The sequence below is a fragment of the Narcine bancroftii genome, chromosome 5 (assembly GCF_036971445.1).
Source record: "Narcine bancroftii isolate sNarBan1 chromosome 5, sNarBan1.hap1, whole genome shotgun sequence".
NCBI classification, from domain to species: domain Eukaryota; kingdom Metazoa; phylum Chordata; class Chondrichthyes; order Torpediniformes; family Narcinidae; genus Narcine; species Narcine bancroftii.
Window position 1 is genome coordinate 143,423,809 of NC_091473.1, and position 288,358 is coordinate 143,712,166.

Consider the following 288,358-nt stretch of genomic DNA (forward strand, 5'->3'; position numbering starts at 1 on the left):
GGTCTTCTTCAAAGGAGGTTGCTGCTTTATATATAGGCTGTGCATTTATCATATCATTCCTGCTTTTAATATACGTTAGTGTTATTTTTAGTTTTATGTGTTACTTGGTATGATTTAATAGGTTATTTTTAGGGTCTGGGAACACATAAACTTTTCCCATATAAATTAAATAAAATAGCTTCTTCACTCTATGCTATTTCGCTTGCAAAAGGTTTCAGAGAAAGGCTCTACTTTTGGATAGTGGGGGAAACCTCTATATCTTATTGCAGAACTGCACTCAGAACTCCTCTAAATAATCACCGCAGCGCTTGCATTTGATTTTACGGCCATATCACAGGTCAAAGGTATCGCGACTCGAATTGTTCAATCCGCTGCTGGTTCTCAAAAGCTGCCTGACCCCAGATTCGTGCATTGCCTGCACGTCCTTGATAAGATTTTCCCATTTACCTTTGTGTTCACCAGATGAATGAAGAGCCTGCAGGACCAGAGGACAACAACTTAGAAGGTTAGTAGTAAAATTTGCCCTCAGAGTACATACATGACATCACATGAGATTCCTTTTCCTGCTGGCGCAGCAGAATGACCACTAATTGGTAGTGCAAAAAAAGCTGTACACAGCTTAGACATGTATACAAATAAAGAACTGTAAACAGATAATAAATGTAAACAAACTGTGTAATACACCGAGAATTTTAAAAATCAATAAAGTGCTCAAGTAAGAGTCCTTAAATGAGTCCCTGATTGAGTTTGTGATTGAAGAGTCTGATAGTGGAGGGGGAGCAGCTGTTCCTGAACCAGGTGGTGCGAGTCTTGTGGCACCGATACCTCTTTCCTGATGGCAGCAGCAAGAACAGAGCGTGTGCTGGGTGGTGAGGGTCTTTGACGATTGCTGCTGCCCTCCAACAGCAACGTTCTTTGTAGATGTGATCAGTAGTGGGGAGGGTTTTGCCTGTGATGTCCTGGGCTGTGTTCACTACCTTCTTGGAGGGCTTTACACTCAGGGATATTGATGTTTCCATGCCAGGCGGTGACCTTGTTGTGAAATTTGCATTGATATCCCCTCCATATTCTGTGGAATTTGTTGCCATAGATGGTCGTGAAGGTCAAATCATTTAAGGCGGAGATTGATAGGATTAGCTAGAGCAGACAAGGTGATGAGGAGAAGGCCGGGCAGTGGGGTCAAGTGAGAAAATGGACCAGCTCATGATTGAATGGTGGGGCAGGCTCGATGGGCTAAAGAGCCTATTTCTGATCCTATGTCTCATGGAGCACAAAAAGAAACCCCACTGTTACTTACTTACATAAACAAGTGGGGGAGGGGTGGTTGCAGAGGTAGGAAGAAGGTGATAGGTGGAGAAGGGAGGGAGGGGACATCAGCGATCAAGGGGATGAAGGATGGCTAGGAGAAGGGAGGGGGAAAGGAGGAAGGAGAACTAGAAAGGAGCAAGGTGGAAGAGGAGAGTGGGCTAGCAGAAACTGGAGAAGTCGATGTTAATCCCTTCTGGCTGGAGGGTGCCTCCAATTTGCCCTGGAGCAGGATATATTTACAATGCGGGGTCTTTGGAACGCACATCCAACCTCCAATCAGAATTATTCGTCATGAAATTCGTTGTTTTGTGGCAGCATCACAGGTGCAAACATTGCTATCATGTTACATTTGAAAAGAAATAAGTAAGTGCAAAGGGAAGAGAAGGTGAGGTCGTATGTGGTTCATTGATCATCCAGGAATCTGATGGCAGCAGGGAAGAAGCTCTCCTTGTTCCGCTGAGTGCTCATCTTCAGGCTCCTGTGCCTCCTTCCCGATGTGAAGAGGGCACGGCCTGGGTGGTGGGGGTCTTTGAGGATAGAGGTTACTTTCGTAAGATACATCCTCTTGTAGTTGCCCTCGTTGGAGTGATGCCTTTGATGGTGCAGGCCGAGTTCACAACTCCCTGTAGTCCTTCTCTTATCCCGTGCATTGGCTCCTCTGTACCAGACAGTGATGCATCGATTCCGAATCCTCTCCAGGATACACCTGTAGAAATTTGCAAATGCTTTTGCTGACATTCCAAATGTCCTCCAACTCCTTACCAATTTTAGCCATTGGCGAGCTGTTTCATTCTGGCCTTTGAAGCTTCCAGCCTCTCTCCATGGTGAGTGGGGGGGTCTTGATTTTATTTCATTCTCCCCTTGTAAAGGATGTGCTCCTCTGAACAGCATTCCGTTCATCTCAAAGGCAGCTGTCAGTATGTTTTAAGATCAAGATTTCAAGATTCAATTTATTGTCATATAATAAAGACAGTGCCATATTACAAGGGATTTGTTTCCAACTGCTGTCAGGCAGCCAGATACCCCATTGGCAGTAATTGCCTTAAGTGCCTCTTACAGTCAAAGTGAAGCAAAAGAGGGTCCCCTCTGAGTCACTGAGTGTCTGTGGATTCACCTCCAGCGCTCTTGCAGCCCCCACAGCCACACAGAGTCCAGTTCAAGCTCTCGGCAACCCGAGCTCCAGATCCAAACCTCCAATTCGATCAGGAAGCCTTCAGAGACAGAGGCCCTTTGGGGGCCTTTCTTGGCCTCAGCACCCTCTTGAATCCCATCTCTGATGCCTGGTTCCCGCGAGCCCGTCTCCAGCAGCCTGTGTGGGTCCCTGACTGCAATTCGCCCGCAGCCTGTGTGCTGCCAGGATCATCTTCCTCTAGGGTCGTCTCCTCTGCTTCTTCTTCTCAATGGGGTGGTGGTGGTGGTTGGGGGGAGGGGTGTTCCCCCATTACTGGTGCCCAGCACTGGTATGCCGCTCCCTCGGAGTCTGTCACTGCTGAGCGCAAGGGCTGACATCCTGGGCATGAACCTCCACGGTTGAAGGATTTTACTTACAAACACCATCAGCTCCTCTAACAGGCCGCTTGAACCCAGTATGGAGCCTGATGGTGTTAAGTGCAGGCGGTTGAACCCTTCGGAGCAGCGCTGTCTCCACTGTCCCGAGCCTGCACCAGCGGCCGTGTGCCCGTCACAGCAGTTCCTGCAGTGTTGCCATTTATATTCTCGTTTCTCTCCGTACAGCCACAAGGTGCACGAGATACCATTCTAAACTGGTTGACTGTGGGATGGTATTTTGCAACAAATCAACTGCTAACCTTCTTTGCCTTGTGGTAGTAACAACAAATGCCTCAGGAAACAGCGTCTCTTAACATTTTTACTAGTCAACCTTTAAACGAGGCATTTTTCTCTTGCAGAAGATTTGAAGAAGAATACAATGATTGTCTTCGTTATCGGTAAGCAGTATGTGGAACAAGGTGGTTTTGTTCCCCACCCACCCCACCCCAACCCAGCCACACCTCGCATGACAGCCCACGTGCCAGGGTGTCCACCAACATCTCCTTGAAAGTGGGCACCCACATAAGATGCTGGAATTAAACATAGACATACAGTTCCTTCTAGCCACCGCCCCGCCCCCCCCCCCCCATATACTAATCAACCTACAACCCCCATACGTGAGAGCACCCAGAGGAAGCCCATGAAGAAACGGGGAGAACATACAAACTCCTCACAGGCAACGGCAGATTTGAATCCCGGTCGCTGGTGCTGTAATAGCGTTGGACTAACCGCCGCAATATTACAGTGCCTGGAGCAGCAAGCGAGCGGCATCAGTAGGAGGGAGATGGCCCTTCATCAAGACTGGGAGATGATAATCAGTACAGTGAGGACAGGATGAGAGTGGTGGACAGGGGTCAGGGATGGGAGTAAAGGATGATGGAGATAGGAAGGTGGAGGCATAGAGGGAATTCAGAAGAATTTCACTTCCCCAGAATATAGTGAGGGTGCAGGGATTGATTACGATGCAGGGTCTACATCAGTCATACTCAACCTCTGTTTGGCTATGGCCCCTGTAGGTCTCTGCTCAAAATTTCTGTCTCTTCCATATTTCTCTTGACTACATAAAGACCATATATGTGAGGTGAAAAGAAAACAAGGCTTTTACTTAAATATGCTGTGGCCGGTGATGAGAATGGCTGGTCTGAATCATTTCACCAAGTATGCACATTCAGGGAGAAAGGAAAGGAGGTTTATGCACCTTGATTTGATGACTGTGGTCCTTGATGTGTTTATGTTTTTGCTCATATTTCGAGATATGCATCCCTCACCAAGATTCCTGCCCATTGCACATGAGTACCAGCCAGATGAACGCTACCTGTCCTAGCGAAGATGCTGTTTGAGATCCATGTCCTCCTCCACGTGGGGGAGACTGGACAGAGACTTGGAGATCATTTTGTTGAGCACCTTCGCTCTATCTCTGCAGTGGACAACTTTGCCACATTAACATGTCTGGCCATGGCCTCATGCACTGCACACACACAAATGGGAGAAACACCTTATGTCCTGTCTCGTCAGTCTCCAACCAGTCAGCACCAAGATCGACCATTATTTTATTTTATTTTTACATATTTTCTTTTCTTCTTTGGCTTGGCTTCGCGGACGAAGATTTATGGAGGGGTAATGTCCACGTCTGCAGCAGGCTCGTTTGTGGCTGACAAGTCCGATGCGGGACAGGCAGACACGGTTGCAGCGGTTGCAAGGGAAAATTGGTTGGTTGGGGTTGGGTGTTGTGTTTTTCCTCCTTTGTCTTTTGTCAGTGAGGTGGGCTCTGCGGTCTTCTTCCAAGGAGGTTGCTGCCCGCTGAACTGTGAGGTGCCAAGATGCACGGTTTGAGGCAATATCAGCCCACTGGTGGTGGTCAATGTGGCCCATTTAGTCCTCTCCAATTTAAGTGATCTCCTCTAGTCCTAACTACCTGCTCCCTGCCCATAACCTTCCAACCCCCTCACATCCATGTACTCATCCAACCTTCTCTTAAATGGCAAAATTGACCCTGCTTGCAACCACCTCTTCCGGAAGGTCATTCCACTCAGCCACCATTCTCGGAGTGAAGAAGTTTCCCCTCATGTTACTTCTAAACTTTTGCTCCCTAACCCTTAACTTATGACCACTCATTCCAATCTCCCCTACCCTCAAGGGGAAGAGCCTATTCACATCTACTCTATCTATCCCCCTCATAATTTTAAATACCTCTATCAAATCCCCCCTCAACCTTCTACGCTCCAATGAATAAAGACCCAGTCTACTCAATCTTTCTTTGTAGTCTAGATACTGCAATCCAGGCAACATTTTAGTAAATCTTCCCTGCACCCTCTCTACCTTATTAATATCCTTCCTATAATTTGGAGACCAGAACTGCACACAATATTCCAAATGGCCTCACCAATGCCTTAAACAGTCTCAATATCACCTCCCGGCTCCTATATTCTATGCTATGATTTATAAAGGCCAGCATACCAAAAGCCACCTTCATCACCCTATCTACATGAGAATCCACTTTCAAAGAACGATGAACCATTATTCCAAGATCCCTCTGTTCCTCTGCCCTCCCCTTCACTGCATACGTCCTGTTTTGGTTCTTCGCAAAATGAAGCTCTTCACACACACATTTAGACATTCAGCATGGTAACAGGACATTTTGGCCCATGGGTCCATGCCGCCCAGTTTAGACATTCTGACCTCTCCAATTTCTGTTAAAGCTTTCCCCTAGTCTTTCACTCTCTCTCTGACCCTCAGCCCACTGTCTCCCTACCTCTAGCTCTCTGTCCCTTCCCTCTCCCCATCACCTCTCAGCTACTTTCTCTTCAAACCTCCCATTATCCATCTATAACCGTTAGCCTGTGCTCCTCTCTTCCCCCCCCCCACCTGTTTTTCCACATTCCTGAGAAAGGGCTCAGGACTGAAACATTAGGCCCTTTCACGCCAAGCCTCCACGCAGAGGTCGGCTCTAATACGGAGGGGAAACATGGAACTTGCCTTTCCTGGAGCAGCCCTAAAAGGCCGCTCCTGTGCCGCTTTCGTGTCGATCGGCGCCAACGGAGGCATCATCAACCCACCCCTAACCAGCCTCAACAGCAGCCGTACATTCCAGCCAGGCGGTGCTCCGCCGATGATCCTTCTCTGAAATGGATTGCAGTTGGAGCCGGCCACAGCATATTCAAGAAGGTAAGTCCCCCAACGTAAGAACGGAGAATCTCCAATTTTGCAGTTGAGCTTTATCGTTGAGTGAAAGGGCCCATTGATCGGCTTTCACTTTCTATACATGCTGCTAAGAACTGCTGAGTTTCTCCATCATATATTAAATCAGGCAGTCTCCAATTTTCAGACTTATCTATTCCTTTCATTATTTAAGATCTCATCATTCCTCCAAATTCCAGTAAGTACAGTCCCAGATGACTCAATCTCTCCTCATAAGCCAACCCCCTCATCTCTGGAATCAACCTGGTGAACCTCCTCTGCACTGCCTCCAAAGCCACGACATCCTTCCTCAAGTAAGGAGACCAGAACTGCACACAGTCCTCTAGATGCACCCTTGCCAGTACCCTGTCCAGTTGCAACATAGCCTCCCTGCTCCGAAATTCAATTCCTCTAGCAATGAAGGCCAAGATTGTATTTGCCTCCTGATTACCTGCTGAACCTTTTGGGATTCATGCACAAGCATTCCCAGTTCCCTCTGCACAACAGAAGAGAGAAATAGTCAATGTTTCGGGTTGGGGCTTTATTGAGTCTAAAGTGGAGAGGGGGGGAGATAAAAAGTATACGAATGCTGATAGGATAACATAGAAGTTGGGAAAGAGGGAGGGACAGGTAGGGGAGGAGATCATTGCAGTGGTAGAAGGTTAGAGAGAAGAACCATAGAACATTACAGCACAGAAAAGAGTCCCTTTGGCCCTTCTAGTCTGTGCCAAACTATTCTGCCTAATCCCACTGATCTGCACTCAGTCCATATCTCTCTGCACCTCTCCCATCTATGGACCTGTCCAAATTTTTCTTAAATGTTAAAATTGAGCCTGCATTCACCACTTCAGCTGGCAGCCTGTTCCACACTCCCCCCACTCTTTATGTGAAGAAAATCCTTTGAATATCCCCCCCAAAAAACTTTTCCCCTTTCACCCTTACCCCTTGTCCTCTGGTTTGTATCTCACCTGCCCTCAGTGAAAGAAGCTTACTTGCATATACCCCTCACAATTCTGCATACCTCTATCAAATCGCCCCTCATTCTTCGATGCTCCAGGGTATAAAGAGTGGGAACAGTAGCAGGTAAAGGAGACGCTCTTGGTCCTATGTCCAGAAGCATGAAGTTTGTGAAAGGGAAGAAGAAAAAACAGCTTCAGGGTTCATGAGATTTTCTGCCGTTTTAAATAAGATTCCACAGGAGCCTGACCATGAACTCTACCAGACCCTCTTCCTACCATAAAAGAGCTTCTGTGAAAGGGATGAATGTACAGCAAACACATCGTCACTTGGCTCCTGAGGTGCTGACGTTTGTAACAGTTCTATCAGTAGCATATGGGTTAATTGGTGCATTTGGACCGGCATAGGCACGTGAGCCGCAAGGCCCAGTTACCGCGCCGTATGTCTAAACTTTAAATTTAACACAGCAGGTTCTGTTCCAGATTCATCAGTGGGAGCTAAGAAGGCAGAGAACATCCATCCCTTTGTCATCACATCTCCATGCTTGGTTTTTCTCACAAACAAGAGGGGCCATGCAGTCCTCTGGTTAACAGTCTTGATGAGTGAGATTAAAGGGCATGCACAAGCTGATCGCATTTGATTTTGTTGACCTATATTCCCTTCCTCAATTTTAAAAGCCAATTTCCTTTTCTTCAGGAAATGCTCCACTTGTAACATCTGAACCAGCTATGTCGATATACAGCACAGTTAACCCCTGACTGCTGTTGGGTGGCCAGTGAGAGTTTATTGGTTGTCTCGTCATCAAGAAGATAAGATTGTGGTCCATTTAAATCAGCTCCCAGTCAGCCCACAGTTTTATTCAGGTGCCTGCCGACATCTTGCTCAACCTTGATGAAGGGCTCAAGCCCGAAACATTGGTTATGTATCTTTGCGATATAACGTACACTGTTTGACCTGCTGAGTTTCTGCAGCATTGTGCTACCCCGCTCCCTTGCAGACACGTCTATCCGTGGCTTCATGCACTGCTAAACCTGTAAATTGGAGGAGAAATACCTAATATTCTGTCTGGGAACTCTCCCAACCAGGAAAGCTTTAACATCGACTTCTCTGTTTCCTGCTGGACCACTCTTTCCCATCCCTCTGTCACCTTTCATCCAGCTCTCTACTCCCCTGTTTGCTGGTGTGCCGTCCCTCCCTTATCCACCACTTACCTCCTTCCTGCCCATCCCCCTCACCATTTTGTTTATACCTTGATGAAGGGCTGAAGCCCGAAACATTAGTTATATATTTTTATCTTTGCGATATAACGTACACTGTTTCACCTGCAGAGTTTCTCCAGCGTTGTGCTTTTACAGTTAATATACGACAGAATCAAGGAGATACGACACAGAAACAGGCCCTTTGGCCCGCTGAGTCAACGCTGGCAATCAAGAACCCATTTTAACCCCAAACCTTTTAATCTCCCCATTTTCCCTTCAAATATCTGCACACTAAGGCATTTGGCACTGACCAATCAATCTTTGGGATGTGGGAGGGCACTGGAGCACCCAGGAGTAACTCACATGGTCACAGGGTAAACTTGATGTAGACAGCGCCCGAGGTCAGATTTGAACGAAGGACGCCGGAACGGTGAGGCCGCAGCTCTATTAGTTGTAATCCGAACTGTTGACTATCCAGACAAACTCAACAGCCAGAGAGAAGTTTCTTGTTCTTTTACAATTACAGATATGGCCAATGGAAGTTTAACCCAGACATCTGTGAGATGTTGCCCAGTGGGAGGTCAAATATGAGCTCCTCAAACATTAGCTCCTTGAAAGTGACCGTGTTAACAGATAGGGTGATAACGAAGGCAGACAGCATGCTTGTCAGGACACTGAGAGTGAAATTAATGAAGCCACATAAGACTTTGGTGAAGTCGTCACTTGGAGTATTGTGTGAAATTCTGGCTGCCTCATTTCAGGGAAGGCTTTAGCAAGGATACAGAATAGATTTACCAGGATGCTGCCTGGATTAGAGAGTATGAGCTATGGGGAAGGTTGGACAAACTTGGGCTATTTTCAGAGGGAGACCAACCAGAAGTTTATAAAATTGAGATAGGGTAGAGAGTTAAAATCTTTGTCCTGGGGTAAAAATGTCACGTACCAGAACAGGTTGTCAGGAGTGGAGGTAGAAACAGATCAGATAGTCATGTTTAAGAGGTTTCTAAATAGATTCATGATTGTGGATGACATGCAAGCAGCAGTTTTAGATCAGAATCAGAATTTATTGTCACGAACAAGTCACAGTGCAAACGTTCGTATAAAAACCACCTCTCAAAACAAATGGAAATTAGTGGACAAAAAGTCAAAGTGAGGCAGTGTCTGTGGTTCATTGTTCATTCAGGAATCTGATGGCAGCGGGGGAAGAAGCTGTCCTTGTGCCGCTGGGTGCTCATCTTTAGGCTCCTGTACCATTTTCCCGAGGGTAGCAGAGTGAAGGTGGCATGGGCTGGGTGGTGGGGGTCCTTCAGGATAGAGGTTGCTTTCTTAAGACACCGTTTCTTGTAGGTGTCCTTGATGGAGGGAAGTCCGGTGCCCGTGATGCCGCAGGCCGAGTTAACAACCCTCTGGAATTTTTTTCTTGTCCTAAGTGTTGGCACCTTTGTACCAGAGAGTGATGAAAGCAGCCAGAGTGTTCTCCATGGTCCACCTGTAGAAGTTTTTGATAGTCTTCAGTGACAAACTGAATCACCTCAAACACCTCACGAAGTATAGCCACTGGCGAGCCGGCTTCTTGACTCAGACATCCTGTTCAGTGCAGACACTTGCGCTGAAGGGAATGATCCTCTCCTACGTCCCCGTCATGGCTATCACTGGCTGCATCAGAGTTCTGTCCCCATTTCTACTGCCCTTACGATTTGCCCCTAAACCACTGCATTCCTTCCCACAAGGATTCAGACCTTCGTTGATAACAGAACGGCAGTTCTCGACTCAGGATGTCGGGCAACTTGTGGGGAATCTGCCCCTGGTAGATTGACCCAAAGGCTTTGTCCTTCTTGGTGTTGCAGCTCACAGCTCTCTGGGTGTTGTTGGGAGTAGGTCAGGTGTACAACGGCAGTGTGTGAAACACATAAGTCTGCAGACACTGTGAATGTAGAAAAAAACACACTGAAATGCTGGAGGAACTCAGCCGGTCTTTCAGCGTCCATAGGAGACAAAGATATGTTGCCGATGTTTCGGGCCTGACCCCTTCTTCAAGTAAAGAATGAGCAACAGACAGGAAATCTCAGAACACAGAGTGCTGGCTGGGGGAGGGGTCCAGACCAATTGAAAATGATCGGACAGACTGGGCGTAGACTGGGAGATCCTCGGCTCTGTCTGCCACAATAGCGTGGATCTCCCAGCGGCCACCCATTTCAATTCCCAGTCCCATTTCCTTGCTGACATGATCTCGTGCTCTGACAGTCTGAGATCACCTGTAAACTGGAGGAACCACACCTCATTTTCCGCCTGGGCACCCTCCAACCAGATGGCATTAATGTCGACTTATTAATGTCGCCTTCTCTGACTTTTGTTTAACCCCCCCCCCATCACTTCTTCCCTCCGCCCCCCCCAACCACCCCGGTCGCCTTTACCCAGCTCTGTCTCTCTCCCTTTTCCGTCTCCTTTCCCACAGACATAATCAATTCTCTCTTCTCCCCTTATCACATCCAATGGTCTGGGCTCCTGCCCCCAGCCGGCACTGTCTCTGTTCTGAGATTTCTTGTTTTGTGCTTATTCCTTGAAGAAGGGCACAGGCCTGAGACATCAGTGGTATACCTTTGTCTCCTATGGATGTTGAAATTCCGGCTGAGCTCCTCCAGCATTTCGGTGAACAGCTGCAGTGTATTTGGTTCACCACTGACAACGGGGATGAACGATGGCCATGGTGGTGGGGCCACAATGAAATGAATTGCTTTCTCCAAGCTGACGTTCATCAGAAAGTCCAAGCAGTGAATATCTTTGATAACTGAAGGGGAAATGCCATCTATTCCCCTCCAAACCTGCTGCATGAATCGTTAACCTTTTCGTCAGTTTGTCAAATCAGTGTTGTTTGTTAGAGTCTCAGTTCAAACGCAGACATTTGAATTGACCCAGAATATTACCTTTTGTTTTTCTCTCTGGCTGATCTTTGCAGAATTGTCTTATTTCAGATTAGCAGGCATCGGCAATATTTCGATTTATCGTTTGTTGGGTGATATATCAATGCAGAGCTGAGAACGGCCACGCCTGAGGAGACAAGAGACCAGGTTCCTGTCTAGTCTTCGAGATGGACTGAAGGATCCTTTTGTCACCAGTCCCTGCAAATATTGTCCACCATCTAAGATCAGTGAAACATTTATCTCACAATTTCCTCCCCAATGCCTTCCCTTCCGTCTCCTATCAGAGAGCTCCCCCCACCTTCTTAGCCCTTTTCCCTGTTCCCCCATCACCTCTGCCTTTTTTTTCTCTTTACCTTGTCAGCCTGTGTGCGTTCCTCCCTCATCTCCCCCTCCCCCCCACCTATTTATTCAGGCCTCTGCCTGCTTTTTCCTTATGCCTTGGCAAAGGACTCAGGCCCGAAATGTTGGGTACCCTTTACTTCCTATGGATGCCACTTTCTGCTGTCCAAAGTTTGTCCTCATTACAAAGTTGGTAATACTTCAGAAATTGTTACTCTACTGTACAATGCCTTGGCAATCCTAAGCAGGTGAAAGATTATATACCATAAATGCAAGCTTGTGGTTAATATTATCTCATGCCTTCTTGTTCTTGGAACCCAAAATGTTCTTCAAAGGTGGTCCAGGATCGGGAGAAGGTTCCCAGTGCAAGAGAGCTGCTGAAGAATACGGTTTCACCCATCTATCTGTGGAAGACCTTGCCAAGAGTCCAGTGGGTTTGGGGGAAGAGAGGAGAGTGAAGACTGAGGAAGGGGGGGAGTGTGAGCAGCTGGTACCCCAGGTGAGGAATACCCGAGACCCTGCGAATCGTCTGTCCGCCCAGTATGTCCGATCATTTTCATTTGTGTTTACCTTCATTATTTGTTCACCTGTAAATGCTGTGTACTTAATTCGGCCTCACCCACATAAAAGGAATTTGAGCTGTAGGTGATGTCTGTATATACGCTGACAATAAATCTGAAGTCTAAAAAAAGGCATGATATTTAGAACACAACTACAGCACAGTACAGGCCCTTCAGCCCACGATATTGTGCAAACCTATACAAATCTACTCAACAAACTAAACCTTGCCTACCTCACACCCATGACTCTCCATTTTTCTTTCATCCATGAGCCTTTTCAATGTCCTTATTGTGCCAGCTTCCATCACCACCCCCAGCAATGCCTTCCAGGCACCCACTACTCTGTGTAAAAAACCTTTCCCCCTGATGTCCCAATTTAAACTTGTTCAGATGACCTCTGGTGTTTGCTGCTTTCCCCAATGGGAGAAAGGTACTGGCTGTCCACCTTATCGATGCCTCTCATAATCTTGAAAACAGCATCAGAAGGTGAGTAGAATACATAGCTGGACTTCCCAGGGCTTGGGCTCAGAAATATCAGACTCGGGGTCGAAGGAGACAGTGAGTCAGTGCCTGGTGTTGGGTGAGAGGAGGAGGAGCCGGGAGTTAATTGGGGTTAATTGGTAAGGGCTAATAAAAGGAGTAGAAAGGGAGGGAGCGGCCAGCGAGGAGCGGCACAGTGAGTGAGTGGGGTCTTAGGACTTTGATACTTGGGGTCACGATATTGTGGCAATTAGTGAGACCTGGCTACAAGAGGGGCAGGACTGGCAACTTAACGTTCCAGCATACATTTGTTTTAGATGTGATAGATCAGGGGGTAAAAAAGGGGGAGGAGTTGCTCTGCTTGTTAAGGAGGATATTACTTCCATGAGGTGGCAAGATGGTCTGGAGGGATCATCCAGTGAGGCTGTTTGGGTGGAATTGAGGGGTGAAGGAGACATGAGGGTGCTAATAGGGTTGTATTACAGACCACCAAATGGGTCAAGAAAACTAGAGGAACAAATGTGTAGAGAGATAACGTATATGTGTGAGAATCATAAGGTAGTGATCATGGGAGATTTTAACTTCCCTCACATTGATTGGGATACCCATACAGTTAGAGGGCTGGATGGGCTGGAGTTCGTTAAATGTGTTCAGGATTGTTTTCTGAATCAATTAATAGAAGAACTGACTCGGGACAGTGTAATACTGGATCTCCTGTTAGGGAATGAGCTAGGTCAGGTATCAGACATTAATGTTGGAGATCCAATTGGGTCTAGTGATCATAATTCTGTTAGTTTTAAGGTAGTTTTAGGGAGGAGCCTAAAGTTGAGGTTTTGGATTGGAGAAGAGCAAATTTTGAAGGAATAAGAAGGGATTTGGGGAGTATTGAGTGGGAGGTGTACAAGAGGTATAAAGAACAGAGAACTGACAATTTGAAGGAGGACTACAAGGAGTGTAGAAGGAATCTTAAGAAAGAAATTAGAAAGGTCAAAAAAAGGCACGAAGAGGCTTTGGCAGACAGTAAAAATAAATCCAAAGGGTTTCTATAAGTACATTAAAAGTAAAAGATTAGTGAGGGATAAAATTGGACCCCTTGTAGATAGTGAGGGTAGGCTGAGTGAGAGGTCTGAGGAAATGGGGGAAATTTTGAATGATTTCTTTGCCTCGGTATTCACTAGGGAAAAAAATATTGAACCAGTTGAGGTAAAGAAAAATAGTGGGGAGGTAATGAAGCATATAAGGATAACCGAGGAGGTAGTGATGGCTGTGTTGAAAAAGATAAAGGTGGATAAATCTCCAGGACGGGACAAAATATTCCCAAGGACACTCAGGGAGGCTTGTGGACAGATAATGGGGCCATTAACAGAGATATTTAGGATGTCACTGGCCACAGGGGTAGTGCCAAAGGATTGGAGGGTGGCGCATGTGGTTCCTCTGTTTAAGAAAGGGTCTAAATGCAAACCTGGGAATTATAGGCCTGTAAGTCTGACGTCTGTGGTGGGCAAGTTGATGGAAAGTGTTCTGAGGGATGGATTTTACAATTATTTGGAGGTACAGGGATTGCTAGGGAGTAATCAGCATGGTTTTGTCAGGGGTAGATCATGCTTGACAAACCTGATTGAGTTTTTCTTTTTTTTTAAATTTTTTATTTTTCACACTATAGATCACATTATTCAAGATATACACATTTCTCCTTTCAAATATATACAGTGTTGTTTTCTCCCCCCCTCCCTCCTCCCCTCCCCCCCCACCTCCCCCTCCATCCATTCAAAACTCTGAGTCCAAGATACATCAAACCCATCAAACAATGTTGTCACTCAACATTAACGAACAAAAACTTCCACTGAGTCAATTCTTTCCATTCTCTTTTCCTTTTGTCATTTTAGGTGATAGATGTCCCGGTAGGTTTTCTCTATTATATTCCATGTACGGCTCCCATATTTGTTCAAATAATGTTATATTATTTCTTAAATTATATGTTATTTTTTCTAATGGAATACATTTATTCATTTCTATATACCATTGCTGTATTTTCAAATTATCTTCTAATTTCCAGTTTGACATAATACATTTTTTTGCTACAGCTAGGGCTATCTTAACAAATCTTTTTTGTACACCCTCCAAATCAAGTCCAAATTCTTTATTTTTTATGTTACTTAGGAGGAAGATCTCTGGGTTTTTTGGTATATTGCTTTCTGTAATTTTATTTAATATCTGGTTTAGATCTTCCCAAAATGTTTTCACCTTTTCACAAGTCCAGATTGCATGAATTGTTGTTCCCATTTCTTTTTTACAACGAAAACATCTGTCAGATACTGTTGGATCCCATTTATTTAACTTTTGAGGAGTGATATATAACCTATGTTTCCAATTATATTGTATCATACGTAATCTCATATTTATTATATTTCTCATAGTTCCTAAACATTACCTCTCCCATGTTTCCTTTTTTATCTTTATGTTTAGATCTTGTTCCCACTTTTGTTTAGTTTTATCACTTGTTTCCTCGTTCTCCTTTTCTTGCAGTTTGATGTACATGTTTGTTATAAATTTTTTAATTATCATTGAGTCTGTAATCAGATATTCAAAATTGCTTCCTTCTGGTAACTTCAGACTACTTCCCAATTTATCCTTTAAATAGGATTTCAATTGGTAATATGCCAGCACTGTATCTTGAGTTATACTATATTTATCCTTCATTTGTTCAAAGGATAATAATTTATTCCCTGAAAAACAATTTTCTATTCTTTTAATCCCTTTTTTCTCCCATTCTCTAAAAGACAGGTTATCTACAGTAAAAGTGATTAGCTGATTTTGCCTCAGTATTCGTTTTGATAATTGGTAGTTTGTTTTATTTCTTTCTACATGAATCTTCTTCCAAATATTAAGCAAATGGTGCAATACTGGAGAATTCCTATGTTTTACCAATTTTTCATCCCATTTATATAATATATTTTCAGGTATCTTTTCCCCTATTTTATCTAGTTCTAATCTAGTCCAATCTGGCTTTTCTTTTGTTTGGTAAAAATCTGATAGATATCTTAATTGTGCGGCTCTATAATAATTTTTAAAATTTGGCAGTTGTAAGCCTCCTTGTCTATACCATTCTGTTAATTTATCTAGTGCTATCCTCGGTTTCCCCCCTTTCCATAAAAATTTCCTTATTATTTTCTTTAACTCCTTAAAGAATTTTTCTGTCAAGTGTATTGGCAGTGCCTGAAATAGGTATTGTATCCTTGGAAAAATGTTCAATTTAATACAGTTTATCCTTCCTATTAATGTTAATGGTAAGTCTTTCCAATGCTCTAAATCTTCCTGTATTTTTTTCATTAGTGGATAATAATTAAGTTTATATAGATGGCTGAGGTTTTTATTTATTTGTATACCTAGGTATCGTATTGTTTGCATTTGCCATCTAAACGGTGATTCTTTCTTGAATTTTGAGAAATCTGGCATTGGCATTGCTTCACTTTTATTTGCATTAATCTTGTATCCCGTCACTTCTCCATACTCCTTCAATTTCTTATGTAATTCTTTTATTGATGTTTCTGGTTCCGTTAGGTATACTATAACATCATCGGCAAATAAACTGATTTTGTATTCCTTGCCTTTTATTTTTATCCCTTTTATTTTATTTTCTGTTCTTATCAGTTCTGCTAGTGGTTCTATAGCTAAAGCGAACAGTGAGGGAGATAGTGGACATCCCTGCCTTGTTAATTTAAATTGGTTTGATATATATCCATTTACTGTCACTTTTGCCAATGGCCCCTTATATAATGCTTTAATCCAATTAATATATTTCTCTGGTAAACTGAATTTTTGTAATACTTTGAATAAATAATTCCATTCTACTCTGTCGAAGGCCTTCTCTGCGTCTAAAGCAACCGCTACTGTTGGAGTTTTATTTCCTTCTACTGCATGAATTAAGTTAATAAACTTACAAATATTATCTGTTGTTCGTCTTTTTTTTATGAATCCAGTTTGGTCTAGACTTACTATTTTTGGTACATAATCATCTAATCTGTTTGCTAATAATTTAGCTATTATCTTGTAATCTGTGTTAAGTAAAGATATTGGTCTATATGACGCTGGTGCGAGTGGATCTTGCCCTGTCTTTAGTATTACTGTAATTATTGCTGTTTTGCACGAATCTGGTAAGCTTTGTGTTTTATCAATCTGGTTGATTACTTCCAGGAGGGGCGGAATTAATAAATCTTTAAATGTTTTATAGAATTCTATTGGGAGACCATCCTCTCCTGGTGTTTTATTATTCGGCAGATTTTTTATTGTCTCTTGTATTTCTACTATTTCAAATGGTTCTGTTAATTTATTTTGTTCCTCTGTTTGTAATTTCGGTAGTTCAATTTTAGTTAAGAATTCATCTATTTTGCCTTCTTTCCCTTCGTTTTCAGTTGGTATAATTGTTTGTAGAATTCTCTGAAATTTTCATTAATTTCCGTTGGATTATATGTGAGCTGTTTGTCTTTTTTCCTTGATGCCAATACCATTCTTTTAGTTTGTTCTGTCTTAAGCTGCCACGCTAGAATTTTGTGCGTTTTTTTCTCCTAATTCGTAATATTTCTGCTTTGTCTTCATTATATTTTTCTCCACCTTATATGTTTGAAATGTTTCATATTTTATTTTTTTATCTACCAATTCCCTTCTTTTAGTAGTGTCTTCCTTCCTTGCTAATTCTTTCTCTATATCTGCTATTTCCTTTTCCAACTGTTCTGTTTCCTGATTGTAATCCTTCTTCATCTTAGTTACGTAACTTATTATTTGCCCTCTGATGAACGCTTTCATTGCGTCCCATAGCATAAACTTATCCTTCACTGATTCCGTATTTATTTCAAAATACATTTTAATTTGTCTTTCTATGAATTCTCTAAAATCCTGTCTTTTAAGTAGCATGGAGTTTAATCTCCATCTATACATTTTTGGAGGGATGTCCTCTAACTCTATTGTCAATATCAAGGGTGAATGGTCCGATAATATTCTAGCTTTATATTCTGTTTTCCTAACTCTATCTTGCATACGAGCTGATAACAGGAATAAATCTATTCCTGAATATGTTTTATGTCTATCCGATTAATATGAATATTCCTTTTCCTTTGGGTGTTGTTTCCTCCATATATCCAAAAGTTGCATTTCTTCCATCGATTTAATTATAAATTTGGTTACTTTTTTCCCGGTTTTATCTATGTTTGAATCCAAATTGAGATTGAAATCCCCTCCTATTAATATATTCCCTTGCGTATCTGCTATCTTCAGAAAAATATCCTGCATAAATTTTTGATCTTCTTCATTAGGCGAATATATATTAAGTAAATTCCAAAACTCCGAATATATCTGACATTTTATCATTACATATCTTCCTGCTGGATCTATTATTTCCTCTTCTATTTTAATTGGTACATTTTTACTGATTAATATAGCCACTCCTCTAGCTTTTGAGTTATATGACGCTGCCGTTACATGTCCTATCCAATCTCTCTTTAATTTCTTGTGCTCCACTTCAGTTAAGTGTGTTTCTTGCACAAATGCAATATCAATTTTTTCTTTTTTCAGTAAATTTAGCAGTTTCTTCCTTTTGATTTGGTTATGTATTCCATTAATATTTAAAGTCATATAGTTTAATGTAGCCATTTTATACTTTGTTTATCTTTCCCTCCCGTTTCCTCATCATCACCTTTCCTTCTCATCCATTTCTGCTTTCTTTCTTTGAACAGTTTATAAGGCAACATTTTTAACACATCAAACATTCCCCTTATTCTCCTACCTAATATTTCTTTAACCCCATTGTCCCCTCCCCTTCCTGAGTTGCCCATTATCCCTTGTCGGGCAACCACATCTCCCCTCTCCATTTGGATTTGCGAATTCACTCGCAAGCATCAACTGATTTTGCAGTGACCGTAATTTCTCCCTACCCAGCCCCCCCCCAGAAAAGATTTCAATTTTTATATACAACAAAGGTCACTCTCTAAATTCCCTCTTTACTCCTCTCTTCCCCTTTTTTTCCCTCATTAATTCTTCTCTATACTCTATATATTTTCTTTTAAATGCACATACACTTATGTAATATATGTATTATATATGTATATAGTCCTATACACATGTCTTTTTAGTTCGCAGTCTTTTGTACTCTCGTTACAAGTCTTCATCTCTCAGTCTATTTTGTAATTGTTCTGCAAATTTTCGTGCTTCCTCTGGATCCGAGAATAGTCTGTTTTGCTGTACTGGAATAAATATTTTCAATACCGCTGGATGCTTTAGTATAAATTTATACCCTTTCTTCCATAAAATCGCCTTTGCTGTATTGAACTCCTTTCTCTTCTTCAGGAGTTCAAAACTTATATCTGGATAAATAAAAATTTTTTGCCCTTTGTACTCCAGTGGCTTGTTGTCCACTCTTACTTTCTCCATTGTTTTCTCCAGTACCTTTTCTCTTGTAGTATATCTTAGGAATTTTACTAAAATGGATCTTGGCTCTTGTTGTGGTTGTGGTTTAAAGGCTAATGCTCTATGTGCCCTTTCTATTTCCATTTCTTGCTGTAGTTCTGGACATCCTAAGATACTGGGGATCCAATCTTTTATAAACTCTCTCATATTCTTGCTTTCTTCATCTTCCTTAAGGCCCACTATCTTTATATTATTTCTTCTGTTATAATTTTCCATTATATCTATTTTCTGAGCTAACAGCTCTTGTGTCTCTTTAACTTTTTAATTAGATTCTTCTAATTTCCTTTTTAAGTCCTCTACCTCCATTTCTACTGCTGCTTCTCGTTCCTGCACCTTGTCCATTCTTTTTCCCATTTCTGATATGGTCATATCTATTTTATTCACTTTCTCTTCTGTATTGTTTATTCTTCTTCTTAAATCACTAAATTCTTGTGTTTGCCATTCTTTAAATGACTCCATGTATTCTTTAATAAGAGAAAGTATATCCTTTATCTTGCCTTTCTCTTCTTCTTCTATTTCACTGTACTCTTCCTCTTCTTCCTCTGGGTTGGCCATCTGTTGTTTCTTTGTTTTCTTTTTCTCTTCTTTCTTGTTTTCGTTGTCTTCTATGTTCTCCTCTTGCTGCAGGTGTTCTTCAGCTGTCATTGCTGGCTGTGGAGATCGACTCCCCAGCTGGTCGCCCCTCCCGTCGATGTGTTTTTTTGCATGCGCGGTTGCGCACTTTTACTCGGCTCAGCGAGCCATTTTTGTAGTCCACTTTCTACCGACCTGAGGGAGCGGGCTTCTCTCTCCACCGCGGGCCTCTTCGAACAGGTAAGGCCTTCTCCTTCTTCTTCCGTTGTCTTCTCTTCCTCTCTTCTTACCATTGGTTTCGATTTTTCTTTTTTCGTCGCCATCTTCTTTCCACCTTTATATTCACTTTACTTTAATTTTTATTTTTGTGCCTTTGTGCTTTCCTTTATTTTTTTCAACTTTTCTGGAGAGGGCTGGAGTTCACCGTCCGGCCACTACTCCATCACGTGACTTCCTCCACCTGATTGAGTTTTTCGAGGGGGTTACAAAAAAGGTTGATGACGGGAAAGCTGTGGATGTTGTCTATTTAGACTTTAGTAAAGCTTTTGACAAAGTTCCCCACAGGAGGTTAGGAAAAAAGGTGGAGGCATTAGGTATAAATGAGGAGGTAGTGAAATGGATTCAGCAATGGTTGGATGGGAGGTGTCAGAGAGTAGTGGTAGAAAATTGTTTGTCCAATTAGAGGCCAGTGACTAGTGGAGTTCCTCAGGGATCGGTCCTGGGTCCACTATTGTTTGTTATATATATTAACAATCTGGAAGTAGGGGTGGAGAAATGGAGAAGCAAGTTTGCGAATGATACAAAGATTGGTGGAGTTGTGGACAGTGAGGAAGATTACCGTAGATTTAAAGGTGATTTAGGAAGGCTGGAGGTGTGGGCTGAGAAATGGCTGATGGAATTTAATACAGATAAGTGTGAGGTGTTACATTTTGGAAAGGCAAATCTAAATAGGTCATATGCATTAAATGGTAGACAATTGAGATGTGCAGAGCAACAAAGGGATTTAGGAGTTATGTTAAATAGTACCCTCAAGGATGATACTCAGGTAGATGGTGTGGTGAAGAAGGCATTTGGAATGTTGGCCTTCATAAATCGGAGTATTGAATTCAAGAGTAGGGAGGTAATGATGAAATTGTACAAGGCATTGGTGAGGCCAAATTTGGAGTACTGTGTACAGTTTTGGTCACCAAATTATAGGAAAGATAGAAACAAAATAGAGAGAGTGCAGAGAAGGTTCATGAGAATGTTGACAGGATTTCAGGGTCTGAGTTACAAGGAAAGGTTGTGCACACTGGGGCTTTTTTCTCTGGAGCGTAGAAGATTGAGAGGGGACTTGATAGAGGTGTTTAAGATTTTAAAAGGGACAGACAGAGTAAACGTGGATAGGCTTTTTCAATTAAGAGTGGGGAAGATTCAAACTAGAGGGCATGGTTTAAGATTGAAGGGAGAAAATTATAAGGGGAACATGAGGGGATATTTCTTTACGCAGAGGGTGGTGGGGATGTGGAATGAGCTTCCGACAGACGTGGTCGAGGCGGGATCATTGGTTACATTTAAGGAAAGACTAGATAGTTACATGGATAGGAGAGGACTGGAGGGGTATGGACCGGGCGCTGGTCAGTGGGACGAGGAGGGTGGGGATTTGTTACGGCATGGACTAGTAGGGCCGAACTGGCCTGTTCTGTGCTGTAAGTGGTTATATGGTTATAATGGCCCATCCAGTGCTGCCTTGAAGCTGAGCAAGCTAAATGGAGTATAAATTGGCTGTGAAGCTCGAGTCGACTGAGAAGCAAATTAAAGCAAGGTCCTTCTTCAGACTGATCCATTCCAAATGGTTTTAGTATAACACTGCAGTGCTGCTCTGAATTCAAACTGTGAGATGACTGAGCATGGGGAAGTTGGGGGTGAGGGAGTGTGGAAAGAAAAGGGTGCATGAGAGGACGTAAATCGAAAAATTTTAAATTTAGACATACAGCAAAGTAACAGGCCCTTGTGGCCCATGAGCTAGTGGCACCCAATTATGCCCAATTAACCTTCAAACCCAAGGATGTTTTGAGCAGTGGAAGGAAACAAGAGCCCCCCCCCCCCCCGGGAAACCTCACGCAGACACAAGAAGAATGTACCATCTCTTTACAGACAGCACAAGTTTCAAACCCGAGTCCCAATCACTGGCACTGTAAGGGTGTTGCAATAACCACTACGTTAACTATGCCACCCTACTTGGAGAGTGAAAAGAACATGTTACCCAAGACTGGGGAACTGCTGGTCACACAACATTATCCCAGCGGCAGCATCCTGGGTCAGTCCTTTCTCCTACGTTCACTTCCTGTCCATCCTAACACCAGGGTTTCAGAGGTCCTTGGTATTTTTTAAAGATTGTGGAATGACATCAAATCAGCAAGACTGAAAAAAGGTTGTGGGGGTAACTGATAGAAGTTTATAAAATTATGAGGGACCTACATTGGGAAGAAATGTGGGGTAGGGGAGTTTAAAATGAAAGGGCATGGGTTTAAGGTGAGAGGGAAAGATTTAATGGTGGTAGGTATACAAAATGAGCTGATTGAGGTGGGAACAATTCCACTGTTTAAAACCCATTTGGGACAAGCAAATGGGGCCAGCTTAGATAGGCACCCTGACCAACAAAAATGAGGTGGCTGAAGGGCCTAATTGGGTGCTGTATAAATCCATGAATTTCTGAATGTCCCATTGCACTTTTGGACAGGCCTGTGAAATGTTTTAATTCTCTTGGGCCAAGGTGAATGTATATTCTAGTAAAACATGAAAGTCTGCAGAAATGGTGGTTGAAGTAAAAAGTAGGATGAACAGATAAATGATTCTCCAGCATCGTGCTTTTACTTCAACCATTTACTTCAGAAAAATGAAGGGCTCAAGCCTGAGAGAATGTATATAATCTTGTGATCAAGCGTCAAGTGTGATCTGTTTAATGCAGTGGTTCTCAACCCTTTTTCTTTCCACTCACATCTCACTTTAAGCAATCCCTATGCCATTGGTGCTCTGTGATTAGTAAGGGATTGGGTGGGAAGGGAAGGTTGAGAATCACTGATCTAGACCCAATTGTTACTGAAATATTTGGCTTGAGAAAAGTTGTCATTGGCCCATTTTATTTGGAGTTCTGAAACCGTGCACATAACGAATCAATGAGGGATGATTAAAACAGTGGTTTTCAAACTTTTTCTTCCCACCCACATCCCATCTTAAGCAATCCCTTACTAATCACAGAGCATCGATGACAGAGTGATTACTTAAAGTGGTGTGCGAGTGGAAAGAAAAAGGTTGAGCACCACTGGTTTAATGTATATTCTTGGGAGTATAAGCATGGTCTATGTCACATAATGTTAAACTTTAAAAAGCCAACCTTCTAATCAAGTTAAACTTTTCAAACAATGCAGTAATGTGGTGGATGAAGAAGTATTTTTCACACTTCTGGGAGCTATCCACTGATCTTATCATCAGGGCAGCAAAGAATATAAAATGTTGTCTTGGCATTTCTAAACTTGGGAGGGAATAAATGGGATCGTTTGCCTTGAATCAAACTCCCTTGTGACTTGACCACTGTTCCTTTTGAGATGTATCCATTGGGCGGCATGGTTGGCAAAGCTGTTAGTGTAATGTTGTTATAGCTCCAGCAACCTGGGTTCGAATCCGGAGCGGTCTGTAAGGATCTTGTACATTCTCCTCGTGTCTGTGTGGGTTTCCTCCCACCTTTCAAAATGTACAGTGGTTCCAAGTCAATTGGGGTATTTGGGCGGCACAGGCTCGTGGGCCAGAAGGGCCTGTTACCATGATGTGTCTACGTCTGTCTAAATGTCAAAGATGGCAGCACCCATATGCAGTGATAAAGAGCTAGTGATAGTCCTGACCACTAGAGGGAGTTGGAGATCAATGCTGCAGCTTGGATTAGATACAAAAATGGCTGCACCACAAGGTCGTAAGTTGTTAATAAAATATTGTTAATATAAAAGAACCCAAGTTCTTTTATTACTTCAAAGAATCATCACATCACATAGAGCCAAACTCAAGAAGAGTCAGGAACCAGAGAAACAGCTGGGGACCTGAGCAAAGCTGGAAGGACTCAGCAGGTCAAGCAGCATCCATGGAGAGACATGGACAGCCAACTTTTCGAGCCTCCCAAATGGTGACGGCTCATTTCTCTCCACGGATACTGCCCGACCTGCTGAGTCCTGTGACAGATTATAGATATGTTTTGGGGAGATAAATTGGGGCAGGTTTTTTAGTGTAGGTCACATACAAATACTTTAAAACAGATCTTATTTGAAATACTGGAGCTTTGCTCATGCTTGACAGGCCGGATCCAAGAGCCTTTGCAAAAGCATTGGAGAGTGCCCAAGAGACTTCACTACTGGATTGTTGTTTACAAAATGGCAACAAATGAAAGAACTTGTTGGAGCTGCAGACTGTCTGAAGTGGAACTTGCTGTTCTTGGAGGGTTATATGGTTATGCAAGCAGAGAGAGTCAAACAGGCTTTCTCTCAGAAAGACAGACAGACAGACAGACAGACACACACACACAGAGATTACTTCTACAGTTTTACAGTCAGCAGCAGCATCTGGGACTAGAACAGGACAAGCTGGCAAGCTTGTGGAAAACCCCATTTGGAAGACGGGTTGTGAGTGCTTAGTTCAGCCTGGTCAAAGCTCTTATGGCTTCTGACTTTTCTGCAAAGTGCTCACAGAAAGGTCACTCCTGGGTTTTGTTTGCCTAAGACAACAGCTTGACCAAGAGGGAGAACTCCTGTGGTTTGCTGAAGAAGGTGGGGGTTTTGCAAGTGAGAGAGTCACATGGTCTTTCTAGCAGTTGAAGAGAGAGAGAGAGAGAGAGAGAGAGAGACAAGTTCATCAAGCTCTCTCAGCCAGCGTGTGTGTGAGACTGAAAGAGACTGAACAGACATGGCTGAAACAAGCCAAGAAAAGCTGGTGGGAAACAGAAGCTCCAGAGAGGCGGATGGCTGGAAGTGCTATCTGTCTGATGTTTCTCTTGGAATAAGGGAACAGAAAGGAACTCTGTGATAGCCTGAAAGAAAGAGGTTACCATTTGGAGAACCCTGATGAAGCAAGTTTCATTAGCGAGACATTGAGGTGACTCAGTTGTGGAAATGCTGGAACAACAAATTTCTCTCTGCAGACCCTACAACACACATGTCAAACTCTGGCCCGCGGGCCAAATTTGGCCCGCGATATAATTATATTTGGTCCGCAAGATAATTTCAAAAATGTATTAGAGGTGGCCCGCCCTGCAGCGAGAGCCGATGCTGTTTTTTGGTAATGTCACCCCCACCATCCTCCCCCTTCATTGCATATCCTTCCCCATTGTAACACGAGAAACTGTAACACGAGAAGTCTGTCAATGTCATCAGCCGGCAAGCCGGTTGGAAGACTCCCCGCACAACCAGTCACTTCTCCCACCTGTCGAGCGGTGCGGCGGATGGGCGAGCGCCTGTGATTTCCTGTCGGCGCGACGGGCATGGCAGGCTGCGCACGGCCCCTGGGTAGCGCGAGCCCCGCGCGACTGGCACCGGATGGCCCTTCCACAGCGCGAGCACACTTCTCCTGATCGCCACGGCCTCAGCGCTTGCACCCACACGGACCCCAGGGACGGCTGGTTCGGCCCTGCACGTGAAGAGAGAGATGGTGGCTGTCCACAAAGGCTGATTGGCAGCGCGCTGGGCCTGAGTGGGTGGGTAAGCAGGGGTGGGCAGAGGGTGTAGGTGAGGAGTAATGGGCAGGGGAAGTTATGGTGGTGCGAGGGGCAGTTAGAGGGAGGGATGAGTAGAAGGAGGGGTGGATAGGGAAGAGGTAAAAGGGGAGGGGAAAGGCGAGTAGGGGAGGGGTGATTAGAGGGTGAGAGATGGGTAGAGGGAGGAACAGGTTGAGGGGAGAGGCAGTAGAGGGGCGTGTATAGGATGGGGTGGGTAGAGGCAGAGCGAGTGGAGTGAAGGGTGAGTAGAGGTTGGGTAAAGGACTGGTCAGGTAGAGGGATGGTGGCTCGAGGGTGAATAGAGGCCTAGAGCCTGAGGAGTGAGCAGGAAATGCTGAGTCCTGATGCAGGCCAAAATGGACACAGCCTGTGAATGCTGACTACATCTCCACAGGGACCAAATAGGTTTCCCTCAGGTCAAGCAAAGGGTGAACTTGAGCTACCTACTCCTGACCTGTAACATTATCCTCCTAAAGTTATATCCTAAAGTTTAACATTACATATGTTGAAAGAAGAGAAAACACGGAGACGTTGTTGAAAATTTTCAATAAATATTTAGTTCGGCCCTCGACTTAGTCCAAGTTTTTAATTTTGGCCCTCCGTGAATTTGAGTTTGACACCCCTGCCCTACAAGAACCTTCCTGAGCAGTAAACATTTACCTTTCGAGCACCAAAGCCTGGTGAACTTTATACATGTTAAATTCTGTGCACAGTATAAGAATTGCCTGCAACCAGTGAACTTGGAGGAGTGAGAAGTGAGATTGGACTGTGAATCAAAGAATTTTTCTTAAATTTACACGCACATCAATCACATGCGCTTAGAATTAGAAGGGGGTTCATTTGGGTGAGTTAAGTATAGAGATAAGTTAAAGTTTGATTCTATTTTCATGTTTAAAGTTGTATAAAATCCACTTTTGTTAAAGTAACAATTTGTCTTGGTGAATATCTATTGCTGCAGGGTTTTGGGGTCCTTTGGGCCCGGAACAGTCCCTCCAACTTCTGTTTGTTCTGTAAGTTAGAAACCATTGAGAGGAGAACTGGAGAAATCTTTCCACTAACGAATATTGTATTGCTGTGAAGTGTTGTTATTAGTACGATAACTGACTCTTTGCCTTTATGTTCCCTTGGTCTGAAGATACTCCAAGACACCATCATTAATTGCATGAACCCTAAAGGTTTCATAATTGATGGCTATCCTTGGAAAGTGGAGCAGGCAGATGAATTTGAGAGGAAGGTGAGTTGCTCCTTCTCATCTGAAGGGGTTGGTGGTGTGGGTTTCCACAGAGCGAGGCATCTTAAGGTGCTCAACTAGAGTACAGTCAATCAGAATTTGGCAGTGTCAGGTGTGGAGATACCAGATGACCAAGAGCTTAGATAATGAGATGGGGAACATCTTAAAGAAGCAGAGAGGGAGGTTACGTTTTGGACGGATGGTATAAATTTGGGGCTGCAGCTGTTCAAAAGGTTCTTCTGCGAGCAGGCTAACAGATTATCTCCAACATTCATACAGGAGTAAAAAGGGCACAATGTATAGAATGGAGGATTGCAATGAAAAGGAAGATCAATTAGCACCAAGCAAGGGTAGCAGGAGACCCACAGCTGTGGAGTTCATTCAGGAGCCTGATGGCTGTGGGGGAAAAAAAACATCTTTAAGCCTGTTGGTGCATGTTTTCACACCCTTGAGCCTTCTCTCCAATGAGAAGAGAGTATATCCAGGATATGATGGCTGCCTTCCCTAGGCAATGGAGTCCATGACGTATGTGAGATATTCTGAGCTGCATTCATGGAGATCTCCTGTGGTTAATGTACAGAACAAAATCTCATGGGATCTCACTGTTCTTCAAGCAGTGGAAAACCTGCCACTCTGCACCGTGATCACGAGTTCAATCATCATCAATTGTAGCAAGTGGCACTGAAGGAAAAATAGGTCTCCATTGATAAAAAAGCAGTGAAGACATTTTGACGGTCACTTCACCTGAGTTATTAAGTTATTAAAGTCCACTCAAGACACTTTATTGCACATTAAAAACAGAAAATGCTCAGCAGGTCAGGCTGCATCTGTGGAAAGCAAAGCAGTTAACATTTCAGGTACAAGACTATGTCATGAAGGGTCCAGTGCGTGAATCATTAACCATTTCTCTTCACACAGATGCTGCCCAACCTGGTGAGTATTTCTGGCATTTGGTTTTTATTTCAGAAAACCAGCTTTTGCAGGTTTTTTTGCAGCTTTTGACACTTGATTGGGTGATGCAGCAAGTTTTTTGGTAATGTTTCATTAGCGAGACATTGAGGTGACTCAGTTGTGGAAATGCTGGAACAACTGCGCAGGAGGGACGTGTGGTCTCCTGATTGAGATATTGAGGTCGATGTTCCTCAGAGGTGGCAAGGCATTGTTTGAAGAATGGCAGCGCAAGCCAGGCTCCAGCCAAACTTTACCCCTCAACTCCTCATGAGAACATAAGAAATAGGAGCAGGAGTCGGCCATCTGGCCCATCGAGCCTGCTCCGCCATTCAATGAGATCATGGCTGATCTGATCATTGAGATTCATCTCCACCCACCTGCCTTTTCCCCATATACCTCAATTCCTTTTTTATGTAAAAATCTATTTAACTAATAAGTTTAATGAAGTATCCTTCCCTGGGTAGAGAATTCCACAGATTCACGACTCTCTGGGAGAAACAGTTTTTACTCATCTCCGTCTTAAATCTACTCCCCTGAATCTTATAACCATATAACAGTTTACAGTGTGGAAACAGGCCCTTCGAGTTCACACTGGTTCACTTGAACAACTCCACTAGTTCCCCCCCCTCCCACTCTCCACCCATGACCCTCCAACCTCCTCACATCCATGAACCCATCTAACCTCCTCTTAAATGACAGAAAGGACCCTGCTACAACTATCTGGAAGATCATTTCATTCTGCCACCACTCTGTGAGTGAAGAAGCATCCTTTAACATTTCTTCTAAAGTTTTGCCCCCTTACTCTTATGCCCTCTTGTTCCAATCTCCCCTGCCCTCAGGGGAAAGAGTCTACTCAGGTGTAGTCTATCTCTTTCCTTCATAATTTGAAATACCTCTATAAAATCTCCTTTCAGCCGACTGCGTTTCAATGAATAAAGTCCCAGTCTCCTTAATCTTTCTCTGTACTCTAGATGTTGTAAGACAGGCAACATCCTTGTAAATCTTCTCTCCACCCTCTCCACCTTATCTATATCCTTCCTATAATTTGGAGACTAGAACTGAACACAATATTCCAAACCTGGCCTCACCAACGCCTTAAACAGACACAGCATCACTTCCCAGCTCCTATACTCTATACTATGATTTATGAAAGCCAGGATACCATACGCCTTCTTAACCACCCTGTCTACATGGGGATCTACCTTCAAGAAACTCTGTACCATAACTCCAAGATCCGTCTGTTCCTCTGCATCCCTCAATGCCCTCCCCTTAACTGCATTTTGGTTATTTTTTCAAAAATCCAGCTCCTCACACTTGTCTACATTAAATTCCATCTGCCATCTTTCAGCCCACTTTTCCAAACAAACCAAATCCTTCTGTAATCTAAGAGAACCATCCTCACTATCCACCACTCCCCCAATTTTTGTATCGTCTGCTTATTTGCTTACCCAGTTAACCACTCCCTCATCCAAATCGTTGATATAAATGATAAACAACAGGGGTCCCAGCACCAATCCCTGAGGCACACCGCTTATCACAGGCTTCAATCCTGACAGATAGTTTTCCACCATGACTCTCTGCTGTCTATCTTCCAGCCACCTCTGAACCCATCTCACTATCTCTCTATTAATCCCTAGTGACTGAACCTTCCTTACTAACCTTACATGCGGAACCTTATCAAAAGCCTTACTAAAGTCCAAATAGATCATGTCAACCTCCCCACCTTCATCCACTTTTCTTGCCACCTCTTCAAAAAACTCAACAAGATTCGTCAAACACGACTTTTCCTTCACAAACCCATGCTGGGTGCCCCTGATCGATCCCTGCCTATCCAGATATTTGTACATACTATCTCTAAGAATACCCTCCATAACTTACCCCACCACTGAAGTCAAACTTACTAGCCGACAATTACTTGGCCTGCACCTTGTGCCTTTTTTAAACAACGGAACTACATTTGCAACCCTCCAATCCCGCGGCACCACACCCTCATTGAAAAATCACTGTCAGAGCCCCTGCTATTTGCTCCCTGACCTCCCTTAACATCCTGGGAAAAATCCCATCAGGACCAGGAAACTTATCCACCTTTATTGATCCTAGAAGCTCCAAACCCTCGCTTTACTAATCCCTATCCTTTCCATAACTAAGCCATTTGCCTCACTTATCTCACATAGTCAATGTCCCTTTCCCTCATGAATACAGATGAGAAAAAAATCATTCAATTTCTCCCCCATCTCATATGGTTCCTGGCATAATTCACCGGTCCCATCATCCAGTGGACCTATTCTATCCTTAACCCTCCTTTTACTATTCACTTATCTGTAAAAACCCTTAGGATTCACCTTCGCCTTATTAGCTATGGACACCTCATACCTTCTAATTTCCCTCTTAAGGTTCTTCTGCAATCTAAGTAATGATCACACATCTCATCAATCTTTTGTTTCTTACATTTACCTCCCTCTTATCCTGAACGAACTTCCTAATTTTTCTAGAAAACCATGACTCTCTTGAACCTTTGGTCTTGCCTTTTGGCCGAACTGGAACATAAAGATCCTGTACTCTCAAAATCTCACCCCTAAATACCCTCCAAATTTCCTCTACATCCTTTCTGGCAAAAAGCTCAGCCCACACAACTCTCTACAAATCCCTTCTCATTTCTTCAAATCTGGCCTTCCCCCACTCGAAGACCTTCGACTTCGGACCCAACCTTTCCCTTTCCATAATTAAGCTAAAGCTAATGGAACCATGATCACTGGATCCAAAGTTCTCCCCAACACTCACCTCCGTCACCTGCCCTATTTAATTCCCTAACAACAGATCTAACACTGCTCACCCTCTAGTGAGCAGCTCCACATACTGCTGCAAAAAGCAGTCCTGAACACATTGAGGCTGTGTCCCCTAGTTCTGGTCTCACCCACCAGTGAAAATAATTTTCCTCTCTCTATCTTATCCATCCCCTTTCATAATTTTGTATGTTTCCATAAATTCGAATGCGTTTAATCCCAGGCGATTTAGTCTCTCCTCGTAGGTCAACCAACTCATCACCAGGATCAACCTGGTAAACCTCCTCAGGACTGCCTCCAAGGTTAGTATATCCTTCTTCAAGTATGGAGACCAGAACTGTACACAGTTCTCCAGGTCTGGCCTCACTAGGACCTTGTACAGTTGCAGCATAGCCTTCCTGCTCTTGAATTCAATTCCTCCAGCGATGAAAGCCAACATTACATTTGCCTTCTTAATAACCTGTTGTACCTGCAACCTAACTTTTTGCAATTCATGCACAAGCCCTTCCAAGTCTTTCTACACAACACCATGCTGCAGTTTTTCACCATTTAAATAATCTGCTCTTCTATTTTTCCGACTAAAGTAGATGACCTCACATTTACTAACGTTGTTCTCCATCTGCCAGACCTTTGCCCACTCACCTAAATTAATTATATCCTTCTGCAGCCTCCCCACATCCTCTGTACAATTTGTTTTTCCACTCAGTTTAGTATCATCCGCAAACTTGGCTACACTACACTCTGTCTCCTCTTCCAATCATCAATCTAAATGCTGAACAGCTGCGGGCCCAGCACTGACCCCTGCGGCACCCCACTGTCTGCCAATCAGAAAAACACCCATTTATCCCGACTCTCTGCCTCCTGCCAGTTAACCAATCCTTAATCCATACCAATGAGTAGCTAGGGCTACTCAGGATCCTTTAAACTAGAATGGTTGGGGGGAGGGAACAAACTAGTACAGAGCAGTAAGGAGAAGGTTAGAATGCAAACAAAGAAAGTTTGTAGTAAGTATTTGAATATGGATGGGCAGGTGATAGAGAAGGGAAATGCTCTGGAAGAAGATGAAGGGCAATTGGCAGGAAAAGTAAATAATGTTGTTATTAAAGATGAGGGAAAACAGGGATTAAAAATTGAGAAATCTCTGAAATTCATATATTTTAATGCCAGGAGTATTGTAAAAAAGGTGGATGAGCTGAAGGTGTGGATTGATACTTGGAAGTATGATGTGGTAGCGATTAGTGAGACATGGTTGCAGGAGGGATGTGATTGGCAACTGAATATCCCTGGGTTTCGTTGTTTTAGGTGTGATGGAGTCGGAGGGGCAAGAGGAGGTGGGGTTGCATTGCTTGTCAGGGAAAATATTACAGCGGTGCCTAGGAAGGATAGATTAGAGGGCACATCCACGGAGGCTATTTGGGTGGAACTGAGGAGTAGGAAAGGAGAGGTTACACTTGTAGGGGTGTATTATAGACCACCCGGAGGGGACCGAGACCTAGAGGAGCAAATCTGTAGGGAGATAGTAGATATTTGTGATAAGCACAGGGTTGTAATTATGGGAGATTTTAATTTTCCACATATAGATTGGGAAACACATTCTGTGAAAGGACTGGATGGGTCAGAGTTTGTGAAATGTGTGCAAGATAGTTTTTTACAACAATATGGGCACACAAAACTCAAAACGGTCAACCAGTTTACCTATCTCGGCTGCACCATTTCATCAGATGCAAGGATCGACAATGAGATAGACAACAGACTCGCCAAGGCAAATAGCGCCTTTGGAAGACTACACAAAAGAGTCTGGAAAAACAACCAACTGAAAAACCTCACAAAGATAAGCGTATACAGAGCCGTTGTCATACCCACACTCCTGTTCGGCTCCGAATCATGGGTCCTCTACCGGCACCACCTACGGCTCCTAGAACGCTTCCACCAGCGTTGTCTCCGCTCCATCCTCAACATCCATTGGAGCGCTTACATCCCTAACATCGAAGTACTCGAGATGGTAGAGGTCGACAGCATCGAGTCCACGCTGCTGAAGATCCAGCTGCGCTGGGTGGGTCACGTCTCCAGAATGGAGGACCATCGCCTTCCCAAGATTGTGTTATATGGCGAGCTCTCCACTGGCCACCGTGACAGAGGTGCACCAAAGAAAAGGTACAAGGACTGCCTAAAGAAATCTCTTGGTGCCTGCCACATTGACCACCGCCAGTGGGCTGATAACGCCTCAAACCGTGCATCTTGGCGCCTCACAGTTTGGCGGGCAGCAACCTCCTTTGAAGAAGACCGCAGAGCCCACCTCACTGACAAAAGGCAAAGGAGGAAAAACCCAACACCCAACCCCAACCCACCAATTTTCCCTTGCAACCGCTGCAATCGTGTCTGCCTGTCCCGCATCGGACTTGTCAGCCACAAACGAGCCTGCAGCTGACGTGGACTTTTTACCCCCTCCATAAATCTTCGTCCGCGAAGCCAAGCCAAAGAAGAAGAAGAAGTAGAGGTGCCGACCAGAGAAGGAGCAGTGTTAGATCTACTGTTGGCAAATGGGATGGGTCAAGTGACGGAGGTTAGTGTTGGCGAGCACTTCGGGTCCAGTGCTCATAATGCCATCAGCTTCAATGTCATTATGGAAAGAGAGAAGTCAGGGACAAGGGTTGAGGTTTTTGAATGGGGAAAAGCTAGATTTGAGGAGATGCGAAAGGACTTCAGGGTGTGCATTGGGACAATTTGTTTTATGGGCAGGATGTAGTAGAGAGATGGAAGTCTTTTAAAGATCAGATTTTGAGAGTGCAAAATCTTTATGTTCCTGTTAGGTTAAAAGGAGGGGCAAAAGGTTTGAGAGAGCCGTGGTTTTCAAGGAATATTGGAAACTTGGTTCGAAGAAAAAGGGAGGCGTACATTAGATATAAGAAGCATGGAGTTAAGGAGATGTTTGAAAGATACATTGAATGTAAGAGGAATCTTAAGAGAGGAATTAGGAAAGCTAAAAGAAGGTACGAGGAAACTATGCCAAGCAGGGTGAAAACTAATCCAAAAGAGTTCTACAAATATGTTAATGGTAAGAGGAAAGCTAGAGACAAAATTGGTCCCTTAGAAAATCAGAGCGGAAAACTGTGTGTGGAGCCTAGAGAAATGGGGGAGATATTGAACAGTTTCTTTTCTTCGGTATTCACTAAGGAGAAGGATATTGGGAGATGTGAGATTAAAAAAAAGCAAATTGGGTAAATATGGGGAATATAGAGATTACAAAAGGTGTAGTTTTAAGGCTTTTGAAGAATATAAAGGTGGATAAGTCTCCGGGACCAGACGGGATCTTCCCCAGGACATTGAGAGAAGTGAAGGAGGAAATAGCAGAGGCTCTGGCGGTAATTTTCCAAATGTCATTAGATATGGGGATAGTGCCGGAGGATTGGCGCATTGCGCATGTGGTTCCGTTATTTAAAAAGGGTTCAAGGAGGAAGCCTGGCAACTATCGGCCTGTAAGTTTGACGTCTGTGGTAGGTAAATTAATGGAGAAAATTCTTAGAGATAGTACTTATAAACATCTGGATAGACAGGGTCTGATCAGGAGCACTCAACATGGATTTGTGGGAGGAAGGTCATGTTTGACCAATCTGATTGAATTTTTTGAAGAGTTGACTAGGAATGTGGATGAGGGTAGCGCAGTGGATGTTGTCTATATGGACTTCAGTAAGGCCTTCGATAAGGTACCACATGGAAGGTTAGTTAGGAAGGTGCAGTCTTTAGGTATAAATTTTAAGATAGTCAAATGGATTGAACATTGGCTGAAAGGGAGAGGCCAGAGAGTGGTAGTGGATAATTGTCTGTCAGGTTGGAGGCCGGTGACCAGTGGTGTGCCTCAAGGATCTGTATTGGGCCCATTGTTGTTCGTTATATACATTAATGATCTAGATGATGGGGTGGTGAATTGGATTAGTAAATATGCAGACGATACTAAGATAGGTGGAATAGTGGATAATGAAGAAGGTTTTCAAGGATTGCAGAGGGATTTGGGCTGCTTAGAAAAGTGGGCTGAAAAATGGCAGATGGAATTTAATGCTGAGAAGTGTGAGGTGCTTCATTTTGGTAAGAAGAATCAGAATAGGACATACGTGGTAAATGGGAGAGCATTGAGGAATACAGAAGAGCAGAAAGATTTAGGAGTAACGGTACATCGTTCCCTGAAGGTAGAAACTCACGTGAATAGGGTGGTGAAGAAGGCTTTTAGTATGCTGGCCTTTATCAATCATTGCATGGAATATAGGAGTTGGGAGGTGATGTTGAGATTGTATAAGACGTTGGTGCGGCCTAATTTGGAGTTCTGTGTGCAGTTCTGGTCGCCTAATTATAGGAAGGATATAAACAGAGTGGTGAGAGTTCAGAGGTTTACCAGAATGTTACCTGGGTTTAAGCATCTAGAGTATAGGGAGAGATTGGACAGATTAGGTCTTTATTCTTTGGAGCGTAGAAGGTTGAGAGGGGATTTGATAGAAGTATTTAAGATTATAAAAGGGATAGACAGAGTGGATGTGGATAGACTATTTCCGTTAAGAGGAGGAAAGATTAAAACAAGAGGACATGAGTTAAGAATTAAGGGGCAGAGGTTTAGAGGTAACATGAGGGGGAACTTCTTTACTCAGAGAATGGTAGCCATGTGGAATGATCTTCCGGGAGAAATAGTGGCGGCGGAGTCAATTGTATTATTTAAGAAAAGGTTGGACAGGTATATGGATGAGAAGAAGATGGAGGGTTATGGGCATTGTGCAGGGAGGTGGGACTAGAAAGGGGTGTTTGGTTCGGTGCGGACTAGAAGGGCCTAATGGCCTGTTTCCGTGCTGTAATTGTTATGTTATGTTAACATAACATGTCATGTTATTATAGGAAGGATATGGTTCTGAAGAGGGAAATTAACCAGCATGTTCTTTGGATTAAAGTAGTGGTTCTCAACCTTTTCCTTTCCACTCACATCCCACTTGAAGTATTTTCCCTATGCCATCAGTGCTCTGTGATTAGTAAGGGATTGCTTAAGGTGGGATGGGAGTGGAAAGTAAGTTTGGAAACCACTGTTTTAATCGTACCTCATTGACTCGTTATGTGCACGGTTTCACAACTCCAAAGGAAATGACCAATGACAATTTTTCTCAAGCAAAATATTTCAGTAACATTTGGATCTAGTGATTCTCAACCTTCCCTTCCCACCTTGAGCAATCCCTTACTAATCACAGAGCACCGATGGTATAGGGGTTACTTAAAGTGGGATGTGAGTGGAAAGAAAAAGGTTGAGAACCACTGAAGTAGATAATCAACTTTCCCCGTGGTCTGGATACAATGATTATTTATTTGTAGGTTTAAATGCATGTCCTGCATATGTATTGTTTGTCAGTGTGTCCCATCTGGTGGTGTGTCTGTGAGTTTTGCACCGAGGACAGGAGAACGCTGTTTCGTCGGCTTGTACTTGTGCAATCTTCTCTTCAAATAAAATAGACATTCCTGTTAAGCTAATGCCACACAAGAAAGTGGTGGTATTAGACGCTCAACCAATGCAAACCTGTAGACCTACAAAGGGATAACTGGCTGCGTGTTAAATCGTGAATGGATGACAGGAATGGTAATACAAGGAGACTAGTTTCACGTGGATTTTTGTTTTATTTCTCACAGCTCTCCTGATAGTTGTACAGATCTGTATAAGAACATGTTGCATACACACAGATGAGGCCAGAAACAGAAACCGTACAAAAATGTTCTATTCAATGCACAACTACGAGTAAAAACATTTGAAGCCAAAGCCCGTGCTCACTGCTGACTAGGTTCCAATCGATCATTTAAATACATAGTAAAAATACAATCTTTCAGCAAACAGAGCTTTTGTGCAGACTACAAAAAGGGGAATTTATTATGATGCTTGATTATCTTTGATAGGCAGTTTTGTTAATGAATTGTGGGGTCAACTCTCATTTTAAGGGATCAGGGAGGTGGTCTGCTAAATTTGAAGTAAGTGGATGTGTGTGAGAGTGTGTTCACACACGCACGTGTATACATGTTGTATAAAGTGATGTTACTACCACTGTACTTTATTCACCATATTTTTGTACACATTACATAGTTGATTTATATCACATGACATCTAAAAAACACTTTCACTGACGACTGACTCGTATTCAAACTTCATCTTTGCAGCTTTGTTTGTGGGGAGGGAGGACGTTGGGGGCAAAGAAAAATAGGGCCAGGTTTTATAGCTCGTTGTCCCCAAGGTTCTTTGCCTCATGTAGTGCTCTGCACACCTGCTTACAGGGGATGACAGAGAGGTGAAAGGTGAGAGATATACTTGGGCGAAAGAAGCTGGTTATGTTAGGCAGATATAGTGCACTGGATCACAACCAGATTCATCCCCCCACCCCTCCCCCCCACTTTCCAATGACTTTACTAGTTTATTAAACTCAGCACACTCTTTCTCCTGTGTAAAACACAAAATAATCTTTCTTTCCAACACCAAAAGGGAGCCCTGCAGATAGGACTATACACTACACAACAGAATAGCAAATCTAATTATCATATGGTTCCATAAATACTCCTCTACATAGACATTTATCTACATCATATTATGGTTAAGAGAACAGTCATTGTCACGGAAACCAATCTCGCCTTTGGAATTAAATAACTGGGCTGTGCAATTGCACTCATCCCATCTTCCCTTCCTCCTCCATCGGCAGATTGGAACTGAACTTCGTGAGTTTGGAGGAGGGAGAAAGAGAGATGTGAGAGGGAGAGATGGATGTATGAGAGAGATGGTGTGAGAGAGAGAGGCGGATGTGGGAGAGATGGATGTGAGAGAGAGAGATGGTGTGAGAGAGGTGGATGTGGGAGAGATGGATGTGAGAGAGAGAGAGAGAATGGATGTGAGAGAGATGTGTGAGAGAGAGATGGATGTGAGAGAGAGATGGATGTGTGAGAGAGAGATGGATGTGAGAGAGATGGATGAAAGAGATGGATGTGTGAAAGAGAATGGATGTGTGAGAGAGATGGATGTGTGAAAGAGAATGGATGTATGAGAGATGGATGTGTGAGAGAGATGGATGTGTGAGAGAGATGGATGTGTGAGAGAGATGGATGTGAGAGAGATGGATGAAACAGAAAGACGGATGTGAGAGATGATGTGAGAGAGAGATATGGGAAAGATGGATGTGAGAGAGAGATAATGTGAAAGAGAGATATGGGAGAGATGGATGTGAGAGAGAGATGATGTGAAAGAGAGATATGGGAGAGATGGATGTGAGAGACAGATGTGGGAGAGATGGATGTGAGAGAGATGTGAGAGAGAGAGATGGATGTGAGAGAGAGAGATGGATGTGAGAGAGAGAGATGGATGTGAGAGAGATGTAGGAGAGTTGGATGTGAGAGAGAGATGTGGGAGAGATGGATGTGAGAGAGATGGATGTGAGAAAGATGGATGTGAGAGAGAGAGATGGATGTGGGAGAGATGGATGTGAGAGAGAGATGGATGTGATAGAGATGATGTGAAAGAGAGATGTGGGAGAGATGGATGTGAGAGAGAGATATGGGAAAGATGGATGTGAGAGAGAGATGATGTGAAAGAGAGATATGGGAGAGATGGATGTGAGAGATGATGTGAAAGAGAGATATGGGAGAGATGGATGTGAGAGAGATGTGGGAGAGATGGATGTGAGAGAGATGTGGGAGAGAAGGATGTGAGAGAGATGGATGTGAGAGAGAAAGATGGATGTGAGAGAGAGATGGATGTGAGAGAGAGATGGATGTGAGAGAGATGTGGGAGAGTTGAATGTGAGAGAGAGATGTAGGAGAGATGGATGTGAGAGAGAAAGATGGATGTGAGAGAGAGAGATGGATGTGAGAGAGAGATGGATGTGAGAGAGAGATGGATGTGAGAGATGGATGTGAGTGAGATGATGTGAAAGAGAGATGTGGGAGAGATGGATGTGAGAGAGAGAAAGATGGATGTCAGACAGAGTGAGAGATGGATGTGAGAGAGAGAGATGGATGTGAGAGAGAGAGAGAGAGAGAGAGAGAGAGATGATGTGAGAGAGAGATATACATCTTAAGAAAACCTGTTGTGTATTAGGAATGTTCCGCTGCCATTGAATGATTTATAAAGGACCACAGGGAGCATAGGGCCATGGTTGAGAGTACCCAGTGAAGCCATCAGTTTTGACCACATTTGGAACAGCAGGACCCTCTGATCTGTGCATGAAATCAACAAGTGGAGCCTTTTATTTTGTAATGCACTGAACAGCATCAATCAACCCCCACTGGGAGTTTGTTTTTTTCCTTCCCAACCATGCCCTTTTTGTCATCTGTTTGCTGGGAAGTAATTTGGGTCAAGGTAATTGTAACTAGTGTCCTGAGACATGCAGTAATCTCTGTCCAGAAATGTCTCAACTCTGTAGATAGGATCCAAATGATGGTCGCCCTTGTGAATTTCTGTTTCGTACAGGCTGCAGAAAATGAGAAGACAATAACAAATTTGGTACGATTTGAAATTGTAATTTAAACACAAGAGAGCTCCAATAACATTGAACAATGAAGATTTTACTTTCTGAACACTCTTGGGTGTATTTTATGGATTTTGGGCTGCTGATCACGAAAATCACCTTAAAACTTTTGTATCACATGCCTTTTGAAAATATATAACCTATTTTTGTGATTTCCTGTCATATTTTAAGTCGACTTCAAGCTACCAAACCACGAAGTGCAAACATGTCATTGAAAATTAATTTTGTGCAAGATCTTTCCCGGCTGATCTTAGTGCAGTCATTGACGAACATGGTGAAAGGTTTCATCAGGACATTGCAACTGTGGAGAATCAGGGCAACTGGAATCCATCAGTGCTGGCCAACTATTGCTGGACACTGACACAAGAGGCATCAGATGCTGAGAACAAACAAAAATTAGCGGCAAAATATTTTTAGGTCAGTTGAACAAATGCAATGTGTCAGTGTCATTATGCGATCAAACATACTAAATTCAATAAATTTAACGTTTCTCCAACTTCCTACATGATACAGAAAATCTGAAATTATTTTTGTTTATCTTGAAGTTGTCTATCATAATCTCCAATTTTTTTTTCAGGAAGCAAACTTTTTGAAAAAAAATTGTCCAGTGTAACTTATAGCATCCATCAGAAACAAGCCCCCCCCCCACCCCCCCAGGTAAAAGATGAACTCGTACATCCTTCCTGAGGAGCAGTGCTCAGAATTGAACATGGGAACAAAAGCACAAGTTCTAACCCTTAGAACTAAAGACCAACATTGCTTTGCCAGAGCACAAACCACAAGGAAACATATGCTGGAGTAGGCCAATGGTTTCTCAGGCCTGTCCAACAACATGATCGCAGCTGATATGGCCCAGGCCTCAACTCCTCTTCTGTGTCACTTCCACTGGGGCTGCTCTTCCCCCAATCTCCCCCTTAAATAACTCCAGTGATGTAAAGTCAGCATCAAAACACACCATTCAGCCCAACGTCTATGTTGACAATGCTAATTCCATTTGCCTGCATTCAGCCCGTATCCTTTTAAATCCAACCTATCCAGGTATCTGTCTATTTTTCGTTTAAATATCTTAATTTTACCTGCCTCTACAGCTTCCTCAGGTAGCTGATTTTAATAACGTGTGCAAAAAGTTGCCCCTCCGATCTTTTTTAAATCTTACCCTGACGCTTTAAATTTAATCTTCTCTGCGCCTTTTCCAGCTTATACACATCAAAAGCACCTTGGCCCATAACCATTGGGAGAACGACTGTTCAATTCACAAGGTCATGAGTATCACTGCACAGCCAAGTCTGTCCTTCCTCTTCAATCTCAGTCCTAATGCAAGGACTTGACCAGAAACATCACCAATCCCTCTCCCTACACTGATGCCTGCTTGACCCGCTGAGTTCTTCCAGCAGTATTTTCTCCCCTCATGAGTTTGCTTCCTTGGGCATTCAATGCCTTTGGTCACGCAAGATCTGCACAACTTCTCCAGAAGATTATCAACAACCTATTTTCTAAGGGCTACACAATTACTGACTGCTTGTGGCAAAGAAGGGACAGGGTGTGAAAACAATACAGTGCCCCCGCAAACAGAAACACGGGAAAAATAAAATTCAAATTTATCTGAATGCAAGCTGCATTTGCATCAAGATGGATGAACGGAGGGCACAAATACAAACAAGCTGATTACAGAGGCGTGGTTACAAGGTGCAGGAAACTGAAGTATTCAGGATTCTTGACATGGTGGAACAATAGTGAGAGGGTTATTGTGTTTGGAAAGGATGAAAGAAGCACCCTTAGACAAAGAAAAGATGGGAAAGAAGTCACTAGTTGATGTAGTCTCATTGTTTATTAGCGTATTTTATGGACCCGTGGAGCTGCAAGTATAAATTTTAGTGCATCCGTATATTTTATATATATATATATATATATATATATATAGTGTGTGTATATATATATATTTCTATCTATATAGATATAGATCTATATGACAAAAAGACTCTAGTCATCATCGTCAACCATTAACAGAGTTAAATTGCAGTATAAATCAAGAGGTAACAGTGAATAGTTTGAACTACAGATACCTTGCTCAAGCCTGAAATGTTGGGTTTGTATCTTTATCTTTGCTATATCAAGGACACCGTTTGACCTGCTGAGTTTCTCCAGCATTGTATTTTTACTTCAACCTCTGCAGACTTTCGTTTTACTTATAACACTCCAATAGTTGTGAGAGACTTTAATCTTTGTATAGATTAGACATCAAATTGTCAAAGGAAGCCTTAAGGACTGAGTTCATAAGGGCTTGGGGTGGGGGGAGGGGGGCAGCTTCTTTGAATATATTGTGGTAAATAATTACTTTTTAGACATACAGCATGGTAACTGGCCCTTTCGGCCCATGATCCCGTGCCCTCCTAAAACACACCTAATCAACTTTATATCCCTGGTACGTTTTGAACGATGGGAGGAAACCAGATCCCCCGGGAAAAACCCACATAGACACGGGAAGAACATGCAAACTCCTTGCAGACTGCACGGGATTTGAACCCTGGTCCCGATCGCTGGTGCAGTAAGTGCATTGAACTCCAGATGTCAACCGTGTCTTTAGGGCACAGTGATCTCAATATGATTTCATTTTACTTTTAGTTTGAAAGTGATGTATTTCAGGGTCAAAAGTAAGAAGAATCAGAATAGGACATATGTGGTAAATGGGAGAGCATTGAGGAATACAGAAAAGCAGAAAGATTTAGGAGTAACGGTACATCGTTCCCTGAAGGTAGAAACTCACGTGAATAGGGTGGTGAAGAAGGCTTTTAGTATGCTGGCCTTTATCAATCATTGCATGGAATATAGAAGTTGGGAGGTGATGTTGAGATTGTATAAGACGTTGGTGCGGCCTAATTTGGAGTTCTGTGTGCAGTTCTGGTCGCCTAATTATAGGAAGGATATAAACAGAGTGGAGAGAGTGCAGAGAAGGTTTACCCGAATGTTACCTGGGTTTAAGCATCTAGAGTATAGGGAGAGATTGGACAGATTAGGTCTTTATTCTTTGGAGCGTAGAAGGTTGAGAGGGGATTTGATAGAAGTATTTAAGATTATAAAAGGGATAGACAGAGTGGATGTGGATAGACTATTTCCGTTAAGAGGAGGAAAGATTAAAACAAGAGGACATGAGTTAAGAATTAAGGGGCAGAGGTTTAGAGGTTACATGAGGGGGAACTTCTTTACTCAGAGAGTGGTAGCCGTGTGGAATGAGCTTCCGGGAGAAATAGTGGCGGCGGAGTCAATTGTATTATTTAAGAAAAGGTTGGACAGGTATATGGATGAGAAGAAGATGGAGGGTTATGGGCATTGTGCAGGGAGGTGGGACTAGAAAGGGGTGTTTGGTTCGGTGCGGACTAGAAGGGCCTAATGGCCTGTTTCCGTGCTGTAATTGTTATGCTTATGTTAAAAAGACAAGGTGAGAGTTGGTTGGAGTTGAACGGAAAACACAATCAGAGGTTGTATGCAACCGAAATAATGCAGAATCATCCAAAAAAATTCTCACTTTTCAGGCTCAAAACTCCAGCAGAAAATGTGGTCCACAGGCAGCTTAGAGAAGAAATTCAAGATGGTTTCAAATCCAGGAAAGACGCTTATAAAATTGCCAGTAGGCCTGAAGATTGGGAGCATCTTAAAACTCAGTACAGGACCAAAAAATTGATAAAGACAAGATAGAATACAAAGATAAATTAACCAGATACATAAAAATGGCCTGCTTGTGTTTCTAGAGATGTATAAAAAGGAAGAGAATGCAAATATGGGCCCCTTTTATAGACATCTATAATGGGAAATACGTAAGCAATTATTTATTGCAAAAAAAAACTTGTTAAAATACCAGGGAACCAAGGTCTGGGGAAAATGAGAAACAGAAGGAAAAAAAGTCAAATTCTCTTAGCGGAGGAGACAAGAAGCCAGCTAAATCTAGGGATTTGCGATGTACACTCCCGAATTTCGAAAGACACTCGTACAGCCGATGAGTTGTAAAATCTTCCAAAATCGAATGATTCGAGAATATATCTGTGCATTGGATGGTAGCAAACCGATTCCATTTAATAAAGGACAGAAAACAAAGGGAACAACCACCTGTTTCATCCTAATGTCAGTAGCAGGTTAAATGCTGGAATCTTCAAGGAAGGACATGGCAGGTCCAGTTGATTTTCTGGTCAATGGTGACCTCCCCCCCTCCCCCCACCCCCACCAAAAGCCTGCCACTTCCCTCTGGAAATTATTAGCAGGGGACTTAATGCCTTCCATTTTTTCAGATCATGATAAAGAACTGGATCTGGTTCAGAAGAAGTGACATGTACAGCAGGCATAAGCAACATGGTGTTAATGTTGGTCATCTATATCAATGATAATGTGGTAAATTGGATCAGCAAAGTTTGCGGATGGCCCAGGAGTCTGTGGTGCCCAATTTGCACCCATTTAACCTGCACCCCTAGTACATTTTGAATGGCAGGAGGAAACTGAATCCCTTGGGAAAAACCCACACATATAATGTATATATTCCTTACAGATTGGAGGTGTTGTGGACAACGAGGAATGATGGTCTTGGGAAGCTAACATGATCCCGGGGATTAACGAGTTCAGTTACGTGGTATTTGTAGCAGATTTTTTTGACAAGTTAATTCCTTTGCCGTTTACTTACTCTTTTTAATTTTTAATTATCCAGCCTTCCCTCACATAGGGACATTGACCCTTTTCCATTTTAGATGGCTATGGAAGTTCATTCACTGGGTGAGGACATGACAGACACAATAAATATAAAGGAGGGTTATCAACAAGGGAGAGAGGGCAGAAAAGATTTACAAAAATGTTACCTGGGTTTCAGAATCTACATTACAAAGAAAGATTGAGCAGATTAGGTCAAGATTCCTTGGAGTGTAGTAGGTTGAGAGGGGATTTGATAGAGCTATTTAAGATTATGAGGGGGATAGATAGAGTTGATGTGAATAGGTTCTTTCCCTTGAGGGAAGGAGAGATCGAAACAAGAGGTCATGAGTTAAGAGTGAAGGGGCAAAAGTTTAGAAGGGGGAACTTCTTCACTCAGAGAGTGGTGACTGTGTAGAATGAGCTTCCAGTAGAAGTAGTGGCGGCAGGGTCCATTTTGTCATTTAAGGAAAAACTGGGTAGGTATATGGATGGGAGGGGAATGGAGGGTTATGGGCAAGGTGCAGGTAGGTAGGACTAGAGGAGAGGACTTGGCTCAGTCCGGATTAGAAGGGCCGAGATGGCCAGTTTCTGTGCTGTAATTATTATATGGAAAAAATAACTGAGAGGCCATTCATTTTGGTGCAAATTACAGGCAAGTTGAGGATTTGTTGAATGGTGCACTTGGCAGGCTGGAGGCAGAGAAGATATTTCTTCTGTTTGAGGAGTCAGGAACCAGAAAGTATAGTTACAGAAGAAGGGGGTACTTTGGGACTAAGAAAAGGAAAGCATTCTTCACCTCGAGGATGGTGAATTCCTCACCCAAATGGCTGTTTGCTGCTTTCAATCAAAACTGTGAGTGTGGGACATTAAGGAGGTCATGGTGGAAAAGGCACAGAGGTACAAAGGCACAGCCATGATGAACGGAGGAGCAGGATTGAATGGCTCAATTGTCAACACCTATTACTTTATCTTCTGTCCTTTTGTAATAACCAGCCTTGCTTCTTGCAAAGATTAATAAATATGCCCCCCACTACCAATACTCTCAATTCACTCTGTGTTTGGAATCCCCTCAAAATACAGGGCAAAGTATCTCCTTTGTTCACAATGGATCAGGTTTCCGGCTTTCTTTATGGTCCAGGATTAGATTAGGCTACAAGCAGCAAATATTAACAGACATGTGAAGCTGGAGAAGGCATAAATGCAGAAATCAGACAAGCATGTTACTTTAATGGAGGATTTTAATCTTCATGTGGACTGGGACACATCAAATCTTGCTCATGTCTGAAAACTAGTGTGCTCTGGATAGTTTACTGCAACAATATGTGCATGGAGACAGTCCATGATAGACTTAGAGATGAATAAGTGGCCAGATTTATGTTAAAACCCTGACACTTTTTGCAAACATTGTGAAAACCAATAAACCACAGAAACATGAAATAAAATAGAAAATGAGAGAAATATTTAGTTGAGGATCTGTAGAAAGTGAAATAGTGTTAACATTTCAGCCTAGTGACGTTTCATTAGAACTGGGAGAAGTTATAAATCAAACATATTTAAATTGCAAAGGGGCAAGGAGGAAACATCTGTGTTGGGGTGGGGCCCAGATGGAGGGAACAGGGAATGTCTGTATTGGGGTGGGGCACAGATGGAGGGAACAGAGGAAATATCTGTGTTAGGGTGGGGTCCAGATGGAGGGAACAGGGAATGTCTGTATTGGGGTGGGGCAGAGATAGAGGGAACAGGGAATATCTGTGTTGGGGTGGGGCCCAGATGGAGGGAACAGGGAATGTCTGTATTGGGGTGGGGCAGAGATGGAGGGAACAGGGAATATCTGTGTTGGGGTGGGGTCTAGAATGAGGGAACAGGAAATGTCTGTATTGGGGTGGGGCAGAGATGGAGGGAACAGGGAATGTCTGTATTGGGGTGGGGCAGAGATGGAGGGAACAGGGAATGTCTGTATTGGGGTGGGGCAGAGATGGAGGGAACAGGGAATATCTGTGTTGGGGTGGGGTCCAGAAGGAGGGAACAGGGAATGTCTGTGTGGGTGGATACATGAATGACTAAAGAAGCCATGATGCTGGCTGAGAGAGTGTGGTTTAGGCTTATTAAAATCACTTTCATTAAATTATCTTGCATAAACATTACCTAAAAATGGTCGTAACAAAGAGAAACAAAAAAAGAGAAAAACAGAAAATGTTTTTTTTCTAAACATACAAACTTAAGTAGCAGGAGCAAGAGTGGGCCACCTTGCTCATCGAACCTGCTCCGCCATTCCACAAGATCATGGCTGATCCAACCATGGACTCAGTTTCATCCAGCAGCCTTTTCCCAATAATCCTAATTCCCCAACTGGGAAAAATAACCTGAGTGTTAGATATATTTAATGAGGCTGCCTCCACTGCTTCCTTGCGTAGAGAATTCCAGAGATTCACTACTTTCCGGGGAAAAGCAATTCATCTTCATCTATCTTAAATCTCCTTCCTTGAATCTTGAGGCTGTCACTTAGTTCGACTAGTGCCTCATTTTAATCGATCCCTTGTATAATTTTACATATTTCTATAAGACCTCCTCCCATTCTGAATTTCAGCAAGTGTAAACCTTTCCTCATAGGCTAACCCCCTCATCTCCGAGAATCAACCTGGCGAACCTCTTCTGCAATGCCTCCAACATCCTTTCCCAAGAAATACCAGATCTACAGGTGCGGTGTCACCAATACCCTATACGGTCGCAGCAGAACTTCAATGCGCTTAAATTCAATCCCTCCAGCAGTGAAATGCCTTTTTATAGGATTCCAAACACAAAACGCTGACTGACCTTTTCTATCCACGGAAGCTGCCTGGCCAGCCGAGTCCCTCCAGCTTCTCTTTGTCCACACACAAAAAAAAAACTAGATTCTAAGTCTGGATAGGGCCATGCCTACATCGACAATGTCCACAATAAATCAGGAAAATCTACAAGCTAACATAAGTAGCTGAGATGATGCTAAAATAACTTTTAACATAATACGGAACCTATCTATGCCCAATAGAACAATCGCAATGGTAAATAGTAATGGAAAATGCAGAAACACAGCTACAGCAGGTCCTGGCCATCAGAAGAGATGCAAAGATGAGACATAGCACAGCGGAAGGTGCAATGCTAGTTCAGTGTCCGTAAACCCAGATTCAAATCCAGCGCTGTCTGTAAGGAGTTTGCACATTCTCCCCAAGTCTGCGTGACTTTTCTCCAGGTGTTCTGGTTTCTTCCCACATTCCAAAGGCGTACGGGGTTGTAGGTGAATTGAGATCATTGGGCGACATGGGCTCGTGGGCCGGAAGGGCCTGTTGCCACGCTGTATGTCTATGGCCAAAAGGATCCAATACATCCTCTCATTTTCAGTTCCTGGGCCTCCTGTGTATTTCTAACAATTTTCCACACTGATTGCAATGCAACTCTGTAACAAGGGAAGTGCACACCCCAACTGAAAAGAAAGACAGTTGAGTTAATGCAACTGCAATCACTTACCAGTCAGAACAGCTGTCACAGAAATCGACCGAGCTGTCTTGCGGGCAGTCTTGACAATGCCACCGTAATCCAAGGATCGGCTCCATGCCACAGTTATCACACTGACAATTAAAATCAGATTTAAAATTAGATGGGAAATGAGAGCCAGTTATTGCAGTACATTCTATGCAAGAACACAAAAAGACAATGAGAAGCCAAAACTGGAACCAAAAAAAAAAGCACGGTCGTAAGGTGGTTCTTCCATCCATTGAGTCTGCACTGACTCGTGTACAATGTTATATGAAACCTTTTTTTATTTATCCCCTCCTTCCACATCTGCACCAGCTTCCCTAAGACTCTAACATGCATCGAAACTCAGCAAGTCACGCGGCGTTCTTTACGCAGCAAAGCTAAAGATTCTTTACCAACCCTTCAGGCCTGACTCTGTCCTCAATATATTAGCAAAATACAGGCAGGCACCTGACTAAAATGGTGGGGGAAGGGGCAGAGGTCGTAGCTGGATATGGGTGAGAAAAAAATCCGGAGAAGCGATACCAATCTGCACAACTCTGGGATTTGAGAAATAACTTCACCACTCCTCGAGGGAGTGGTCATTGTCAGAATGGGCTGAATCAGAGTGGCTCAACTGGCTTCAGCGAGAACAGATAAGAGGCGAGGGATAGTAGAAGTAAAAAGGGCCCCCCTATTCAAGGAACAAAAAGGATTCAGCATGTGGCCACAGGTAAAGGCAGGTTTTAGATATCATATAATGTTCCTCTAGTCATAAACAGTGGGAATGGAAGCAAAGGCAGGGAATGCTCCTCGCAGAATGTGGGTTGTCAGGGAAGCCAGCAGTATCCCTGACGACTTCATCTGCGAGAAGTGCATCCAGCTGCAGCTCCAGGCAAGCCGAATTAAGGAAATGGAGCTGGAGTTGGATGAACTCTGGATCATTTGGGAGGCAGGGGGAGGGTAAATGGATAACAGTCAGGAGAGGGAAAGGGAACAAGCAGGAAGTGCAGGGCACCCTTGTGTCCGTCCCCCTCAATAACAAGTATACCATTTGGAAGATGGGGGCATGACCTACCAGGGACAACCCATGGCGATCAGGACTCTGGCTAAGAAGGGAAGGGAGGAAAATAGGTGAGCTGAAGTGATAGGGGATTCCATAGTTAGGGGAACAGATAAGAGGATCTGTGGAAGGATCAAGAATCTCGGATAGTATGTTGCCTCCATGGTGCCAGGGACCAAGATATCTCAGATTGAGTTCACGGCATTCTCAAGAGGGAGGGTGAGCAGGCAGATGTTGTGGTCCATATAGGGACCAATAACATGGGTAGGAAGGGTGAGGAGGTCCTGCAAGGAGAGTTCAGGGTGTTAGGTGCTGGGTTGAAGGGCAGGATATCCAGGATTGTGATTTCAGGATTGCTACCCATGCCATTTGCTAGCGAGGTTAGAAATGGGAGGATAATGCAGCTTAACCACATCGCTAAAGGCATAGTGCAGGAAGGAAAGCTTCAGGTTTCTGTATCATTGGGCTCTCTTCCAAGGAAGGTGGGACCTGTTCTACCAGTACGGTTTACATCAGAACTGAAGGGGTCTTTCAAATGCTTGTTCGCATGTACAGGGTGTCCATAAGTCAATTGATGATAACCTGAGGAGAGGACCTCTATTATAAATGCAGCACATCTTCTACTTGCGTGCCATGAGAAGTACTTCTGATTATCCATTGTGTTTCTTTTTTATTCATTCATGGGGTGCAAGCATTGGTGGCAAGATTTATTATTCTAAATCTAAATGCTTTCAAGTTGAGTAGATTGCTGGACATTTCACAGCGGAGTCATCAATATTTCTACAAGTCCTAAGTGACAAATGTGCTGGACCATGTCAGGACAGCAGGTTTTCTTCCCCACAGGAGATAAGAGGACCAGATGGGTTTTTATTCTCATCATTTCACTGATTTTATTCCGTCATTTATATAATCTCTGAATAAACTGAGGCAGTGTTCTCTTATGAGCTCCGTGTTGACTGAACATAACTGGGCATTGCAGCCCCAATGAGACACGTCTCCACTACATCAGTTCCCAAATATAATGTACATCTCGCTTAAAATGAATGCTTCCAAGAGAGTTGGCCTTTAATATATTAAATGCACCTTCAAGACTCGTAGGCAATTGCAGATACAAAATAAAGAGATAAAAAGGCATTACCTTAAAATAGCTAATTTCTGACCTGAAACTTACTATCACCTTAAGCTATAGCTACTATTAAATTCTGTTGATCCCATTGTTAATTTATTTAATGGCTTTAAATATAACCTATATTTTTGTGGCTCTTTCTAGGATCTATCTGGGAAATTCGCCTTATCACAGGGTGTCATTAATCTCATCTGTAATGGACTGTGCTGTTTTAAATTTAAACAAACAGCACTTTAACAGGCCCTTTCGGCCCATGAGCCCGTGCCACCCAATTAACCTACAAACCCTGTTTTTGAACGGTGGGAGGAAACCAGAGCATCTGGAAGAAACCCATGCAGACGTAAGGAGAATGTACAAACTCCTTACAGAGAGCGTGGGATTCGAACTCCTATCCTGATTGCAGGGGCTGTAACAGCATTGCGCTAACCGCTACACCAATTGTGCCACCGTTGTGCAACACCTCCTCTAAGCACTGCAGCATTCACCCAGGAACACTTCCTCGAGCTTGTGGAGAACAGCCCTGGCATTCAGAGGCTTCCTCATCTCGCCTTTGTCCTAGTGGAGGTCAACTTATACAATAGTTCAACCCACCTTGTAACCGATATGCTGTACAAAGCCACTCTCTGCCTGTATCATGTCAAGCTTCTGCTTCTTCAGTTTCTTCAAGCACAGCAGTTCTTTGTATTCTGCCATGTGGCGACAGGAAGATGGAATGCTTTCATCGTCCTGCAACAGAGAGAGTATGAAAGAATAAAAACAGCAAATTATGAAAAACGCTCCGTGGATCAGCAACATCGGTGGAGAGAGAACAGAGGGAACTTTTCATTGGAAGTAGACAGAAAGTACCTTTCGTTCACTCCACAGGGAGGGGGAGGATAGCTGTCAAGGGTTCTGTTCAGGGAGTTGTGGTCAGCATTCCATTATGTCATACACGAGCACTAGTGTTTGCATGAACTTGGAAAATATTGTCCACCATTGATTATATTCATCTTAAGCACACGCTTCCACCAGCGTTGTCTCCGCTCCATCCTCAACATCCATTGGAGCGCTTTCATCCCTAACGTCGAAGTACTCGAGATGGCAGAGGTCGACAGCATCGAGTCCACGCTGCTGAAGATCCAGCTGCGCTGGGTGGGTCACGTCTCCAGAATGGAGGACCATCGCCTTCCCAAGATCGTGTTATATGGCGAGCTCTCCACTGGCCACCGTGACAGAGGTGCACCCAAGAAAAGGTACAAGGACTGCCTAAAGAAATCTCTTGGTGCCTGCCACATTGACCACCGCCATTGGGCCGATATCGCCTCAAACCGTGCATCTTGGCGCCTCACAGTTTGGCGGGCAGCAACCTCCTTTGAAGAAGACCGCAGAGCCCACCTCACTGTCAAAAGACAAAGGAGGAAAAACCCAACACCCAACCCCAACCAACCAATTTTCCCCTGCAGCCGCTGCAACCGTGTCTGCCTGTCCCGCATCGGACTTGTCAGCCACAAACGAGCCTACAGCTGACGTGGACATTTACCCCCTCCATAAATCTTCGTCCGCGAAGCCAAGCCAAAGACATGTTTTTAATTAAAATGTCTTAAGAAATTCTAGCCTATCCACAAGTCTCATCTCAGTTTGTGAACAACATCCAGACAGGTGTAACAACAACATGCAAGGAGTACCATACTATTCATAACACATGACCTGATCTCTTGCAACCAGTCAATAGCCATCCACTCCATCACTGGCACAGTATGACATTGTGCACATACAGTACGGTAACAAGCCCTTTCAGCCCACAAGTCTGAGACACCCAATTACATTTTTGAACGGTGGGAGAAAACCCGAGCCCCAGGGGAAAACCCATGCAGACACGGGGAGAACGTACAAACTCCTTACAGACAGTGCGGGGTTCAAACCCCAGTCCCGATTGCTGCACTGTCGAAGCATTGCGCCAACCATGCTGTTTTTAAAAAATGTTTAAATTTAGACACACAGCACAGTAATGGGTCATTTCAGCCCACGAGTCAGCGCTATCCAATTACACCCCATTAACCTATACTCCTGGTACATTTTGAACAGTGGGAGGGAACCAGAGCCAGAGAAACAGCACAAGATTCAACCCTGGTCCGGTCCCGATTGCTGGTGGTGTAACGGCGTTACACTAACCAGGCAAGTTTTTTCAATAGAGAAAAGTGGGTGCCTAGTACAGGATCATGGGTTGGTGGTGGAAGCAAATGCAATACTAGTATTTAAAAAGCTTCAAGATAGAAAGATAGACACTTGAATATATAGGATGTAATGGGATATGTATCATGTGCAGGCAGCAGAGCTTTGGTTAAATATGGCATGTTTTAATGCAGACATGGTGGGTTAAAGGGTCTGTTCCTGTGCTGTACTGTTTTATATTCAATCTGTCTGAGAGGGCAAACAGGGTCATGATTTAATATCTCATCCAAAAATGGCAAACTTCTGATGAAGAAGCAGCTCCTCACCATTACTCTCATGTCAGTGAAGAATTTGACCTCTGAATTTGGACCAAAATCTTCATTTTCTGTCTGCTGCTGCCAAGTGAAGCCACGGCTACATGACGTGTATCATGACTGCAATAAGGAATCACGGAGAATTTGTCAATATTTGCAGAACATAAGAGCCTTTAATGTAAGGAACTTTCCAAGATGCTTTGCAGATGGGCATAAGGATAGCAGATGGGATAAAGGTTTGGGGGTTGACGGTAGGGAGGGGGGGGGTCGAGTGAGATGGAGCCTGTGATTGAAGCCATCCTTTAATGAGCTGAATTAAGATGAGGTTCGTACTTAATGCACAGGGTGGAAACTTGGGAAAGGAGGATCAAGATGAAATGAAGGTGGGAATGCAGAAGAGGATGAAACCAGATAAAGTGCGTTCAAAAGGAGGAGATAGTGCACTGAACTCAGAGGAGAATTGGGCAACACGGGCCGAAATGGTCTGATAATGCTATACAATTAAATTTTTTTAAAGTTATGGTATGGAGGGTGCCCAGTGCTAATATTTAGTATTTTTTCTTGGCAATAGGTAAAAGCTCCGTGTGTCTTCGCGCTGGAGATTGGACCTCCAAATTGGGAAAGGCTACGTGTGTCTTGGAGCTGGATACTGGACCTTCAGGGGTTAAAGGTAAAGTCCAATTGTGACCGAACCGGTGCGGACTCGAAAGGCCGACGTGGCCTGTTTCCGCTCCGTAAATGGTTATATGGTTAATATCTAGGAATGTGTCAAAATTTGCAGAGAACTACATCAGGATTTCTCACAGAAACCAAGCACATCACTAAAATCAATGTCGGCATGCGGTCTTTACTGCATGTGCAGTCTTTTGCTGCAAAATGTTCAAATTTACCTCTGAAAATATTCCTGAAATTATTTAATGTACTTCTCATTTGATTGCCAAAATAGAGAAATGGCAAAACAAAATCATCCATTAACAGACCAACATACAAAGTACCAAACCACTTGTCGTGTTTAGAGCATGGTCGGTCCACAGCTGGGCCATGAGAAGCAGAAGAAAGAAAAGGCACACAGATGTTCAATAATCTCAAGTTGAGAGGGCACGGGAGTGGAACAGACATGAAGTTTAACAGCGATATTTGAGCAGTTCGATAGCTGTCCTGCAATGTGCATAATCAGTGGTCAGAGACACTAATGGATCTTTATCCAGGCGGGAGAGACACCATTCTTGGGGAGAAGGCAGAAAGAGGAGAAGAAAATGTTTTAAATTCTTAGTGACAAAATGCTGAGATAAAGGAGTTGATTCCTGCCAAAATTCAAAGCTTTCATCCTTCAAAGGAGAAAATCAAAGTGCAGCAAAGTACAGAAACACCTAACAATTTATCGTTTTTTAACACAAAGGACTTGAGTAAAGAATTATGGTTGTGTCCATTTATAATCACCGTAAATCAAAAGATATGTTAAAGACAGCCAATGAGATTGGACCAAAGAGAATGAAACAGCTTACTCTTTGGCACTGATAACAGCCTCAGGAAGTTCAGTAAACAGACGAAGCTTTGACATCAATGTGTCACTTAATCGCTGAGGAACAGAAATACAAAAAAAATTACACTAAACAGAGTTTGTATCTTTCGTTAAAGAATTGAAGACTCTGAATAAAGTGACAAGCAAATTATTTCTTCATTGATTTTGGGCTGAATTGGCTTGAAAAGACGATTTAATGAAACAAACTAGCAACGATAAACTCACAAAACACACAAGAGGGAGCATTGTGTCTGATTACAGACTGGGTAAATGTGATGCAGATTCACTGGTGCCAATATTGAAGAATAGTGACAAGGCTGGCTTCTGTTAAAGGGAATATTTCAACAGAGAGTGTAAAATATAAACTGAAAAATGATGATAAACTCACTAATCGGACAAAGAAACGTTATTTACAATTTTCAGTAAAATCATTAATATAAAATATTAGCATTTAGAGTTAGAAAAAAACCCTTTGCCATAAGAAATATGGGAGTAGAAAGTGCATTATATGCATGAATGCACATACACACACTCATGCAGAGCCTTGAATACATACTCATTCAAAAACATGCACCCGCAAGATTATACTGAAGTATTCATTGTGCTTGTGTTAAGTTTTAAAAATCAGTTTCATATCCACATGCTACACATTTTGATGTTTCAGAGATTGTATAGCACCACTCAATCTGGAATTCGTAGCATTGCTAAACCTTCCCCCCCCCCCCCCCATCTCCCCTTTGGCTTTACTCTTTTTCACAATATTGACTTCACAAAACTCACCCTTTCAAGGGATTTCAAGATTAACTGACAAATGGTCAAGCCCATATATTTAAGACAGGTAGAAGAAAGGAGTAACGGCCACATTCCTCAGAGAGTTTTGCTCAACTTATCGTACTCTCAAAAACCTTGAAAAGGTCAAATATTTGTCTTTGAAGTGCATGATTACATAGATTTGAAAGGCAGAGCATCAAAGGAATATTAAATATCTTCTTTTCTCAATAGTAATTCAGTCTCAGATAAATGTGCCAGTCAAGGAGTCTAAATATGAGACAAGAAACAACAATCCATATTTAATACAATCTTTGGGGATTTAAATTAGTGGGATTTTGAGAATCACTTCCCAAAAATGAATATGCCTGCTGGGTATGTCTGAATGATTTACTGTCATGAACACAAGGTCAATGTCCAGAGGGGATGAAAGCCTGACTTGCTGCAACTCCCCAACTACATAAAATATATTAACAACAATTTAAATACATGTAAAAACATATAAGGAAGAGAAAAATAAATAATAACCTTATATCCATGTTCTGGTTACCCTATTTACAATTGGGCTCATCATTCAATACTTTGTAATATGGCAGAGTGTACCTAAAGTGCACTTCATTGCATGTTGCTGGGTGATTTGTACCTCTTCATCTTTATCCTGTGAAGGCAGCTGCTCGCCCTCAACCTTTCCATTTTATTCAACAAAATCACTGAATTAACTAGGCAAGCTCCCTGTATGAAGAACAAATCTCTCCCTATTGAGGAAATACATATCCTTGTAAAATCAACCAACTCCTCTGGCCCAAAGGTTTGAAACTCAACCTATGAAATCATATTCTTCCAAGTTATACTGGGAGAGATTGCAGCAAAATTAAAATTGGTCAAGGAAAGGTATGGTTAATCTCACCATTCACTCAGGTCTTCAGTTATAGTTACAGGTTGAAGGGAAAGGTCTAAAGAAGGGGATAAACTGAGATGCTTTGCTCCAGGCGTTTCTGGCCATTTCAGAGGGACTTACTGAGATCTCATCAGCGGCTGCATCAAGCTGACTGCTATAAAAGCTGCTCCTGTCATCTTCATCATCCATGTAGACTGGAGGCTCGTGTGACGTCATGAAGGTGGATGGCCGTAAGAGGTGCTTGTTGAGAGGGTGCTGGCGCTTGCTTGACGTCTAAAATTTTGGAGAAAGAAAAGCTAACAAATTTAGTCTCACTTATTTGCCATGTTGTATCTACAGAATAACCCAAGAGATAAGATACCACAAACGGTAATGCTGGAACAAGAACAGAAAATGCTGGAGGTGCTCAACAGGTGGACCTGCTATTTCTCAAGCACAAGCCCTTCTGCTTCAGACCCTCATTAAACTGCATTCCACAGAACTCCAGCTAACCTGCCCAGCAATTCCTGGATGTTCTGCTCGTTACTTTACATTGTTGATCTCTAAATATCAAACTAATTAACCTCAAAGTCTGGGATTCATGATTGTGCTGTACCTCAAAGTGTCACTATGCAGTGAAGAGCATTTGAAGTTCAATCTCCCTTGTTGCGCAAGCCAATGTGACAAGAAGTCTGCACTCAGTGAATGAATTGGAACCCGAGTAATCTTTTATTGGCAGCCACACGCAGAGGGAATTAACAGGGAGAATGCTCTGCTGTTCGTTGAATTGTGCCTTGGTATTTCTTTAAGATCCACCAAGGTACAAAGCAGAAAATATTAACTTGAGACACAATCTCTCCAACATTCCATCGCTCCTACAGTACAACTCTAGAGCATTAGATTAACAGGTTCAAATCCTATGGTCCTTGCGTTCTTGACAGAGCAAGAGTGAATCACTTGAACTAAGGGAAAAACGTGACTGTAAATGGATTGGTAATGAGAAAATATCCCTGAGTGGAAACACTACTATTAGAATACACTCTTGGTCAGCCAAAACCAGACTAAACCGATCACTATGACTGCATAGATTGCAACAACCTTCAAGAAAACATTAATCTTCATTTTAATTATCCTTCACATTTTTTCTCTTTAACTGCTGGAGCTATTTTGTGAGAACAGAGACTATATTAATGAACAGGAAAATATGATTGACATATTGTATAAGGAGAGCAACGGATGGGAGAGAAATGATTTTAAAAAAACCCAGATGTTGTATTGGGTAAAGATGACCAAGTGTTTTGCAAATGCATAAAGAAATCAAAATATAGTTTTATATACTATGCAGATATTCTCAGAGGCTATTTCTTTTATGAAGGAGAAAAATGGGTGGGTGGGGGTGGAATCCTCTACAACATCTACTTTGCGGCAGCGCAACACTGGATAAATCGTCATGCAGAAGATGCTTGGTTGACATGAGGCTTCTTTGACATAAGTTGCTTGGAGTTCATTTAATAGTGACCCATTCTGGGCACACAACATCTCCTCACTTGTCAGGAAGTTACAAAAGTGACTGCACTTCCTGAGAAGACTGAAGCGGGTGAGGCTGCCGGCCACCATCCTGTCAACTTTCTACAGGAGTTCCATTGAGGGTGTCCTGGCCGGCTGCATCCAGTGTGGCACAGTTGGTGCAGAGAAATGGATTGGTGGTCAATCCACAGGACCATGAGAGCGGCAGCGAGGATCACTGGAGTCTCCATAAGAGTAAAAGGTACTCTTATGGAATTCATGCTCTATCAGAAGATAACCGGGCTTGCACCATTTTTTGACATCGCTTCCTTAAGCACCCTTTAAATTTCTCAGAAACTCATTAATTGAGCCAGTGCAGCTTCACTAAATGTAACTAATTTAGCGCAATTTAAGTTAATTCTACTCAAATTTTTTAATTGAATTTGTCTGAAGTACAGAAAACAAATAACCAATATTAAGCAAATCACAGAGTGAAGTACATATTCTACCCATTCAATACAGGCGTCAAACTTCCTGCAACAGTGGAATTCGGCAGGCACTGATGTATACTGACTTTATATTAGAACATCAGGATGTCTGATTTTCCTTAAATATTCATGCTACTGTCACTGTGAAAGAATCTCAGGGTTGTACAGAATCTCATGTATGTATTGACAATAAAATTTGAATTTGTCCACTGTATTTAGCTTATGAACAAATCTCTGATGCCATGTAAAAGTCCAGAAAAATCTTAGTTACCTGCAGTTACATCCATTCTGAATTGTGTCCATAATTTTAGATACAGCAGGATTCAAGTTACTACTACTGATATCCCCTGGCAATTTCTAAACTATTCTTAGTGAGACTTGCTTTTCTATTTTACCGATCATTAGACCTGTTGCATCAAAATTTACAACACTCCACCACTCTTGGTGTCATTAATAAAGGTTTAAGGAAATAAAATTAAATGTACAATTTCTTCTTGAGACACTGCTGATTAGCCGGTTTTATACCAGTTTTTATAACCTTATAACCACTTACAGCACAGAACAGGCCAGTTCGGCCCTACTAGTCCATGCCGTAGCAAATCCCCACCCTCCTAGTCCCACTGACCAGCACCCGGTCCATACCCCTCCAGTCCTCTCCTCTCCATGTAACGATCCAGTCTTTCCTTAAATGTAACCAATGATCCCACCTCGACCACGTCTGCCGGAAGCTCATTCCACATCCCCACCACCCTCTGCGTAAAGAAATTTCCCCTCATGTTCCCCTTATAATTTCCCCCCTTCAATCTTAAACCATGCCCTCTAGTTTGAATCTCCCCCTTTCTTAATTGAAAAAGCCTATCCACGTTTACTCTGTCTGTCCCTTTTAAAATCTTAAACACCTCTATCAAGTCCCCTCTCAATCTTCTACGCTCCAGAGAAAAAATCTCCAGTCTGCACAACCTTTCCCTGTAACTCAGACCCTGAAATCCTGTCAACATTCTCGTGAACCTTCTCTGCACTCTCTCTTTACTGGGCTTGTGCTGGAAATACTCAGGAATTTGACAATATGCCATCATCATTATGGCTGCATTGTGTATAGTTTTGGGTGATTTCAGGTCAGAATTATTTAATCAGACTTGCAGCCAACCACAACCAACTGCACATTTTTGGTGGGTGTTATCCATTGTTTCCACTTTGCAGATCTTTCCTTATAGACTGTGAATTTAATTTAATTTCGACATACATCATGGTAACAAGCCCTTCCAGCCCACAAGCCCATGCCGCCCAAATACCCCAATCAGCCTACTACACCCGAAGGAAACCCATGCAGACATAGGGAGAGCGTACTGTGACAGATAATGTTATATTTTATCTTGTATATAGATATGTTTTAAAGATAAATAGTGGCAGGTTTATTAGTGTAGGTCACAAACAAACACTTCAAAACAGATTTATTTTGAAATGCCAGAGCTCTGCTCAAGTCAGACAATTCAGGCTCCGAGTGCCTTTGCAAAAACTTTGAAGAGTGCCAATAGAGACTTGACAAGTAGGCGTTAATTGGATATGCTGTGGAATAATGGATTATTGTTTTGGAAAGCACAGACTCAGAAGACAGGGTCCAGTGCCGCAGTCTGAGTCCAGTTTGCTGTTCTAAGAGGGTCATGTGGTTTTCTCACAGAGAGAGAGAGAATTCAGTTCTACCGTCAGCAGCAGCAGCTGGGACTAGAACAGGACAAGCTGACAAGCTTGTGGAAAAACCCTATTTTGAAGACGGGTTGTGAGTTCTTAGTTCAGCCTGGTCAAAGGCCTTGTGGTCCATACGAGAGGAGATGGCTGGCTGTATAATGTTTCACTTGAAGTAAGGGAAACAGAAGAGGAATTCTGTGGTGATCTGGAAAACCCCGGTGGGGAAATTTCTTCAGCAAGACCCTGAAGTGGCTGATCAGAAGGAATCAGTTGTGGGTGTCCAATGAGCAACAAATCTCTCTCTGAAAACTGACAAGAACCTTCCTGAGTGGTAAACATTTACCTTTCAAGCACCAAAGCCTGGTGAATTTCACAAATGTTAAATTCTGTGCACAGTATAAGAATTGCCTGCAAACAGTGAACTTGGAGGAGTGAGATTGGACTGTGAATCAAAGAACTTCTCTGAACATCATATACATGTGTGCTTAGAATTAGAAGGGCGTTAAGTTAATAGCAATAAGTTAAAGTTTGATCCTGTGTTTATGTTTAAAGATAATTAAAAGCAATTTTTGTTGAAGTAACTATTTGTCTTGGTGAATTTCTATTGCTGCTGGGCTTTGGGGTCCTCTGGGCTCATAACAGTATTTGAACCTGTAATAGCGTTGTGTTTACCGGTGCCACCCTGTGTATTTCTACTTTGCAAGTAACAATCCTTTTGAAAATCTCTAACAGTTAAGCCTCCAACTTCCCAGAACCAAATAGCTGAATTATTTTTTTTAAAACTGATTTCTGGTACTTTTTGCTAATTAGAGTACATTTATGTAACTTCACTGTTACAGTGAGTGTATGAGTCGATCCTTTTGAACAGGCAACATTTACAATGAGAGGACGGCTTGAGGGTAATGAGTTTGCCACCACCATTCCTGGTGACTGCAGCATTTTGTTTGGTTCCCTGAATCCACAATGACCACAGTGCCTCTTCAATTATATTATAACGAACATAACCAATGCTGTAGCACGAAGACCCATAAAAGTTCAAACAATGTTTAAATAAAGAATTACTGATTATTATCTCAACCAGAAACCATCTTAAATATTTTATAATCAAAAAGTAAGGCTTTCATAAATAAAATGTCAAATTTTGAATACATCTTTGAGATTGAGCACCTGCCATGTATCAGGTTAATGACTGTACCATTTGTCAGCGGCTGGCTCCTCCATTCAGTTTTTGTACTCACATACTTTGGAAGGAACACAAAGTTCATGCACAAGAGAGAGGGGAGCTTTGGTTGATAGTTATTCTGCTGAGTTTTCCATTCCAGTGTCACTTCACCTCGTGAATAGAATATTGACAGACAATGCTTCAAACCTGAATTGTGTAAGTGTCCCGCCAATCAAGAAATGACAGCAACATCTCTGGAGGCTCCTATTGCCCAGCCAACCTTGGGTCTGCAGAACTAAGTTTAGAAGCTAGGAAAGGGGAAGGAAGTTGGGAGGGGATCTTATTGCAAGTTATGGGGGAAGGGGGGGCATAGAGAAGGCGAATAGTATCATTCTCCTAGGGTAGGAGAATTTTAGATGCATAACTATGAGGTGGGGGGAGGGGGAGTGGGATTTAGAAGGGACACGAGGGTAGTGGACATAAGGACCGAGCAAAGTGCTAGCTTCCTTTAATTTTAACTATATGGATGGGAGGGGATAAGAGGGGTATCAGACTAATGTGGGCAAGTGAGACGAAAGCAGAGGAGGGCATGTGATTTGGCCTGGACAAGCTGGGCCAGTTTATGTGCTGTAAGACTTGAAGTTGCGGTGTCAAATTAACCTTTTAAGAAAAGAAAAACACACAAATAAATGGGAAGAGAGAACTATCCTCATGTTTTTTATGTTTTGTATTAACACACAACCACAATACCTTTTTTGAATGCAGGTCCACGTTTGGAGTTCTGCCTGGAATAGGGATCCCAGCTTTAGCCAATTTAATAAAATATTTCTGCACCCTGCTAGCAACCTGGATGATAAGAAAGAGGAGTTCGTTTAGTATCAATGCAGAGTTAGGATCACAAAAAGAAAAAAAATGAGAGCAATGGGTCAGGCCTGGCTACTCATTAAGCTCTGCATTCACACTTTTCCATACAACGCAAGATGCTCCCCCCTCACTCCACCACATGCAAAAACACCAGAATGCAACATTCATAAGGGACAAGTTACATTTACATAACACCTTTCACATCCTTCACAGCCAGAAAATTTATCAACAAATAATCTATTGCAATACAGAAAAATGTAATTTAAATGCAATAAAGTTGCACGATATAGATAATGAACAGATTAATGAAGGGTTCCGGCCCAAAATGTTGGTTATATATCTTTGTTTCCTACGAATGCTGCATGACCTGCTGAGTTTGTCCAGCTCTTTTGTGTATTAATTCAATTAATTGTTGTTGGTGTGTCTTATGTACCTGTATGGCTGAAGCAAATAAGAATTTCGCTCCATCTGCATATTGTATATGACAACAAACTCTCATATCTACTTCATAAATCTGACGGTTAAGTTGACATTGGCCAGGGAGAAGTGGGGGGGGGGGGGGGGGGGAAGAAATTTCCCCAGCTCTTCCTCGATATATAACCATCCATCCAAAATACCTCATCTATGGATCTAGTTATAAACTAAATAATTCTTTTGTTTCAGTAACAAAGGTGGGCATAAACGCAACAGAGGTGGAGTGATGGGTGGTGGGGTGGGGGGGGGGGGGAGATTGTAGAAGCGGAGAATGTAAAAGCAGAGAACACTGAATGTGAAGGTAAGATCCATGGAGGCAGCCTCCATAGTCTTTGAAAGAGAATTCGTTGGAAACAGCGAGCCCATTAGGGTTCTTCAAACATTCACCAATTTTCCCAGTTCCATAATCGCAGATTCATCTTTAACTAATTTCAATTTCTTGATGGCATTTGAATTCACAATCTCTCGGACAATCAACCCTGGTATCGAGCACTTATGGGGATTTGGAAAAAAATGGCAGTGCCATCGGAGCTGCTGCAATGGCAGCACTGGTGTGGACTTGCAATGATCAGAGTCACACCGCTCCTGTGGGGTCCAACTGCCGTGTCTGACTGCTATCAGCTCTGTACAGGATTTAAACAGCCTGTTAAAGGAGCCAACAGTGGTTTTATTTAAAATTCTGCAACCGCAGGGTCTGCGTCCAAGATGGCGGCACCTATGACCTACAGCAGCCATGAGGGGTTTCAAACTCCGGGGAACCGGAGGTCTAGCATAGGGCACCACAAAATGGGGAGAGCAACACCCCTCCACCCCAACCCACTCCCATCTGAGAAGCAAAGGAAACGACTCACAGGACGGTGACCATGGTGGCAGACCCGTGAGGGGTTCTGTGGCTGAGGAACACACAAGTGGAGGAAAGAAACCCATGCAGGCTGTGGGCTGCTGGATACTGAGGTCAAAGGACTCACACCAAGTGGCAGAATGCTGGAGACTGGATGAAGGGGTACCAAGTATTGGAACCAGGACGCGAGAAGATGCAAGGCCGTTGAAGGGCTCCTGATCATATCAGAGGTTCATATCTGGAGCTCAGGTTTGGACTGGATTCCGTGTGGCTGCGTGAGCACTAGAGGCGAATCCACGGACACTTGGAGACTCGGGGGGCGGTGGGGGGGAAGACTCTCTTTTGCTTCTCTTTCTCTGACTGTAAGAGGTTCTTCAGGCAATTTCTGCCGATTGCAAATCCGTCTGCTTTACAGCAGGACAAAGGCAAATTCATGTAATATGACACTTTTATTACATGATAATAAATTGAATCTTGATCTTGGTAGATGCAGGATAAGTGAATTTTCCAGTTGCTTAAGATTGTGTGTGTTGTATGACTGGCGAACAAATGACAAGGCACACTAATTTTAAACTTCTGTATTTTTTAGCTATTTATTTTCTGCAATTTTTTTTTGCCAGTTGCTTGAATTCCAGATAATCGGGGTTTTACTGCACTTTAACTATTATGTTACTACATCTGAGATGAATCACTACACCTAGTGTAGTTACCAACTTGAAAGACCATACTATGTGCAACTTTGCAAACAATGAAGGTAAAACGCTGGACACTCTGTGATAAACTATTTGATGTGTGCGATAAGTAACATTTATTAACACATAATAAATCGTTATGTACCATGACACATGTTCAATTAAGCTTGTAATAAAGCTACATAGCAATTGAATTACCTGCTTGGCTGTTCGGTTGCCCAGTTTGTCTGCTATCTTCTGCCAGCGTCGTGTTTCTACTTCTTCCGGGGGATACTTAAGCAGCAATTCTTCTAATCTTTTCTTTAAAAGTAAAAAGTTACTGCATGAATATTCCTTTTGACTTGCACTGTCAAAAAGGACAATCAAAAAATTGGAAGTGTGCTATAGATCCCGTAATGTTCTGAATGAGACATGAGCAAATTTATGTGCCATAGGCCATAGGGAAACATGGGTTGAGGTGATGTTGCTAACATTTGGAGCAGAGCAGAGGGAGGACTTAATTCAGGTGTATAATGTAAAAGTAGGACAAGTTGGAAGGACCTGCTCCCCTGAGCAGGTAGAAAGATTGGTAGAAGTCATTGGTAGAAAGATTAGTGGACAGAAGAGAAACGTTTTATCCAGAGGGTGGGAGGGATTTGGAAAGTACAGTGTACAAAGAATGATAATGGTAGAAATTATGATTGAACTTCAATTGCGTTTGGATGTGTACTTGAAGACCTATAGGCTTTAGTGCTGGGTAAATACAATGAGGTTTTGCTCTTCCTCAATCAGCTGAATTGCCAGTTTTCAGGATCTGGTTTCACAGTCAAGGCCAGCATGTATTGCCCATCCCTTAGTGCCCTTGGGATGGATTACTGCTGTAATCCTTTGAGGCAGATCCTCCAACAAAGAATTCCAGGATTTAGATTCAGTATTTCAAACAAGGGACGAGATGTGACTTGGAGCAACAGCGGCATTCCCATGCACCTGGTGTCCTTGATCTTCATGGTACAGAGCCTGCGGTAAAGATTGATGGACAAATCTAGGTTGAGTAACATGGTGAATTTTGTAGATGGTGGTAGAGGGAATGAAAGTCTAGGGTGTTGAGCCTGTGGAATTTGTGGAGGCCAGGTCATTGAGTGTATAGAGCACAGAGATTGATAAGTACTTGAAAAGCTAGGGCATCAAAGCCTATGGGGAGAAGTCCAGGCAGTGGGGACGAGTGGGAAAATGGATCAGCTCACGTGTAAATGTCGGGCAGACTGCAGTGGGGACGAGTGGGAAAATGGATCAGCTCACGTGTAAATGTCGGGCAGACTCGATGGAATGAAGAGCCTATTTCTTATGCTCTTATCAACTGGGCTGCTTTGCGAGTTGCTAGAACTGTGCTTGCTCTGGCAATGGGTGATTATTTCATCATACTCCTGACACACTTTATAGTTGGTGAAAATACAAGATATCCAGCCTCTGACATGCTTTTGCAACCACAGGATTTAGGTGGCCACTCTGGTTAAGATTCTGGTTAATGGTAAGCCTTTTTTAAAAAAAATGAGACACAGCGCAGTAACAGGCCATTTCAGCCCACAAGCCCGTACAGCTCAATTACTCCCAATTAACCTACAACTGTGGGAGAAAACTGGAGCCCCCAAGGAAAACCCATGCGGAGATGGGGGAGAATATACAAACTCCTTACAGACAGCGTGGGATTTGAACCCAAGTCCTGATCGCCGGTGCTACACTATCTGTGCCGCCCTTTCCACGCTGTCCATCCCACCAAAATGTTGCCTTTTTCATTGTGGAGGATTTGCTCCATAGAATGTCCAGGAATGTGAGTGGACTCTTTTGGAGATCATTATTTGTTGGCACTAATTATGGCTCAGATGCTTGCACGTCTCAGTCTTGCCATGAACTGTCTCATTTGCTAAGAGGTTGCAAATGAAACTGAACATTGTGCAATCACCAATAAATATTCCCAGATTACTTCCGGACCGTACAATCTCACAAAAGATGTTTCTGGCCCTGAAACGTTGACTGCCTTTTGCTTTCCATGCATGGTGCATGACCCGCTGAGTTTCTCCAGCACTTCTATGTACTGCAAAAGAAACTGAATGAAGTCCATTTTTACACAAAATAAAGGGAGATATTGCAATAAAATTGACCTTTTTGGTGAAAGAATAAATTTAACAAATAAGCTTAACAAAGGGATGTAATTGCCTTCTAACGCCGACCTTCTTTTAATGTAGTAAGATAGTAACTAATACCACAAATAATGTAAATACGCCAAGAGTAAGGACACCCTGACATTTCCCAACCATCTGCAGTTACCAAAAGGGAACATGTCGTGTAAATACAAATATCCTTTAAGTGCTGGAGAAACTCAACAGGTCCCGCAGCATCCATACGAGACAAAGATATGTAACCAACGTTTCAGGTCTGTGCCCCTCGTCAAGGTAAAGAGATCAGACACAGAGTGTTGGTTATATATCTTGCTTTCTATGGACAATGTAGGACCTGCCGAGTTTCTCTAGCACTTTTGTGTGAAACTCATGTGAAACTCGTAGGGTCTCATGCTTTGAGTGGGGCTCAGTGTAGAGAACGAGTTACTAAACTCTTTGTACCCCTCATTCCTGCTAGCATTATCAAAGTTGAATAAAGAAACTGTTGTATGCTTAATTGGTTCTGCTGACTTTCACTCTAATGTCAGAAAATCTATGGAATAGGCTCACCAGACAGAACAATGAATAAAGAGTTATGAACTTCCTGGTGAGCCCACATTGAGAATATTGTGTTCAATTCTGGTCACTTCATTACAGGAAGGATGTGGAAGCTATGGAGAGGGTGTAGAGGAGATTCACCAGGATGTTGCATGGATTGGAAAATGTGTCTTATGAGACAAGGTTAGCAGAGCTAGGGCTTTTCTCTTTGAAGTGAAGAAGGATGAGAGGTGACCGAATGGAGGCCTACAGGACTATGAAAGGCACAGATAAGGTAGACAGCCAGCACCTTTTTCCCAGGGTGGGAATAAATACCAGATGATATCTGCATAAAGAGAAGGGAGGAAGGTTTAGGGGAGACATCAAAAGTTTTTTTTTTATATCAACGCAGAGAGTAGTGGGTGCCTGGAATGCATTGCCATGAGTGGTGGTGGAGGCTGGAACAATAGGTACATTGAAGAGACTTTTAAGACAGACAACATGGATAAAATAAAAATAGAGGGTTATGAAGTAGGGAGAGTTTAGGTTGTTTTAAAATGTATATATAGGTAGGCACAACATCATGGGCCGAAGAGCCTGCTCTATGTTGTAATGTTCTATCAGATGAGACTTGGGCTTTGAAACAAGGTTGGAATGATTCATGCAGTTAAGATGAGATGATGTGAAACAAGGAAGTCTGCACATGCTGTGGTTGTAGTTAATACACAAAAGTGCTGGAGAAACTCAGCAGGTCCTACAGTGTCCATAGAAAGCAAGATATATAACCCACACTTTGTGCCTGATCCCTTTACCTTGACGAGGGTCACAGACCTGAAACATGGGCTACATATCTTATGGATGCTGCAGGACCTGCTGAGTTTCTCCAGCACTTGAAGGATGAGATGATGACGGATCTTTTTTGTTTTAGCCCTTGTAGCTTTAGATGGATTCTGTGCTGTGTAAACAGAAAACTTACCTGCTCCTCCACGCTCCATAGCTGGTTAAATGTTTCTGACTTGGAGTCCGCAGATATCCTTCCTCGTATTACCTACAAATGTTTACACCAGAAAAAAAATGAAAATCTCTACAAAATAAAGATTTGAGAATAATCAGTTTCATTTTCAAAATCTGCTTGGTAAAGTCACAGTAATTAATCCGACACACACCTCCGTACAAATTATTGTGAAGCACATGGGACCATCCCCCAATGCTCCTCTGCCCCCACTGAGCCCACAGATTTAATTGCTGCAAGAATCAGCCTTCCACAAATTACATGAAGCTAATTTAAACAATATTTCCCATATTTAAAAACAATACCATGTGGCTATTTTGTCCAAAATGGATGACCAGACCTAGAAGTCAACATGGCAAAATTCTGCCAATTGCACACCAATGTTCACAGAAAGTATATTCTCTCATTCCCACTTCAGTTATGCGCTTGCTTGTAAAGATCACCTTAGCTCACAGTCCACATCAGCTTGAAAAGGTTTTATTTTCGTTACACATTGCAATTTTGGTTTTGTAAATGAATCATGTTAGCAGGGGTTAAAAAAAAAAAAACCAGAGAAGCCAACAAATGTGGAGCTTTGGTTTAATAAGGGAAAAATGGTCAACATGAACCCAACATCCAATTTACACACAGCATAGGTTTCACGCAGTTCAAGTCCATAAACCACTTGTACCTGTGCTATACTTGCATTGAATTAAAACTATGAAAGAACATTAATTAATTTCACAACATTTTTTGAAGCATTTTCATCACCTGGGCACGAGTGTTTGAAGTCATTGCCTCAGGCGCATCACTCGAAGGCAACACTGAAGTGTAAAAGGACGAAGATGATGACACTGCATCCTTCTTGAAATCCATGGGACTTTTTGGTCTCAGAGGCAATCCTAATACAGACGAGAACACGTTGAGATATTCAACAAAAGTTGAGGAAAGACTAAACCAAACACAGTTTTCAAAAGACAATGGGATACTTACATTTGAAAAGGACACTTTAGATCTTTTTGAGCTGCAGGGAAAAAAAGCAGGGGAATGGCACTGTGGACATCTCTTTGAAAGACCCTCCCCAGCCATCTTCAACCCTCTCCAATTTGCCTACCACCACAACACTTCCTTGGCAGATGCCATTTCCCTGAACCCACTCTCAGCCCTGGAATATCTGGACAACAAGATCACCCATGTCAGATTGTTACCTTTTGATTACAGCTCCTCCTACCACACAATACTGCCAAATAAATTCATCCCCAGCTCCATGCCCTACACCTCAGCACCCCCTTCTGCAAATGGATCGCATGACTTCCTATCCTCCAGGCGGCAGTCATTCAGGTCTGGTGACAGCCCATCTTCCACCATCATCCTCCATACCGGGGCCCCGCAACCTGCTCCAGACCAGTCACGTCTACAAGATAGCCAAGAAAGCATACCAATGCCACTACTTCCTCAGAAGCCTGACTTTGGTGCATCACCTCCACTCCTCAATTACATCTACAGGTGCACCATTCCACCCAAAAATACAAAGAGAGTTCTGAACACAGCTCAGACCAGCACACAAACCCCCTTCCACCGACCCCATCTACACTTTCCGCTGACTTAGAAAACCAGCCAACGTATTAAAAGAATCATCCCACCCAAGCCTCATTCTCTTTACCCACTTCTCGTCAGGAAGATGATTTAGGAGTTCACAATTACGCACCACCAGATTCAAGAACAGTTTCTTTCCTGCCGTTATCAGACTCCTGAATGAACCTCTCATGAGTAAAATGATGTTGCCTTTGCCCTGCTTTAACTGGCCTCCCTCTGTAACCCTGTTCTGTGTTTTTACTGTTGTTCTATGTAAGGGCTGACTTGCTGGACTATTCATAAACAAACCTTTCACTAGTTCAGTACATGTGATGATAAACCTGAACATGCTTTATGAGCAAAATTGCCTCTCTTACTGTTGCAAGATTTAGAGATCATAACATAATTCTACAAAAGAAAATAACCTTCAGAGGAAAAATTTAGAAATTTAATAGAATTTTAATCTACATTTTAATAAGGGCTCACAGCAAAGTGGATTGTATGGATAAAAGAATGGGAATACACTGTACCTTTGTCAAAGATAAGTTTTAACCTCCGTGTATTATGTTTCTTATTTCTGTACTCCTTTTCAAAATTTCCAATTCCAGATGTATAATGATCCCATGGAATCTGAGGCAGCTGAACCACTCTTTGTGGGCATGGAAGCCCCATGTCAACCTACATTAATAGGAAATTTTCATCAGTTAAAAAAAATCTATCCTCATCAGATGCACATGCTCAGAAACACCCAAGATTACATTTTAAAAATTTGAGGGACCATCAAAATAATAGGAGGAAATTAAGATTTTTTTTTGGAGCTGACAAATATGATCCAAAATGCCTGAAAAGTTGATAGAAGCAAATTCAGCAGTAGTTATCACAGGAACTTTATTTAAATAGAAAATCCAGGGTTAGAAAAAGAAAGCGTGACTCACTGGAGGCCAACACTAACTGGCCTGGTATTGTGCCAATAGGTTATCTGAAATTAAGTGTCTTAGAAGAGTTTTACAGAATGGAAACAGGCCCTTCAGCGCAACTTGTCCAAGCCAATTCAGCGGTGTCCCCAAGTGTCCAATTTGTCTGCATTCTGCCCATGTTCCTCACAACCTTTCCTATTCACGAACTTGGATACATGTCTCTTAAGTTTTGTAATCCAACCTGTCTCTCCAACTCTCCTCTGTGCCAATAGGATGCCTCTCAGGCCCCCTTTAAATCTTTCCCCTCACACCTTAAATCTATGTCCGACCCTGGACAAAAAGACAATGACTATTTATCTTATCTATCCCCCCTCGTGATTTTATAAAACCTCCATCAGGTTTCTCCCCCACTCAATCTAATGCATTCCGGGGAGAAAAGTCCCAGCTTCTTATAGTCCCTCTCCTTATAATTTAAGTTCACCAGTCCATGTAACATTCTTGTCTAATTGGCCCTGTCAGGTGCTATAGGACTCTTCAGCATTTCCTAACGTGCTGCAAATTTTCTGGCTCGCAGCCCTTGATTGGACATCGGGGTGTAGATTATGCAGTGGCTCCAGAATTCAATACATCTGTACCAGAAACTGCCATGTTGTTGTAAAAACTGAGGTTGCTCACTCGAACCTTCCAAGGAACAAGCTCCACAATTTCTACTTGGTTCGCCTCTGGACCCAAGTAACGCAGCTGATTTGAAGTGAAATACTGCCGGTGGTGTGCATGTCACAAAGTCCCCAGTGGACCTCCTCTTGCCAATCAACCACTTGCTCATTACAATGCTCATTACAATTCAGCCGCGCTTCAAAAATGCTGTAATACTCTAAGAAAGATTTCCACCAATTTCCAGTAACAGATTACAACTTCCTCTGTATCCCAAACTCCTTGTGTGCAATTAAGCACTGACAAAGAACTTTCCACTTTCTTCCACGCTACGTGTTCTCAAATAGCTTGGAGATAATGAGAATGAAACAAAAGTAAGTGAGGATTTTACTTAATGAATAACACCGATATCCAAAATATATCTGCAAAGAAAAAATTGGAAATTTAATTAAAAAAATTAAGAGAAAAGTTGCTAGACAAGTAACAATAAGATGAAATTATTCTTGCTACCTTTGAAATGAACATTAAAGCCTCTCCACTTTTTTTTATTTTGAGCATGGTTACGATCTACCTTCTTTTGGAGATTTTCTACAAATGTTATGGGTTCCTTCAGTCCTTCCTTCTGACATTTGCTTAAACATTCCAGATCTTGAATTGCCTGAGCCCGCTGGGCTTCTAAAACAGCAATGGTCTGTAGCAGCCTCTGGTAACTAGATAAAATAGAATATAAAACAGAGCATTATGATATTATGCTGAATACGACAAATGTTATACATAGGGAAGCATTAGAAATATGACCAGCGGTTTAAATATGTGCTTTCATAAACAAAAAGACAAAATTTTAACATCTTGTTACCACGTAAAATCTCATTACACAGCTTGGATCTCTCTAGTTTGGCATTTACTCCAACATTGCAGGTAACATTCAGTTTGCATATGAAGAAGGAACACACAGGGCCAAGATCACTAGAATGAACATCAGTGGTTCAAGAGGAGAGTTCCCCATCAACCTATCTTGGAAAATTAGTCCTGGCCTTGCCAGTGATGGCACAACCCTATAAAAGGATTTAAATGACAACACCTGATCCACATTGTACTTCCTCCATGGTTAATAAACCCTTCTTAAATTGAGGAGAGAAATCACCTGTGGGGTGGACGAAATAAAGGCTTGATTTTCTTGGTGCTATTCATCGTGGTATTCAACCAAAATTTTGATACTTCAACATCGATGATAAATTGTACCCCCACTTCAAGTCAAGCTCATTGTCATCCGACTGTACAAGTATGCAAATCATCTCCAAAATATTACAGCTGCTGAATAGGTTTTGATTAGACACATGTATAAATCTTGCCCAAATACCAGGCCAATCAACTCTTCTTTTATTTCCCATGCAAACTTTAGCACTTGAATGGGAGGTTTTTCTCCTGATTGCATCAATAACCTAGACCAGTCATTCTCAACCCTGTAGTACTTTGCTCAAAGTTTATGGGCCCCCTTCCTTGTGAAGCAATCAGGTTTTAGTAGGTTTCTTCTCTCCCCTACCAACTACATAATTTTTAAAAATGTTTTCAGTCTTTAAATGTGTTGTCCCCCCCGCCCACCCCCGTAGAGAATGGTTGACCTTGACGATGTAAAACCTCATTCCTCCATTAAATGATGTCCTCTAAATATTTTAAAGGCAGCCAAGACAATTTCAGCTCACTTTGTCTTTCGCTTTCTTTGGACTCAAAGACATTCACAAATATCTTCACATAGAGAGTGGTGGAGGTGTGACACGAGCTTCCAGCTGAAGTGGTGAATGCAGGGTCAATTTTAAATTTAAGAGGAATTTGGACAGGTACATGAATGGGAGAGGTATGGAGGGCTATGGAATGGGTGCAGGTCAGTGGGACTGGGCAAAAAAAAACGGTTCAGCACAGACGAGAAGGGCCGAGGTCTGTTTCTGTGCTGTAATGTTCTACGGTTCTATATCTCACAAACCCCCCCCGCCAGAACCCAGCAACTGTGGGGGATTAGTAGATGCCAGATAAGTGAATGCCGGTTACTTGAGATTATGTATTGCATGGATTGGCAAGCTAACCGCTGGGTGGGAGGGGGGGGATGCCAATTTTAAACTTTTGTATTTTTTACCTATTTATTTTCTGCAATTTTTTAGCTGGTTGCATGAATTCCGGATAATGGAGGTTTTATTATATAATGCTTCTGAGAAGAATGAAGAAAAGGGGCAGCATGGTCGGGCACAGCAGTTAGTGCAGCACCTTGACAGCACAGCAATTAGTGCAGCATAGCGGTTAGTGCAGCACCTTGACAGCATAGCGATTGTGACTGAGGCTCGAATCCCACGCTGTCTGTAAGAAGTTTGTACCTTCCCCCCGTGTCTGTATGAGCTTTCTCCAGGAGTTCCGGTTTCCACCCTCCATTTAAAACATACCGGACATTTTACGTCAATTGGGTGGGATGGGATCGTGGGCCAAAACAGCCTGTAACTGTGCTGCATGTCTAAATTAAATAATCTAAAAAAAATTGTAAAGGGTGACATTACAGGGTGGCACCAGGGTTTTAAATGATGACGAAAGGCTTGCCTGGTTACAGTGAAGTGCTTGGGGTGAGACTAATTGGATGGTGCTTTCAAACAAACATGAGCATATTGAGCTGAATTATCTCTGTCCATGCTGTGCAATGTGCAATTCAAAAGATAAACAAACCAGACGATTCTGATTAGGGATTGAATATTTTGTGCTTGAGATGCATTGTGGAATATAGATTAAAGACTGACGGATGAGAGAAAATCTCTAGCAACAGTTAATGACTTTCCCAACAAGACCTTTTGTTACCTTCAGTTAAGTAGAGAAACTGCTTCATGAAGGAAATGTATATAAATTTATTTCTAGAATGTATTTTTTTACTGACGAATGAAGGCCCAAAGCCACGCTTGCATAAATCTAGAGTGAGATGGAAGTCAGATTCAGCCATAAAAGTTGATGAATAACTCAAGGAAGTTTGTTGGCTACTATCAATGCCAGGTATAGATTGGTTCACTACAATTTTCTCCATCAGCTGTACCTCACCCCACAGAAATTACATCAATATAAACCCCAGTTGTCAGAGATGTGCTTTAGATTTAGGTGTGGTATAGGGGTTGGTTCTTTCTTACACTTTACCTGGCTCTACATGAAGGTGAGACCCTTCTGGTATGACCTTTGAGACATCCTAAGATCACAGAAGTCACCTTCTCAGTAGACCCAGAGCTTTGTCTACTGGGGAACTTGACGAGTAGTGGTAGATTGATAACTAATTTCCATATTGAATTCACAGAAATTGCCTTATGTGAGTCAGGAAATTTACAGCCGTAACATGGAAATCTGATTCCCCGCTCCTCATTGATAGGTGGTCTTCGGGCCTCCAGGGTAGTGATCTCAGGATTGCTTCCCATGCCACGTGCTGGAGAGGTTAAAAGTAGGAAGATAAGAAGACTGTAGACATGGTGTAGTAGGGAGGGCTTCAGATTTCTAGATCATTGGACTCTGTTTCAGGGAAGGTGAGATCTGTATAACCATATAACAATTACATAACATAAACAGGCCAGTCTGACCCTCCTATCCATGCCGAAAGCCTACTCCCACCTAGTCCCATTGACCCACATGCTGCCCATAACCCACCATATCTCTCTCATCCATATACCTATTCAACTTTTCCTTAAATATTAAAATCGAACCCGCATCTACCACTTCAGCCGGAAGCTCATACCACACTTGCATCACCCTCTGAGTGAAGAAATTCCCCCTCATGTTTCCCCTAAACTTTTTCTCCTTCAATCTCAATCCATGTCCTCTTGTTTGAATCTCCCCTACTCTCAATGGAAAAAGCCTGACCACATTGACTCTATCTGTCCCTCTCATAATTTAAATACCTCTATCAAATCACCCCTCAATCTTCTACGCTCCAGGGAATAAAGTCCCAGCCTATTCAACCTTTCCCTGTAATTCGAATCCTGAAACCCAGGCAACATTCTTGTAAATCTCCTCTGCATGCTTTCTATTTGGTGACCAAAACAGCACACAATATTGCAAATTTGGCCTCACCAATGCCTTATACAACTTCAACATGACACCCCAACTCCTGTATTCAATCCTCTGATTAATGAAGGCCAACATACTCAACCGAGAATTGTGTACCAGAATTCCTAAATCCCTTTGTTCGACTGCACTCCTCATTGTCTATTATTTATCGTGTATGACATTTACTGATCAGTCCTACCAAAATGCAGCACCTCACATTTATCAGTATTAAATTCCATCTGCCATCTTTCAGCCACTCTTCCAACTGTCCTGTAACCCACTGCAAGCTTTAATAATCTTCACTGTCCACAACACCACCAATCTTCGTTTCATCTGCATATTTACCACCTAGATCATTAATATATATGACAAACAACAACGGACCCAGTACGAATCCCTGAGGCACTCCACTGGTTACCAGCCTCCAATTTGACAAACAATTTTCCATCACTACTCTCTGGCATCTCCCATCCAACCATTGTTGAATCCATTTCACTACTTCAACATTTAATGTATAATGCGGAACCTTATCAAAGACATTACTAAGTCCATAAGGACAACATTCACAGCCTTCCCCTGATCAACCTTCTTAGTAACCTCCTCAAAAAACTATAAGATTTGTTAAATGTGATTGAACATGTACAAAACCACGTTGACTACTCCTAATCAATCCCTGTCTTTCCAAATAATTGTATATACCATCTTGAAGAACACTCTCCATTAATTTACCCACCACCCATGTCAGACTCACAGGCCTATAATTACCAGGTTTACTTTTGGAGCCTTTTTTTCAATGGCAGAACAACAGGAGCCACCCTCCAATCCTCTGGCACATTCCCTGTGGCCAGTGATATTTTAAATATTTCTGTCAGCACCCCCACTATTGGTACACTAACCTCCTTCAGGGTCCTAGGGAAGACCTTGTCAGGATCCAGAGATTTATCCACCTTTATTCTCTTTAAAACAGCCAGTACTACCTCCTCATTAATCTGTATATCATCCATGAGCTCACTACCAGATTTCCTTACTTCACCTGGCTCAATATTTCTTTCCTTAGTGAATACTGAAGAAAAGCAATCATTTAAAATTTCCCCCATCTCCACCGACTCCTCACAGAGCCGACTCTCTGATGCTCAATGGGCCCAATTTTGTACCTCACTATTCTTTTACTTTTAATGTACCGGTAGAAACACTTTGGATTTACCTTTTCCTTGCCTGTCAAACCAGCCTCACATTTCCTTTTAGCCTTTCTAATTTCTTTCTTTAGTTTTTTTTTTAAACACTCCTTGTATTCTTCACCTCAACCCTTCCCTGCTGCCTATACCTGTGGTACACATCCCTCTTCCTCCGATCCAAATTCCCAATGTCCTATGAAAACCAAGGTTCCCTATATTTTCCAATTTTTCCTTTAACTCTCACAGGGACAGACCAACTCTCTACTCTCAAAGTTTCCCCTTGGAATATCCAGCATTTATCTGCTACATCCTTCCCTGAAAACAAACTATCCCAATCCACACCCGCTAAATCCTTTTGCATATCCTCAAAGTTTGCTTTATTCCAATCAAGAATCTCAACCTTATGCCCACCCTTATCCTTCTCCATTGTTAACCTAAAACCAAGAGCATTTTGTGTCCCCAACACAAATCTCTGTCATCTGGATCTATTTTGTTCCTAATAGGAGATCCAATACTGCCCCCTCTCTAGTCAATTCTTCTATGTATTGATTTAGAAAACTTTCCTGAACACATTTGACAAACTCCAACCCATCCAGCCCTTCACTATGGATGTCTCAGTCAATGTATGGAAAGTTAAAATCTCCTATAATCATCACCTTATGTTTATTACACATACATGCTATCTCCATACAAATTAGTTCCTCCAATTCCTTCAATCCATTAGATGGTCTATAATACACTCCCATTAGTGTTTTCATCCCCTTTCTCATTCCTCAATACCACCCAAAAGCTTCACTGGATGAGCCCTCCAATCTATCCTGCCATAGCACCACTGTAATGTTTTCTCTAACAAGCAATACGACTCCTCCATCTTTTATCCCTTCTGTTCTATCCCGCCTAAAACAATAGAATCCTGGAATATTTAGCTGCAAATCATGCCCCACCTGCAACCAAGTTTCACTGATGGCTACAATATCATATTTCCATCTGTTAATCCGTGCTCTAGGCTCATCCCCCTTTTTCAGTGCTCCTTGCATTGAAATATATACACGAGAAAATGTCCCCCACATTCACTCCTTTGATTACCACCCCCTTTTACCCTCTCCTCTCCCTCCCTCATTAACTTTAACATTCTGGTTCCTCTCTCCCTTCAAATCTAGCCGTACTTTTACCCTAATCTCTGCACTTTCACTCCCCTGCCAAACTAGTTTAAACAGCTCTATCAATCCTGCCCACCAGGATATTGGGCCCCCTCCTGTTCAAGTGCAGCCTGTCCCTTTTGTACAGGTCAGACCTTCCCTAGAAGAGATCCCAATGATCAACAAATTGAACCCCTGCCCCCTGTACCAACTCTTTAGCCACTCATTCATTCACCACATCTTCCTATTCCTACCCTCTCTAGCGCGTGGCATAAGGCAGCAATCCCGAGATTATCAGCCTTGAGGTCCTGCTTTTTAACTTCTTTCCTAACTCCATATTCTTTCTTCAGGATCTCATCCCCACTTCTATCTATGTCATTGGTCCCCATTTGGACCACGACATCTGGCTGCTCCCCCTCCCTCTCCAGAATGCTGTATACTCAATCAGAGACGTCCCTGACCCTGGCACCTGGGAGGCAACATACCAGGAGCCCCAATCTCATCCAGCAAACTTCCTATCTGCTTTCCCAACCAGCGAGTCCCCAATTACAAAATCTCTCCTCTTTTCCCCCTTCCCTTCTGAGCTGAGGGGCCATCCCCCGTGCCAGAGACCTGACCCTCGCGACTTGTCCCTGGTAGGTCATTCTCTCCCCCACCACCCCCCAACAGATCTAAGACAGTTTACTTATTATTGAAAGGAACAGCAGCAGGGGTACTCTGTACTGTCTGTATCTCCCCTTCCATTTCCTCACAGTTACCCAGTTAGCTGACTCGTGTCTGTTTGAGGTGATTGTCTCCCTGTAACTCCTATCTATGATTGCCTCTGCCTCCCTTATGATCCGAAGCTAAACCAGCTGCAACTCCAGTTCCCTAACACGGTCTCCCAGGAGTTGCATCTGGATGCACCCTTTGCAGGTGTAGTCATCAGGAACATTTGTGCTGTACATGACCTCCCACATACTGCAATCTGAACTGGAAGGGGATTAATATCCTAGCGGGTAGGTTGGGGGGAACCAGCATGTTAGGACAGTTAGTGAGGAGGATAAAGGTCATGCGAGGACTGCATGTATAGACAGAAATCAAAGGTTTGTACTTGAAAGAAATGTTCTCAGGTGTATTTATTTTAACGCAAGGAGTATTGTTAGAAAGGCTGACTAGTTTATAGCATAGGTTGACATGTGGGATTACAACACTATTGCTATTAGAGAGACAGTTACAGGAGGGGCAGGACTGGCATCTTAATGTTCCGGGGTTCTATTGCTTCAGACATGATAGAGAGAGAGGGATGAAAGGGGGAGGAGTGGCATTGCTACTCAGGGAAAAGAACTCGGCAGTGCAAAGTCAGGACAGCCGGGAGGATTTGTCTGCAGAGGCCATATGGTTCGAGTTGAGGAACGGGAAAGATGTGACCATACTGATATGGTTGTACTATAGACCACCCAACAGTCAGAGAGAATTGGAGGAGCAAATCTGTAGAGAGATAGCAGGCCGATGTAAGAAGCAGAATGTTGTGATAGGACATTTTAACTTTCCAAATATTGACTGGGACTCCCATTCTGTGAAAGGGCTGAATGGCTTGGAGTTTATTAAATGTTTAGAGGTACCAACAAGAGAGGATGCAGTTCCTAATCTCCTATAAGGGATCAAAATAGGTGGTCCAGTGACCTTAATGACATTAGCTTCAAGTTAATTATGAAAAAGGATAAATCTAGTCATCAAGTTGGGATTCTAAATTAGAGGAAGGCAATTTTTGAGGAAATGAGAATGGACCTAGGATTGGGTTATGTTGTTTTCTGGCCTTCCAAGGTGCAATTTTGAGAGCACAGAGTTTGCATGTTCCTGTCAGGATTAAAAGCAAAGTTACCAGGCATAAGAAACCCTGGTTTTCAAGGGATATTGGTGATCTAGTTAAGAAGAAGAGGGAGATGCATAGCAAGTATGGGCAACAAGGAGCTTAAGAGTGCAGAAAAAGCAAGAAAATACTCAAGGATATCAGGAAGGCAAAAAGACACAAGGTTGCTTTGGCAGATAATGTGAAGGTAAACCCGAAGAGTTTCTATAAGTATATTAAAAGGACATTAAGGGACAAAATTGGTCCCCTAGAGGATCAGAGTGGACAACTATGTGTGAAGCCTCACATAATGGGGGAGATCTTAAACAGGTTTTTTGCATCAGTATTTACTCAGGAAACTGGTAGTGCAGAAGGAAGGAAGGGAAATAAAAAGAAGCATCATGGAAGATATGGACATTGAGGAGGAGGAAGTGCTTGCTGAATTAAAGTGAATAAAGGTAGATATGATATTCCTTTGGACCTAGAGGGAGACAAGTGTCGAAATGTCAGGGGCCCTGGCTGATCTATTCAAAATGTCTTCAGCCAGGGGTGATGTGCCAGAGGATTGGAGGGTAGCTCATGTTGCCCTGTTGATTAAAAAAGGATAAAAGAAAAACATTAATTAAACGCCAGTGAGCCTGTTGTCAGTAGTAGGTAAATTACTGGAAAGAGTTTTGAGAGGTAGGATATATTGGTATTTGGACAGCCATGGGCTGATTAAGGACAGTCAGCATGGCTTTGTGTGTGGTAGGTTGTGTTTAACAAATCTTGTAAGAGTTTTTTTGAGGTTACCAAGAAGGTAGATGAAGGAAAGGCTGTGGATGTTGTCTATGTAGACCCACATTGAAGGTTTGTAAGAAGGTTAAGGCACTAGGTATCCATGGAGAGATTGTAAACTAGATTCAAAATTGCCTGTGTGGGTGAAAACAGAGAGTGGTAGTGGATGGATGCTTCTCAGATTGGAGGCCAATGACTAGTGGTGTGCCTTAGGAATCTGTGTCTAGACCGTTGTTGTTTGTTGTATATATCAATGATCTGGATGATAATGTGGTAAATTAGATCATTAGGTTTGATGATGACACAAAGATAGGAGGCATTGTGGACAACGAGGAAGATTTTCAAAGCTTGCAGAGGGATTATACTAACTGGGAGAAAGAATGGGCTAAAAAAATGGCAAGATGGAGTTTAATGCAGGCAAGTGTGAGGTGATGCATTTTGGAAGGACAAACCAAGGTAGGACAAGCACAGTAAATGGTGGGGGACTGAGGAGTGCAAAGGAGCAAAGCGATCTGGGAATAGAGATGCATTTTTCCATGAAGGTGGCGTTGCAGGTGGACAGGGTTGTAAAGCTTTTGGCATCTTAGCCTTTATAAGTCAAAGTATTGAGTATAGGAGTAGAGATGTTCTATTGAAGTTGTTGAAGATACTGGTGAGGCTAAATTTGGAATATTGTGTGCAGTTCTGGTCACCTAACTTCAGGAACAATATCAATAAGGTTGAATGAGTGCAGAGTAGATTTACTACGATGTTGCCTGGTCTTCAGGAGTTGAGTTACAGGCAAAGATTAAACAGGTTAGGACTTTATTACTTGGAGCGAAGACGAATGAGGGAAGATTTGATAAAGGTTTACAAGATTATGAGAGGTATAGACAGTGTGGATGTGGGTAGGCTTTTTCCACTTAGATTGGGAAGATAAATATGAGAGGTGATAGGTTTAAGATGAAAAAGGAAAGGTTTAGGGCAGTGGTTCTCAACCTTCTTCTTTCCACTCACATCCCACTTTAAGTATTCCCTATATTCTATCAGTGCTCTGTGATTAGTAAGGGATTGCTTAAGGTGGGATGTGGGTGGAGAGAAAAAGGTTGAAAACCATTGTTTTAATTGTTCCTAATTGACTTATTATGTGCAGGGTTTCAGATCTCCAAAGGAAATGGGCCAATGACAATTTTTCTCAAGCAAAACATTTCAGTAACAATTGGGTCTAAAGCAGTGATTCTTAACCTTCCCTTCCCACCCACATCCCATCTTAAGCAATCCCTTACTAATCCCAGAGCACCAATGGCATAGGGATTACTTAAAGTGGGTTGTGAGTGGAAAGAAAAAGATTGAGAACCATTGGTTTAGGGTGAACATTAGGGCAAAGTTCTTCTTCAGTGGTGGGAGTGTAGAGTGAGCTGCCATCTGATGTGAATGTGAGCTGATCTCAAGTTTTAAGAATAGATTGGGTAGGAACATGGATGGGAGAGGTCTGGAGGGTTATAGAATGGGTGCAGGCCAATGGGACTTGCAGAATGATGGTTGGCACAGACGAGAAGGGCCAAATAGCCTGTTTCCTGTCCTGTAGCGTTCTATGGTTCTAACCCTTCATCAATTCAACCTAAGTCAGTCTTGTTTTATATCCGAGCACATCTTTATTTCACTTTATTCTATCTGAAAGAGTGAGTGTTGAATTGGTAACTACATTTCAAAAGGGATATCGATACATCTTGGATACAGAAAAGGTTGTAGTGCTATAAAGAAAGAGCAGATGTTGCAGTTAATTGAATACCTTTTAACCAACTTCACTCAAGGCCCTCAAGCACCAGTATCCTGCAACTTGAGAATAAAAGAGGTGTTTAAAGAAAAAGACATTTGTGTCACTCTCCAATTGTTCTGTTTCATTGTTTACCAGGAACAGCAAAAAAAATGTATTAACTTATAATCCCTCTCTTTGGAATCTTCTCAAAGACAAGTTCAGCCCAGTTCCCAAAAGCTATTTATCTGCACCATGCGCAAAAATAAAAATCTTGTGGTTCATGTATACTTGGCACCAGTTCAGCAAACTAATTTGGACAGTGTAAAAGAATAGTGTGGGATATTGAAATCTCCATCTTGCCAAGAGACAACTGTTCAAGGGGATCCTACTTTTGCTTTCTGCCATAGAATGAGGTGTGGGAAAATATTTCAGTCCTCTGCATTTCCACACTACTAGAAACAGAGAAAAAAAGAGCGCAAAGATAGTGCAGGCTACATTTCCACAACACTGACTGGAATATGTTCTGGTGATGAGGTGAGACAAATGAAACAAGTGTCAGTAGATTACCTGAAGCAATGTTTAGACTGGTGTAAAGACAAATTCCTCATACAGAGTACAAGAGCAGGGATGTTGTACTTACTGTGTATAATGCAAATGGACCGCAGCTCAATGATAGAATATAATTCTGGTCGCCATCTTACAAGGAAGATGTGACTTTACCTGAAGCAATTTCTGAGGGTATTGCCAGTACCGGAAAATTGAAGTAACAAGAGAAGATAAATAGATCGGACTTGTTTTATATGGAAAAGAGCGGAAGAGGATATTTAACCGAGGTATAGAATGATATGAACACAATAAGTAGCAAGAACTTTGACAAAAGGATTGAAGATTTAAAATAATTGATTGAAAAATTGAAATGAAATGATAAAGTAATTATTTACCTGGAGGATGCAATGAACTGGAACCTATTTCCCCAAATGAATGGAAGTGGCAAAAATTCTCATCACATTGAAAATGTACTTGGACATGCATTCAAAAAAAGATGAACTCACTGGATATCACTTCAGTCCAAAAGGCCTGCACTCACAGAAAACACAGACATGATAGGCCAAATCTCTTTCTTCTAAAGCAGCTATTTTATTGAGAGCAAACTGATGGAAAACCATCAAGTTGTGGAGAGGAAAAGAGACTCATAGATTCACTGAGAACATCCCTGAAGAGTCTCAACACTGACATGGACCACTGGGAACAACAAGCATTGGATGGCTGTGTTTGGTATAAAAGTGCTCCTTCTTCATACGAGGAAGCTAGAACAGAGAAAGCAAAGAGTAAAAGAGAATCTCAAGAACCAAGAACCACTGACTGTAGAGCAGCCCTGCATTTCCATCACCTGCGTGAAAGGGATGTCTGAGCCCAGGCTGGTCTAATCAGCCGCCTTTGTACACAATGCAACAGTGAAGACCAGATGTCACAGTCTTACTCAAGAATGAATGACAAACAACAGCACACCTTCCCGTGAATCTAATTTTGTTACTTTAATTATGAGCAGGGCATCCAAATTTGAGAAGGGCCAATTTTGGTGGAATGGGGGTGGGGGTTGGGAGGAGATATGGCCTGGATAAAGTGGAATTCATATCAGCAGACAAAAGGTTCAATCAAGATACATTCCCACATGGGGAATAAGGCAACTAAGCCAAAAGGGTCTTGAAATGGAACAAATGGATTGAGAAAAGGGAATACATTCCTATATTGAGTTGATAGAAATAAAAGCATCAGACTCAATATGGAAAGTTCAGAAGAGGTGACAAAGGAAATAAAAGGCTTATAGAATATGATCACATCTGTCAACTAATACACAAAAGAATCCACAACTTTCATTGGTAACTGGGTTGTAAATGCAAAATTAAAATACTAAAAGATTATTGAAGAGTGTACCGAGGAGGAGGAGGAGGAATGGTGCCAAGTTTCTATCTCTAACTTAGATTAAACTTTAGGATCATGGCTGACAGCTTCCACTCCATCTCTGTGGAGTTCCTAGTACATAATCAGTTGGTCAGTCAACAGTGTTCCCAAGACCACAGTGATTTTCCAAAAGCTGCCTAACAAAAAAGAGTAGTACATACAATTAATTAATCAAAGATTAGACAATGGCACAAGTAAAGGACTGGTTGCAAACTAGAGGTTAATAATGTCTGCCAGTTCAGTGGAGAAGAACGTTCCCCGATCCTGAGGGACCACTGCGGGCTGCTAGTCACACAGCCATCACAGGTCAGGATACAACCTCTCCAGGACAGTTGTTAAAAGTCCACCAGGGTTAGGGAAACAGACAACCTCATAATCATAGTTTACGGAAGTCCCAATAGCTCCAGCGCTATCTGCCACAAGGCCCAGGACAATGCATCTTCTAGACCTCTGAACCTAACGCAGCTCCGGTTGTAATTGGAAACCGCCTCCTACTCTTCCGCTCCATCCTCGCCTCTCGGCCTCTGGCAGCAAATACCCCTGACGTTAACCCAGAGTCTGAAAAACCGCTGGGCAAAATCAGCACAAAGAGGCTCAACCTCCTCCTCTAGACCGCGTTTGAAACAGACGAGTCCTCCGCAACTTCGCAGCATTAGCTTGGAATGGTTCCCGCTCAGCACTCCTCACTTGCAACGCACGACTCGCTGTGATACAAAGTCCAACCTCATCAAATTAAACGTTGTGCACGAGGCCAGTGTGGGAGAGCAGAATCTCCTGCACATGGGAGTGGTGACCAATCTGAAGTGGTCGGCTCCTACCATGCTCGTCTTCTACCTGCAACAACTTGAGGTTCTTAGAGAGTGAGCCCACTTTGAGCACTTACAGGGCAAACATTTCCAGGAGTCAGTGGAGTACTCTATTTTTACTAAGGAGGTCTTAAGAATATATCTGAATATTTTCTTCCCATTACAGAGCTAAGAACAACGTATCTGCTTCAAGAGCTGCTGCCAGGCAAGCTAAAAGCATGGGCTGCTGAATGGGTGCAATTTGGTGGATTACAGCACAAAAGCAGGCCTCTTCAGCCCTTCTAGCCTGAGCTGAACCTTTTTTTTTGGCCTAGTCTAACTCACCTGCCTTCCAGGAGTCCATAGCCCTCCATACCTCTCTCACCTCTGTACCTTTCCAAATTCCTTTTGCATGTTAAATTGAGCTCACATTCACCACTTCAGCTGGAATCTCGTTCCATACTCCCACCACTCTCTGTGTGAAGAAGTTCCCTCTCACGTTCCCTTAAACATTTCCCCTTGCACTCTTAACCCATATCCTCTGGTTTGTATCTCACCTACCCTGAGTGGAAAAAGCCCTACATTTACCTGGTCTACCCCCCCCCTCATAATTTTAAATACCTCTATCAAATCTCCCCTCATTTTTCTATGCTCCAGGGAAAAAAGACCTAACTTGATTAACCTTTTCCTGCTCAGTTCCTGAAGTCCAGGCAAAATCCTAGTAAATATTCTCTGCGCTCTTTCTATCTTATTAATATCTTTCCTGTAGTTAGATGACCAAAACTGCACACAATACTCCAAATTTGGCCTTACAACTTTATCATAACATCCAAACTCCTATACTAAATACTTTGACTTATGAAGACCAATATGCCAAAATCTCTCTTCACAACCCTGTCCACCTGTGATGCCACTTTCAGGGAATTATGTATCTGTATTACTAGATCCCTCTGTTCTGCCACATTCCTCAGTGCCTGACCATTTACTATGTATGTCCTTTCTTGGTTTGTCCTTCCAAAATGCAACACCTCACATTTGTCTGCATTGAATTCCATCTGCATTTTTCAGCCCATATTTCCAGCTGGTCCAGATCCCTCTTCAAAAAACGTCTTCACACCCCCAATCTTAAGGCCCTTATATAGTAAAAAAAAAATTATAAAAGCAGGTTTCCTTTGCCTCTAAGATACTCCACTTACATGCATAAAAGGTTCAAAGGTGGATTAGCTGGTCCAACTAGCTCCTGGTTCCCTCCACCAAGAGTGGATGGGTTTTTATGCACAAAAGCCGCATTATCGCCTGCTCAACTTTAAAAAAGGTGAATTTACCTTTTATCCAGAAGACAGAAAAGGCAGATCACACGGTCCTTTTACACAGGGAGTTTCCGAAGGTGAAGGAGGCAGGTTGTGAGGTGCCACCTGCCACCATGATGTGTAACATATGCGACAGGGAATGAAAGCATCGAGTTCGCAGATGGATCCAGCATCGTGTGCTTTTACTCTATTTGACCTGCTGAGTTTCTCCAGCATTGTGTTTTTACTTTAAAATTCACCCTTGGCGCGCGGGCTGAAGACATCATTGCGATGTCGTCAGCCTCCCCCCCCCCCCCCCCTTGCAGATGCTTTCAGCGACAATCCTTTTATGCAGGAGGTGGAGCTTGGTGGAGGGAACATGGAGCTTGTTAGACCAGCCAATCCACCTTTGGACTTTTTAAGACGGTAAGTGGAGCGTCTTAAAGGCAGAGGAAGCCTGTCTTTACAAATCGCTAATTTTCACAATAAAAGTGTGATTGTACAGTTTCTATCACCAATGTGTATATGTACAGATGGTCGTGTAGGATGACTGTGATTGGCTGAGAGTGTAGCCACACCTACTGGCAGGTCTTAAAGGATTGCTCCTAGCCAGACCAGGTCATTCTGGACTGGTCGACCTACTTGTGATATGCTCCAGTCTTCTAGTTAATAAAAGCCTTGGTTTGGAGCAACAAGCCTTTGATTCTTTCGATGCACTCTACAAAAAGATCCTTGAAAGTGTCTACATGATATGCCTTTTCCATTCTCTACATAAAAGATAAATTCACCTTTTCTTAAAAAAACGTGAGCTGGCGAAAACCCGACTTTTATGCATAAAAAAACCCGTTAGTGTCAGCTGCAAACTTGCTGATCTAATTTACCACATTATCATCCAGATCATTAATATAGATGACAAACAACGATGGTCCCAGCACTAATCCCTGAGGCGCACCATTAGACATAGGCTTCCAGTCTGAGAAGCCATCATGTACCACCACACTCTGGCTTTTCTCATCCAGCCACTGTCGAATCGAGTTCACTACTTCACCATGAAAACCTAGTGTCTGGACCTTCCTGACGAACCCCCCATGCGGGACCTTGTCAAAGGCCTTACTGAAGTCAATGTAGACAACATCCACAGCCTTTCCTTCGTCATGTTTCCTCGTAACCTCCAAAAGATTGGTTAAACACAACCTACCACACACAAAGCCATGTTGACTATCCCTATTCAGTTCATGGCTATCCAAATAATTGTACATCTTAGAACACCCCCTCCAATCCTCTGGTACCACATCCATGGCTAAGGACATTTTAAATATTTATGCCAGACCCCCTCCAATTTCTATAGTAGTCTCCCTCAAGGTCCGAGGGAATATCTTGCAGGCCCTGGAAATTTATCCACCTTTAACCTGTATAGGTTCCATGCCGCTTACTTTCCGTAACTCTGCGCTTTTTCCTGAGTGAATATTGATCAAAAAAAACATTCAAGACCTCCCCCATCTCTTTTGGCTCCTTACAAAGCCGACCACTCTGATCTTCAAGGTGACCAATTTTGTCTCTTACTATTCTTTCGCTCTTAATATACCTGTAGAAACCCTTAAGATTTTCCTTCACATTGCCTCTAGTTCCTCAGGAGTTTGCGGAGGAGCTAGTGGAGTTGTTCAAATGAACCGGTACGGACTTGAAGGGCCGACATGGCCTGTTTCCGTGCTGTGAACGGTTATATGTTTATATGGTCTGCCAAAGCAACCTCATGTCTTCTTGATTTCTTTCTTGAGGTTTTTCTTCTATTTTATTTTTAAAATACTCCTCAAGTATCTCATTTGCTCCATGTTGCCTATATCTATTATCCACCTCTCTCTCTTCCAAACCAGATCCCCAATATCCCTCGAAAACCAAGGCTCCCTCTGCCTTCTAACCTTGCCTTTGAGCCTGCACGCAACGTACAAACTTTGTACTCTAAAAATTTCACCTTTGATGTCAGGGATGTTGGCCTGGGGAAGATCCATTTATACTTCCAGCAGAGGAGCAGGATTTTGCTGACTGCTACAGATAATCCATGAGTTTTGTGCTGGGTTTGATCCTCAAGCACTCATATCTCAGTCAGTAAGAGAAGATGATGTCAATGTGAGGAGTGGGGTGCGTTTTCCAGATCTTGCCTTGAATTTGGCTGATGGCAGGGTTATACAGCAAAGACAAGTAGAGCACTTCTGTCTTATGAATGTCGAGTGCAAGACCATTTGACTTGAATGATTCATTGTCAACCTCCCAGCCAAAAAGAGCCATATAGTCCATAATATACGGACTCCTCTAAAATCCAGCATTAACAACCACAACCACCAAGGCTGTTTTGATGAAAATGATCCAGGAACTAATTTGCCATAATTGCAAGGCTTTCCTGGATTGGAGGCTCCAGGTTTTGGAAAGACATGTGAAAGGCCAAGCAAACCTGTGACCCAAAAAAAGAACATATGAGAAAGAGGCCCAGCAGCTCACTGACAGCCATGATATGCATGAACATTTGAGCATAGTCATTAATGCCCCCCAACCCCATCTCACTGAGAGCCAAGAATGGAGGCGACTCATCAATTACAGGCATACAATGCCCACCAGCAGAAACCCTTGGAAATTGTCCTATATGTGAGCATCCTTAAACCCATCTCACTATAACCTATACAGTTCAAAACCTCACTATGGCTGACCGATAAGTAAAAAAGGACACATACCAATCCAAAAAAAAAGCAGACAGTAACTTAAGTTCTGAAACTCAGTGGCGAGGAACTTCAATCACAAATTTACAATTGCACTGTCTGTAACCGGAACGAAATGGATGTGCAAATTTCAGCAGATGATGGGGTGTAACTAGAAAAGGAAAAGTAGGTGATGGCCACGTGTTGGCTGGATGAATTGCATCGCTCGACTGTTGTGGGAAATTGAGGTGAAAATTACAGAAAAGATTCCATTTCTCTCTTGTTACAGGAGTTGTGTCAGGAGACTGGAACAAGGCAAATAATGACGTACTCCAAAATAAAGGGTTGCAAGGACAATCTCATCAACTGCAAGCCAATCAGTTTAACCTCAGCGATGGGAACGCTTTGTAAAAGAAAGGCACCGGGAAAAATTTGTTATTTGGCAACCTCATCATCTGTGCACAGATGCATTTAAAGAAAGGGACTTTCAAATTAAATTTCACGTGCCATACATTACGGCTACTCTTTGAAGCAGTCCATTTAATGTAAAGCACCTCTGAGTTCAAGTCCAGGCCAGATGTCAGTTTGGGTCACCTAACTACAGGAAAAATATCAGTAAGATAGAAAGAGGATGTTGCCTGATTTTCAGAAACTGAATTACAAGGAAAGGTTAAACAGGTTAGTACTTTATTCCCTGGAGTGTAGAAGAATAAGAGGTGATTTGATTGAGGTATTTTAAATTATGAGGGGGAGAGACAGAGTAAATGTTGGTCGGCTTTTTCCATTGAGGGTAAGTAAGATCCAAACCGGAGAACATAGAAAAGGGGAAAGGTTTAGGAGGAAATAGGGGTGAACTTCTTCACAGCAGGGAGTGGTGGGAGTGTGGAATGAGCTACCAGCTGAAGTGGTAAATGCAGGCTCAATTTTAACATTTAAAAAGAATTAGGAAGTATCAAGGACAGGTACATGGATGGGAGGGGCACAGAGGGCTATGGACTGGGTGCAGGTCAGTGGATCTGGGCAGAAAAATGGTTTGGCACAGACTAGAAGGGCCAAAGGGGCCTGTTTCTGAGCTGTAATATTCTATGTGGGTGGCCCTCTCACATCGGAGTCTGGAACTATGCTTCAAGCTTCATTCCAGACTTCAGGATTGCTCTGGATTTGGTGCTGAGACAGAGAAGCAATGATTTTTCAATAGGATGTCAAGCAGAAAATGCTCTCAAGTTAATGTGAATGATTCCATGCTTCTATTTGCCAATCAAGGGACCTCTTTGCTATAAGACAAGCAATATTCATTCATACAGTATCATTAAGAAATGGAAATAATCAGTCATACAGCACAGAAAAGGGCCCTTCAGCCTTACCTTTTACCTTTTGCCTATCCACACAAATACCATCTCCCACATTAGGAGCCTATCTTTTTATGCCTTGCCTATTTATACGTTTATCTAAATGGATCTTCAACAAAGGAATTGTTTTGTGTGACCTACCTTTGAGTACAACAAGAAGTGCAAAATTGCACACATTTTAATTTTAGACCATGTAGACATACATACAGCATGGTAACGGGCCCTTTCGGCCCACGAGCCTATGCCGCGCAATTAAAATCTGATTAACCTGCAACTCTCGGTATGTTTTGAACGGTGGGAGGAAACCGGAGCAAAACCATGCAGACGTGGGGAGAACATACAAACTCCTCGCAGAAGGTGGAATTTTCACCCCTGTCCTGATTGCTGGCGCTGTAACAGCGCTGCACTAATCGCTAGGCTAACCGTGCCACCCCAAATGTACAGACTATAGTGTAAGAGAAAAGGATCTGTTAAACCAGTGCAAGGGAAGGACCACTAAATGAGAGGCCTGTTCACTAGTCTGAAAATATTTTTTTTGTGTGTTGGGGGGGGGGGGGGGCGCGGGGGAACTGTCCTTGAAAATGTTTGCTGCACCTCATAGGTTATTTTACAAAAAAGCACTTTACAGCATTCACTGTCATGGTCTATTTTTTAACGCTCTCGTGGCATGCCTTGAGACATTTTATGTGTTAGTTTGACTGAAGTTGCTGCATCAACAATAATTTCAGTGGCCCAAATGTTCAGAAGAAAGTCACCATTTGACACCATGCAGGAAATCACTTGGCCAAGGGAGTGTAGCAAAGGCAGTGCTGGAGACGACAAGGGCAGGGTGAGTAAATGCAAGAAAATGGAGGAGCTTTCACAATTAAACAGCATTCTGAACAGAGAGAGCGAACTGAACTTTTCAGCATGTTACAACAACTCCATTGACTGGGTGCCTTTTTCACGGTGAGATATGCAATAAGGCGAATTTGATAAAAGTATGAATAGTTTCTACTGATGCAGAGTGCGCAAAATGTAGTTTTACTGCCACCTTGTGGCAAGGTAGAATAACTTCAAACCAAAAGAGAGATCTGAAAGTTATTCCGTAAAGTATTTTTAAAATCCTGAATAATCTACAGCTAGAAACACCATCATGTTAGGGATCCGTTTACTTCCTTCTCAGTTTTTCTCTCTTCGTTTCACAGACACACTAACACATAATTTTGTGCATGATCTTGACATGAAGCTCATCACATGGGTCATCGTAGCCAACTCTAGGAACATAGGGAGTAGGAACAGGCGTAGGCCAAAAATGGCCCATCGAGCCTGCTCCGCCATTCAATACGATCATGGCTGATCTAATTTATGACCTAACTCCACCTACCTGCCTTCTCCCCATATCCCCTAATTCCTCTATTATGTAATCCTATTATTTTCCGGGATTCGCTATTTCAGTTATATAACAGGCGGGAAGTGAGAGGAAATAAGATGGTTTTATGTGGCCCAAAAATTGTTTATTTTCATTGTGTGATGACATCGTTTAATGGGTTTAATGTATCATATAGGTTGAACGTTGAGTGGGTGGGGAGGGGGGGGGTGAAGGAGGGAGGGAAGGGAGGGGGGGAAAAGGGGAGAAAATGACACTGTGTATATTCAAGAGGGAAATGTTTGTGTGTATTTTGGTCAGTATGGTTCATACTGTGAAAAATTTTAAAAAATTAAAAAAATAATAAAAAATTGCAAAACATTTATTAATTTGCCCTGATGGGCCTCGGGGGCTGTAGGCTTCCTGATTGTGTTGGAGGGTTTGGATCTGGACCTCGGGTTGCCAGTGAGTTGAACTCTGCAGTGACTGCAGGAGCACTGGAGGCAAATCCACGGTCACTCAGTGTCTCTGAAGGGACTCGCTTTGCTTCTCTTTCTCCTATTGTTAGGGGCACCTGGCTCATGGCGACTGTTTTTTTTTTGCCTTGCAGCAGACTAAAAGTTAAAGTATATCACGTAGGTTACATTTTTAATGTATTATTCATGATAATAAAAGGGAACCTTGAATATTGTAACACACATTTTCACAATTTCCTGGCAACAGTTCCCAAAGTTCTCCTCAACTCTTGTAAACCAACTTTGAGAGAAGACTCTTAGGACTCTCACTGTATTTAGGTGATTCAAGGATAGCAGATGATTAAATCCTCACAAATTCAGTTTAAAGGAGAGCAACAAGGACTAGAAATTCTGGATAATTTCTTCTACTATGCCAACAATCCAATGCCACTACCTTCACACCCCCAAATGTACAGTGGATCAGAGCTAAAGAAACTGAAGGCCTGTCAGCTTGAAGGATTAAAATTGAAGGAACAGGCCCTTCAGCCCCACAATGTCAACAGTGACAGTGGAGTTAAACTAAACTTTGCACATGATACATAACCTCTGTTCCCTGTACATTCAATAAACCTCTTAAATGCTTACTCCTGGCACCCCTTTCCAGCCACCCAATGCTGTGTGTAAAAAAAAAGCAATCCTGCACATCTCAGAACAGAGATGCAGAGGGATCTGTGGACCTTGTTGCTGCAAGCGGTTGGGGAGGCCAGATCGTTAGGTTTATTTAAGGCAGAGACTGATAGGTTCTTCATTAGCCAGGGCATCAAAAGTTAAGGGGAGAAGGCCTGGCAGTGGGGCTGAGTGGGAAAATGGAACAGCTGATGATTAAATGGTGGGGCAGACTCGAGGGGCTGAACAGCCTATTTCTGCTCCTATGTCTTGTGGTCTTATCTCTTTTCCCCCTTCACCTTAAATGCATGACCTCTAATATTTTTTAAAATGTGGTAGCAGAATGATAAATTCAAAGTTCCCCGAGAGCTCATGTCTCTTCCATGGTCATTGTAAGAATGAGAAATGAGAACTCCCGGCTTGCTCGGATATTACAACATATGATGTCATAGTAACTATTGGTAACTCTACAAAAACAATTAATCCTTAAGGGAAAGTACAAAAAACAACCATAAACACAAGGTTTCAACTTCTACATCGCAGCCCCTAATTATTATAATAGACATTAATGACTAATACATAATAATTACTATTATGGTAAGTATCAAATTAAAAATCAAAACTTTCTGCATTGTGTAAAAGACAGATTTTAGTAATAGGTTGATTTAAGTAACCAGACTTGGTTTTAATTCGCATTTGCCAAACAAAACAGTTTTTGTGTGGAACTGTTTCTCCCCAGTAACCAAGAATTTCTTGGTGCAGAATTGTCCATGATAATTATTATGTCGCCGCATACCAAAAAACACTGGAAAACACTAATAGGATCTGGAAAAAAAAACTCAGCATAGATTCCCAAAATGGAGATCATACTTGATAAAATTTACTGGAGTTTTTTTTTGAAGATGCCACCAATTGAATGGCCAGGGTGAGAAAACAGTCGGCTCTCATTTGGATTTACACTTTTTTCTTTGGCTTGGCTTCGCGGACGAAGATTTATGGAAGGGGTAAAAAGTCCACGTCAGCTGCAGGCTCGTTTGTGGCTGACAAGTCCGATGCGGGACAGGCAGACACAGTTGCAGCGGTTGCAGGGGAAAATTGGTTGGTTGGGGTTGGGTGTTGGGTTTTTCCTCCTTTGCCTTTTGTCAGTGAGGTGGGCTCTGCGGTCTTCTTCAAAGGAGGTTGCTGCCCGCCAAACTGTGAGGCGCCAAGATGCACGGTTTGAGGCGTTATCAGCCCACTGGCGGTGATTTGCACTAAGCTTTAAACAAAATCCAATGTCAAAAATCAGCATGTAAAATCAAAGCACCTGGGATTGGGGGTGATGTACTGTCAAGGCAGTTAGAAAACAAAAATGAGGAATAAATGGGTTCTTAACCAAGTGCAGGCAGTAGGCAGTGAATAGCAGCGTACCGCAGGATTTAGTGTGTGGACCACAGTTATTCACTCTAGACATGCGAGGAACAGCAGCTGATGGAACTTGGAGCAAAGGATCATTTTGATGGATGAATTCAGGGGGTCAAGTAGCATCAGTGAGAGAAAAAGAATGGCCAACGTTTTGAGGCAAACTGTGAAATGTTGACTTTTTTTCTCTCCCACTGATCCTGATTGATCCGTTCAATTCTTCCAGCATAGTTATTTTTTAAGGCCCTTCCCTAAGCCCCAGGATTTATCTGCTTTCAATTTGGACAGGTTGACCAAATCGGCAAATGTACAGAGGATGTGGTACAATATGAATAAATGCGCGGGTATTCACTCGCACGGCAATAAAGTGCAGAGTATTAGCAGAAAGATTAGGAAAGAAAGATTAGGAAGTAGACCTGGGCGTTACTGTGGACCAGTTTTTAAAAGCAAGCATGCTGGGGCAGCAAGTGGTTAAAATGATGAATGGTAGGTTTACCTTGATTGGAGAGCAATTGTGCACAGGAGCAGGGATGTATTACTATAATTGCCCAGGGCCTTGGTGAGACACTTCCACAAGTACAGTATGCAGTTTTGCTCTCCTTATCCATGGAGGGATCATACTGAAGTTTAGCAAAACAATGTATGAAGAGAGAATGGGTCAACTGACAGGGGCTACACGGTTAGTGCAACACGGTCACTGTATCAGTGACCAGGTTTGAATTTGGCATGTCTGTAAGGACTTTGTATGTTCTCCCTGTGTCTGTGTGGGTTTCCTCTGGGTGCTCCGGTTTCCTCCCACCTTTCAAAGCGTACCATGTTGTAGGCCATTTCGGTGTAATTGGGCAGCATGGGCTTGAGGGCCGATAGGGCCCGTTACCGTGCTGTATGCACGTCTAGAAAAATTAAACTGGGTTTGTATTCGCTAGCATTTTTAAAAGAATGAGGGAATTCAGTGAAACACAAAATCCTGATGGAAATATGGAGACTGCTTACAGGAAAAATGTTCCAGAACCAAGGATCATGGGTTGGATACAAGAAGTTGAGATGAGGAGAAATTTCTTCACCAAAAAAGTGTTTGAAGCCAAATTTATTACGAATTTAGACACAGCACTGAAGGCCACAGGATACAAGAAAGCAGGAGGAACAGGGAACTGAATCTGAATGATTATTATGATCATGTTGAATGGGGGAGGGGAGAGCTCATCGGGCTGTTTGAAGCAATGCAGGGTACAGGACTTTGGAAAGCAATCAAAGATTGTTAGAAATGCATCAAAGTTGAAATAACAAAATTGGATATTTGTAATGTTCCCACTTCAGTTTTGATGTGGCTCTTTTTAACACTTGAATTTATTATTCTGATATCTAGTTTAGAAAGCATTAGCCATACATGTTTGCCAAATTAAACATCTGTTTGAAATATTAAATTGTGCAAATTTAAAAAAAAATAAATCCAAGTATGACAAGGCAGCCTTGAAAATTGGGCTGGAGATCCAAATCAATTCAGGAATCTGGCCATATCTTTAGCTCCAATTCTGATCCCTGTATACCAGGCAGAACCAGGTTAGCCTGTCTTCTGTCACCCATCTTGACATACCCATAACTTTCAGCCTTTTGTGGAAGCCTCAAACCAAATTCTGCCCTGCCTATATTTACAAAAAAATTGTATTGGCATATATGCAGTGCTTAAAAAGCGTAGCTCCTTTTCTCATCGAATGCAGCTGAAATGGGGAACATCTGTGTGAGGATACAATTCAACAACCAGAAGATTACAGGAGGAAAGCAGTTAAGCTGGAAATGTTTGAGGTAACTAACCCACTAAAATTACATCCAAATTAAATAAGCGGTAATTGTGATCCGATGGAAAATTACAGGCCTTTTAGACATAAAAACATGCATTCAACACGGTAACAAGCCTTTTGGCCCACGAGTCTGTGCCACCCAATTAACCTACAACCCCCAATACGTTTTGAACGGTGAGAGGAAACCGGAGCCCCCGGGAAAACCCCACGCAGATACAGGGAGAACGTAACAAACATCTTACAGACAGCATGGGACTCGAACTCTGGTCCCAATCCCTGGCGCCGTAACAGGGTTGCGCTAACCGCTACACTAACCTTGCCGTCCAACTCCATCAAAGCTAACCAGTGGGCATCCATCCTAAGTCATCCCAAATCCCAACATGCCCTGACAAGTTGAACATGTTCCATGCGCGATCCACTTCAATTTACCTACAAGCCATATAGATCCATGGAACACACCTTCTCCCAAGCTCTCCACTCAGTCCTAGAACACCTAGATGCCAAGAGCTACTGTTCATATACTTCTCTTCCTTCAATAATACAGTCCCCAAGCAAATTCATTCTCAAGCTTCAGGATTTAGACGTCAGCGCCTCCCCTTTGCAACTGGATTCTTGTCTTCTTGCCTAACTGTCTGTAATCAGTGAGAACCAACCTCCTCCATAATCACATTCAACATTGGCACTCCTCACTGATGTGTATTCAATCCCCTAATATACTCCCGCTACACCCAAGACTGCACAGCAAAATCTGGTTCAGCATCTTCAAATTTGCCGAGGACACTACAGTAGCAGGCCAGATATCAAATAAGGAGGAGTTAGATTACAAAAGAGAGATTGAAAGGGGAGTGCCACAGAGCCGCGATAGCAACCTCACTCAACATCAATAAGGTGATAATCACTGACTTCAGGAGAGGGGAGAGTCCACACCCTGAAAAACATTACACTCTGCAGAATTCGAAAGAGTTTTGGGGAATAAACCTCTCCAATGACTTGACCTGGGACAAGTCCATTGAGGCAACTGTCAAGAAACCTTCTATTTTCTCAGAACACTAAGTAATAAATTCAGCGAGTTCCCCTCGTCCCTCAACAATGATTACAGGTCGCTATTAGCTTCATGCAATATATGCTGGGAGCTGCTCTGCTCAATATTGTTAAAAAACTACAAATGTAGTGAATGTAGTAGCTCAGAACATAACACAAACTTCTCTCCCCCCCCCCCCCCCCCCCCCCCCCCCCCCCACCAAGGGACTCCATCTAAATCTCCCATTGCCTCAGGAAAGACAGCCAACATACTGAAAGACCCTTGACACCTCAAACACACTTTTCTTTATCCCCCAATTAGGGAGAAGGCACACACCAACAGGCTTAAAGACACAGTTTCTTCCCTGTAGCCATCAGGCCCCCGAATGAACTCCACAGCAGCGCAATCATATTGTTTCTGCTTAGACCTAATGGATCATCCTTTTAATTATAATCCTATACTCTGCAAAATATGCTCTATATACAGTTGTACAAAAGCTGGTGATAATCTGCAAGTCTATCTGCAGAACAACCTTACCCATTGTACAAGGTATCTTGTGACAAACAAATTTAAACTTAAAACACCTGGCCCGTTGTCTTCCATGTCTGAACAGTTCAAGTGCTCATCTAGACAGATCTTAAAGGCTGTTATCCACTCAGTTTCCATCACTCTGTTCACAGTACATTCTTGGTACTGATTACTCTGGGTGTACAAGCTTTTCTTTCGATTCACCCCCAAACCTCTTACCCCTCACTCTAAATCCACGTCCTCTAGTTCTATTCAGCTCCAATAAAGACCCCCGAGTTTCACTTGTCTCCACACCTCATAATCTTATGTACCTCAAAAGTGCTCCCTCTCAACCTCCTCTGTTCCAGGGAAATGGACCCAACTCTCCAGTATCTCCTCATAACTAAATCACTCTATCCTAGACAACATCCTGGTGATAAATTCCTCCTTTAATTTTCCTTTCCCCACCCTGCCTACCTCCCTGTCACCTCCATCTTCCTCTCTCTAGATCCCATCCCCTTCCCTTCCTTCCATCAGTGTGCATCTTTCTCAGCCCTCTGTCCTTGCCCTGATCACCTCTCAGCTTTTTTCTTTTCTTTCCCCCATCACCTGCATTCACCTATCGCCTGCCAGCCTGCTCTGTTCCCCCTCACCCATCTTTTTCTTTGGGCTTCCACCCAGTTCCTGCTATACCTGATTAACAGTTTTCTGCCTGAAACATCGACTGTCAATTGCTTTCCATGGATGCTGGCTGACTGCTTTGTTCAGTGGTTCTCAACCTTTTTCTTTCCACTCACATACCACTTGAAGTAATCCCTAGGGCATCGGTGCTCTGTGATTAGTAAGGGTTTGCTTAAGGTGGGATGTGATTGGGAAGTCTTTGAATCACTGCTCTAGACCCAATTGTTACTGAAATATTTTGCTTGAGAAAAATGGTCATTGGCCTTCCTTTGGAGTTCTGAAACCATGAACATAACGAGTCAATTAGGTACAATTAAAACAGTGGTCTTAAAACTTTTTCTTTCCACCCACATAGCACCTTAAGCAATCCCTACTAATCAGAGAGCACCAATGGCATAGGGATTACTTAAAGTGGGATGTGAGTGAAAAGAAAAAGGTTGAGAACCACTGGCTTAGTTCCCCTAGCATTCTGTGTGTTGAACATCCTAATGATTCTCTTCTACACCCTCTCCAGTGCCATCACATCCTTGTGATGAGCAGAACTGCACGTTGCACTCCAGTTGAGGTTTTATAAAATTGGAACACATCTCCTTGTATTCAACTTCTTGCAAAGACTTTCCCCCAATCTACCCTCATCTAAAGAGACATTAATGCAATTTCGCTGACATTTTCTTTTTGCATTGGCAAACTCTAAAACTTCTCCAACACATCGTACATATTATGCAAAACAATGGAAAGCACATGAAATAAATATTCTTCAACTCTAATCATGAATGAGCTATAAATGCAAAAGAATACTTTAACATTGTTTAGTGCTACTATAGTCCAACCTGCCTAAATGTGCTGATCTAACAGTATTGAAGGAAACTCAGCAATGTGCTATGACCAGTTAACTAGAAAATCTGCTTCTTTTTTAAAAATTGGATTTTCAATCTGAATTTGGCAAGTTATACATCAATTAATACAACGGTAGTGCAGAGATTCTTTGAAATAGCCAACCATAGAACATTACAGCAGCCATTCTCAATGGGGGCCCTACAGTCCATTGGGAGGTTGGGGGGTTACAGCATATTTATGTAAAAGCATCATTTTACTTTCACCTCACATAACATACATATTTTAATGTTTTTTTATGCATACGGTAGGAGAGAAGTACGGAAGAAACCAAAACCTGACTGCTTCACAGGGAAGGAGGCCAATAAACAAGCTAATAAGGAGAACTTGGGGGAGCCATATCTGCAAAAGGGTGGAGAATGGCTGCACTAGAGCCACGAAACAGGCTATTCGACCCTTCTAGTCTGTGCCCTAATCCCATTGACCTGCATTCAGTCCATATCCCTCCATACCTCTCCCATCCACAGAGCAATCCAAATTTTTCTTATATGTTAAAATTGAGCTTGCATTCATCATTCGGAGCTCCGAATCATGGGTCCTCTACCGGCATCACCTACGGCTCCTAGAACGCTTCCATCAACGTTGTCTCCGCTCTATCCTCAACATCCATTGGAGCGTTTTCATCCCTAACGTCGAAGTACTCGAGATGGCAGAGGTCGACAGCATCGAGTCCACGCTGCTGAAGATCCAGCTGCACTGGGTGGGTCACGTGTCCAGAATGGAGGACCACCGCCTTCCCAAGATCGTGTTATATGGCGAGCTCTCCACTGGCCACCGTGACAGAGGTGCACCAAAGAAAAGGTACAAGGACTTCCTAAAGAAATCTCTTGGTGCCTGCCACATCGACCACCGCCAGTGGGCTGATATCGCCTCAAACCGTGCATCTTGGCGCCTCACAGTTTGGCGAGCAGCAACCTCCTTTGAAGAAGACCGCAGAGCCCACCTCACTGACAAAAGGCAAAGGAGGAAAAACCCAACACCCAACCCCAACCAACCAATTTTCCCCTGCAGCCGCTGCAACCGTGTCTGCCTGTCCCGCATCGGACTTGTCAGCCACAAACGAGCCTGCAGCTGACGTGGACTTTTACCCCCTCCATAAATCTTCGTCCGCGAAGCCAAGCCAAAGAAAGAGTATTCATCATTTCAGCTGGCAGTTCATTCCACATTCCCACAATTCTCTGCGTGAAGAAATTCCCCCAATGTTCCTATTAAATATTTGCCCTTTCACCCTTACCACATGTCCTCCAGCTTGAATCTCTCTCAATCTCAATGGAAAAAGCTTCTTGCATTTACCCTTCATAAATTTGTATTCATCACCCTCATTCTCTCTGCTCCGGGGATAAAGTCCTATCCTGAACCCACTTGAACTCTTGCTATTATCTTTACCTGTGGGTCTTGCAGATGCTGCCCTTTAAGTATCATTCAAGCTTTTTTAAAACGACAAATTAATTTGGTTCTCCCACTGACACACTTCAGATCCTGGATTGCAAAACTCAGTGCCTAAAATAAATTCTCATCTCCTCATCTTTCTCTGGCACAACAACCCCAATGTAGAAAGAGCTGGCAACTCTAATAATGGCAAATGCAATTTAACCCAAAGACTGCATGAACATGCCTCATCTCTGCAAGAGGTTTCCAATTTATTTTTCTTCATATCCGGCTGTCAAAGCTGCAATCAAAACACAGCCTGATCAACACTTTGGCTGATTGGTTTCAATAACCACCTTTTTCTGGTTTCCTCTTTGCGGAGGTTGCCTTTTCTGTTCTGTTCTCAAATTACATCCTATAAACACATTCCAGCATCCCTTTTGTGACCATGCACCCCTGCATTACTTCCTGTTATTTTCTTTTGAGCACTGCAAATCTTTGGAGAAGCTATGAACAATAGGTTTAAATGCAAGATTACCCAAAGCTGATTTTGTACGTGTCTCGTTTCACTTACTTTTTATCTAAAAATATACTATTTTATTAGTAGGTTTGATACTAATAAACTACGACAGATCATGTCAAACCTGTGCAATTCTCAATTGGAGCTGGCACCAATAACAATACAGTAACCAGTAATAATTTGTTATAGTATTATGCAGTTCAAGATTCATGCCAGATACATAAGGGTTAGATTTATACCTGCACTTTTGCAATGTCAAATTAAAAGAACAATTAAAATTTCACTCTCCAATATTACAAAGTTACTCAGAAGCATGAAATCTGGTCAATGAATGCAACTATTTGAAGCTTATTTGCATCAGCTTTCAATAGCTGAGGCCCATCCTCATGTGCAACATTACATTTGCAGAAAACTATCATGAGTATGTCATGGTCTAAGACCAAATTTTGTGCACGTCCCAGAATTTGTGGCTGATATTTCAGATCCTCAGGCACATGATTAATACTTGCAGCCGCATACACAAACTCGATCAGAACTACTGGCGGTCTACTTCATGTAACGAATCCCTGCTTGTGTCGAGTGACAAAATCTGAGAAAATAACTGTTTCATTGGCACAAAAAGACCCAGACTCCACAATCCATATAAACCATTTACGGAGCGGAAACAGGCCATGTCGGCCCTTTGAGTCCGCACCAGTTCACTACAACAACTCCACTAGCTCAACCCTCCCGCTCTCCGCCCATAACCCTCCAACCCCCTCATCTCCACGTACACATCCAACCTTCTCTTAAATGACAGAAGGGACCCTGCCGCAACTACCTCTTTTGGAAGATCATTCCACTCTGCCACCACTCGCTGAGTGAAAAAGCATCCTCTAATATTTCTCCTAAAGTTTTGCCCCCTTACCCTTAACTCATGCCCTCTTGTTCCAACCTCCCCTGCCCTCAGGGGAAAGAGTCTCTTTATACCTAGTCTATCTATTTCTTTCATAATTTTAAATACCTCTATCAAGTCTCCTCTCAGTCATCTATGTTCCAATGAATAAAGTCCCAGTCTCCTTAATCTCTCCCTGTAATCCAGATGCTGTAAACCAGGCAACATCCTTGTAAATCTTCTCTCCACCTTATCTATAACCTTTCTATAATTAGGGAGACCAGACCTGAGCACAGTACTCCAAACCAGGCCTCACCAATGCCTTAAACAGCTGCAGCATCACCTCCCAGCTCCTATACCATGATTTATGAAGGCCAGCATACCATATGCCTTCTTAACCGCCCTGTCGACATGGGAATCCAACTTCAAGGAACTCTGTACCATAACCCCCAGGTCTCTCTGCTCCTCTGCATGCCTCAATGCCCTCCCCTTAACAGCATATGTCCTATTTTGGTTAGTTTTACCGAAATGCAGCACCTCGCACTTGTCTACATTGAATTTCATCTGCCGTCTTTCAGCCCACTCTTCCAAACAAACCAAATCCTTCTGTAATCCAAGAAAACCTACCTCACTATCCACCATTCCCCCTATTTTCGTATCATCCGCATATTTACTTACCCAGTCTAAATCATTAATATAAATGATAAACAACAAGGGACCTGAGGCACCCCGCTTGTCATAGGCTTCCATCCTAACAGGACAGTTGACCTCCATGACTCTCTGCTGTCTATCTTCCAGCCACCTCTGAACCAGTGTCACAATCTCTCTACTAATTCCTAGTGACTGAATCTTCCTTATTAACCTTCCACGCGGAACCTTATCAAAAGCCTTACTAAAATCCAAATAGATCACATCCACCGCTCTACCTTCGTCCACTTTCTTGTCACTTCCTCAAAAAAAAACTCCACAAGGTTTGTCAAACATGACTTTCCTTTTACAAACCCATGCTGGGTGCCCCTAATCAATCCCTGCCTATCCAGATATATGTATATACTATTTCGAAGAATACCCTCCATGACCTTCCCCACCACCGAAGTCAAACTCACTGGCCGATAATTACTTGGCCTACACCTAATGCCTTTTCTAAATCCACCTCATCAGACATTCACTTTAGCCACAGAAGCTTTAGTTCTGTGAAACTGAAAAGGTTTTTAACTTCCAGTCCTTCCCAACTGCAGATTCTTGTATTTTGAGTTCCATTTTGACATGACCCAGGCCAATAGTTAGTACAGAAGGAGTGCTACAATTTGGTAAAGGCAATCTCTCAGATGAGATGCTGAAGTGCCTGCCCTGATTCGTCAGGTTAATTACAAAGAAGAAAAGCAATGTCTTTCAGAGCAAGTGAAACATTCCTTCCTCAATCAAAATCAGCCAAAATAAACAGTTATTGAACTCACTGAAACTTGAAGGATATATTTTTTTTAAACCATGCATGTCATTGTTGCACGATGACCAGTGAACTGCAAATTCATGGTACACGATCAACTAACTGATTGTTATACAGTGTCTATCATGGCAAGTTTTCCTCATCAGTTAATGTCTTGATTTATTTTAAACCAATGGAGAGAACAAAACAGCAAAACCAATATTCCCTTATGTACAGATCCAATGAACTCTAATTCTGTTACAATTTTAACTAAACGTTACTGGTGGCTTATTTATTGTCAACTTCTACAGGTGGACCTTGGAGAGCATTCTGACCCGTTGCATCACTGTCTGGTATGGAGACACAAACTCTCAGGACGAGAATACACTCCAGAGGGTTGTTAACTCGGCCTGTGACATCGCAGGCACCAGCCTTCACTCCAAGGAGGTATCTTAAAAAAAGCAGCCTCTATCCTCAAGGACCCCCACCACCCAGGCCATGCCCTCTTCACTCTACTACCATTGGGAAAAAGGTACAGGAGCCTAAAGGTGAGCACTCAACGGCGTAAGGACAGCTTCTTCCCCTGCTGCCATCAGATCCCTGAATGATCAATAGTTTTATGAACCCAAAGACATTGTTTTACTTCTCGTACACTTATTATTTTATGATTATAGTACACTAGTAAGATTGTATAAAATGAATGTCCAATTGTGATACTGCCACAAATTCTGATTCTGTATCTTTCGTTTGAAGTGCTAATTTTTATTTGAAGGGCAGTTTTAGCCTGTAAAACAAATGCTGGATATTTACGTTTTATACACATCATCATTTCCAAGACTATTTACACTTTTGAAGGCTTGCACCACTTATATGACTCCCCTTTGCCATTGCGATATTATTTTCTTAAACATCACAGTAAACTTAGAGCTCTGACTTTTGCTTGATCTCTCCCTCTCCAATTTCTGCATCACCCATACCTCGGCAGCAAGGAAGTTCAAGACTCTTCCAGAGAACAGAGCACATAACACTAGATTGCCATCTTAGTGTAGTTTAGTGGGTTAGTTGCACTCCTGGAAGATGGCTCTTCCAGGTGGGGTGATAAACAAAGTTTAATCTGCCATTTCCATTAAGCTAAAAGATCACAAGGCATGATTTTGAAAAGATAGGTAGTCTTCTAATTAAATCTATACCTGAAACAAATTTATCAAAACATTTATTGGAATGCAGCTTCTGGGAGGTTGAAAGGTGAAAATTGATTGCTGTGCTTTCTGCATTACCTCACTGGCATTATTTCAAAAGTACTTAATTGGGCATTTTTTTTCCTGCCTATTCATTTATGAAAGGTGTTTCAGTATTTATTGTCCATCCTTAACTACCTTTGAGAAGGTGGAATCAATCATCTGAAACTGTGAAAGGTAACCAGCTGGCCTGCCAGGCTACTTAAGAGTCAATCACTTAAAATCTGGAGTCACCTACTGTACAGTCCAGACCAGTCAAGACAACAGATTTTCTCCCCTGAAAGACACTGGTGAGCCAGATAATAGTTTTAGAATCTAGTAGCTTTTGTGGCTATTATTTCTATAACTCCCACCGCCCCCCCCTGAAATTCCAGTTTATTTACTGAATACATCTTCTATGGTTACAAAATAGGATTTCAATTCAGGACCCGATATTGTAGTCCAAACCTCTGAATCATTAATCCAGAAATTTAACCTCCAAGCCACCAAGGTTATGAAAAGTACTATATACCACATGTTTCACCACTTGCTTAAATGAAATCTTTAGACATTTTCTTACAATCTATCAATGCAAAGAGACCCATCTCCCAATTCTCTGCAGGAATTTTTTTAAAATCACAGATCATTTTCTTCATTATCTCCACATGTGCTGGACAAACATTGACATGGACTCATGCCCTACCAAACTAATGCTACATACAAATTGGAGGAACACCACCTTGTATTCTGTCTGGACAGCATTAACCCCCCCCCCCCCCCTTGAATCTCCCTTTCTTTATCCCCCTGACTCATTTCCTCTGATCCCCATCTCCCATCAGTATCCATTTCCTGTTATCCTGTGCTCTTCCTCCTTTTTTCCACTCCCCCTCTCCCATTTCCTTTTTAATCAAAGTGCCTGTCTATTCTTGCTTATCCCTGATGAAGGGCCCAGGCCTGAAATGCTGGTTTCCCTTAACTTCCTATGTCTCCAGCAGACCTTCTCCAGCACGCTTACTGCAAATATTCGTGTATAATGCATTTCGTGTATAATGTGACCCTCCCTCATTTTTGAGGGGAAAGATTTTACCCCCATGTATAATACGACCCCCACCCTCCCTTCGTCAGAGTCGCGCTGCCGTCTCTCCCCCCTCACCCGCTCTCTCCCCCCTCGCCCACCCGATTCGCGCTGGCGTCTCTCCCCCCTCGCCCGCCCGATTCGCGCTGCCACCCCCCCGTTCCCCCCCCAAGTCGCGCTGGCATCAATGTAGGCAATTGCTGATCATTTTACGCATCATTAAACCTGGCAGAAAATTTTTTTTTAATTATAACCTCGTGTATAATGTGACCCCTCCTACTTTGAGCTCAAATATCAGTACAAAATTTTTCCCATTATACTCGAATATTTATGGTATGTTTTGCACTGGAGCCCAACTTTCATGTTTAACTCTTGTAAAATGCTAATGCATTTAAGATCATACCAAAAATGAAGTTTTCTTTATGGTGCTGTTATTTCAGACAAACTCATACAAATTACTTCCAATATGTCTGTAATGTTTAATAATAATTAGTTAAAATATTACAAAAATTTTGAGCTGCAGAGAGAGGCTCCAAAGGCCGAAGGGGCCCAGTGTGGCTGTCCCAGCCTCCCCCTGACGGTTCCCGCTGCTCTGTCGGCCCCTGCTGCCCCACCAGTCCTCGCTGTCCCGACTGCCCTGATGGTCCTTGCTGCCAGCCCTTGCTGCCCGACGGTCCCTACTGCCCCGACGGTTCCTGCTGACAGATCCCGCAGCTCCGATGGTCCATGCTGCCCCGAATGCTTCCGCTGACAGCCCTGCTGCCCCACCGGCCACCGCTGGCCCTGACTTGGAAGGAAAAGGGTGAAGGGGGAGATGGGTCGCAGGCTGACAGCATCATCAGCCCATCCCCAAACAGCCACTTAGCACGGCTGTACATTCAGATTGATCGGCGGAGAGCTGAATGTGGAGATTATCCCTCTCGGAGAGGGGTTGGAATTTGCGGCTTGGAGACCACCTCCACACATTCAGAAAGGTCGGTGATTATACGCTTTGGCAGAGTTTCCCTGCCTTTACATCTCAACTTTTGGGATATCTGAAATGGCCTAGTATTAAGGGCTAGAATAAATGATTCAAAAATAATTGTAGTTTTCTAATCCAATAAAATATTGCAACACTTTTTATGTGATATTCTAAATTTGCCAACTTAAGCCATTCTTGATTTAATTTATTTTAAATTTAGACAACAACACCGTAACAGGCCCACAAACTTGTGCCACCCAATAGACCTACAACCCCGGGTACATTTCAAATGTTGGGAGGAAACTGGACCACCTGGAGGAAACCCATGCAAACACCAGAAGAACGTACAATCTCCTTACAGGCAGTGCCAGATTCGAACCCACGTTGGTCCCTTGCGCTAACTGCTACGCTAAATGTGCCACATGTTTATGATCCATAAACGTAAGTAATTCACATTACATTAAATCTGAGCTTACCCAAAGAGTGCAACCAAGATAGAAACAAAGAAATAGAATTTTACAGTTGCAAGGGAAATCAAGTAGTTCAATAGTTCCTAATTCTAGTGTACAATTCAACTTTTTAAAAGTGTGTTAAGACTAACTCCAAATTTATAGCAGCAACAATGAACACTCGGATCAAACACATTTAAGATAAACACCAGTCTCTGTAACTAGTTTCCATGTAATTAGGTCTAAAACTTAGCTTGAAGGCCAGAATTCAACCATCGCTAACAATGGACAAAATTATTTTCTTTTAACACAGGAGTTTCATTTAAATTGTTGTACAAATCCTACCCTACCATTTTTAAACATAATGGAACCATTCGTATATTCAAGCCTAGAGAAAATTTTAATATATTTTAACAAGTTTTAACAAGTCAATACTTCTCGAGAATGACTTCTTGAGTCATACCAAAAACTTGTTTGGTTCGGTTACTAATCATTGATTCAAATTTGAACTCCAATCTTCAATTTGAGGCAGAGAGAACAAGGGGATGAGTAAACTTTTCTCACACAATTTAAAAATTTTTGTTTCTTCAAGTACTTTAAATACTTGGAAAGAATATTTTCGACACAGCTGTGGCTGTCTGGGTTGAGTGATTAAAGTGGGTGAAAGCAAGCAAGGCAAAAGTGGAACTCTGTTATTTTCTTGAACCGAACCAGCTTTAATTTGTCTCCAAAGGGCAATCGGAAGAGAATGCGGGTCATGTGATACTTCCTTACTATTCAAAAGCTTCCAAGATTGACTGGTAAAAAGAAAGGGTGTCTAGAACAATAATGACCGATGCCGATGGGGTGGACAGATTTCAATAGTTCATGCTCTGGCTACGGTCAATACTCTTAAGTCTACAATTTGAGTCGTACAAAGAAATTGGTCAATCAGTCCTCGATTCTACCAGGATGACCATCCTGGTATGGAAAGAACCTGCAGTGTGCAAACACCTGCCAAGATATGGGCAACTACTTGTAACGGAAACTCATCCTTACAGAATAATGAAATCACCATTCAAAATTTTAAGATATTGAATAAAATTCGGTCTCACAAATGACAGTGGGAGGTGGGTGGAGGAAATAAAGACATTATATTTTTTTAACTCTCATTTCCTGGCATTTTCATTAGAGATTTTTTTTTGTAAACACAACCACTCCTATATAGTGGGGACAATTTATATTTACATTACATCGTTCCTTGTGGTGAAACGCACTAAGGCACAACATATCATGGCATGAAACAACACGAGGAGGTATGGCCAAAGATCTAACGCATTAACTTTGCTTCCTTAAATGATACCTGAAATGTGGAGTGTTTTCAACATTTTTTAAAAAATTCTTAGTGCTATCAAAGAAGAGAATATGAAAAGAGACCAGTGGCTTGGTAAAGTAGTTTGGTTTTAAGGAATGTCTTGAATGAAGAGAGAGTTTGAGCAGTTGAGCAGCAGAGGGAATTCCATAGTTTGAAGGAAGACAAAGAAGATGACAGGTTAACACAAAAGCACCAAAGGGCAAGAGTCAGAAATTAGAAAAATCTAAGATTCAGCAGGTCTCAAGGAGATTTCTAAGTATGTTTCCAGAACTAGCTGTGAGAGAAGATTAGAGAGGTTGGGGTTTTCTTCTTTGCAATAGAGGAGGTTGAGGGAAAACATAAATGTGGTGTATAAATTTATGAGAGACCTAGATAAATTAATTATTGAGAAAGGTCATACACTTAAAGTAATTGGTAGATTGATTGTAGAGAAGTCGGCAAAAACATTTTCACCCAACATGGATCTGGATCTTAATGCTTGTAGGAGAAGCAGAAAGCCTCACATTTCAAATGATTTGGAAGCCTGCTTGAACAGCTGTGGCGCACAGAGCTATGGATTACAGTGGAAAGTGCGATGACGTTGGTTAGTTCTTTTTCAACAGGCCACCTTCGATAGCAGAGATTTACTAGGATTCTTGGATGCTTGTAGGGCTAAAGGAGGATGTGGTGATCCCTTGGAAAAACTTAAAAAGGATGCGATAATAAAATCAAAAGCAGACTGGTAGCCAACATAGTTCAGTAATGCACAAACAGAACTTGGTATAATTTTATACATCAGTTATATTTAACACCGGAGAAACTAAAAAAGTTTGGCCTTAGTAAGTCGGATTGCTGTTTTCGTTGTGACCAGACGGCTAATACTTTTTTGCACACTGTCTGGCTTTGTGATCGATTGCAACAGTTTTGGAAAGGTATTCAATCTATACTTAATAGTTTATATAATATCTGTCTTGTATTAGATCCTGATATATTTTTATTAGGAAATATGCAATCACTAATTGATTTAGGTTTAAAGGATTATCAGATTTCCTTTATCTATTTAGCTTTAGCTGTGGCCAAGAAATGTATAGCACTTACTTGGAAAGACAGAAATATATTAACTTTAGATAGGTGGCATTTGGAGATGAAATCCTTTTTGACCATGGAAAGGATATCTTTTTCAATTCAGGATATGATGTCTTTTTATAGGTTAAAGTGGACTCCGTTTGTTAAACATATGCATTTAAGTTTGCTTTAAATATGTTTTTAAGTGTGATATTTTAGTATTGATAACTTTTTTTTGTTTGTATCTTTACTTGTTATGCTTTATCTTTTTTTTGTAAGTGGGCTTTTTTTTCTTATATATATTGTTCACTTTATTAACTCTTCACTCTTTATTTTGGGGGAGGGGTTAGACTAATTTTAAGTTAGGTTATTAATGTTGTATAATAATTATTGGGGGGGGGGTTAGTTTATTTAGTTTACCGATATGGTACTGTAATTTTATTATCTTACTTTTATTCTTTTTAAATGTAATCTTCTATTTTATTCATGTTATAAAATCTTAAATAAAGTTTAAAAAAAACAGAACTTGGTAAGTTAGGAAAATGGCAGCAAGGATTTGTATGAAATCATACATAGGGAGAATGGAAAATGGAAGGCTAGCCAAAAGAAGATTTAAAAAGTGGAGAGTAGAGGCAAGAATGGCAAAGTCAAAGGGATTGAACACATGAGCGGTGACAGGTTGCAATGGGAAATGTCACAATTGTGGAATTTAGCAGCAGTGGTAAAAGAGAATATGAGGCAAGTAACTCACTTGATGACTGCAAATGGTTTAGTTTGGAGAGTGATGGTATCTGCATTTAGAGAATGGAATTTGTTCGGGATTCCAAGAAAAAATGTTTAGGCCTTGCCAGGAAAATTCTTCTTATCTAAAGCACTGGACAAAAATGTAGCAGTTCATGATTAACAAGCAAAGTTTGGAAGATGAAATCACACCATGAGAGAAAGTAAAAATTAGTTGAATAAATTATAATTTGTTCTCTGACATGAGGAAAATAACAGTGAAATTTGTTAAAATTGTAGGGAATGGCAGCAGAGCCAGTAATGTGCTTCAGAGAGGAAATGGCGGCGAGGAAGAAAACTCCATCTTAAGCTTTATCTGAGTGCAAAGCTTTGTTAAAGTTTAATTTTTTTTGGGTGGGCGTGGGTGCCACTCAGTTTTTACCGCCCAGCCCAAAATGCCCTCAAGAAGTGAGCAATGAACTACTGCAGTCCTACGATGAAATGACTCCCACAGGAGGTAGGTTCAAGACAATGAAGAAACACAATGTATTTCCAAGTAAGGATGTTCTGTAACTTGGAGCGAATGATGCAGGGGATAACGTTTCCTCAAGCCTGCTGTTTTTACACTTGGGAGCTGCTGTCGGCACAGCTCAAGTCTGCAGCTCCAGTACATTTTGCAGACAGTACACACTGCACCGACTGCAGAAAAAGCAAATGCTCAGGGTGCTTGACGGGCTGCCATTTGAACGAGTTACAACTTTTAAACTTCCTGAGCATTATTGGTGCTGTTCTCAACTAGGCAAACTAACATTATTCCATCAAGGTCCTGATTTATGATATACATAGTGGAAAGATTCTCACATATCAGAACAACAGGATTTCCAGCCTCTGACCTAGTCCTTATGATCATAGTATTTATGGGGCTGGTGAGTCGTGATCCTCATAATGTGGGCTCAGTGGGCAGCACAGCAATGAGCGCAACGCTGTTACAGTGGCAGCAACTGGGTTTCGAATCTGGCACTGTCTGTAAGGAGTTTGTATGCTCTCCCCATGTCTGTGTGGGTTTCTTAGGAATGCTCCACCCACCAAAGCGTACCGGAGCTGTTTGGTCAATTGGGTGTAATTGGTGGAAAGGACTTGTGGGCCAAAAGGAACCATTACTGTGCTGTATGCCTAAATTTAAAAATATCAAGGATGAGTAGCTGGATTCATCAGAGATGACTAATGCCCGATAGGTGGAACAAGTGATACTTAACACATGCCTGAATGTTGTCCAGGTATAGTTGTTTCATGCAGAGTACGTCATTTGGTGAAGGAATGCAAATAGAACATTGGGCTTATTCTGACCTTATGACAGAGGGAAGGTCATTAATGAACCAGTTGAAGATGCTTGGGCCCAGATCACCAGTCTTTCTAGAGTGATCTTATGGAACTGGGAAGACTGACTCGATGAGCATTTCCAACTCTCTCTTACTTTTATTTCAGATTGCAAGCACTTTTGGTTTTGATTTCCAAACATTTAGGACGTCATTCAGGACTTGTTCAGTTCAGTCAGTGACGCGGTTACCAGGTCATTCTTGATCTTGGGCAGTGGCCAGAATACATTGCATGCCCTTTCTACTATCAGTGTTTTTCCCTGTATCAAGCAAATGGATTTGCGAATCCTCATGCAAGATACCCTGAGATTGACCTACAGGTTGAGTCAATGTTGAAGAAGGCGAATGGAATGTTGGCATTTATTTCTAGAGGGATAGCATACAAGAGCAAGCATGTAATAAGAAGTAAATCGCAAAAACATGTAGACACTATGGTTTAAGTAAAATCACAAAATGCTGGAGAATCTCAGCAGGTCAAACAGTGTCCTTTTTGATAAAAATACATAACTAACTCTTCGGGCTTGAACCCTTCATCGAGGTATGAGAAAATGCCGGTAGGCATCTGAACAAAAGAGTAAAGGGGGGGGGGGTGGCAAAGGCAGGAGATGACAGGTAAAGGAGGGAGGGAACAGCAGCAATAAGGGGAAGAGGGATGGCTAGGTGGGTAAGGGGGAAGGGGAGCAGAGAACTGGAAAGACCAGAAAGGTGGAGGGGAAAGAAAAGGCAGGCAGGTTTAGTAGAAAGCAGAAAAGTCAATGTTAATGCCATCTGGCTGGAGAGTTCCCACAGACAGAAAATGTTGTTCCTCCAATCTACATGTGGTCAGGGTGGGATAGTGCACAAGGCCATGGACAGACATGTGAGTCTGGGAGTGTGACTCGGAATTGAAATGATTGGCTACTGGTCAGAATAGGCTCAATGTTCTATTTGCATTCCTTCACCAAATGACGTACTCTGCATGAAACAACTATACCTGGACAACATTCAGGCACGTGTCGCTGTTGTTGCAGAGAGGAGGTGCTCAGCGAAGCGATCTCCCAGTCTGTGACCAGTCTCTCTGATGTACAGAATGCCACAAAGGGATCAGTGGATGCAGTAAATCAGTCCTACTGATGTAAAAGAGAAGTGTTGCTTCAATTAAAAGGCCTGTTTGGGGCCCCGGACCATGGTGAGTGAGGAGGTGTGGGTGCAAGTGTTGCACCTCCTGCAGGCAAAGGGGAAGGTGCCGGAGGAGGCGATGGGTGGGGAGGTATAATTGAATGAGGGAATCATGGAGGGAGTGATCCCTGTGGTAGGCCGAGAGGGGAGGAGAAAGAAAAATGTGTCTGGTGGTGGGATCCTTTAGTAAGTGCCAGAATGTAATGTTGAGACTCCCTAAAGCACTGGAGTAAAGGGGGGAGTTTAGGTGCTGTATTTAATAAATGATGTGTTGGTTCAGAGATTTACTAGATTGATACCAGGAATGAAAGGGTTAGTATACAAGGAATATTTGTCAGCCCTTGGACTGTTCTCAGAGTACAGAAGGATGAGGGGGGGAACCTCACAGAGGAATCTTGAATGCTGAAAGGCCTGGACAGAGTAGATGTGGCAAGAATGTTTCCCGTGGGAGAAGATTCTAGGACTAGAGAGCATAATTTCAGGATAAAAGGGTGTCAATTTAAAACAGAAATGTGGAAAAAATTTCTTTAGTCAGAAGTCGCGAGTCTGTAGAGCTGAGGTTGTTGGGTATACTTAAGGCAGATTAACAAGTATTTGATTAATGAGGGCATCAAAGGGTTACGAGTAGAAAGCCAGGAAGTGAGATTGAGTAGATGGATAGGTCAGCTCATGATTAGAATGGCGGAGCAGACTCAATGGGCCAAAGGGGCCTACTTTTGCTCCTATATCTTGTGATAATGTAAAACTGAGTTGGATTTATGACTGAGAGGAAAAAAGTAGCTGATGCTCAAAAGGTAGTTGAGAATTCCTGGGGTTGCCCCTCTTAGTTGCATATTTGTATTACCACCTTTGGCAGGACAAGGAATAACCAAGAATTTAAAGATTGAGTCTGACACGATATCTATAAGACAAGATTCACTGAGTAAAATAATATTGACTTATTCTATGGCAAGATGTCTGTAAGGTATGATTCCCTGTTCACTAGCTCTGTGGGACAACTCTCCCAACTTAAACAGTGCACAGATATTTCTGAGAAGGGGTTGGCAAGATTGATTGAGCTGAAGATAACTTTGCCATGTTTGAAAGTCAATGCTGGATGGGCCATCTGGTTTTATACTTGGTCTACTTTGACATTAGACATAAACCACGGTAACATGCCATTTCAGCCCATGAATGCATGCTGACCAATTACATCCAATTAACCTAAACCTATGTTTCACACAGTGTGAGGAAATCACAGTCCCTGGAGAAAACTCATGCAGATACGGGGAGAATGTACAAACTCCTTACAGATCAGGATTCAAACCCCTTATGATAAAAAGGAGGGTGATATACAAGTAATTTCAGTAAATAACTAAGAGATAACTTTCTTTCTTTGGCTTGGCTTCGCGGACGAAGATTTATGGAGGGAGTAAATGTCCACGTCAGCTGCAGGCTCGTTTGTGGCTGACAAGTCCGATGCGGGACAGGCAGACACGGTTGCAGCGGCTGCAGGGGAAAATTGGTTGGTTGGGGTTGGGTGTTGGGTTTTTCCTCCTTTGCCTTTTGTCCGTGAGGTGGGCTCTGCGGTCTTCTTCAAAGGAGGTTGCTGCCCACCAAACTACATTACTGCAGATAAGACATCCCACATATTTTCCCCCACAAAGGATACCAGCGAACCAGGTGCTTACAACAATCAGGAAGATTCATGATCTTTATTATTAAAGCTATTTTCTCTATGTTCAGACTCAGAATCGGATTGTCAGAATTTTGTGGCAGGATCTGAATTTGCATCTTTGGATTATTAAAATGATGAAAGAAATGGATATGATATGAGCAAGAGAGGTTGTTTACACTGACATGAAGCGCTAGAACCACGGGATTCAGGGGAGTAGATTTAAGGAGGAACTGCTTCAAAGGAATCTGTGAAATTCTCTTTCCAATTAAGCAATGTCTTTAAGGCACAGTCAGATTTTGAATAGGGGAATTAAGGGTTAAGAGGAACAGATAGGTATGGAGCTGAGTCCACGGCCAGATTTGCCATGATCGTATTACAGTACGAGTTCGATTATCCAAAATCGGATTCTCCAAAATCCTAATTTATCCAAAAATAAATTAAATTTCAGTTAAATGAGGTTGTCCAAAACAAATCAGAAATCCTCATTTATCCAAATTTTTTTTTGGAGCTGAACTGACTGGGGACCTCAGGCTGCCAGTGGTGCTTGGGACCTCAGGCTGGCGGCAGGAGCAGGACCTCGGTGAGGAGGTGTCGGTGATCAGCAGTGGCCAGCGTTTTTTGGTGAGATTTTAAACATTAATGCTTAAAAAGCCTTCCCTTGTTGTTTGTCGTATTTTAAACATTGCCACAAGTGATTTGCTGTTGCTACTGGGCTGTTTTTAAAAAAATGACCAGTTCTCTGAAAAAAATCATTTATCTGACATAGGCTCAGCCCCAACCATTTTGGATAATCGGAGTTGTACTGTGCACGGCTAATCCTGCTAAATGGGCTAGGGAGGCTAAATGGGCTGACTCCTGCTCCTATTTCTTATGTTCTAATAAAAGAAAAAAAAAAGATCTTGTCAATATTTTAATGGGGTTTGTCAGAATTTGCTCTGCTCTCAAGACTTCTGCACTTCCTAAACAACAATACTGCATAAATTGAAAAATGTTGGGATCATGAATAAAGTGCTTCCCACATGCAAGATTTTCCTTTAAGTTCAATGTTCAATGTTGTCAGTAAATGATGCAAGTGAACCCACGAATGTACAAGGCTATCAAGGCAAGAGAGCTTTTTTTTAAGATACAAAAGTGATTCTAAATCACCCACCAGAAATGTGTTGGAACTTCAAAATCTTGCCTATTAAATTATCAAGATGCTTCCTCAAAGAAACACTTCTTTTGCCCCAAAACCCCTTAAATTCTCCAAGCAAATATCTGATTTTGTAGCACAGCTTATTGAAATGATTTTTAAAAAATTTTAAATTATTATTTTTAAAAATTTAGACATACAGCACGGTAACAGGCTGTTTCAGCTCACAAATCCGTGCCACCCAATTAAACTGCAACCCCCAGTACATTTTTTTTTTAAAAACGCTGGGAGGAAACCGGAGCCCCTGGGGAAAACCCACACAGACATGGGGAGAGTGTACAAACTCATAACAGACCGTGCGGGATTCGAACCCCGGTTCCGATCGCTGGTGCTGTAGCGGCGTTGCACCAACTTCTGCACAAACTATGCCGCCCTCATTTCGGTTCATGCTAAACGCTAATGTGTGAGGATCGCAAATATCTAAACTAAGAAATCACCAGTGAAAAAGAGCATTTGGAGTCAAATTGAAATTAGGAAGGGTGTTACACTTTTCTTTTTGTAAGCTCCAGAACCATAAGTAAATACCAACATCTGCAGACCTAGGTTATAGTTGCACCCAAGGTACATCCCATAAGGTAGTTGGCTATATTAGATCACTGTAAGAACGTATTCTCCAGTATACCCTTGCAATAAACACATCACTGCATTTACGACTCCAGTCATCACAGCTTCCCTGTTCCATGTCACATTGCCCACAGCCTCCAAGAACTTTATCAGGTAATGCAGCAAGGAAATTACCCTCAAAACAACAGCAACTTTTTAAGTGTCGCCAATAACTTATTTTCTTTTGTAAAGGGGCACCTCAAAGACTGAGAGGTATTAGGGAGAGAAATAATTTTGCTTTCATTCAACACATACCACAATCAAAATAGGGAAAAACTAACATTGTTTTAAAAAAAAAGTACAAAGAAAAATTGCTGTCATGGTTACCATGGTTACACATACTCTTTGTTGTGTTTCAGCGTCACATGGTCTGATTCAAAGTAGTATACATCAGGTTCCTCCTGCTCCTGCTCCTGCTCCTGCTCCTGCTCTCTAGACTGCTGGCTGCTATTCTCCCTGCTTGTGGATAAATGCCCTTTCTCCAGCCCCTGCAATGCAGGCGAGTCCGATACATTACCACTGCAACTATCTCCAGCCCCGTGTAGAGGCAGTGCCTTTTTGGCTTGGGAGACATCCTCTTCCAATTTTGCCCAACGTTCCCTGTCTCCAGCCACTACTGCTCCGATGGTCATTTCACATTCATTAAGGTTGGGAAATTTGTCTTCCACCTGCCCTCCGTCCCTGGGGGGTGAACACATCTTTTGAGGGCTGCTCTTGCTAACTGCAGCCCTTCTGGGCGAAGTTCTCAGTGCATATCTGTGTTCTTGGGATTCAAACGGGGAACCTAATCCAGAGTCTGGCAGTGAAGAGGAATCTGCCACCTCGGAGATCTCTCCAACTTCCTGAGCAGCATCCAGACCACAACTGGCATTTTCACAACACCGTTCTTTCAACAGGGATGAGCTATACCCCACCACATCGACTTCTTCCTCAGATTCCCTGATTTGCGATGGGTTCTCAGTTGCTAGAAATGCGGTAGATGGCCGTGACTGACTGGTTTGTGACACCGAGGGGCAGTCACTTACTGTCTTGTAGTCTTCCCACTCCAAATCTCTAGAAGGCACATCAGGCACTGAAGTGGTGGCCGCCTCACTGCCATTCAGCAGCAATGGATGGCCACCGGAATTAACATAATCAGTTTCTGTTGATAAAATGGGTGCATGAATATCAACAAGTTTTGGTTTATTGTTCAAATGAAGACGGTCACACTCACTACGCACTGGGGCAGCAGCATCTTTCTCATTGATCCCATTGGCAGCTTGGTGAGCAGATACCTCTTTCAGCAACAATGAGTCCTCACATCCTCCATGCAAGTCCTTCACCTTTTTGATCTCCCTTTTGTCACAACCATCCAGTAAAAGAAAGCGCCGGGCGCGCTTGAGCGGTGAGGAGTCCCCATCGTTATGTGCGGCTGAGCCCTTTCGCTCGAGTGAAATCTTTTCAGTCTTAACAAGCGGCGATGCATCTTCCAGGCCATCTGCAGGCTCTGAACGGGAGCATCGCTTCACCCGCTTAAAGATGGGCAGCACAGGGTCGCAAATGTCAAGAGGCTTTTTCTCATGGTGGTCTTTCTCGGAACACAGCAGACCCCTCTTTCTGGGGCTTGCCCAGGATTCCCTGGCGCTGTGCGGTTTATATTCGTGGATCTTGCCACTGCTCGTGCCCTTCTGCTGCAGTGTGGCTTCTTGCTTCTTTTTTGGCGATCGCGACCTTAACTGAGGAAGAGGGGATGAATCCTCAGGGTGAACGATACTCCGGTTCCTCAGTGTTCGACCGCAGAAGTTTTCATCCAAACCGTTCGACCCAACTGACGACCTTGTAACACGCTGGGATCGAAAAGCAGCCATACTATGGCAAATTCCTAATATATCACCATCATGGTTCCCTCATGAACACCAGATGAAGAAAACCTTTAGAATACAAAAGAAAAGAGCCAGTTAAGCGAGAGACAGTAAACAAAATGTCTTGCACAGAAACACCAATTAAATGCATTTTGGCTTTGCCATGTACGCTACAACATTCAACCATTTTTTTTCCAGGTCTACTTATTATTTCATTCTTGAAATAAAAGATTGCAACTCGAAGGATGCTCCTGGAGCAAGAGGCTGCTTTGCCACAGGAAGGAGATGAAGCTGCAAGTGTTTACCTCCTCTGAGTTTTAAGTACCTTGAGCCGAGGAAAAGCACAAAGTAACATGGAAACGCAAAGGCAACGGATTAGTTCCAACCTCAGAAAGAGTTGTCAGTAACATATCATCACAGGCTGAACGGACCGCTTCTTTTCTATAAACGTACATTGTGACACAAAGGGTTTTTTAAAAATGTGCAACGGCATTGTACAAATAGAAAAGCTAGATCTGAAGTACTGAAGAAAGAACAAGGGAATCATAACTGTTTCCACAGACGTATCCAACTAACATTCAACAAGAATGATTGACCATATTTCACATGAACAATGTAAGCAAAAGTACTATTAAAATTTATGGATTTTTCCAGACATGCTATCTATTCTAGAGAAAGTCTTCCAGAAATTATCAAGTAAAAGATCAATTTGAAGTAGTGGGAATAACTGAAGGAAAAAAAGCAGAAGCAAGAGCCAATGAACCTGATCCCCCAGTTAATATATATGGGCTGATCCAATCTTGGCCACAAGCACTACTGTGCCACCTGCTCATCGTGCTCGGAACCGGGTGTCAATCGCCACCCGGAATATATTCGATAATCTGTCTTCATAACCCTCTGGTGTGGAGAATTCAAAAGATCACAACCCTCTGGAAACAGAAATTCTTCTGCACCTATTCCAAAATTCTGCCTCTGGTACAACATTGTCACTTAGGAAAACATCCTTTCAGCATCCATTTTCTCAACCCCGCTCATCAACATGCAATTCAATCAGATTTCCTGACATTCTTCTATCCTCCAATGAGTGTGGGTCAACTCAATCCAATGGATCCTCGCTATACTGCAAATGCAATAAAACTCCAATAAGCTGGCACCACAGGCTTTGGTGGTGCCTAACTGCAGATTTTTCAAACTATTTAATGTTACTCCAATTAAGATAACACATTGTTACATCCTTTTGTTTTATAGAAACAAAGAAAAGTACAACACAGGATCTGGCCCTTCAGCCCATTGCATCTGTGCCCATCTGGTTGCATGTGGTCCAAATCCCTCCCATGACTTGGCTACATTTTCTAGACACACTCTGTAAAAAAAATTGTCTCACACACCTCTTTGAAATTTCCCACATCACAATGTAAACCTACACCCTCTAATATAGAACATAGAACCTTACAACACAGTTCAGGCCCTATGGCCTGTGATGTGCCAACCCATACATACCTAGCAAAGAATTTTTTTTTTTTTTTAAAATAACTAAACCCTCCCTTGCTCATAACCCTGTATTTTTCTTTTATTCATGTGCCTGTCTAATATAACCATATAACCAGTTACAGCACAGAACAGGCCAGTTTGGCCCTACTAGTCCATGCCGTAACAAATCCCCACCCTCCTAGTCCCACTGACCAGCACCCGCTCCATACCCCTCCAGTCCTCTCCTATCCATGTAACTATCTAGTCTTTCCTTAAATGTAACCAATGATCCCGCCTCGACCACATCTGTTGGAAGCTCATTCCACATCCCTACCACCCTCTGCGTAAAGAAATTTCCCCTCATGTTCCCCTTATAATTTTCCCCCTTCAATCTAAAACCATGCCCTCTCGTTTGAATCTCCCCCACTCTTAATTGAAAAAGCCTATCCACGTTTACTCTGTCTGTCCCTTTTAAAATCTTAAACACCTCTATCAAGTCCCCCCTCAATCTTCTACGCTCCAGAGAAAAAAGCCCTAGTCTGCACAACCTTTCCCTGTAACTCAAACCTTGAAATCCTGTCAACATTCTCGTGAACCTTCTCTGCACTCTCTCTATTTTGTTTATATCTTTCCTATAATTTGGTGACACAGTACTTCAAATTTGGCCTCACCAATATCTTGTACAATTTCATCATAACCTCCCTACTCTTGAATTCAATACTCCGATTTATGAAGGCCAACATTCCAAATGCCTTCTTCACCACACCATCGACCTGAGTATCAGCCTTGAGGGTACTATTTACCATAACTCCTAAATCCCTTTGTTGCTCTGCACATCTCAATAGCCTACCATTTAAAGCATATGACCTATTTAGATTTGCCTTTCCAAAATGTAACACCTCACATTTATCTGTATTAAATTCCATCAGTCATTTCTCAGCCCACACCTCCAGCCTTCCTAAATCACCTTTTAATCAACGGTAATCTTCCTCACTGTCCACAATACCACCAATCTTTGTATCATCCGCAAACTTGCTTATCCAATTCTCCACCCCTACTATCAGATCGTTAATATATATAACAATCAACAGTGGACCGAGGACCGATCCCTGAGGAACTCCACTAGTCACCGGCCTCCAATTGGACAAACAATTTTCTACCACTACTCTCTGACACCTCCCATCCAACTATTGCTGAATCCATTTACCTACCTCCTTATTTATACCTAATGCCTCCACCTTTTTTCCTAACCTCCTGTGGGGAACTTTGTCAAAAGCTTTACTAAAGTCTAAATAGACAACATCCACAGCTTTCCCTTCATCAACCTTTTTTGTAAACCCCTCGAAAAACTCAATCAGGTTTGTCAAGCATGATCTACCCCTGACAAAACCATGCTAATTACTCCCTAGCAATCCCTGTACCTCCAAATATTTGTAAATACCATCCCTCAGAACACTTTCCATCAACTTGCCCACCACAGATGTCAGACTCAAGGACCTATAATTCCCAGGTTTACATTTAGACCCCTTCTTAAACAGCGGAACCACATGCGCCACCCTCCAATCCTTTGGCACTACCCCCGTGGCCAGTGACATCCTAAATATCTCTGTTAATGGCCCCACTATCTGTCCACAAGCCTCCCCGAGTATCTTGGGAATATTTTGTCCGGTCCTGGAGATTTATCCACCTTTATCTTTTTCAACCTCCTCGGTTATCCTTATATGCTGTCCGTGTGGGCGGCATGGTTGGCGTAGCAGTTAGCGCATGGCCAGCAATCAAGACCAGACAGGGTATGAGTCCTGCACTGTCTGTAAGGAGTTTGTGCATTCTCCCCGTGTCTGCGTGGGCTTTCTCCCACTGTACAAAACGTACTGGGAGTGTAGGTTAATGGAGTATAAATTGGGTGGCATGGACACATGGGCCGAAATGAACCTGTTACCATTCTGCATGTCTAATTTTATTTAAATTAAGAGTCTCTTAATGTTCCAGCCTCCACAGCCACCCTTGGCAATGCATTCCAGGCACCCACCACTCAATGTGTAAAAAACCTACACCTGATGTCTCTGCTAAACTTTCCTCCCATCACTCTGGTGTTTGCCATTCCCACCCTGGGAAAAAGGTTGCTGACTGTCTACCTTATTATCTACATCTCGCATAATTTTGTAGACCTCTATAAAGTCGCCTCTCATCCTTTGTTCCAAAGAGAAAAGCCCCGGCTCTGCTAACCTTGCCTCATAAGACACATTTTCTAATCCAGACAACATCCTGGTAAATCTCCTCTGAAGCCTCTCCATAGCTTCCACATCTTTCCTGTAATGAGGTGACCAGAACTGAACACGATTCTCCAATTGTGGTCTCACCAGAGATTTATAAAGGTGCAACATTACCTCATGACTCCTGAACTCAACCCCCTTTTTCACCCTGGGATTTTTAACCCTGTGATTCTGACTGTCAGGTTGTCACTCAGCCTCTAATTCACCAGACAACAATCCAAGTCTGTTCAACCTCTCCTTTTAGCTGATATACACACTCCAATCCAGGTAACATTGTGAACCCCTTGAGTAAAGTAGATTTAAAACTCCACACAATAGCCTAAATGTGGCCTAACCAAATTTTCATATAACTGCAACATGACTTACTAACCTTTAGACTCAATGCCCTGACTGATGAAGGCAAGCAAATGCCTTATTTGCTACCTTTTTCACTTCTGTGGCCACCTTCAGGGAGCTGATTACTTTTGCTCCACATTGAACTATTTTTTTCAGTACGGATGATGACTTTAAAAGTAAATTGAGCTAAGGGAGTTATAGCTTGCAAGTTTCAGCTTGTCTCACTAGTTTCCTTCCTAGAACCCCAGTGCATACTCTAGAGTCATTGAGATGTCTTGAACAACTTATTGAACTTTTATGAAGTCTTAAATGCAAAGACTAAAACAGTACATGTGGTCCAGAAGCAGTCTAAATTTCAATTATTTTTAAATTTATTTACAAGTTAGAAGCCGATTCCAGCCATTGGAAAAATTCACATCCAATTACACCCATTAACCTAACAATACTATGTTTTTGGAGAATGGGAGGAAACCAAAACGCCCAGGAAAAACCACATCATGGGGAACATGTACAAATTCTTATAGAAAGACATCGCCAGATCTGAATCTGGGTCATTGGTTGTGTAATAGCAATGAACTAACCGCTACACTCACTGTGGCGCCCATCAAAAAAACCTCTCTACTTCTATTCTCCATAACTCTTGCAATGGAAACCAACATTCTATTAGTTTTCCTAATTACTTACCTGCTAACCTTTTGGGTTTCATGTCCTGGATTCACAGATTAATTTTGCTACAGCATTTTGTGGCCTTTTTAAATATTTGCACATTTTCTCTTGTGTGGCACTATACCCTGCATATTTGTTTTATTGTAACATAATCCCTTGCATTTGTATTTTTAATTCTTTCGCTACTTGTTGTCCTATTAATAAATTGACTTGGCTGGAATACCATGCAACAGAGATTTTCACTGCATTCTCAGTATCTTTGACAACAACATTCAAATTAATAATAATCTGCTTTTTCATTTTTCCTTCCAAAGAGAATAGCTTCACATTTTCTCAAAATATATTCCATCTTCAGCTTCTTGTCCACTTACACAACTTATTTGCACCTCCTTATAAACTCTTTATGTTCTTCTGACAACTTGCGAATCCATCTCTCTAGGTCAGCAGCAATTCTCGCTACGGGAAATTTGCTCCATTTATCCAAGTCATTAATACAGCTGAAAAAATGTTTGAGGTCCCAAAACTCCACTCTTACTGACTGCTGATCTAAAATTACTAATTTATTCCAATAGATGTCTGTTAATTAGCTGTGCCCTCATCCATGCCAATAATATTGTTCTCCTCATCATCAAAAACAATGAATCACACTCCAGAGAGGTGGAAAATCTCATGAAATGGTGCAAGAATAACAACCAGAGTCTCAACGTGGACAAGACTAAGGAGATGATCGTGGACTTCAGAAGGACCAGAAATGACCACTCTCAACTACACATCAACAGCTCTGTAGAAGAGAGAGTGGAGAGCACCAAGTTGCTTGGAGTTCACTTGACTAGTGACCTATCATGGACATTCAGCATCTCCTCACTAGCCAGGAAGGCGCAACAGCAACTGCACTTCCTAAGAAGACTGAAGCGGGCAAGGCTACCGGCCATCATAATGTCAACCTTCTACAGGAGCTCTATCGAGATAATCCTGGCTGGCTGCAGCACAGTGTGGGATGCTGCAAAGAAATGGATCGGAGGTCAATCCAAAGGACCATAAGAGTGGCAGAGAGGATCACTGGAGTCTCCCTCCCCTCCATCGACGTGATCTACTAGGGTCATTGTCTGTAGAAGGTGCACAAAATCACCAAGGACCCTTTCCACCCTGCACACATCTTTCAGCTGCTCCTGTCGGGGAAGAGATATAGGAGGATCAGAGCCAGCACCACCAGGCTGAGGAACAGCTTCTTCCAACCAAAGGAACTGTTCACACTAACCACTGAGTCTCTCATTTGTATGAAACAATATTTATTTATTTATTATAGATAAAATATTTGTCCTGCATGCCTATTATTTGTCTGTTATGTGTGTTATGTCTGCATGTTTTGCACCAAAGACTGGAGAACACGGTTTCATGTGGTTGTACTTGTACAATAAACTTGACCTGGCTTGAATATTGCCCATTATTTCCCATATTGTGCAGCAATCTTTTATGTGGCAATTTGTAGAACACCTTCTAGAAATTCAAAGACACTGTATCCAATACTTCCCCTTTATCCACTCTATTTTCTACATCCTTAAAGTGCTCGACTGAATTTGTCAAACATGATTTCCCTTTCACTGTGTTACTTTGGTTGACTGCCTAATGATTTTTCCAAATGTACTGCTATTAGATCCCTGAATAATGGATTCCAGCATTTTCACAATTGCAAATGTAGGTTCATTGGCTCTAGCCTCCTGTTTTCTATCTCCCTCATGTCTTGTTTGTTTGTATGCGTGTTATGTCTGGCTATGAGTCTGCGAGTTTTGCACAGAGGACCAGAGAACACTGTTTTGTCGGGTTGTACTTGTGCAATCAGATGACAATAAACTTGACTTGAAAGCTTCAACATGTCTCAGAGGGACAGAAAAACAATAGATAACCAAGAATAGTACTCCCTTGTTACTTCTCCATGGATTGTCACCTTGTCGTGGTGGAGAAGCTTGTGTGGTCCTGTGATCCCAAGAATGATGCTGTCTGGTAAGGTTACTCATAGCAGCAAGGTCGACGGTAACGTCCCTGACAAGGAATAATCCAACCAAGTCCTCAACGGTGGAACAAGCGGACGAAGCTGCTCTGAACTCAACGGCTATGAAGGTTATCAAAGGGTGCGTCAAATCCATCAGGTCCAATTGTTGTGGTTTTCATGCCATTGGAACAATAGTACAGCCCCAATTATCCAAAATCAGATTATCCAAAATCTTCACATCTGAATTTAAATTTTTAAAAATATAAATTAGGATATCCGAAACAAATCAGAAATCCTCATGTATCTGAAAATTTTTCGGAGCCGAACTGACCTCACAGATTGGAAAAAAATTCACTCAAAATGAAATTAGAACACCGATTGTCCTCGTTTCAGATTAACTCTCCCCCCCCCCTTCTCTCCTTCCATTTCTTCTTTACCTTCCCCTATTGACTTTTCTCTCCATCTCTCCCTCTCAAACTGAATGCCCCTGTTTCCCAGCCTCAAGCGGTTAGAAGAATCCCTTGTCCCCTTCAAGGAGAGCAGCCTACCGGCAGGAGCTGCTGCATTACCCTCCTAGCAGCAGTGAGGACGTTGTGCTGCCGGACAGCAGTGAGACCTCGGTGGGGAGATGCCGGTGATCGGTGGCAGGAAACATTATTTTGGTGAGATTTAAACATTATTTTAATCCTTAAAAAGCCTTCTCTTGCTGTTTGCTGTTGCTTAAAACCTGTTACAAGTGATTTGCTGTTGCTACTGGGCTATTTTTTTTTAATGACCAGTTCTCTGAAGAAAAACATTTATCTGACATAGGCCGAGTCCTGACCATTTTGGATAATCAGAATTGTACTGTAGTTGGTTGATACACACACAGGCGTCTTCGTTCTGTGGATCAGCGGAATGAAGGCCATCATCCTTGACCTTGAGAGATAGCCACAACAACAACTCCCTTCTTAGAAATTAGTCCCCACCTCTACAAAGTAGACATTTCAAAAGTGTAGTGATGTCATTTACATTTTGAAGGATCTTCCTGTGTACCAAGTGACTGGTACTTTGTCATATGCTACAGCATATCAAGAGTACTTGATGGGCTATAAAAACATGTTGGAACATTCAGAACTAAAATAACAGGAGCATTTTTAAAAATCAAGGACAAATTGTTAGATTGCAAATTGCTGAAATACTGATCAGCCAAACTTAGAAAGCTCCAAGTGACCTCACGAAATAATAACCCTTAACATGAAAGATATATTTATATTGCTTTGCTTCTTTAAGATAACATGGCTGCTGGTGGGTGGGAGTACTGGTTGGGAAGTGTTAATTCAAAACATGATTGTTCAGCAGAGACTCGTTTGACCAAAGGATTTTTTCTTGCTCACAATTCTTATAAGTTCCAATGTTTGTGGAAGTTTCAGACGCTCTTCCTCATCCTTTATGATGTTTATAAGTATCACAGACAAGTTTCATTTATTCTATTTTGGACTTTTCTATTCATCCTTACAAAAAGGTTTATATGGTACAGTATTCACAAAGGAACTAGGTTGCTTTTCAACTGATGAATGATCAGATAAAGTTACCGAGGGCGACGAAGGCATGCAGGGCCCCAAGGTGACTGCTTTAGGTTTTTGACAAGAGTTCTTCAATTAAACTGACTCCTGCTTTTACTTCCCCATTGCAATTAAACCCCTTCATGTATTTAAGCAGACTTTTTTGAAAATGACTGAATCAGCACCCATCAAATTTTCAGAAAGTATATAAATTAAAAATAACTGCTTGAAAACTCCCAAAGTTCTTTTAACCATTAAATTTGCTCCATGTAGTTACCAAACGCTGTAGCATTACAAGCAGTTTTCACTTTATCAATTTTATTTTCTTATCCTCCTCACCAATCCTTTAAACCATTTAGTTTATATTATCTCTGTCCATTCTGTCTTCCCATCCCTATACATTAAATTGCATCAATGTGAACCTGATAATTTCAAAGTATTACTGGAGTCCGTTACTTTCCGGCTACTCACAAATTGTCAACTTTTATTTCGCCGACAAACTCTGAAATAATAAAGTAATCCAACCCAGCCAAGACTTGTATTGACTGAAGTTTAGAAAGGCAAGTGAGAACATGAATAAAAGATACATGATCATGAGAGGTATTGACAGGATGGACGTGGCGAGCAGGTTTACTTTTGTGGAACAATCTGCAATCATGAGTCATTTGAAAAATAAGGGATCACCCACCTAAGGAAGAAATGAATTGAAAGATTTTTCTCTCTGGCTACTGAGAATCTGGGCAAATCTCTTCCTCTAAGTGCAGTATAACAGAATCATCAATATACTTTTAAGGCACTGGAGATGGATTCTTGGACAAAAGCGTGAACTTTCTACAGGGGTCAGCTTCTACCTTTCAGGGAATGGGGAGTAGAATTTACTTTCACAGAGACCATGATCTTAATGAGGGACCAAGTGGCCTACTCTTGCATGTGCATACGTTCAGGTCTAAATAGAGGACTTCAACTTTGCTAACATCTGATAAGAAAATTCACATTAAAAGCTTATTTACACTAAATCAACAAGGGTTAAATTAGTCAAGTACAATTTCCCTTCACTATATAGATTCAGGCCACCATTCCTTAAACCAATTTTTTTTCCAAAAACAATTCATAATTTTTCATGTCACTAAATAATTGCCCTTTGACAGTGTTAGGCTGGCGAGGTGAGTGTTATTGGATTTATCCCCAATATTCTTTATGAACAGTATTGTGATAATTGTAATCTCCAAGTACTTTGACATTGTTCCCATCTTTAATGGTGATATCAGCTACCACCATTATTGTTTCTCTCAGAAACCAAGGATAACTAAGTATCTTCTTGCCCATACAGTTTTACTTTGAACACTGCTTACCTACATCTTTATCCTATTCAATCTTCCTGATATCTCCACTTTTAATATGGCATTACCAACACTATAGATGAAAGGGTGAGCCTATAAGGAGAGATTGAGTCCTCTGGGACTGTATGCACTGGAATTTAGAAGAATGAGAGGGGATCTTATAGAAACATAACATTATGAAAAGATATGATCGAGGTAGGTAAGCTGTTTCCATTGGTAGGGGAGGACAGAACTAAGGGACATAGGCTCAACATTCAGGGTGTTAGATTTAGGACAGAGATGAGTAGTGAATCTGTGGTATTCACTGCTCATTGAAGCAGTGGAGGCAACCTCCGTGAATATATTTAAGACAAGGTTGGATAGATTTTCATAAAGTAAGGGATATGGGGAAAAGGCAGCTAGGTAATGAGCCTATCATCAGATCAGCCACAAACTCTAAGGTGCTAGTGAGGGAATGCTGCCGACTGACGCATTCAAGGCTACAGGAATGACAGGCCAGGTGGCCTGCCCCTATTGCTATTTCTTATGTTCTTATCACTACAGCCCTGTCACCAGGCTCTATATCAAGCATACAGTACTTCTGGATGGACTGCTATACTCTCAAACAGACATACTTGGCATTGTAATCAATAGTTGGTGAACATGAATGACAATAGAGCATGGAACTTCATGCAAACAAAATCTTCCAATATCCTGAAAGATTACCAACGACTCCTACAGAGTCCTTAGTAGGCTCTACATTTAACTCACTTCCTGGGCCATTATGTCAAAGGAACAGGGACCAGTGTGAATGTCAAAGGCACGTTTGGAATCTGGACTAGCAAGAGGCAAGTGAAGATGTAGCTGAGAGAGGACAGCAAAGGGACCATCTTCCAGCTACTCCTCCCCCCCCCTCCCATGTTCATCATTGGAGAAAACTTGGGTACTTGGCCTACACTGGACAGCCCAGAGCGTGCTGGACATGTTGTGGCCCAATGCAACACAGTCAACAGCAAGAGCTGCAAGCAGCAAGGCCACCATACAAAGGACTGTAGAGAAAGCAAGTGATGAAGCTTGAATGGAGAAACAGGCCATCTCTACAGAGCCTGACCAAAAAGTAACACACACACACAGGCAATAAGAGGGAAAACGACCAATATCAGGTCAATGCCACCTCAACCTTAACCGCTACGGAAACTTTGGAAGAGACTGAGACTAGGGGAGTGATGCGACCACAAGCACGTCCTCCACTAACCTCCAAATCCCAGCCATGAGGCCGGAGGCCCCTCCTGAGAAGGCAGTCAATGGAGAAGTGAGCTGTAGAGGAAAGGTGGCAGATGGTCATGAAACAAAAAGAAAACATGAAAGAAACCGGCAACCGACACCACAAAGAGTGGGAAGAAGTGAATCAAAGCATCAACACCTCTCTCTGTAACTGTAACTGGATCCTAATAGAAAGACCACAGTCTGTGCAGGTTGGTAGCAGAACATCGAGCACCATCACATTGAGCACTGACACACCTCAGGGCTGTGTGCTCACTCTCCAGAGCATCTTGGACTTGTCGGGAAGGTGCAACTGCACTTCCTGAGAAGCGTGAGGGAGGCAAGGCTAATTAATAGCCACCATCCTGATAACCTTCTACAGGAACTCTATTGAGAGCATCCTGGCCAGCTGCATCAGTGTGGTACGGATGCTGCAGAGCACTGGATTGGAGACCATAAGAGAGGTAGAGAGGATCACTTGGGTCTCTCCCTCCCTCCTCCCCCACGCTATTGACATGACCTACCGTGATTGTTGCCTGAAGAGGGCTCACAAAATCATTAAGGACCCCTACCACCCCACGCACAGCATCTTCCAGCTACACCCATTGGGAAAGAGATACAGAAGTATCAGAGCCAGAACCAACCAGCTGAGAAACAGTTTCTCATACAATCCCTCCAAGATTACTATCTATTTCACTATATTTATTTATTTTTATGTAGTGCGTATAAATCACATGTAACTGTGATATGTAACATATTTGTCTAAATATGCTTTTTTTTTTGTCTAAATATGCTTTTCCATGTTTTTACACTGAGAACGTGTTATATGGTGAGCTCTCCACTGGCCACCGTGACAGAGGTGCACCAAAGAAGAGGTACAAGGACTGCCTAAAGTAATCTCTTGGTGCCTGCCACATTGACCACCGCCAGTGGGCTGATATTGCCTCAAACTGTGCATCTTGGCGCCTCACAGTTCGGCGGGCAGCAACCTCCTTTGAAGAAGACCGCAGAGCCCACCTCACTGACAAAAGACAAAGGAGGAAAAACCCAACACCCAACCCAACCAACCAATTTTCCCTTGCAACCGCTGCAACCGTGCCTGCCTGTCCCGCATCGGACTTGTCAGCCACAAGCGAGCCTGCAGCTGACGTGGACATTACCCCTCCATAAATCTTCGTCCGCGAAGCCAAGCCAAAGAAGAGACACTGAGAACCAGAGAAATGCTGTTTCTTCCAGTTGTACTTTATGAATTAAATTTAAAAAAAAACTTGAACATGAACAAACAGAAGCCAACAACCTCTTGAGGTCTGAGGATGAAGCCAGATTGAGCGATGATAAATGCAGAGGAAAGAAAGGACGATAAACCATCCACCAATCCCCTCGCGCCAGGAGATCAAGATCTAGACCAAGACCATTGTCCCCCCCCCAACCCGAGAGACGAGAAGTATTGAGGCCATCGCCCCCCCCCCACCCCTCCCCTCCCAAAACGGGGAGACCAGGAGCCGTACAGAAGCTGTCAACCCCCTCAGCTCCGGAAATAGAATGCAAGCTAGCCAGGAGATGGATCATCCCCCAGCGACTCCACCAGCTTCACCTGAGATCTCCACTCCCAGAAGATCACGTCCTGTACCTGAGCCCGAAAACAGTGCAGCAGTTCACCAAAGTGATGGGCGTGGGGGCTCAGACTCTACACACTGGAGATCTTAGTAAACCACAATGGAAATTAAAATAGTAACTCTCAATGTGTGCAGTGTCAAACACACTACGTGATATGTAAACGCCTTGCAATACTTTGCCAAAGTGAAGACAGATGTGACATTCATTCAAGAATATGGGTTGCCGCACTTCAGGAACTATCAGATGTGGATGCAATGGAAGTCTCTTGGGTGGGCACAGGGAGAATCAATTGTCACGCCTCCAGTCTGGGTATCTTGCTACAGGGAGGCAAACCACTGAGGTTAAGAAGGTGGCAGGGGCATCCACCAGAGGTGGATCTAAAGTACCACAACACCCTGTTCCGGCTGAATCAGAGGGCAGGCAGAGTAATGTGGAAAGTGAACATGAAGTTGCTGACCCCAGAGAATGTAGAGGAACTAAAGAGTTGGAGAACTGTGAAACCCTTCTTTGATTCTCCAGTGATCTGGTGAGAAGCAGCCAAGGAGAACATCAAGAGGTTCTTTATCCTCAAGAATGTTTAGAAAGCATGACTGAGGCTGAGGGAATATGCCAACTCCAGTCTGATCTGCAGCACTTCCTTCTGTAGTCGAGAGTAACTGCGAGAGATGAGGAGCCAACAAGCCATGCTTTTCAACTGAGTTGTCCAAGATCATCTTCTGATCAAGTCCATACAGTGGACCTGGATGCTCATGCTTCTTCTAAAAGACTCACAGAGGGAGCTCTGTGAACCACAGCCTTAAGGAAGAGGTCAGCTCAGGCAGATCCTCACAGACAGACGAACAGTAGATCCTTTAATACCAGTCTGTATCACACTAAGGCCACAGGTCCCAGAACTTCCTTTCATCTATCACGCAAGTCTTAGACGACAGCGAGCAGGAGAGTCTGGACCAGGCAATTACCTTGGGATGTGATGCTAAAGATATGAAAAGATTGAACTGTTTTGTTTTTTTTGTAAATTATTTATTGTGAACAAAGTATTTTTGGGAGGAAAAAAATTATCTAAAAACATGAAGAGAATTAGCTGTTCCATGAAGCAATATCTTGATTAGGCAGCATGGTTAACATGGGGGTTAGTGCATCGATGTCACAGCACCAAGCGATTGGGACCGGGGTTCAAATCCTGCACTCTAAGGAGTTTGTACCCACATCGGCGTGGGTTTTCCCCGGGTGCTCCAGTTTCCTCCCACCCTTCAAAATGTACGGGGGGGGGGGGGGGGTTGTAGGCCAATTGGGTGCAATATGGTGGCCCATTATCAGGCTGAATGTCTACATTTAAAATTTTGTATGTCTAAATTTAAAATGTAAAAGCAGCAGCTGCTCACAGTTTTTAATGCTATTTAATTGTCCAATATTAAAACATGAAGAGGAAGAGCATCTTTTCATCTTACAAGTGGCAGAACGTTTTTGCACCATATCAATGATTTTATTGCTGTAGTCAATCAGCCTTCATATGTCGAGTGATTCAATTTGTTTCATTTTATGGAATGCAGACTGGAGTCACGATTACCTCACAATGAGATGACACTTATCTAAAACATCTCGTCTCCTCCTGGGTTTGGCGCAAAGGAAAATGTACTTGTACCTTAAAGAAATGAACATGACTGGAGTTAATACTTCTGATGGACTCACTCTGTCATTATAATATGAGTTTCCAAGAGAACAATTTGGCAGCATGTAGCAGAAGAGCCAGTTAGTTTAAGATTGCTTCCAAAGCTAAACTGAGCCAAGGGGGAAAGAAAGCCTCGTCAACAATCTGACACACCAAGTGCAATATAATGTCTTTGGTGATGCAATTTTTTAAATGTTTACTGACAAATGAGTGCCATTTGCAAAATGCGAAAAAGAAAACTAAATACTGGATATGTACTTATTTGTAAAATGTGGGTGTCTAACTTTTTTTTTTCTTTCCAGATGGTCCCATGGGATTCAGTATGACTTGCTTCCACTCCTATTCTATGGGTTCCAAGATGGCTGGCAAGCCCAATGTGGGACCCATAGATGCTTTTTACACAGTTGCGTGAGGCAGTGGGTTGTTTGGTTGGTGGTGTACTCTTTCTGACATTTATGCTGGGCTTCTAGGTGATCCTGATGCATTGACTCAAGGTTGTCAATGCCATCCTGAACCATCTTCCCCACTCAGAGATAAGTGTGCTTTTAATAAGGTTTTGAGAACATATTTGAACTTTTTCCTCTGTTCACCTGGTAATCTCTTCCTTTGACAAGACTTGGAATAGATTCAAGTCAGCAAATGACTTTCTCCCCACAGTAACACAAGTAAAATTTATTTTTTAAATTTTAGACATACAGCATGGTAACAGGCCCATTCAGCCCAAGAGCCTGTGCCGCCCAGTCGCATCCAATCAACCTACAATCCCCGGTATGTTTTGAATGGTGGGAGGAAACCCGGAGCTCCCAGGAGAAACCATGCAGACACAAACTCCTTACAAATAGTGTGGGATTTGAACCCCAATCCCAATTGCTGGCACTGAAACAACGTTGTGCTGACTGTACCACCTTTTAGTGAAGGTTGTAGCTAATCCGAACAGCTCTGAAGTAGAGATGGTTGTAGTATTGAACTGCTTTCTTGAATCTCTACAAACCTTTTGCTGGAGTTACTCCTGTAGTACAAGGACCTCCAGGAATTAAACCCAGCAACAATGAAGGGATGGAAATGCATTTCTAATGGCACAGATGTGTGAATCACCAGCGGAATTCCAGAATGAGGCATTCCCATGTGTACTGACCTGGACCAATTTGATGGTAGTTTATGCATTTTGGGAAGTGCTGTCACAAAGCCTTGACAAGCAGGTGCAGCATATTTTATACATGGTACATAATGCAGCCATGAAGTGCTGGTGGTGGAGTGTGCAAATGACTGAGTGCTAAACAGGCTTCTTTTTCCAAAAGGGAATTGCTTTTTTTTTCATGCTGCCAGATGCAGCCATCCAGAGAACACTCTAACACACTTTTGAGTCATGGCTTAGACCAGAAAACATAAGAATACAATTAGGCCATTTGACCCACTGAGTCCACCTTTACACATACCCAATGCTTTGGCCTTGACAAACATCCACAACAATGAATTGCACAGATTCACCACCCGCTGGGTAAAGAAATGTGTCCTCTCTGTTCTAAAGGAATGTTTTTTGTATTCTGAGGCTGTGCCCTCTGGTCCCAGACTCCCCCACCGTAAGAAACATCCTCTCCACATCTGATCTATCCAGGAGTTTCATTCTTCTAAACTCCAGCGAATGGAGTTCTAGAGCCATCAAAAACCTCGTATGATAATCCTTTCATTCCAGGGATCATTCTAGTGAACCTCCTCAAGACCCTCTCCAATGCCAACTCATTCTTCCTACCAATAATGAGCTCAAAACTGCTCACCTAGTGCAGAACGGCCAATGTCTTATAGGGCCTCAACGCTATATCCCCGATTTTATATTCCACTCCTCTCAAAGTGAATTTGCCTTCTTTACCAGACTCTACGTGCAAGTTAACCTTTATAACCATATAACAATTACAGTTCGGAGACAGGACATATCGGCCCTTCTAGTCCACACCGATTTAAGTGAACTCCACTAGTTCCACCTTCCTGCTCTCTGCCCATAACCCTCCAAACCCCTCACATCCATGTACTCATCCAACTTCCTCTTAAAGGAATCTCTACACTTCCTATTTCTCAACTTGTTGCCTTTTAGAAAATAGTCTACAGCTTGGTTTCTTCCACCAAAGTGTCTGATCTTACATTTCCCTACACTATTGCATCTGTCAGTCCCTTGACCAATCTCCTAATCTGAAAACTCAATGCTTGAAGACGATTGAAAAATTCTTGGATACCCATCTGATCTGCTCTTGCAAGCACAGTATTTATGCAGTTAATATCACCTTTCAATCATTGGGGATCCTGGAGTATTGATGGTGCAGAATCAGTACCATTAAAAATTAAAATGAAAGTAGGAAGACCTTCCCTCTTGGTAGAATCATTGCCAGGCTCTTGTGTGGCCCTTAGCAACGTAAAAGCATGATCTCCAAGTCCAATACATCAGAGCTGGGCTGCTTCATTTTGAGTTGAGAATGGAAATAAATAGTAAATATTTCCATTTACTTTCATGAAAGATGACCTGACTAATTGTAGGCTTGAAATTATTAACTCCTCAACCACTATCATCTTTCAAGATTTGACTCTAACAAGTGCAGAGTTTTGCATTGGATTCCCATAATTTTAGTTTTGCCCAAGTATGTTAATCCCCAACTTGGTCAAGCAGTGCTTTCATGTCAAAAACAGGAAACTTTCACATTGCTTCTGGAATTCAGCTCTTGGTCCTGTTACACAAAGTTTGAAAGCTTCTGGCAAAGCCCATCTTAAACATCAGTGAGTAGTTTATTAAATAGGAACAGTCTAATCTGCACAATCTTTCTTTCCAAGGCAAACTTAACCACAGTTAAATCTAGCTACATTCCATCATTGCCTTCCAGGCAACCCTCTTCCTAACTTTCTAATTTTGTGTCATCAGTAAATTTAGCAGGTCACGCTCTTCTTTGGAGTCCTTCATAAGTTGTACAAAGTTGAGGCCACGTCAGCATTCCCTGTGACACATCACGTACTATATTTGCAAGCAGCACCTGTACACACATGACAAGAGCTGCTGTTTCAAGATTTTCGCCTCTTGGCTGAGATGATTGAGATTAAATTGATGGGACAATAATTGGTTGTATTGGATTTACAGAAATTGGCAATACCTGAGCAATTATCCACTTTCATGAACGGATGCCAGTCTGTGAAAGGATGAGAACAATTTGGCTGCAGACGTGTCTAGCTCCTAGCTCCAGAATGCAAATGAGGGCGAATCAAATTGGCTTAACATTACTTTCCATTATAGACCAGAGGAGGAGACAAAGATACCCCTCCATTTTGAACGCTTCAAATATTTCAGCCTTGTCCATGACACCCACTTGGCTAATACTTTGTATTTTATGAACATATTTACTGTTGGACTCTGCAATCATTATGAATGGGTTCTTCTTGATGCCTATTCCTTCCCCAGCCTTTCAACTGTCCATTGTTATTACATGATTGATACAGCAAGACTGCTGAGCTTTGATCTGACAAACTGGTTGACAAATTGGCTAATACTTTGTATTTTAGGAACATATTTACTTTTGTTAGAATTTCACCAGATTGGCAAAGAAAAGTAAAAGCAGGAGCATGCTGTCTTACACCACCAGTTGAACCCCCAACTTGATATTTTGAGCAAGAATGAATGCTTGATAGCAATGGAAGATGTAGTCCAGTGGTTCTCAACAGTTTTCCCCCCACTCATACCACCTTAAGTAATTCCTTACTAGCCACATCGGTAGTTAGTAAGAGATCACTTAAGGTAATTCGTGAGTGGAAATAAAATGATTGAGAACCACTGATGTAGTCACATGGAATCCACGGTGACTGGGCCAAAGAACCTGTTTCTATATTACACTGTTCCCATGATCTACATTCTAGGATGCAATTCTGCCACTTATAGCTCAGTCTTGAGCTACAAGCTTTATTCTGAACCTCTTCACTTTGCTCAAGACATCAATGTGAAAGGAAACAATCGGCCTGTCGTAAGAAAAATTAACTACTCTTATAATTTGGAGCACATGCTAACTTATTTATACATCACCTATAACTAGGTAAAATATTAAACGCTGCTGTCGGAAGGATCCACACCACGCAGCATATGCTCGGTTCTCGCTGCTGCCATCAGGAGAGAGGTACGGATGCCACAAGACTCGCCCCACCAGGTGCAGTAACAGCTGCTCCCCCTCCACCATCAGACCCCTCAACGATAAACTCAATCAGGGACTCAGTTAAGGACTCGTACTTGTGGACTTTATTGAGTATTTTTATTCTCTCTGTATTGCACAGTTTGTTGATATTTGTTATCTGTTTACAGATCTTTGCTTGCATGTCTATGTTGTGTAGTTTTTGTTCGCACATCAATAACTGGTGATTCTGCCTCTCCTGCAGGAAAACGGACTTCAGCATCGTACGTGATCTCATGTATGTGCTTGGAGAATAAATCTGAAATTTGAAATATTCCACGATCAACTACAGCACATGAACATGCAGGAAATGGAGGAATTTAGACAACGTGCAGGGAGAAGGAATTAGCATCATGGAGCCCATTCCTGTGTTGCACTGATCTATGTTCTACGGCATTTATCAACTTTAGGAGACAGCATGAATGTAGTCAACATAGTCAAATCTAAGCTTAAGGAGCATTTTAAAGGAACATTGAGCTTCAGACAGGAAAATTCAGAAACCTAGGGGCCATTCAGCTGTTGGTGTAAAAGTAAATGACGGGCCAATGGAAATCATCTATGGGAGACGAGACGAAGACAAGCACAGAAATAGTGGACGCCTGCAGCGTCAATAAAAGATTACTTCTCTGTACAGTGATATCACAGAGATTGAGCATGAAAGGGATGGGTGGCCTTGAAAAGGATTCGAAGCATTGGTCAATCAGTTTTTAAATTCATTCATGTGATGTGGGCATCATTGACATGGCCTACATTTCTTCTAATTGCCTTGTTAGCCATTTCATACAGATTAAGATGAATCTCATAGCAGTCTGATAAAGGGCAAATGCAAAGAAGGAACATTTCTCTCCCTGTTCTTATTTAAATACTCAAATTTAAATGCACAGCTGCCTCAGTCAGATTCAATTTCACATCAATACATTAACAGTTTGTTGCTTCAGATACTGAAGCTGGTGCAGTATATTACCACCATATATACCCTATGGTAGAAGATCAGAAACAGGTCTTTGATTGTTTTCTTGCTCTCAAGCCACCATTCTCAAAGGGGCCCTATGCTATTCCCCTCACCTACCCCATTTGGGGGCCACAGCACATTCAAGTAAAAGCCTTGTTTTCTTTCCACCTCACGTAATCAAGTACTTTTTATAACGTCAGTAGAAGGGGGTCGTGGCAAGATGGCGTAGAGTCTAGACCTCTCTGGCCAGACTTTTAAAAACCCGTTTTTAACTCTTGGTTTTCAGGTTTAATTTTTTTTTAAACTTAAAGTATCAAGGAATTGTTATGGCTATTAATGGTAAAAAGATTAAACCTCAAGTTCAGAAGAAACTACATTTTCGGAGTGTTGAAGATTTAGAGCCTAAACAGTCTGCTACAACTTCAGGTTTGCTTTCTTTCAAGTCTAAACCACAGAGATTGCCTGTGGGAGCTGAAAAAATGACGACTACTCACCAGGAGAAGGACATCGCTGGAATTACCCATTCTCAGGAGGAAGGTGCGTGTGCCCCCGATGTGGATCCTGATCCTGGCAGCTTGCCGACTTTAATGGAGGGTGCACGCAAGAAGACGACTCCATTGCTTGAAATACCCCAGGATGTACTCCAATCTGAATATTTTGGTCTTTTTTGTGAGTTTTTGCAACAACAACGGGTTGCGGAGTGAGACCAGCGTCGACACCCTGAGGAAGTCGGGGTGCCATCGCTGGGAGTCCAGACCCGCAGTAGAACTGTTAAACTGCGTGTTGTTGAGATGCAGCAGGAGCTGCAGTTACCTGGTTCTGCCACTACGCAAGAGAAAGCAGGGCTGAGCTTTTCTGAATTACTATGTAAACAGCTAAGTCTTATCATTCACCATATGCTGAATGAAATGTCTCAGAGGCTCATTTTGGAACTGGATACAGTTAAAATACGCGTGGAAGCATCTTGTGAGGATTTTAAACAATTTTAGGCTGCTTTTTTGAATGTCAATAACAAATGGCTTCTAATACAGAAAAAGTGTTGGAGGTGGAAGAATCCGTTAAAGAATTACGAGAACGTGAGAAGGAGTTAGAGAGGAAAGTAGATTATTTGGAGAATCAAAGTAGAAGGAACAATGTGAAGATTGTTGGTTTGCCAGAAGGTATGGAAGATCAAGATCCTCTTCGTTTTTTTACCGAATGGATTCCACAAATACTGGGGCAGGAATTTTTCTCTGGAGGTCTGGTATTGGAAAGAGCTCATAGAGCCTTAAGAAGAAGACCTCTGCCTGGTCAACCACCGAGACCAGTGATAATTCGATGTTTGAATTATTTGGACAGAGAAACGATACTTCGTTTAGCAGTGCAAAACGCGAGACAACGACAAGCTCCGTTAATGATTCAGAATAGTAGAGTTTTTTTTTTATCCTGATTTGAGTCAAGAGGTTATTCAGCGTCAGCGTCGATTTAATCCAGTTAAAGAAGTTTTGTGGCTTAAAGGTTATAAGTCTACTTTTCGCTATCCAGCAGTGTTGAAGGTGTTTTGTGGAGACTTTCAATCTCGGTTTTTTGAGAATGAATGTGAAGCAATGAGTTTTTCTGACTCGTTGCCAGATGTAAGAGGACAAAGTCATAGCCCACCATTGTCTCCTAAAGAAAAATCTGGTTGCTCTGGAAATGGAAGAAACGGCAGAAATGGGAATGGAAATTGAAATGGGGTCACCGAGTCTGGAATTTCTTGGATGAATAGAAGAAGTTTTTTATTTTTATTTTCTTTTTATGTCATTATGATATCTTGTTGTTATTCTTTGTTTGGCTGGGGAGGGAGAAATTTGCTCTATGTTCTACTAGTCATCAGCCACTGGTGGGTGATCCACACCCAACTTTTGTTTAGGGATTACTACCTTTTGGTAGTTTTTTGGGGTTTTTTTTTCTTTTTATCTTTTTTTATTTTCATTTTATTTAAACTTCAATTTGTGGTTTCTTTTTCTCCTATTGGAGGGACTATTTACGTTGATCTGAGTCTTTATATATTGATATTATTAGTTTTTAGTAATATTAGTGGATATGTTGAAGTTTGCTACTTTTAATGTTCAGGGTTTAAACAGTCCGATTAAGCATAAGCGTATTTTTATCAAGTTCGATCTTTGGTAAAACATGTGTTCAGTAGAGATATGATTTTACCTGAAATGATTAAATTTGAGACTTTTGGGATAATGAGATGAAATATTGTTTAATAATGGAAAAAAATTACAATGTTTTGTGGATAACTATATTAATAGGTGGTTGTTATATTCAGAATATTTACATTTTGATTTATATTGACTAGATTTTAATATGTATGCTTTACTTTTCTTTATTTTTTTCTTCTTTCTTTATGGCTCTCCTTAGGAGAGTTGGCTGAAATGGGGGGGGGGGGGTTCTTTCCTTTTTTTTGCTTTCTTTTTAAAAAAAAATATATAAAATATAACGTTCATGCTTTGTTTATTGTTATATATGTTACTTATTATCTGTATTTTGAACGAATAAATAAAGTTTTTAAAAAAACCATCAGTAGAAGTATGGAAAAAAAAAGCTTGACTGCTTCATAGGGAACAGGGCCCATAAACTTTGAGGAAAGTCCTGGGGAGGGACGGGGGGGGGGGGGCACAGCCAAAAAAAAGGTTAAGAACAGCTGCTCTAGATACTAGCATTTGGATCTCCAACTTAATTTTTAATTATTCCTCATGTATCACCACATCGTCACCCAACTTTCAATTAATTCCACATCCCCTTGCTCAGCTTTCTTTCAGTCAACTCCATGAACTCATCCAAAGCCATGAATGAACCCCAAAATAGTAAAATGACATTGCCTGTGCTCCATACAACTCATCACTGGCTGTAACTCTGCACTTTTATACTGTGACAAAAAATATAGGTATGTTTTTGGGAGATAAATTGGGGCAGGTTTGTTAGTGTAGGTCACATACAAACACTTTAAAACAGATCTGATTTAAAATATTGGAGCTCTGCTAATGCTAGACATGTCGGGGCCTCAGAGCCTTTGCAAAAGCTTTGGAGAGTGCCCAAAAGACTTCACTAATAATGGATTGTTGTTGACAAAAAGGCAACAGATGAAAGAGCTTGTCGGAGCTGCATTCTGTCTGCAGAGGAACTTGCTGTTCTAAGAGGGTCATGTGGTTTTGCAAACAGAGAGAGTAAAATAGGCTTTCTCTCAGAGAGAGAGAGAGAGAGAGAGAGAGAGAGACACACACACACACACACACACACACACACACACACACACACACACACACACACACACACACACACACACACACACACACACACACCTAGAGATCACTTCTACAATTTTACAGTCAGTAACAGCAGCTGGGACTGGAACAGGACAAGCTGACAAGCTTGTGGAAAAAACCATTTGGAAGACGGGTTGTGAGTTCTTAGTTCAGCCTGGTCAAAGCCCTTGTGATTCATGCAAGAGGAGAGGAATAAGAGAAACAAAAAGGAACTCCGTAGTGACCTGAAAGTAAGAGGTTATCATCTGGAGAACCCTGACTGGGCAAGTTTTGTCAGCAAGACACTGGAGTGGCTGATGGAAGTACATCAGTTGTGGGTATCCTGGAACAAATTTCTCTCTGAAAACTGACAAGAACCTTCCTAAGTGGTAACCATTTACCCTTCAAGCATCAAAGCCTGATGAACTTTATACATGTTAAATTCTGTGCACAGTAGAAGAATTGCCTGCAACCAGTGAACTTGGAGGAGTGATAAGTGAAATTGGACTGTGAACCAAAGAACTTTTCTGAATTTACACACACATTACATACATGAGCGCTTAGAATTAGAAGGGGGTTAAGTTAGGTTAGTTAAGTTAATAGTGATAAGTTAAAGTGTGATTCTGCTATCTTGCTTAAAGATAATAAAAAGCAACTTTTGTTTAAGTGACCATATGCCTTGGTGAACATCTATTGCTGCTGGGTTTTGGGGTCCTCTGGGCTCGTAACAGTACTATGTCTTTCTTGTACAGATGCTTAATTTTTTATCTGAAATCTTTGGGACCAGACCCTTTACGGATTTCAGAATGTAACAGATCTGTTAATATGAATCCTTAATGTTCAAACTATATTTTATCTAGATATGGTTTAATAAGTAGGTTCGGGCAGTTATAAGGGCCTAAAGTCACACATCACACATTTAAATACACATGGTTCTTTGAGATAGAAGATAAAAGCCAGTTTGAGACAAAGAATGGATGCTGATCAAAGTTAAAAGTCCAGGAAATGAAAAGTATTTATGATGGAACTTGAGATATTGGAAACAATAGGTGTTAGTTCAGAAGCACTTGTATAAATGCAGGGCCATTTTATTTCTGAGGAAAGCAGACTGAGCGGAGACCTACAAAGACTTAAACACTTTTATCACATTCGTGTCAAAAGACCTCATAAGCTTCAAAGACAGAAATGATGTTGGGCTGGAAATATATTATCGAAATGAGAGACAAAGAATTCAGTTTGGAGAGTACAGAAGTCAAAACCATGTGACACACAGGGGTTGGAACCTTTGTGAAAGACAGGATTGAATTACAGTAACTTCTGAGAAAAGGGGAAGACAGAATAAGTAGCTTTTGAAATAAGGAAGACCATTTCACTATCTCTTTGGAAAAGAGGACAGAATTCTACTGGATCCATTTTTGTATAGTCACTTTGTTTAACCCTTGTCTGGGTTTGTGAATTCATTGTGGAAGAAAATAGCCACATTCACCATCTCTTTGAAAAGAGGGCAGATTCTTTGTGTGGAAAAGATTCCAAAATCTTCAGTAAAAATATTTGATCCTGGGAAGACAGGACTTGTATTCTCCTTTTCACAGGAGGTACATTGGTGGCTCAAAAGATGGTCACTTCTATTTAAAGAATATCTCTCCAGATAGCTCTTTAAAAACCTCAGGAGGATTGGGAGGTTGTGTGTCAAGACGGTGTGACTAAATTACTTAATGTAAGATATAGTTTAGTCAATCATAATTTTTTACATCAGTTGTATTTGACTCCCGAGAAATTAAAAAGATATGGTTTTAGTAATTCAGATTTATGTTTTAGATGTGGACTACATATTGGAAATTTGTACATGCAGTTTGGTTTTGTATTAAGGTCCAACCATTTTGGGGAAAAATTAGAATATTTTTTTGAAAAATTGTTTAAGATTAAATTACCATTGGACCCATTGATTTTTTTTGCTGGGTTATACTGTATCTTTGACTGGCTTGAGGTTTAGCATTAGAGGTAGCACAGAAATGAATCGCGATTACATGGAAAGATAATGTGGAGTTAAGTATAGCCCGCTGGCATAATGAATTGAGATCTTGTATTTAAATGGAGAAAATAACATACAGTTTGCATGATAATTATTCTTTTTTTTGTTCAGATGTGGTCATCTTATTTGGAATGTATGGGTTTAGAAATATCTTAAGTTTTTCATTATAATTTTGAGATATCACACAGCCTATGTATGTAATTAATTGGTACTTTTTTGCTCCCCTTGCGAGGTTTGCTAAGGGTGGGGGTGAGTGGCTTTGTTTATTTTAGTTTATTTTGTTATTTTCTTTATGTATTTTTAAATTCTACATAAAGTTTTAAAATAAAAGATCTCATCAAAAGAATTGTGAGTAAAGAGACCTGAAGATATTATGTTTACAAGCTCATAATAATTATTTCTGAACTGAGAATGTAAGACCTTCAAGCAAGACTAAAATGATGCTGAAGTTTTAAAAATTGACTTTTCAGAGTGGGACTTTAATTACACACCAATACACATTTTACATTTGCGTATTGTGGGGTTAAGTTTAGAGATAAGAAATATTATGTTATTGATAGTTTAATAAAAACTATTATTTTGAATTTATCATTGGTGAATTTTAAATTGATGTTCCTTTGTTAGTACTAACAAAGTCCTTTTTTCCCCAAACAAAAATTAAAATGGTTGTGAGTTCATAACAGGATTTTTTTGGATATTGGAGTAATACTAAAACAGTGGTATTTTTAAGTAATTGCAGAGGGGGGAGGCCATGGCAGCATTGGATGGGGGGGGGGGGGGGGGGGTGAGGGGCGAAGGTAGGCAGGTAAATGAAGTGAGATAAAGATAGACAATTTTCTCACCACTCACCTGAGCCATGCTGCAGCTCTCTCCCCACTCGCCTTTCCAAGCCACACTGGCGCTCTCTCCCCAATCTCCCACGCTGTGCCGCCATTCTCTCCCCGCTCGCCCATACCACGCTGCCGCTCTCTCCCCACTTGCCCGCCGAGTTGCGCTGCCGCTCTCTCTCCCCCTCATCCACCTAAGCCATGCTGCTGCTCTCTCCCCACTTGCCCGCCGAGTTGCGCTGGCACTCTCTCTCTCCCCTCTCACCCACCTAAGCCAAGCTGCTGCTCTCTCCCCACTTGCCCGCTGAGTTGCACTACCGCTCTCTCTCCCCTCTCACCCACCTAAGCCACGCTGCTCTCTCTCCCCTCTCACCCACCTAAGCCACGCTGTTCTCTCTCCCCTCTCACCCACCTAAGCCACGCTGCTCTCTCTCCCCTCTCACCCACCTAAGCCACGCTGCTCTCTCTCCCCTCTCACCCACCTAAGCCACGCTGTTCTCTCTCCCCAAGCTGCTCCCTCCCTTTCAGCGGAGTTGCTGAAATTCTGCTGGAGGACAATCCCTGTATTTTTAAAACATACAGTGAAACTTCAAACTTAAACTGGCTCAAACCAAACACCCAAAAATATACTGTACATGCAATTAAAAAACTGCTTGGTTTTCAAAATTTTGGATGAAAGAATACGTACCTGTACTGTGCCTATTGGTAGCCTGCAAAACAAACTCTATCACTGCATTTTATATATCTATATATAGATATCGTGTTATATGGCGAGCTCTCCACTGGCCACCGTGACAGAGGTGCACCAAAGAAAAGGTACAAGGACTGCCTAAAGAAATCTCTTGGTGCCTGCCACATTGACCACCGCCAGTGGGCTGATATCGCCTCAAACCGTGCATCTTGGCGCCTCACAGTTTGGCGGGCAGCAACCTCCTTTGAAGAAGACCGCAGAGCCCACCTCACTGACAAAAGGCAAAGGAGGAAAAACCCAACACCCAACCCCAACCAACCAATTTTCCCCTGCAGCCGCTGCAACCGTGTCTGCCTGTCCCGCATCGGACTTGTCAGCCACAAACGAGCCTGCAGCTGACGTGGACTTTTACCCCCTCCATAAATCTTCGTCCGCGAAGCCAAGCCAAAGAAAGATATAGATATATATGTATACATGGGACAAACAAACTGGAGTATCTGCAAAATATTTTGGTTCCTTACAGCAATGTAACTTAATGATGTTGATGCATTTTAGAGGGAAGAATTGATTTTTAAACCATAGCTCCAAATTTGCTGCATGTCAGGCCAGTACTCATGAAGAAAAATGGGCAATGTTTCAGATCGGGATGCTTTTTCAACACTAAGGCGAGAAGACAAGATTGCAAGCGGAAGATGGTGGAAAAAAGCCAGGGAGGGGCCAAGAGGTAAGATGATAACTCTGACCCAATTCAATTCCACAACCTGCATCTGTCCTTACGTGTTCCTATTTCTTCCTCATCCATTTCAGTGCTCACTTTTCTCTCAATCCACCCCACCACCAATGGCCCTCTTCCTATCTCCCCTTAGTCACATAAAGGGTCCCAACCTGAATGCTAACTGCCCATTTCTCTCCATGATCCTGCCTGACCGAACAAGTCCTTAGCTCTGCTAACAACTTGTTGGAACTGCCACCCACCAAATGTTAAAAATTCTTGTCAGTCATAATCAAATTTCGATGAACAAATCCTATAATTGAGTAGCTGAAAGATTCTCATTTCAATTGATACGTGCTTAAAAAGTCACACATTTCCTTTATACTTTACCAAAATACTGATATATGTAGCATATCACCCTCCTTTTGTAGTCTTGTGCCTATGTTTATAGTCATCAGACTTTCCCAAGGTTTATGTGCTTAGATCTCTTTGCAAGCACACACAATCAAGGAACTCTAGTGGCTGCTATAATCTGGAAGCAACCCAGATGCAGCAAAGCTAAAATTCCCCAGCCATTTATTAAAATCTTCTCTAACCAAAGTAAATGATTCCTTTAAATTTATATTTGGTGTACTAACAGAAATAATAAAACCAAGCAGAGGAAAAAAAGTTAATGAAATTTGTGAAAGAAATCTGAAGACCCTTCCAATCTTCTTCATAGCAGTATCTCTTGTTTGAAAATTTAAGCTTTACTGAAGGGAATCAGTCCTGTTTAAGACCATTAACCTTGTCAGTTTTCTCTCCACCATTTTGTTTCTAGTGCATGATCTCCAATCATAAAATGGCTGATTGTTTAGGAATCTATAGTCACAAAGTACTGCCACATTAAATTTAAACGTGACCTGCAAAGACTCCACATATTTCTGGCCAAACGAGTAATCTAGCTCAAGTTATGATCTTCCATTTGGCAATCTCATGAATACAATAAAATGCAAATGGTTTTTTCAAACCAGCCAATTTTGGTAGAACCAAAGGTATAATTGTGAGTTGGTGGTTTTACTTGAAATAGGGACTAATGGTTCCCCACAGCCATGATGCTATTTTGAGTACGTGTGTGTGTGTGTGTGTGTGTGTGTGTGTGTGTGTGTGTGTGTGTGTGTGTGTGTGTGTGTGTGTGTGTGTGTGTGTGTGTACCTGCCTGTAGCCTCTTCTCTCTTTCTCTCTAACACAACTTCTAATTAAAGATTAATTCTGAAGCGATTTTATTTCGGAAACACTTCACCTAATTCCCCAGTGCTAACAAGTTTCAAAGATTTTTTAAATTCAGACTGGTATGAAAGACTTTGACACACAGGACACATGACCTTCTAAAGCCGATTTACAATGCTGACCTTCTGAACTGAGAAGGTTCATTAAGTTCTACCTCTGTTCTCAGTCAGAATCAAGATTTATGTGTGAATCATGGGTGCAAACCATGTGCTCTAAGAGACTATGAGTAACTTTAAAGAGTTAATGGAGGTAATCATCACAGCCCACTCTACTTGACTGAAGAAAATCACTCAAAATTGTGGTTAAGTATGTTGCACTTCATTCAGTTTCTTCTTCAATAGACTCTACAAATTGACTTGTTTACAAAGGTTGGAAGTCCTGCGACATTCTATACTCCCTTGAATTTATAGGCTGGCTCAGTCGTACGATAAAAGTCTAAAAATCTGGGTGTCAGAAATCCAAACCTCCTGAAAATCCAGACTTCTCCAAAACTCTGAGCTTCTGTGTGTGTCCACAATGGTAACAAACAACCATGCAGAAGTTGTGAAAATGCAAAAAAAAACATTTTTTTGGTACTTTATATTTATGTGAAGATTTTAAAATTAATAAACTATCAAAATTTCAATTTTAAAAGTACTATCCAAGAATCCGGACCTACCCAATCCCCGAGCAGTCTGGATTTTAGGACTTTTAATTTTCTGTCCACTCACAGAAGGGACACCAGATTGCCAGAGGGTCACCAAGATTTTGACAAGATCACAATTTTGTCCAAGAGTGCAGTTTGACTTACATTTTCATACACTTTACAACTTTTTTTTTTACTATTTGCAAGGCACAAACATCTGAATGCAATTCCGGAATTAGATCATAACCTATTATCGTGCATGTCTTCAAAATTTCAGTGCTTGAGTTAGGAAACTGAGACCAGAGCACTGTGTATGCACAGGTAAGCACATACGAAAAATACTCTTGGAGACACCAGAGAATACTGATGAAGAATTCTGGGACACAGAATGAACTGCTAGAAGAATTATGGATCAAGCAGCATCTGTGCAGACAGAGAGAAGAGAGAGACAGAAAGAGAGCGCGCGCGGGATTCCAATCCTGCACTGTTTGTACATTGTCCCGGTGTCTGCGTGGGTTCTCCCCGGAGTCTCCAGTTTCCTCCCACTGTTCAAAATGTACCAGATGTGTAGGTTAATTGGGTGTAAATTGGGCGGCAAGGACTAAATTTAAATTAAAGTCCAGCAGCTGAGCGTACTGTTGGTACCGTTAGTGGATCAGGAAGAGCAGGTGTGATTCTCCATAGCACTCCCGAAAACCTGACACTACAGAGGTTGGCGTGGTGTTAGGCAAGAACTGTGTATACCCTATCCTTGCTCCAGAAGAGCTAACAGTAGAAATATGAGAAATAATTGAGATGCAATTAAAAGCTCTGCGAATTAAGGGATATGGAAGCCATGGTCCAGGGAAACAAAAGGCTAATTGTCAAAGGAAGAACAAAAGAGTCAGAGGAACTGGAAGAATGGAGTCCTGACAAAGGAAGCATGGTAATGCAGGGCCATCAGGAGCCTGCGAACTAGTAATGAAAATATCAATTTTTCCCAAACTTATCTCATTAAACTGAGGTCATGAAAAAACATAAAGGGGAGCCAGGGAAGTGAATGGGGACATTTACGAGATGGCAAGCTGCATGATTGGAAATGTGGAGGTGGGTTGGTGGATTGTAGAACAGATTTGTTTAAAGTACTGGGGGCGGGGGGGAAATCACTCCTACTCTTGTTGATCCACAAACACCAAGCTTCTGAAATTCATTACTTTTTCCACTGAAGAAATTTGGGCATTGTCTAAAGATTGTTAACACATGCTTGGCGGGCAGCAACCTCCTTTGAAGAAGACCGCAGAGCCCACCTCACTGACAAAAGGCAAAGGAGGAAAAACCCAACACCCAACCCCAACCAACCAATTTTCCCCTGCAACCGCTGCAACCGTGTCTGCCTGTCCCGCATCGGACTTGTCAGCCACAAACGAGCCTGCAGCTGACGTGGACTTTTTACCCCCTCCATAAATCTTCGTCCGCGAAGCCAAGCCAAAGAAAGAAGAATATTTTAGATTTGAAATTTGATGATGAGTTTATTGTCATAAACATTGTGCAACTGACGCATTCACTGAAATTCTTGTAAAACCGATGATAAATATTCTCAGTATCTTAGTGCAAAAAACTGACATGCAATGGGGCATATTCCTTATGTGCTGCAAAGCAGTCTGTAGACACTTTCAGGTGGCCAAAATACACTGATGTAAAGCTGCATATTTAACCTCTATGCGGCTGTCGGGAGGTCACCTGAAAGCGCAGGAGGCGCATGCAAGATGAACTTTGTAACCCTCCTCCAGGAGGGATAATCGCCGGAGCATTGAGAGAGCAGGGCAGTGGGATCAGTGTAGAGATCGACACGGGGCTGTGGGATCAGTGTGGGGACCAACACAGGGCTATGGGGAGAGAGCAGAGCAGTGGGATCAATGTGGGGACTATGGGGAGAGTGCAGGTCAGTGGGAACAGTGTAGGGACTGATACAGGGGTGTGGGGAGAGCATGAAGCAGTGGGATCAGTATGGGGATCGACCCAGGGCAATAGGATTAGTGTGGGGACAGCCCACGCTGGCCGCCCCAGCGCTAACAGCTCAAAGGGACAGGAGCCAGAGTGCGTTCCGAGACGCCTCCCGTGCAGCTGTCCCTTTCAGGTGGCCAGCGCTGCGCTTTCAGCACTTTCTGCAGGCACATTCTTGGCGGAGAATGCACCTGAAAACGGCTTATGACTGGTGTACAAGGGAAGGTTCAAGAAAGCTGTTGGAAAGAAACTTGGACCTAGAGGTGCGGGTTTTCAGGGTCACTACCCAAAGGTAGCAGTGAGAAGAGGTGGTGACAAGAATGGTGGGGGTCTTTTATGACGTTGGCTGCCTTCTTGAGGTATCACCCCCACATAGGACCACAGACTATCTCATTCGGGATGCCTATGTGGCCACGGTTCAATCAAATGAGGTGAGGCAGCCCCTGCTAGAGCACGAAGGAGAAAACCTAGAGGACGTGATCCGGATCGCAGAGACAATGGAGGCTGCGGTCTCAAGTATGGATGTGTACTCTCAGGGCTGGACTCCATACTCACATCAGTGAGTAGGATGCCCTCCCTCTACCCTACTACCCCCTGGCAGACCGATGGCCTATTGGCTGCTGCTACGCTGCCCGATGCGACCCCAAAGTGTTATTTCTGCGGGAGGATCAAGCACAGCAGGTCCCAGTGCCCAGCGAGAAAAGCCAGGTGCCAGAAGTGCCTTAAAAACGGCCACTTTGCTTTAGTCTGTCACTCAAAAATGGCCACCATCAAACACAGTGAAGCCCAATCGCCACCCTCCCATTCAAACACTTCTTCCTCAGAGCTCTCGTCCAATAAGAGCGAGGGCTCCACCCCACGGCAGCGCCTGACGTCATGGAGTAGATGCCGAGCACGGAAAGTACAACCCACCCTCACCGCAATGTTGTCCACCCTCCCTCACAAAGCAACGTCTGACCAGGCCCCAGCCCCGACCTCAACGGCTCTTGCCGACCAATGACCCGCTGCCGCCATCACCGCTGAGCCCACCGCCGCCATCACCCCCGCCACTGCCGACCAGGGACCCACCACACCTGCCGCCACTACCGACTGGGGACCCGCCCCCACCGAGACAGCTGACCAGGTTCCCGCAACAGCGACCGACGCTGCCGACCGGGGACATGCTGCTGCGATACCCAACGACGCTACCGACCGGAAACCACTGCCGACAACTGCCTGACTGACTGACCACCCCACCGCCGACAACAAGCAGCGACCCCCAACACTTACCATTGGCTGGCCAACACCCCCAGCAGGCTGCAGGCAGCAACACCAACTCCTCGACGCTGTCTCTTTAGGCCCAACTGTTTGCGTGACATCATCACACAGAACTCCACTGTCCCCTTTACAAGTCTCTGCATCAATAACCCTCGACCAGGACTTCCCCCATCCCCTCACAAAAGCAATGGAACCGATTAAAGTGCATGGACACTATATCAATTGCTCATTTGTCTCGGGGTCAACTGACAGTTTTATCTGCCCTGACCTGGCCCACCGTTGCAGACTGGTCATTCTCCCCACTACCCAGAGGATTTCATTGGTGACCAGATCGCACTCAACTGGGGTAAAGGGGTATTGCGTGGCAACCCTGAAAGTCCAGGGCATCACGTTCACAGACTTCAAACTATTAGTCCTTTCCCAATTGTGCGCCCCTGCACTGCTGGGACACGATTTTCAGTGCCAGTTTCAAACCATTTCCCTGCACTTTGGGGGCCCTCACGCTCCACTCTCTATCTGTAACTACTCTTGCCAGTGGCAGCCCGAGCCACCCGCCCCCTCACCTGTAGCCTCTCCACCCTCAGAGTTTCTCTGCCAGCGCTCTTCACAAACCTCACCCCTGGCTGGAAGCCTGTGGCCACCAAAAGCTGGCAATATAGTTATGACCACAGGAAATTTATCACAAGCGAGGGGCGCAGACTGCTGGACGAGGGCATTATCGAACCTAGCTCGAGTCCCTGGAGGGCCCAGCTGGTGGTTGTTAAAAACAGGGAGAAGCCGCAGATGATGGTTGACTACAGCCAATCAACCGCTTCACGCTTCTGGATGCGTACCCCCTTCCACGGATCACCGATGTGGTGAATCAGATCGCCCAATACCATGTATTTTTCACCATTGACTTACGTTCGGCCTATCATCAGCTCCTGATCCACCGAGAAGACCGACCTTTCACGGCCTTCGAAGCGAATGGGCAGCTGCATCAATTGCTCAGGGTACCCTTTGGGGTCACAAATGGTGTCGCAGTCTTCCAGCTGGAAATGGACCGGATGGTGGATCAGAACGGGCTGACAGCTACTTTCCCGTCACCATCTGCGGCCATGACACGGAAGACCATGATGCCAACCTTGAGAAATTTTTTCAGACTGCAACTTGGCTGGATTTAACCTACAATTTCAACAAGTATGTCTTCTGAACCACTCGGCTCGCAATTCTTGGTTTGTGTGGTGGAGAACAGGGTGGTCATACCGGACCCTGACCGCATGTGTTCCCTCATGGACTTGCCCCCCCACCCCCACACCCAGAAGGCACTCACTGCCTGGGTTTTTTCTCTTACTATGCCCAATGGGTTCCACACTATGCTGACAAGGCACGGCCACTCATCAAGACCACCTCCTTCCCCCTGTCAACCGAAGCCAGAGTGACCTTCAACCGCATCAAATTGGACATCTCCATTGCAACGCTGCACGCCATCGACGAGTCCATCCCATTCCAAGTCGAGAGCGATGCGTCCGACTTTGCACTGGCAGCCACTTTGAACCAGGCCGGCCGGCCGGTAGCCTTCTTCTCCAGAACCCTCCAGGGTCCTGAGAGCCAACACTCCTCTGTCGAGAAGGAGGCCCAGGCCATAGTCGAAGCAGTACGTCATTGGAGACACTACCTCACTGGCATTTTACACTGCTGATCGACCAACGCGCGGTCTCCTTCATGTTTAGTAGTACCCAGCGAGATAATATCAAGAATGACAAAATCGCCAGATGGAGAATAGAGTTCCACCTTTAATTATGACATACTATATCAGCCAGGTAAACTCAACGACCCGCCAGATGCGCTCTCCGGGGGACTTGCGCCAACATACAACTGGACAGGCTGCAGAGACTCCACAAGGAGCTCTGTCATCCAGAGGTCACTAGCTTCATGCACTTTGTCAAGGCTCGCAACCTGGCCTACACGGTTGAGGAGAATCACTCTATAACCCGAGCCTGCCCAGTGTGCGCAGAGTGCAAGCCCCATTTCTTCCATCCGGAGAACAGCCACATCATCAAAGCCACCCGCCCCTTTGAGCGTCTCAGCGGGGACTTCAAGGGGCCCCTACCGTCGACCAACCATAATACCTACATCCTTACGGCCATCGACGATTACTCCTGCTTCCCGTTCGCTGTGCCCTGCTCGGACATGACTGCCTCCTCAGTCATAGAGGCCCCACACAGCATCTTCGGGTACCCCAGTAACATCCACAGTGACAGGGGGTCCTCGTTTATAAGCGCAGAGCTGCGGCAGTACCTTCTGGAGCATGGCATTGCTTCAAGCAGGACCACCAGCTATAACCCACGCGGTAATGGGCAAATCAAAAGAGAGAATGCCACCATCTGGAAAGCAGTTACGCTTGCCCTCTGGTCCAAAGGTCTCCTCACCTCTCGCTGGCAGGATGTGCTCATTAGTGCCCTACACTCCATCCACTCCCTCCTATGCACCGCGACCAACGCCACCCCCCCATGAAAGGATGTTCTCTTTCCCGAGGAAATCCGAATCGGGAACAACCATAAGGGTGTGGCTCATGGTTCCCAGGCCAGTCCTCCTACGACGCCACATCCGGTACTCAAAGAACAACCCCTTGGTTGACCGAGTGACTCTGCTCCATGCGAACCCGCATTATGCCTACGTTGAGTAGCCGGACAGGCGGGAGGACACAGTCTCGGTAAGGGACCTAGCCCAAGCCGGATCAGGCCCAGCAGGGCCTTTAACCCAACCTCCCCCAATTCCTCCTCCAGGTCATGTGCTTGAACAGAGGGACCGGCACCACCCCACCAGCTCAGGCCAGACTGTCGACAACGCCGTTGGGGAATTGAGCGAAGCAGTGGCCGCATCCTACGAGCCCGCCAGCGACCCCAAACTGGCACCACGGCGGTCACGCCAGATGGTCAGGCCCCCTGACTGGTCGGTACAGCCCCTAATCTCCACCGGGCCCCTTTTTTTTTTAATTACAGCCCTCCATCCACCCCGGGGTTAGTCCTCAAAGAAGGGGTGAATGTGATAGTACAGATTCTATCACCAATGAATACAAGTACAGAATGTAGTGTAGGATGACTGTGATTGGCTGAGAGCGTAGCCACACCTACTTAAAGGATTGCTCCTAGCCAGACCAGGTCATTCTGGACTGGTCGACCTTCTTGTGCTCCAGTCTTTTAGTTAATAACAGCCTTGGTTTGGATCAACAAGTCTTTGGTTCTTTCGACGCGATCAATGCCTTCTGGTCTTTGATATTTCCACCCTAAGCAAAAGTTTCTCAGTTTATTACAATTCTCCTAACAATATAATACTTCTATCAGGTTGTCCCTCAACCTCTGAAACCTCAGAGAAAACAATCCAATTCATGTCTACCTCTCCTAATGACCAATACTCTCTAATCCTCTGCGACATCCTGGTGAATGCCTCTTGCACGTTCTCTGAAGGCTCCACATCCTCTTTGTAATGCAGTGACGACCCAAAGTTTCATACAGCTGAAACATGACTTCCCAACTTCTATACTCATTACACCAAAGAGTAAAGGCAAGTGCGCTGGACGCTTTTTTTTTTAAAACCACCCTATCTACTTGTGCCGACACTCTCAGGGAAGTTTGGACTTTTACTCCCAGAACCCTCTGAACCTCGATGCTTCTCAGGCTTCTGCCATTTACAATACACCCTTGTCGAGATTAAACTCTATCTGCTATTTTGATAAGCTTTCGGGCCTGTTTCAGTGCAGTTTGATTCTCTCTCTCTCTCTCTCTCTCTCTCTCTCTCTCTCTCTCTCTCTCTCTCTCTCTCTCGGATCATAAACAAAAAACAGGAGGCAATGGATCAAAGTTGCAAAGATATGCCAAATGAAAGGGGAGAGACAAGGCTGGACAGAAAGGCATTAAAATTTGTGATGAAAAACAAACCATAACAAGGAGGCATATACAGAGCACAAATCCAAGAATAAATAAGTAAAAATTGCACGTTACAAAAACAAACCCAAAGGCAGAGTTTCTGTAAGCAAATAGCAGTCAAACCCCAACAGATAAACTGTAAATATGATCTCACTGGACAATGGGGCTTAACGTTAAAGGGTACATAAAATTAAGGAAAGAAAAGACTAGATAAAAGTGATGGGGTGACAATGAGTTAATAATACAGTAAAAACCCTGTTATCCAAATCCAAGCAGCTGGCAACCTCAAGCAACCAGCAAAAGAAAATATGCAGAAAATAAAAACAGGTTTAAAATTGGACTGCCTTGCCATTAGTTCACCAATCACACAACACGCAACCGGAAAATTCATTTAGTCAACATCTACCAATCCCCATAGGTGCCGGATACCAGGGATTTTATTGTACTTAGTCCAATAGGGAGGGATGGCCCAGGTTCAGGAAACCAGGGTGTAGAAGCAGGTTAGGTGGAGATGAGATACAATGAAAGAAAAAAAAGTGTGTTATGAACAGGCCCCCAAACAATAAACTACATGGATATAAAGGAAGAAATAGTGAGAGCTAGTTTTAACTAGCTTGAAGACACATTGAGAATTATGAAGGACTTTTATCTCCAATTAAATGGAAAAGAATCAGATGGGCAAGATGGGCAACTTGATGAGTTTGGAGAAATCATCTTGTTAATATTCTTCAAACAGCATGATCTCGTCCCAACTAGAGGATGTATAATTATGCTATTACTGAATGACCTCTGCATGACTTTTCCCAAAATATGATTGAATTGTACACTTGGTCTGAAAGAGAGAACAATGGGTCTAAGTGTAGCGTTTCAAACCTTGATAAGGATAATTATGAAGGTTTTGAAGCAGTGAGGATGAAAATTAGATCAGGGAATTGGGGAAGCGATATTAGGTAGACATTTAATGGAATCTTTCAGAAAACAGTCCAAGAAGAAATAAAAATTCCAAGAGCGTGTACCCATCTGTCATGATTAACTAAAAAGGTAGTATCAAATCTAAAGCACAAAAACATCAAGAAGAAAAAAAAGTTTACATCAAAATCTTATTTTTAAAAAATTGAAATGAGTGCTAGCTAGTCTCATAGAAAGTAAATCTATGTAAATAATGGAAAACCAACCTACTTCTCTTCCTCAGCTGTTTCCTTGTCTCTTTTCTTAGCTTGTCCCTTATCATATCCTTTTGATGGTCTGGATTCCTCCCCCAGCCACCATCACTCCCTGAAATCTGAGATTTTCTGGTCCTTGCTCATTCTGTTTACAGGCCCAAAACCTCGGTTGTATATTTTTGCTGTTTATGGATGCTGAAAAGAAAGTTTCTCCAGCATTTCAGTGTTTTTGCATAAACCAATAAATTAAACAGATAACTAACTTTAATCTTCACTGTTGAGAATACAAGTAATTAGAAGGGAAACAGAAGTTCATAAAATTTAAAGTCAGGGATATATCATTGTATAAAAAGTTGAACTGTGGCCTGTCAAGTCTCCAGGTTGTGAATGGCCAAATGCAGAAAAGAGAAGCACAGTGTTCTGGTAGAACATTGCAATGCACAGCCACAGAATGGAGGATTATTCACATATGATAAAGAGAGTATGTATGACGTAAAAGGGGGTGGGGGAGGAGAGGGGGAGGGGGAGAGAAAGGGGGGAGAGAGAAAGAAGGGGCAAGTAGACGAGTGTATACTAGAAATATGCAGGAGTTGCCTTAGATCTCCTTGCCATTGGACCAGACTATTCTTTGTCTTGTATCAGGCAATTTTTTTGCTCCTCAGAATCGAAATGCGAGTTGTCCTCAATCTCAAGGGAGTGCCTGAGGAGGAGGAGAAATTTACAACTGCACCCCTATTACAGCTACTCCTTAAAATTGCTCAGGATCATCAGGTGAGGAAAGACACACCTGAAATCCTTTGCTTTGATGACATGTAAATCCATTTCCAGATTCAATAGCTGAACCTTAATGTCATCTGGTCATTTTGGAAAGGGGAATATATAAATACCGTCTTGTCATGGTGAAGATGTACAGCAGGATCTGTCCCAATTAAGACAGTATTAGCTATGAGTGGCTGGAGCATTGCAGGCCAATGGTATATCATATACAAGTTTATAAAATTATTTAACGTCAGTGTGTAAATGTTAAAGACTGGATGACGTGGCTGTGAATTGAAAGTTTAAAGGAGAAGTGCAAGCCAAATTTTTCCCTCCCCTCAGAGTGTGGAATTAGCTGCCAAAGACAGTGGTGGAAGCAGTGACTTGAGGCATTTAGACAGGCACATAACCACGTAGGGAATAGATGAATATGAATCACAGGCAGGCAAATGGGATCAGTTTAATTTGGCATTTGACTGTGCTGCATTGGTGACTTAGAATGGTTCAGCACAGTCTTTATGGGCTGAGGAGCCCATACTTGTGGTGTACCGTTCCAAGTATCCGAGCATGAAGAGGCCAATATCTTTGGAAGGGGAGAGGACATTTAAGGAACAAAATGACAATTTAAAAGGAAAACATCACTACCTTCAAACATGTGCAGCAACCTGGAAATGGAAGGTACCGGATTCTCACCCAAGATGGTCAGGAATAAAATGAAATGTGAACATTTTACTTTTAAGTTAAGAGATTTCGGGTGTGTGTTTGGGTTGGGGGGGGAAGAGGAGAAATTGGGGGGGGTTGTCAAAAAGGAAAAAAAAGCAGTTTTCTACTTTAACGATAGTCCTCCAACTCCGGAATAGAAAGGAGAGGGAAATTCAGGACACAAATTTTTATAAAAGCCACTTGGTGCAGTCAATCAGCAATTAGGGAAGCATTACAACCTGCTTTAGAAAAGAGTTCTCAGTAGCTCCCCAAAACCATCTACACCACATCTACACTACATCGAGTCCACGCTGCTGAAGATCCAGCTGCGCTGGGTGGGTCACGTCTCCAGAATGGAGGACCATCGCCTTCCCAAGATCGTGTTATATGGCGAGCTCTCCACTGGCCACCATGACAGAGGTGCACCAAAGAAAAGGTACAAGGACTGCCTAAAGAAATCTCTTGGTGCCTGCCACATTGACCACCGCCAGTGGGCTGATATCACCTCAAACCGTGCATCTTGGCGCCTCACAGTTCGGCGGGCAGCAACCTCTTTGAAGAAGACCGCAGAGCCCACCTCACTGACAAAAGGCAAAGGAGGAAAAACCCAACACCCAACCCCAACCAACCAATTTTCCCCTGCAACCGCTGCAACCGTGTCTGCCTGTCCCGCATCGGACTTGTCAGCCACAAACGAGCCTGCAGCTGACGTGGACTTTTTACCCCCTCCATAAATCTTCGTCCGCGAAGCCAAGCCAAAGAAAAAGAAGTAGCTCCCCAAAACCATCTACACCAACACTCAAAAATACTTAGTGAAAGTTCCAACAGAGACGTGGGCTGAATGCCAAGAAAATCAAAGTGTAACACAACAGGGTGATCTGGGATAGACTGCCTGGTTTATTCTCGCCCACCTTTTAATGAGGCCCCAGAAAGCAGCCTGAATTTACGATTGGAGATTGAAAGATTCCTTAGTTAGCAACTTAGTAATAGAATAAGTAAAACTTGTTTTTGAAGTGCAATTCGATTCCAGCAGCAATTTAAATTGAAATAATGTGAAACATTTGTTTCATGTTCCATGCAGCAAGGAAATGTTTCTCTATGCACTGCTCTAAACAAAAATGGCCATTGGAATTTTAGCCTTTCCAAAAAGAGCAGTGAAAGCAGAGAGGTCATAGCCAAAGCACAACCAAGTGAAACAGTAAACGAAATGCAATTTAAACATAATGTTCTTTAAATCTATTCATAATATCTTTAGGCAAAGACATGGCAGGGTTTCTTATGTTGAAAGATACAGCTCACCAACTGACATAAACAGCCAGTTGCTGACCAGCATGTTCCACTGTTTCCCGACTTGTATCACAAAGTATGAGCAAGCTGTAGTCTCTCAAGTAGGTGTCTTTATACACAGCGTACTGCAATTTTAAAAAAATCTCAGATGTGTCATCTTTGAGCTGTCATATATCTTGACAACAAAATCTTTATCGTGATCTATGTCTTCAGCTTAAAAAAGTCTGTCAAACTCTCAACAAACTTATCTGATCATATTTTTACATACAAACTGGTTGTACAGCCAATGGCATTAAAGCATTGTAAACTATTTGCTCATTTCTTTTAGTTCTTCATTTTTCTTACTCATCAGCCTCAATAGAGTTTTGATTTCTTTTACAACCCGTCTATTATTCCCATAAGTTTCTCTATTTTTTTTTCTGTTTGGCCCTTTCTTTCTCCAAAATTGTAAAAACCCATAATTTCTCCTGAATTTATCTCAAAGCAAGAGCAGTCACAAAGTTGATAGCTCTCTTGCCTCTAGAACAGCCATTTTCAATGGGGGCCATACTGGGCACAGCACATTTCAGGGAGGCCAAGGAATGAAATCATAAAATATTTTTTACATAAAGGTACATGATCCTTATTTTTTTTTACATACAGGTAGATCTCCGAATCCTTTATCCAGATATCTAAAATCCAAAAAGCTCCAAAATCCTGCAAGTGGGGAGAGAGGTGGCAGCGCGAGTCAGGCGGCCGAGGGACCGGCAGCGCGAGTTAGGCGGCCGAGGGACCGGCAGCGCGAGTCAGGCGGCCGAGGGACTGGCAGCGCGAGTCAGGCGGCCGAGGGACCGGCAGCGCGAGTCAGGCGGCCGAGGGACCGGCAGCGCGAGTCAGGCGGCCGAGGGACCGGCAGCGCGAGTCAGGCGGCCGAGGGACCGGCAGCGCGAGTCAGGCGGCCGAGGGACCGGCAGCGCGAGTCAGGCGGCCGAGGGACCGGCAGCGCGAGTCAGGCGGCCGAGGGACCGGCAGCGCGAGTCAGGCGGCCGAGGGACCGGCAGCGCGAGTCAGGCGGCCGAGGGACCGGCAGCGCGAGTCAGGCGGCCGAGGGACCGGCAGCGCGAGTCAGGCGGCCGAGGGACCGGCAGCGCGAGTCAGGCGGCCGAGGGACCGGCAGCGCGAGTCAGGCGGCCGAGGGACCGGCAGCGCGAGTCAGGCGGCCGAGGGACCGGCAGCGCGAGTCAGGCGGCCGAGGGACCGGCAGCGCGAGTCAGGCGGCCGAGGGACCGGCAGCGCGAGTCAGGCGGCCGAGGGACCGGCAGCGCGAGTCAGGCGGCCGAGGGACCGGCAGCGCGAGTCAGGCGGCCGAGGGACCGGCAGCGCGAGTCAGGCGGCCGAGGGACCGGCAGCGCGAGTCAGGCGGCCGAGGGACCGGCAGCGCGAGTCAGGCGGCCGAGGGACCGGCAGCGCGAGTCAGGCGGCCGAGGGACCGGCAGCGCGAGTCAGGCGGCCGAGGGACCGGCAGCGCGAGTCAGGCGGCCGAGGGACCGGCAGCGCGAGTCAGGCGGCCGAGGGACCGGCAGCGCGAGTCAGGCGGCCGAGGGACCGGCAGCGCGAGTCAGGCGGCCGAGGGACCGGCAGCGCGAGTCAGGCGGCCGAGGGACCGGCAGCGCGAGTCAGGCGGCCGAGGGACCGGCAGCGCGAGTCAGGCGGCCGAGGGACCGGCAGCGCGAGTCAGGCGGCCGAGGGACCGGCAGCGCGAGTCAGGCGGCCGAGGGACCGGCAGCGCGAGTCAGGCGGCCGAGGGACCGGCAGCGCGAGTCAGGCGGCCGAGGGACCGGCAGCGCGAGTCAGGCGGCCGAGGGACCGGCAGCGCGAGTCAGGCGGCCGAGGGACCGGCAGCGCTAGTCAGGCGGCCGAGGGACCGGCAGTTGGGGGAGGCGGCCGAGGGACCGGCAGTTGGGGGAGGCGGCCGAGGGACCGGCAGTTGGGGGAGGCGGCCGAGGGACCGGCAGTTGGGGGAGGCGGCCGAGGGACCGGCAGTTGGGGAGACAGTCGGGTGACTGGAAGGGGGTGGGGATGGATACAGCAGCTCAATTCGGGTGGGCTTTCCAAAATCCGTAAAATTCCGAAATTCGGAACACACTGTCGCCCAAGGGTTCCAGATAAAGGAACATGTACCTGTATTTTACGTAGTAAATACAGAAGAAACCAACGAAACTTAAATGCTTCACAGAGAAGGAAGGGACCCATAAACTTTGAGCAGAGTCCATGAGGGCCATAGCCAAAAAAATGGTTGAGAATGGCAGCTCTAAACAGGATTGTCCTCTTAGCCCTTTACTATTTAAATTTAGCTTTAGAACCCCCTAGCAATAGCACTTTGAAATTCAAGTGACATTCGGGAAATTAATAGAGGAGATGGAATTCACAATATCTTTATATGCAGATGATCCTTTAGTATACATTTCAGATCCTGAGAAATGTTGTCTTTGCTTTCTGGATATAAAAGCAAATGATTCCCAATAAACATGTATGTACCTGTATATAATCATACACCTTTTCGAGTGGTTAAAGACTATTTTACCTATCTTGGGGTTAAAATTGTCAAAATATTTAAAGATATATATAAATTTAACTTTCTTCCTTTGATAGATTATGTGAAACAATCTCTTTCCAAATGGACTCCATTGGTTTTATCTTTAATTGGTCTAATCTAACCTAAATTTTTGTATTTATTGCAAGCATTCTCAGTTTTTATTCCAAAATCCTTTTTTGACTCTAAAAATATCTTCTCATATTTGGAATAAAAAGAATCCTAGATTGAGTAAATTCCATCTGCAGAAATTAAAGAAAGATAATGGTACGGCTTTACCTAATCTTAGACTCTATTATAGGGCAGTTAACAACCGCTATATTATTTTCTGGATCTACTATTCCGATAAATTTGAATGCCCTTATTGGGTAGATTTGGAATTGAGGAATTCAGTAACCTCTTCATTGGGAGTAGTTCTTCCTTTTACACTTCCTAAGATTAGTCAACATTCTTTCAATCCAATAAACATATATTACGGATTTGATTTCAATTTTGGAAATTCTTTGATTTGAAAATTATTTTATCTAGCAACATTTCTCTTGATTGTGTTTTTCAACCATCTATAATTAATCAAACCTACTCTTTTCAGAAAGTTAAAGGAATCATTTATTTTTCAGATTTGTTTATAGATGGTAGCTAAATGTTTTTTGAACAATTATCTAATAAATATAATTACCCAAGTCACATTTTTTAGCTACTTTCAAAATTAGAAATTTTCTGAATACTTTACTCCCTAACTTTCCAACATCATACCAACCAGATATCCAAGAACCAAAAGTGAGATGAGTTCAGAGGTAGTGAGTGAACCAGAGTTTGATGAATTTTGGTGGAGTGCTGTTGAAGGGGTAAGAGGTTTCTGAGAGTTGCTGTCCAGCTTTGACCAGATAGAGGTCAGTGCACCTGACAATAACAGTGCTAACCTTGTCTGCAGGTTTGATGGTGAGGTTCTAATTGGTGCAGAGTGGAGGGCAAAGTGTTCCAAGTGAAGCAACACTTCACTTGTGAATCAGCAAGGGTCATCAACTGCATCCATTTTCCCACTGTGGTCACCTCTACTGGATGCAGACTGGAAGATTGCTTTGCTGAGCACCTTGGCTCTGTCTGCCACAAGTCTGGAGACTTACCCATTTCAATTTCCCACCATCTATGTCCATGATCTCATGCACTGACAGACTGAGACCACATGCAAATTGGAGGAACGAAACCATATTCTGTCTAGGTACCATCCAACCAGATGGCATTAACATCGACTTCTCAGTTTCCTTAAGCGCCCCACGTCCCGTCCATCTCTTGCCCTCTCTTTTCCTCAGCTGTGTCTTTTTCTCGCCCTTCTCTTCTGCCTCCTTTTCTCCAGTACTGTATTCACAGAGGAGCTACACCCCATCCATTCCAATCAATTGTCACTCTTCCGCTCTTCTCCATGCATCTATTGCTGTGCTCTTCCTCCCCCAGCCTTTATAATTCAGGTGCCTGCCTGCTTTTTGTCCATACCTTGGCAAATGACTCAGACTCAAAATGCTGGTTGTATAAGTTTACCTCCTAAAGACGCTCGCTGCGAGACCTGCTGAGGTCCTCCAGCATTTCTGCATTTTTACCACAGACTTTCATGCTTTGAATATCGTTATCTACCTCTAGTTGCATGTAAATTGTTCAGACATTTTTTTTTAAAAACCATCTCATGTTCAACCATATTTTATCTAGTCCCCTATAATGTGAATGATTCATACATCATTTTGATCTAATTAAGTTTATTTAATGCTACCCGTGGTAGTTTACCTTTCCATAAAAATTCTCTCTTAACTTTATTTAAATCCTGAAATAAATTCTTTGAAAGAGAACACTGTATTGATTGAAATAAATATTGAATACGAGGAAAAATATTCATCTTAATACAATTAACTCGACCAATTAAAATTAACGGAAGATCTTTCCACTTAATTAAATCTGCTTTAATATTTTTTTAATAATGGAACATAATTTAACTTGTAATATTTACAATTATCCCTAAATATTTGATTTTATCAGACCATTTCAGTTTTATAATATTTTTATACTCTGAATAATCTCCTTCTCCGACTGGCAAATTTTCACTCTTATTCCAGTTAAATTTATATCCAGATAATGTTCCATATTGTAATAAACATTCCCGTAAATGTGGCAACGATTGTTCTGGGTTTGTTAAATACATCAAAACATCATCCACAAATAAATTAATCTTTATACTCTTCACCCCTAACTCTCATCCCTCTTATCTGTTCATTCTGCCTTATTGTTTGAGCTAACGGTTCAATAGCCAATGCAAACAGAGCTGGTGACAATGGACAACCTAAGACACTTTCAACGGGTCTCTATCTTTTTTTGGGATTACAGTAATTAAAGCACTAGAGCAATATTCTGGTAATTCATACTGTTCAGTCACTTGTTGTAATACCTCCTCAAACACCGAAGACAAATCTTCATAAAAAGTTTTATAAAATTCCACAGAAAACCCATCATCGCCTGGTGACTTCCCATTGGGCATTTCCAACATAGCCGCCTTAATCTCTAATTCTGTAAATGGAGCTTCCAGATCCATAACATCCTCCTCTTCTAATGCTGATAACATTAACTTAGACAAATAAGAATCAATACCACTATCCTGTTTCCCCTCAGAAGTATATAATTTTTTATAAAATGAATAAAACTGGTCATTAATTTCCTGAGGTTTATAGGTAACTTCCAACGCCATTCTGCGGCAGCCTGGCCTCAAGGGCACTTCTCTCAGCCGGGTTGCCCGCACATCGTGAACGCGCGAATCAACTCCGGCCAAGCTCGTCATCATGCCAGTGCTATCTAGTGGAGACAAGGTCTCCTGGCAGGAGTTCTCTGTGCCTTGGAGGTTCCAAACGACAATTCCGTGGCTTCAGCTGGACAGGTAGGCCTCAATTCTTCAGCATTTTTAAAAGGTAATTTCTTCTGTAATTGAGCTTTCGTTTTTTTAACATTAGTCGCCATTGTGACCCACTAACGTTCCCAAAAATAAGGATACAACTTTTATTCACTTAGATAAACTTTAAAGACGGGTGCTTAAAAAACTGGCTGAGGAAGGGTGGGATCGCACGTCTGCTCTCTACGCCATTTTGCCACGCCCCCCCACATTATTTTGATCTAACCTCATCATGGTGTTGAGCCTTACCCAAATATTCAAAGCCTGCACAATCAGAAGGAATCATGACTTTGCAATCAGTAGTTAGAATCTGGGAGAATTTTCTTCGCATCCCTCATCTAAAGATAATGGTGCAATTTTGCTACCATGCCAGTCCACTCTTGGAGTTGGATTCAGCAAACGGAGAGTCTTTGCTTCATATTACCTCATGCAGACAGATACTAGCTTACACAGGAAAAGCAACGTTTGATGTGTTAAAATTGCCATATGCACTCACGTATGTGTCATGTTTTTTGGACCAAATGTTCGGGTCAAATTTGCAGGGGGTCAACTTTTACAAGGGTTATATTTTGACTGCGGTAAGTACAGATAGACCCATATTTACAATGTCCCCACATAAGATATTTCAAAGTTACGATGGTTCTGTTATAGTTTTCCAGCAAAATCTCACTTTTTTCAGCAAATCTCATGGTTATTTTGGCTAATTGCAACTTGTGATGCAAGTCCCAGAACCGAACACCATTGTAAGTCGGGGTCTACCTGTATCTCCATTGTTCAAGGAATCGGGAGCTGAGATGGATGGGACCGGGTGGTAAGTCCACGTTCAGGGCATCAGGAGTTCAGATGGGTGGATGGCCAGGGCAAGGATCTGCAGGCGTGGCATCAGGAGTTCCAATGGGTGGGCGTCCTGGACATGGGTATGCGGTCAGTACATGGGGAGCTCGGATAGGTGGTCAGTCGGGGCCAAAAATAGGGGAGTAGACTTTTACACAGGTCATATGGAAAACACTCAATTTTGGGACATGAAGGGGGGGGGGGGGGGTCAACTATTACATGGGACCAACTATTGCACAAGCACTTACAGTAGCTGAACTGCAAGTAGGGTTGGTACTGTGTTGAAAATGTTCCTTGGATTAGCTTCTACCCCGTGGTGTCACACTGGCAGTTCCAGTTGCTCTAAAAGAGAGCTTGAATGTGATAAAAGGGGGATCCAATTTTACCTACAATTGCGTTCTGAATATTTGTTTCAGTATTTTATATTTATTTTAGTATTGAAGTAACAATTCTATCACATTTAAGTACCAAATTCTGTACAAATCTGACTTCAGAATATTCCAAAGCAATGTGGAAAAAAATGAAATTCTTCTGATGTAGAAAGGAATCAATTTGAGGACAGCAAGGTTCCAAATTCAAACCAGATAATCTGCCTTAGTTGTTCAAAGAGTTCTCTATTCTTCAAAACTAAGCCATAGAACTTAATTTTTGCACAAGGAAACAAACTGGACTCTATCTACTACATCACATGAGAGAGATGGCAGCATGTCAGGAGGTAAACATTTCCCCACAGCATACTGGACTGGAACAGAAGCATCGAGCTTAAACCTAGAAGTTTTTGATTCAGAGGTGGGAATGCAACCTCTGCATCCAACAGAGAAACAATGTCACTTCCTTCCACATTCCAAATGTTTTCTGGATAAATACAGCTTTTGCATTCAGCTAATATAGGCATCGACAACTGATGGTTGGGCTGATAAATAATGAAGAAGTATGGCTTGATCAGAGATGAAGGATTAATTACTCTTCAGAGTGGATATAAATTACAGGACAGTAAAATGCTCATTATCGGAATTCAAGCAACTGGCAGCCTTAAGCAACTTGCAAAAAAAACGCAGAAAATAAATAGGTGAAAATACAAAATTTTTAAATTGATGCTTTCTGCTGGTTAGTTTGCCAATCACGTCACACGTAATCTCAAGCAACCGGCAAACTCACTTATCCAGCCTCTACCAATTCCCTTAGGTGTTGGATACAAGGGGTTTTACTGTATATGGAATTATACGTTGACGACATCAATACAAAACATTAAGGCACTGCAGGATGCCAGTGGATCTGCATCCCAGCAAAGAGCCAATGCATTCTGGAGGACAGGGAAGTCAGAGAAAAGTTTTTTTTAATGTACTGGGATAATGAAGGTATGACATTTTTTTCATTATGCAGACAGACTTCCTGGGAGTTCCACAATTGTCAGTTTAATTTTAAAAGAAGTGCCTCTGGGACCCACCTGAACAATTTCCAGGCATCACAGGAGAAATGTTGGGGTCCCTGGACCTAGGTTAACAAAAGCTCTCGCAAAATCCAGCTTTCCTGTCACATGTTGCAAAAAAAAAGAGAAACTTACATTTATATAGCACCCACCACAATTTCAGGATCCCTAAAGTGCCTGCAGAGTAAATGAACGTATAGTCTCAACTGAATAGCTCACTGAGCCGCTGTTGGAGGTGTACAAGATTATGAGAGGCATTGATGCGGTAAACTTTTCCCCATGGAAGAGCTATCGTAAACTGAAGTGCATGGCTGGAATTGGAAGTTCAGAGTAGATTTGAGGAAGAAATCTTTCATCTAGAGGATGATTACAATCTGGAATGGCAGAGACTACCAACATTAAAGAAACATTTGGTTGAGTATTTGAATTGTCATAGCATATAGTAGTTTATGGTCCATGGTCTGGTAAATTTTATTAGTATAGGTATTTGATGGTGGACTGAAAGGCCTGTTTCTGAGACTGAAAGGCCTGTCCTAGCACTGTCATTTGCCTCAGATGACAAGATAAATGCAGTAAATAACAGGAAGTGTTCTTTATGGCTCCTTCTTTTGTACATAGTCACTCCTCTGAGAAGCAGGTGCAGAAAAAATCTGTTTTTTTTCTAATTAGAACTCAGGATCGCAAAAAATTTTGCATTGTGCAAGCTTCAATCGTGTTTGTCAATCAGTAAGTCACACTTTGAGACTACCCAAACCAAGATGCACTGTTGCTAGGCAACAATGTGAAAATAGAGATGGTTATTTGAAGTCGCCCCCAGGCAGGGTGTCGGAGCTTGAGAATTCCTATGAGCAGATATGTGGCTATCAACAGCACCACTGGGGTACTTTGTAGGCCTCAAAGTTGCTGGGCAACTCTCAATGACGATCCCACCAAGGAATGTGGGTAGCCTTGAAGTAGATGGGATCCAGACTATTGTAAACTCATGTGAGCACTAGAATGCACCTTTCCAACCTAACCTGCCCAATCATTCCTCACGGGGGGGGGGGGGGGGACTTCCTCCAATTCAAGTACAAAAATTGACCTTACGGGCTGTGAGAAAGAGGAGGATTGCATTGATGGTGGAATAGGTTTATAAAAGTTAGCATAACATAGTGATCGTGGGCTATGCTGTTCTACGTACTTTCTTCTTTTCTTTGGCTTGGCTTCGCGGACGAAGATTTATGGAGGGGTAAAGTACTACGTACTAAGACAAGTGAAAAGACAATTAGCTTTTTTTAAAACTTTTACCTCACCACATTTATCTCAATCTCACCATTTTCTTTCTGGTTTTCAGATATATTGCCAGAGTACATACATGACATCAATTAACCCTGAGATTCCTTTTTCCTGCAGGCTCAGCAGAATTACTATTAATTGGTAGAGCAAAAAAATAAACTGCACACAGCATAAAACATGTAAACAAAGAACTGTAAACAAACTGTGCAATACAGAGAGGACAAAAAGAAAAATCAATAAAGTGCACAAGTACGAGTCCTTAAATGAGTCTCTGATTTGAGTTTGCCGTTGAGGAGTCTGATGGTGGAGGGGGAGCAGCTGTTCCTGAACCTAGTGGGTGCGAGTCTCATGGCACCTGTACCTCTTTCCTAATGGCAGCAGCGAGGACAGAGCACATGCTGGGTGGTGACGGTCTCTGATGATCACTGCTGCTCTCCAACGGCAGCGATCGTTGTAGATGCACTCAATAGTGGGGAGGGTTTTGCCTGTGATGCCCAGGGCTGTGTCCACTACCTTTTTGAGGGCTTTACGCTCGGGAATACTGGTGTTTCCATACCAGGTCGTGATGCAGCCAGTCAGCACACTTTCTACCTCACCTCTGCAGAAATTTGCCAGGGTTTCCGATGTCATACCAAACCTCCGCAAACTCCTGAGGTACTAGAGGTGCTGACATGCTTTCTTCACGATGTTATTGGTTTGTTGGGTCCAGGAAAGATCCTCCAAGATAGTAGCTCCCAAGAACTTCAAATTTGCTCACTCTCTCCACCTCTGACCCCCACCCCCCCCAATGATCACTGGATTGTATACCTCTGGCTTTCCTTTCCTGAGGTCAACAATTTTCTATTTGTTAGCTTGCTTTTCCCCCCCCCCCCCAACTTAAATACATACTTTTCTGACTCATTATTTTACTCCACTTATTCTTTCTTTCTCTCCCTCATTACATCCTCTTCCTTTCTGGCCTCTATAACCCTGCTTGCTTCTTCAATTCCCTTAGATACAGGGAAATGGAAGGGAATGACTATTACCATGCTCAGGCAACCATCTAGAATGCAGAACTTTATAAGAAAGCAATCTTCACAACAGCACAAATCACAATTAACCACCTCAATCTCAGCCCTTGATCTCACTATCCAATGCAAGATTCCTCTGTGTTCTATATGTTGGTGGTTTTAATAAGTATCTCACTCTGCTATTAGCAAAGGATCCTTTCTGGAGTGCACAGGGAATGAATGGACAGTAGTTCACTGAACTGATTTCTTCCAGGTACCATTTGGCTAGAGACAAGGCCTTAACTCTTCCTACCATTTCTTGACGTTTGAAGATCCATTCTACTGATGGCAAATCCACAAGAAAGCTTTGATGTAGGTGGGTTCCATTCAAAACCGCGCACTGAGCCCAGCACATAAAAGAAAATAAAAATAACCAATTCGGGCACTCCACTATTCAATAAGATTATGACTGAAAGAAAACACGATTCCCTTAATATCAAGAGGTAGGCTGGAATATGCTCAGCCACAACCACTTGGGTAGAGAATTCCAAAGATTCACTACACATGGAAGAAGCATCTTCACAGTTTTTTTTAAATTTTGAATGGTGAATCCTTTTTTTTTAAAAAAATATTTTATTTTGATCTTTATAGACTTACAGAATTCAACAAATAGTTCCATCTTTCCAACATCCATATATGTATTTATCGCCACCTCCCCACCCATCGCTACAAATACATTTGAAAAGTTTATTTCAGTACCAGTCATCAGGGGGACTAAAACATCTACCAAAACCCCAAAAAAAAAAGAAATAACAATGAATACACCTCCAAAAAAATGAACCAAAAACCTGAAAGGAAAAGAAAAGCATGTCATCTACGCTCGGGGGTTCCTTTTCTATATTCAAACTCCAAACCCTATCGTGATGGGGTGTTACCTTGTTCCCTTTAAAAAAAAATTTAAGGGGGGAATTAATCTATTCCATAACCTCAGAGTTTTCCCAATATCCTTACCCCTCGCTTTCTTCTTTTCCTTTGATACTTATCATTTGTCTCTTATGTTTTCCACCGATTCCTGGCGCAGACATCCATGCTCGAAACAAAATTTCAATACTTAAAAAAAACTAAAGCCAACAATTCAAAAAATGTATAATAAGTACCTCCAAAACTTCCCCCCCCCCCCCCCCACTTTCTATCTCCTGGTTTACCTTTACCCACCCCGATGTCAATAGCCAAATTCCCTGGCATTTTGAAAAGTGCCCAATGCACCCATCTACTGCTTAGTCTTCCCAGCCTTAACTTGAGCTCCCTGTATTCATTCTTTAGTTGAAATAAAGATCAATCTTTAAACAATAACAGTATGAATAAAAACTTATCACCACCCCCCCCCCACCGTAGTTATCACAATTACAATATTTACAGTCCATCATTCCCCCAGTTCCCTCTTTCCCCCTTATATACATTTAATCCCAAAGTGGCAGCAGGGTTCTTACGAAATCCATTGCCCCCCTTGGATCCCTAAAAAATTTTCTTTCCCCTCCTATCCGTACTATCTTCAGTATTGCCAGGTGAAGGATGGTAAACTCTATTCCTTTTTGTTTAAGGCTCCTTTTGACTGGGTCAAATTTCTTCCTCTCCATCAATAGCGCCACACTATGTCCTTCGCTCCCACCACCGCCACCCGTAAAATCTTCTCTCTATGCTGGTAACGAAGGAGTCTTACCAGGATAGGACTTGGTCTTTGATTTGGACCCAGTCAGGGGGCGAGAGACCAGAGGGCCCATTCTATTTATAGATCATTTCCAATTTGTTCCCTCCCCAATATATCTGGGACCCATTTTTTCAGGAACTCCACCATGTCTCTCCCTTTTGTACCCTCCTTCATTCCTACAATCTTAACAGTTTTCTAAGGTATTTATCTTCACCCACATCCTCACCCTGTCCCTCCCCCATGTATCCATTTTGTTTTCCCTCTTATCCATCCTTTCTTCCACCCTCCCAAGTCTCTCCTCTGTTTCCCATATGCTATATGTCAAATTTATCCAATCTTTCTTTAATTATTCCCTGCCCAGCCACCAATGTCTTCAAAGTTTTTTCGATTTGGCTAATGGCCTCCTGTATTTCTTTCGCAAAAGGCATCAAGCCCTCTGCCTCCTTTCTCTGCCTTTCACCTCCCTGTATTTTTTTTTACTCCCTTGATCTTCCTCCTCTTCATCCTCCTCCACCTCGCTTTCCGACTCCAGGTCACCCAGCCACACAACTTTCCTGCTGTTTCTTCTCTGTTCCTGGAGTCCACCATGTCGGGGTGGCGGTAGCAGCTTCTCCACCTCCCTTGACCGGGACGTTAGCTTTAGCTGGACTCTTGAAGTTCTTCTTGCTGAGAGATGTTGACACCTCTTGGAGAGTCTCAAACTTGAGTGGGACCATGGCTTATATTACCCAAAAGTTGTTTACTTCAGGGCTTGTGTCATGCCCAACAGCAGATCAAACGCCTCAATTGTGGCCCTCTCCCGATGCTGTCCTCCGCCCAACAGCGCTCCCACTGCTTCAGTCGTGGCCTTCTCCCACACTGTTCTGCGCCCGACAGCGCTCCTGCCGCGGTCTTCTCCCAGCTCTTTCCCGTGCCTGACAGTACTCCTGCCGCATCAGTCGCAGCCTTCTCCCAACACTGTCCTGCGCCCAACAGCGCTCCTGGCGCTTCGGTTGCGGCCTTCTCCCAACACTGTCCCGCACCCCCCAACAGCACTCCTGCCACTTCGGTCATGGGCTTCTCTCAACACTGTCCCAAACCTGACAGAGTTCCTTCCTTCTCCCATTGCTTTCCCGCGCCCGACAGCACTCCTGCCTCCTCAGTCGCGGCCTTCTCCCAACACCGCCCTGCACCCGACAGCACTCCACTGCTACGGTCATTGCCTTCTCCCAACACTGTCTTGTGCCTAACAACACTCTTGCCACCTTGGTTGCGGCCTTCTCCCAATGCTGCCCTCCGTGGGTGCAAGGAGAAAAGACCAAGATCACTCAACCTATCCTCATGAGGCATGCTCTCCAATCCAGGCAGCATCCTTGTAAATTTCCTCTGTACCCCTGTAATGGAAGATTTAAACTGTTTTTTTTACTTCTGCAGCTGCAAGGCTGAGAACCTACTTGTTTTTTTAGAATCAGCACACATAATCCAATTTACACCATGAGGCCCAGGATGCATATTTAGTAGACACACCTAAATTCCACCATTGAGCCCAGAATGCAGTTGATCAGAAGACATTATCTAATTTACACTATGGGGCCCAGGGATGCATATGAATCAATAGATAATATCAAATTCCACCATGAGGCCCAGAGATGCAGACTGTCAGGAGACCTTGAAGATAATTAAATCATTTGTTCAAAGAGATAAGATCTGAAGTAAACAACTTTTGGGTAATATAAGCCATGGTCCCATTCAAGTTTGAGACTCTCCAAGAGGTGTCAACATCTCTCAGCAAGAAGAACTTCAAGAGTCCAGCTAAAGCTAACATCCCGGTCAAGGGAGGTGGAGAAGCTGCTACCGCCGCCCCGACAACCTACTACAAGTGTGCAGTCATTGCCTCGCTTCGGCAGTTGGGACCAGTCCAAGTGTTGATAAGTATAATTGGGAAGGGCTAGCATATTGTAGTGTGAATTCAGCTTTAAATTTAGTAATAAAGCCTTGTATAAACTGAACTGCTCTCGGTGTGTGTGTCTATTTTCTTTCGGTAGTTCAAACACTGTGACCAATCTAAAACGATCAAAATGAGAGGTATAAGTTTACCCAAGACAACCCCCTCTGTAGTATCCACATCTTTCCTCTAATGAGTTGACCAGAACTGAACACAATATTCAAGTGGGAACTAACCAGGGTCTTGCATAGCTGTAACATTACCTTGCTGTTCATGAACTTGATCCCATGGTTAATGAAGGCCAACACACCATACATTTTCTTAAGAACTGTGACTCAGGGAAGCATCAACTCTGCATAAACTGTTATGCTCTACAGATTTTATATTGGGGCACAAGAGATTGCAGATGCTTGAATATGGAACTAAAAAAAACACCTGAAGATAACTCAGTGGATCCGGCAGCATCTAAGGAGGCGAGATAGTCAACGTTTTAGGTCAGGACCTTGTTAACCAGTTGGCAACTTGCTCAAACCAAACAATGTGCTGATCAGAATAAAAGTCGCCGATTTAAAACTTGATAAATCATAGAAATTGATGGTACAGGAGGGGTGCACTCATGTCCATGCTGCCTGAACTGCTGTGTTTCTTGAAGATAGAAAATTACAGGACATAAAACAGGCCCTTTGGCCCTTCTAGTCTGTGCCAAACTATTATTCTGTCTAGTCCCACTGACCCGCACCCTGTCCATAGCCCATCACACCCCACCCAGTCCAGTTTTTTTCTTAAATGTGAAAATTGAGCCTGCATTCACCATTTCAGCTGCCAGCTCATTCTACACTCCCTCTACTCTCCACATGAAGAAGTTCCTCCTAATATTCCACACTCCCTCTACTCTCCATGTGAAGAAGTTCCTCCTAATATTCCACACTCCCTCTACTCTCCACGTGAAGAAGTTCCTCCTAATATTCCACACTCCCTCTAACCTCCACATGAAGAAGTTCCTCCTAATATTCCACACTCCCTCTACTCTCCACATGAAGAAGTTCCTCCTAATATTCCACACTCCCTCTACTCTCCATGTGAAGAAGTTCCTCCTAATATTCCACACTCCCTCTACTCTCCACGTGAAGAAGTTCCTCCTAATATTCCACACTCCCTCTACTCTCCATGTGAAGAAGTTCCTCCTAATATTCCACACTCCCTCTACTCTCCATGTGAAGAAGTTCCTCCTAATATTCCACACTCCCTCTACTCTCCATGTGAAGAAGTTCCTCCTAATATTCCACACTCCCTCTACTCTCCATGTGAAGAAGTTCCTCCTAATATTCCACACTCCCTCTACTCTCCACATGAAGAAATTCCTCCTAATATTCCACACTCCCTCTACTCTCCATGTGAAGAAGTTCCTCCTAATATTCCACACTCCCTCTACTCTCCATGTGAAGAAGTTCCTCCTAATATTCCACACTCCCTCTACTCTCCACATGAAGAAGTTCCTCCTAATATTCCACACTCCCTCTACTCTCCACGTGAAGAAGTTCCTCCTAATATTCCACACTCCCTCTACTCTCCACGTGAAGAAGTTCCTCCTAATATTCCACACTCCCTCTACTCTCCATGTGAAGAAGTTCCTCCTAATATTCCACACTCCCTCTACTCTCCACATGAAGAAGTTCCTCCTAATATTCCACACTCCCTCTACTCTCCATGTGAAGAAGTTCCTCCTAATATTCCACACTCCCTCTACTCTCCACATGAAGAAGTTCCTCCTAATATTCCACACTCCCTCTACTCTCCACGTGAAGAAGTTCCTCCTAATATTCCACACTCCCTCTACTCTCCACATGAAGAAGTTCCTCCTAATATTCCACACTCCCTCTACTCTCCATGTGAAGAAGTTCCTCCTAATATTCCCCTTTCACTCTTAATCCATGTCCTCTGGTTTGGACTTCACCTTCTTTTCTTTCTTTCTTTGGCTTGGCTTCGCGGACGAAGATTTATGGAGGGGTATATCCACGTCTGCTGCAGGCTCGTTGGTGACTGACAAGTCCGATGCAGGACAGGCAGGCATGGTTGCAGTGGTTGCAAGGGAAAATTGGTTGGGTGTTGGGTTTTTCCTCCTTTGTCTTTTGTCAGTGAGGCGGGTTCTGCGGTCTTCTTCACCTAACCTCAGTGGAAGACACCTACTTGCATCTACTCTTATCTATACCCATCATAGTTTCTACACTTGAACTAACAAGATCATTAACAACACACCAGGCCATACAGCTGATCCACGAGTCAAAATATTGCTTCATAATGATATTTCTTAAGCAATAAGTCAGTACTTGAAAATTTAACAGGTGCTGAAAATTAATTTTCGATAAGGTGAGACCAATGTTTGCAGTATTTGTCCAAGTTGACTGCATTATTCATGCATTTTAAATTAATAGTTTTTTCCTCATTCTGGGAACAGATGTAAAAAGAATGTTATATTGGCATTACATTTAGAAATAACACTGTTCAAAATCAAAGAGTAAATCCCCTGGTAACCAGCACCAATGGCTATTGGTAGGTGCCGATAAAGTGTATTTTCCGGTCGACTGAGATTGCGTGAACCATATATCTGCCAAATTCCTGAGCATTCCCCCAAGATGGGCTGGCTTCTGTAATAGTTTGAAAGTTAAATTTTAATTTTTTTTAAATTTAAATTTAGACATACTGCATGGTAACAAGCCATTTTGGTCCACGAGTCCAGGCTGCCCAATTTACACCCAATCAACCTACAGCCCTGGTACATTTCAAATGGTGGAAGGAAACCAGAGCCCCCAATGAAAGCCCATGCAGACTCGGGGAGAAGGTACAAACTCCTTACAGAGCGGGATTCGAACCCTGGTCCCAATCGCTGGTGTGGTAAACGCGCTGCGCTAACTGTTACGCCATCCATTGCTGTAATATACTAGTGATTCATTATGTACTTCCAGAAAAAAATTAAAACATGCCAGAGAAGAAAGAGTTAATTTTCCCCCATATGTTTATCAATAAGGTAGAGAGGGTGCAGAGAAGATTTACTAAAATGTTACCTGGATTGCAGTATCTAGAATACGGAGAAAGATTGAGTAGACTGGGTCTTTATTCATTGGAGCTTAGAATGTTGAGGGGGGATTTGATAGAGGTATATAAAATTATGAGGGGGATTGATAGAGTAGATGTGAATAGGCTCTTCCCTTTGAGGGTAGGTGAAATTGGAACGAGGGGTCACAAGTTAAGTGTTGGGGGAAAAAGTTTAGAATTAACCTGAGAGGAAGCTTTTTCACTCAGAGAGTGGTGGCTGAGTGGAATGACCTTCCGGAAGAGGTCGTGGCAGCAGGGTCAATCCTGTCAGTGAAGAGGAGATTGGATGAGTACATGGATGTGAGGGGATTGGTGGGTTATCGGAGAGGGAGCAGGTAGGTGGAACTAATGGAGTTCTCTTAAATCGGTGCGGACTAGAAGGGCCGATATGGCCTGTTTTCGTACTGTAATGGTTATATATATGTTAATTCTCCTTTAGTCACTGTACCAGTAGTTTCCATGCTAATGCCCATGCTTGGTTTCAAACATTTTTCATTGAGGAAAAGATTTCCTATGTGGTTGATCCATAAATTTTTACTCCTGTAGCTACACTTTCCTGGCCTACTTGGAAACTTCCACTTCATTCATAAATCTTTCCACTATTATGGTACAAGACAAATCCTCACCTCAGATATAAATAGACTCAATTAATGTAGAAAATTCAACCAGGAACCACAGTGGTGAGGCAGCAGTGGAAAAGGTTCGTACCTTCAAGTTCCTGGGCATCCATGGTTCCTGGAGCCAGCACATCGAGGCAACAATGAAGGCATGCCAACACCTCTACTTTCTAAAGAGCTTGGAGACATTTGTACATTAGAGACATCTACGTGCCTCAAGAAGGCAGTCAACGTCATAAAAGACGCCATTTCACTGGCCACGCTCACTTCCCACTGCTATCTTGAGGCAGAAGGCTTGAAGTCTAGCACCTCTAACAGGTCCCTCCCAAACAGCTATCAGACTCTGGTATGGCCAAGTATCTCCCAAACCATAACACTATTTACAAGGCCACCAAAGATCTGTATGTGTGGCACAACATTTTTTGCACTACTGGCTAAAAGTAAATATGTATTACTTATTTTCTCTTCCTTTTTTAATCTTTTCTTTCTCTCTTTGGGGTGTCATAATTAAATTATTAGTGTGTGTTACACAACTAGGAATCTATACCAGGCAAGATTTTCAATCGCACCTATGTAAATGACAATAAACTCTCAAACTCATTCAGTTTGAAGGGCAGCTTAGTCCTATTTAATATCTAACATTGAGTGGAATAGTGTTGACACTAGTCTAAATTCCTTTCCTTTGGCTTGGCTTCACGGAAGAAGATTTATGGAGGGGTATGTCCACGTCTGCTGCAGGCTCGTTGGTGACTGACAAGTCCGATGCGGGACAGGCAGGCACGTTTGCAGCGGTTGCAAGGGAAAATTGGTTGGCTGGGGTTGGGTTTTTCCTCCTTTGTCTTTTCTCAGTGAGGTGGGCTCTGCGGTCTTCTTCAAAGGAGGTTGTTGCCCGCCGAACTGTGAGGCACCAAGATGCACGGTTGGAGGCGAGATCAGCCCACTGGCGGTGGTCAATGGGGCAGGCACCAAGAGATTTCTTTAAGCAGTCCTTGTACCTCTTCTTTGGTGCACCTCAGTCTCGGTGGCCAGTGGAGAGCTCGCCATAGAACATGATCTTGGGAAGGCGATGGTCCTCCATTCTGGAGACGTGACCCACCCAGCATAGCTGGGTCTTCAGCAGCATGGATTCGATGCTTGTGGACTCTGCCAGTTCGAGTACTTCGATGTTGGTGATGAAGTCATTCCAATGAATGTTGAGGATGGAGCAGAGACAACGCTGGTGGAAGCGTTCTAGGAGCCGTAGGTGATGTCGGAGTCGAACAGGAGTGTGGGTAGGACAACGGGTCTGTACACGCTGGTCTTTGTGTGATTCTTCAGGTGACTGTTTTTCCAGACTCTTTTGTGTAGTCTTCCAAAGGCGCTATTTGCCTTGGCGAGTCTGTTGTCTATCTCTTTGTCGATCCTTGCATCAGATGAAATGGTGCAGCCGACGTAAGTAAACTGGTTGACCGTTTTGAGTTCTGTGTGTCCGATGGAGATGTGGGGGGGCTGGTAGTCATGGTGGGGAGCTGGCTGATGGAGGACCTCAGTTTTCTTCAGGCTGACTTCCAGGCCAAACATTTTGGCAGTTTCCACAAAACAGGACGCCATGCGCTGAATGGGCAACTAAAGCGGAATCGTCTGCAAAGAGTAGTTCACAGACAAGTTGCTTGTGTCTTGGTGTGAGCTTGCAGGTGCCTCAGATTGAAGAGACTGCCATCCGTGCGGTACCAGATGTAAACAGCGTCTTCATTGTTGAGGTCTTTCATGGCTTGTTTCAGCATCATGCTGAAGAAGATTGTAAAGAGGGTTGGTGCAAAGACGCAGCCTGGCTTCACGCCGTTGTCAATGGAGAAGGGTTCGGAGAGCTCATTGCTGTATCTGACCCGACCTTGTTGGTTTTCGTGCAGTTGGATAATGTAAGGTAAAACATCATGAGATGGGACCGGAGAAGGAGTCACCCAGTACTAAGGAGTAACAGAATGCATCCTTGTACTTACAAGATAAGAGAGACATTGATGGATTGAGAGGCAGGAAGCTAGCAGGGAAAGGATAGCAACAGTTTTAGTCATTGGACAAGTAATGATATGATGATGTTCTAAGCATGTATCCAAGGGTATAAAAAATCACCATTTTGCTGATAACGGCAGAATGCATTCTCCGACTAACTTGTTAGTCGCAAGTGTTACAATCCGGTAATAAAGAACAAAGAACCCTGATTTCGACTCAGCCTGGTGTTTGTCTCACTCATTCATGAACAAAGCAGACCTAACAATAACCATGTTGAGGAACTTGGGGGGGGGGCATCCGAGGCGCTCTAGTATTTGCCAAAGCCCTTTCCTGCTCACGGTGTCAAAGGCTTTGGTGAGGTCAACAAAGGTGATGTAGAGTCCTTTGTTTTGTTCTCTGCACTTTTCTTGGAGCTGTCTGAGGGCAAAGACCATGTCAGTAGTTCCTCTGTTTGCGCGAAAGCCACACTGTGATTCTGGGAGGACATTTTAATTATAATTAAATTATAATATTGCAAAAATGACAATCTACCCCTTGAAATTAAATACACAGTTATTCGGGAACTTTCACAGGAAGGTAGTTTTTGAGAAGGTGAATGATTTGGTTATCATGTTCCAAACACCAAATATGCTGGAATCTATAAAACAGGATTTAGTTGAAAAAAAAAGGAAAAATCATGTTTTATTTATCTGCTGAAATTGCCACCAAAACCAAGGAGCTCATTGTTGACCAGGAAAAGTCAACACGAGGTGTACGATACAGTTGCAGAGAAAGTATATTACAATTTCTGATGGTGCCCATTTTGAATTGGTTGATAATTAAGCAAATATCTGTCAATGGTGCTTTGATGGTAATTTCCATTTAGCAAATGACAAGTTGAAAAGTGTTTTGAATGGGAGTTTTAGGAGTTTTTGTATGACATCAAAAAATTTGGCTGCTTTCTACAGATGTAGAGTGGAAAGTCTGCTGACTGGCTGCATCACCAGCTGCTATGGGGCACCAACACCCAAGTGTAAAACATTGCAAAATTTACACACACAAAACACTGTAACAGTATATTTCAGCCTACAAGTCCGTGCCACCCAATTAACCTACAACCTTGGTACATTTCGAATGGTGGGAGGAAACTGGAGCCCCCGGTGAAAACCGACACAGACATGGGGAGAACATATAAACTCGTAACAGACAGTGCGAGATTGGAACCCAAGCCCTGATTGCTAGTGACATAAAGGCGTTGTGCTAACCACTACGTCAACTGTGCCGCCCAGAACATCACAGGCAAAACCCTCCCCACCATTGAGAGCATCTACAGGGAACGCTGCCATCGGAGAGCAGCAGCAATCATCAAGGATCCACACCACCCAGCACACACTGTTCTCGCTGCTACCATCAGGAAAGAGGTATAGGTGGCAATAAGACTCACCACCGACCACCAGGTTCAGGAACAGCTGCTACCCCTCTGCCATCAGACTCCTCAACAACAAACTCAATCAGGGACTCGTTCTTGTTCACTTTATTGATTTTTTTCTCTTTGTATTACACAGCTTGATTACATTTATTTGTTTTTGTACTGCAGGTACACAATCCTTTATCCGGAACCCTTGGAGGACAGTGTGTTCTGAATTTCAGATTTTTCCGGATTTCAGAAAGCCCATCCGAATTGTGCTGCAGTATCCACCCCCACCCCCTTTCAGTCGCCCGGCCCACCTCCCCAACCGCGGTCCCTCGGCTGTCTCTCCCGATCGCCAGTCCTTCGGCCACCTCCCCAACCGCAGTCCCTCGGCCTCCTCCCCTGGCCACCGGTTCCTCAGCCGCTCGGCCGCCAGTCCCTCGGCCACCCGGCAGTCTCCCCCTTCCCCCAACCGCTGGTCCCCACTTGCCAGATTTTGGAGCTTTCCATATTTTAGATGTCTGGATAAACGATCGTCTACCTGTACCAATAAATTTGGGGATTTGGCAGATGTGTTGCATTTGGACCTTCATATGGATTTTGATCTATACTAGACATTGGTCAGCTAGGTAAAAGTACATGAAGTTGGACGCAACATTCTAACATTGCTTGAGAACTGGTTATCAGACAGAAAGAGAATAATAGAAAAAAAAAAGGATACATATCTCAACTTTTGGCAAAGTGGTCCAAGTTTACTGATGATATTAACTCAGTGGAATTAAGATTACAGATGATGTGAAGAGACTGAATTGGGACATGGACAAGCAGATTCAATATAACACAGAGAATGAGTACTCATCCATTTTGGTGCACCAAACAGGAGAGCAGAGTCCTTCTTAAATGGTAAGAAATTGAATAGTACTAATGTTCAAAGGAAGCTAGGTGTGCAATGAGGGCCAACACACAATAAAGGCACAGCAAACACTTTGCAAGGCAAATTGTACATTGGCTTTCATTATGACCCAAGTACAGCAGGAAGAAACTTATTACAATTGTATAGGACCGCTGATATCGCCTCAAACCGTGCATCTTGGCGCCTCACAGTTTGGCGGGCAGCAACCTCCTTTGAAGAAGACCGCAGAGCCCTCCTCACTGACAAAAGGCAAAGGAGGAAAAACCCAACACCCAACCCCAACCAACCAATTTTCCCCTGCAGCCACTGCAACCGTGTCTGCCTGTCCCGCATCGGACTTGTCAGCCACAAACGAGCCTGCAGCTGACGTGGACTTTTACCCCCTCCATAAATCTTCGTCCGCGAAGCTAAGCCAAAGAAAAAAAAATAGAGTAGAGAGAATTTTGGCAGAGGGTTTTGGTCTCTTACCTAGGGAGTGCAGCAAAGATTCATATTATTGGTTCTGGGGATAGTGGCTTGCCATATGAGGAATGATTAAGTAAACTGGACAGACTTTCCTAAAGTTCAGAAGAATGAGAGGAATACCTTGAAAACAGACATATGGAACTTGATACATTTGATCCAAGGAAAATGTTTTTTTCTGACTCAGAAATGAAGAATCAGGCAGCAGAGTTTAAGGAGTTACAAGTGCCCAACTTTTTATCCGGAATTCCAAAAACCAACAACCTCCAAAAACTGACACTTTTTTTGGTAGATGACATCTGCTCATCAAAGATGGAGTTCGGCACCAAACATGGCCCGACGCAACCCTCACTCAACTCCCGTGTTTCCCGTCAAGTTCCGCATCGATAATTTGTGGTATCATCATCTAATAAGTGGCCCTTCAGAACACATGCCATAACTAATTAGTGCGATTATAAGAGCAACTCCCTGTCGGGCACTTTCGCTGATTAACACGATCGTCAATTTATGAGAGCCCCTCCCTGTCGAGCGTCGTCACCACCCACCCTCCCAGTCAACACTACCAGTCGGAAGCATCTGTGAAGCCTATAAACATGGCAAAGAGAGCTGCAGAATCCATTATGGGTAGCAGTGAGATGCAGAAAAGGAAGCATCTTTCATTGTCGAATGCACAGAAAGTGGAGTTATTGCGGAAATTTGATTGTGGCGTATCTGCACGTCATCTAATGGAAGATTATAACATAGGATCGTCCACTATATAGGATTTCAGGAAACAGAAAGAACAGTTGTTGAAGTTAGACAGTGAGTGATGACCGCAGACTGATGAATAAAAGGAAAACTTTGCATTGGACAAAAATTATAGAAATTGACTGAGTGCTTATTGAGTGGGTGCGACACTGAAGAAGTGAACACTTGTCACTGACTGACTAATGAAACAAGCGCAAAAATTCCACGAAGAACTGAACCTTGAGGTTCACATGGTTGGCTGCAAAAATTTAAGAAGCATCACGGGATAAAATATCTTAAAATCTGTGGTGAAAATGCTTCTGCAGATTATGCCCTTGTTAATGCATGGAGAAATGTAACTGAAGCAACATTAAAACATAGACTTTGGCCGTCAACAATGTTCGATGAAAATGAGCCTACAGGCTCATTTTCAAGTTTTTGAAGGTTTTCAAGTCAGAAACAAGAGGAGGGTGATCACCAAAAGTCTTGCAGCAGAAAATGTAAACACATTAGAGGCAGCTGAGATCAAAGAAGCGCTGAACATTGACAATGCTACATCCGTTGTGCATTCCTTGAGTGATGGGGAAATTGCTGAAATGGTGTTACATATCGATAAGCATGAGGAGAGTCGTGATGAGGGCGAAGACACTGTGTACACAGGTGATATGGTTAAAATGTGCGATCAGTTAATTGGTGGGATGGAACAACATTCTTTTGTCAGTGAGCATGAGATTATGGCTGTTTATTCAATGAAAGAGAAATTGTTTAGACAGAACGACACTGGAAGAAGTCTTTAATAAGAGTTCATTCTGTTTGAGCTGTAATGTGCATTTTCTGCATTTGCGCTGTTTGTGATGTCTGCGATGTCTGAGCCAGTTTTATTTTGAAATCAAATCATTTAACACCCTGTTTTGTGCGATTTTGAAACATTTTCTGAACAGGAGGTGTCCGGTCCCAATGATTCTGGATAAAAGATTAGGCACCTGTAGTAGGCCATCTAGGATGAAGAAGATGAGAAATGTCTTATGTTGGAAGATGGCAGACTGTGGATACCAAAAATGTACTTTAAGAATTATGTCAACAAGATCAACCACGACCTTGATGAATGGCAGAGTAGGTTCGAAGGGTTGGGTAATCCACATACAGTTCCCATTTCTTATGTTCAGTACATAGTAAAAGCACGTAACAGCTGATGGAGTAATAATCTTGTGCGACTGCAAAACAGATTATACAGAACCATATATTGATTATAAAGAACTCAATGATCTCCCACAAACATCAACTAAATCAACATTTTTTTTTTAAAATAATGACTGAGTGATAACTACTGACTAGATTACTGGAAACAACTCAACCAGTCCTTTAAAATAGTACAAAATGTACAAGAGCAAACCATGCAGAAATTTAATATCTCATCAAGAAGGCATCATTCCCAGAATAGACCTATGCCAGAATTTGATCACATTTTTTCTCCCATCTTGATCCCATAATTCACAAGTTACTATATTAAAATATATTTTTATAGATATCCTTAATTCACTACCTACAACTGTACTTGTTATTACTTTAACAACACATATCGTGAAGAGAGACACAGATGACTACAGATGTTAGAATCCGGAGCAAAAAACTGCCAAATGAACTCAGAGTCAAGCACCATTTGGGGGGCTAGGGCGGGAGAGATCAATTGTTGATGTTTCAGGCTGAGCCCCTCCACTAGAACTGAGTGTGGGGGCTGGAGGAGGCCCCCACTCCATTCTGATCCATCTGCAATGCACACTGCTATAGAGAGGCCAAAAGTAAACTAGAACATCTTATCCTCCAGCTAGGCCTTTGCAACCCTTTCTCAAGGGTCAATTGTAAAGGGAACTTACATAGTTAATGTCAGGATTTTTAAATATGTGCAGTTGATCCGGGGGTCCAGGTCCATAGCACATTGAAAGTGGCCATGTACAGTATTTCTGTTCATGAAGTTTTCTACAGAGAACAGTCATTGTCACATTCACACCTGTCTTCTGTAGAGAGTTTCCGATCTGACAAGACAGGCGTTTGGAGATTTTTCTTCATTATGATGAGAATTCTCCTGTCATCAGTAGTGGAGACCTTCCTTGGGATACCAGTCCCTTTGCGATTAATGATGTTCCAAACTATTGCTTTTGGTAATCCTAAGGTTTGGGTGATGTCTCTTACTGTTTTATTCATTTTTCAGTCTCATAAAATGGCTCAACTTTCATTGCCTCAACTCTAGTCCTCATGTTGAAAAATGGCAATTACAGACTCCAAAGGTGATCAAAAGCTTAGAAGCAAACCTGCCTCTCTCATACCTGCACCACTGAAGCAATTAAACATATCTGAGCATTCACAAACACATGTGAAGCCAAATGTTCCAAACATTGTGGTACACTGAAATGAGGGGATTATGTATAAAAAATGCTGTGATTTCCACATGGTCAAACAAATCTTGAATAAAATCTGGAATGTGCACTTTAATTACATGTGAATTGTTTGATTACAAATTGAAAACTGGTACACAGGGGCAAATAAAGGAAAATAGTGTCTTTGTCCCAAACATTATGGAGGACACTGTACGTCTTAAATTATGTTCATAGGACTTTAATCAATGCTCTTTTATTTTACACCACTCCTCACCACAACCTCCTCCCAACTGAGGTTACAAAAATTGTAAACCCTCCATGCTTGCCCATAGTTCGGAGGAAGGATGGCTATTCTACAAGTGTTGCCTAGTTTCTCCAGACAGAGAGAGACTGACAAAAAAAAAAGTTCTTCACTATCAGAAATTGTTCAAATCTGACAAACTGGGCTGCCATCTGCTCCTTTGGATGTATTCAAAAGATTACTTAACACTATTCTAAGAGCAGAGAACATAGGAAACAGAAGCAATATCAATCTGGCCCATCAAGCCTGCTTCACCTTTCAACAAGTTCATGGCTGATCTGGCCATGGACAATACCTCTAACCTGCCTATTCCCCATAAGCTTTAATTCCTCTATAATTCAAAAATCAGACTTAAATACATGAAACCTCTTCTACCTCATTGGGCAGAGAATTCCACTGGTTCACTACTCTCTAGAAGTAGTTCCTCATCTTCCTTATATCTACTCCCCTGAACCCAGGGACGTAACCTCAAGGCTTTAATTCTCACCTGCCGGTGAAATTAACCTCCCTCCTTCTATCTTATTTGTTCCTTTAATAATTTTTAGATGCTTCCACGTTATTCCCGACCCTCCCCTCCAATAAAAAAATCCTTCCAAAAGTCCTATGAAGAATACAGTCCAAATCTCTTGCATCCCTTACTTCTGGAATCAACCTGGTGAACCTCCTCTGCAATCCCCTCCAAAGCCAGTATATGTTTTCTCAAGTAAGGACACCAGCATTGCACACAGTACTCCAAGGGCTGTCTCGCCAGTACCCAGTACAGTTGCAGTAGTACTTCCCTGCTCTTAAATTCAATTCCTTTAGCAATGAAGTAAAAATACAATGCTGCCTACCCTGATCTGCAAATCTCTAGCAATGGAAGCCAACATTCCATTTACACTCCACCAATATTTCTAACAACAGAACAACTGGCCATTACTACTGTTGTTTGTAGAACATTGCTTTGCAAAAGATTACTATGCATTTCATATTAAAATATCAATATACTTCAAAATTACTCTATTGCCCGTCAAGTCCTATTTAACATCCTGAGATCATAAAAAATATTGCAATTTCAACACTTTTGGGGAAAAAAAACAGGAGACAAACCTGAGACTTTTCAAGTCAGACCCTTTTCCAGTCCTGATTAAATGTCAACCATTCTTTTTCTCCCATGAATGCCGCTCAACCGCTGAGTTCCTCCAGCAGATTGTTGCAAATTTTTTATAAACCAATGTTCAAACAGCACTTTTTCATTTTGAAGTAAATGTAAATTGTTTTTGGCATCCAATATCAGATGGAACAATTTCCAAATTATTTGCATCCCTTTATTTTGGGGATCGTTCAAGTGAACAGCCGAGCAATACATTTCATTAATTCAATACTGCATACTGCACCCATTGTCATTCTCCCCAGGTCTGAAAAAGAGATGATATTACCTCAAATTATAAACCTTTGATCCTTTCTGACATATTGGCAGAACTATTTTAAAAGTGTACAAGACAATGCAGCTGAATAAACCAATTTAAAAGCAATAACAGAGAGGTCAATCTTGCTGAATTGTTAATATTAAAGATTTCATTGAGACTTACACTACTCTTTTTGTAAGGAGCCAGTTGGCTTACACCAATGAACACGATTCACTCACTATACTGAGAGGAAGAAACCTTCAATGAACCAGTGTCCTTTTCATAACCCATTGATTTGGGGGAAAAAAAAAGGTTATTTTAAAATTGTAGCTACCACATCACATACTGATTTTTCTATCAACTTTTCCCAAATGATTTCCTGTTACTGAAAAATGTACCCAGCCTAATTTTTTTTAAAAAGAGTACAATTCTAATTCACTCATGGAATTTAAATACTTCCTCTTTCAAAGTTTAAATAGATTTAGTCGTGTACTTACAAAATTATCATTATAAATCAAATTGATCTTTAATTGTTCACAAAACTAAAATGACAGATATTCCTTCATAATGTAAGATTTAAAATACAGGATTAAAAAAAAGTTTAAATCCAACTACAAAGGGCAGCATTAGTTTGCATAGCGGTTAACGCAATGTTGTTACAACGCTAGCGGTCGGAATCTGGGTTCAAATCTGTCTGTAAGGAGTTTGTACATTCTCCCCATGTCTGTATGGGTTTCCTCCCACCATTCAAAACATACCGGAGGTTTTAAGTCAATTGGGTGTAACTGGGCGGCACAGACTCATGCATGGGCTGTTACCTGCTGTATGTCTAAATTTAAATTTAAGATTTTAAAAAAAAATTAAAGTATACAACAGGATAGCAAAGTACACCACCAAGATTAGGATTGGATTATTCAATGTCTTCAGTATTAACCATCTTTTTTAAAAAAATTCACAAGAAGTCCTTTAACCAAATGAGCAATTCAGGTGTCAAACCAATTCAGCAAGACTGAAAAGAAAAATTTAGGTGCATGTCCAATAACACTTTAGAATCAGAATTTATTGTCACAAAGTTCAGTGTTTTGCAGCAGTACATTGACATTATAACCATCTTACACCATTAATATAATAACACAAAAAGTAAGGCCGTGTCTTTGGTTCATTGATTATTTAAGAATCTGATGGGAGCGGGGAAGAAGCTGTCCTGGTACTGCCGCTACACCTGCACCTTTTCCCTGATGGTAGCAGAATGAAGAGGGCCTGGGTGGTGGTGGGGGTCTTTGAGGATAGAGGCTGCTTTTTTAAAACACCACCTCATATAGACGTCTTTGATGGAGTGAAGTCTGGTGCACTCTGGAGTTTTTTCTTGTCGTGAGATTTGGCACCTCCATGCAGGCAGTGATGCAACCAGCCAGAATGCTCTCCACGGTACACCCATAGAAGCTTACGAGAGTCTTTGGTGACATACTGAACTGCCTCAGACACCTCAAGGTATACACGCTGGTGAGCCTTCTTTGTGATTGCATTAACATGGAGGCTCCAGGACAGACCCTCGGAGATTTCCACTACTGAGCCCTCGGTAACAACTGGGTCGCGTTCCCCTGACTTCCTCCTGAAGTCCACAATCATCTCCTTGGCTTTGCTGACGTTAAGCGTAAAGTGGTTGTCATTACACCATTCAACGAGCTAATCCGTCTCCTTCCTGGACCCTTCCTCAGTGCTGTTTGTGATTCTGGTGTCATTGGGAAACTTGGAGATAGCATTGGAATTGTGCCCGGCCACACCGTCGCGGGTGTATGGGTAGAGCAGTGGGCTAAGCACACGTCCTTGGGGTGCACCTGAGTTGATGATCAGTGAAGAGGAGATTTTGTTTCCAATTTGTACTGACTGCGATCTTCTGAGAAAGTCAAAAATCCAGTTGCAGAGGGGAGTACAGAGGCCAACAGTTTGTAGCTTCTTGACCAGCACTGAGGGAATAATGGTATTGAAGGCCGAGCTGTAGTCGAGAAGAGCAGCTGGATGTATGAATTGCTGTTTTCTAAGTGATCCAGAGCTGATCGAAGAGCCAGCGTCGTTGCATCTGCTGTGGAGCGATTGTGACGATAGGCAAATTGCAGTGGGTCCAAATCTTTACTTAGGTACATGTTAATTCTGGCCATGACCAGCATCTTGAAGCATTTCATTACAGTAGAAGTTAGTGCTACTTGGCAGTAGTCATTAAGGCAGCCCACGCTACTCTTCTTGGGTACCAGAATGATTGACGCCCTTTTGAAGCTGGTGGGAACTTCTGACTGCAGCAATGAGAAGTGAAAATGTCCGTGAACACTCCAGCTAGTTGGTTGGTGCAGATTTTCAGTACTCTGTCAGGAATGCCATCGAGGCCTGACTCCTTGAATGATGTTGTGATGTCGCCCTCAGAGATAGATATCATGGGGTCCTCAGCCTTTTCAGGGATTCTAGCTACCATTGTTGGGTTCTTCTTCTCAAAGCAGATAGGTGTTCAGCTCATTGGGTAGTAAAGCATCACAGCCATCTATAGTGTTTGCCTTTGCTTTGTAGGCTATAATGGCCTGCACTCCCTGCCATAGCTGGGATGTATCAGACTCTGTCCAGAATTGCCACTTTGCTTTGGAGGTGGTCTTCCACTAGTTGGTGACACCTGTTGCATATTCATTCAAGTCTATGGATGAGTTCTTGAACACATTCCCATCCACTGATTCAAAGCAGTCCTGCAGATGCTCCTCCACCTCCCTCGACTATACCTTTGCTGTCTTCACCACTGGTGTTGTGGTCTGCAGTCTCTGCTTGGGGGCCGGGAGTAGAAATGCAGCCAGGTGATCAAACTTGCTGAAGTGAGGTCATGGCATGGCTCGGTATGTGTTTTTCACAGTGGTCTTGTGTGTTGGTTCCCCTGGTCTCGTGTGTGACGTGTTGGTGGTAGTTTTTCAGATTGACCTGATTGAAGTCTCCCATAATGATCGGGAAGGCTCAAGGCTGTTTATCACAGTATTCAGTCCCTCCAGTGTCAGCCTGATGTTACACTGTGATCAGGATGATGGCGGTGAACTCCCTCGGCAGGTAGAATGGGCAACACTTGATCACCAGCCAGGTCGGAGGAGCGGGACTGGGACATGACCATCACATCTGTGCACCATGATGAATTGATGACATGAATGCCACATCCCTCGGTTTTTCCAGATGCTGGTGTTCGATCAGCACGAAGGAGAGTGTAGCCCTTGGACTGCAGCACTGTGTCCGCAAAGTCCATGTTTAGCCATGTTTCTATAAAGTGCATCACGCAGAACACCCTGATGCCTCTCCGACGTTGTCATCTGGCATGGAGTTCATCAAGTTTGTTCTCCAAGGACTGTACGTTAGCCAGGAGGATGGTAAAGTGCAGAAGCCTCAGATCCCGGCATCTCAGCTTGACTTGTAGCCCCCACCCCCCCCCCCCCCCCACATCTACATCCATATAGTCATGTCTTCTTTACCTGGCTAGTGGGTCCGCTGCAGGAGTTGTTGTTGTACCTGCTGGGGCTGTTTAAAACTCCGGGTTTGTTGCTGTAAACCGTGGAGTTGTGGCTGTACCTGCCGGACCTGTGGCTGTACCTGCCGGAGCTGTTTAAAACTCCGGATTGTTGTTGTAAACCAAGGAATTGTTGTTGTACCTGCTTAAAGGTCCCTTGGCCCAATGGAGATTGTCAATTCTGCCGATTCCAAGTGATCTTAGGACCTCCATGCTGTCGGGTAAGTTAGATTTTATATTTCTCTTTTTTTTTTTAATTTTTAGAAGTTCTGAACAGGAATGTTTGATTATTCCTGTCAGAGCTGCTCGCAAAGAGTTGCCATTTTGAATCCACTTCCTGGGAAGTTCATATTTTCAGCCTGGTGAACAGTGGCTGTTATTCTTCAACACAATCTTTTTACAGGGAAATAGTTTTTCTACATAAAGCACAAATAACAAATGTGCAACTGCCACCTCAGTGAGATGATTTGAAAATGTAATCCTAACGTAAAAGCATTGAAGAGAGGAAAATGTCATTTTAAAAAGTTCACCCTTCCAACAGGATTAAGGACTCAATTTGTATTTTCACAGCGAATAAAATCTCTCAAGGCACTTCACAAGAACATTGCCCAACAAAATCCGATGCCAATTTATTCAAGAAGTGTTTGATCTAGAGCAAAGAAAAAAAAGTTTTGAGGAATAAGAATTGGAGATTCGAAGAGGTATAGAACAGGCAGGAATTTAAGAATCAGAAAAGGTGAAGGCAAAGCGATAAACTAGCCACCAGCAGACAAATATTAAGACTTTCATTTGTTTTCTTCCCAACATATTTCCTGTTTCTGAACCTGATGTGTTTTTCCACAAACAATAAAGCTCTGGGTACATTTAATATAAAATCACAATTTACTGCACTCAGAGAAACATGTTTACCACAATTAATTAAATTTCTCTTATTGCCTTTCAATACCTTACTGAAATGGGTTCAACAAGCTCTATGGCCGATTCCTACTCCCATTTCTTATGTCCTACTCTACTCCACCTCTCACAAATAACATTTTACGAGATAACAGTACAACTCTGATTAACCGAAATTGGATTCTCTGAAATCCTCAGTTATCCAAAAAAAATGTTTTTTTAACATTTTGAATAAACAAGGATATATGAAAAAAATCAGAAATCTATCGCAAATTTTTTTGGAGCCGAACTGACCGGGGACCTCGGACTCCCGGCAGTAGCAGCGGGGACATTGGACTCCCAGCAGCAGCGGACCTTGGGCTCCCGGGCAGAAGCCTCAGGCTCCTAGCACAAGCAGAGCCTCAGTGGGGAGCATGGCCAGCATTTTTTTGGTGAGAATTAAACATTATTTTAATGTAAAGAGCCTTACCTTGTTGTCTGTGGTTGTTTAAACAGTGTTACAAGTCATTTGCTGTCGCAACTGGGTTGCTTTTTAAAAAAAAGACCAGTTCTCCGGAAAAAAAAAGTTTATCTGAAATAGGCCCAGCCCTGACCATTTCAGGTAATCGGAGTTGTACTGTATCGTCATCCTGTGTGTGTTTCTCAATATATTGCAGCAGGTTATTGGCATCATTCATATAGCCATGTAAAAAATACCATTACTGTGTGGACTGCAATGAAAACATCAACCATCACCAAAGGTAGCACTGTTGTGGGGTTCATTCAGGAGCCTGGCAGCTGTAGGGAAGAAACTATCTTTAGGACTGTTGGTGTATTAATGCATGCTTTCACCTTCTTAAGCCTTCTCCTGATGCTGGTGGGGGGAGGGGAGTGGTGTAGAAACCTTGATCAGTTCCCATCAAACATGGCATAGTCACTGCAGGTGCTGCTCGTAATAGGTCAAACAAAAAGCAATGGTTACAGGCAGCTCCCCAGCTGAAGTGGACCTATATCCCATCTATCCAAAGTAGCTACTGGAATAAAGCCACGATTAGAATAGCAACCAAGGAAAGGAAAGAACATTGGCAGGAAAAGTCACATAGTTTGACAATCTGCAGAAACAATGGAACTTTTGAGGTTTCATTTTCAACTGGCGTTCCAAGAATCATTAATATAAAAATGCAAATATTTTGCTGCAGTCAGTGGAGTAATATCAGTCCCCATTCCTCCAGTTCATCTTGTGCTTTTTAACTAGACGTGGGCACAAGGAATTATACACAAGAACCTCAGAATCAAACTGAACTGCCGTTCTCTTCAGTGCTTTCATAGGTCTGATCCAGTCCAGCTGAAACTCAGTACAGAAAAATTACTAAATTCAAGGCTGCAAATTAAGGCTCTTATTCATAAACAAAGTTTCTGGTTAATAAGAAAGACAAAATGTGCGCAGCATGTACACTAACTTGATTTGTTCACACATGTCCTCTTCCATAGAAAATGCATGAAGCCTTTTATTCTGCACTTCACAGAAATATTTGTGATAATAAAGAGAGAGGGTGTACAATCTTAATACTATATTCAGTTGAATTGTAAATAAAAAGAAGTAACAAATCAGGCAATTTTAGATTTTCTCTATTGAAATGCTGGCTGTGTTTTAGTGATCATTCTGACTCACTCCTGCAATACCAAGATGTTAAAATGGTCATAATATAAACAACACCAATGGGAACATATGAACTCAACCTTAAAATCCAATTGCTTGGTGGAGAGTTCCCCCAGGGATAGATCATTGCATTTCCCCCCCTGGTTCCCCCAATAATTTCTCCTTTATGTGTGTGTCTTGAAAATATAACACAAAAACAAATCAGATTCCACACACTTGACCTGCCCCATCACACACTCTGGCAGCTTTGGTACGGTCTCGGATTTGTCACACTAGATGGCCAACACCTATTGCTGGATACATGAAATTTTCCTCTAGGTGAATAGTGAAAAGGCAGCAGATTTTAAGTTTATTTTTCACCAATTACTTACAAGTGAGAAGGGTTTTTCTGCGAGCAGACTGACAGATCAACTGTAACCCTCATTCAGCTGCGTAAAAACTACAATTCTACAACTATAGAATTGCAATGAAAAGACCAATTAGCATTAAGTAAGGGCAGCATATTAGCACTTTTATGGGGGTTAATTCTAGAGACTAATGACTGCAGGGAAGAAACTATCTTTAGGGGCTATTGGTACATGCTTTCACACTCAGAACCATAGAACATTACAGCAGAGAAACAGGCCCTTTCTGCCCATCCAGTCTGTGCCGAACCATTTTTTTTTGCCTAGTCCCACTAACTTATACCATACCTCTCCCCTCCACGTACCTATCCAAATTCCTCTTAAATGTTAAAATCGAGCCCACATTCACCACTTTAGCTGGCAGCTCGTTCCACGCTCCCATCACTCTCTGCCTGAAGAAGTTTCCCCTCATGTTCCCCCTAAACTCATGTCCTCTGGTTTGTAGGTCACCCACCCTCAGTGGGAAAAGCCCATCTGCATTTGGTATGTCTATCCCCCTCGTAATTTTAAATACCTCTATCAAATTATCCAAAGGGTCTTTCAGTAAGTTAACTACCTTTCCTTGGCAGTGGGAGATGTACATGGAGTCCATGGATGGAAACTTCCATTATGTTCTGAGCTGCAAACACTACCTTTGGTAACCTATTCTGACCTTCAGCAAAGCGACTCCCATAGCACGCTATGATACATCCAGCAAGTATCATGTTCTTTGGTCTCCTCTCATACACTTTTCCCCCAAACACTGACAACATTCACGAACCTGGCATCGATCCCTTTTTATACTGAATCACATTTATAACTGCACATCCTGACCTCTACCAATGTACTTCCTACCAGGACATTACCATGTTCCTTGTGTCAATTTATCTGCTGCTATAACTCACATTTTAGCTTTTTAATCTCAAAGATAATACTCAAAACTCGTCATTATCTTGGCCAATTTCTCATCCATATGATCTTTTCTACATTGGAGACTGGGAGATCACTTCATTGAGCAATAGCGTGGATCTCCCAGTGGCCACCCATTTCACTTCCCCTCCCCATTCCCTTGCTGACTGGTCTGCCCACGGTCTCATGCAGTGCCAGCCTGAGACCACCTGAAAATTGGAGCAACAACACCTCATCTTCTGTCTGGGCTCCTTCCAACCAGATGGCATCAACATCAACTTCTCCAGTTTCTGTTGATACCCTCCCTCCCCATCCTCTTCCCCCCCCTCCCCTTTTCTCCAACTCTGTTACTCTCTCTTCCCTTTTCCCTGACTCCGTTCAGAGCCAAAATCAATTCTCATTCTTATTATATATAATTAACACCTTTCATCTGTTGGTCTGTACGCCTCCCCTTCCCTTTCTATCCCCCTTTCTTTCCCCAACCTTTAATTCAGGCACTTATCTACTTTCACCTACATACACCTTAAAGAAGGGATCAGGCCCGAAATGTCAATAGTATATCTTTATCTCCTATAGATGCTGCAAGACCAACTGAGTTCTTCTAGCGTTTCTGCATTTTGACTACACTCACATCTTCTGCAGTCTTTCATTCTTCACTCAATTTCTCATCTTACACCCCTTATAAATTCTTGGACTTTTACTACCTGTTTTCTAACTCATTCAACAGCCTGTTTGCTTCTCCGCTCACTTACCTACGTTAACTCCAGATACGAAGAACCATTATGTTTAAAATATTTATCTTCTTTAAAATACCCACGAAGTACCAATACCACGTATGTCCAGCCTCACTTAAGAATCACGGAACTCCAATTCCAGACAATTGAACATTCCCAACTTTGTTCAATCTGTAGATGGTGCCATGCTTGACTGAGAATCCACTGAATGTTCTCCTTAGTGCGATTCAAGAGGCAATAGTTTTATATTCAAGTTTGAAGGTTCATCATTCAAAAGCCTAACCTACCATTTGAGTGCAATACCATCCTCTCAGAGGAGAGTGCAAAGCAGAAAACAAAGGCAGGGAAGTTATCCCAAGGTTATGATCAGTTCGCTATTATAGAAGCTTTTCTGCACAAATTGTGTACCACATTCCCTATACTTCAATGAGAACTTTATAGGTTTCCTGAGAAATACAAGCCTTTCTTAAGATGCTTAAAACCTAAAGGGTGACATGGTTAGCGTTGCGTTTACCACAAAGTTGTTACAGCGCCAACGACTCAGGTTCTGATCTGGCGCTGTCTCAAAGGAGTTTGTTCTCCCAGCATCCTCATGGGTCTCCTCCAGGTGCTCCGGATTCCTCCCATCCTTCAAAGACGTACGGGAATCGTAGATTAATTGGGTGACACAGGCTCGTGGGCCAAAAGCACCTGTTACCATGATGTACATTTTAAAAAATTTTAATTAAAAATTTTAAATTGAGTATAGATAGGCAACCTTTTACCCATGGTTGGGATATTTTTTAAAAAAAGGGAATAGGTGGGTGTGAAGAAGCAGTTTTAAAATGAAATTGAGGGGAAAGTTTTTTTTTAAAAAAACAGAGATCGACTATATCTGGAACTGGATGCGGTGATGGAATCGGGTACAAACTCCAGGCTTTGGAGGGATTATGTCCAAATCTAACTTTATGACCAGCCTTTTGGCATCACATTTTATATTTCCTTGTTGGCTTCAAGTCAATATTATTAAGCACCTTGGGATGTTTTAGGCCTTTCCAGTCACTCCATATATGAAGTTGCCCTTAAATGCAGATTTGATGTTTGCGGAGCAGTGAAGTAGAATGAAAAATTAAATGCTGCAAAGCAAAATAAAAACAAGTTGCCATTTAAAAGTCAGCAAATTTGCTTACATCTATTAACTTTGACTGGCTGGACAAAAGCCAACAACAGGTTCAAGTCCAGTTTTCTAAGTAGTGTCTCAGGATATCTGCACTTCAGCTTCCAGTGCCGAATGAAGTTCAACCTCCAATTTCCCAGCTCTTGCGCGGAAACATCTAGCTGCTGAACCTGTGCCAGATTAAATTGGCATGTCCATTTTGGACACTGATTTTAATGGGTAAAAATGGCGCCAAGAGTATGTTCATTTCTCTTTTTGTTTTGAACTATTTTTATAAAAAACAAAAATTGGAATAATTCAATTTTTAAAGCACTTTGTAAATCATATTTTGATGAATAGTTGGAATGTTTTTGAATGTCAAAAGTATTTTCCAAAATTTAACTGAAACAGTATTTAGAGCCAGGGCAAGTCTATCCAGGGATGAGACACTTGGTTAGATTGAAAGGGGTGGGGGTGGGGGAATGGGGTTCCCCGTTCACACAATCAGAAAGCTTGCCAGTAGACAAAAGGCACTCCAAATGCTGCAGATACATAACATAGTCAATTGTTGAGCTGAAAGAAACTTTTGTATTGTATCGTCCATGAGTTTCTGAGCATTCCTGGATGTTAAAGAACAGAAAACGAAGAGAAGGAATCGTGATTTTCAGATTAGCAGGGTCTCTCTTCTGGAATGTCATATGAGAAACCCATTTCTGTGCTGATAAAAAGATGCAGTTGAATACATGCAAACAATCTGACAATCAGAGCGAGCTTAAAAAGCAGTAACATTACACGACTAGTAACCCAAGGACCCGAATTCAAATCTCTCCAAGAAATGGCCAAATTTAAATAAGTTAAGAACTGTTTTTTTTTCCAAAAAGAACACATCAAAACAACCAGTGGACAAAATCTGCTATCTTGACATGCTCTAGACCACACATGTCAAACTCAGGCCCGCGGGCCAAATTTGGCCCATATAATTATATTTGGCCCGCAAGATCATATCAAATATGTATTAGAGCTGGCCTGCTGGCCGCCGCGCCAGTATAGCGCATGCACAACTAATACTACATATCCCAGAATGTTTTGCAAATACGTTGGCGCCGGCCCGTCAGCCCGCTAATCTCCCACACCTCCTCTCTTTACTTTCATTAGCTTCTGCGACCTGTCGCCTAATTCACATGTAATAAACCCCTTATGAAAAATGGCCAAACGAAAGCCAGAAAACAGGACCTTTCAAGACAGGTGGGAGGCAGACTATATGTTTATCATTTTAAAAGACAAACTTGTTTGTCATTGAAGCAGGTTGTTATTTTTTAGACTTGTTGACTTGTGCAAAAAAATACATTTAAAAGGAGCTTAAAGGCTAATAGAGAAATATTATTTATTGAATATTTTATTTCTCATTTGTTAATGCTTTTTCTGGAAAGAGTTTAACCAAAACTATTATTAAACATTTATTTTAATAAGAAAAAGTTTAACGTTACATATGTTGAAAGAAGAGAAAACATGCAGATGTTGTTGAAAATTTTCAATAAATATTTAGTTTGGCCCACGACTTAGTCCAAGTTTTTAATTTTGGCCCTTTGTGAATTTGAGTTTGACACCCCTGCTCTAGACTTTAAGCAACTCCAAACTTTCTAATGTGGCTAATTCTGCAATACTCCTGATAATACCAAGGAAATGATTGTGGACTTCTGGAGGAAGTGAGGAGTGGAAAGGGTCAAGAACTTCAAACTCCTGGGTGTGAACATCTCCGAGGATCTGTCCTAGACCCTCCATGTCAATACAATCATGAAGAAGGCCCACCAGCGGCTATACTTTGTGAGGTGTTTGAGGAGAATCGGTATGTCACCGAAGACTCTCAAAAACCTCTGCAGATGTACCGTGGTTGCATTACAGTCTGGTATGGAGGTGTCAACGCTCAAGACAGGAAAAAACTCCAGAAGGTTTTTTGATTAAACTTGGCCTCCAACATCACATGCACCAGACTTCACTCCATAAGGACATTTTTACAAGAAACGGTGTCTTAAGAAAGCAACCTCTATCCTGAAGGACCCCCACCAACCAAGCCATGCCACCTTCTCTCTGCTACCCTCCGGAAAATGGTACAGGAGCCTAAAGATGAGCACCCAGCGGCACAAGGACAGCTTCTTCCCCCGCTGCCATCAGATTCCTGAATGAACAATGAACCACAGACACTGCCTCACTTTGACTTTTTCTTGCACTTTCTAAAAATTTATTTTGTAAATGTGGGCACTGTGATTCTGCCACAAAACAACAAATTTTGTAACATGTTCATGACAATAAATTCTGATTCTATATCAAACACAGTTGGGCATGGAGAAGAAATCTGAACATGGCCAGTACTGACCATTCACGAAAAATAATTTTAAAAAATGAGTGAACAAAAATAAACTTGATGTGGGGATATAAAAAATGTATCCACCTTGACAGAACAAATACTGAATGTACATCTCCAAGGATTACTTAGAATAGGGCCTCACAATTCAAGTTGTTTCAGTATTTAATAGATCTTAGACAACAAAGGGATAAGTGGCAGTGGATGAGACACAGAATCACCCACCATCTTAGTGAATGGCAGGACAGTTTTGCTTCTGCATTTACTTCATTTAGTATCTTATCCCAAAAATAGTTTACAGCAACTCGTGCAAATTAGCTGCAAATTCAGGTGTTATTACAACTGTAAGCACTTTTTGTTGTATTTACAGCATTCGACTTTGAATGCCAGAAGTATTTACTAAATAGCAACTGAAACAATGTTTGGTTAGGTCCAAGGACTAGACTCCTTGAGTCTTTGCTCAAAGAATCCCTGCACTATGGAGCATCAGAAGAATGAGGGGAATTTCTTTTCTCCCCCCCCCCTTCACTCAAACCAGTAAAAAAAAACTTGCTCATTTTTCTCTTTCACAAATCCTGCATCCAGGAATGCCCCAAGTTCATGGAATGCACTGAACCAGTTTCTTTCAGTTCAGGAATTGACAATGCTCCGTATGCTAAAAGTCCTAAAATCCAGACTGATCGGGGATTGGGTTGATCCGGATTTCTGGATTTTCAGGCAGTACATCTGTGGCACTTATGTGATGCATGCACACGAAAGCAAGAGTTGTTGAGAAGTTTGGATTCAGGTGGTCCAGATCATAGATGAGAGTTTGAGAAGTCCAGATTCTCAGATGGTCTGGATTTTTGTACTTTTACATTACATACTGTCGCATTTAGGGCACCTTTTGTTCACTGGCAAGCTGCCGGATTTGTCCGATTGTGTGAATGGGGAGAACTCCACCAACCCGCCCCCCCCAAATCTTGCCCGTATTCCAAACATTACTCAAGTTAACTTTCAGTAAATAATGATGGAATTCAAAAACATCAGAGCTCTTAAGTCAAATATGATTTCCAAGGTGTTGTAAATATAATGAATTACTTGAAAAATGTATTGGTTACAACTGGACCACCTTTCCAAAACATACAAGGTTTGGTACCTTTGGGTGGCGTGGGCTGGAAGGGGCTGTTACTGTGCTGTATCTCTAAATTTAACACTGGAAATCCAGGAGCCTCATAAACGCAATTCCAAAGTGAGGAAATAATCTGTTTTTAGTAATGGTGATTAATGACTATTCTGCAAGACAATCAAGGATAACACCCCTGTCCTCCAAAGTAACGCCCACATGAAAGAGAAGACAGGAGAGGCCAGCTCTCACAACCCACGTTTCTGAACTCGTCACTGGTTTGGGACTTTCTATCAAAGTGAAAGCTACATTTCCGGATTGTTGTCGCGACGTGCTTTATCTTCATTCAAAACATCCCAACACCAGTTTTAAAACAGAGCAGCACACAGATGAAAAAGTCAATCAGTGCAGCTCTGCAAACAATTCCGAACGCGTGCTTTTAAACTCTCAAAAGTTGTGTCAACTTTCAGGCGAGAATGAAATTGATCGTCCTCAATGAACTTTAGGCCAAAGATAAAACGCGGCTCCCCTCTTGCAGGCAGCCAGCTCGCTGGGCACATACATTACTGCCCCAAGACCTTGCTCAACAATTAAAAGGCACAGTCCAGTTCTTACCCAGCCAGCATGAGGGAGCTCAATCGCGATTTTACAAGGTAGCCCCTCGGATGGAGACATTGATTCAAAGACGGGGACAGAGGGGTGATGAATGAATCAAAGCAGCAGGTTTCCCCGGCTGGTTGCCGACATTATTAAACGGATACATAGCGAATGATGGGGAAGGGATACAATTGGAAACAACTTTTGCAACAATCAGTGGAGAGGAAACCCGAGGGGATCGTATGGCTCGGTCATTCACTGGGCATGGGTGCCCCGTTGTTCCCACACGTGGAAACTTCCACCTGCCTCAGGCAGCACACAAACAGGACGACTGCAAACTGACCTGAAAACGACCCAACCTGTGCTGGAGGGGCCCCAGACTTTGAAAGCCCCGGAAAAAGAACGGCAACACCCACAGAACCTCCGCTGGGAAGCATCTGCCCAAACTGCACCAGGCACACACACGTGTTCCGCATATTGATCACCAGATAAAAACGGCCGGCTCTCATGCACACAAAGCCAGGTCGGCTTGCAAGCGAAATGAATGCACCGGTTGGAGGCTGTGAGCCGAAACAGGCACCTTCTCGAGACGTCTGTGGAGGCATTGAAAATCACTGCAACGCTCAGATGGAGAGCTGCAGCTCAACACTATTCTCTGCATCAAGTATATTAAGCAATTACATCATCTCTTTCCTGATGCACGGCTTTTATAATATCCAGTGAAACAAAACAAGGCAAGTCAGTCTGCGAAATAGAGCAAAGCAGCAGGAATTTTTGCTCTATAATGGACCCTGTTTGACCTGCTGAGTTTCGCCAGCTTTGTGTTTGTTAACTTCAACCACGGTGTCTGCAGCCTTTCGTGTTTGACTATCCAGGGTATTTTAGAGAGTGACACTTCAGGCTCCAGTCAAAGAGGAAATTTAAAAGTGCAGAAAGAGCTCCAGGAAAAGCAGACTAGGGGGTGCCAGAGGGAACTTTGTTTCCTCTCAAGTTCTCATGAACAGCTCAAGCTTTATCCCTGCGACATACACACGGTTTGACCTGCTGTGTTTCTCCAGCATTGTGTTTTCACTTTTTTTTCCCCCCTTCTTCTTGGGATGCCAAAAGAGGAAAGGGAAGGGATAAAAAGGGAGTGTGTGGATGGGGGCAAGTGGGGAAGGTTTGGGGAAAAATGGAGAGAGGTGGGACAAAGGGCAAAGATGGACCCTCTGGGGAGGACAAAATGTGGAGAAGGATCTGGGGGATGGAGGGGGAAAAAAAGTAAGGGCAGTTATTTTGCTGGATCACTGTGTGTGAGGGAGTGAGTGTGATAGAGTGTGAGTGTGTGAGGGAAAGTGAGAGTGAGTGAGTGTGAGGGACAGTGAGTGTGTGATTGTGTGTGAGTGAGTGAGTGTGAGGGAGAATGTGATAGAGTGTGAGTGTGTGTGAGGGAGAGTGAGTGAGTGTGAGGGAGAGTGTGATAGAGTGAGTGTGAGGGAGAGTGAGAATGAGTGAGTGTGAGGGAGAGTGAGTGTGTGATTGTGTGTGAGTGAGTGTGAGGGAGAATATGATAGAGTGAGTGTGTGAGGGAGAGTGAGTGTGTGAGTGAGTGTGAGGGAGCGTGAGTGAGTGTGAGGGACAATGTGTGAGGGAGAGTGTGATAGAGTGAGTGTGTGAGGGAGAGTGAGTGTGTGATTGTGTGTGTGAGGGAGAATGTGTGAGTGTGTGTGAGGGAGAGTGAGTGAGTGTGAGGGAGAATGTGTGAGGGAAAGTGTGAGTGAGTGTGAGGGAGAATGAGTGTGATAAAGTGTGAGTGTGTGTGAGGGAGTGTGAGTGTGTGTGTGTGAGTGTATGAGCCCCCCAGGAGAGGAGGGTAGAATCCCCGGCCCCTGACCCTGGGAAAGGGGGGACAAAGCCCCTCGGGGGGGTGGGCACGGAGGCCAGGGCTGGGCCGGGGGGGGGGGGTCGGGACCGGGGGGTTCATCCCCCTGCAGCGTGAACCACGAGCTCGTGGTTTCTGCTCGCGCCCGCCCGCGCGGCGCCACGGGGAGGAGGAGGGCCCGCCCGCACCCGCCACGCCGCTTCCTCTCCCGCCGCCCCGGGCTCTCGCCGCCCGATCCTATCCCCGACTTCTCTCACTCCCCCCCCCCCCCCCCCCGCCCTCGCTGGTGCTTTTTCTTGACGGGCGCCCTCGGCTCGCACACACTCTCCGTCCCGGTCCGCCGCCGAACGGGAGAGACGCGGCCATGGGGGCCCCCGGTGCACTTACCTCACTTCCGCAATGGCTTGCAGCGCGCCCGCCCGCCCGCCATCTTGGCCCTGGCCATGCCGCCTCCCAGAATCCATTGGGGCGGCCTGGCCAGGCTCATCAGCTCAGCTCCTCCACAGGGTTGGGGTTTAGCCACAGTCAGTCCTACATCAGTAATCCCTTTCACTTCTTTAGGGGTTTTTTTTTAAATCTTGCCTTCATTACAAAGTGCTGCATTCTCCAAATTAATTATTTTGTCAAAACTTCAGAATTTATTGTCATGAACAAGTCATGTGTTTTGCAGCCGCACGGTAGAGCAAACATTCGTATTCTCGCCGTCTCACAACATTACTCTGTAAAAATAAAGTGCATGAAAAGTGAGGCAGGGTCTTTTATTCATTCATCGTCCAGGAAGCTGATGGCAGCGGGGCAGAGGCTGTCCTTGTGCGGCTGAGTGCTCGTCTTCAGGCTCGTGTACCCCCCCACCCCCCGCCCGAGGGTAACGGAGTGAAGAGGGCGAGGACCGGTTGGTGGGGGTTCTTTGCGGGCAAAGGCTGATTTTTTAAGAGGCCGCCTCATGTAGACGTCCTCGATGGAGTGCCTGTGATGTCGAGTTAACGACCCTCTGGACTTTTGTCCTGAGAGTTGGCGCCCCCGTACCAAGCAGTGATGCAACCTGACAGAATGCTCTCCACGGTGCATCTGTGGAGGTTCACGAGAGGCATACTGAATCTCCTGAGACACCTCACAACGTTTAGCCGCTCGCAACACTTCTTTGTGATTGCATCAACATGAAGGCTCCAGGACAGATCTTTGGAGATGTTGACACCCAGGAATTTGAAGACCTCAATGGGTCGTGAACCCCTGCCTCCCTCCTGAAGTCCACAATCATCTCCCTGGTTTTGCTGACATTGAGCACAGGTCAAGTGTGTGATGAAGGCATGCTCTTAACAAATATTGATTGTAAATGTTAACATTGCATTATTGTTCATACCATCAATGATTATTTAATTATGTTTTGCTTCAAAGACAAAAACAAATAGAGATTCAGATTCATCACATACAACCTTGAGATCCCTCTTCCTGCAGGCCAGGCAGAATTTCCACTTATTGAAAGGGCAAAAAAAAACTGAACACAACATGTAAACAAATAAAGAACTGTAAACTGATGGAGAAATTAAAGGAGTTTGTATGCTTTACACGTGTCTGCTTTGGTTTCCTCCCACCATTCAAAACGTACAGGGGTTGTAGGACAATTGGGTGTAAATGGGCAGCAAGAGTTTGTGGGCCAAGATGGCCTGTTACCATGCTGCATTTCTAATTTTTTTTAAATTATTTAAAATGTTAATTTTGATAGATGTTAACAAACTGCTTTTGCAATAGAGAGGGAATTTTTAAAAATCAATAAAGTACGAGTCCTTAAATGAATCTCTGATGAGTTTGTTGTTGAGGAGTCTGATGGTGGAGGGGTAGCAACTGTTCCTGAGTCTGGTGGTACGAGTCTTGTGGCACCTAGACCTCTTTCCTGATGGATGGCAGCAACAAAAACAGAACCTGTGCTGGGTGGAAACCTTGATGATTGCTGCTGCTCTCCAACGGTAGATGTTCTCGATGGTGGGGAAGGTTTTTCCTGTGATGTCCTGGGCTATGTTCACTACCTTTTGGAGGACTTTATGCTCAGGGGTATTGGTGTCAGCACACTTTCCATCACACATCTGTAGAAGTTTGCCAGGGTTTCTGATGCTTTGAAATTTCCAACAGATTAATCATTTTGAAAGGGGCCACAATGAACACCAATTGCCAGAGATTCTTTATAGTTATGATTACTACCATAACATCATGGAACCAAATGTGATTTTTCTCTGAATTGCCCTCAGATAATATGGGAACATCAAGCTAGCAATGCCCATATACCATGAATTAACAAAAGGAAATCATGTATTTTTATGGCACAATAATGCATTAACTCAGTCTGCTAACAATGAAACTACTTCCCTTACTCCTAGTTCCCATCTCTTGGTCTGTAGCCTTGTACGTTAAGCTCCACAAATAATCATCCTTCTTCTTCTTCTTTGGCTTGGCTTCGCAGACGAAGATTTATGGAGGGGTAATGTCCACGTCAGCTGCAGGCTGGTTTGTGACTGACAAGTCCAATGCGGGAACAGGCAGACACGGTTGCAGCGGTTGCAAGGGAAAATTGGTTGGTTGGGGTTGGGTGTTGCATTTTTCCTCCTTTGTCTTTTGTCAGTGAGGTGGGCTCTGCGATCTTCTTCAAAGGAGGTTGCTGCCCGCCGAACTGTGAGGCGCCAAGATGCACGGTTTGAGGCGATATTAGCCCACTGGCGGTGGTCAATGTGGCAGGCACCAAGAGATTTCTTTAAGCAGTCCTTGTACCTCTTCTGTGATGCACCTCTGTCTTGGTGGCCAGTGGAGAGCTCGCCATAGAACACGATCTTGGGAAGGCGATGGTCCTCCATTCTGGAGACGTGACCTACCCAGCGCAGTTGGATCTTCAGCAGCGTGGATTCGATGCTGTCGGCCTCTGCAATCTCGAGTACTTCGATGTTGGAGATTAAGTCACTCCAATGAATGTTGAGGATGGAGCGGAGACAACGCTGGTGGAAGCATTCTAGGAGCCGTAGGTGATGCCGGTAGAGGACCCATGATTCAGAGCCGAACAGGAGTGTGGGTATGACAACGGCTCTGTATACACTAATCTTTGTGAGGTTTTTCAGTTGGTTGTTTTTCCAGACACTTTTGTGTAGTCTTCCAAAGGCACTATTTGACTTCGCAAGTCTGTTATCTATCTCGTTGTCGATCCTTGCATCCGATGAAATGGTGCAGCCAAGATAGGTAAACTGGTTGACCGTTTTCAGTTTTGTGTGCCCGATGGAGATGTGGGGGGCTGGTAGTCATGGTGGGGAGCTGGCTGATGGAGGACCTCAGTTTTCTTCAGGCTGACTTCCAGGCCAAACATTTTGGCAGTTTCCGCAAAAGAGGACATCAAGTGCTGAAGAGCTGGCTCTGAATGGGCAACTAAAGCGGCATCGTCTGCAAAGAGTAGTTCACGGACAAGTTGCTCTTGTGTCTTGGTGTGAGCTTGCAGGTGCCTCAGATTGAAGAGACTGCCATCTGTGCGGTACCGGATGTAAACAGCGTCTTCATTCTTGAGGTCTTTCATGGCTTGTTTCAGCATCATGCTGAAGATTGAAAAGAGGGTTGGTGCGAGAACGCAGCCTTGCTTCACGCCATTGTTAATGGAGAAGGGTTCAGAGAGCTCATTGCTTTATCTGACCTGACCTTGTTGGTTTTCGTGCAGTTGGATAACCATGTTGAGGAACTTTGGGGGGCATGCGAGGTGCTCTAGTATTTGCCAAAGCCCTTTCCTACTCACGGTGTCGAAGGCTTTGGTGAGGTCAACAAAGGTTTTGTTCTCTGCACTTTTCCTGGAGCTGTCTGAGGGCAAAGACCATGTCAGTAGTTCCTCTGTTTGCGCGAAAGCCGCACTGTGATTCTGGGAGAACATTTTCGGCAACACTAGGTATTATTCTATTTAGGAGAATCCTAGCGAAGATTTTGCCTGCAATGGAGAGCAGCGTAATTCCCCTGTAACTTGAGCAGTCTGATTTCTCGCCTTTGTTTTTGTACAGGGTGATGATGATGGCATCACGAAGGTCCTGAGGCAGTTTTCCTTGGTCCCAGCAGAGCTTGAAAAACTCATGCAGTTTGGCATGCAGAGTTTTGCCGCCAGCCTTCCAGACCTCTGAGGGGATTCCATCCATACCTGCTGCTTTGCCATTTTTCAGTTGTTCAATTGCCTTATATGTCTCTTCCCAGGTGAGGATCTCATCCAGCTCTAGCCTTAAGGGCTGTTGAGGGAGCTGGAGCAGGGCGGATTCTTGGACTGAGTGGTTGGCACTGAAAAGAGATTGGAAGTGTTCTGACCATCGGTTGAGGATGGAGATCTTGTCGCTGAGGAGGACTTTGCCGTCTGAGCTGCGCAGCGGGCTTTGGACTTGGGGTGAGGGGCCGTACACAGCCTTTAGAGCCTTGTAAAAACCCCTGAAGTCGCCAATGTCCGTGCTGAGCTGGGTTCATTTGGCGAGGCTAATCCACCACTCATTTTGGATCTCCTGGAGTTTGCGCTGAAGATGGCTGCATGCGCGACAGAAGGCTCGTTTCTTCTCTGGCCAGGACGGCTTTGCAAGGTGAGCCTGGTGGGCAGCTCGCTTCTTTGCCAGCTGCTCCTGGATTTCCTGGTTGTTTTCGTCGAACCAGTCCTTGTTTTTCCTGGAGGAGAAGCCCAGTACCTCTTCAGTGGATTGCAGTATGGCAGTCTTCAGCTGATCCCAGAGGGTTTCAGGGGACAAGTCCATGAGGCGGATTGCATCCTCGAACTTTGCTTTGAGGTCTGCCTGGAAGTTTCCTCTCACTTCGTCTGACTGCAGGTTTCCAACATTGAACCTCTTTCTGGGGGCTTTACTGTTCCTGGACTTTGGCTTGAAGTGAAGGTTGACTGAACCAGCCGGTGGTCAGTGTGGCATTCCACGCTGGGCATGACCCTGGTGTGGAGCACATCTCGTTTGTCTCTTTCTCGCACCAGGACGTAGTCCAGGAGGTGCCAGTGTTTGGATCGGGGATGCATCTAGGTCGTCTTCAGGCTATCCCTCTGCTGAAAAAGGGTGCTTGTAATGACAAGCCGCTGTTCTGCGCAGAGCTCCAACAGGAGGCGCCCATTGTCGTTGCACTTGCCGACACCATGCTTGCTCAGGATTCCTGGCCAGGTTTCTGAGTCTTAGCCGACGCGAGCGTTGAAGTCGCCAAGGATGACAACCTTGTCGGCTGTAGGGGTGCCTTGAATGAGGTTGCGCAGATCAGTGTAGAACTTGTCCTTTTCTGCTGGTTCCGCCTGGAGGGTTGGAGCATAGACACTGATGAGGGTGATGCAATGCTTGTTTTGAAGGGGCAGTCGCATGGACATGATCCAGTCCGAGTGGCCTGTCGGGAGGTTTTCGAGTTTGGAGGCAATGGAGTTCTTGACCATGAAGCCTACACCAGATAGGCGTCAATCATCCATAGGCTTGCCAGACCAGTAGAGTGTGTAGCCCGCGCCGCGTTCTTGGAGGCTGTCTACATCTGCAAGGCGGACTTCACTGAAAGCGGTTATGTCAATGTCAAGTCTGAGGAGTTCATGTGCGATGAGGGCAGACCGACGTTCAGGTCAGTGGCTGTCAGCCTTGTCTAGCATGGTTCTGATGTTCCAGCATGCTAGCTTGAGTTTGTGAGCATCTTTTGAGGGGGAGGATGTGGAGGGGGAGGACATAGACATGTCCTCGGGCCTGCGCAAAGGAGCTTTTAGGTGGAGTGCAGTGTGAGCAGTACTGGCCCCACCCTTTAAACCCATGGTTCTTGTGCCGTGGCCGAGCGAACTGGGACGTGGCAGTGAGTTCCTTGGATCGTAGGTTTTATATCAGAGTGGCCTTCTCCTATGCAGGTTTCTTACCCGGGCTGGAGGGGCCTGCCTCCCCTCCTAGGTCAGACCATACCTGGTCGCAATCCAACCTGTTGGCCTCCGCCTGCTTCTTGGGGCCTCCGCCTCCTTCACTCTGCCGAGGCAGGGGCCACCGCCTCCCCCTCGCTTCTGCCCGGACCAGGGCCGCCGCCGCCTACCTTCTGCTCGGACTGGGGCCGGGGCCGCCGCCGCCTACCCTCTGCCCAGACCGGGGCCGGTGCCGCCACTGCCTTCCCTGTGCCCGGACCGGGGCCGCCGCCTCCTATTTCCACGCCTTTATTAAAGGACCATTTGGAATTAAAGCACATTAAATAATTTACATTAATAGGATGTGTTATTTTAAATGCTGATTTAAAAAGTAACAATTTAAAGCCCACAATTTTCACCTTACCTTACTCACAGACTCACACATACTTTAAAATATAAGGAATCCCTCCTCTAAAACTCATGATTAGTTTCAGAAATATTTAGGAAATGTCAATTGTTAATAAAATTAATATGATCATAGTTTGAAAATGGCAATGAAACAAGATTTAACAAAACAATGTGTTGAAAATTAGAGCTTCTACATGCATGGAATCTATATTACTAATTTATGATATGACATTATTGTTAATTTTTTATACACACGAGTAATTTATATATGTCAGCAAGATCAAGGAGAAGTTCATCGACTTCTGGAAGAGGGGTGGAGCTCACTCCCTGGTCTGCATCAATGGTGTAGATGTGGAGATAATAATCAGTTCCTTGGTGTCCAATTAGATGTCCTGGTCCACCTATACAATGGCCAAGAAAATACACCTGTGCATCTACTTCCTCAGAGGACTGAGGAAATATGGCATGTCACCTGCGTCTCCCAACAACATCTACGGGTCACCATTGGAAGTGTCCTGACAAGGGGCATCACTGCGTGGAATAGGAATTGCTATATCCAAACACCACACCATGCCCAACTGCCCCCCTACCCCTTCAACAACTCTACCGACACATCCTTCAGCCAATATACTAGAAGACTTCCTCCCATCCCAGCCACACTCTCTTCACTCCTTCCTACTGAGAGAAATTTTCATCAGTTGTTAGATGGAAGGTCAGTTTCTCGGATATTGTCAGACTCCTGAATGATCTTCACAACAGTAAAATTATGTTGTCTTTGTTCTGTCCCAACTGACCTATCTATTTCTACACTCTGTACTGTCTCTTATTTGATGTACTATGTGTGGGATGTCTGGCCAGACTAATTGCAAAACAAACTTTACCACATGTTACAATTTGAACTATTACAAACAATGAAGGCTTCTGCAAAAACATAGCATTCTCATCTTGAATAAAATTGCATTTGTTGCTTAGAAATATTAGTACCATATATGCCAGCGTATAAGACAGTCCTTGAACTGTAAAAACGGCATCCCAAAACCAGGGGTCAACTTATGAATAAAATATGAAACTGAACAGTAAAGTCTCAGCACTCCCCCGTAGTGTCCATCTGACTGCCGCCAGCTCTGTACAGGTTTTAAACAGGCTGTTAAAGGAGTCAATGGTGGTTTATTTTAAAATAGGCTAATAAAAATTAAACCTTTACTGGGTAATTTGCTTTTAAAATATTGTGAATTAGTATATTAAATGCGCCTATCAGTACTCCACTTGTCAGCGGTCAGTGCCAGACTTGGGGTAGTCTTACATAGCGAGTATAACTCAAAACCTACATCTGAGGTGAAAATTCAGGGGTTGTCTTATACACCAGCAAATATGTCAAATCAAAATGTATTGAAATCCAGTCTGAGTGACTATGCAGTGCCGCAGACAAGTCAGATGAAATACATTAATAATCTCATATTTTTCTTAAAGATACTGATTTTTTACATGCTTCATCCAAAAAGCTTAGTAATTATGTTTAGAAATAAGAATGTCACAATTATTGCACTTTGACTCTCTAGTTATTCAAAAATTATCTTTGCTGGTTTTGGTTTAAGTTATATTGATGATAAAATCCTTTGCTCAGTTTGGTTTAAACCAGTGGTTCTCGGGGAGGAGTCACGTGATGGAGTAGTGGCCAGTAGGGTAAAACCAACCCTCTCCAGAAAATAAGAAAAAAAGTTAAGAAAAGACAAAGTTCAATAAATACAAAATATAAGAAATAAAAGATAAAGTTGCAGAGAAGAGAAAGAAAATGGCACCTAAGAAGGAAAAAGTAAAAACCACTGGGAAAAAAGAAAAGACACCAGAAAAGAAAGGAGAAGACCTTACCTGCACGAAGGAACAGGGAACCATGGTGGAGAAGAGCGCCCGATCTCCAAAGTTGGTGTCGGCCCTGCGGAGTCGCAACCACCCAACCGGTGCACTGCAAAAATGGCACTCTGAGCCAAACAAAAGTGCGCAATCTAAAGTAAAGAAAAACACGAATGGGAGGGGGGCTCAGCCGAAGAGCAGGCAACCACGGCGCGACCAGCTGAGAGACGCCCGACACTAGGGCTCTCAGCTGGAAGATGAGGAAAGCGGCAGGAGAGGGAGTGAAGTACCAGGTGAGAAGGAAAGTCGACGGGGTGAACGGAAAGAGGAGCAGCAGCAAGAGGCCTAACAGATGAGCAGCTCAGAAGGAGAGGACCAACAGCAAGAGGCCCAGCAAGAAGAGATCCGACAAAGTGAGACAAGCTACTCATCAGGAAAATCAGAAGAGACACAGTTACAAATAAGAAAAGAAGACACAAACACAGATACAGACACAGAAGAAGACCAAGATCTTCACAGAGAAATAGAAGGTAAAGCAAATGGACAGAATATAGATAAAAGCCTTTTTTGAAGAACAAATGAGATCATTAAAAGAATGGTTTTCATTAGATTTTAGTGCAATTAAAAGAAAAATGAAAAGAACAGAAGATAAAATGCAAAGATTAGAACGGGTCATGACAGAAATAGGGAAAAGAGTAGAGAGTGTGGAAGAATGAGAAACGGCTGTAGAAATGGAAGTGAACGACTTATGAGGAAAATTGGAAGAAAGTGATAAAAAATTAAAGAGACACAAGAGTTGTTATCTCAGAAAATTGATATGTTGGAAAATTATAGTAGGTGAAACAACATAAAAATAGTGGGGCTGAAGGAAGATGAAGAAGGCACAGACATGAAGGAATTTATAAAAGAATGGATCCCGAAGGACCTGGGAACAACAGAAATGCAGGAAGGAATGGAAATAGAAAGGGCACTCAGAACACTAGCTCCAAAACCGCAGATACATCAAAAACCAAGATCCATTTTAGTAAAATTTTTGAGATATATGACAAGAGAAAATATACTGGAACGGGCAAGGAAAAAAATTAGAGAAGATATTAGACCATTGGAATACAAGGGTTAAAAGATATTTTTTTTACTCAGACATAAGTTTTGAACTCTTAAAGAAGAGGAAGGAGTTTAATACAGCAAAATCGATCCTATGGAAAAAAGATTATAAATTCATGTTAAGACATCCAGCTGTGCTTAAAATATTTATCCCCGGGGAGCAAAACAGATTGTTCTTGGATCCAGAGGAAGCACAAGAAATTGCAGAATTCTTGCATGACAGAAGGAGAGATGAAGAGATGTAATAAGAATTAAGAACGGCAATAAAATATATATAAAGATGTAAAAACAATGTATATGTAAAGAACTAAAGAAGGGAAAGAGAAGGGAAGGAAGGAAGGGGAAAAAGGGGGAGAACTTTGTTATATGTGTAAAAAAAAAAGTTTTCTGGGGGGTTTGGGGGGGGGAGAGAATAACCGTCACTGCGAAATTAGTTGACGCTTGTGAGCAGGATCGCAATCCAAATGGAAAGGGGAGTTGCAGTTGCCTGGCAAGGGTTAAGGGGCAACTCGGGGGGGGGGGGGGGTGGGTTAAGGGAATATTGGATGTTGGAGTTGTTGGAGTATTTTATGTTTTAAATGTGTTGTCATACATTGAGGATAAAAAGGGGAAAATAAGAGATGGAAAAGGTGGTGGTGAGGAAGCAGAAATGAGGTGTAAACAGGATATGAGATGGCCACATTGAACTATATGACGATAAACATTAATGGAATAGATAACCAAATTAAAAGGAAGAGGCTATTAAATTTACTGAAAAAATAAAAAAATAGATATAGCATTTGAGCAGGAAACACATCTAACTGAAGTGGAACATAATAAATTAAGGAGAGACTGGATAGGACACGTAACGGCAGCATCATATAATTCAAAAGCTAGAGGTGTAGCTATATTAATTAATAAAAATGTACCAATCAAAATAGAGGAGGAAATAATAGATCCAGCAGGGAGGTATGTAATGATAAAGTGTCAGATATATTCAGAATTTTGTAATTTGCTCAATATATATGCACCTAATGAGGAGGATCAAAAGTTCCTCTATTTGTAGTTTTGGTAGTTCAATTTTAGTTAGAAATTCGTCTATTTTCCCTTCTTTCCCTTCGTTTTCAGTTTGGTATAATTGTTCATAGAATTCTCTAAAGTTTTCCTTAATTTCTTTTGGATTATATGTAATTTGTTTGTCTTTTTTCCTTGATGCCAATACCATTTTCTTAGCTTGTTCTGTCTTAAGCTGCCATGCTAGGATTTTGTGCGTTTTTTCACCTAGTTCATAATATTTCTGTTTTGTCTTCATTATATTCTTCTCCACCTTATATGTTTGTAGTGTTTCATATTTTATTTTTTTATCCGCCGATTCTCTTCTTTTAGTTGTATCTTCCTTCATTGCTAATTCTTTTTCTATATTTACTATTTCCCTTTCCAACTGGTCTGTTTCCTGATTATAGTCCTTTTTCATCTTGGTTACATAACTTATTATTTGCCCTCTAATGAATGCTTTCATTGCGTCCCATAGTATAAACTTATCTTTCACTGATTTCGTATTTATTTCAAAATACATTTTAATTTGTCTTTCAATAAATTCTCTAAAATCCTGCCTTTTAAGTAACATGGGGTTTAATCTCCATCTATACATTCTTGGAGGGATGTCCTCTAACTTTATTGTCAATATTAAGGGTGAATGGTTCGATAATATTCTAGCTTTATATTCTGTTTTTCTTACTCTATCTTGCATACGAGCTGATAACAAAAATAGGTCTATTCTTGAGTATGTTTTATGTCTACCCGAATAATATGAATATTCCTTTTCCTTTGGGTGTTGTTTCCTCCATATATCCAAAAGTTGCATTTGTTCCATCGATTTAATTATAAATTTGGTTACTTTGTTCTTTCTGTTAATTTTTTTCCCAGTTTTGTCCATATTTGAATCCAAATTAAGGTTGAAATCCCCTCCTATTAATATGTTCCCTTGCGTATCTGCTATTTTCAAAAAGATATCTTGCATAAACTTTTGATCTTCTTCGTTAGGTGAATATACATTGAGTAGATTCCAAAACTCCGAATATATCTGACATTTTATCATTACATATCTCCCTGCTCGATCTATTATTTCCTCTTCTATTTAAATGGCACATTTTTACTAATTAATATAGCTACTCCTCTTGCTTTTGAATTATATGATGCTGCTGTTACGTGTCCTACCCAATCTCTCTTTAATTTCTTGTGCTCCAATTCAGTTAAATGTGTTTCTTGCACAAATGCTATATCATTTTTTTCTTTTTTCAGTAAATTTAGCAGTTTCTTCCTTTTAATATGGTTATGTATTCCATTAATATTTAAAGTCATATAGTTCAACGTAGCCATTTTATACTTTGTTTATCTTCCCTTTCCGTTTCTCCATCATTACCTTTCCTTCTTATCCATTTCTGTTTTCTTGTTTTGAACCCTTTATAAGACAACATTCCTAAAACATCAAACATTTTCCTTATTCTCCTATTTAAAACTTCTTTAGCCCCAATCTCCCCTTCCCCTCCTGAGTTGTCCTTTATCCCTTGTCGGACAACCACATCTCCCCTCTCCATTTGGATTTGCGAATTCACTCGCAAGCGTCAGCTGATTTTGCAGTGACCGTAACTCCTCGCCACCCAGCCCCCCCAGAAAAGATTTCACTTTTCATATGTAACAAAGGTCACTCTTTTAGATCCCTCCTTATTCCCTCTATTCCATTTCCTTCCCTTATTAATTCTTGTCTATACTCTCTATATTTTCCTCTAAATACGGATACATTCATGTATGCACACTATACATATACACACATATACCTCTTTACCCACATACATATAAATCGTGGTCATTTTTACTCTTATTACATATCTTCATCTCTCTGCTTCTTTTGTAGTTGTTCTGCAAATTTCCTTGCTTCCTCTGGATCCGAGAATAGTTTTTTTCCATAAGATCGTTTTCGCTGTATTGAACTCCTTCCTGTTCTTCAGGAGTTCAAAACATATGCGTCTTTTTAGTTCACAGTCTTTTGTACTCTCGTTACACGTCTTCATCTCTCAGTCTATTTTGTAATTGTTCTGCAAATTTTTGTGCAGAACAATTACAAAATAGACTGAGAGATGAAGACGTGTAATTTTTGTGCAAAACAATTTTCTATTCTCTTGATTCCTTTTCTCTCCCATTGTCTGAAGGAAAGGTTATCTATTGTAAAAGGGATTAGTGGGTTTTGTGTCAATAGTAATTTTGGTATATGGTAATTTCATTTTTTTCCTTTCTAAGTGGATCTTCTTCCATATGATGCAATACTGGTGAGCTGTTATATTGCACCAGCTTTTCATCCCATTTATAAAGTATATGTTCTGGTACCTGCTCTCCTATTTTATCAAGTCCAGTCTGGTTTTTCTCTCATCTGGTAAAAATCTGATAAATACCTTAATTATGCGGCTCTGTAATAATTTCTGAAATTTGGTAACTGCAAACCACCTTGATTATACCTCTCTGTTAATTTATCTAGCGCTATCCTCGGTTTCCCTCCTTTCCACAAGAATTTCCTTTTTATTCTCCTTAGTTCAGCAAGGAATTTCTCTGTTAAGGGAATTGGTAACATTTGAAATAAGTATCGTATCCTTGGGAACACATTCATATTAATGCAGTTCACCCTCCCTATCAATGTTAGCGGTAATTCTTTCCAATGTAATGTCTTCCTGTAATTTCTTTATTAATGGTTGATAATTTAGTTGTATAAGTGGTTTAAGTTATTATCTAATCTGATCCCTAGGTATCAGATTGCTTGTGTTTGCCATTTAAATGGTGATTCTTTTTTAAATTCTGTATAATCCGCGTTACTCATTGGCATTGCTTCACTTTTATTTGCATTGACCTTGTACCCCGATATTTCTCCATATTCCTTCAATTTCCTATGTAATTCTTTTATTGATATCTCTGGTTCTGTTAAGTATACTATGATGTCATCTGCAAATAAACTGATTTTATACTCCTTCTCCTTTATTTTTATCCCTTTTATTTTATTTTCCTTTCTTATCAGCTCTGCTAATGGTTCTATTGCTAAGGCAAACAATGAGGGGGATAATGGACATCCCTGCCTAGTTGATCTACTTAGTTTGAACTGGTTTGATACATATCCATTTACCACTACCTTTGCCAACGGTCTATTATAAAATGCTCTAATCCAGATAATATATTTTTCTGTCAGAATGAATTTATGTAACATTATAAATAAGTAGTTCCACTCTACCCTGTCAAAGGCTTTTTATGCATCTAAGGCAACTGCCACAGTTGATTTTTTATTCACTTGAGCTGCATGAATTAAATCAATAAATTTACAGGCATTGTCCGCTGTTCATCTTTTCTTGAGAAATCCAGTTTGATCTTGTTTTACTATTTTTGGTACACAATCGGCCAATCTGTTTGCTAATAATTTTGTGATTATCTTATAATCTGACTTAAGTAAAGATATTGGTCTATATGATGCTGGTGTAATGGATCCTTCCCCATCTTTGGTATTACAGGTACACGATCCTTTATCCGGAACCCTTGGGGGACAGTGTGTTCCGAATTTCAGATTTTTTCGGATTTCAGAAAGCCCACCCAAATTGTGCTGCGTATCCACCCACATCCCCTTCCAGTCACCCAGCAGTCTCCCCCAACCACAGTCCCTTGGCCACCTCCCCCAACCACCGGTCCCTTGGCCACCCAGCATTCTCCCCCAACCACTGGTCCCTCAGCCGCTCAGCCACATCCCCCGAAGGTGGTCCCTCGGCAGTCTCCCCCGACCAGTGGTCCCTCAGCCACCTGGCTGCCTCCCCGACCATCAGCTGCCGGCAGTCTCCCCCCAACTGCCGGTCCCTAGGCCGCCTGGCAGTCTCCCTCAATCGCCGGTCCATTGATCGCCCGGCAGTCTCCCCCAACTGTTGGTCCCTCGGTCGCCCAGCAGTCTCCCCCCAACTGCCGGTCCCTAGGCTGCCTGGCAGTCTCCCTCAATCACCGGTCCATTGATCACCCGGCAGTCTCCCCCAACTGTTGGTCCTTCGGTCGCCCAGCAGTCTCCCCCCAACTGCCGGTCCCTAGGCTGCCTGGCAGTCTCCCTCAATCGGCGGTCCATTGATCACCCGGCAGTCTCCCCCAACTATTGGTCCCTCGGTCGCCCAGCAGTCTCCCCCAAACTGCCGGTTCCTCGACCGCCAGGCAGTCTCCCCTTGACCGCCAGTCCCTCAGCCACCAGCAATCTCCCCCCAACCACCAGTCCTTCAGCCACCCAGCAGTCTACCCCCAACCGCCAGTCCCTCGACCGCCCGGCAGTCTCCCCCGTCCGCTGGTACCTTAGCCGCCCGGCAACCTCCCCCAACTGCCGGTCCCTCAGCCACCAGCAGTCTCCCCCCATCAGCCGGTCCCTTGGCCACCCAGCCACCTCCCCCAATCGCGGTCCCTTGGTCATCTCCCGCAACTGTCGATCCCTTGGCCGCCCAACAGTCTCCCCCCCAACCGCCGGTTCCTTGGCTGCCCATCCACCTCCCCTGACTGCCTGGCAGTCTCCCACAACCACTAATCCCTCAGCCACCTCCCCCAACCGCCAGTCCCCACTTGCCAGATTTTTGAGCTTTCCAGATTTTAGATGTTCGGATAAAGTATTGTGTACCTGTACTGTAATTATTGCTGTCTTTCGTGATAAGTTTTGTGTTTCTTCTATCTGATTTATTACTTCCAGGAGAGGAGGAATTAATAACTCTTTAAATGTTTTATAAAATTGGGGGAGTCACGTGATGGAGTAGTGGCCGGACGGTGAACTCCAGCCCTCTCCAGAAAAGTCGGGAAAAACAAGAGAAAACACAAAGGCACAGAAATACAAGTTAAAGAAAAGTGAGTATAAAGGTGGAAAGAAGATGGAGACAAAAGGAGAAAAATCAAAATCAACGGAAAGAAGAGAGGAAGAGAAGACAACGGAGGAAAAAGGTGAAGGCCTTACCTGTCCGAAGAGGCCCGCTGTGGAGAGAGGGCCCCACTACCTCAGGTCGGTAGAAAAAGAACTACAACAATGGCTCACAGAGCCGAGTAAAAGTGCGCAACCGCGCATGCAAAAAAACACACCGACGGGAGGGGGGACCAGCTGGGGAGTCGATCTCCACAGCCGGCAACGACAGCTGCAGAACACCTGCAGCAAGAAGAGACCACAGAAGACAATGGAAACAAGAAAGAAGAGGAGGAAAGGGCAGCAAAGAAACAACAGATGGCCAACCCAGAGGAAGAAGAAGAGGAAGAATACAGTGAAATAGATAAAGGGAAAGGCAAGGTAAAGGATATACTTGCTCTTGTTAGAGGATACATGGAGTCATTTAAAGAATGGCAAACACAGGAATTCAATGATTTAAGAAGAAGAATAAACAACACAGAAGAGAAAATAAATAAAATGGATATGACCTTAACAGAAATGGGGAAAAAAATGGACAAGATGGAAGAGCGGGCAGTAGCAGCAGAAATGGAGGTAGAAGACTTAAAAAAGAAATTGGAGGAATCTAATAAAAAAACTAAAGAGACACAAGAATTACTAGCCCAAAAAATAGATATAATGGAAAATTATAACAGAAGAAATAACATAAAGATAGTGGGCCTTAAGGAAGATGAAGAAGGCAAGAATATGAGGGAGTTTATAAAAGAATGGATCCCTAAGGCCCTAGGATGTCCAGAACTACAGCAAGAAATGGAAATAGAAAGGGCACATAGAGCATTGGCCCCTAAACCACAACCACAACAAAAACCAAGATCTATTGTAGTAAAATTCCTAAGATATACTACAAGAGAAAAGGTACTGGAGAAGACAATGGAAAAAGTAAGAGAGGGCAACAAACCACTGGAGTATAAAGGGCAAAAAATCTTCATTTATCCAGATATAAGCTTTGAACTCCTAAAGAAGAGAAAAGAGTTCAATACAGCAAAAGCGATTTTATGGAAGAAAGGATATAAATTTACACTGAAGCATCCTGCGGTATTGAAAATATTTATTCCAGGACAACAAAACAGACTATTCTCGGATCCAGAAGAAGCACGAAAATTTGCAGAACAATTACAAAAATAGACTGAGGGATGAAGACGGGTAATGAGAGCAAAAATTATCACGATTGATATGTATGTGGGTAAAGACAAAAATAGACTGAGGGATGAAGAAGGGTAAGGAGGGTAAAAATGACCACGATTGATATGTATGCGGGTAAAGAGGTATAAGAGTGAATAGAGACAATGGGCATATGTGAAAGTATCTGTAATTAGAGGAAAACATAGAGAGTATAGACAAGAATTAATAAGAGAAGGCAATGGAATAGAGAGAATAAGGAGGGAATTAAAAGAGTGACCTTTGTGACATATAAAAAGCGAAATCTTTTCTGGGGGGGGCTGGGTGGGGGAAAAGAGCGGTCACTGCAAAATCAGTTGACGCTTGCGAGTGGATTCGCAAATCCAAATGGAGAGGGGAGATGTGGTTGTCCGACAAGGGATAAAGGGCAACTCAGGAGGGGAAGGGGAGACTGGGGATAAAGAAGATAGAAATAGGAGAATAAGGAAAATGTTGGATGTTGTAGGAATGTTGTCTGGTAAAGAGTTGAAAATAAGAAAACAGAAATGGAAAAGGAGGAAAGGTAATGATGGAAAAACGGAAAGAGAAGATAAACAAAATATAAAATGGCTACGCTGAACTATATGACTCTAAATATTAATGGAATACATAACCAAATTAAAAGGAAGAAACTACTAAATTTACTGAAAAAGGAAAAAATAGATATAGCATTTGTCCAAGAAACACACTTAACTGAATTGGAGCACAAGAAATTAAAGAGAGATTGGGTAGGACATGTAACAGCAGCATCGTATAATTCAAAAGCAAGAGGAGTGGCTATATTAATTAGCAAAAATGTGCCATTTAAAATAGAAGAGGAAATAATAGATCCAGCAGGGAGATATGTTATGATAAAATGTCAGATATATTCAGAGCTTTGGAATCTACTTAATATATATTCACCTAACGAAGAAGATCAAAAGTTTATGCAAGATATCTTTTTGAAGGTAGCTAATACGCAAGGGAACATACTAATAGGAGGGGATTTCAATCTGAATTTGGATCCAAATATGGATAAAACGGGGAAAAAAATTAACAGGAAGAACAAAGTAACCAAATTTATAATTAAATCAATGCAAGAAATGAAACTTGTGGACATATGGAGGAAACAAAACCCAAAAGAAAAGGAATACTCATACTACTCGACTAGACATAAAACATACTCAAGGATAGACCTATTCCTGTTATCAGCCCACATTCAAGGGAGAGTTAGGAAAACGGAATATAAAGCTAGACTATTATCGGACCACTCACCCCTGTTATTGGCAATAGAGCTAGAGGACATCCCTCCAAGAATGTATAGATGGAGATTAAACCCCATGCTACTTAAAAGACAGGATTTTAGAGAATTTATTGAAAAACAATTAAAAATGTACTTTGAAGTAAATACGGAATCAGTGGAAGATAAGTTTATACTATGGGACGCAATGAAAGCATTCATTAGAGGGCAAATAATAAGTTATGCAACCAAGATGAAGAAGGACTATAACCAGGAAACAGAGCAGTTGGAAAGGGAAATAATAAACATAGAAAAAAAATTAGCAATAAAGGAAGATACAACCAAAAGAAGAGAATTGGCGGATAAAAAAATAAAATATGAAACATTACAAACATATAAGGTGGAGAAGAATATAATGAAGACAAAACAGAAATATTATGAACTAGGTGAAAAAACACACAAAATCTTAGCATGGCAGCTTAAGACAGAGCAAACTAAGAAAATGGTATTGGCAACAAGGAAAAAAGACAAACAAATTACATATAATCCAAAAGAAATTAAGGAAAACTTCAGAGAATTCTATGAACAATTATACCGAACCGAAAACGAAGGGAAAGAAGGGAAAATAGATGAATTTTTGACTAAAATTGAACTACCAAAACTACAAATAGAGGAACAAAATAAATTAACAGAACCATTTGGAACAGTAGAAATACAAGAGATAATAAAAAATTTACCAAATAATAAGACACCAGGAGAGGATGGACTCCCAATAGAATTCTACAAAACATTTAAAGACCTAATAATACCGCCCCTCCTGGATGTAATCAACCAGATTGATGAGACACAAAACTTACCAGATTCATGTAAAACAGCAATAATTACAGTGATACTAAAACAAGGGAAAGATCCACTCTCACCAGCGTCATATACACCAATATCTCTGCTAAACACAGATTATAAGATAATAGCTAAACTATTAGCGAACAGATTAGCAGAACAGGTACCGAAAATGGTAAATTTAGACCAAACTGGATTTATCAAAAAAAGACGCACAACAGACAATATTTGTAAATTTATTAACTTAATTCATGCAGTAGAAGGAAATAAAGCACCGGCAGTAGCAGTTGCTTTAGACGCAGAGAAGGCCTTCGACAGAGTAGAATGGAATTACTTGTTCAAAGTATTGCAAAAATTCAGTTTACCGGAGAAGTATATTAATTGGATTAAAGCATTATATAAGGGACCGTTAGCGAAAGTGACAGTAAATGGACATGTATCAAAGCAATTTAACTTAAGCAGGTCAACGCGGCAGGGATGCCCACTATCACCATTATTGTTTGCGCTAGCTATAGAACCACTAGCAGAATCGATAAGAAGAGATAATAATATAAAAGGAATAAAAATAAAAGACAGGGAATATAAAATCAGTCTGTTTGCGGATGATGTGATAGTGTACTTAACAGAACCAGAACTATCAATAAAAGAACTATATAAGAAATTGAAGGAATATGGAGAAGTGTCGGGATACAAGATAAACGTAAATAAAAGTGAAGCAATGCCTATGAATAACGCGGATTTCTCAAAATTTAAGGAGGAATCCCCATTCAGATGGCAAACGCAGGCAATAAGATACCTAGGTGTGCAAATAAACAAAAATCTAGGCCAATTATATAAACTCAATTACAATCCACTAATGAAAAAACTACAGGACGATTTAGAGCATTGGAAAGAGCTACCACTAACACTGATAGGAAGGATAAACTGTATTAAAATGAACATTTTTCCAAGGATACTATACTTATTTCAGGCATTGCCAATACAACTGACAGAAAAATTCTTCAAAGAGTTAAAGAAAATAATAAGGAGATTTTTATGGAGAGGGGGGAAACCGAGGATAGCACTAGATAAATTAACAGAATGGTATAAACAAGGAGGCTTACAATTGCCAAACTTCAAAAATTATTATAGAGCCGCACAATTAAGGTACCTATCAGATTTTTATCAAACAAGGGAAAAACCAGACTGGACGAGACTAGAATTAGATAAAATAGGGGAAAAGATACCTGAACACATATTATATAAATGGGACGAAAAATTGGTACAACATAGAACTTCTCCAGTATTACACCATCTCCTCAATATATGGAAGAAGATTCATGTAGAAAGAAATAAAATAAATTACCAAATACCAAAACTAATATTGACGCAAAATAAGCTACTCCCTTTTACAATAGACAACCTTGCCTTTAGAAAATGGGAAAAAAAAGGGATTAAAAGAATAGAAAATTGTTTTTCAGGAAGTAGATTCTTATCCTTTGAACAAATGAGAGATAAGTACAATATAACTGGAGATACAGCGCTGGCATATTACCAACTGAGATCCTACTTGAAAGATAAATTAGGAAGCAACTTGAGTTTACCAGAGGGAAGTAACCTTGAATATGTGATTACAGATACAATGTTAATCAAAAGATTTATAAAAAATATGTATATTAAACTGCAAGAAAAGGAGAATGAGGAAACAAATGGTAAAACTAAACAAAAATGGGAACAAGATTTAAATATAAAGATAAAAAAGGAAACATGGGAGAAGTTATGCTCTGGAACGATGAGAAATACAATAAATACGAGGCTGCGTATGATACAATATAATTGGTTACACAGACTATACATTACACCGCAAAAGTTAAATAAATGGGACCCAACAGTATCTGATAGATGTTTTCGATGTAAAAAAGAAAGGGGAACAACAATTCATGCAATCTGGACATGTGAGAGAGTAGAAAAATTTTGGGATGATCTCAATCAGATATTAAATAAAATAACAGAAAACAATATACCAAAGAATCTAGAGATCTTTCTCCTAAGTAACATAAAAAATAAAGAATTTGGAATTGACTTGGAAGATGCACAAAAAAGATTTGTCAAGATAGCCCTAGCCGTAGCAAAAAAATGTATTATGTCAACCTGGAAAATGGAAGATAATTTGAAAATACAACAATGGTATATAGAAATGAATAAATGTATTCCATTAGAAAAAATAACATATAGTTTAAGAAATAATATTGAAATATTCGAACAAGTATGGGAGCCTTACATTAAATACAATAGCGAAAACCTACCGGGAACAAACATTACCTAAGTTGATGGAAGGAGAAGAAAAGAAAAGAATGGACTAAGTAGAATTTCTGGTGTATTTTTGTTGAATGACAACATTGTCTAACTGAATTAATGCAACCTAGATTGTATACCTAAAATGGATGAGAGGGGGGGGGTGGGGGGTGGCTTGGGAGGAGGGAGGGGGGAGGGAGAAAAAGTCACTGTAAATGTGTGGAAAAGAAAAAGTGTACATCATGGCTATTGTGATTTATGGTGTGAAAAATAAAAAATTTAAAAAAAAAAAAAAAAGTTTTATAAAATTCTTTTGGAAATCCATCTTCTCCTGGTGTTTTATTGTTCGGCATCTTTTTTAATATGTTTTGAACAGTTTTATCAGTTTGTTTTGATCCTCTACTTGCAATTTTGGCAGTTCAATTTTAGCTAAAAACTCTTCTATTTTATCATCTTTTCCCTCATTCTCAGTTTGGTATAATTCTTCATAAAATTCCTTAAAGTTCTCATTAATCTCTAATGGGTTATATGTAACTTGTTTGTCCTTTTTCCTTGACGCCAATACAGTTCTTTTAACTTGCTCTGTTTTAAGTTGCCAGGCCAATATTTTATGTGTTTTTTTCTCCCAATTCGTAATACTTTTGCTTTATTTTCATTATGTTCTTTTCCACCTTGTACATTTGTAATGTTTCATATTTTATCTTTTTGTCCACCAATTCTCTCTTTTTCTTTATATCGTCCCTTTTCACCAGTTCCTTTCCTGTACTTGCTATCTCCCTTTCCAGCTGCTCTATTTCCCGATTGTATTTCTTTTTCATCTTAGTTACATAACTTATTATCTGCCCTCTAATGAAGGCTTTCATTGCATCCCATAGTATAAATTTATCTTTAACAGATTCTGTGTTTATTTCAAAATATGTTTTAATTTGGCGTTCAATAAACTCTCTAAATTCCTGCCTTCCAAGTAGCATGGAGTTTAACCTCCATCTATATGCTCTTGGTGGGATGTCCTTCAGTTCTATTGGTAATAGCAGGGATGAATGATCTGAAAGTAATCTAGCTTTATATTCAGTTTTTCTGACACATGCTTGAATATGGGCCGACAACAAAAACATATCAATCCTTGAGTACGTTTTGTGCCTACTCGAGTAATAAGAATATTCCTTCTCTTTTGGGTGCTGCCTCCTCCATATATCCTTAAGTTTCATTTCCTGCATTGATTTAACCATAAATTTGGCTACTTTATTCTTTTTGCTTGTCTTTTGTCCAGTTTTATCCAACATTGGATCCAAATTAAGGTTAAAATCCCCTCCTATCAATATATTTCTTTGTGTATCTACAATCTTCAAAAAAATATCTTGCATAAACTTTTGATCCTCCTCATTAGGTGCATATATATTGAGCAAATTCCAAAATTCTGAGTATATCTGACACTTTATCATTACATACCTCCCTGCTGGATCTATTATTTCCTCCTCTATCTTGATTGGTACATTTTTGTGAACTAATATGGATACACCTCTAGCTTTTGAATTATATGATGCTGCCACTACGTGTCCTACACCCAGTCTCTCTTTAATTTGTTATGTTCCACCTCGGTTAGATGCGTTTCCTGCACAAATGCTATATCTATTTTTTTCCTTTTTCAGTAAATTTAGTACCCTCTTCCTTTTAATTTGATTATGCATTCCATTAATGTTTATAGTCATATAGTTCAACGTGGTCATCTTATATCTTTGTTTTCACCTCTTTCCCACCTCCTCACCACCTGCATCCCCTTTTTTCCATTATTGTCTTTTAAGTTTTCCTTTTTTAATCTCAATATATGACAATACACTTAAAATGTAAAATACCCCAACAATCCCCACAAGCAATAACCTTTTAACCCCAAATGAACCCCCCCTCCTTGGGTTTCCCCTTATACCTTGCTGGGCAACCACAACTCCCCTTTCCATTTGGTTTGCTATCTTATTCGCAAGTGTCAACTGATTTTGAAGTGACGGTTATTCTCTCTCTCCCAACAGCCCCCAGAAAACACTGTTTTTCTATGCATATAACAAAGCTCTCTCTTTTTTTCTCCCTCTTCCTTCCCTCCTTTCCATTCTCTTTGTCATATTTAGAATTTTATATATACATTATTTTTACTTTATATTATTACATCTTTTTGTATATTTTATCGCCGGTCTTCTTTCTTGTCACTCCTCTTCATCTTTTCTTCTGTCCTGCAAACATTCTGCAAATTCTTATGCTTTCTCCGGATCCAAGAACAGCCTATTTTGTTCCCCAGGGATAAATACTTTATGTACATAAATTTATAGCCTTTCTTCCATAAAATCGTTTTTGTCGTATTAAATTCCTTCCTCTTCTTTAAGAGTTCAAAACTTATGTCCGGGTAAAAAAATATTTTTTGTCCCTTATATTCCATCGGCTTATTATCTTCCTTGCCCGCTCCAGTATATTCTCTCTTGTTGTATATCTTAGAAGTTTTATTAAGATGGATCTCGGTTTTTAATGTGGTGGCAGTTTCTGTACTAGTGCTCTATGCGCCCTTTCTATTTCTATTTATAACCATATAACCACTTACAGCACAGAACAGGCCAGTTCGGCCCTACTAGTCCATGCCGTAACAAATTCCCACCCTCCTAGTCCCACTGACCAGCACCCGGTCCATACGCCTCCAGTCCTCTCTTCTCCACGTAACTATCCAGTCTTTCCTTAAATGTAACCAATGATCCCGCCTTAACTACGTCTATCGGAAGCTCATTCCACATCCCTACCACCCTTTGCATAAAGAAATTTTCCCTCATGTTCCCTTTATAATTTTCCCCCTTCAATCTTAAACCATGCCCTCTAGTTTGAATCTCCCCCACTCTTAATTGAAAAAGCCTATCCACATTTACTCTCTGTCCCTTTTAAAATCTTAAACACCTCAATCAAGTCCCCCCTCAATCTTCTACGCTCCAGAGAAAAAAGCCCTAGTCTGCACAACCTTTCCCTGTAACTCACACCTTGAAATCCTGTCAACATTCTCATGAACCTTCTCTGCACTCTCTTTATTTTGTTTACATCTTTCCTATAATTTGGTGACCAAAACTGTACACAGTACTCCAAATTTGGCCTCACCAATGCCTTGTACAATTTCATCATAACCTCCCTACTCTTGAATTCAATACTCCGATTTATGAAGGCCAACATTCCAAATGCCTTCTTCACCACACCATCTACCTGAGTATCAGCCTTGAGGGTACTATTTACCATAACTCCTAAATCCCTTTGTTGCTCTGCACTCCTCAATTGTCTACCATTCAATGTATATGACCTATTTAAATTTGCCTTTCCAAAATGTAGCACCTCACATTTATCTGTATTAAATTCCATCAGCCATTTCTCAGCCCACACCTCCAGCCTTCCTAAATCACCTTTTAATCTACGGTAATCTACCTCAGTGTCCACAGCACCACCAATCTTTGTATCATCCGCAAACTTGCTTATCCAATTCTCCACCCCTACTTCCAGATCGTTAATATATATAACAAACAATAGTGGACCCAGGACCGATCCCTGAGGAACTCCACTAGTCACTGGCCTCCAAGTGGACAAACAATTTTCCACCACTACTCTCTGACACCTCCCATCCAACCATTGCTCAATCCATTGCACTACCTCCTTATTTATACCTAATGCCTCCACCTTTTTTCCTAACCTCCTGTGGGGAACTTTGTCAAAAGCCTTACTAAAGTCCAAATAGACAACATCCACAGCTTTCCCTTCATCAACCTTTTTTGTAACCCCCTCGAAGAACTCAATCAGGTTTGTCAAGCATGATCTACCCCTGACAAAACCATGCTGATAACTCCCTAGCAATCCCTGTACCTCCAAATATTTGTAAATACTATTCCTCAGAACACTTTCCATCAACTTACCCACCACAGACGTCAGACTCACGGGCCTATAATTCCTAGGTTTACATTTGGACCCTTTCTTAAACAGTGGAACCACATGCGCCACCCTCCAATCCTTTGGCACTACCCCCGTGACCAGTGACATCCTAAATATCTCTGTTAATGGCCCCACTATCTGTCCACAAGCCTCCCTGAGTGTCCTTGGGAATATTTTGTCCGGTCCCGGAGATTTATCCACCTTTATCTTTTTCAACACAGCCATCACTACCTCCTCGGTTATCCTTATATGCTTCATGACCTCCCCACTATTTTTCTTTACTTCAACTGGTTCAATATTTTTTTCCCTAGTGAATACTGAGGCAAAGAAATCATTCAAAATTTCCCCCATTTCCTCTGACTTCTCACTCAGCCTACCCTCGCTATCTACAAGGGCTCCAATTTTATCCCTCACTAATCTTTTACTTTTCTTTCTTCTTTGGCTTGGCTTCGCGGACGAAGATTTATCGGGGGGGTAAAAAGTCCACGTCAGCTGCAGGCTCGTTTGTGGCTGACAAGTCCGATGCGGGACAGGCAGACACGGTTGCAGCGGTTGCAGGGGAAAATTGGTTGGTTGGGGTTGGGTGTTGGGTTTTTCCTCCTTTGCCTTTTGTCAGTGAGGTGGGCTCTGCGGTCTTCTTCAAAGGAGGTTGCTGCCCGCCAAACTGTGAGGCGCCAAGATGCACGGTTTGAGGCGTTATCAGCCCACTGGCGGTGGTCAATGTGGCAGGCACCAAGAGATTTCTTTAGGCAGTCCTTGTACCTTTTCTTTGGTGCACCATTGGAGCGCTTTCATCCCTAACGTCGAAGTACTCGAGATGGCAGAGGTCGACAGCATCAAGTCCACGCTGCTGAAGATCCAGCTGCGCTGGATGGGTCACGTCTCCAGAATGGAGGACCATCGCCTTCCCAAGATCGTGTTATATGGCGAGCTCTCCACTGGCCACCGTGACAGAGGTGCACCAAAGAAAAGGTACAAGGACTTTTACTTTTAATGTACCTATAGAAACCCTTTGGATTTATTTTTCTCATGTAAATCTGTTATTCACAACTCCTTCAGGATCCATCCTTTTATAAATTCCTTCATGTCTGTGCCTTCTTCACCCTCCTTCAGGCCCACTATTTTTATGTCGTTTCACCTACTATAATTTTCCAACATATCAATTTTCTGAGATAACTCTTGTGTCTCCTTAATTTTTTTTGTCACTTTCTTCCAATTTTTCTCTTAAATCATTTACTTCCATTTCTACAGCAGTTTCCCGCTCTTCCACATTTTCTACTCTTTCCCTATTTCTGTCATGTCCAGTTCTAAACTTTGCATTTTATCTTCTGCTCTTTTCATTTTTCTTTTAATTGCACTAAATTCTAATGACAACCATTCTTTTAATAACCTAATTTGCTCTTCAAAAAAGGATTTATCTATATTTTGTCCATCTGCTTTACCTTCTTTTTCCCTGTGAAGATCTTGGTCTTCTTCTTCCTCTCCTTCTGTACCTGTGTTTGTGTCTTCTTCTTCTCTTCTTTGTATCTGTGTCTCTTCAGCTCTTTCTGATGAGTTACTTCTATGTCTTTGTTGGGCCTCCTGTTGCTGGGCTTCTTGCTGTTGGGCCTCCAGTTACAGGCCGTCGGTCTGCTGGGCCTCCTGCTATAGATTGTCTCGTTGTCGATCACCCTGACGCCGTTCTCCCTCTTCCGGCCCCTCGATTCTTTCCTCACCGTTGTTCTGTTTTTCTTGATTGTAGGTTTCCTCCAGCTGAGCCCCCCGACGCTGGGCGTCTCTCAGCTGGTCGCCATTGCTGCCCGCTCCTCGGCTGAGCCCCCCTTCTGCCGGTGTTCACTTTGTCTTTTGATCGTGCACTGTGCACGCGCAGTTGCGCACTTTTGTTTGGCTCCGAGAGCCATTTTTGAAATCCATCGGTCGGGAGGTCGCGACTTCTCTGGGCACTCACCAGCTTTGGAGATCGGCTGCTCTTCACCACTGTAGCTCCCTGCTCCCGCGTGCAGGTAAGGCCTTCTTCTTTCTTCTCCGGTGATTTTCCTTCTTTTTTTCTGTTGTTTTTACTTTTTCTCTTTTGGGTGCCATCTTCTGGCTCTTCTCTGTAACTTTATCTTCTATTTCCTGAGTTTTATGTTTGTTGAGCTCTGTTTTTTCCAAACTTTTTTTTCTTTTTTCTGGAGAGGGCTGGTCTACCCAACCGGCCACTACTCCATCACATGACTCCCCCCGATATCCAATCATCTTGAGAAATAGATATTTCCAAATCTTTTTCCCACTTCACTCTAGTTCTATCACCCTCTAGTTTAGGCATTTTACTCTGCAATAAGACATACATATCAGATATAAATCCTTTCTTACCACCGTCAGTAAGTAAAATTTCAAATTTAGACCGGAGAAGTCTCAAAGAATGACCAAAATTATTTAGCTATAATGCTTTAACTTGATAATAAGAAAAAAGAGTACTCGAAAATATTTCATATTTCTCTTTCATTCTTTGAAAATAAATAAAATAACCCGCCTCATAACAATCTTCTCCCAATTTAATTCCTTTTTGCTCCCAGAACTTCAAAAGTTGATTATTAACTGTGATGGGAAAATTCTTATTTTGAAACAAAGGTGTTTTACCCGAAATCTTACCTTGAGTGCCTATAATTTCATTTTTTTTACTCCATAATTCCATTAAATGTTTCAACATAGGCAAATTATAATTACTTAACAACTGAGAATTCCATCTATAAATGGATCCATCTTATTCTCACCAATATGAGATAATTCAATATTACCATATAACAATATAACTGTTCACGGCGCATTAACACGCCACATCCGCCCGTTGGGTCCACGCCAGTTCACTTGAACAACTCCACTAGTTCCCCCTCCCACTCTCTGCCCATAACTCTCCAACCCCCTCATATCTATGGACACATCCAACCTTCTCTTAAATGACAGAAAGGATCTATCTCCTCTTGAAGATCATTCCATTCTGCCACCACTCTCTGAGTGAAGAAGCATCCTCTAACATTTCTCCTAAAATTTTGCCCCTTACCCTTAACTTATGCCCTCTTGTTCCAACCTCCTCTGCCCTCAGGGGAAAGTATCTACTCACATCTAGTCTATCTATTCCCTTCATAATTTTAAATACCTCTATCAAGTCCCCTCTCAGTCATCTATGTTCCAATGAATAAAGTCCCAGTCTCCTTAATCTTTCTCTGTACTCTAAATGTTATAAGCCAGGAAACATTTTTGTAAATCTTCTCTGCACCCTCTCCACCATATCTACATCCTTCCTATAATATGGAGACCAGAACTGAACACAAACCTGGCCTCACCAATACCTTAAAGTCACAGCATCACTTCCCAGCTCCTATACTCTATGCTATGATTTATGAAGGCCAGCATACCATATGCCTTCTTAACCACCCTGTCTACATGGGAATCCACCTTCAAGGAACTCTGTACCATAACTCCCTGTTCCTCTGCATTCCTCAATGCCCTCCCCTTAACTGCATATGTTTTTTTTCCAAAATGCAGCACCTCGCACTTGTCTGCATTGAATTTCATCTGCCATCTTTCAGCCCACTTTTCCTAACAAACCGAATCCTTCTGTAATCCAAGAAAACCTTCCTCACTATCCACCACTCCCCCTATTTTCGTATCGTCTGCATATTTGCTTACCCAGTTGACCACTCCCTCATCCAAATCGTTAGCACATATCAAAGGTTTATCCACCTCAAACATCCTATTAATAAATTTTAACTGAGCTGATTTATATTAATTCTGAAATTTAGGAAGTTGCAAACCTCCTAATGCATACTTCCAAGTTAATTTCTGTAATGACACCCTTACCATTTTACCTTTCCACAAAAACCTCCTCTCCAAAGCATTCAGATCTTTAAAATTTTTTGAGGTATCTTGCAAGGAATAGATTGAAAAAAATATTGAATTCGAGGAAAGATATTCATTTTAATACAATCAACACATCCTATTAATGTTATAAGTAAATCATTCAAATCAAATCATATTTAATTTTAGACAATAAAGGTAGATAATTCAATTCATATAAATGATTATAATTACTGTCTATTGTAATTCGTAAGTACTTAATCTGATCCAACCACTTCAATTTGAAAAAATACCTACAGAGATCCATTCCAGCTAAAGGGATAATTTCACTCTTTTCCCAGTTAATTTTGTAACCCGATACTTCACCGTACTACTCCAATCTATCATGTAGATTCTCCAAAGATTTCAGAAGTTGTGTTAAATATATCAAAACATCATCTGCAAACAATTTTATTTTGTATTAATCAGCTTTCACTTTAATATCTTCAATATTACTATCTTATCTAATCATCTGAGCCAAAGGTACAATAACCAATGCAAATAGAGCTGGTGACAAAGGACAGCCTTGCCTAGTCGATCTTGATAATATAAAAGGTGAAAATACCTGTCCATTTGTCATAACTCTAGCAGTAAGGTCTTCTATATAAAGCCTTAATCCAACCAATAAAAAAAGGCTGAAAATTAAATTTCTCCAAAACTTTAAATAAAAAACTCCATTCCCCTCTATCAAAAGCCATCTTTGCATCGAGAGAAATTACCATTGGTTGTTCAGACTGCTCCCGAGAAATATTAATTAAAGAAATCAACTTTACAATATTGTCTGCTGAATATCGATTTTTAATAAAACCTGCTTGATCTACATTAATTAAATCTGGTAAATATTTAGCTAATCTATTAGCCAGAACCTTGGCAACAATTTTATAATCTACATTCAATAAGGAAATATGATCCTGCTTTTACTGGGTCCCTATCTTTCTTAAAAATTACTGTAATAAATATTTTGGAAAAGGAATCTGGAAAAAGACAAAGCTCAGTTGCCTGTTTCAAAACATCCATCAATAAAGGAATAAATAAGTCTTGAAATTCTTTATAAAATTGAGAAGTTAAACCATCATCTCCTGGAGACTTCCCATTAGGCATAGATCCATCACTTCTTTAACAGTAAAGGAAGCATCTAAATCCTTGATATCCTTATCCTTCAAAGAAGGTAGAACTAAATCAGACAAAAAAATATCAATTTTTTCTTCATCTTCCAACACTTCAGAAGTATACAATTTTTCATAAAATTTATGAAGCTCATTAATTTCCTGAGGTTTATCTGTAATCATGTCTAATAGCATTTATTGTTCTAGATGCTTTCTCCATTTTTAATTGCCAAGCTAAAACTTTATGAGCTCTCTCACCCAACTCATAATATCGCTGTTTAGTTCTCTATTCATTTCTCAAATTTATACCATAATTTCATATTAATTAAACATTCATTCTTAACTTCCATAGAATTTTGTTGTTAATCCTTTTCCAAAATCTCTATCTCCTTCCCCAATTTACTAACCTCAGCCATATGTTGTTTCTTCATTTTAAGAGCATAACTAATAATTTGTCCTCGTAAATAAGCTTTCAAAGCATCCCATAACACAAATTTACTATCAACTGAATCTGTAATTATTTGTATCTGATCTCTTACAAATTTACAAAATGCAGGATTTTTCAACAATAAAGAATTAAATCTCCAACGATAAACATTCTCAGTTCTCTCCAAACCTGTACAGATAATTAATAACAAAGAATAATCAGACAAAATCCTACTTTTATATTCAGCCTTCAAAACTCAACCTTGTAATTCTGCTGTTAATAAAAATAAATCTATTCTAGAATAAGAGTCATGATGGAATGAATAAAATGAAAAATCTTTCACCTTATTTTTGACACAGAATTGAAATTAAATAAATATCAAAAAGAATTTATTAAAATAGCCTTAGTGGCAGCTAGAAAATGTGTGGCAGTAACTTGGAAGTCATTTGCTTATTTGGGAATGAGTAGATGGCCAGACTGAAATAGGTCGTTGGACCTATTGAAAAAGATTACATATAATTTATGAAATAAATTTGAAATTTTTCAAAAGATTTGGAAACAATATTTTCAAATTGTAGGAATTAGGTTGTAACTGCCCAACCTGCATCTTCCGACTCCTAAAATTAAGATATTTATTTGATAGTTTTAGTAAGTTTTTACTTAGAAAATATCCAGATGTTCTCTTTTTCTTTCTTTTCTGTCAGGCTGTTGAGGAGGAGGGGAGGAATTAAAAGAAAAACTATGGATTATAAAGATTAATTGAGCATGACCTACCACAAAGCCACATTGACTAATCCTTAATCAGTCCCTGGCTACCCAAATGCTTGTATTATATAAATCTCTTAGAAAACCCTCCAATAACTTTCCCACTACTGATGTCAGGCTCACCAGCATATAATTTCCAGGATTATTTTTAAACAACGGGAACAACACAAGCTAACCTTCAATCCTCCAGCACCTCGCCTGTAGCTGAGGGCGTGCTAAATGTATCTGCCAGGGCCCCTGCAATTTCTTCATTAGCTTCCCTCAAGATCGTAAAAAAGTACATAGGCCCTAGAGAGTATGGGAGAAAAATGCCACCAGGCTGCCCACCTGGTTAAGCATAGCAGCCAGACGTCGACAGTGTGCATTGCTGCCTTGGCAATGTTGCCTTTGATGTGTGAAGGCTGCTTGGGCTTCTGCCGACGGGGGAAAGGTGGTAGTTTTTACTAGAGGGAGGCCTTTGTCTGCATAATTTGGATCCCATTCTGCATTTATATGGAAAGAGCCCCAAGCACCTTTTCAGGACCTTGAGATTATGGGGGAGTGGGAGCTCCAGGAGGGGCCGCAAACGCTCAGGGTTGGGTCCATTGACTCCATTCTCCACCATGCATCCTAGTATAGCCAGATCGAAGTTAGAACACATTAGAACACACCAAAAAATAAAAAAAAACAATACCCTACAGTACTAACCCTAACCCTAACACATCCCAAAATACAAAAAAGAATACCCAACAGTCCATTAGAACACCCCCCAAAATCCAAAAAAGAATACCATACAGTCCATTAGAACACACCCCAAAATCCAAAAAAGAATACCATACAGTCCATTAGAACACACCCCAAAATCCAAAAAAGAATACCCAACAGTCCATTAGAACACACCCCAAAATCCAAAAAAGAATACCCAACAGTCCATTAGAACACACCCCAAAATCCAAAAAAGAATACCCTACAGTCCATTAGAACACACCCCAAAATCCAAAAAAGAATACCCAACAGTCCATTAGAACACACCCCAAAGTTCAAAAAAGAATACCATACAGTCCATTAGAACACACCCCAAAATCCAAAAAACAATACCCTACATCCATTAGAACACACCCCAAAATCCAAAAAAGAATACCATACAGTCCATTAGAACACACCCCAAAATCCAAAAAAGAATACCCAACAGTCCATTAGAACACCCCCCAAAATCCAAAAAAGAATACCATACAGTCCATTAGAACACACCCCAAAATCCAAAAAAGAATACCATACAGTCCATTAGAACACACCCCAAAATCCAAAAAAGAATACCCAACAGTCCATTAGAACACACCCCAAAATCCAAAAAAGAATACCCAACAGTCCATTAGAACACACCCCAAAATCCAAAAAAGAATACCCTACAGTCCATTAGAACACACCCCAAAATCCAAAAAAGAATACCCAACAGTCCATTAGAACACACCCCAAAGTTCAAAAAAGAATACCATACAGTCCATTAGAACACACCCCAAAATCCAAAAAACAATACCCTACATCCATTAGAACACACCCCAAAATCCAAAAAAGAATACCATACAGTCCATTAGAACACACCCCAAAATCAAAAAAAGAATACCATACAGTCCATTAGAACACACCCCAAAATCCAAAAAAGAATACCATACAGTCCATTAGAACACACCCCAAAATCCAAAAAAGAATACCCTACAGTCCATTAGAACACACCCCAAAATCCAAAACAGAATACCATACAGTCCATTAGAACACACCCCAAAATCCAAAAAAGAATACCCAACAGTCCATTAGAACACACCCCAAAATCCAAAAAAGAATACCCAACAGTCCATTAGAACACACCCCAAAATCCAAAAAAGAATACCCAACAGTCCATTAGAACACACCCCAAAATCCAAAAAAACAATGCCCTACATCCATTAGAACACACCCCAAAATCCAAAAAAGAATACCATACAGTCCATTAGAACACATCCCAAAATCCAAAAAAGAATACCCAACAGTCCATTAGAACACCCCCCCAAAATCCAAAAAAGAATACCATACAGTCCATTAGAACACATCCCAAAATCCAAAAAAGAATACCTTACAGTCCATTAGAACACACCCCAAAATCCAAAAAAGAATACCCTACAGTCCATTAGACACACCCCAAAATCCAAAAAATACCCAACAGTCCATTAGAACACACCCCAAAATCCAAAAAAGAATACCATACAGTCCATTAGAACACACCCCAAAATCCAAAAAATACCCAACAGTCCATTAGAACACACCCCAAAATCCAAAAAAACAATGTCCTACATCCATTAGAACACACCCCAAAATCCAAAAAAGAATACCATACAGTCCATTAGAACACATCCTAAAATCCAAAAAAGAATACCCATCAGTCCATTAGAACACACCCCAAAATCCAAAAAAAGAATACCATACAGTCCATTAGAACACACCCCAAAATCCAAAAAAGAATACCATACAGTCCATTAGAACACACCCCAAAATCCAAAAAATACCCAACAGTCCATTAGAACACACCCCAAAATCCAAAAAAACAATGTCCTACATCCATTAGAACACACCCCAAAATCCAAAAAAGAATACCATACAGTCCATTAGAACACATCCTAAAATCCAAAAAAGAATACCCAACAGTCCATTAGAACACACCCCAAAATCCAAAAAAAGAATACCATACAGTCCATTAGAACACACCCCAAAATCCAAAAAAGAATACCTTACAGTCCATTAGAACACACCCAAAAATCAAAAAAAAATACCTTACAGTCCATTAGAATACACCCCAAAATCCAAAAAAGAATACCCTACAGTCCATTAGACACACCCCAAAATCCAAAAAATACCCAACAGTCCATTAGAACACACCTCAAAATCCAAAAAAAGAATACCCTACAGTCCATTAGAACACACCCCAAAATCAAAACAAGAATACCCTACAGTCCATTAGACACACACTCCAAAATCCAAAAAAAGTTCCTGAATTTTTTCACTTTCATCATGAATCCAATTCTCAACTTTTCTCACAAAGACATCCTCTCTTGTTTGTAAATTACAATGAAGATTTTGCTTTGGGGAGTGCTTGATGGACTTTGGGTTGCTGGTCACAACGATTTACTAGGATGTTGCTGGGTCTTCAGGAGTTGAGCTACAGGAAAAGATTAAGCAGATTAGGACTTTATTCCTTGGAGCGTAGAAGAACGAGGGGAGATTTGATAGAGGTTTACAAAATTATGAGGGGTATAGACAGAGTAAATGCGAGTAGGGTCTTTCCATTTAAATTACAAGAGATAAATACGAGAGGGCATGGCTTTAGGGTGAAAGAGAGTGGTAGGAGTTGCTATTTGACATGGTAAATGTGCACTGACTCAAGTTTTAAGAATAAATTGGATAGATACATAGATGGGAGAGGACTGGAGTGTTATGGAAAAGGTATGGGTCAGTGGGATTAGTGGAGTGATGTTTCGGCACAGCCTAGAAAGGCCGAATGTTTTCTGTGCTGTAGTGCTCTATGGTTCTAACTTCCCATGGGATGCAGCAAATTTGAAATTATATTTGTGTTCAGCTTGAAGTTGTCTATCCTAATCCCCAATTTCTTTTTCAGGAGGCAAACTTTTGAAAGAAATTGTCATCCAGTGTTATTTTAGGGTCCTAGTTGAAGAAACGAGAAGGCAGAGTGTAGTTAAAAAAAAGGAAGTCTGCAGATTCAGGGATTGAGTGCAGTACACAGACATACTGGAGAAACCAGCAGGTCACACAGCATCCGTAGTAACCAACGATGTGTGCCTGGGCCCTTCGTCATGTATAAAAACAAGCAGGTGCCTGAAAAGATGAGGTGTGGGGAAAGGAGAGAAGGGAGGAAGGGGCAGGGGAGGAGCACAGTCTAATTGGTAAGAGGTCATAAGTGAATACATGTGGAAGGGTAAAAGAAAAAAATGCTGATCATTGACGTGGTAATTGGAGAAGGGAAGGGAAGGGGGTGGGGAGCTGAAGGAGAGAGAAGGATGGGGAAAGAGAGAGACTCAGGAGAGGGATTGAATGGAAATGGGAGGTCGATGCTAATTCTGCCTACTTAGAGTCTAGGCTGTGTTTTACAATCGCACAGTCACTTTCCAAAGAGGAAAATGTGGTATATTCTTTGGAATGGTGTACAGGAAATGTTGCATCTCAGCATTCTACGGCCTTTGATAGCTTTCTTTGCTAATGAGATGGAGAAAGGATCTCCGCAAGGTTTGTCCTAAAGCAGCCAACAGTTCCCATTTCCAGAAAATGAGGGGTGGGGTGATAGTCTATGAGGCTGTTAGTGCCCAATGGATAGGGCAACATTAACAAACTAGTCAACTTTATTGCCATCTGATTGCACAAGTAGAATCCAACAAAACAGCGTTCTCCTATCCTCGGTGCAAAGCACACAGACACACAACCAGACAACACACACAAACAATACATTCGCAGGACAATTATTTCACCTATTCAAATGAATAAATTGTTTCATGAATATGTGAGTCTCGGTTGGTTAGTGCAAGCAGTTCCTCTGGTTGTTCAGCGTCCTCACTGTCTGTGGGGAGAAGCTGTTCCTCAGCCTGGTGGTGCTGGCTGTGATACGCCTGTATCTCTTCCCCGACAGGAGTAGCCGAAAGATGCTGCATGCGGGGTGGAAGGCGTCCTCAATGATTCTGCGCGCCCTCTTCAGATCGGGAGGGGAGGGAGGCTCCAGTGATCCTCTCTGGCACTCCTTATGATTCTCTGGATTGACCTCCGATCCTTTTCTCTGCAGACATTGTACCGCATGGTGATGCAGCCAGCCAGGACACTCTTGATAGAGCTCCTACAGAAGGTTGACATAATGGTGGCCGGTAGCCTTGACCTCTTCAGGAAGTGCAACCGGTGTTGTGCCTTCCTGACAAGTGAGGAGATTTTGAGTGGATTTTCTCATTTAGTTCTGCGCTGCACTCAGCAACAGATCAACACATCTCATATTCTTTGGCTTGGCTTCGCGGACGAAGATTTATGGAGGGGGTAAAAAGTCCACGTCAGCTGCAGGCTCGTTTATGGCTGACGAGTCCGATGTGGGACAGGCAGACACGATTGCAGCAGTTGCAGGGGAAAATTGGTTGGTTGGGGTTGGGTGTTGTGTTTTTCCTCCTTTGCCTTTTGTCAGTGAGGTGGGCTCTGCGGTCTTCTTCAAAGGAGGTTGCTGCCCGCCAAACTGTGAGGCGCCAAGATGCACGGTTTGAGGCGTTATCAGCCCACTGGCGGTGGTCAATGTGGCAGGCACCAAGAGATTTCTTTAGGCAGTCCTTGTACCTTTTCTTTGGTGCACCTCTGTCACGGTGGCCAGTGGAGAGCTCGCCATATAACACGATCTTGGGAAGGCGATGGTCCTCCATTCTGGAGACGTGACCCATCCAGCGCAGCTGGATCTTCAGCAGTGTGGACTCGATGCTGTCGACCTCTGCCATCTCGAGTACTTCGACGTTAGGGATGTAAGCGCTCCAATGGATGTTGAGGATGGAGCGGAGACAACGCTGGTGGAAGCGTTCTAGGAGCCGTAGGTGTATTAGGTCATCAGAAATGAAACGACAATTGGAATCAGAGACTCCATCACAATTCCAAAGAGAGATAAATTGCTGGCTAGAGATACCGACTAAAAGTGTTCAGGTAAATGACCATAAGTGAGCCTATTCTGCCCTCCACTTTTGAAGTCTTCCCATGCTTACTGCCATGACACAGAAATGCTGAAGGAACTCAGCCAGACTTGCAGTATCCATAGGAGGGAAAGATATATTACTGACGTCTCAAGCCTCAGCCCTTCGTCAAGTACGCAAAGAAATGCTGGAAGAGTTCAGCAACCATAGGAAGTAAATATTACCTTGAGGTACAATACCTTGAGGAAGGGTTCAGGCCCAGACACTAGTTATGTATCTTCACCTCCTATGAACGCCGTGAAACCAGCCGAGTTCCTCCAGCATTTTATGTTTTGACTATAATCACAGCGCCAGCAGACTTTCATGTTTCACTCTGTTCTTCCCTTGCTTACTGGTCAGGCTCACATATTGAGCAACAATGTGGATAAGATACAGAGGTGTCCAGGGCAGGGGTCAAGTCTTTGGGGGTGGGCTGGGAACTGAATGCAATGGCACTGCTGTTTTACAGTTCCTCCCTGATTTCGGGTGCCCCCTCTGAGTGGAGTTTCTGCATTTTCTCTGGGACCATGAATCTTTCACCCAGGAGCTGCAGTTTCCTCCCCTCATCTCAAAGATGTGCATTTGGCAGGGTAATTGGCCACTGTCTATTGCCCCAAGTGTTCAGATAAATCTGGGCAAGTTCATGAAGATGTGGGGAGAATTAAAAATAGGAGGTTAAAACATGAAAGTCTACAGACACTGTGGTTGAAGCTGGAGAAACACTAGCTGGAGAAACTCGACAGGCCAGTGGACTTTATAAAGCAAAGATAACCAATGCTTCAGGCTTGCACCCTTCATCAAGGTGTGATGAAATGTAGGCAGGCCCGCAAACAAAATGGTTGGGGGAAGGGCAGGAGGAGGAGCTCAATCCCTAAAGGTTGGAGTCAAAGGGAGGGAAGGGGAGATAGCTGTGTGAATGGAGAGGGGAGTGGCAGTGGGAAGAGCTGGAGGAGTGAAGATCGAGTGATTGGGACGAGGAGAATGGGGAGTGGGCTATTCCGTCCGGGTGCTCTCCCATTGGATGGCACTAATATCGACTTCTCTGGCTTCTGCTTGCCCATTCCCTATCCTCCCCTATCCCTCTAACTTCACTCTTCCAGCTCTCCCTCCCCCCACCCTCCATTCACACAGCTAACTCCCCTCCCCCTATTTGCTAATGTGCCCTCCCTCCCTTATTCACCTCCCCCCCCCCCCCATTTTGTTCGGACATCTGCTCATATTTTCGTCATACCTTGAATATCTCAAGCATTGGTTGTTACCTTTATCTTTGCTATATGACGTGCACTGTTTGACCTCCATCTATGTGTTTCTACTATTAAACTATTCTATGTGTGTATAATTGGTGTAAATAGGTGGCTGACAGACAGCGTGAACTCAGTGGGCAATATCTGTGCTGTATCGCTAAGTTTCTACGATGGTGCGGAGTGCAGCTTAAAACTGCCGATTCACAGAGAACGCTGCCACGAAGCCCAGGCTCATACTGGAATGTTCCTGGATTGCCTGCTGATCTCAACGATCTTCTGACACCAAGGCAAAAGGTGCAATTTTCACCTCTCCACAGATGCTGCTTGATCCAGGTTCTCCCAAATATTGCTTTTCTTTTGGAATCGTGACAGTTATGGCTCAGAAGTGCATTTGGCCCCTCGAGATGATGACTGGGAAGATGACCGCCCTGGTAGTCCCATCCACGCACACTTTCCTACTGGCCTACAAATCATTCTCCCTTAGGGTCTATCCAAACCTACATGACATGACAGCCTTGAATGGTTCAGTTTACACCAGACCGATGGCCTACAAGTTCCATATGGAAAAGATTTTCCTCATATTCACATTGACACCTTTGCCTGAAATGTTTAAAATCTGCTCCTTAGTCCTTGAAATGCACTCTAATCAGGACCTCCTCTCTATTCAACTCGAATCAGGACCTCCTCTCTATTCAACTCGAATCAGGACCTCCTCTCTATTCAACTCGAATCAGGACCTCCTCTCAATTCAACGCGAATCAGGACCTCCTCTCTATTCAACTCGAATCAGGACTTCCTCTCTAATTCAACTCGAATCAGGACCTCCTCTCTATTCAACTCGAATCAGGACCTCCTCTCTATTCAACTCGAATCAGGACCTCTTCTCTATTCAACTCGAATCAGGACCTCCTCTCTATTCAACTCAAATCAGGACCTTCTCTCTATTCAACTCGAATCAGGACCTCCTCTCTATTCAACTCGAATCAGGACCTCCTCTCTATTCAACTCGAATCAGGACCTCCACTCTATTCAACTCGAATCAGGACCTCCTCTCTAATCAACTCGAATCAGGACCTCCTCTCTATTCAACTCGAATCAGGACCTCTTCTCTCTATTCAACTCTAATCAGGACCTCTTCTCTCTATTCAACTCGAATCAGGACCTCCTCTCTATTCAACTCTAATCAGGACCTCCTCTCTATTCAACTTGAATCAGGACTCATCTCTATTCAACTCGAATCAGGACCTCTTCTCTCTATTCAACTCTAATCAGGACCTCTTCTCTCTATTCAACTCTAATCAGGACCTCTTCTCTCTACTCAACTCTAATCAGGACCTCTTCTCTCTACTCAACTCTAATCAGGACCTCTTCTCTCTATTCAACTCTAATCAGGACCTCTTCTCTCTATTCAACTCTAATCAGGACCTCTTCTCTCTATTCAACTCTAATCAGGACCTCTTCTCTCTATTCAACTCTAATCAGGACCTCTTCTCTCTATTCAACTCTAATCAGGACCTCTTCTCTCTATTCAACTCTAATCAGGACCTCTTCTCTCTATTCAACTCTAATCAGGACCTCTTCTCTCTATTCAGCTCTAATCAGGACCTCCTCTCTATTCAACTCTAATCAGGACCTCCTCTCTATTCAACTCTAATAAGGACCTCCTCTCTATTCAACTCTAATCAGGACCTCCTCTCTATTCAACTCTAATCAGGACCTCCTCGCTATTCAACTCTAATCAGGACCTCCTCTCTATTCAACTCTAATCAGGACCTCCTCTCTATTAAACTTAAATAAGGACCTCCTCTCTATTCAACTCTAATCAGGACCACTTCTCTCTATTCAACTCTAATCAGGACCTCCTCTCTATTCAACTCTAATCAGGACCTCTTCTCTCTATTCAACTCTAATCAGGACCTCCTCTCTATTCAACTCTAATCAGGACCTCTCTATTCAACTCTAATCAAGACCTCCTCTCTATTTAATCAGGACCTCTTCTCTCTATTCAACTCTAATCAGGACCTCTTCTCTCTATTCAACTCTAATCAGGACCTCTTCTCTCTATTCAACTCTAATCAGGACCTCTTCTCTCTATTAAACTCTAATCAGGACCTCTTCTCTCTATTCAACTCTAATCAGGACCTCCTCTCTATTCAACTCTAATCAGGACCTCCTCTCTATTCAACTCTAATCAGGACCTCCTCTCTATTCAACTCTAATCAGGACCTCCTCTCTATTCAACTCTAATCAGGACCTCCTCGCTATTCAACTCTAATCAGGACCTCCTCTCTATTAAACTTGAATAAGGACCTCCTCTCTATTCAACTCTAATCAGGACCTCTTCTCTCTATTCAACTCTAATCAGGACCTCCTCTCTATTCAACTCTAATCAGGACCTCCTCTCTATTCAACTCTAATCAGGACCTCTCTATTCAACTCAAATCGAGACCTCCTCTCTATTTAATCAGGACCTCTTCTCTCTATTCAACTCTAATCAGGACCTCTTCTCTCTATTCAACTCTAATCAGGACCTCTTCTCTCTATTCCACTCTAATCAGGACCTCTTCTCTCTATTCAACTCTAATCAGGACCTCTTCTCTCTATTCAACTCTAATCAGGACCTCTTCTCTCTATTCAACTCGAATCAGGACCTCCTCTCTATTAAACTTGAATAAGGACCTCCTCTCTATTCAACTCTAATCAGGACCTCCTCTCTATTCAACTCTAATCGGGACCTCCTCTCTATTCAACTCTAATCAGGACCTCCTCGCTATTCAACTCTAATCAGGACCTCCTCTCTATTCAATTCTAATCAGGACCTCCTCTCTATTCAACTCTAATCAGGACCTCCTCTCTATTCAACTCGAATCAGGACCTCCTCTCTATTCAACTCGAATCAGGACCTCCTCTCTATTCAACTCTAATCAGGACCTCTTCTCTCTATTCAACTCTAATCAGGACCTCTTCTCTCTATTCAACTCTAATCAGGACCTCCTCTCCATTCAACTCTAATCAGGACCTCTTCTCTCTATTCAACTCTAATCAAGACCTCCTCTCTATTCAACTCTAATCAGGACCTCTTCTCTCTATTCAACTCTAATCAGGACCTCTTCTCTCTATTCAACTCTAATCAGGACCTCTTCTCTCTATTCAACTCTAATCAGGACCTCTTCTCTCTATTCAACTCTAATCAGGACCTCTTCTCTCTATTCAACTCTAATCAGGACCTCTTCTCTCTATTCAACTCGAATCAGGACCTCCTCTCTATTCAACTCGAATCAGGACCTCCTCTCTATTCAACTCGAATCAGGACCTCCTCTCTATTCAACTCGAATCAGGACCTCCTCTCTATTCAACTCTAATCAGGACCTCCTCTCTATTCAACTCTAATCAGGACCTCCTCTCTATTCAACTCTAATCATGACCTCTTCTCTCTATTCAACTCTAATCAGGACCTCTTCTCTCTATTCAACTCTAATCAGGACCTCTTCTCTCTATTCAACTCTAATCAGGACCTCTTCTCTCTATTCAACTCTAATCAGGACCTCTTCTCTCTATTCAACTCTAATCATGACCTCTTCTCTCTATTCAACTCTAATCAGGACCTCTTCTCTCTATTCAACTCTAATCAGGACCTCTTCTCTCTATTCAACTCTAATCAGGACCTCCTCTCTATTCAACTCTAATCTGGACCTCCTCTCTACTCAACTCTAATCAGGACCTCTCTATTCAACTCTAATCAGGACCTCTCTATTCAACTCTAATCAGGACCTCTTCTCTCTATTCAACTCTAATCAGGACCTCTTCTCTCTATTCAACTCTAATCAGGACCTCTTCTCTCTATTCAACTCTAATCAGGACCTCTTCTCTCTATTCAACTCTAATCAGGACCTCTTCTCTCAATTCAACTCGAATCAGGACCTCTTCTCTCTATTCAACTCTAATCAGGACCTCTTCTCTCTATTCAACTCTAATCAGGACCTCTTTTCTCTATTCAACTCTAATCAGGACCTCCTCTCTATTCAACTCTAATCAGGACCTCCTCTCTATTCAACTCGAATCAGGACCTCTTCTCTCTATTCAACTCTAATCAGGACCTCTTCTCTCTATTCAACACTAATCAGGACCTCTTCTCTCTATTCAACTCTAATCAGGACCTCTTCTCTCTATTCAATTCTAATCAAGACCTCTTCTCTCTATTCAACTCTAATCAGGACCTCTTCTCTCTATTCAACTCTAATCAGGACCTCTTCTCTCTATTCAACTCTATTCAGGGCCTCTTCTCACTATTCAACTCTAATCAGGACCTCTTCTCTCTATTCAACTCTAATCAGGACCTCTTCTCTCTATTCAACTCTAATCAGGACCTCTTCTCTCTATTCAACTCGAATCAGGACCTCTTTTCTCTATTCAACTCTAATCAGGACCTCCTCTCTATTCAACTCTGATCAGGACCTCCTCTCTATTCAACTCGAATCAGGACCTCTTCTCTCTATTCAACTCTAATCAGGACCTCTTCTCTCTATTCAACTCTAATCAGGACCTCTTCTCTCTATTCAACTCTAATGAGGACCTCTTCTCTCTATTCAACTCTAATCAGGACCTCTTCTCTCTATTCAACTCTAATCAGGACCTCTTCTCTCTATTCAACTCTAATCAGGACCTCTTCTCTCTATTCAACTCTAATCAGGACCTCTTCTCTCTATTCAACTCGAATCAGGACCTCTTTTCTCTATTCAACTCTAATCAGGACCTCCTCTCTATTCAACTCTGATCAGGACCTCCTCTCTATTCAACTCGAATCAGGACCTCTTCTCTCTATTCAACTCTAATCAGGACCTCTTCTCTCTATTCAACTCTAATCAGGACCTCTTATCTCTATTCAACTCTAATCAGGACCTCTTCTCTCTATTCAACTCTAATCAGGACCTCTTCTCTCTATTCAACTCTAATCAGGACCTCTTCTCTCTATTCAACTCTAATCAGGACCTCTTCTCTCTATTCAACTCTAATCAGGACCTCTTCTCTCTATTCAACTCGAATCAGGACCTCTTTTCTCTATTCAACTCTAATCAGGACCTCCTCTCTATTCAACTCTGATCAGGACCTCCTCTCTATTCAACTCGAATCAGGACCTCTTCTCTCTATTCAACTCTAATCAGGACCTCTTCTCTCTATTCAACTCTAATCAGGACCTCTTCTCTCTATTCAACTCTAATCAGGACCTCTTCTCTCTATTCAACTCTAATCAGGACCTCTTCTCTCTATTCAACTCTAATCAGGACCTCTTCTCTCTATTCAACTCTAATCAGGACCTCCTCTCTATTCAACTCTAATCAGGACCTCCTCGCTATTCAACTCTAATCAGGACCTCCTCTCTATTCAACTCTAATCAGGACCTCCTCTCTATTAAACTTGAATAAGGACCTCCTCTCTATTCAACTCTAATCAGGACCTCTTCTCTCTATTCAACTCTAATCAGGACCTCCTCTCTATTCAACTCTAATCAGGACCTCCTCTCTATTCAACTCTAATCAGGACCTCTCTATTCAACTCAAATCGAGACCTCCTCTCTATTTAATCAGGACCTCTTCTCTCTATTCAACTCTAATCAGGACCTCTTCTCTCTATTCAACTCTAATCAGGACCTCTTCTCTCTATTCCACTCTAATCAGGACCTCTTCTCTCTATTCAACTCTAATCAGGACCTCTTCTCTCTATTCAACTCTAATCAGGACCTCTTCTCTCTATTCAACTCGAATCAGGACCTCCTCTCTATTAAACTTGAATAAGGACCTCCTCTCTATTCAACTCTAATCAGGACCTCCTCTCTATTCAACTCTAATCGGGACCTCCTCTCTATTCAACTCTAATCAGGACCTCCTCGCTATTCAACTCTAATCAGGACCTCCTCTCTATTCAATTCTAATCAGGACCTCCTCTCTATTCAACTCTAATCAGGACCTCCTCTCTATTCAACTCGAATCAGGACCTCCTCTCTATTCAACTCGAATCAGGACCTCCTCTCTATTCAACTCTAATCAGGACCTCTTCTCTCTATTCAACTCTAATCAGGACCTCTTCTCTCTATTCAACTCTAATCAGGACCTCCTCTCTATTCAACTCTAATCAGGTCCTCCTCTCTATTCAACTCTAATCAGGACCTCCTCTCTATTCAACTCTAATCAGGACCTCCTCTCTATTCAACTCTAATCAGGACCTCTTCTCTCTATTCAACTCTAATCACGACCTCCTCTCTATTCAACTCTAATCAGGACCTCTTCTCTCTATTCAACTCTAATCAGGACCTCTTCTCTCTATTCAACTCTAATCAGGACCTCTTCTCTCTATTCAACTCTAATCAGGACCTCTTCTCTCTATTCAACTCTAATCAGGACCTCTTCTCTCTATTCAACTATAATCAGGACCTCTTCTCTCTATTCAACTCGAATCAGGACCTCCTCTCTATTCAACTCGAATCAGGACCTCCTCTCTATTCAACTCGAATCAGGACCTCTTCTCTCTATTCAACTCGAATCAGGACCTCCTCTCTATTCAACTCTAATCAGGATCTCCTCTCTATTGAACTCTAATCAGGACCTCCTCTCTATTCAACTCTAATCATGACCTCTTCTCTCTATTCAACTCTAATCAGGACCTCTTCTCTCTATTCAACACTAATCAGGACCTCTTCTCTCTATTCAACTCTAATCAGGACCTCTTCTCTCTATTCAACTCTAATCAGGACCTCTTCTCTCTATTCAACTCTAATCATGACCTCTTCTCTCTATTCAACTCTAATCAGGACCTCTTCTCTCTATTCAACTCTAATCAGGACCTCTTCTCTCTATTCAACTCTAATCAGGACCTCCTCTCTATTCAACTCTAATCTGGACCTCCTCTCTACTCAACTCTAATCAGGACCTCTCTATTCAACTCTAATCAGGACCTCTCTATTCAACTCTAATCAGGACCTCTTCTCTCTATTCAACTCTAATCAGGACCTCTTCTCTCTATTCAACTCTAATCAGGACCTCTTCTCTCTATTCAACTCTAATCAGGACCTCTTCTCTCTATTCAACTCTAATCAGGACCTCTTCTCTCAATTCAACTCGAATCAGGACCTCTTCTCTCTATTCAACTCTAATCAGGACCTCTTCTCTCTATTCAACTCTAATCAGGACCTCTTTTCTCTATTCAACTCTAATCAGGACCTCCTCTCTATTCAACTCTAATCAGGACCTCCTCTCTATTCAACTCGAAACAGGACCTCTTCTCTCTATTCAACTCTAATCAGGACCTCTTCTCTCTATTCAACACTAATCAGGACCTCTTCTCTCTATTCAACTCTAATCAGGACCTCTTCTCTCTATTCAATTCTAATCAAGACCTCTTCTCTCTATTCAACTCTAATCAGGACCTCTTCTCTCTATTCAACTCTAATCAGGACCACTTCTCTCTATTCAACTCTATTCAGGGCCTCTTCTCACTATTCAACTCTAATCAGGACCTCTTCTCTCTATTCAACTCTAATCAGGACCTCTTCTCTCTATTCAACTCTAATCAGGACCTCTTCTCTCTATTAAACTCGAATCAGGACCTCTTTTCTCTATTCAACTCTAATCAGGACCTCCTCTCTATTCAACTCTGATCAGGACCTCCTCTCTATTCAACTCGAATCAGGACCTCTTCTCTCTATTCAACTCTAATCAGGACCTCTTCTCTCTATTCAACTCTAATCAGGACCTCTTCTCTCTATTCAACTCTAATCAGGACCTCTTCTCTCTATTCAGCTCTAATCAGGACCTCCTCTCTATTCAACTCTAATCAGGACCTCCTCTCTATTCAACTCTAATCAGGACCTCCTCTCTATTCAACTCTAATCAGGACCTTCTCTCTATTCAACTCTAATCAGGACCTCCTCGCTATTCAACTCTAATCAGGACCTCCTCTCTATTCAACTCTAATCAGGACCTCCTCTCTATTAAACTTAAATAAGGACCTCCTCTCTATTCAACTCTAATCAGGACCTCTTCTCTCTATTCAACTCTAATCAGGACCTCCTCTCTATTCAACTCTAATCAGGACCTCTTCTCTCTATTCAACTCTAATCAGGACCTCCTCTCTATTCAACTCTAATCAGGACCTCTCTATTCAACTCTAATCAAGACCTCCTCTCTATTTAATCAGGACCTCTTCTCTCTATTCAACTCTAATCAGGACCTCTTCTCTCTATTCAACTCTAATCAGGACCTCTTCTCTCTATTCAACTCTAATCAGGACCTCTTCTCTCTATTAAACTCTAATCAGGACCTCTTCTCTCTATTCAACTCTAATCAGGACCTCCTCTCTATTCAACTCTAATCAGGACCTCCTCTCTATTCAACTCTAATCAGGACCTCCTCTCTATTCAACTCTAATCAGGACCTCCTCTCTATTCAACTCTAATCAGGAACTCCTCGCTATTCAACTCTAATCAGGACCTCCTCTCTATTAAACTTGAATAAGGACCTCCTCTCTATTCAACTCTAATCAGGACCTCTTCTTTCTATTCAACTCTAATCAGGACCTCCTCTCTATTCAACTCTAATCAGGACCTCCTCTCTATTCAACTCTAATCAGGACCTCTCTATTCAACTCAAATCGAGACCTCCTCTCTATTTAATCAGGACCTCTTCTCTCTATTCAACTCTAATCAGGACCTCTTCTCTCTATTCAACTCTAATCAGGACCTCTTCTCTCTATTCCACTCTAATCAGGACCTCTTCTCTCTATTCAACTCTAATCAGGACCTCTTCTCTCTATTCAACTCTAATCAGGACCTCTTCTCTCTATTCAACTCGAATCAGGACCTCCTCTCTATTAAACTTGAATAAGGACCTCCTCTCTATTCAACTCTAATCAGGACCTCCTCTCTATTCAACTCTAATCGGGACCTCCTCTCTATTCAACTCTAATCAGGACCTCCTCGCTATTCAACTCTAATCAGGACCTCCTCTCTATTCAATTCTAATCAGGACCTCCTCTCTATTCAACTCTAATCAGGACCTCCTCTCTATTCAACTCGAATCAGGACCTCCTCTCTATTCAACTCGAATCAGGACCTCCTCTCTATTCAACTCTAATCAGGACCTCTTCTCTCTATTCAACTCTAATCAGGACCTCTTCTCTCTATTAAATTCTAATCAGGACCTCCTCTCTATTCAACTCTAATCAGGTCCTCCTCTCTATTCAACTCTAATCAGGACCTCCTCTCTATTCAACTCTAATCAGGACCTCCTCTCTATTCAACTCTAATCAGGACCTCCTCTCTATTCAACTCTAATCAGGACCTCCTCTCTATTCAACTCTAATCAGGACCTCTTCTCTCTATTCAACTCTAATCAAGACCTCCTCTCTATTCAACTCTAATCAGGACCTCTTCTCTCTATTCAACTCTAATCAGGACCTCTTCTCTCTATTCAACTCTAATCAGGACCTCTTCTCTCTATTCAACTCTAATCAGGACCTCTTCTCTCTATTCAACTCTAATCAGGACCTCTTCTCTCTATTCAACTCTAATCAGGACCTCTTCTCTCTATTCAACTCGAATCAGGACCTCCTCTCTATTCAACTCGAATCAGGACCTCCTCTCTATTCAACTCGAATCAGGACCTCTTCTCTCTATTCAACTCGAATCAGGACCTCCTCTCTATTCAACTCTAATCAGGACCTCCTCTCTATTCAACTCTAATCAGGACCTCCTCTCTATTCAACTCTAATCATGACCTCTTCTCTCTATTCAACTCTAATCAGGACCTCTTCTCTCTATTCTACTCTAATCAGGACCTCTTCTCTCTATTCAACTCTAATCAGGACCTCTTCTCTCTATTCAACTCTAATCAGGACCTCTTCTCTCTATTCAACTCTAATCATGACCTCTTCTCTCTATTCAACTCTAATCAGGACCTCTTCTCTCTATTCAACTCTAATCAGGACCTCTTCTCTCTATTCAACTCTAATCAGGACCTCCTCTCTATTCAACTCTAATCTGGACCTCCTCTCTACTCAACTCTAATCAGGACCTCTCTATTCAACTCTAATCAGGACCTCTCTATTCAACTCTAATCAGGACCTCTTCTCTCTATTCAACTCTAATCAGGACCTCTTCTCTCTATTCAACTCTAATCAGGACCTCTTCTCTCTATTCAACTCTAATCAGGACCTCTTCTCTCTATTCAACTCTAATCAGGACCTCTTCTCTCAATTCAACTCGAATCAGGACCTCTTCTCTCTATTCAACTCTAATCAGGACCTCTTCTCTCTATTCAACTCTAATCAGGACCTCTTTTCTCTATTCAACTCTAATCAGGACCTCCTCTCTATTCAACTCTAATCAGGACCTCCTCTCTATTCAACTCGAATCAGGACCTCTTCTCTCTATTCAACTCTAATCAGGACCTCTTCTCTCTATTCAACACTAATCAGGACCTCTTCTCTCTATTCAACTCTAATCAGGACCTCTTCTCTCTATTCAATTCTAATCAAGACCTCTTCTCTCTATTCAACTCTAATCAGGACCTCTTCTCTCTATTCAACTCTAATCAGGACCTCTTCTCTCTATTCAACTCTATTCAGGGCCTCTTCTCACTATTCAACTCTAATCAGGACCTCTTCTCTCTATTCAACTCTAATCAGGACCTCTTCTCTCTATTCAACTCTAATCAGGACCTCTTCTCTCTATTCAACTCGAATCAGGACCTCTTTTCTCTATTCAACTCTAATCAGGACCTCCTCTCTATTCAACTCTGATCAGGACCTCCTCTCTATTCAACTCGAATCAGGACCTCTTCTCTCTATTCAACTCTAATCAGGACCTCTTCTCTCTATTCAACTCTAATCAGGACCTCTTCTCTCTATTCAACTCTAATCAGGACCTCTTCTCTCTATTCAACTCTAATCAGGACCTCTTCTCTCTATTCAACTCTAATCAGGACCTCTTCTCTCTATTCAACTCTAATCAGGACCTCTTCTCTCTATTCAACTCTAATCAAGACCTCTTCTCTCTATTCAACTCTAATCAGGACCTCTTCTCTCTATTCAACTCTAATCAGGACCTCTTCTCTCTATTCAACTCTATTCAGGGCCTCTTCTCACTATTCAACTCTAATCAGGACCTCTTCTCTCTATTCAACTCTAATCAGGACCTCTTCTCTCTATTCAACTCTAATCAGGACCTCTTCTCTCTATTCAACTCGAATCAGGACCTCTTTTCTCTATTCAACTCTAATCAGGACCTCCTCTCTATTCAACTCTGATCAGGACCTCCTCTCTATTCAACTCGAATCAGGACCTCTTCTCTCTATTCAACTCTAATCAGGACCTCTTCTCTCTATTCAACTCTAATCAGGACCTCTTCTCTCTATTCAACTCTAATCAGGACCTCTTCTCTCTATTCAACTCTAATCAGGACCTCTTCTCTCTATTCAACTCTAATCAGGACCTCTTCTCTCTATTCAACTCTAATCAGGACCTCTTCTCTCTATTCAACTCGAATCAGGACCTCTTTTCTCTATTCAACTCTAATCAGGACCTCCTCTCTATTCAACTCTGATCAGGACCTCCTCTCTATTCAACTCGAATCAGGACCTCTTCTCTCTATTCAACTCTAATCAGTACCTCTTCGATCTATTCAACTCTGATCAGGACCTCCTCCCTATTCAACTCGAATCAGGACCTCTTCTCTCTATTCAACTCTAATCAGGACCTCTTCTCTCTATTCAACTCTAATCAGGACCTCTTCTCTCTATTCAACTCTAATCAGGACCTCTTCTCTCTATTCAACTCTAATCAGGACCTCTTCTCTCTATTCAACTCGAATCAGGACCTCTTTTCTCTATTCAACTCTAATCAGGACCTCCTCTCTATTCAACTCTGATCAGGACCTCCTCTCTATTCAACTCGAATCAGGACCTCTTCTCTCTATTCAACTCTAATCAGGACCTCTTCTCTCTATTCAACTCTAATCAGGACCTCTTCTCTCTATTCAACTCTAATCAGGACCTCTTCTCTCTATTCAACTCTAATCAGGACCTCTTCTCTCTATTCAACTCTAATCAGGACCTCTTCTCTCTATTCAACTCTAATCAGGACCTCCTCTCTATTCAACTCTAATCAGGACCTCCTCGCTATTCAACTCTAATCAGGACCTCCTCTCTATTCAACTCTAATCAGGACCTCCTCTCTATTAAACTTGAATAAGGACCTCCTCTCTATTCAACTCTAATCAGGACCTCTTCTCTCTATTCAACTCTAATCAGGACCTCCTCTCTATTCAACTCTAATCAGGACCTCCTCTCTATTCAACTCTAATCAGGACCTCTCTATTCAACTCAAATCGAGACCTCCTCTCTATTTAATCAGGACCTCTTCTCTCTATTCAACTCTAATCAGGACCTCTTCTCTCTATTCAACTCTAATCAGGACCTCTTCTCTCTATTCCACTCTAATCAGGACCTCTTCTCTCTATTCAACTCTAATCAGGACCTCTTCTCTCTATTCAACTCTAATCAGGACCTCTTCTCTCTATTCAACTCGAATCAGGACCTCCTCTCTATTAAACTTGAATAAGGACCTCCTCTCTATTCAACTCTAATCAGGACCTCCTCTCTATTCAACTCTAATCGGGACCTCCTCTCTATTCAACTCTAATCAGGACCTCCTCGCTATTCAACTCTAATCAGGACCTCCTCTCTATTCAATTCTAATCAGGACCTCCTCTCTATTCAACTCTAATCAGGACCTCCTCTCTATTCAACTCGAATCAGGACCTCCTCTCTATTCAACTCGAATCAGGACCTCCTCTCTATTCAACTCTAATCAGGACCTCTTCTCTCTATTCAACTCTAATCAGGACCTCTTCTCTCTATTCAACTCTAATCAGGACCTCCTCTCTATTCAACTCTAATCAGGTCCTCCTCTCTATTCAACTCTAATCAGGACCTCCTCTCTATTCAACTCTAATCAGGACCTCCTCTCTATTCAACTCTAATCAGGACCTCCTCTCTATTCAACTCTAATCAGGACCTCCTCTCTATTCAACTCTAATCAGGACCTCTTCTCTCTATTCAACTCTAATCAAGACCTCCTCTCTATTCAACTCTAATCAGGACCTCTTCTCTCTATTCAACTCTAATCAGGACCTCTTCTCTCTATTCAACTCTAATCAGGACCTCTTCTCTCTATTCAACTCTAATCAGGACCTCTTCTCTCTATTCAACTCTAATCAGGACCTCTTCTCTCTATTCAACTCGAATCAGGACCTCCTCTCTATTCAACTTGAATCAGGACCTCCTCTCTATTCAACTCGAATCAGGACCTCTTCTCTCTATTCAACTCGAATCAGGACCTCCTCTCTATTCAACTCTAATCAGGATCTCCTCTCTATTGAACTCTAATCAGGACCTCCTCTCTATTCAACTCTAATCATGACCTCTTCTCTCTATTCAACTCTAATCAGGACCTCTTCTCTCTATTCAACTCTAATCAGGACCTCTTCTCTCTATTCAACTCTAATCAGGACCTCTTCTCTCTATTCAACTCTAATCAGGACCTCTTCTCTCTATTCAACTCTAATCATGACCTCTTCTCTCTATTCAACTCTAATCAGGACCTCTTCTCTCTATTCAACTCTAATCAGGACCTCTTCTCTCTATTCAACTCTAATCAGGACCTCCTCTCTATTCAACTCTAATCTGGACCTCCTCTCTACTCAACTCTAATCAGGACCTCTCTATTCAACTCTAATCAGGACCTCTCTATTCAACTCTAATCAGGACCTCTTCTCTCTATTCAACTCTAATCAGGACCTCTTCTCTCTATTCAACTCTAATCAGGACCTCTTCTCTCTATTCAACTCTAATCAGGACCTCTTCTCTCTATTCAACTCTAATCAGGACCTCTTCTCTCAATTCAACTCGAATCAGGACCTCTTCTCTCTATTCAACTCTAATCAGGACCTCTTCTCTCTATTCAACTCTAATCAGGACCTCTTTTCTCTATTCAACTCTAATCAGGACCTCCTCTCTATTCAACTCTAATCAGGACCTCCTCTCTATTCAACTCGAATCAGGACCTCTTCTCTCTATTCAACTCTAATCAGGACCTCTTCTCTCTATTCAACACTAATCAGGACCTCTTCTCTCTATTCAACTCTAATCAGGACCTCTTCTCTCTATTCAATTCTAATCAAGACCTCTTCTCTCTATTCAACTCTAATCAGGACCTCTTCTCTCTATTCAACTCTAATCAGGACCTCTTCTCTCTATTCAACTCTATTCAGGGCCTCTTCTCACTATTCAACTCTAATCAGGACCTCTTCTCTCTATTCAACTCTAATCAGGACCTCTTCTCTCTATTCAACTCGAATCAGGACCTCCTCTCTATTCAACTCGAATCAGGACCTCCTCTCTATTCAACTCGAATCAGGACCTCCTCTCTATTCAACTCGAATCAGGACCTCCTCTCTATTCAACTCTAATCAGGACCTCCTCTCTATTCAACTCTAATCAGGACCTCCTCTCTATTCAACTCTAATCATGACCTCTTCTCTCTATTCAACTCTAATCAGGACCTCTTCTCTCTATTCAACTCTAATCAGGACCTCTTCTCTCTATTCAACTCTAATCAGGACCTCTTCTCTCTATTCAACTCTAATCAGGACCTCTTCTCTCTATTCAACTCTAATCATGACCTCTTCTCTCTATTCAACTCTAATCAGGACCTCTTCTCTCTATTCAACTCTAATCAGGACCTCTTCTCTCTATTCAACTCTAATCAGGACCTCCTCTCTATTCAACTCTAATCTGGACCTCCTCTCTACTCAACTCTAATCAGGACCTCTCTATTCAACTCTAATCAGGACCTCTCTATTCAACTCTAATCAGGACCTCTTCTCTCTATTCAACTCTAATCAGGACCTCTTCTCTCTATTCAACTCTAATCAGGACCTCTTCTCTCTATTCAACTCTAATCAGGACCTCTTCTCTCTATTCAACTCTAATCAGGACCTCTTCTCTCAATTCAACTCGAATCAGGACCTCTTCTCTCTATTCAACTCTAATCAGGACCTCTTCTCTCTATTCAACTCTAATCAGGACCTCTTTTCTCTATTCAACTCTAATCAGGACCTCCTCTCTATTCAACTCTAATCAGGACCTCCTCTCTATTCAACTCGAATCAGGACCTCTTCTCTCTATTCAACTCTAATCAGGACCTCTTCTCTCTATTCAACACTAATCAGGACCTCTTCTCTCTATTCAACTCTAATCAGGACCTCTTCTCTCTATTCAATTCTAATCAAGACCTCTTCTCTCTATTCAACTCTAATCAGGACCTCTTCTCTCTATTCAACTCTAATCAGGACCTCTTCTCTCTATTCAACTCTATTCAGGGCCTCTTCTCACTATTCAACTCTAATCAGGACCTCTTCTCTCTATTCAACTCTAATCAGGACCTCTTCTCTCTATTCAACTCTAATCAGGACCTCTTCTCTCTATTCAACTCGAATCAGGACCTCTTTTCTCTATTCAACTCTAATCAGGACCTCCTCTCTATTCAACTCTGATCAGGACCTCCTCTCTATTCAACTCGAATCAGGATCTCTTCTCTCTATTCAACTCTAATCAGGACCTCTTCTCTCTATTCAACTCTAATCAGGACCTCTTCTCTCTATTCAACTCTAATGAGGACCTCTTCTCTCTATTCAACTCTAATCAGGACCTCTTCTCTCTATTCAACTCTAATCAGGACCTCTTCTCTCTATTCAACTCTAATCAGGACCTCTTCTCTCTATTCAACTCTAATCAGGACCTCTTCTCTCTATTCAACTCGAATCAGGACCTCTTTTCTCTATTCAACTCTAATCAGGACCTCCTCTCTATTCAACTCTGATCAGGACCTCCTCTCTATTCAACTCGAATCAGGACCTCTTCTCTCTATTCAACTCTAATCAGTACCTCTTCTCTCTATTCAACTCTGATCAGGACCTCCTCCCTATTCAACTCGAATCAGGACCTCTTCTCTCTATTAAACTCTAATCAGGACCTCTTCTCTCTATTCAACTCTAATCAGGACCTCTTATCTCTATTCAACTCTAATCAGGACCTCTTCTCTCTATTCAACTCTAATCAGGACCTCTTCTCTCTATTCAACTCTAATCAGGACCTCTTCTCTCTATTCAACTCTAATCAGGACCTCTTCTCTCTATTCAACTCTAATCAGGACCTCTTCTCTCTATTCAACTCGAATCAGGACCTCTTTTCTCTATTCAACTCTAATCAGGACCTCCTCTCTATTCAACTCTGATCAGGACCTCCTCTCTATTCAACTCGAATCAGGACCTCTTCTCTCTATTCAACTCTAATCAGGACCTCTTCTCTCTATTCAACTCTAATCAGGACCTCTTCTCTCTATTCAACTCTAATCAGGACCTCTTCTCTCTATTCAACTCTAATCAGGACCTCTTCTCTCTATTCAACTCTAATCAGGACCTCTTCTCTCTATTCAACTCTAATCAGGACCTCCTCTCTATTCAACTCTAATCAGGACCTCCTCGCTATTCAACTCTAATCAGGACCTCCTCTCTATTCAACTCTAATCAGGACCTCCTCTCTATTAAGCTTGAATAAGGACCTCCTCTCTATTCAACTCTAATCAGGACCTCTTCTCTCTATTCAACTCTAATCAGGACCTCCTCTCTATTCAACTCTAATCAGGACCTCCTCTCTATTCAACTCTAATCAGGACCTCTCTATTCAACTCAAATCGAGACCTCCTCTCTATTTAATCAGGACCTCTTCTCTCTATTCAACTCTAATCAGGACCTCTTCTCTCTATTCAACTCTAATCAGGACCTCTTCTCTCTATTCCACTCTAATCAGGACCTCTTCTCTCTATTCAACTCTAATCAGGACCTCTTCTCTCTATTCAACTCTAATCAGGACCTCTTCTCTCTATTCAACTCGAATCAGGACCTCCTCTCTATTAAACTTGAATAAGGACCTCCTCTCTATTCAACTCTAATCAGGACCTCCTCTCTATTCAACTCTAATCGGGACCTCCTCTCTATTCAACTCTAATCAGGACCTCCTCGCTATTCAACTCTAATCAGGACCTCCTCTCTATTCAATTCTAATCAGGACCTCCTCTCTATTCAACTCTAATCAGGACCTCCTCTCTATTCAACTCGAATCAGGACCTCCTCTCTATTCAACTCGAATCAGGACCTCCTCTCTATTCAACTCTAATCAGGACCTCTTCTCTCTATTCAACTCTAATCAGGACCTCTTCTCTCTATTAAACTCTAATCAGGACCTCCTCTCTATTCAACTCTAATCAGGTCCTCCTCTCTATTCAACTCTAATCAGGACCTCCTCTCTATTCAACTCTAATCAGGACCTCCTCTCTATTCAACTCTAATCAGGACCTCCTCTCTATTCAACTCTAATCAGGACCTCCTCTCTATTCAACTCTAATCAGGACCTCTTCTCTCTATTCAACTCTAATCAAGACCTCCTCTCTATTCAACTCTAATCAGGACCTCTGCTCTCTATTCAACTCTAATCAGGACCTCTTCTCTCTATTCAACTCTAATCAGGACCTCTTCTCTCTATTCAACTCTAATCAGGACCTCTTCTCTCTATTCAACTCTAATCAGGACCTCTTCTCTCTATTCAACTCTAATCAGGACCTCTTCTCTCTATTCAACTCGAATCAGGACCTCCTCTCTATTCAACTCGAATCAGGACCTCCTCTCTATTCAACTCGAATCAGGACCTCTTCTCTCTATTCAACTCGAATCAGGACCTCCTCTCTATTCAACTCTAATCAGGATCTCCTCTCTATTGAACTCTAATCAGGACCTCCTCTCTATTCAACTCTAATCATGACCTCTTCTCTCTATTCAACTCTAATCAGGACCTCTTCTCTCTATTCAACACTAATCAGGACCTCTTCTCTCTATTCAACTCTAATCAGGACCTCTTCTCTCTATTCAACTCTAATCAGGACCTCTTCTCTCTATTCAACTCTAATCATGACCTCTTCTCTCTATTCAACTCTAATCAGGACCTCTTCTCTCTATTCAACTCTAATCAGGACCTCTTCTCTCTATTCAACTCTAATCAGGACCTCCTCTCTATTCAACTCTAATCTGGACCTCCTCTCTACTCAACTCTAATCAGGACCTCTCTATTCAACTCTAATCAGGACCTCTCTATTCAACTCTAATCAGGACCTCTTCTCTCTATTCAACTCTAATCAGGACCTCTTCTCTCTATTCAACTCTAATCAGGACCTCTTCTCTCTATTCAACTCTAATCAGGACCTCTTCTCTCTATTCAACTCTAATCAGGACCTCTTCTCTCAATTCAACTCGAATCAGGACCTCTTCTCTCTATTCAACTCTAATCAGGACCTCTTCTCTCTATTCAACTCTAATCAGGACCTCTTTTCTCTATTCAACTCTAATCAGGACCTCCTCTCTATTCAACTCTAATCAGGACCTCCTCTCTATTCAACTCGAAACAGGACCTCTTCTCTCTATTCAACTCTAATCAGGACCTCTTCTCTCTATTCAACACTAATCAGGACCTCTTCTCTCTATTCAACTCTAATCAGGACCTCTTCTCTCTATTCAATTCTAATCAAGACCTCTTCTCTCTATTCAACTCTAATCAGGACCTCTTCTCTCTATTCAACTCTAATCAGGACCACTTCTCTCTATTCAACTCTATTCAGGGCCTCTTCTCACTATTCAACTCTAATCAGGACCTCTTCTCTCTATTCAACTCTAATCAGGACCTCTTCTCTCTATTCAACTCTAATCAGGACCTCTTCTCTCTATTCAACTCGAATCAGGACCTCTTTTCCCTATTCAACTCTAATCAGGACCTCCTCTCTATTCAACTCTGATCAGGACCTCCTCTCTATTCAACTCGAATCAGGACCTCTTCTCTCTATTCAACTCTAATCAGGACCTCTTCTCTCTATTCAACTCTAATCAGGACCTCTTCTCTCTATTCAACTCTAATCAGGACCTCTTCTCTCTATTCAGCTCTAATCAGGACCTCCTCTCTATTCAACTCTAATCAGGACCTCCTCTCTATTCAACTCTAATCAGGACCTCCTCTCTATTCAACTCTAATCAGGACCTCCTCTCTATTCAACTCTAATCAGGACCTCCTCGCTATTCAACTCTAATCAGGACCTCCTCTCTATTCAACTCTAATCAGGACCTCCTCTCTATTAAACTTAAATAAGGACCTCCTCTCTATTCAACTCTAATCAGGACCTCTTCTCTCTATTCAACTCTAATCAGGACCTCCTCTCTATTCAACTCTAATCAGGACCTCTTCTCTCTATTCAACTCTAATCAGGACCTCCTCTCTATTCAACTCTAATCAGGACCTCTCTATTCAACTCTAATCAAGACCTCCTCTCTATTTAATCAGGACCTCTTCTCTCTATTCAACTCTAATCAGGACCTCTTCTCTCTATTCAACTCTAATCAGGACCTCTTCTCTCTATTCAACTCTAATCAGGACCTCTTCTCTCTATTAAACTCTAATCAGGACCTCTTCTCTCTATTCAACTCTAATCAGGACCTCCTCTCTATTCAACTCTAATCAGGACCTCCTCTCTATTCAACTCTAATCAGGACCTCCTCTCTATTCAACTCTAATCAGGACCTCCTCTCTATTCAACTCTAATCAGGAACTCCTCGCTATTCAACTCTAATCAGGACCTACTCTCTATTAAACTTGAATAAGGACCTCCTCTCTATTCAACTCTAATCAGGACCTCTTCTTTCTATTCAACTCTAATCAGGACCTCCTCTCTATTCAACTCTAATCAGGACCTCCTCTCTATTCAACTCTAATCAGGACCTCTCTATTCAACTCAAATCGAGACCTCCTCTCTATTTAATCAGGACCTCTTCTCTCTATTCAACTCTAATCAGGACCTCTTCTCTCTATTCAACTCTAATCAGGACCTCTTCTCTCTATTCCACTCTAATCAGGACCTCTTCTCTCTATTCAACTCTAATCAGGACCTCTTCTCTCTATTCAACTCTAATCAGGACCTCTTCTCTCTATTCAACTCGAATCAGGACCTCCTCTCTATTAAACTTGAATAAGGACCTCCTCTCTATTCAACTCTAATCAGGACCTCCTCTCTATTCAACTCTAATCGGGACCTCCTCTCTATTCAACTCTAATCAGGACCTCCTCGCTATTCAACTCTAATCAGGACCTCCTCTCTATTCAATTCTAATCAGGACCTCCTCTCTATTCAACTCTAATCAGGACCTCCTCTCTATTCAACTCGAATCAGGACCTCCTCTCTATTCAACTCGAATCAGGACCTCCTCTCTATTCAACTCTAATCAGGACCTCTTCTCTCTATTCAACTCTAATCAGGACCTCTTCTCTCTATTCAATTCTAATCAGGACCTCCTCTCTATTCAACTCTAATCAGGTCCTCCTCTCTATTCAACTCTAATCAGGACCTCCTCTCTATTCAACTCTAATCAGGACCTCCTCTCTATTCAACTCTAATCAGGACCTCCTCTCTATTCAACTCTAATCAGGACCTCCTCTCTATTCAACTCTAATCAGGACCTCTTCTCTCTATTCAACTCTAATCAAGACCTCCTCTCTATTCAACTCTAATCAGGACCTCTTCTCTCTATTCAACTCTAATCAGGACCTCTTCTCTCTATTCAACTCTAATCAGGACCTCTTCTCTCTATTCAACTCTAATCAGGACCTCTTCTCTCTATTCAACTCTAATCAGGACCTCTTCTCTCTATTCAACTCTAATCAGGACCTCTTCTCTCTATTCAACTCGAATCAGGACCTCCTTTCTATTCAACTCGAATCAGGACCTCCTCTCTATTCAACTCGAATCAGGACCTCTTCTCTCTATTCAACTCGAATCAGGACCTCCTCTCTATTCAACTCTAATCAGGACCTCCTCTCTATTCAACTCTAATCAGGACCTCCTCTCTATTCAACTCTAATCATGACCTCTTCTCTCTATTCAACTCTAATCAGGACCTCTTCTCTCTATTCTACTCTAATCAGGACCTCTTCTCTCTATTCAACTCTAATCAGGACCTCTTCTCTCTATTCAACTCTAATCAGGACCTCTTCTCTCTATTCAACTCTAATCATGACCTCTTCTCTCTATTCAACTCTAATCAGGACCTCTTCTCTCTATTCAACTCTAATCAGGACCTCTTCTCTCTATTCAACTCTAATCAGGACCTCCTCTCTATTCAACTCTAATCTGGACCTCCTCTCTACTCAACTCTAATCAGGACCTCTCTATTCAACTCTAATCAGGACCTCTCTATTCAACTCTAATCAGGACCTCTTCTCTCTATTCAACTCTAATCAGGACCTCTTCTCTCTATTCAACTCTAATCAGGACCTCTTCTCTCTATTCAACTCTAATCAGGACCTCTTCTCTCTATTCAACTCTAATCAGGACCTCTTCTCTCAATTCAACTCGAATCAGGACCTCTTCTCTCTATTCAACTCTAATCAGGACCTCTTCTCTCTATTCAACTCTAATCAGGACCTCTTTTCTCTATTCAACTCTAATCAGGACCTCCTCTCTATTCAACTCTAATCAGGACCTCCTCTCTATTCAACTCGAATCAGGACCTCTTCTCTCTATTCAACTCTAATCAGGACCTCTTCTCTCTATTCAACACTAATCAGGACCTCTTCTCTCTATTCAACTCTAATCAGGACCTCTTCTCTCTATTCAATTCTAATCAAGACCTCTTCTCTCTATTCAACTCTAATCAGGACCTCTTCTCTCTATTCAACTCTAATCAGGACCTCTTCTCTCTATTCAACTCTATTCAGGGCCTCTTCTCACTATTCAACTCTAATCGGGACCTCTTCTCTCTATTCAACTCTAATCAGGACCTCTTCTCTCTATTCAACTCTAATCAGGACCTCTTCTCTCTATTCAACTCGAATCAGGACCTCTTTTCTCTATTCAACTCTAATCAGGACCTCCTCTCTATTCAACTCTGATCAGGACCTCCTCTCTATTCAACTCGAATCAGGACCTCTTCTCTCTATTCAACTCTAATCAGGACCTCTTCTCTCTATTCAACTCTAATCAGGACCTCTTCTCTCTATTCAACTCTAATCAGGACCTCTTCTCTCTATTCAACTCTAATCAGGACCTCTTCTCTCTATTCAACTCTAATCAGGACCTCTTCTCTCTATTCAACTCTAATCAGGACCTCTTCTCTCTATTCAACTCTAATCAAGACCTCTTCTCTCTATTCAACTCTAATCAGGACCTCTTCTCTCTATTCAACTCTAATCAGGACCTCTTCTCTCTATTCAACTCTATTCAGGGCCTCTTCTCACTATTCAACTCTAATCAGGACCTCTTCTCTCTATTCAACTCTAATCAGGACCTCTTCTCTCTATTCAACTCTAATCAGGACCTCTTCTCTCTATTCAACTCGAATCAGGACCTCTTTTCTCTATTCAACTCTAATCAGGACCTCCTCTCTATTCAACTCTGATCAGGACCTCCTCTCTATTCAACTCGAATCAGGACCTCTTCTCTCTATTCAACTCTAATCAGGACCTCTTCTCTCTATTCAACTCTAATCAGGACCTCTTCTCTCTATTCAACTCTAATCAGGACCTCTTCTCTCTATTCAACTCTAATCAGGACCTCTTCTCTCTATTCAACTCTAATCAGGACCTCTTCTCTCTATTCAACTCTAATCAGGACCTCTTCTCTCTATTCAACTCGAATCAGGACCTCTTTTCTCTATTCAACTCTAATCAGGACCTCCTCTCTATTCAACTCTGATCAGGACCTCCTCTCTATTCAACTCGAATCAGGACCTCTTCTCTCTATTCAACTCTAATCAGTACCTCTTCGATCTATTCAACTCTGATCAGGACCTCCTCCCTATTCAACTCGAATCAGGACCTCTTCTCTCTATTCAACTCTAATCAGGACCTCTTCTCTCTATTCAACTCTAATCAGGACCTCTTCTCTCTATTCAACTCTAATCAGGACCTCTTCTCTCTATTCAACTCTAATCAGGACCTCTTCTCTCTATTCAACTCGAATCAGGACCTCTTTTCTCTATTCAACTCTAATCAGGACCTCCTCTCTATTCAACTCTGATCAGGACCTCCTCTCTATTCAACTCGAATCAGGACCACTTCTCTCTATTCAACTCTAATCAGGACCTCTTCTCTCTATTCAACTCTAATCAGGACCTCTTCTCTCTATTCAACTCTAATCAGGACCTCTTCTCTCTATTCAACTCTAATCAGGACCTCTTCTCTCTATTCAACTCTAATCAGGACCTCTTCTCTCTATTCAACTCTAATCAGGACCTCCTCTCTATTCAACTCTAATCAGGACCTCCTCGCTATTCAACTCTAATCAGGACCTCCTCTCTATTCAACTCTAATCAGGACCTCCTCTCTATTAAACTTGAATAAGGACCTCCTCTCTATTCAACTCTAATCAGGACCTCTTCTCTCTATTCAACTCTAATCAGGACCTCCTCTCTATTCAACTCTAATCAGGACCTCCTCTCTATTCAACTCTAATCAGGACCTCTCTATTCAACTCAAATCGAGACCTCCTCTCTATTTAATCAGGACCTCTTCTCTCTATTCAACTCTAATCAGGACCTCTTCTCTCTATTCAACTCTAATCAGGACCTCTTCTCTCTATTCCACTCTAATCAGGACCTCTTCTCTCTATTCAACTCTAATCAGGACCTCTTCTCTCTATTCAACTCTAATCAGGACCTCTTCTCTCTATTCAACTCGAATCAGGACCTCCTCTCTATTAAACTTGAATAAGGACCTCCTCTCTATTCAACTCTAATCAGGACCTCCTCTCTATTCAACTCTAATCGGGACCTCCTCTCTATTCAACTCTAATCAGGACCTCCTCGCTATTCAACTCTAATCAGGACCTCCTCTCTATTCAATTCTAATCAGGACCTCCTCTCTATTCAACTCTAATCAGGACCTCCTCTCTATTCAACTCGAATCAGGACCTCCTCTCTATTCAACTCGAATCAGGACCTCCTCTCTATTCAACTCTAATCAGGACCTCTTCTCTCTATTCAACTCTAATCAGGACCTCTTCTCTCTATTCAACTCTAATCAGGACCTCCTCTCTATTCAACTCTAATCAGGTCCTCCTCTCTATTCAACTCTAATCAGGACCTCCTCTCTATTCAACTCTAATCAGGACCTCCTCTCTATTCAACTCTAATCAGGACGTCCTCTCTATTCAACTCTAATCAGGACCTCCTCTCTATTCAACTCTAATCAGGACCTCTTCTCTCTATTCAACTCTAATCAAGACCTCCTCTCTATTCAACTCTAATCAGGACCTCTTCTCTCTATTCAACTCTAATCAGGACCTCTTCTCTCTATTCAACTCTAATCAGGACCTCTTCTCTCTATTCAACTCTAATCAGGACCTCTTCTCTCTATTCAACTCTAATCAGGACCTCTTCTCTCTATTCAACTCTAATCAGGACCTCTTCTCTCTATTCAACTCGAATCAGGACCTCCTCTCTATTCAACTCGAATCAGGACCTCCTCTCTATTCAACTCGAATCAGGACCTCTTCTCTCTATTCAACTCGAATCAGGACCTCCTCTCTATTCAACTCTAATCAGGATCTCCTCTCTATTGAACTCTAATCAGGACCTCCTCTCTATTCAACTCTAATCATGACCTCTTCTCTCTATTCAACTCTAATCAGGACCTCTTCTCTCTATTCAACTCTAATCAGGACCTCTTCTCTCTATTCAACTCTAATCAGGACCTCTTCTCTCTATTCAACTCTAATCAGGACCTCTTCTCTCTATTCAACTCTAATCATGACCTCTTCTCTCTATTCAACTCTAATCAGGACCTCTTCTCTCTATTCAACTCTAATCAGGACCTCTTCTCTCTATTCAACTCTAATCAGGACCTCCTCTCTATTCAACTCTAATCTGGACCTCCTCTCTACTCAACTCTAATCAGGACCTCTCTATTCAACTCTAATCAGGACCTCTCTATTCAACTCTAATCAGGACCTCTTCTCTCTATTCAACTCTAATCAGGACCTCTTCTCTCTATTCAACTCTAATCAGGACCTCTTCTCTCTATTCAACTCTAATCAGGACCTCTTCTCTCTATTCAACTCTAATCAGGACCTCTTCTCTCAATTCAACTCGAATCAGGACCTCTTCTCTCTATTCAACTCTAATCAGGACCTCTTCTCTCTATTCAACTCTAATCAGGACCTCTTTTCTCTATTCAACTCTAATCAGGACCTCCTCTCTATTCAACTCTAATCAGGACCTCCTCTCTATTCAACTCGAATCAGGACCTCTTCTCTCTATTCAACTCTAATCAGGACCTCTTCTCTCTATTCAACACTAATCAGGACCTCTTCTCTCTATTCAACTCTAATCAGGACCTCTTCTCTCTATTCAATTCTAATCAAGACCTCTTCTCTCTATTCAACTCTAATCAGGACCTCTTCTCTCTATTCAACTCTAATCAGGACCTCTTCTCTCTATTCAACTCTATTCAGGGCCTCTTCTCACTATTCAACTCTAATCAGGACCTCTTCTCTCTATTCAACTCTAATCAGGACCTCTTCTCTCTATTCAACTCTAATCAGGACCTCTTCTCTCTATTCAACTCGAATCAGGACCTCTTTTCTCTATTCCACTCTAATCAGGACCTCCTCTCTATTCAACTCTGATCAGGACCTCCTCTCTATTCAACTCGAATCAGGACCTCTTCTCTCTATTCAACTCTAATCAGGACCTCTTCTCTCTATTCAACTCTAATCAGGACCTCTTCTCTCTATTCAACTCTAATCAGGACCTCTTCTCTCTATTCAACTCTAATCAGGACCTCTTCTCTCTATTCAACTCTAATCAGGACCTCTTCTCTCTATTCAACTCTAATCAGGACCTCTTCTCTCTATTCAACTCGAATCAGGACCTCTTTTCTCTATTCAACTCTAATCAGGACCTCCTCTCTATTCAACTCTGATCAGGACCTCCTCTCTATTCAACTCGAATCAGGACCTCTTCTCTCTATTCAACTCTAATCAGGACCTCTTCTCTCTATTCAACTCTAATCAGGACCTCTTCTCTCTATTCAACTCTAATCAGGACCTCTTCTCTCTATTCAACTCTAATCAGGACCTCTTCTCTCTATTCAACTCTAATCAGGACCTCTTCTCTCTATTCAACTCTAATCAGGACCTCTTCTCTCTATTCAACTCTAATCAGGACCTCTTCTCTCTATTCAACTCTAATCATGACCTCTTCTCTCTATTCAACTCTAATCAGGACCTCTTCTCTCTATTCAACTCTAATCAGGACCTCTTCTCTCTATTCAACTCTAATCAGGACCTCCTCTCTATTCAACTCGAATCAGGACCTCCTCTCTATTCAACTCGAATCAGGACCTCTTCTCTCTATTCAACTCTAATCAGGACCTCCTCCCTATTCAACTCTAATCAGGACCTCCTCTCTACTCAACTCTAATCAGGACCTCTTCTCTCTATTCAACTCGAATCAGGACCTCCTCTCTATTAAACTTGAATAAGGACCTCCTCTCTATTCAACTCTAATCAGGACCTCTTCTCTCAATTCAACTCGAATCAGGACCTCTTCTCTCTATTCAACTCTAATCAGGACCTCTTCTCTCTATTCAACTCTAATCAGGACCTCTTTTCTCTATTCAACTCTAATCAGGACCTCCTCTCTATTCAACTCTAATCAGGACCTCCTCTCTATTCAACTCTAATCAGGACCTCTTCTCTCTATTCAACTCGAATCAGGACCTCTTTTCTCTATTCAACTCTAATCAGGACCTCCTCTCTATTCAACTCTGATCAGGACCTCCTCTCTATTCAACTCGAATCAGGACCTCTTCTCTCTATTCAACTCTAATCAGGACCTCTTCTCTCTATTCAACTCTAATCAGGACCTCTTCTCTCTATTCAACTCTAATCAGGACCTCTTCTCTCTATTCAACTCTAATCAGGACCTCTTCTCTCTATTCAACTCTAATCAGGACCTCTTCTCTCTATTCAACTCTAATCAGGACCTCTTCTCTCTATTTAATCAGGAACTCTTCTCTCTATTCAACTCTAATCATGACCTCTTCTCTCTATTCAACTCTAATCAGGACCTCTTCTCTCTATTCAACTCTAATCAGGACCTCTTCTCTCTATTCAACTCTAATCAGGACCTCCTCTCTATTCAACTCTAATCTGGACCTCCTCTCTACTCAACTCTAATCAGGACCTCTCTATTCAACTCTAATCAGGACCTCTCTATTCAACTCTAATCAGGACCTCTTCTCTCTATTCAACTCTAATCAGGACCTCTTCTCTCTATTCAACTCTAATCAGGACCTCTTCTCTCTATTCAACTCTAATCAGGACCTCTTCTCTCTATTCAACTCTAATCAGGACCTCTTCTCTCAATTCAACTCGAATCAGGACCTCTTCTCTCTATTCAACTCTAATCAGGACCTCTTCTCTCTATTCAACTCTAATCAGGACCTCTTTTCTCTATTCAACTCTAATCAGGACCTCCTCTCTATTCAACTCTAATCAGGACCTCCTCTCTATTCAACTCGAATCAGGACCTCTTCTCTCTATTCAACTCTAATCAGGACCTCTTCTCTCTATTCAACACTAATCAGGACCTCTTCTCTCTATTCAACTCTAATCAGGACCTCTTCTCTCTATTCAATTCTAATCAAGACCTCTTCTCTCTATTCAACTCTAATCAGGACCTCTTCTCTCTATTCAACTCTAATCAGGACCTCTCTATTCAACTCAAATCGAGACCTCCTCTCTATTTAATCAGGACCTCTTCTCTCTATTCAACTCTAATCAGGACCTCTTCTCTCTATTCAAATCTAATCAGGACCTCTTCTCTCTATTCAACTCTAATCAGGACCTCTTCTCTCTATTCAACTCTAATCAGGACCTCTTATCTCTATTCAACTCTAATCAGGACCTCTTCTCTCTATTCAACTCTAATCAGGACCTCTTCTCTCTATTCAACTCTAATCAGGACCTCTTCTCTCTATTCAACTCTAATCAGGACCTCTTCTCTCTATTCAACTCTAATCAGGACCTCTTCTCTCTATTCAACTCGAATCAGGACCTCTTTTCTCTATTCAACTCTAATCAGGACCTCCTCTCTATTCAACTCTGATCAGGACCTCCTCTCTATTCAACTCGAATCAGGACCTCTTCTCTCTATTCAACTCTAATCAGGACCTCTTCTCTCTATTCAACTCTAATCAGGACCTCTTCTCTCTATTCAACTCTAATCAGGACCTCTTCTCTCTATTCAACTCTAATCAGGACCTCTTCTCTCTATTCAACTCTAATCAGGACCTCTTCTCTCTATTCAACTCTAATCAGGACCTCCTCTCTATTCAACTCTAATCAGGACCTCCTCGCTATTCAACTCTAATCAGGACCTCCTCTCTATTCAACTCTAATCAGGACCTCCTCTCTATTAAACTTGAATAAGGACCTCCTCTCTATTCAACTCTAATCAGGACCTCTTCTCTCTATTCAACTCTAATCAGGACCTCCTCTCTATTCAACTCTAATCAGGACCTCCTCTCTATTCAACTCTAATCAGGACCTCTCTATTCAACTCAAATCGAGACCTCCTCTCTATTTAATCAGGACCTCTTCTCTCTATTCAAATCTAATCAGGACCTCTTCTCTCTATTCAACTCTAATCAGGACCTCTTCTCTCTATTCCACTCTAATCAGGACCTCTTCTCTCTATTCAACTCTAATCAGGACCTCTTCTCTCTATTCAACTCTAATCAGGACCTCTTCTCTCTATTCAACTCGAATCAGGACCTCCTCTCTATTAAACTTGAATAAGGACCTCCTCTCTATTCAACTCGAATCAGGACCTCTTCTCTCTATTCAACTCTAATCAGGACCTCTTCTCTCTATTCAACTCTAATCAGGACCTCTTCTCTCTATTCAACTCTAATCAGGACCTCTTCTCTCTATTCAACTCTAATCAGGACCTCTTCTCTCTATTCAACTCTAATCAGGACCTCTTCTCTCTATTCAACTCTAATCAGGACCTCCTCTCTATTCAACTCTAATCAGGACCTCCTCGCTATTCAACTCTAATCAGGACCTCCTCTCTATTCAACTCTAATCAGGACCTCCTCTCTATTAAACTTGAATAAGGACCTCCTCTCTATTCAACTCTAATCAGGACCTCTTCTCTCTATTCAACTCTAATCAGGACCTCCTCTCTATTCAACTCTAATCAGGACCTCCTCTCTATTCAACTCTAATCAGGACCTCTCTATTCAACTCAAATCGAGACCTCCTCTCTATTTAATCAGGACCTCTTCTCTCTATTCAACTCTAATCAGGACCTCTTCTCTCTATTCAACTCTAATCAGGACCTCTTCTCTCTATTCCACTCTAATCAGGACCTCTTCTCTCTATTCAACTCTAATCAGGACCTCTTCTCTCTATTCAACTCTAATCAGGACCTCTTCTCTCTATTCAACTCGAATCAGGACCTCCTCTCTATTAAACTTGAATAAGGACCTCCTCTCTATTCAACTCTAATCAGGACCTCCTCTCTATTCAACTCTAATCGGGACCTCCTCTCTATTCAACTCTAATCAGGACCTCCTCGCTATTCAACTCTAATCAGGACCTCCTCTCTATTCAATTCTAATCAGGACCTCCTCTCTATTCAACTCTAATCAGGACCTCCTCTCTATTCAACTCGAATCAGGACCTCCTCTCTATTCAACTCGAATCAGGACCTCCTCTCTATTCAACTCTAATCAGGACCTCTTCTCTCTATTCAACTCTAATCAGGACCTCTTCTCTCTATTCAACTCTAATCAGGACCTCCTCTCTATTCAACTCTAATCAGGTCCTCCTCTCTATTCAACTCTAATCAGGACCTCCTCTCTATTCAACTCTAATCAGGACCTCCTCTCTATTCAACTCTAATCAGGACCTCCTCTCTATTCAACTCTAATCAGGACCTCCTCTCTATTCAACTCTAATCAGGACCTCTTCTCTCTATTCAACTCTAATCAAGACCTCCTCTCTATTCAACTCTAATCAGGACCTCTTCTCTCTATTCAACTCTAATCAGGACCTCTTCTCTCTATTCAACTCTAATCAGGACCTCTTCTCTCTATTCAACTCTAATCAGGACCTCTTCTCTCTATTCAACTCTAATCAGGACCTCTTCTCTCTATTCAACTCGAATCAGGACCTCCTCTCTATTCAACTCGAATCAGGACCTCCTCTCTATTCAACTCGAATCAGGACCTCTTCTCTCTATTCAACTCGAATCAGGACCTCCTCTCTATTCAACTCTAATCAGGATCTCCTCTCTATTGAACTCTAATCAGGACCTCCTCTCTATTCAACTCTAATCATGACCTCTTCTCTCTATTCAACTCTAATCAGGACCTCTTCTCTCTATTCAACTCTAATCAGGACCTCTTCTCTCTATTCAACTCTAATCAGGACCTCTTCTCTCTATTCAACTCTAATCAGGACCTCTTCTCTCTATTCAACTCTAATCATGACCTCTTCTCTCTATTCAACTCTAATCAGGACCTCTTCTCTCTATTCAACTCTAATCAGGACCTCTTCTCTCTATTCAACTCTAATCAGGACCTCCTCTCTATTCAACTCTAATCTGGACCTCCTCTCTACTCAACTCTAATCAGGACCTCTCTATTCAACTCTAATCAGGACCTCTCTATTCAACTCTAATCAGGACCTCTTCTCTCTATTCAACTCTAATCAGGACCTCTTCTCTCTATTCAACTCTAATCAGGACCTCTTCTCTCTATTCAACTCTAATCAGGACCTCTTCTCTCTATTCAACTCTAATCAGGACCTCTTCTCTCAATTCAACTCGAATCAGGACCTCTTCTCTCTATTCAACTCTAATCAGGACCTCTTCTCTCTATTCAACTCTAATCAGGACCTCTTTTCTCTATTCAACTCTAATCAGGACCTCCTCTCTATTCAACTCTAATCAGGACCTCCTCTCTATTCAACTCGAATCAGGACCTCTTCTCTCTATTCAACTCTAATCAGGACCTCTTCTCTCTATTCAACACTAATCAGGACCTCTTCTCTCTATTCAACTCTAATCAGGACCTCTTCTCTCTATTCAATTCTAATCAAGACCTCTTCTCTCTATTCAACTCTAATCAGGACCTCTTCTCTCTATTCAACTCTAATCAGGACCTCTTCTCTCTATTCAACTCTATTCAGGGCCTCTTCTCACTATTCAACTCTAATCAGGACCTCTTCTCTCTATTCAACTCTAATCAGGACCTCTTCTCTCTATTCAACTCGAATCAGGACCTCCTCTCTATTCAACTCGAATCAGGACCTCCTCTCTATTCAACTCGAATCAGGACCTCCTCTCTATTCAACTCGAATCAGGACCTCCTCTCTATTCAACTCTAATCAGGACCTCCTCTCTATTCAACTCTAATCAGGACCTCCTCTCTATTCAACTCTAATCATGACCTCTTCTCTCTATTCAACTCTAATCAGGACCTCTTCTCTCTATTCAACTCTAATCAGGACCTCTTCTCTCTATTCAACTCTAATCAGGACCTCTTCTCTCTATTCAACTCTAATCAGGACCTCTTCTCTCTATTCAACTCTAATCATGACCTCTTCTCTCTATTCAACTCTAATCAGGACCTCTTCTCTCTATTCAACTCTAATCAGGACCTCTTCTCTCTATTCAACTCTAATCAGGACCTCCTCTCTATTCAACTCTAATCTGGACCTCCTCTCTACTCAACTCTAATCAGGACCTCTCTATTCAACTCTAATCAGGACCTCTCTATTCAACTCTAATCAGGACCTCTTCTCTCTATTCAACTCTAATCAGGACCTCTTCTCTCTATTCAACTCTAATCAGGACCTCTTCTCTCTATTCAACTCTAATCAGGACCTCTTCTCTCTATTCAACTCTAATCAGGACCTCTTCTCTCAATTCAACTCGAATCAGGACCTCTTCTCTCTATTCAACTCTAATCAGGACCTCTTCTCTCTATTCAACTCTAATCAGGACCTCTTTTCTCTATTCAACTCTAATCAGGACCTCCTCTCTATTCAACTCTAATCAGGACCTCCTCTCTATTCAACTCGAATCAGGACCTCTTCTCTCTATTCAACTCTAATCAGGACCTCTTCTCTCTATTCAACACTAATCAGGACCTCTTCTCTCTATTCAACTCTAATCAGGACCTCTTCTCTCTATTCAATTCTAATCAAGACCTCTTCTCTCTATTCAACTCTAATCAGGACCTCTTCTCTCTATTCAACTCTAATCAGGACCTCTTCTCTCTATTCAACTCTATTCAGGGCCTCTTCTCACTATTCAACTCTAATCAGGACCTCTTCTCTCTATTCAACTCTAATCAGGACCTCTTCTCTCTATTCAACTCTAATCAGGACCTCTTCTCTCTATTCAACTCGAATCAGGACCTCTTTTCTCTATTCAACTCTAATCAGGACCTCCTCTCTATTCAACTCTGATCAGGACCTCCTCTCTATTCAACTCGAATCAGGATCTCTTCTCTCTATTCAACTCTAATCAGGACCTCTTCTCTCTATTCAACTCTAATCAGGACCTCTTCTCTCTATTCAACTCTAATGAGGACCTCTTCTCTCTATTCAACTCTAATCAGGACCTCTTCTCTCTATTCAACTCTAATCAGGACCTCTTCTCTCTATTCAACTCTAATCAGGACCTCTTCTCTCTATTCAACTCTAATCAGGACCTCTTCTCTCTATTCAACTCGAATCAGGACCTCTTTTCTCTATTCAACTCTAATCAGGACCTCCTCTCTATTCAACTCTGATCAGGACCTCCTCTCTATTCAACTCGAATCAGGACCTCTTCTCTCTATTCAACTCTAATCAGTACCTCTTCTCTCTATTCAACTCTGATCAGGACCTCCTCCCTATTCAACTCGAATCAGGACCTCTTCTCTCTATTAAACTCTAATCAGGACCTCTTCTCTCTATTCAACTCTAATCAGGACCTCTTATCTCTATTCAACTCTAATCAGGACCTCTTCTCTCTATTCAACTCTAATCAGGACCTCTTCTCTCTATTCAACTCTAATCAGGACCTCTTCTCTCTATTCAACTCTAATCAGGACCTCTTCTCTCTATTCAACTCTAATCAGGACCTCTTCTCTCTATTCAACTCGAATCAGGACCTCTTTTCTCTATTCAACTCTAATCAGGACCTCCTCTCTATTCAACTCTGATCAGGACCTCCTCTCGATTCAACTCGAATCAGGACCTCTTCTCTCTATTCAACTCTAATCAGGACCTCTTCTCTCTATTCAACTCTAATCAGGACCTCTTCTCTCTATTCAACTCTAATCAGGACCTCTTCTCTCTATTCAACTCTAATCAGGACCTCTTCTCTCTATTCAACTCTAATCAGGACCTCTTCTCTCTATTCAACTCTAATCAGGACCTCCTCTCTATTCAACTCTAATCAGGACCTCCTCGCTATTCAACTCTAATCAGGACCTCCTCTCTATTCAATTCTAATCAGGACCTCCTCTCTATTCAACTCTAATCAGGACCTCCTCTCTATTCAACTCGAATCAGGACCTCCTCTCTATTCAACTCGAATCAGGACCTCCTCTCTATTCAACTCTAATCAGGACCTCTTCTCTCTATTCAACTCTAATCAGGACCTCTTCTCTCTATTCAACTCTAATCAGGACCTCCTCTCTATTCAACTCTAATCAGGTCCTCCTCTCTATTCAACTCTAATCAGGACCTCCTCTCTATTCAACTCTAATCAGGACCTCCTCTCTATTCAACTCTAATCAGGACCTCCTCTCTATTCAACTCTAATCAGGACCTCCTCTCTATTCAACTCTAATCAGGACCTCTTCTCTCTATTCAACTCTAATCAAGACCTCCTCTCTATTCAACTCTAATCAGGACCTCTTCTCTCTATTCAACTCTAATCAGGACCTCTTCTCTCTATTCAACTCTAATCAGGACCTCTTCTCTCTATTCAACTCTAATCAGGACCTCTTCTCTCTATTCAACTCTAATCAGGACCTCTTCTCTCTATTCAACTCGAATCAGGACCTCCTCTCTATTCAACTCGAATCAGGACCTCCTCTCTATTCAACTCGAATCAGGACCTCTTCTCTCTATTCAACTCGAATCAGGACCTCCTCTCTATTCAACTCTAATCAGGATCTCCTCTCTATTGAACTCTAATCAGGACCTCCTCTCTATTCAACTCTAATCATGACCTCTTCTCTCTATTCAACTCTAATCAGGACCTCTTCTCTCTATTCAACTCTAATCAGGACCTCTTCTCTCTATTCAACTCTAATCAGGACCTCTTCTCTCTATTCAACTCTAATCAGGACCTCTTCTCTCTATTCAACTCTAATCATGACCTCTTCTCTCTATTCAACTCTAATCAGGACCTCTTCTCTCTATTCAACTCTAATCAGGACCTCTTCTCTCTATTCAACTCTAATCAGGACCTCCTCTCTATTCAACTCTAATCTGGACCTCCTCTCTACTCAACTCTAATCAGGACCTCTCTATTCAACTCTAATCAGGACCTCTCTATTCAACTCTAATCAGGACCTCTTCTCTCTATTCAACTCTAATCAGGACCTCTTCTCTCTATTCAACTCTAATCAGGACCTCTTCTCTCTATTCAACTCTAATCAGGACCTCTTCTCTCTATTCAACTCTAATCAGGACCTCTTCTCTCAATTCAACTCGAATCAGGACCTCTTCTCTCTATTCAACTCTAATCAGGACCTCTTCTCTCTATTCAACTCTAATCAGGACCTCTTTTCTCTATTCAACTCTAATCAGGACCTCCTCTCTATTCAACTCTAATCAGGACCTCCTCTCTATTCAACTCGAATCAGGACCTCTTCTCTCTATTCAACTCTAATCAGGACCTCTTCTCTCTATTCAACACTAATCAGGACCTCTTCTCTCTATTCAACTCTAATCAGGACCTCTTCTCTCTATTCAATTCTAATCAAGACCTCTTCTCTCTATTCAACTCTAATCAGGACCTCTTCTCTCTATTCAACTCTAATCAGGACCTCTTCTCTCTATTCAACTCTATTCAGGGCCTCTTCTCACTATTCAACTCTAATCAGGACCTCTTCTCTCTATTCAACTCTAATCAGGACCTCTTCTCTCTATTCAACTCGAATCAGGACCTCCTCTCTATTCAACTCGAATCAGGACCTCCTCTCTATTCAACTCGAATCAGGACCTCCTCTCTATTCAACTCGAATCAGGACCTCCTCTCTATTCAACTCTAATCAGGACCTCCTCTCTATTCAACTCTAATCAGGACCTCCTCTCTATTCAACTCTAATCATGACCTCTTCTCTCTATTCAACTCTAATCAGGACCTCTTCTCTCTATTCAACTCTAATCAGGACCTCTTCTCTCTATTCAACTCTAATCAGGACCTCTTCTCTCTATTCAACTCTAATCAGGACCTCTTCTCTCTATTCAACTCTAATCATGACCTCTTCTCTCTATTCAACTCTAATCAGGACCTCTTCTCTCTATTCAACTCTAATCAGGACCTCTTCTCTCTATTCAACTCTAATCAGGACCTCCTCTCTATTCAACTCTAATCTGGACCTCCTCTCTACTCAACTCTAATCAGGACCTCTCTATTCAACTCTAATCAGGACCTCTCTATTCAACTCTAATCAGGACCTCTTCTCTCTATTCAACTCTAATCAGGACCTCTTCTCTCTATTCAACTCTAATCAGGACCTCTTCTCTCTATTCAACTCTAATCAGGACCTCTTCTCTCTATTCAACTCTAATCAGGACCTCTTCTCTCAATTCAACTCGAATCAGGACCTCTTCTCTCTATTCAACTCTAATCAGGACCTCTTCTCTCTATTCAACTCTAATCAGGACCTCTTTTCTCTATTCAACTCTAATCAGGACCTCCTCTCTATTCAACTCTAATCAGGACCTCCTCTCTATTCAACTCGAATCAGGACCTCTTCTCTCTATTCAACTCTAATCAGGACCTCTTCTCTCTATTCAACACTAATCAGGACCTCTTCTCTCTATTCAACTCTAATCAGGACCTCTTCTCTCTATTCAATTCTAATCAAGACCTCTTCTCTCTATTCAACTCTAATCAGGACCTCTTCTCTCTATTCAACTCTAATCAGGACCTCTTCTCTCTATTCAACTCTATTCAGGGCCTCTTCTCACTATTCAACTCTAATCAGGACCTCTTCTCTCTATTCAACTCTAATCAGGACCTCTTCTCTCTATTCAACTCTAATCAGGACCTCTTCTCTCTATTCAACTCGAATCAGGACCTCTTTTCTCTATTCAACTCTAATCAGGACCTCCTCTCTATTCAACTCTGATCAGGACCTCCTCTCTATTCAACTCGAATCAGGATCTCTTCTCTCTATTCAACTCTAATCAGGACCTCTTCTCTCTATTCAACTCTAATCAGGACCTCTTCTCTCTATTCAACTCTAATGAGGACCTCTTCTCTCTATTCAACTCTAATCAGGACCTCTTCTCTCTATTCAACTCTAATCAGGACCTCTTCTCTCTATTCAACTCTAATCAGGACCTCTTCTCTCTATTCAACTCTAATCAGGACCTCTTCTCTCTATTCAACTCGAATCAGGACCTCTTTTCTCTATTCAACTCTAATCAGGACCTCCTCTCTATTCAACTCTGATCAGGACCTCCTCTCTATTCAACTCGAATCAGGACCTCTTCTCTCTATTCAACTCTAATCAGTACCTCTTCTCTCTATTCAACTCTGATCAGGACCTCCTCCCTATTCAACTCGAATCAGGACCTCTTCTCTCTATTAAACTCTAATCAGGACCTCTTCTCTCTATTCAACTCTAATCAGGACCTCTTATCTCTATTCAACTCTAATCAGGACCTCTTCTCTCTATTCAACTCTAATCAGGACCTCTTCTCTCTATTCAACTCTAATCAGGACCTCTTCTCTCTATTCAACTCTAATCAGGACCTCTTCTCTCTATTCAACTCTAATCAGGACCTCTTCTCTCTATTCAACTCGAATCAGGACCTCTTTTCTCTATTCAACTCTAATCAGGACCTCCTCTCTATTCAACTCTGATCAGGACCTCCTCTCGATTCAACTCGAATCAGGACCTCTTCTCTCTATTCAACTCTAATCAGGACCTCTTCTCTCTATTCAACTCTAATCAGGACCTCTTCTCTCTATTCAACTCTAATCAGGACCTCTTCTCTCTATTCAACTCTAATCAGGACCTCTTCTCTCTATTCAACTCTAATCAGGACCTCTTCTCTCTATTCAACTCTAATCAGGACCTCCTCTCTATTCAACTCTAATCAGGACCTCCTCGCTATTCAACTCTAATCAGGACCTCCTCTCTATTCAACTCTAATCAGGACCTCCTCTCTATTAAGCTTGAATAAGGACCTCCTCTCTATTCAACTCTAATCAGGACCTCTTCTCTCTATTCAACTCTAATCAGGACCTCCTCTCTATTCAACTCTAATCAGGACCTCCTCTCTATTCAACTCTAATCAGGACCTCTCTATTCAACTCAAATCGAGACCTCCTCTCTATTTAATCAGGACCTCTTCTCTCTATTCAACTCTAATCAGGACCTCTTCTCTCTATTCAACTCTAATCAGGACCTCTTCTCTCTATTCCACTCTAATCAGGACCTCTTCTCTCTATTCAACTCTAATCAGGACCTCTTCTCTCTATTCAACTCTAATCAGGACCTCTTCTCTCTATTCAACTCGAATCAGGACCTCCTCTCTATTAAACTTGAATAAGGACCTCCTCTCTATTCAACTCTAATCAGGACCTCCTCTCTATTCAACTCTAATCGGGACCTCCTCTCTATTCAACTCTAATCAGGACCTCCTCGCTATTCAACTCTAATCAGGACCTCCTCTCTATTCAATTCTAATCAGGACCTCCTCTCTATTCAACTCTAATCAGGACCTCCTCTCTATTCAACTCGAATCAGGACCTCCTCTCTATTCAACTCGAATCAGGACCTCCTCTCTATTCAACTCTAATCAGGACCTCTTCTCTCTATTCAACTCTAATCAGGACCTCTTCTCTCTATTAAACTCTAATCAGGACCTCCTCTCTATTCAACTCTAATCAGGTCCTCCTCTCTATTCAACTCTAATCAGGACCTCCTCTCTATTCAACTCTAATCAGGACCTCCTCTCTATTCAACTCTAATCAGGACCTCCTCTCTATTCAACTCTAATCAGGACCTCCTCTCTATTCAACTCTAATCAGGACCTCTTCTCTCTATTCAACTCTAATCAAGACCTCCTCTCTATTCAACTCTAATCAGGACCTCTGCTCTCTATTCAACTCTAATCAGGACCTCTTCTCTCTATTCAACTCTAATCAGGACCTCTTCTCTCTATTCAACTCTAATCAGGACCTCTTCTCTCTATTCAACTCTAATCAGGACCTCTTCTCTCTATTCAACTCTAATCAGGACCTCTTCTCTCTATTCAACTCGAATCAGGACCTCCTCTCTATTCAACTCGAATCAGGACCTCCTCTCTATTCAACTCGAATCAGGACCTCTTCTCTCTATTCAACTCGAATCAGGACCTCCTCTCTATTCAACTCTAATCAGGATCTCCTCTCTATTGAACTCTAATCAGGACCTCCTCTCTATTCAACTCTAATCATGACCTCTTCTCTCTATTCAACTCTAATCAGGACCTCTTCTCTCTATTCAACACTAATCAGGACCTCTTCTCTCTATTCAACTCTAATCAGGACCTCTTCTCTCTATTCAACTCTAATCAGGACCTCTTCTCTCTATTCAACTCTAATCATGACCTCTTCTCTCTATTCAACTCTAATCAGGACCTCTTCTCTCTATTCAACTCTAATCAGGACCTCTTCTCTCTATTCAACTCTAATCAGGACCTCCTCTCTATTCAACTCTAATCTGGACCTCCTCTCTACTCAACTCTAATCAGGACCTCTCTATTCAACTCTAATCAGGACCTCTCTATTCAACTCTAATCAGGACCTCTTCTCTCTATTCAACTCTAATCAGGACCTCTTCTCTCTATTCAACTCTAATCAGGACCTCTTCTCTCTATTCAACTCTAATCAGGACCTCTTCTCTCTATTCAACTCTAATCAGGACCTCTTCTCTCAATTCAACTCGAATCAGGACCTCTTCTCTCTATTCAACTCTAATCAGGACCTCTTCTCTCTATTCAACTCTAATCAGGACCTCTTTTCTCTATTCAACTCTAATCAGGACCTCCTCTCTATTCAACTCTAATCAGGACCTCCTCTCTATTCAACTCGAAACAGGACCTCTTCTCTCTATTCAACTCTAATCAGGACCTCTTCTCTCTATTCAACACTAATCAGGACCTCTTCTCTCTATTCAACTCTAATCAGGACCTCTTCTCTCTATTCAATTCTAATCAAGACCTCTTCTCTCTATTCAACTCTAATCAGGACCTCTTCTCTCTATTCAACTCTAATCAGGACCACTTCTCTCTATTCAACTCTATTCAGGGCCTCTTCTCACTATTCAACTCTAATCAGGACCTCTTCTCTCTATTCAACTCTAATCAGGACCTCTTCTCTCTATTCAACTCTAATCAGGACCTCTTCTCTCTATTCAACTCGAATCAGGACCTCTTTTCCCTATTCAACTCTAATCAGGACCTCCTCTCTATTCAACTCTGATCAGGACCTCCTCTCTATTCAACTCGAATCAGGACCTCTTCTCTCTATTCAACTCTAATCAGGACCTCTTCTCTCTATTCAACTCTAATCAGGACCTCTTCTCTCTATTCAACTCTAATCAGGACCTCTTCTCTCTATTCAGCTCTAATCAGGACCTCCTCTCTATTCAACTCTAATCAGGACCTCCTCTCTATTCAACTCTAATCAGGACCTCCTCTCTATTCAACTCTAATCAGGACCTCCTCTCTATTCAACTCTAATCAGGACCTCCTCGCTATTCAACTCTAATCAGGACCTCCTCTCTATTCAACTCTAATCAGGACCTCCTCTCTATTAAACTTAAATAAGGACCTCCTCTCTATTCAACTCTAATCAGGACCTCTTCTCTCTATTCAACTCTAATCAGGACCTCCTCTCTATTCAACTCTAATCAGGACCTCTTCTCTCTATTCAACTCTAATCAGGACCTCCTCTCTATTCAACTCTAATCAGGACCTCTCTATTCAACTCTAATCAAGACCTCCTCTCTATTTAATCAGGACCTCTTCTCTCTATTCAACTCTAATCAGGACCTCTTCTCTCTATTCAACTCTAATCAGGACCTCTTCTCTCTATTCAACTCTAATCAGGACCTCTTCTCTCTATTAAACTCTAATCAGGACCTCTTCTCTCTATTCAACTCTAATCAGGACCTCCTCTCTATTCAACTCTAATCAGGACCTCCTCTCTATTCAACTCTAATCAGGACCTCCTCTCTATTCAACTCTAATCAGGACCTCCTCTCTATTCAACTCTAATCAGGAACTCCTCGCTATTCAACTCTAATCAGGACCTCCTCTCTATTAAACTTGAATAAGGACCTCCTCTCTATTCAACTCTAATCAGGACCTCTTCTTTCTATTCAACTCTAATCAGGACCTCCTCTCTATTCAACTCTAATCAGGACCTCCTCTCTATTCAACTCTAATCAGGACCTCTCTATTCAACTCAAATCGAGACCTCCTCTCTATTTAATCAGGACCTCTTCTCTCTATTCAACTCTAATCAGGACCTCTTCTCTCTATTCAACTCTAATCAGGACCTCTTCTCTCTATTCCACTCTAATCAGGACCTCTTCTCTCTATTCAACTCTAATCAGGACCTCTTCTCTCTATTCAACTCTAATCAGGACCTCTTCTCTCTATTCAACTCGAATCAGGACCTCCTCTCTATTAAACTTGAATAAGGACCTCCTCTCTATTCAACTCTAATCAGGACCTCCTCTCTATTCAACTCTAATCGGGACCTCCTCTCTATTCAACTCTAATCAGGACCTCCTCGCTATTCAACTCTAATCAGGACCTCCTCTCTATTCAATTCTAATCAGGACCTCCTCTCTATTCAACTCTAATCAGGACCTCCTCTCTATTCAACTCGAATCAGGACCTCCTCTCTATTCAACTCGAATCAGGACCTCCTCTCTATTCAACTCTAATCAGGACCTCTTCTCTCTATTCAACTCTAATCAGGACCTCTTCTCTCTATTCAATTCTAATCAGGACCTCCTCTCTATTCAACTCTAATCAGGTCCTCCTCTCTATTCAACTCTAATCAGGACCTCCTCTCTATTCAACTCTAATCAGGACCTCCTCTCTATTCAACTCTAATCAGGACCTCCTCTCTATTCAACTCTAATCAGGACCTCCTCTCTATTCAACTCTAATCAGGACCTCTTCTCTCTATTCAACTCTAATCAAGACCTCCTCTCTATTCAACTCTAATCAGGACCTCTTCTCTCTATTCAACTCTAATCAGGACCTCTTCTCTCTATTCAACTCTAATCAGGACCTCTTCTCTCTATTCAACTCTAATCAGGACCTCTTCTCTCTATTCAACTCTAATCAGGACCTCTTCTCTCTATTCAACTCTAATCAGGACCTCTTCTCTCTATTCAACTCGAATCAGGACCTCCTCTCTATTCAACTCGAATCAGGACCTCCTCTCTATTCAACTCGAATCAGGACCTCTTCTCTCTATTCAACTCGAATCAGGACCTCCTCTCTATTCAACTCTAATCAGGACCTCCTCTCTATTCAACTCTAATCAGGACCTCCTCTCTATTCAACTCTAATCATGACCTCTTCTCTCTATTCAACTCTAATCAGGACCTCTTCTCTCTATTCTACTCTAATCAGGACCTCTTCTCTCTATTCAACTCTAATCAGGACCTCTTCTCTCTATTCAACTCTAATCAGGACCTCTTCTCTCTATTCAACTCTAATCATGACCTCTTCTCTCTATTCAACTCTAATCAGGACCTCTTCTCTCTATTCAACTCTAATCAGGACCTCTTCTCTCTATTCAACTCTAATCAGGACCTCCTCTCTATTCAACTCTAATCTGGACCTCCTCTCTACTCAACTCTAATCAGGACCTCTCTATTCAACTCTAATCAGGACCTCTCTATTCAACTCTAATCAGGACCTCTTCTCTCTATTCAACTCTAATCAGGACCTCTTCTCTCTATTCAACTCTAATCAGGACCTCTTCTCTCTATTCAACTCTAATCAGGACCTCTTCTCTCTATTCAACTCTAATCAGGACCTCTTCTCTAAATTCAACTCGAATCAGGACCTCTTCTCTCTATTCAACTCTAATCAGGACCTCTTCTCTCTATTCAACTCTAATCAGGACCTCTTTTCTCTATTCAACTCTAATCAGGACCTCCTCTCTATTCAACTCTAATCAGGACCTCCTCTCTATTCAACTCGAATCAGGACCTCTTCTCTCTATTCAACTCTAATCAGGACCTCTTCTCTCTATTCAACACTAATCAGGACCTCTTCTCTCTATTCAACTCTAATCAGGACCTCTTCTCTCTATTCAATTCTAATCAAGACCTCTTCTCTCTATTCAACTCTAATCAGGACCTCTTCTCTCTATTCAACTCTAATCAGGACCTCTTCTCTCTATTCAACTCTATTCAGGGCCTCTTCTCACTATTCAACTCTAATCGGGACCTCTTCTCTCTATTCAACTCTAATCAGGACCTCTTCTCTCTATTCAACTCTAATCAGGACCTCTTCTCTCTATTCAACTCGAATCAGGACCTCTTTTCTCTATTCAACTCTAATCAGGACCTCCTCTCTATTCAACTCTGATCAGGACCTCCTCTCTATTCAACTCGAATCAGGACCTCTTCTCTCTATTCAACTCTAATCAGGACCTCTTCTCTCTATTCAACTCTAATCAGGACCTCTTCTCTCTATTCAACTCTAATCAGGACCTCTTCTCTCTATTCAACTCTAATCAGGACCTCTTCTCTCTATTCAACTCTAATCAGGACCTCTTCTCTCTATTCAACTCTAATCAGGACCTCTTCTCTCTATTCAACTCTAATCAAGACCTCTTCTCTCTATTCAACTCTAATCAGGACCTCTTCTCTCTATTCAACTCTAATCAGGACCTCTTCTCTCTATTCAACTCTATTCAGGGCCTCTTCTCACTATTCAACTCTAATCAGGACCTCTTCTCTCTATTCAACTCTAATCAGGACCTCTTCTCTCTATTCAACTCTAATCAGGACCTCTTCTCTCTATTCAACTCGAATCAGGACCTCTTTTCTCTATTCAACTCTAATCAGGACCTCCTCTCTATTCAACTCTGATCAGGACCTCCTCTCTATTCAACTCGAATCAGGACCTCTTCTCTCTATTCAACTCTAATCAGGACCTCTTCTCTCTATTCAACTCTAATCAGGACCTCTTCTCTCTATTCAACTCTAATCAGGACCTCTTCTCTCTATTCAACTCTAATCAGGACCTCTTCTCTCTATTCAACTCTAATCAGGACCTCTTCTCTCTATTCAACTCTAATCAGGACCTCTTCTCTCTATTCAACTCGAATCAGGACCTCTTTTCTCTATTCAACTCTAATCAGGACCTCCTCTCTATTCAACTCTGATCAGGACCTCCTCTCTATTCAACTCGAATCAGGACCTCTTCTCTCTATTCAACTCTAATCAGTACCTCTTCGATCTATTCAACTCTGATCAGGACCTCCTCTCTATTCAACTCGAATCAGGACCTCTTCTCTCTATTCAACTCTAATCAGGACCTCTTCTCTCTATTCAACTCTAATCAGGACCTCTTCTCTCTATTCAACTCTAATCAGGACCTCTTCTCTCTATTCAACTCTAATCAGGACCTCTTCTCTCTATTCAACTCGAATCAGGACCTCTTTTCTCTATTCAACTCTAATCAGGACCTCCTCTCTATTCAACTCTGATCAGGACCTCCTCTCTATTCAACTCGAATCAGGACCACTTCTCTCTATTCAACTCTAATCAGGACCTCTTCTCTCTATTCAACTCTAATCAGGACCTCTTCTCTCTATTCAACTCTAATCAGGACCTCTTCTCTCTATTCAACTCTAATCAGGACCTCTTCTCTCTATTCAACTCTAATCAGGACCTCTTCTCTCTATTCAACTCTAATCAGGACCTCCTCTCTATTCAACTCTAATCAGGACCTCCTCGCTATTCAACTCTAATCAGGACCTCCTCTCTATTCAACTCTAATCAGGACCTCCTCTCTATTAAACTTGAATAAGGACCTCCTCTCTATTCAACTCTAATCAGGACCTCTTCTCTCTATTCAACTCTAATCAGGACCTCCTCTCTATTCAACTCTAATCAGGACCTCCTCTCTATTCAACTCTAATCAGGACCTCTCTATTCAACTCAAATCGAGACCTCCTCTCTATTTAATCAGGACCTCTTCTCTCTATTCAACTCTAATCAGGACCTCTTCTCTCTATTCAACTCTAATCAGGACCTCTTCTCTCTATTCCACTCTAATCAGGACCTCTTCTCTCTATTCAACTCTAATCAGGACCTCTTCTCTCTATTCAACTCTAATCAGGACCTCTTCTCTCTATTCAACTCGAATCAGGACCTCCTCTCTATTAAACTTGAATAAGGACCTCCTCTCTATTCAACTCTAATCAGGACCTCCTCTCTATTCAACTCTAATCGGGACCTCCTCTCTATTCAACTCTAATCAGGACCTCCTCGCTATTCAACTCTAATCAGGACCTCCTCTCTATTCAATTCTAATCAGGACCTCCTCTCTATTCAACTCTAATCAGGACCTCCTCTCTATTCAACTCGAATCAGGACCTCCTCTCTATTCAACTCGAATCAGGACCTCCTCTCTATTCAACTCTAATCAGGACCTCTTCTCTCTATTCAACTCTAATCAGGACCTCTTCTCTCTATTCAACTCTAATCAGGACCTCCTCTCTATTCAACTCTAATCAGGTCCTCCTCTCTATTCAACTCTAATCAGGACCTCCTCTCTATTCAACTCTAATCAGGACCTCCTCTCTATTCAACTCTAATCAGGACGTCCTCTCTATTCAACTCTAATCAGGACCTCCTCTCTATTCAACTCTAATCAGGACCTCTTCTCTCTATTCAACTCTAATCAAGACCTCCTCTCTATTCAACTCTAATCAGGACCTCTTCTCTCTATTCAACTCTAATCAGGACCTCTTCTCTCTATTCAACTCTAATCAGGACCTCTTCTCTCTATTCAACTCTAATCAGGACCTCTTCTCTCTATTCAACTCTAATCAGGACCTCTTCTCTCTATTCAACTCTAATCAGGACCTCTTCTCTCTATTCAACTCGAATCAGGACCTCCTCTCTATTCAACTCGAATCAGGACCTCCTCTCTATTCAACTCGAATCAGGACCTCTTCTCTCTATTCAACTCGAATCAGGACCTCCTCTCTATTCAACTCTAATCAGGATCTCCTCTCTATTGAACTCTAATCAGGACCTCCTCTCTATTCAACTCTAATCATGACCTCTTCTCTCTATTCAACTCTAATCAGGACCTCTTCTCTCTATTCAACTCTAATCAGGACCTCTTCTCTCTATTCAACTCTAATCAGGACCTCTTCTCTCTATTCAACTCTAATCAGGACCTCTTCTCTCTATTCAACTCTAATCATGACCTCTTCTCTCTATTCAACTCTAATCAGGACCTCTTCTCTCTATTCAACTCTAATCAGGACCTCTTCTCTCTATTCAACTCTAATCAGGACCTCCTCTCTATTCAACTCTAATCTGGACCTCCTCTCTACTCAACTCTAATCAGGACCTCTCTATTCAACTCTAATCAGGACCTCTCTATTCAACTCTAATCAGGACCTCTTCTCTCTATTCAACTCTAATCAGGACCTCTTCTCTCTATTCAACTCTAATCAGGACCTCTTCTCTCTATTCAACTCTAATCAGGACCTCTTCTCTCTATTCAACTCTAATCAGGACCTCTTCTCTCAATTCAACTCGAATCAGGACCTCTTCTCTCTATTCAACTCTAATCAGGACCTCTTCTCTCTATTCAACTCTAATCAGGACCTCTTTTCTCTATTCAACTCTAATCAGGACCTCCTCTCTATTCAACTCTAATCAGGACCTCCTCTCTATTCAACTCGAATCAGGACCTCTTCTCTCTATTCAACTCTAATCAGGACCTCTTCTCTCTATTCAACACTAATCAGGACCTCTTCTCTCTATTCAACTCTAATCAGGACCTCTTCTCTCTATTCAATTCTAATCAAGACCTCTTCTCTCTATTCAACTCTAATCAGGACCTCTTCTCTCTATTCAACTCTAATCAGGACCTCTTCTCTCTATTCAACTCTATTCAGGGCCTCTTCTCACTATTCAACTCTAATCAGGACCTCTTCTCTCTATTCAACTCTAATCAGGACCTCTTCTCTCTATTCAACTCTAATCAGGACCTCTTCTCTCTATTCAACTCGAATCAGGACCTCTTTTCTCTATTCCACTCTAATCAGGACCTCCTCTCTATTCAACTCTGATCAGGACCTCCTCTCTATTCAACTCGAATCAGGACCTCTTCTCTCTATTCAACTCTAATCAGGACCTCTTCTCTCTATTCAACTCTAATCAGGACCTCTTCTCTCTATTCAACTCTAATCAGGACCTCTTCTCTCTATTCAACTCTAATCAGGACCTCTTCTCTCTATTCAACTCTAATCAGGACCTCTTCTCTCTATTCAACTCTAATCAGGACCTCTTCTCTCTATTCAACTCGAATCAGGACCTCTTTTCTCTATTCAACTCTAATCAGGACCTCCTCTCTATTCAACTCTGATCAGGACCTCCTCTCTATTCAACTCGAATCAGGACCTCTTCTCTCTATTCAACTCTAATCAGGACCTCTTCTCTCTATTCAACTCTAATCAGGACCTCTTCTCTCTATTCAACTCTAATCAGGACCTCTTCTCTCTATTCAACTCTAATCAGGACCTCTTCTCTCTATTCAACTCTAATCAGGACCTCTTCTCTCTATTCAACTCTAATCAGGACCTCTTCTCTCTATTCAACTCTAATCAGGACCTCTTCTCTCTATTCAACTCTAATCATGACCTCTTCTCTCTATTCAACTCTAATCAGGACCTCTTCTCTCTATTCAACTCTAATCAGGACCTCTTCTCTCTATTCAACTCTAATCAGGACCTCCTCTCTATTCAACTCGAATCAGGACCTCCTCTCTATTCAACTCGAATCAGGACCTCTTCTCTCTATTCAACTCTAATCAGGACCTCCTCCCTATTCAACTCTAATCAGGACCTCCTCTCTACTCAACTCTAATCAGGACCTCTTCTCTCTATTCAACTCGAATCAGGACCTCCTCTCTATTAAACTTGAATAAGGACCTCCTCTCTATTCAACTCTAATCAGGACCTCTTCTCTCAATTCAACTCGAATCAGGACCTCTTCTCTCTATTCAACTCTAATCAGGACCTCTTCTCTCTATTCAACTCTAATCAGGACCTCTTTTCTCTATTCAACTCTAATCAGGACCTCCTCTCTATTCAACTCTAATCAGGACCTCCTCTCTATTCAACTCTAATCAGGACCTCTTCTCTCTATTCAACTCGAATCAGGACCTCTTTTCTCTATTCAACTCTAATCAGGACCTCCTCTCTATTCAACTCTGATCAGGACCTCCTCTCTATTCAACTCGAATCAGGACCTCTTCTCTCTATTCAACTCTAATCAGGACCTCTTCTCTCTATTCAACTCTAATCAGGACCTCTTCTCTCTATTCAACTCTAATCAGGACCTCTTCTCTCTATTCAACTCTAATCAGGACCTCTTCTCTCTATTCAACTCTAATCAGGACCTCTTCTCTCTATTCAACTCTAATCAGGACCTCTTCTCTCTATTTAATCAGGAACTCTTCTCTCTATTCAACTCTAATCATGACCTCTTCTCTCTATTCAACTCTAATCAGGACCTCTTCTCTCTATTCAACTCTAATCAGGACCTCTTCTCTCTATTCAACTCTAATCAGGACCTCCTCTCTATTCAACTCTAATCTGGACCTCCTCTCTACTCAACTCTAATCAGGACCTCTCTATTCAACTCTAATCAGGACCTCTCTATTCAACTCTAATCAGGACCTCTTCTCTCTATTCAACTCTAATCAGGACCTCTTCTCTCTATTCAACTCTAATCAGGACCTCTTCTCTCTATTCAACTCTAATCAGGACCTCTTCTCTCTATTCAACTCTAATCAGGACCTCTTCTCTCAATTCAACTCGAATCAGGACCTCTTCTCTCTATTCAACTCTAATCAGGACCTCTTCTCTCTATTCAACTCTAATCAGGACCTCTTTTCTCTATTCAACTCTAATCAGGACCTCCTCTCTATTCAACTCTAATCAGGACCTCCTCTCTATTCAACTCGAATCAGGACCTCTTCTCTCTATTCAACTCTAATCAGGACCTCTTCTCTCTATTCAACACTAATCAGGACCTCTTCTCTCTATTCAACTCTAATCAGGACCTCTTCTCTCTATTCAATTCTAATCAAGACCTCTTCTCTCTATTCAACTCTAATCAGGACCTCTTCTCTCTATTCAACTCTAATCAGGACCTCTCTATTCAACTCAAATCGAGACCTCCTCTCTATTTAATCAGGACCTCTTCTCTCTATTCAACTCTAATCAGGACCTCTTCTCTCTATTCAAATCTAATCAGGACCTCTTCTCTCTATTCAACTCTAATCAGGACCTCTTCTCTCTATTCAACTCTAATCAGGACCTCTTATCTCTATTCAACTCTAATCAGGACCTCTTCTCTCTATTCAACTCTAATCAGGACCTCTTCTCTCTATTCAACTCTAATCAGGACCTCTTCTCTCTATTCAACTCTAATCAGGACCTCTTCTCTCTATTCAACTCTAATCAGGACCTCTTCTCTCTATTCAACTCGAATCAGGACCTCTTTTCTCTATTCAACTCTAATCAGGACCTCCTCTCTATTCAACTCTGATCAGGACCTCCTCTCTATTCAACTCGAATCAGGACCTCTTCTCTCTATTCAACTCTAATCAGGACCTCTTCTCTCTATTCAACTCTAATCAGGACCTCTTCTCTCTATTCAACTCTAATCAGGACCTCTTCTCTCTATTCAACTCTAATCAGGACCTCTTCTCTCTATTCAACTCTAATCAGGACCTCTTCTCTCTATTCAACTCTAATCAGGACCTCCTCTCTATTCAACTCTAATCAGGACCTCCTCGCTATTCAACTCTAATCAGGACCTCCTCTCTATTCAACTCTAATCAGGACCTCCTCTCTATTAAACTTGAATAAGGACCTCCTCTCTATTCAACTCTAATCAGGACCTCTTCTCTCTATTCAACTCTAATCAGGACCTCCTCTCTATTCAACTCTAATCAGGACCTCCTCTCTATTCAACTCTAATCAGGACCTCTCTATTCAACTCAAATCGAGACCTCCTCTCTATTTAATCAGGACCTCTTCTCTCTATTCAAATCTAATCAGGACCTCTTCTCTCTATTCAACTCTAATCAGGACCTCTTCTCTCTATTCCACTCTAATCAGGACCTCTTCTCTCTATTCAACTCTAATCAGGACCTCTTCTCTCTATTCAACTCTAATCAGGACCTCTTCTCTCTATTCAACTCGAATCAGGACCTCCTCTCTATTAAACTTGAATAAGGACCTCCTCTCTATTCAACTCTAATCAGGACCTCCTCTCTATTCAACTCTAATCGGGACCTCCTCTCTATTCAACTCTAATCAGGACCTCCTCGCTATTCAACTCTAATCAGGACCTCCTCTCTATTCAATTCTAATCAGGACCTCCTCTCTATTCAACTCTAATCAGGACCTCCTCTCTATTCAACTCGAATCAGGACCTCCTCTCTATTCAACTCTAATCAGGACCTCTTCTCTCTATTCAACTCTAATCAGGACCTCTTCTCTCTATTCAACTCTAATCAGGACCTCCTCTCTATTCAACTCTAATCAGGTCCTCCTCTCTATTCAACTCTAATCAGGACCTCCTCTCTATTCAACTCTAATCAGGACCTCCTCTCTATTCAACTCTAATCAGGACCTCCTCTCTATTCAACTCTAATCAGGACCTCCTCTCTATTCAACTCTAATCAGGACCTCTTCTCTCTATTCAACTCTAATCAAGACCTCCTCTCTATTCAACTCTAATCAGGACCTCTTCTCTCTATTCAACTCTAATCAGGACCTCTTCTCTCTATTCAACTCTAATCAGGACCTCTTCTCTCTATTCAACACTAATCAGGACCTCTTCTCTCTATTCAACTCTAATCAGGACCTCTTCTCTCTATTCAACTCTAATCAGGACCTCTTCTCTCTATTCAACTCGAATCAGGACCTCCTCTCTATTCAACTCGAATCAGGACCTCCTCTCTATTCAACTCGAATCAGGACCTCTTCTATCTATTCAACTCGAATCAGGACCTCCTCTCTATTCAACTCTAATCAGGATCTCCTCTCTATTGAACTCTAATCAGGACCTCCTCTCTATTCAACTCTAATCATGACCTCTTCTCTCTATTCAACTCTAATCAGGACCTCTTCTCTCTATTCAACTCTAATCAGGACCTCTTCTCTCTATTCAACTCTAATCAGGACCTCTTCTCTCTATTCAACTCTAATCAGGACCTCTTCTCTCTATTCAACTCTAATCATGACCTCTTCTCTCTATTCAACTCTAATCAGGACCTCTTCTCTCTATTCAACTCTAATCAGGACCTCTTCTCTCTATTCAACTCTAATCAGGAACTCCTCTCTATTCAACTCTAATCTGGACCTCCTCTCTACTCAACTCTAATCAGGACCTCTCTATTCAACTCTAATCAGGACCTCTCTATTCAACTCTAATCAGGACCTCTTCTCTCTATTCAACTCTAATCAGGACCTCTTCTCTCTATTCAACTCTAATCAGGACCTCTTCTCTCTATTCAACTCTAATCAGGACCTCTTCTCTCTATTCAACTCTAATCAGGACCTCTTCTCTCAATTCAACTCGAATCAGGACCTCTTCTCTCTATTCAACTCTAATCAGGACCTCTTCTCTCTATTCAACTCTAATCAGGACCTCTTTTCTCTATTCAACTCTAATCAGGACCTCCTCTCTATTCAACTCTAATCAGGACCTCCTCTCTATTCAACTCGAATCAGGACCTCTTCTCTCTATTCAACTCTAATCAGGACCTCTTCTCTCTATTCAACACTAATCAGGACCTCTTCTCTCTATTCAACTCTAATCAGGACCTCTTCTCTCTATTCAATTCTAATCAAGACCTCTTCTCTCTATTCAACTCTAATCAGGACCTCTTCTCTCTATTCAACTCTAATCAGGACCTCTTCTCTCTATTCAACTCTATTCAGGGCCTCTTCTCACTATTCAACTCTAATCAGGACCTCTTCTCTCTATTCAACTCTAATCAGGACCTCTTCTCTCTATTCAACTCTAATCAGGACCTCTTCTCTCTATTCAACTCGAATCAGGACCTCTTTTCTCTATTCAACTCTAATCAGGACCTCCTCTCTATTCAACTCTGATCAGGACCTCCTCTCTATTCAACTCGAATCAGGACCTCTTCTCTCTATTCAACTCTAATCAGGACCTCTTCTCTCTATTCAACTCTAATCAGGACCTCTTCTCTCTATTCAACTCTAATCAGGACCTCTTCTCTCTATTCAACTCTAATCAGGACCTCTTCTCTCTATTCAACTCTAATCAGGACCTCTTCTCTCTATTCAACTCTAATCAGGACCTCTTCTCTCTATTCAACTCGAATCAGGACCTCTTTTCTCTATTCAACTCTAATCAGGACCTCCTCTCTATTCAACTCTGATCAGGACCTCCTCTCTATTCAACTCGAATCAGGACCTCTTCTCTCTATTCAACTCTAATCAGGACCTCTTCTCTCTATTCAACTCTAATCAGGACCTCTTCTCTCTATTCAACTCTAATCAGGACCTCTTCTCTCTATTCAACTCTAATCAGGACCTCTTCTCTCTATTCAACTCTAATCAGGACCTCTTCTCTCTATTCAACTCTAATCAGGACCTCTTCTCTCTATTCAACTCTAATCAGGACCTCTTCTCTCTATTCAACTCTAATCATGACCTCGTCTCTCTATTCAACTCTAATCAGGACCTCTTCTCTCTATTCAACTCTAATCAGGACCTCTTCTCTCTATTCAACTCTAATCAGGACCTCCTCTCTATTCAACTCGAATCAGGACCTCCTCTCTATTCAACTCGAATCAGGACCTCTTCTCTCTATTCAACTCTAATCAGGACCTCTTCTCTCTATTCAACTCTAATCAGGACCTCTTCTCTCTATTCAACTCTAATCAGGACCTCTTCTCTCTATTCAACTCTAATCAGGACCTCTTCTCTCTATTCAACTCTAATCAGGACCTCTTCTCTCTATTCAACTCGAATCAGGACCTCTTCTCTCTATTCAACTCTAATCAGGACCTCTTCTCTCTATTCAACTCTAATCAGGACCTCTTTTCTCTATTCAACTCTAATCAGGACCTCCTCTCTATTCAACTCTAATCAGGACCTCCTCTCTATTCAACTCGAATCAGAACCTCTTCTCTCTATTCAACTCTAATCAGGACCTCTTCTCTCTATTCAACACTAATCAGGACCTCTTCTCTCTATTCAACTCTAATCAGGACCTCTTCTCTCTATTCAATTCTAATCAGGACCTCTTCCCTCTATTCAACTCTAATCAGGACCTCTTCTCTCTATTCAACTCTAATCAGGACCTCTTCTCTCTATTCAACTCGAATCAGGACCTCTTCTCTCTATTCAACTCTAATCAGGAC

General features: G+C 42.3%; 1 protein-coding gene and 1 long non-coding RNA gene across 5 annotated transcripts; one reads left to right on the forward strand and one right to left on the reverse strand.

Annotated features, from left to right (window-relative positions):
* Nucleotides 1-35,846: 35,846 nt before the first annotated feature.
* Nucleotides 35,847-197,977, reverse strand: zzz3 (zinc finger, ZZ-type containing 3). 4 transcript variants are annotated; one of them, XM_069939303.1, is made up of 12 exons: nt 197,875-197,936; nt 114,157-115,724; nt 69,826-69,964; nt 68,214-68,361; nt 66,880-67,010; nt 66,094-66,165; nt 62,644-62,745; nt 60,325-60,420; nt 54,874-55,026; nt 49,692-49,826; nt 46,924-47,024; nt 35,847-38,691 (listed from the first exon to the last, which is right to left on the reverse strand). In XM_069939303.1, the coding sequence occupies exons 2-12, from the start codon at nt 115,659-115,661 to the stop codon at nt 38,547-38,549; spliced, it is 2,727 nt and encodes a 908-aa protein (XP_069795404.1). In that variant the 5' UTR covers nt 115,662-115,724; nt 197,875-197,936; the 3' UTR covers nt 35,847-38,546. The 4 variants fall into 4 exon arrangements, with proteins under 4 accessions (XP_069795404.1, XP_069795406.1, XP_069795405.1 ...); XM_069939305.1 differs by lacking the exon at nt 197,875-197,936 and adding an exon at nt 195,970-196,074; XM_069939304.1 differs by lacking the exon at nt 197,875-197,936 and adding an exon at nt 176,211-176,274.
* Nucleotides 114,185-135,213, forward strand: LOC138764038 (uncharacterized). Its single transcript, XR_011357965.1, has 3 exons — nt 114,185-116,270; nt 122,889-123,052; nt 134,201-135,213. It is a non-coding gene; the product is annotated as an uncharacterized lncRNA (long non-coding RNA).
* Nucleotides 197,978-288,358: the final 90,381 nt, after the last annotated feature.

Excerpts from the sequence above, each read along its gene's own strand:
- zzz3 (XM_069939303.1), bottom strand. The coding sequence starts at position 115,661 with ATGGCTGCTTTTCGATCCCAGCGTGTTACAAGGTCGTCAGTTGGGTCG. Across the intron at positions 66,166-66,879 it reads CTTCAAACACTCGTGCCCAG|GTAATACGAGGAAGGATATC; the intron begins GTGATGAAAATG and ends AAACATTTGTAG. Across the intron at positions 55,027-60,324 it reads TGGACCTGCATTCAAAAAAG|ACGTCAAGCAAGCGCCAGCA; the intron begins GTATTGTGGTTG and ends CCAAAATTTTAG.